This window comes from Rousettus aegyptiacus, unplaced genomic scaffold (assembly GCF_014176215.1).
Source record: "Rousettus aegyptiacus isolate mRouAeg1 unplaced genomic scaffold, mRouAeg1.p scaffold_m13_p_11, whole genome shotgun sequence".
Lineage (NCBI taxonomy): Eukaryota > Metazoa > Chordata > Mammalia > Chiroptera > Pteropodidae > Rousettus > Rousettus aegyptiacus.
In genome coordinates, this window is record NW_023416286.1 from 34180845 (window position 1) to 34469202 (window position 288358).

A 288358-nucleotide genomic window follows, 5' to 3' on the forward strand; every position below is an offset into this window, starting at 1 on the left:
ATGTGACTTAAGCAAATGAATTATTTCTTTGTGGCTAAATTTCCTCATCTATAAAGTGGGAAAAACAGTATCTCCCTTATAAGTTTGTTGTAAGAATTATATGAGTTAACATAAAGCCCTTAGAACAATGCCTGACACTTAGTAAAGTGTACTTAATTTATGTTATCTTTGTTTTATATTTCAGAATCATGATACAATTTCACTGGAAAAATAATAGTTCTCATGTTTAGAATTATAGTATATTGAAACATCCTCAGGAAATAAGTGGTAAATTGTCTGTGGTGATCCAAAAGCTGTGCTTATAAATTAATCTCCAAACATTCATTGTTTATCTTTATTGAACCTCTGTATAAGTGTTAGGTTTTGCTGCAGTCACAGTTTACGTTAGCCTGTTTCCAGAACGGTGATGCATTTTTGAATGGTGTGATGAACACTTTGAACTTTATCGATTACTTCCTTTTCCCTCTCACAAGAATAACTTTCTATTCCCATTTAACTGAAATGCATTTACAACATCCCTCCTAGGAATGCACCGCTTCCATTATGTGAGAAATAGCTGCGTAAATGTTTTTGTGCCATTTTAACAATATGCTCCGCATTTATTCATGTATTACTGCTGAACATATTCTTAATTATTTTTTCATATTATGTCTTCTCATAGTAATTTTCCTCAAGGTTAGTAACCACATCCACTTCAATTCTTCCACTTGCTCATGGCATAGATTTGTATACTTTTTAGGGTGTGCTGTGCATGAAAAAGAAGCTTAAGACACTTTGGGGACTGACTTACTGAAATAACTTCTCCAGTATCAATCCTGAAAGAACTAGGCCAGTAAACCACAGAATTATATAATTATTTTTAGCTTGAAGGGACCTTAGAGATCACTTTTTCTAGATCCTCCATTTTACAAATTAGGAAACTGAGTCCCAGTGTACATGTGGTAGAGCCAGGATCACAGCCCATTCTTCCCACTAATAAGCCTAGTGCTCTTTTAGCAGTATCAATCAATGACCCTTGGATTGAGTCATCTATTTTCCAGGTGACTTCTGCATATTATGGTGTGTGTGTGTGTGTGTGTGTGTGTGTATGTCTGTGTGTGTGTGTGTCTGTGTGTCTTTTAGGACTTTATAGTCTTACCAGGTTACAGAAACACCATTTAATAGAGAAGAAAGAAGCGACATAAATTAAAGGGAGAGTTTTCTCTTCCTGTATCTTCATTAATATCGTTATTGAGGAAAAATAGCATGCTGAAGACTAGAGAAGATTTTGAGCAATGTAAAATCATATCAAACCTATCTCTTCTGGAATAATCTTTCTCTAGTTTCCACGTTAGAGATTATTATCTACCGGGTCATTCTTGCAACGCTGAGATGGGGCGTGTGTGTGTGTGTGTGTGTGTGTGTGTGTGTGTGTGTGTGTGTGTGTGTGTGTAGTGTAGTGTATTTAACGTATTTAAGGCGGAGGCGTTTGCACGTGGCTCGCGGGAAAGTGAAAGGGGCGGGGGTGGGCGGCTAGGGTGGAGAGCCACCGAAAAGGGGAGGGCAACAGACAGTAGCCAGAGAAGGCAGGTGGGAGAGGGAGGGGTCCAGGAATCCCGGGAACAGGCTCTGCTGGGAGGGGCGAGGCTGCCACTTGCCGCGGCGCCCGGAGCCCGAGAGCCACTTGGAAAACTTGGCCCGCGCAGCGCCGGGTCGCTTGCGCTTTGGTGCGGACGCAGGACAGCCGGACCTCCCGCCATGGGTGAGTGCGCGGGCGGGCGAGCCGGCGCGGGGCGCCCCGGGTCTCAGCCTCGGAGTGGGTGTTACGGGAAGAAAGCCTCTGTTTGCAACCCTCCTGCCTCCCTTGTCTGTATCTAAACTTGTCCCGGGAGCGAGGCGGAGGGGACGCAGTGGCATCTGGAGGCGAGGGCCGCGAGAGGTGCGCCCGGGCGCTCGCCGCGGCGTGGGAGGAATAAAGAGAGCGGATTCCCGGGACACGTCGGTCCCCGCGTGTGCCCACGTTGCAGTGTGCCGCGAGGGGAGCAAGTCGAGGTGGGGAATGAGAAACGGGAACTTGGAGCAACTTCCATTCGTACAGGTTTGCGTGCTGGAGGGCGCTAGGGCAAGGGAGGCTGGGCACACTTTCTGGTCCCCGTCTCAGCGAAGCGCCACATTTGCATCCGAAGGCTGATTCTTTCTACACCAGAGCCGGGCAAATGGCTGGGTGACAAGGGCGTCGGAACCGGCTCAGGTCCCCGGCGGCGGAGTGCGCGTAGGTCGGCTCTGCTCGAGTTTGTAGACGGAGTCCACTCCTTTGGAGTTGAGCGGCCGCAGCTCGGAACAGCCCCAGGAATGCGGTGGGCGGGGTGCAGGGGTGCGGGAGCTGGGTTTGAGATGGTTAATCTGAACTGAGCTCTAGGAGGGAGGTGGGGTCCCTGGAGAGTGAGGAGAGGAGCAGAAGCGGGCGGTAGAGGGGGAGTCGCACATCCCCTCGGACGTGGCTGGGTTCGTTCGGACACCAGGAGTGTACGCGGCAGTGCTGCTTTTCCACGGTTACCGATTAGCGACCCCCCAGCACGGGTTTACTATTCAACGCCAGTTTACTCATTTCTTCTTGTCTAAGTCCGTTACGCGCCCCTCCCCCGGCCTTCCTCTTGTCCTTTGTTGTGAGGGATTTCTTCCACAGAAAAGGCCTGTGGGATTGACGTGCTTGGGTTGAAATTCCTAAATTCCCACAGGCTCAAGGGCTAGGGGATGCTTTGACTGCTAATTGGTGGGGTTTATAGACATTGGCCAACTTGGAAGAAAGAGAAAAAGGAAAACCGAGGACATTTTTGCCAATGAATGTCGATTGTGGTCAAGACATTCATAGTCTCTTTTTGCTTGACCCAGGAAGAGTCTTAGACCCATTTTTAGGGTCTTTGAATAAAACAGTGTTGCAGGTAATCTCCAGAATGAAGTCTTTAAAAGTTTTTTGAAACGGAAGGAATATTTTCAAATTAAAAAAAAAAAAAGATAAAACACGTTTCCAAATGTGGCTTTCCTTTCTTTTCCTTGTCCGTGCACCTTCCCTCCCTCCCTCTCTTCCTTCCTTCCTTCCCTCCGTCCCTTCCCCCACCCCTCATATATGGGCATATAACCTGGATGAAATAGCGCATGCAGGAGAAAAGCACTCATAAACGGAAAGCCAAAATGATTGAGTATAGTCTATTTATTTACCCTATTAAATGCATTAAGATATTTGGATCCAAGAAAAAATCTCTAGAAAGAATGACTTATTTTTTTTTATCCTGTAACCTTAAGCTTGAGTGAACTCTGTCAAAAGGTAACATATTCTTTATTTTGAAGTTAATTATTTCTCTAGCTTGCATGTTCAAGCTATAATGAAAACTATTGGTCCTGGATTTTACTTTAACACCCTTGGATAAAGTTTGCATGATCTCAAGTTGTAGGAGAGTGTTATTGTGGAGAGGAGGTGGAATTAACACTTGAGCTCTTATGATAATCTTGAACTTGGTCCCTAACTCTTAAGAATTCTCCTTCCTGTCTGTAATATGACAGATACCTAACCGTTGTCTCTTCCTCCTTCTGCCAGTAACACATTACATTTTTCCTAAAGTAACTGAGTTCACTAAAAACTCAGGTGGGTGTCAGATGTCTAGGAGGAGAGAGTGGATAGAGGAAGTAAGTGAAAACTCTATCAGAGGTCAGGGAATTTGAGAAAAGAACAAGAGTACAGCAAAGGAGAGTGAGAACCTGAAGCTGGGATTCAGGACAGTGACCCAGACATGCAGTCCAGAAGTAGGAAGAGCCGACAGGCAGATGGGGCCGATGACAGAGAGAAGGAAGGAAATATGTTCAGAAACGAGAGAGAACACACTTGGTCACTTAAGGTCATCTTTTTCTTGTTTTAATTCACTTGTGAAAAACACAACTTTGTTACTTAGAACTTCTTTTATTGGGTGGTAATCAGGGGTGAGGGTTCAGCATTGGAGGCCAAATTGCTAGAATAAGGGGGAAAAACAGCATAGGAAAATGCCTGACTATTCCAGCAAGGTGAAACCACCTTCTGATGTCATGACAACTGAAATTTGTCTTTTAAAGAAGGGAAAATGGTGCTGTTTGGATAGATATAACGTCAATTCTTGTTTGACTCAGAAGAATAAATCTGTACTTAAGCATTGTGGGAGAATGAGAGTAGTTGATTCATCAAATATTCTGAATAATTGATAGTTATCATATCTATAATGCACAAGGCTAATTCTCAAAAGAAAAAAAAGTTATTTGCAAAGTAGGCATATTGAGATTTTGGCATCTCATGCTTCCCCCTTTCATTGTCTTTCCTCAGCTTATCTAGGTATGCAACAGGTTTCCCCTCTGCTCCAAAATGTTGCTCTCCAGAAAGGATGTGATGAAATATTTCATACTCAGAAATACAGGACTAACTCTTTGCTGAGAGTATTTACATTTTATCTGCTGTGTTTACGTTAACTTGCAAGGCCTCTAATGGTGGATTTTCAGGATGCAGTGTGAAATAGGTTAGAAATATTTTTAATACATTCTTTCACCACAGCACTAACTGTTCTTTGTTTTATTTAAAAAATGATGTTGAACATTATTTAGTTCCACAGGTATTATTAGGGTAAGTTTCATGAAGGGAGTGGTATTGAATCTGATTCGGAGGTATATGAAAGATTTAAGAAGGGAAGAGGTGTTCTAGGTTGAATAATGGGCCCCTTGGGAGCAGTAAGACATGGAGCCGGATTGTCGGGATGGCACTTGTCTCTTGAGAACCTTCAAAACAACCAAAGGAATTTAGAATCCACGCAATGGAAGTCATGGAAGGTTTTTGAGCAGCTAATGAAATGAGTATTTAAGGAAGATAAATTGAGCAGTGTTGTTTAAGAAAAAGGGCCGATTGGAGAGGAGACTCACGGTTGTCATAGCAATCCTGGATGATATGATGATATATGTTTAGCCCAGTCGTGATGGAATGGTGGTAATAGTGGAAATGGAAAGAAAATGATGGATGAAAGATATTTCTAATTAAAAATTATAAAATTAGGCAATTGAACGATAAAAAGGAGAATGAATATGAGATATTCTCTGGAGATTTGAAACCTTGAATATTAGGGAAATAGTGTGTTCCTTTATTGGCTATTTAAAGGATAAATCAGATTTTTTTTTTCTGGATGCTTTGGGCAGGAAATTAATTTTAGTTTTGAAATGTTAAGAGGTGATGGCTAGACATCTAAACACAATGTTTAGTAGGTTGGAAATACATAATGAGAATATAATCAGAGCACAAGAACAAGAAGGAAAATAAAATTTGAGGGTTTCCAACCTTTAATGAAAGGTAAATCCATGTAATGAATTAACTGTTTGAAGGTATGATTTAAAGTGTGCTGGTTGAGGGATAGGAAGATAAAGGATAAACACAGTTTGCAGGAAGGGGAGAATCAACCACATAACATGTATTCAAATGCCCTCAAATTAGAACAGTAAAATGTAATGACTTTAACATTCGGTGTTAGATCTAGGGGTCCATAAATTTTGAAAAGAAAAGAAAATCAGGTAGAAATATTTGCTTTTAGTCAATTTCAGTAGAAAATGATTTGGTTAAGGATCTGTAAAATTGTTTGCTAATTTAGGCAAAGAATAATGAGATATGATAGTGTCTTGAACTCATACTTTTATCAGGAAAATTATGACTCCTGGAGGCAGTTATGAACAAGGTATAAAGAGCCAAGATTTGAGGCAGGAGTAGCAGATGATAATCCCTTATGTCTTTGGGTGGGTCCTGGAAATCTTGGGTATCCTATTTCCTCTTTTGTTTGATGAGGGGGTTGGGCAAGAGTCTGTAAATTTTTGTAGCTCAAATCTGGATTCAGTAACAATTGGAGGAAAAAAACATATAAAGGAGATACAGTTGAGCTATTTCCATTAAGCAAATTAAGAACATTTTAATGATGTTAGACTACTAGGTAAAATTTAAAAGGGTCATTTGGCCTCTAGTGTGTTATTTTTGCTAGCAAATTATAAAAGCCTGATAGTCTTAACCTGAGCAGAGAAAGTTAAACTAATATTCTGGTTATCTTTGCTACATAACAACTATACCCAAAGCTAGTGAATTAAAACAGCAATCTTTGTTATTTCTCATGGTTCTGTGGGCTGACAGCTGAGCATTTCTTATTTAAGGTGTCAGTCCAATATGTGCTGGGAATTCAGCCATCTGAAGACTTGATTGGGCTGGTTGTCCAAGATAGCTCTCACATCTAGCTGGCAATTGATACAGGCTATTGGCTGAGAGTCTAGTTAGAGCCATCTCCAAGTGACTTTGGGCTTATCACAAAATGGTGGTTGGGTTCCCAGAGATAATGTTCCTAGAATAAGTGTCCCAAGAAACCCAGGCAGAAGCCACAAGGATTCTTATGACCTAGAACATCTTAAGTCTCAGAACATCACTTCCACTACATTCTAATAACGGTCACCGAAATCATTAAGACAGGGCATTAGGCCCCCCCTCTGGATGTGAGGAGTAGTAGCATGCTTGCTCCAGTAATGGAAGAATTGAGGTAGCCAGTGAATTGATCTTATTCCTAAAGGAAATGTATTACAAGTGTGCTTCACAAAAAAGACATCATCGGGTTTACGACTGAAAATTTGATCTAAGTTTTCTGAAACACATATGATAAAAGCTTGAATCTTTAATTAGAAATATGAAGAAATCTAAACAGTCACTAAAATTTCATAGCAAAACATTTCAGTTGGAAATTATGCCCGGGTGGAAATGTGTTAGTAGAATACTGGGGAAACTATTCAAAATAATGTCAAATATGATCATCCAATCTTTCTTAGTTTAATTTAAATCTGAAGTTTCTAAGGCTATTTAAAATTACTATTTATTTTACTTGAAATTGAGTTTGTGTCATAAATTGAAATGTAGATAAATTAGTATAAGTCCTTTATACAATTTCCTTTTGTCACGATAAACTAAATCCTTTATAGGGAACTGTTTAGAAGCTTGCTTTATTTTTCAAGTATGTGTTAATTTTACAAAATACATAATTTCAGTCGGTATAGTGTCAGCTAAAAATAAGTCTAGGCGTAACTGAACTTTTTTTGGAAGATATGTTTCTAAATTAAATATGTAAGATTCAATTTAACAAAACTAAATGTAAATGTCATTTTATTATTTTTAACTGGAAGGGGTCAGAGCTGACATTTATGATAGAAAAATATAGGTCTTTTTCCTACAATTGAAAAACAAAGAAAAATTGAAGAAAATGAGATGGGTTTAAATGCAAGGACAGAAATAATTTCAACCCAGAAAATTAGAGTCCTTAAAAAAGAATTGGATTCTGACTGTTTCGACTTCATTGATTTGAGGTCATTCTATTTCCAACTGTTTGACAAGAGACGAAAAAATTAGGATAATGTGAATCAATACACTCTATGCACACTACTCATGATACAGCAAACAAACCACATCTGCACAAGAAATAAGGGCTGACCTACATAACCAATATAACTGGAATAATGCTGGAATCCAGAAGGTAATATGACGTGTAGTTAAAACAAATTCTTCTTCAGTTTTTAAGATAAGCTGTCAAAATAGTCACTGCTTACTCTACAATGTATAAAACATGCCAAAAGCATATAATAGCAAAATAAACATCTCATAATATTTCTATGAAAATTCTTGTTCTAAAACCTCTAATTTTATTCTCTAACTAGAATAACTTAGATAATATATTAAATACTAATTCCTGGGCCGCACTGATAAGATTCAGGTTCAGAAGGTTTGGGCGTGAGAGGGGGACCTGCAGTTCTAACATGCAGTCCAACCAATGTCAGGCAGGAGGTCTGGGGCATGCTTTGAGAAATAGCTATTCCAGAATGCCTCTCTCCTTCATCAGGCTAACTGAGCTACCCTTACAACTGTAACTCCTTTACTTGTATCTCTATTTTATTGCCTTTAATTTCTAATCCAGTTTTCAACACTAAAAATATTGTTACCAAGAGCTACATTTTGGGAGTGCTGTTACATTTCACTGTTTCATTATTAAGTCTCCATAGTTGCTGCCTCTTCTCCTCGCCAGTCTCCTATGTTGATGTGGTGATGTTTTCCAGAGTTTACTGAAACTCTTCCCCTGAAAATTATTAATGACTTCCAACCTCATGGCTTCGGATATTACTTATGTGTACATAACTCCCAAATCTTTATTGCTATACTTGACTGTCAGCTGTTTTCACTCAGTCATCCCTCTTGTCCTTCAATCTCCATGTGCTAAAAACTGATTTTGTCCTTTTTAGACGAATGGGTTCTCTCTTCCCCCTTTCCTTGCCTTCTTCCCTCTCTTTCTTTTTCTTGAGGACTCTGGAATATATCTGGCCTTGTTGATCTAATGTCATAACATCGCTTAATGTCCACATTGCTTTTTCATACATCAGAGCAGCTGCTTTTGCTCAGTTCCTCACCGCCTCCTGCCTGGACTGTAATGGTCTTTCCTCTGCAAGTTACTTTCCCTCTTCTAGTCTCTTCCCAAATCATCCTAATGTGATAATCAGAGCACCCAATTCAAGCACAACTTTTATCATTTCATTTATCCTCTCTAACCTTATTTCCTGCTATGCGCTCTCATGCATTTTATGCTCTAATCAACAAAAACAAAACAAAACAAAACTAAACTAAAAAACAAAAAAACTCAACCACAAATTAATTTTATCTACTCTACTTTCTCTTTCTTATGTCCAGCTATTTGACCATATTTGTGTTTGCTCCTTGGAATTTCCTTTCTATTTCTCCATGAAAATGCAACACTCTATTGATTCTTTATTAGCTCGGCTTAAATAAATTTCCTGCATGAAAAATTTCCATGAGTTGACCAGCTTAATGTTCTCCAAAGCCTGGTGTACATACTAGTGAAATGCGAAGTATTTTTATTATTTAATATATTTCACAAATAACTTCTACAGTATTTAATATGTGCCAGGCAACAATTTAAGTGCCTTATGAATATTTAGTATTTAATCTTCATAACAGTCTTGTAATATAAGTATTATTTATTGTCATCTTAATTTTATATGAAGAGATTTATATAATTTGCTCAAGGTAACCTAACTAAGTAAGCAGCAGAGAGGAGATTTGAACTCAGGCAATCTGTGCTCCCAAACACTATGTCATACTGCCTTTCCATGTCAGGTGGGGGCGTGATCCCATTTTAGGGCAGTTCAAGGATATGGTGTTAAATAAAATTGACTCATTCTCATCTTAATTTATTTTTCTAATTCTTTTGGTTAAATCTAGGAGAAATCCTAGTTTAGTTATTAGTTCTATATATTTCATAGCCATTACCTTAACAGATCTTCCTTTTGCATAACATGATACATGCATCCTGATTTAAATAAACTGAAAGGCAAAGTGATACTCAAGTTAAGATAAGAACAAATAATATAAAAGAACCAATGGTATTTCACGCATTTGTTTTTATAATAGAGGGCAGGCCCTAGATTTTGAGCCTTTGATAATCATTGTTAAGATAAAGATTTATTTTTAATTTATGGTAGACATTTAAAGTTTGATTTAAAATATATTTTAGTAAAAATGTAAATTGTGTTTTAAAATATGAAGTGAATGTGAGTAATGATGGTATTCAAATATGAGGCAGACAATATACCTGAAGACAATTTGGTGCTATAGTAGTAATTAAAACAAATAGTTCAATAAATTTTTATCCTAATATGTCTACTAATTAGTCTTGGAACTTAGACACTTTTGTCACTTAACCTTCTGGGTCTCAAAGCATAATTGATGGGAATAATATCATCAATATCAATTTTATAAGAATGTTTATAGAAAGAAAATATTTGAAAGAGCTTTGACTATAATAAATGCTCGATAAATTATTATGTTTTTACACATTGCTAGTAGAATATGGTAAAAATCACAAGTGCCTCAATTTAGTAAGCATTGCATCTGAAAGTCTGTCTTTTTTATACACTCTCAATGTTTTAACTCTACATTTTTTGTTTACGAACATTTATTTTCTCCCCTATCATTTGAGGTTGTGTAAAGACTTGTAGCAGCAACTTCCAAATAATTGGCGAAGAAACCGACAAACACTATTATCCTAAGCTGTTTGTCTAATACTGCCTATCTTGGTCACTTAGTAAAAGTTACAGAAATATTTGACTTTTATTTATGTAAAATGTATTTAGAATTAGTTATGACAGGAGACAGAAAAAAAGACAAAACTGTGGAATGAGTCTATTTGTCCAGAACAGGGTTAGGGATGTGGGAGAGATTCTACACCAGGCCAAAGACCCGGATGAGATGAAAAACATTAAGGCACAAAGGACCAAGAAGAATCCACTGAAAAGCAGAAGAGACAAAGTTAGTGCACTTTCAGGAAAGTCAGCGGGGACAGTGTTTGGAGAAATGATTGACCAGCAATATTCAGTGCAACAGAAAGGAGAGAGAAATGACATTTCTTTTCTTTAATGGCTTTGTCATTGATATAAACCTGTTGAAATTCAAGTGTTTTTAATAAAAAGATGAAGATACAAGTTGGCTTGCATGGAGTGGATTTGAAGGACCAAAAACAAAAAGAAGAAGGAGGGAAGGAAAGAAGGAAGAAGGAGGAAAGAGGTAAAGGGACAAAGAGGGAATGGGGCAAGGAAGAGAAAGAATTTGGATGGATCCAAGGTCAAGTGAGGATTCTTATCAGATAGTAAAGAACTGCAAGAATTGCTTTCTGTTTTAAGAAAAGTTGGGCTGATCTAGGGGAGAAGAATAGACTGAAAATGCCATGGAATGACAGAATCCCTGAGCAACATACTACAAAATGATTAATGATATGAACTTACTCTATTATTTAAACTTTTTAAAACAACAACAAAGAAAGATATTTTGTCTATAAAAATGTTTTATGGCATATAAAGATTTTTTTTAAATGAAAGACTACGCTCTTTGATTATTTCGAGTTGTATTATAATATGTCCAGTAAAAATGTTATAACTTGTCTGGTTGGACAAGCATATTTTGTTTACTTTTCTTGTATGTCATTTATAGAGAATATTTATACCCTTAATACTACGAGTAAATGGATAAATACACATGATCTATATTCAAACAGTTAAATGAATCAATGGAGATGAAGCATATTGTGATTAAATATTCACTAGATCAGACATCGGAAGATAATGCTTCCTATCCCAGCTCGGTGTTATTGATCTGTGTTTCCTTTACCTCAGGTGTAAATGAAGGACTTGGATTAAGTGGCCTGTAAGATTCCATTCAACTCCAAATGCCTATAAGCTATTAAACAAAAAAAGCAAATAAATAAGTACAACACACTGAAGCCCATATCCTCATTAGATTACTGAAGAGGGTGGTTTCTCAAAACTGCAAACAGATCTGTCCTTCTCAGTCATTTCTCTGTGGTTTCAACCCAAACTTTCTAACAGTGAAGACTGTTAAGGCTTCAACCAGAGATTATTTTATATACATCATAATTTGCTATTCTTTTTTTCACAGCCTTAGATATATATTTTTTATACATGTCAAGTAAGGATAAAGAAACAACTGAAACGAACCAAAATGTCAGACTATCAATATTTCCAAGAATTATCTGAGGCTTCATTAGGCCACATTGCTCACTTATGATTTATTATATATTATTATTCATATATGTTATTAATATATAATAATTATAATGATATATTATAACATCACTATACTAATATGTTATCAGTAATTGAAGGAACTAGTTGACATATTTTAACATGTAGGTTTATATTTCTTATGCTAGTATCATCCTGAACTTTTGTACTATATTGCTTTGTGTATGTGTATGATGCGGCTGGGAAGGTGGTCCTTGTTTCTGCATTTCATTTTATTTGTTTAATTTTTATGTGTGTTAGTACAAGACAGTGTTTTGTGAGGTGGTTATAATAAAAAAGGAGTCATTTTGCAAGTCTTAGAAATAGTATTTTAACTAATGACCAATGTTTTCTGCTGGTGAAAAATACCACCGTGCTTAAATTCTAGTTTAAATCTCAAACAAACATTTTTAAAAAGGGAAATATTAGAGCATAGAGAAGAAAACAATATCTGAAAATATAAAATAAAACTCACTGCTGGCTTATCCTTGTGGGTATAACATCTCATGTTTACTATTTTTTTTTTTATTGAAAAACATACACATGTAAAAGAGAAGTGCTGAAATGGAATTTTGTTTTAAAAAAGTTCTCAAGACCAAATTCACAGTTTACTTTAATAGATATTTTCTATTATTGAGATAAGTCAACTATGACTTCAGATAAGCCAACTATGTGCAGATAATGAACATTGGATACTAAGGGCATTAGTGTTTTCCACATTCCCATTTCAGCTTTTCTACTAAATAGTACAAGAAGGACAAAAATTCATGATAAGAATGTATTAGATATATGAGATACATGTGACAAGGTTATTCATTATTGTCACTGTTTTCACATTCTTTTCCTTCTAAAGAAAGATTTATAAAGAAGAATACAGTTTTGTTTGTTAACTGCTCTATATCCGAGAAAGTAAATTCACAGTGACAAGTCTCTGGAGAAGAAAAAGCCAGAACAGCTATTAATATAGGTGCACAATTTGTAAGTAATTGGTTTCTTAGTAGACATGAACTAGAGACCACTAGAAAAATAAGTGCTATTAATTAGTTTCATTCATTTCACTGCAATTACCTTAATGGAATTCCCTTTACATAACATGATAAATATATCTTGGTTTAAATAAACTAGAAATAAAGTGGTACTCATCTCGGAAGAGGTAAAAATTTTAAAATACCAATGAAAACTCACATATCTCATTACATCACATTAATATCATCATTGTGGCAGAATCATTGTACCTATGGCTACCAGCACTTTCATGATAAGACAGTACTCTGTGCTATATACTTGATATTTTCTAGGAGAGTAGATCTTAAGCATCCTCACCATTAAGAAAACCCTAACTATGTGTGGTAATAGACTTGTTAATTAACATAATTGTGGTAATCATTTCATAATGCATACATATACAATTTTAACAATTTATTTGTCAATTACACTTCAGTATATTTGAAAAAAAACTTAAGAAACTAAAAACCTCCTCTTCCCAAAAACCCTCTTAAATTTATTTTAATATTTATTTGACTGAACAAATATTTCTTAAGGGTCAACCACATGCCCACCGTTTTTTAAATTTCTGCTACAAAATAACTTAGGTGTTAATTGGAGATATAAAACACACATGGGGAACTATTTGAGAATTTTATAATATTCGATCATTGAGATCTAGGTCAAATACAATGACTGCTAAAACCATAGTTCCAGGATGGAAGAGATCAGTGGAGGCTACAGTCATCAAGGGAAGTTTTCTGCGTGAGGAACCTTGAAGAGAACCTGCATTGTGTGTGACTTTGTCAGGAAGTGGGGTGGCAGTGGTGTGGGCACAACCTGAGAAGAGCAGGAGCAAGACATGGAATAGTGATGAGCATGCTCAGTGATTCATCTGCTTCCCCTCCAGCTCTCTTATATGAAGGCTACTAAGTTTTTCATTTTCCATGGCCTCTGGAATGGAATATGGGTTCCACCCTAGCAGAAGTTGGCTTCTTTGATGTTCGGTCTATTAATCTAGTCAAATTTCAAATTGACCTCTGCAATGGATTTACTTCCTACTTACTCCCTTTTATTTATAGAATACTTTGTCAATTTTTTTGTTCTCTCTTATTGTATTCCCCAAGATCTAACAAACATTTTCAACCCACTTGGGCAACCCTTTCAACATTAGTTATTTCTGCCTTCAGTATTCTACTTCAACCTTGGTTCCTGTAACTCATCCCTGAATTTTGTCATTCAGATTTTATGAATATGTAATTTTTGTTATTTCTTAATCTCTTTTTTTCCTCTGAATATGTAAATTAAAACCTTCCATGCTCACACCACCAGCAACATTGCACAACGGCAGAGGGCATGATTTACATTGTATTATTTGTGTGCTAAAGGGTTCCAATTAGGTAGAACATAATATGAATGGTGCCCTAGTGACAGCAGAGTTGGGATTCTGCTAATCACGGCATCTTATCCTTCTGTTCCCTCAGTCTGTTGCTCCAATTTAAACCTTCTCATTGTCCTCACAGGGCCCTTAGCACCTTGTCCCATTTGCTTTCTTTCTACTTCAACCTGTCATCACTTCTTTTCTATTCAGTCGTGGCCCATAGTTAACAATCACTTTTTGCAAATATTCTTGACTCCCTTGGCCCTTTGTCCCACAGAGTCTGGATTATTGCAGCATAGATGGGAGAAAGGCTTGATATACGGTTTAAGAAAATGATTATATTACCTGATCATGCAGTTGTAGCATTTCAGATAGGGAGCGATAGGGAATTTAGCAGATTGCATTAGAGATGTAATAGAAAGGAAGGAAATACGAGAGATAATGAGAAGAAAATGATCTTTTTATCTGTTAAAATATCAACCAGTCGAAGTTCTTATTCTGATGAAAGAGAGGAAGGAATCATCAAAAACAAGCACAAACGAACTGAAAATATTCACAATTCAGGCTGAGTAGCTGTTTGCTCTCCTCATGCTGAGTCCTGTTTTGTCACTGGCTTTCTTCTTCTGCCCCAATGGCTATAGCTCATTGTTTATTTATTGGCTGTTTAGTATAAAAAAACATCTAGTCTTTGATTGTTGACAGCAAATGGGAGCACTGAGCCTGTACCTCACGGTCCACTGGCTATCATCTTTGGCTGTTAGGCTCTTGGCTGGCTTTGCTGCTCTTCACTGTCCTGAAAGTTTGAGAAATCTGGCTGCTTTATTGGTTGTTGTTTTCCTAGTCTTATTAACACTTGCCAAATCTTTTGTCATGCATCTTTAGAACCATGACAGCTTCTAGGTCAAGTTGCAGTTTTGATCACAGTGTCTTTAGAAGTAAAGCTAAGGACTACATGAGCCATTTCCTTCTCAATGATTGCAGTGGCTGCTGACTAGCTGCGTGCAGGCTGTTGGAGCCATAGCAACATGTCCTGCTTACTATCTTTTAGGCATCTGAATTAAGTTTCTTTACTTTTGAATATGTAATTACAAAAACGTCTGATCTCCTAGGGAAAAGGAATATGTTCTTTTATTGAAGAACAAGTTCATGGACTTAATTAAGCATTCTTTTCTAACGTTCATTTCTGAACTAAGCTAGAGATTATTTGCACTCCTTTCTTTCTTTTTCTTCTAGCTTTCATAATTAGGCTTTCAATGGACTTAATCTTTTAATTTAAAAATGATTATTTACCAAGTTGTTTGGTGCCACTTCTTAGGTTACTAAGGTAAACATGCCCAGCGATAACAAAGAGAAGTGCATTGAAGTTGCTATAAACACAACGTGACAAATACTTAAGTTTTGTTTTCAGCGAAGACCCAGGGCAATTTGTAGTCAATGATATTGTCCTAAGACGATCTATAGTTATTTTATTTTTCTAAAGAAAGGAAGATTTAACAAAGTAATCTATTATTTTCGTATTAAATTCTACTGCTATATAAAATACGAATAGAAAAGGGTTTTTCTTTGATTACAAGTAACAAATAATTGTAATTTCTTCCTACATAAAGAATATTTTGAAGGTATGGAATGATAAAGTTTAGACTTCTCACAGATAGGTTGATAGTGAAAAAATGATTATGTTTCTTTATATATCAACTTGACCAGTATTTTACATTCTCTAATTCATTAATTTCTATGCAAACCTGAACAAATCAGCCTTCTCTGGCAAATTCATGGTACTTTCATGGCATTTTTGATTTAGAAAAGTTCTGTTTTCAATTCCTAGATTCACTACTTTGGAAAAGTAATCTGAGCTTCAGTCATTTTATTTTATTTGTTATTTATAGGCAAGATAATAGTACTATGTATCGCCTGTTTTTGTTGACATGAATAAGAGAATGTAAAATATTTTTTAAAGTGTCAGACCAAGAGATATTACATATGAACACATGTGCACACACACACACAAATTAATTATGAAAGTTTGTCTTAACTAAATCTTTAGTCTTAATTTTGTTTAAGTCTATGATGCAGAAAAGTCTAGATTTGTGATTATAAGACTAGCTTCAATCAAATCAATGTCTTTTCCCCACCCCCAAAACCAATGCACAGTATAGTCATGTGTTCTCTTAGGAAAAAACTGATTAGCTATGGCTATTATGGATAGAAAATATTATTAGAAATAAAATAGGATTAAGAGCAAGGTACTGCTCAAAAGGTGTTTAAAGGTAGTCTTAAAAACCAGAATTTGTAAAGTCTGTCTTTATAATCTATTCATCCAGCAAATTTTAAACTTGTGATTTGCTAGACAATGTACTTAGTGCTAGATATTGTCAGTACAAAGTTTAGTAAAATATGATACTTGATACAGTGACAAAACAGTAGGAGTAATAAGGTATAACAGAAGCTGCAGTGGAAGTTAGAATGGTATATATGGGCAAAACATAGTATTTAAAACTCCTCCTAAAATGTCAGTAAAGGATTCTTATGGTGGTCTAAGACCGAGCCATAAAACTTGAAAATGATTTGCCTGATACATGGATCAGGGAAAAGGCATTCTAGACAGAGGAATAGTTTGAATAAAGCATTGACGTTAAGAAATAATGAGGCATTTAATGAATAGGTATGTATTCATGAAGAAGAGTGATGAGGTAAAATGAGGCATTTAGAGGGTCTTAATTGACATACTAACAGTCGGCCTTTAACATAGTAAACATGGGGAGCCACTTTTGGGTTCTCAGTAGGGAAATAAGATGCTGAGATTTTGATTTTATTAAGATCATTCTAGTGGCATTGAAGATGGAAAATATGATAAGTGGGGGATTAGGAACAAGAAATCGTAATAAAGTACATTTTTAAGAATAGAGGTAGAAACATCAAATATTAGACTAAAAGGACTACTCTAAATGTGTTTTAAAAAAAGTATGTCCAATTAACATTTATTAGAATGAAAGGATGGTTAAAGATCTGAAAGCTTATTTTTAATGTTTAAAGGAGAAAAACCATATAATCATTTTGGAAGATACATATTTAATAAAATTTAATATTATAAAAATTGTAAACACATTAGGAATAGAATATAATATTTATAAAATAATCTAGGATATCCTACAGGAACCTACAAGTAATGTTATATTTAGTGGTGAGACACTAAAAGCATTCTCAATAGAATAACAAGACCAGGATGCTTACTCTCACTGTTAATATTCGGCACAGTCTTAAATGTCTAACCAGTGTAATTAGAAAAGAAAAAAAATTAAAAGTGGAGAGAGTGGAAAGAAAGAGGTGAATTCGTCATTAATCAAAATGATATACTTGTTTTTGTATTAGGTTAAAGAAATTATAAAAACAGAAATAATAAGAGAGACCAGCCAGGATACTTGGCATAAAGTCAACATAGATAATCAAGAGCATTCCTATATGTCAACAATACCAAAACAGGGGAGTTGGAACTTTCATTCACAATTGCAAAAATTCTAAAATAATCCTACAGATAAATGTACCAAAAATATATGATATTTTAATGACAGAGTGTGACTATGAATACATGATAAAATATATCTGGTTAGAAAATGTGAAGTCTCATTATCAGAAATATTCTAATTCTCTTTCATGTAATTTCAATAACATTCCCAAAGACTTTTTCATGGAGTTGACAAATTGATTCTAAAAGTATGTATTGAAAAGTGATGGATGTTTGGCAAACTGTTGACATAATTCTGAAAAAGATAAAGGTGGGTGGTAGTGGATTAGGGCTTTCTAATATCTAGATTTATTTCTTAAACTATAGTAATTATAACTGTGGTTTGAGCCCTAAATAAGACAGAGATTAATGGAATCCCCCCCAAAATAAAAACAATTCAGATTTCTATGTATTCTTGGTGTATGACAGGGGAAGAGTTAATAATCAATGTAATACTATTCAATAAATAGTGTTGGGACAACAGGTTTCCATATAGAAAATGACTAAAGTCTTTTAACACTTCACACATATCCCTACCTCACTTCACACATAAAACTAAATTCTAAATGAGTCTAATAAGAGGGATCTATTAAGAATACAATTGTGAAAAACAATCTTAAAATTGTAAAGAAAAACATAGGAGAGTTTTTTCATGACAATGCCTAGGGAAGGATTTCTAAAACATAGATAAAAAGAGTAGTAATACAAGACAATTTTAACCATATCAAAATTTAAAGTGTCTTTATGATGAAATAAAAACATTGAAAAATGGAGATCAGATTATAAAAGTATAAGTTTTGAAAAAATATAAATAACTTATAAATCATTAAAAAAAGACAAATGATAATAGAAAATGAACAAAATAAAAGAACAAGAACTTCATGGAAGAAGAGACTCTCAGTGTTTCATCTATATGTCAAGAATTGTTTCCAATCTGATAATAGAAAAAAAATTAAGAGTTTGTGTTGGGGGGGAGGAAGGGAAAGGGAGGAAGGGGAGGGAGGAAGAGGGGAGGGGAGAGGAAAGGAGAGGAGAGGATAAGAGAGGAGAGGAGAGGTGAGATTGAAATTGAGTAAAAGCTATGTAATGTGAGTGATCCTTTATATATAAAATAAATTACAATTGGAGGTGTAAAGCTTGCAGTAAAGAAAACTTTAAGCACAAATGGCTTCACTGGTGAATTTGACCAATCATTTAAGGAAAATATAATAGTAATTATATCACAAAAGCTTTCAGAAAAAAGAATAGGAAGAAACACTTCCCAACTCATTTTATGAAGCTAGCATTACCCTGATGCCAAAACCAGACAAAGACCTTATAAGAAAATAATGAACAGATCTTATGAACAGAGATGCAAACATCCTCAAGGAAATAAATTATAGCAATTTAAATCTGTGAATTTTCCAAAACTCATGAACTGTAAATGATGTATTTTACAGTAAAACAAATTATATACCAATAAAACAAGTAAAATCTGAAGCAGATAAGATTAAATATCACCTTTGGCTAATTTTGAGTGGCAGATCATTTCTTTTTAGTTATGTTACTTTTATGCTTTTAAAACAATAAATATAATAAAAGTTACTTTGCTTAGTTTTTAGTGTAGATAACAATTCTCTCCATTCCTGCTCCAAACCCTGTTTATAATCTTATCTCTCTTAAATCATCTAATTTCTTTTCTTTTTTTTTTCATTTCCTTCACTTTCACACAATGTACAAAATCTTCAGTAGTTAAACGCAGTAGAGGAGAGAGAAGTGAGAATTTTTTAAGCGACTGCTAATTAAAATACTTGTTTATTCAGTTATTAAGCATTAAATAATGTTCCATTTTACTTTGTATTAAAAATTTAATGCATTTTAAATGGCAAAATATGCTAAGAAAAATTAAACCCTCTGCCTGAGGAGCTAGTGTACTGTTTGAGAGAGAGCCTAAAGATCACTAACTCTTGGGAAGTGACATGTACATAAACCTTTTCAGAGGTCACATCACTGTTACTATTGCCAACATAAATATTTTATATATTATTTCAAAATATGTTTTGAAAAACATATTTTCAGAAACCTATCCAAACACCTGTTTCGATTTGACCAAGTACAATTTGGCAGCATAATTATTATTCCCTCAAACTAATTCAATGCTAACATTAAGAACTTAAGTTTGTTTAGGAAGAGAATTCACACATTTACTAGATAATCCAGTTAGTAGAAATTGAGTTTATGTATATGGATGATAATAAGGCCTGTCTTAAAAAGGCTAAATAAATTATCATGAGCTAAATAAATTATCATGAGTCTCCCATTCTAGTCATAACAAATTTAGGCAATCTGAATAATCTGACTGAGGCCTCAAAGTTTTTTTTAATGTTTGTAAAGTTATGACAATATTACTTATTTTAAGATTTGTTGCATGGATTAGAGATATGTAAATTACTCATGCAGTACCCAGGCTTAGTAGATGCTCAAAATGAGCTTTTACAAATGTTATTGTTGGGTGAGATAATACTAATTATAGTTAAGACAAAAGGCTGAATCAGATAACATAAGAGTCAATATACCGAATCTCATAGGAGCAGCTTTACAACTCACAAATTAAAAAGCAGATGACTATATTAGCATTACTATTACTACTACTAGTTATCATTATTATTATTTACTTTTGAATCAGTATAATGCAAATAGAATAAAACTCTATATTGATTATTCATTGTTGAAGATTAAGTAACTTATGTTTTTTGGTGTTGTTCAGTAACAATAGATTAGATAAAATTATTTTTCTTCTTCTTATCCCTCCACATGTTCCAGATCATGGAGGCTGACTTTAAAAACTCAGGAGCTCCACAAATTAAGGATAATAGGATTGATACTTGCTTTGATTGTAGTTTAGGATTAGCTGTCGAATGTAAGAACAGATTAATTGACTTGGTTGATGTGATAATATTTGCTTACCCCATAGCACCACAGCATCTGGAAAAGTTGTGTTTAAATAACCTCTTAGGCAGTGTTGTGATTAAATATTCAGCAGTATAGATTGATGACTGCTTGAAAACTAACCATTAGTTCATGGACTTGAAGTAGAATTGAGGTAGCTATAATGTTTTTAAACTTATACTCCAAGAAATTATTTTTCGTTTTTATAATGCGTGTGGCAGTTGTTCCTTGGTCAAACTAAATTTTTCTTGAAATACTTGGTTCTGACCAAACAAATGTTTATTTTAATTAAGGGAAGGCTAACATTTGCCTGAAATTCAAGGACAAATTTATTGGAAGCAATTGTAAAATATTTATTGGAATTCTTTTTTGTTATAAGCATTCCAGATTTTCAATGTGCATCTTTGATTTAAGCTGATAGTTTTAGGCTTTACATAAACCATGATGAAATAGATAAAATACTGGATAATACGTGGTAAATGCCTTAACCGTAAATGAATGTAAATTTAGCTCCATGGTTAGCAGTGGATCTCAAGAGTTAGTATGCATCAGAATCACTTAGAGACCTTTGACAAAGTTGTGATATTTGGCTCACCCATATGCGTACAGTTTCAATTGATTCAGTGTGTAGCCCAGACATTGGCTCAGTACTTGAATCCAGTATGCAGCCAAGATTGAGAGCACCTGAATGGGACATGAGGGTCTTTATTGCTATAATATTCATTTATTCAGAATAGACTAATTGCTGTAAAAAATAATAGCAACATCTCAGTGGCTTGCACAATAAAAGTGTGTTCCTTCTGTAAGTCACAGTCCAGTGTGAGTGTGGAGAGGAAGTGGGGAGGTTAGTGGGGAAGGGACCGATTCCTTTTATCTAGTACTGCCATTGTCTTCTAAAGGCCTCCAGATTTTCCACATGGCAAATGAGGGAAGAGAGAACAAGAGGGATTGATGGGAGGGAGGCTTTTCTGTTCATCCCTGAATTGGCAAAAGTGCTTCTATCTGTATTACATTGGCTAGATTCAGTCTTGAGGTCTCCATTTAAGGTCAAGGAATCTAAATTTGTGCTCTGGAGGAAAGGAAACACAGTGTGTGAGTGCATGGCAACCTCTGCCACAGTCTCTTAGTCTGATATCTAAAACAGATTTTCATTAAGACAAACAGAGAGATATTCTTGAAGATAATGACAAATGATAGCTCATCAAAAATTGCTTCATTCCTTAAAACTTCCGTTTAGTGTCTTGAAAGAATAATATTTAAATATTTTTTCTTGCATGGTCATAAATTTGGATTAAAGACTTTTGAAGCTGACAGCAGTGAAGGGAGAGGCATATAGTTGGTAGAGAGGGTTATGTAGTATGCTCGTGAGTATTGAATTGAAATGTTTAGGAATGCAGAAAGGCTGAAGAGAAGTTCGAAGTCACATTTTTCCACCCTTGATTATCACTCAAAGTCCAGTTTCCTTCAGTTACCATATATTTGATCCCCTTTACCCACTTCACCCTCTCTCTAGTCTTCTATATTTGACCACTTTTTACCCCGTCTACCTCTCTACTCCTCCCTGACCCCCTACCCTCTGGTAACCATTAGTCCATTGTCCATGTTCCTGAATCTCTGTTTGTCCTGTTCATTTGTTGCTTTTAGGTTTATATCACACATATAAGTGATATCATGTGGTTTTCAGCTTTTTCTGTCTGGCTTATTTTGCTTAGCATGATTATCTCGAGGTCCATACATGTCGCAAATGGTAGTATTTCATCTCTTCTTATGGCTAAATAATATTCCATTGTATATATGTGCCACAGTTTCTTTAACCAATCATCTATCATAGGACACTTCAGTGGCTTCCATGTCCTGGCCACTGTGAATAAAGCTGCTATGAACATTGGTGTGCAAACATCTTTTTGGATGTGCGTTTTCAAGTCTTTGGGGTAAAGATCCAGTAGTAGGATTGTTGGATCATATGGTAGATCAATTCTTAATTTTCTGAGGAACCTCCATACTGTTTTCCATAATGGCTGTACCAATTTACTGTCCCACCAGCAATGTATAAGGGTTCCTTTTTCTCTGCCTCAAGAGGCAACATTTATTTTTATTTATTTTTAAAAATTCTTTTTCAATAACAGTTAACATACAATATTATATTAGTTTCAGGTGTACAACATAGTGGTTAGACATTTACATAATTTACCAAGTGATCATTCTGATAAATCTAGTACCCCCCTAACACCATACATAGTTAGTACAATATTATTGACGATATTCCCTATGCTATACTTTACATCCCCATGGCTATTTTGTAACCAACAATTTGTATTTCTTAATCCCTTTTCCTTTTTCACCTATCCACTCAATCCCTCTCTCATCTGGCAACCATCAAAATGTTCTCTTCTCTATGTGTTTGTTTCTATCATTTGTTTGTTTATTTATATATATATTTATTTTAGATTCCATATCTAAGTGAAGTCATATGGCATTTGTCTTTCTCCGTCTGACTTACTTCTCTCAGCACAATACACTATAGGTCTGGTCTGTCCATGTTGTTGCACATGGCAAAATTTAATTCTTTTTATGGATGAGTAGTAGTCCATTGTATATTTGTACCACCTCTTCTTTATCCATTCATCCACTGATGGGCACCGAGGTTGCCTCCATATCTTGGTTATTGTAAATAATGCTGCAATCAATAGATGGATGCTCTCATGTTCCTTTGAAGTAGTATTTTGGGTTTCTTCAAATAAATACCCAGAAGCGGGATTACCGAGTCATACTTTTTCTCTTGTTACATCCTTTGTTTTAAAGTCCAGTTTGGCTGGTATAAGTATTGCTACCACAGCTTTTGTTTGTTTGTTTGTTTGTTTCCATTTTCATGAAATGTCTTTTCTACACCTTTACCTTTAGACTGTGTGTGTCTTTTGATCTGAAGTGAGTCTCTTGTAGGCAGCACATGTAAGGGTCTTGTTTTCTTATCTATTCAGGTACTGTCTTTTGATTGGAGCATTTAATCTATTTACATTTAAAGTAATTGTTGATATGTTGTTATCGCTATTTTATTATTCACATTTATTTCTTTTTCTTTTTTCTTCTTCTTAAAGAAGAAAACATTTCCTGTAATTCCGTCCAACATTTCCTGTAATAACTGTCTTGGTAATGATGAACTACTTTAACTTTTTCTTGTCTGGGAAGCTCTTTATCTGTCTTTTGATTCTAAGTGATAGTTTTGCCAAGTAAAGTAATCTCGGTTGTAGGTCCTAGATTTTCATCACTTTGCATATTTCCTGCCAATCCCTTCTGCCATGAAAAGTTTCCGTTGAGAAATTGACAATCTTATGAAAGCTCGTTATAGATAACTAACTGCTTCTCTCTTCCTGCTTTTAAGATACTCTCTTTGTCTTTAACCTTTGGCGTTTTAATGATGATGTGTTTTGATATGGGCCTTTTTGGTTCATCTTGTTTGAAATTTTCTGTGCTTCTTTGGCTTGTATGTCTGTTTCATTTGCCAGATTAGGGAAGTTTTCAGTCATTATTTCTTCAAATTGGTTTTCAGTTCCTTGCTCTCTCTTCTTCTGTTATTCCCCTCGTGTAAATGTTGTTACATTTGATGTTGTCCCAGAGGCTCCTTAAACAATCTGCATTTTTTTTGGATTCCTTTGTCTTGTTGCTCTCCTGATTGTTTTCTGCTACCTGTCTTCCAAGTTCCTGATTCTCTCATCCGCTTTATCTATTTTACTGTTGATTCCTTCTAATGTATTCTTTATTTCATTTACAGTAGTCTTCATTTCTAAGTGGTTCTTTTTTATGTTTCCTATTTCTTTGTTGAAGTTATCACTGAGATTATTAAGCATTCTTATAACCAGTATTTTGAACTCTGCATCTGGTAGATTGTTCATCTCCATTTTGTTTAGTTCTTTTTCAGGAGCTTTGTTTTGTTCTTTAATTTAGGACACATTTCTTTCTCTCTACATTTTGGCTGCCTCCCTGTGTTTATTTCTATGTATGAGGTAGAGCTTCTATGTCTGCTGATCTTGATGGAGTGGCTTAAATGGCAAATGTCCTGTGGGGCCCAGTGGCACAGTCTCCCTGGTCACCTGAGCCAGGTGTTCTGGGTGTGTCCTTTATATGAGTTATGTGTGCCCTCCTGTTGTAGTAAAGCCTTGATTGCTGTTTGCAGGTCAGTGGGAGGGATGACCCTCAGGCTAATGTGTTGTGAAGTCTGGTAGGGACTACAGTGGAGAAGATGTGATGCATGGGCTGAACCTACGGAACAGGATTTGCTGAACCTATGGAGTAGGATTTGCATTAGCAGGGCTCTGGTGCTTGCTCAGTCTGCCCTTTGGTGGAGGTGGTTGGGTGATACTCTTGTGTGGTCTGAAGCTAGTCACTGGGTGTGTTGGTTCTGGGCCTTTTGCAACAAAAGCCAAGGTCAACTGCTGTCTTTGCCCAACCCAGGGGCAGTTGGTATGAGCTGCAAAATGATCTGCACATGGTTGCCACTTATGCTGGTTTTGAGGGTTTCTGGGAGAGGCTAAGCTACAGAGACTGACTGCTGGTCGTGCTGGGCTTAGGCTACTTAGCAAGAGTTATGGACATGCTCAGGCCAGATGCTATTTGTTTGAGGTTTTTGGATATTTGAGAGATTTTAGAAACATCCACAGTTTGAGCCATGACAGTGTATGAAAAATCCACTTAAATTGGCTTAGGTGAAGTCAGCAGTTGAATGAGACAGGGTTTCAGGGAATCACCAGGGTAGAGTGAACTGTGTGAGTTAGGTTGATGGAGATTCAGATATGGCACCCAACTCTGGTGCAGGCCAGGTTGGAGCAGGGCTCAACAAAGGAACTGTGGCTTCTGCCAGCACTTCTGTCTTGGAGAAAGCTGGATAGGCATCATATTTAAACAACAAACAATGTGTTAAAAACTGTAGTTTTTAAAAAAACTTATGGAAAACATCAGTGTAAAGCATTATAAGATGATTTATTTAAATTGAGTAAAACAAACCTAAATTAGAAGAAAGTGTAAATCATTGAATTTTCTAAAGCAATAGCATCTTTCTAATTCTAACACAAGGGGTTCAAAGCAATTGTTACCGTGGTTTTGGAAACGTCTTCTATTTCTACCTCAATGAATGGATAAGAACAATTTTAAATGACCCCAGCACCTTTTATATAGGAATTAATTAAGTAGTCCTTTTAGTATAGCTTGTTTTTCGGATAAATAACTAATAAAGTACTTTTCGAACCTACGACCCTGATTCTAATTTCATTACTTTATCTCTTATTAATAATCTTCATTGAATAAAAGTAAATATTAACCTATGACAGATTAAATGATCAAATACTAAATTAACAGAATCAGAATTATTAATGTTTTAATATATAAGTATTTCTTTGTAAAGAGCTAGGAACTGGCGAGAACTGAAACTGTACAAGCATTAATGCTATGGTGATAAGGTTGGAATTTTGTTGTTTTTGTTATTTGTCTATTCATTTATGCTCTAAATAAATATTGATTGAATGCCCACTATGTATCTACTATGTGCCAGGTACTTTGCTGGGTATTGGAATATAATGAAGATGAAGATAAATATGGTTAGTGATATCAGATATTCATAAACTAATGGGGGAGAAAAATGAGCGGATAATTGCAACTCGGGAATTGGTATTTACAAGACCCAGTAATTAAATAACCCTTATTTTTCACTTAAATTTGGATTGAAGACAAATGCACTGAAACTCAAAATATGAGCTCTTTTACTACTGAGAGAGCTCTTGAAGAACAAGATTTTAGCTGATCTCTCCAAGGGGCCTTGTTAGTACTTCAGTTCTGAGCTGGACAGATTTACCCAACACAAGCAGCATACACCAGTGGCCATTTCTCAAAGCCTGCCTTCTAATACCATATGGCAGAGAGAAGCAGAGAATGCCAGTGGGGACTGGTGTGTTCCAGGCAGTTATGAAAGCCGAAGGTGGAGATGTGAGAGATGATGGACTTTAGGGAACTCAATGTGGTTCAGATTGGTGTATAAAGGAAGAGCACTAGGAGAGGTGTCCCAAGGAAACATGTCACCGTACTGGGCCTTGGGGTTGAGCAGTTTCAGGGTTATCCTAAGAACAGCATAGGATAACCCTGAAACTGCTCAATCTCAAGGAGATTTTAAACAAAGTCGACATGGTCACATTGCTTTTTTAAATGTCATCTAGAAAGCCTTGTGCGGGTAGATCTGAAAGGGACAAACAAAATAAGACCTACTCAGCAGGCTGACTTCCTAACAGAAGACAGAGTCGATGCCGTGTAAACAGGACTAATAGTCTGAGAGGACAGGTTGAGAGAAGTTTGCTGTTTCGTCTTCTGGGCCTCTTAGCCATTTCTCTGCTCATTAGCACTCTACCGAGAGAGGGTGGATGAAGGAGCTGAATTAGATCTTTCTAAAGTTCTTTCGGAGCCACCGTTCTGAAGAATGCTTAGTAATTTTTTTAATTGCAATTAATAGTCACAGTGTGGTTTGGGATTAACTGAAAATTTCATCTATTCATCCTGTCTTGGGATCTCATTAGCATGTATGATTGAATTGGAAGTAATTTTAATTATTTTGTTGACCCTTTTAATTACCTCATTTTGCCTATGACAGTTTGTAAGTTTTCTGCGAGTTTTTAATTTGATCGCATCAAAGGAATCACAGCTTCAGTACGATGGGCCTTACTGAAAAGCAGCACATACAGCAAAGCCATGTTTGAAAGTTCTGTGAAGTTCATTTTGGGAATAGATGAAAATCTGAATCGTTTCTTGGACCATACTAATTTTTTTGAGAATACCCTTTTTTCATTGTGTAAACTTTATTAGAGTGGATTGCTTTTGGTTTGAAGACCTAGGGTGGACACTTAATGCCTAAGGCCTACGTAGTCATAGTATTGTCTCATCCCTGACCTGATTTAGAAGCTATTGTATCTCTAAAGTTAAATCTCTCGATTTTGCCACGTCATTTCTTTAACCATTGATTCCATGTTTTACCACCTTTTTGAGATGGGTATTAACTGTAACGCACAGATTTTGTTTTCACTGACATTGTAGTAGTGTCATTAAGAGTTGTAGATAATAGTTATATGATCATCCATTCATTCTACTAACAGTTAATGCACACTCATATTGTGCCCAGAACTGTTTATTGCTTTGTGGTCCCAAAGATGATAATACCTAATAATTATAGATACAACTGCTCATGGTAAATATTAACAGAGATATCTGCTATCACAGTATAGAAGAAGGAGTAACTAAAATTTTCCCTATCGGGGAAGGAAATATTGGATAAGGGTTCGAAGAATGGAAGAGTGTGCCAAATCATAAAATGTAAGAATAAGCCAAGTGGAGGTATTAGCATGTGTAAAAATAAGAGAGAGAGAGAAAAAGAGAGAGAGAGAGACCTAGAAACAAAAGATAATGGAAATAGCTTATATTTTTATTTTCTCCTATATAATCAAGGAGCATTCTCTTTAAATTTTAGATCGTAGACTATATACATGGAGATCCTAGAACTGTTAGAGCTGTAAATTATCTTTGGAGGTCCTAGTCCCAAACTGCTTAATTTGTAGTGTAGAGCCCAAGACCCAGAAAAGTGAAAGGGAGTTGTTATGGTGGATCGAAGAGAAAGCAAGGTCAGCTTCTCTGACTACACTGCTGATATCCCCAGTGAACGTACCAGAAGCTTCTTTTCTTTTATCTTTGATATCTTATTTTCTGTTTCTTGTTTGTAGAATCCTTAGGCAAGGTTCTGAAATTTTAGGCTCAACTCTTGTGAGAATAGAGGTGTTATCAGGATTATGGGAGTCATAGTTTTCGTCGATATGCTCAACATCCTCTTTGCTCAGAGCCGTTCACTGAAGAGTACTCTGAGAGAGGTTCATATCCAGAGAATCCAGAGAAGTGTCTGTGGACAACTAAGTGCCGGAGCCAGCCAGTTAAAGTCGATCAGTACCTGAAAGAGGGGGGGGTAAAGCCTAAGAAAAAAGAAGATAGGAAAGTGCTTCGGGAGGGCATACAGTCACTGCTGCGGCCCCGAGTTTATTTAGCACAGCCTTTATATAAGTTTCTGGATACAATAGCAAAGCACAGGGTACAATATAGTAAAGTACAGGGAAAAATAGTAAGGTACAGAGTACAATGGCAAAGCACAAAGTACATTACCATAGGAATGCTGACATTTACATAAGTTCCTATATATCCTTCCCTCAGGGTAGAACATCCTTTTCTGGGCTGTAAAACATTCCACTATCTTAAAAGGGTTTCTTTATGATGCAAGTCTCCCCACCAGGGTCAGTAATGTTTAAGTTAACATCTTGCTTCCTTGAACCATTGTTAAGCAGTCTCAGCAGCTGCTTCATGGCTATCAGCTACTGACTTCTTCAGTGTTTCTTAATGGCTCCTGACAACTAAGGATAGTTTTAGCCCCACAGTTCAAGATGTAAACTCTTTGAATGAGCAGTGATTTGTTCTACTTTTTTTTTTTTAGTGTGGACAAAATATGTTATGAAGAAACAGTGTGAAAGTGGATTTGAGTCTGAGATTGAGGTTCCAGTAGAGTTCTCATAAATAAAGGAAGGCTGTGAAAAAACATTTACATTTGCCTTTCAGATGAGCAAAAGGAATTCCAGAGGAACCTTTTCTACCCAAGAGGTTTACATGTTCACAGCTGTGAGTTCAGCAGTTGCAGGCACTGGGATTATTATGTTGAGTGTCTGCAATGTAGTTGCCATATTTCTTAGAATATATAAACATATCCCAATTCCTCTATCTTAAATAATAGAAGATCCTAGGGACATTGTTTTTTCATTTGCTTTTATCTGCCCAGGCAGTTTATATTGCAATTTTATCTTTGACTAATTCCATCTCATTTTTAAAAACATGTAAACTAACGGTTTTCAGTAACAAAAGGTTTCAAAAAATTTCAAAGGTCATTGGTAAGGTAATACAATTTGCAAGTGAAAATGTTCGTATATAAGATCAATTTTAAAATTCCATGTTTGGGATTTTTCTTGTTACTATCTGTGAGTCTTGTTAGAAGTAATTACTGGCATGAATTTAATAATCACCGAAGATTTTGCATTTGAATGCAAATAAAATCATTTTGAGCAAATTAGCTATACATTTTATTATTTATTAAGATACACTGGAATATTGTATTGTCTTAAAATATATTGCCAGCACAAGAACATTTAAAAGTTCTAGTGCTTTTGGTAGCAGCACCTGATACAAATCTAATATCATTTGATTTTTAAATAAATTTTGGAGGTAAGCTAGAGTTCTTTGAATGAACCGATGAAGAACGAAGTGTGTGCAGAGAATCTTAATGTGAAAGGAAGGGGAGAATGAATAGTAGCACCATGGGAAAATTTAGGTCAATTACACTACACGTGACTCTCTTCTGACTGGAAATATTTCTCAAGTAGAGCACAGCGGACTCAGCCGCAGGTGTGACAGCACTCGTCATGCCAAGGAAATAACTCTGTTTCTACTGGCCAAACTCAATAGAACCCATAACTGATTTTCACAAGATGTAATTTTTATTTCTATTTGTTTCTTTCTAAAAACCAAAAAAGCTAGAAATTAAGTACATTGTAGCCATTCCATATTGCTGATTTCAACACCATCACTATCCTTTCATTTTTCTGAGAAAACACATTAAATACTTTATTTCGAAAACTTTAATATAAAAAAATTAACCAGAGACTTCAAGGTCGTTATTTTTCCTTTGCAATCTCTCTTGTATTATTACCTTGCACACCTTCTTCTCTGTTTTGTTCGGTTCTCTTGTTAGTTCTATTCCGCTCTGTTTTCTCTCCCAAGAGGGGCCTATAGTAGAGAAGTATAAAGAGGAGAGAGGGGACAAGTTGGGGATAGGAGTTATGAGATGTCATTCTTTAGAAAAGTGTTTGGTTCTTATTTTTATATGGAAGAGATGCATTTTTAAAAAAAATGTTCACACACTAATTAGGCACATTAAGCCCCTATTTTATTTCTTTATTCAATTCCAGATTCAAAAATAAATATGGCTCAGAGGATAGGCTTATCTAGGTTTTGATGAGTAGTAACTTAAAAGCAAGTACAGGCTCCCTTAAATGACCCTCGGTTTTTATAGCAGATAAAGACAAAGATCCCAATAGTGCCTCAAAAGACGGGTTTCGCAAGAGCTTAGCTACACAGTCTACAATTCGGATCCAGGTTGCTAAGATATTAGGAGTATAGAAAATCTTAACATGTTCTGTATTATAAAATTGGGCTGATAAAAAAATGCCTGAAGGTGACTGATGCTGCAGACAACCAGGCTTGTTTTAGTAATTGGTCTCTTTCTGAGGTCTGTATCCTTTCTTAACTGAAGCTGTATTGTATTTGCAACTTTTTCTGAATTCCCCAGGAGTGTTCTGTGCTGGTCACAGGCAGGATGTGACTGCCGGCTCTGGCTTACTTCTTTGTGCTGCGGCTTGTGCTCTTCAACTGGGCAAAAATGGGCTGTGAGTATCAGGTGATGCTGACACTTGGCGAGCACAGCAGACCTAACATTCAACGGTTCGGTCTTCGGACAGCTTACAAATTTGAATAGAAGGTGTGACAAAGGACATAAAATCCTGTTTTTTCTTAGAGTTGATGTTCCTGCCTTTTACCGTGAGTCTTTATTTCAGCTCAAGGAGGTTTCTTGTGGTTTTGAAGATAGGCTTTCTGAGACTCCTTTCTCCATTTTTTCCCTTTTTTAAACTTGTGATGGTATGAAGCCTCACAACCATGCATATTGACACTTTAGGACTAATTTAAATAAGGAATAAATTTAGAACGAATTTGTTTTTTTTCTTTCAAAGAGGGAAAGAACCATGTCCAACTCCTTTAGTTTATATATAGCCTTTATATCTCCCTATTTAATAAACATTTGTCAGTGGATACATTTGTGAAAAAATACATACACGTATGTGTACAAACAAAGGAGTATATTAGCTTTTTATTGTTCATTAGTACTTTTTCTTCATTTCTCTTGGTTTCTTTATACGTATATTTTTTCCATTAAGGTTCTTCTTATTTTATCTCTGAAAACAGCACAACTTTAGGCAGGTGAGAGGCCCATGTGCTCACTGCAACGAGAATGTGACCTTCAACCTTCGACTTCCTTCCCTGTTATAAGGCACAAGTCTGCTCTGTCTTTGTAAAAGCCAAAAAAGCAAATTTCCGGTGAAAACAAACTTGTTTATTGAGAGGTGACAAAGTGTATTGGCAAATTGTTTTATTTCCAGAGAATCTGCCAAATATTTTTCAGTAGGAAAAGTTTTCTTTGATGAAAAAGGAAAAAAAAGGAGAAAGGAAGGACACAGTGGAATATGTCAGTGTCATTGTGTTAAAGAACAATAATATCTGAACGGTACTGCTGGGTTGGCCTTGAAAATAAAAATAATTTAATAGCTTTATTTTTCATGCTTAATGATTACTCATCTTCAAAAAAAATCATGGTGTGTGTGCTGTTTGTGGTACTTATTTAAAAAATTGATAGACTTTTTTAAGAGCAGTTTTAGGTTGACAGAAAAATCGAGCAGAAAGTACACGGAGTTCCCACTTACCCCTTCATTCTGCACATAGGCTCAGTATTATTAATATTTCGTATTCGTGTAGTACATTTGTTACAATCGATGAATCACTATGAGTACATTATTATTAACTGAGGCCTATAGTTTACATTAGAGTTCATTCCTTGTGTTGTACATTCTATGGGTTTTGTTAAGGGTACAAGTATCCACCATTACAGAGTACAGAATAGTTTCACAGGATAAAAATGCCCTGCGCTCCACCTATTTATCCCTTTCTTCATTCACCCAAATCCCTGGAAACCAATGATCTTTTCACACTCTCCTCACTTTTGTCTTTTCCAGAATGTCATAAAATTTAAATCATACAGTATGTAGCCTTGGTAATTGGCTTCTCTAACTTAGCCATATTCATTTAAGACATGTTTCTCCTTGTCTTTTCATGACTTGATGACTTGTTAGTTTTTATTGCTGTATAATATTCCATTCCACGAGTCTACCACAATTTATTTATCTATTCTACCTACTGAGAGATAATCTTGGCTGTTTCTAAGTTTTTGCAATTATGAATGAAGCTTCTATAAACATTTGGGTGTAGGTTTTTGTGTACATATGTTCTTGTCTCCTTTGGCTAAATGCGAAAGGGTATTATTGATGGGTTGTGTGGTAAGAGTATGTTTAGTTTGAAAGAAACAGCCAAACTGTCTTCCAAAGTGTCTGTATCATTTTATATTCCCAATATCAATGAATGTTTCACTGAACATTTCTTCTTCAAAAAGGGCTGAGATTTGTGTCTTTTTCAGTTGAACTTTCCTGTTATTATACAGGAGTCCTGTTGGTGTACTGGTAATGTGAGTGAAGAACATTCTGTAGTTCCATGACTAGGTCTTAGGTTTAAGCGAGTCTGTGCCCTTGGCCTATGACCTTTACTGGTGTCTGTCATTTTCCAATACCACCTCCCTCGGTGAGACTGGAAATCTGGAGTAACTGGAACTGGGTATTTATTTCCCTTCTTCCAGGCCAGTTTGGCTTTCATAAAATATATTCATTTAAGAAAGGTCTTGTTAAGAACAGAATGCCCTGGATGTTTTTCAAAAGGGCTGTGCCCCATCCCCACCCTCCCATAGAAGCACTGCAGAGTTTTCTCTGATCTCTCTGAGAACCTAGTAGGGCTCCTGGGGCTAAGACACAGAGAAGTGCTGCGAGCTCTCTAAGACTGTGTCTCCCCGCCCACGCACTGAGTTTTAAATTCTCAATCTTGTCCACACTGAGCCTCCAGCAATCCATCAGTTGCAGTTCAAGTTTTTCCACACAGGCACTGGTTCTAGCAGAGGTTTCTGTTCCTGTAAGCTGTTGTTGTCTGTATCCGCCTAACTCTCCCTCCAGGTTAAGAGCATAAGTTTGTCTTGAGACCTCAATTCTCTGATGGATCTGAGAAGTATTGTTCATTTTCAAGTCCACTTCTTCTCCCCCAGTTCTTTACTTATTAGAATAGAGCAGCAATTTGTAAGCTCCTTACACGCCAGACCAGAAACTAGAGGACTATTTCATGGTATTTTGATTTTTGTTGAATGAACTTTCTTTCTTAAAAGTAATCTAATGGTGATTTTTGCAAGCACTTTGAAAATTTCTATATTTGAAGAAGATAATAGTTTCCAATAAAGGGTTTGTGTGAGTGTCATGAGAAGTAACCAAATGATACTGCCTACAACTGACAGTCCATCAACTGGAGATGTATTTCATGGTGTTCACTGCATTTAAGAATGTTTGGGTTACTAAAGCTTCAGAAGTTAGCATACTGGTTTGCCAAGCTTCGAAAGGCAGAAGCCAGTAATAGTATTCCTTATAAGGTATACATTCATGTATATTAAAGAATATGGATGTGTCAAATTATATTATTTGCTTTTGACCCTAATTCTCAATGGAAAAATAGTCACATCTTGCCATTAACTATCATTTCCCCCACATTAAACAACTTTGTAGTTAAATGTAACATAAATCTTGTATACTGTAATATATTAGTGTTCTGGAATTAATCATGGCCCCACAGAATTTTAGAATTTGAAGGGATCCTTAAAGTCATTTAGTTTTGTTTCACATTGTATAGTTCAAACCTATAAAAGTTAAGTGTCTAGGTTTAAAAAACTAGTACTGTATGTGGCACAACTTATATTAAGTCCTTTGGAAATGTGACTTTTAGTCTTAGTCTTAAAACAGATTTGGTTCACCTTATTCTTATCTTTTACTAGATTGGGGGATTATGGTACAGTAGAATTTATAATGATGACCCTGAAACCTTGAAAGATTTTAAAGCAATATCTGACTCATCACAAAATGGCTAAATTCAATGCCTAAAACTATTCTAGTTTTAAAATATTTGTATATTTTATATTCAGCTTATTTGAAAACTTATCCCAAGTTTAGCAACTCTTAGAAAAAAAATGTTTAGTTAGAACACAGTGGTGCCAACCAATGTGACTTAACAAGAGCTTTTTTGAGAAAAGCAGCCAGGATGTTTTCAAATTCCAAAGTAGAATGATTTTGTGGTATTCAGTGACTATAACCGTGGCCAGGTTACTTAACCTTTTAGTGCCTTAATTTTCTCTCTATAAAATGGAATGTGGTTACTAGTTTCTCTCTCATAGCGTTATTATAAGGATTAAGCAACTTAAATGTATATGTTATTTAGAATGATGTCTGGCAGCAGACTATTAATTAACATTAGCTATTATAATTAAAGAGGACAATTCGATGCTCAGGATTTGCATTTTAGGCCCTTTAAAATTCTAAAACCATCCTGGATGGATGATCGGCCATTTCTATGTTACCTCTAAAATAATTCCTTTTATTTGGCTAATTTTATGTGGAGAGGAAGTGGTGGGGCAGGAATATATCCAATGAGTCTCCAAAACTGACTCTGCTGTCACACAGGGCATCCAAGACTAGTCTTGAAATTCACTGCACACAACCATACATCAGTGATAACTCAGCTAGGACAATTCCCAAATCCCCAGTTTCCCTAATTCTTTGATGGCATCCTCATCTTTTCTGTTACCTAATTTTATGTAAACCTGTGTAATTGCAGCAGTCACTGAATTATGTGCATGTGACGTGTGTGTGTGTGTGCGCGTGCGTGCGCGCGCTTGCATGTTGAGGATCATTTCTAGGTGCACAAGAGGTTATTAAATGAAAAACATGCAGAGGTACTTCAAACCATGAAGTGTGATGTTGGCCGTATTGCAAGTTCTCATCATGAAGATGAGGACATGACTGTTTACGAAGTGTGAACATGGAGTCCCCTTTGACTTCCAGGCCCCATCTACCCGGATCTTTTGAAAGCAGTTAGTTTTATATTTGCTTTTATGATTCATTTCAACACCTCACAAAATATGTCTCTTTTCAGCCAATATTTCTTAAACTGATTTTGTGGAATGATTTGGTCTTTCTTCCACCTACCATTCTCATTCTACTTTGCAACTGTCCAGTCGTTTCGACAGTAGGTTGAGATGAAACCAGTTTTGAAACTGGGATTCAAGGCAATTTCATGTGTATCTAGACACTAATGACACTCTTCATCCATTTATCTCATTTGCAAGTCTGTGAGATTCAGCCTTGCTATGGAGACAAGAAATCCTGGTCATTTGTTGTGGGGAGAAAAACGGATCAAAGTTGTTTTTTGTCCAAAGTGAAGATTATAGTAAGGCAGCAGTCAGAAGGTCAACTGGGACTTGGTAGGGTGAAACCAAAAAGGGTTCCTTTAGCATAAACCATGCCTCCTTTTGGAAACCCTAGTGCTCCAGCAAAGTAGATAACACAGATGTAGGCAGATAACACCAGATATGAGATATGATCTACATTCAGGCTTAATGGACTACTAATATACTCAACTTGACCAGAGGCAAATGTTTTCCAGAGATCCCCAGAGATTTGTGGAAACTTGTCTTTCTGGTCAGGGAAGGGAAAAAACGAAAAAGACCAACATCTCTCTAGGATATAGTTTCAGCCATTTTTACATGTTGCCCTATCACTTAGCAAGTGAATTTAGAAACAGGGCTTGAAAGCTGCTTTATAGTTCTCAATGACAGTGGCTTTGAAAATACATTTCAAATACAATTGCCTTTTCCACACTTGAAACCTAATGCCACATGGTAGAACTACAAACTTGCCTCTGAATTCACAACGGTTTCCTGAACTTTGTGGCGTTTTGTTTCTTTAAATGGCCGCCATTTGAAAAGTACTATGAAGATGGCTGATGCTATTCAAGTATTTTATTTGGCCCAACTAACTTTATACAGGAAATAAAAATTATACGCAATGCTCGAGAATTCACAAACAGTGCTTTGACAAGATCACAAGACACATTAATGTTGTCATGGTAGGCACAGACAAAAATTATGTTTTTTTTATACTTCCTTTAAGTGTGGATCAACACAGGACAAATAAATTGCTTTGGCTCTGCAGAGAATTAATAAGTAAAGGTAATCTACTGCTTTAAATTCTATGAATCCAGAAAATTTATTTAACACCATGTAAAAATTTCATTTTTGAAATTTCTTTCCTACATTTTTCATGGGGATACTATTTGATATTGATTTCAAGTTTTTATGTGACTGTTGGGGAAAAGACACTTTGACACATAAAATTCACTTTGGATTAGTTAAAGTTACTATATGGGATGAGCTGCCTCATGTATTTCTGGTTGTCCCCACACTAACTCAAAAGGTGAATCTGTACTTTTATTCAAGCTCTCTTTAACATTTTATTAAAAATATTATTCTGCTTGAGCCCTGGCAGAGGAAACTCTACGGGGATTTTTCTTCCCTTTGGTGGTTTTTATTCTTTTTTGTGATATCCATGATTTTTTTTTTTCGTACAAATTATTACAGAACAGACCTGCTAAACTGAGCTCTACTTTGATCTGAAAGTTCAAGCAATATTTGCATCCTATTTTACTGTCCTCTTAAAGGCCTTAGAACTTCTAGAATAAGTTCTCTACCTCTATACTGAAGTATTATTAAGTAACTGGCCTGGCTGCCTAATGGATTTTGGTGACAGCCTTTAGTGTTTCGTGTTTCTAAGACTGTAGGTTGTGCATACAGTGTCCCATGGTAAGTCTGGGCCATAAATTCGGGCATATTAGACAAGCTCAGAGAAGTGGTCCATGCTTTATTTCATGTTGTTTTTGTATGTTTACTTCTGAAATATAGTCATATGCATTCAGAAGTTGCTAGGGAACTGTTTTCATCATAATTTTGCATTTACTATATTTGCTGGCCATTTAAAGGCATAACAAAATTGCTTTTGATATCATACCACTATCTATAAGATTCATAAAAAGGAAGAAAATGTGTTCTTTTTGGCCTGGTGGCCTCCAACACCCCCCTGTAACTTCTTTTATCTCTACTCACTTCTTCCTTTCACATAAGCTGTATATTGATTCTCAGGACAGTCTAACCACTGTCCCAAGTGGTTGTATTCATCATCACCTTCATGTGATTTCTTTTACGTGCGATAATACTTAGAAATACATCTATAGAGTGACTTACAGTTTAAAGTTACTTTCATATATATTTATGATAATATTTTGTAGAGGGGACAGTTGAAAATTGGTGAAGTTTATTTGCTTAATGACACAACAACAGATTTGTCTAAATGACACATCAGGCTCACAATGTGGGTCATGGTAACCTGTCTCTGAGTTGAGCTCTGTTTTTAATGCTTCAGAATATATTCATGTTTTTACTGCTTTTTCAAGTCATAACCGCCCTTCCTCCATGTGATTGAGTTCCCGCCTTTCAGATATGGACTGTATCCCCACTATGTCATAGCATTATAACACATACTGTCTTGTTTGTTTCCTTGTTCATCCCCTGAGCTCTCGAGTTGGCCTTCCCTGGGTCAGTGCCAGCTATTATACAGGGAGACTCTGCTCTCCAGGTAGAGGATGTGACCTTCTAAGTGTTGACGGTCTACTGACTTATTCTGTGTGAGTGACATTCATCTCCACTCCTCTTAAGCAGCCTGTCCTCTCGATCATCTGACTGAGAGCGCACAGGGCTTTCCCGCTTCTGAGGTAGTAAACCCCATGGCTTTATTTTCTTACAAGGCATGCAACATTAGAGCTTTTAACTTCCCATCTCTCTTTTTTCTTTTGGCGTAGCCTTAATTCTGCACTTATTTCTTGCCTTGATTATGAAGATATCTTGCTTTAGGCTCCTTTTTTTTCCTCTGCAGGTTTGTCTTCTGTCAATCAACTTCCTACTTGCGGTTCTAACTGTGCTGTCCAGTCCCAGAGCCTTAGATACAAGTGGGTATCGAGCAATTGAAATGTGGTTAGTGTGACTGAGCAAACACATTTTTAATTTCAATTACATTCATCTAAATTTAAATAGCCACATGCAACAAGAGTCACTTTAGACAGTGCAGCTCTAGACTATACCTCCTCTCTAGGAGTTAGTCAAGGTACATACTAAGTCAGGAAGAAGTGCTAAGGAGTTTAATTGTACAAATTTCTATCACCCAGCTCTCATCACTGCCAGTGTTTATTATGACCGTAGAAAAAAGGTGATTTTAAACCAACCGGGTTGGTTTAAATGTATTTGCTCAGTCACACTAGCCACATTTCAATTGCCAGCTCCCTTCAAATAGTCACAGTGGTAGTATTGACACACACCTAAGTCAGCCATGTATCAAGGCCACAGAGTTGTGTGGAGTGTCATAATAAAGAAAGCAACAACACTATAATAACTAGGAATATAGCAATTAAGGGAAGTATCTGTGAAAATCCCATTATATACTGTTTTGTAGGCAGTGGCTGTTCCTATTGTGGCTAGAAACTTCTTTTTTTTCCCCTCAACTCTTCGTATAGCATATCTCAAAATGGATATAATTTAGGTTTCTGAAAGTACTATTTTCTGAGCTATTTTCACACCTAGTGCACAAATCATTATTCTCTTATAATACTTTTCTATGGAAAATTGTCATGATACAACAGAGGCTCCAATACAGCCTATTTATAGGTTTTTCAGCTGCAAAAACTATTGAATTTTGGAAACAGTTTGATATAGAATAAAATTTTCCTCCCCCTTGGTATCCTTCTTTATTTGATAAAATTTAGTACTGTAGATATTCAGAATGCATGCTGTAATCTTTGATCAAAGCACAACCTGCCCATTATTTAACTCTCATGGTGAGGGGGCTTCTGTTTTCTTTGGGCATTGTACTACAGTGAGACTGGACTCATTAGTGGACAACATGAGTCATTAACCTCATTATTGCATGATTGCATGGGCTCAGGGAAGGTACTTGAACAAAACTTTGCATCGAAGAGGCTCTTAATAATATCTGTGGAATAGGTGAATAAGTTAATGATTTCTAAATATTCCTAGTTTGATGTTGGTTCAATAGAAGAGTTTTTAATTTTTCTCTGAAAAATCTGTACCCTAACAAAGCAGAGCGATTGCAGCTTCTTCTCCTTGTCATAATGGGTAACTGGGAAAGTAATTGAATAATACCTTAATTAAGTTTCTTTTGGGGCACCTGTTTGTGATTGCTGCCTTGTGCCAGAATCATGGGAATCCAGTATGTAATTCAGAACTCAGCTACAGTATCCCAGCATCTAGTTTTGTAGTTTCCATAGAAATAAACTTCCCTCTAAAACTCCTTGAAGAATATAAATATACTTTGTCTTTAAAAAGTTTTACCACAACAACTCTATAATATTTCAAACCTAAAAGAAAATTCTCAGAAAGACTAACAGATTTAACTCTTAAAAGGCATGTTTTTGTCATTTGGCTCCGAAGTATTTGGTTAGCTTACCAGGGCCTTTTAGTGTAATTGTATATGTCAGGGTTTTCCAGAGAAACAGAATTAATAGAATATGTATGCATACAGAAGCAGATTCATTATAAGGATTTGGCTCACATGACTTTGGAGGCTGGTGAATCCAGAGTCTGCAGTGTGGGCTGGAAGCCTGGACATCCAGAAAAGACAATGGTGCAGATAAAGTTGAAATAACGCTTGCTGGGGAGTTCCTTCTAGCCCAGGGAGGCCAGCCTTTTTAAATTTTTTTTTAAAATTTTAGTCAGACTTCAACTGATTGGATGAGGCCCACTCGCATTATGGAAGACGATCTGCAAAGTTCATTGATTTAAATGTGAATTTCATCCAAGACACCCTCCAGATTGACACACAAAATTAACCATTACAAGTGTGCTTTATATATATATATATTTATATATATATATATATATATATATATATATATAAAACAAATATCTTTATCCATCCATCCATTCATCCATCCATCCATCTAGTGTACACACACACACACACACACACACACACACTCATAACAAAATAGAGGAAATATTCTTGACAATTCTAGTCCTCATTTCTGTAACCAGTCACATGGTCATAGGTGGTATGTATAACTACCAGCTTCCAGTACCCATTCTGTATTCTCTTTGCTTTCAATAAGCACCTCAATTGGTCATGATTCTTTTTCTGGTGAAGTGACCCATGTTATCAGTCCTGAAGGGTCTGAGCCATTGGTAATCTAGCCGAAACTGGGTAGTTGTAGTTTTCCATTGACTTTAACCACTAACATGGTGCTAAGAGAAGACATCCTAGGAAATCTCCAGCATTGCAGACACACTCCTTCTTACATCCACTGTGGAGCAGCAGTCAAGTTTCCCTTGGTAGGTGACCAGTCACCCTTGCCAGCGTGGGAACTCCCTTTTTTGGTTGTTGATTTGAGGCTCGAGGAGTCCACAATGGTGAGGGGGCAGTTTTAACTTCCAGTTCAATGGAATCGTTGTTGTGTCTCCTGGTACTAACATTCTTGCCTTTGGAATTAAGACCTCAGGGCCAGCAAAGCGTGAAGCCATAGGGAAAGGAAGTAAACATTTTGTTAGTGGGTCACTAGGTGTAATAGTGAGTGGTGCCACCACCGTTTCCACCCCTGGATTCCTGGACCCATGAATTCTGGCTCTGAGAGAGAAGCGCCACGTGTCGGATGCCGATTCAGAGCACATGCAGCCTCCTGGAGAACCTTGCCCCAGCACTGCAAGATTTTCCCACCAGTTGGCACTATAACTGCAACTTCAAAAGGCCGTTCCAACCTTATATCAAACCAGCTACTTCAGAATGGTGGGGAACTAGGTAAGACGAATGCATTCCATGAGCGTGGGCCCCTTGCTGCACTCTGTTGGCTATCACGTGCATTTCCTTATCAGAAATGATGGCATGTGGAATACCATGATGGTGAATGAGCATTTTATAAGTCTATGGATGATAGTTTTGGCAAAAGTATCGCACACAAAGAAAGGAAATCCGTATCCAGAGTACATGTCTATTCCAGTAAGAACAAAATGCTTCCCTTCCATGATGGAAGTGGTTCAATGTAGTCAACCTGTCACTAAGGAGCTAGCTGGCTCACTGATCACCCCAGGGAATGAGGTCGTATTGTGCACTCAGTGTTCGTTTCTGCTGCTGGCAGATTGGGCGCTCAGCGGTTCTGGAACCAGGTCATCTTTGATGAGTGGAAGTCCATGATGCTGAGCTCATGCATCATCTCCATCTCTGCCTCCATGGCCACTTCATTCATTGGTCCATTGGATGATGGCAGGGGTGGCTGGGGAAAAAGGTTGGTGTTTATAGAATGTGTCATCCTACCCACCGGAAACATAGTCATCAGTATCTTTAAATCTAATCAGATTAGAAAGCGAATTCCAGAAAACACAGAACCAATTCAGAAGTCATTTTTAAGATTCCGTTCCTCTAGAAGCACTCTAAGACCACATCTTTATTTGGTCAGGTTTCTCTGGAGAAACAGAACCAATAGGATTGTGTGTGTGTGTGTGTGTGTGTGTGTGTGTGTGTGTGTGTGTGTAGGGGATTTATGATAAAGATTTGGCTCATGTGATTATGGAGGCCTGGCAAGTCCAAATCTGCAGTGTAGGCAGGCTGGAGACCCAAGAGAGCCAATGGTGCAGATGAAGTCCGAAATCTGTCCGCTGGAAAATTCTTTCTTGCTTGGGGAGGCTAGTCTTTTTCTTTATATATTCAGACCTTCATCTGATTGGATGAGGCCCATCCACATAACAGTGGGCATTTGGTTACCCAGAGTTTACTGATTTAAATGTTAACATCACCCAAAAGCATCCTCCAAGATGACAAATGAAATTAGCCTTCGAAGTACCATAAATATGAGGAAGCCTTGACTTATACAAAGCTCTATAATTCTGAGATGGAACAAGGTATATTTTTCATAAAATTGTTACAATTCATTCATATTTGTAATCAGCTATTACTTATTAACTGTATATTATAGGTACTTTAAATTCCTAATCTCTTACTATTTCAATAATCTTCCAGTGCAGATGGTATTATTATTTTTAATCAAGGACACAGAAGCTTCAAAAGACTGCTTGGTCAGTGAGTGGTAGAGTGAGAATGTAGTCCAGATATGTCTGTCTGTTCGTGACTTGATGATTTGAAAATGATCAGTATCGATACCCATACCTATTTCTATTGTGGTGCCTCTGTCTTAAGTACTGTATCCATGAAACAAAGAATTTATGATATATAGATCTTCTCCTCTTTGTTCCTATTGAAAATTCCACTCATTTAAAGAAAATAACTGTTAAAAGGGTTGGTTGGACAGATAATCATCTTGAAAAGGTGACATTTTTCACTCCAGGGTGAGTTTCATTAGCAGAATAAGAGATAAGATTTCCTGTCATTTATCAACATTTTACATTGAAGAGTAAATTCTGGGTTGGTGGAGAGGAAAGCCTCTTGTCTAGGGTTTTTTGTAGTGGGTGATATTCAATATAACAGAAGCCTGAAATAATCAAAAAGGGTTTTTAAATATTCATAGGAAAGAAAAAAAATGTCGCGAATACCTTGTTTTTTAGTTCAGTATTATTCAAGCCCCTAGTAGCTTTTTCCATTTTGAGAGCTCAACTTTCTGACATGGCTAATTATTTTTGATACTTTGCAAATTAACAGTTGAATTTATGGTTGGTAATCTTTGCTGTAATAATAGGATTCTTGCTGTTAATCACTTAAGATGACAGGGAAAATGAAAGCATTTAAGGTGTTGTGTGCCATATAAAAATGCTTTTATTAAAATGATATTTTTTAAAATTAAAGTGAAGACTTTGTCTCCTTGTCTCCCCACCACTTCTGCCCGCTCTACACCTAATCACTTAGGCATAGCAAAAAATAGTTTGGCAGGTACTGCCCAATCTGTTGACTGCAGCAGATTGTCCTGGGTCTTTCTGAGTATAAAGTTATATTTTGTTAAAAGTCAGGAATAATCCTCAATATGAAATATTTTCATATTTCAAAATTACCTCTTAGTAACACGGGAAATATTATGTGCTTAAAAATTTTTGTCTTAGGAATCAATGGCATTTGCAATTATATTTAATTTATAAAGTCATTAAAATCGTGTGAATAAAAATTGAATAAACATAACTATAAATTTATAAAATCTCACTGGGGCTCTCTTAGACCAACAGTCAATATAATTTTATTTATTCTTTACTAATGATATAATTGTCTGCATTTGGATGAATGATAGCTCTCTTAAAATATCACAATACTGTAGAAAAGTGATATGTTAACTTTGCCAGAGTATATTGAATCTTCCCCCCACACCCACCCCAACCTGATATTCAATATAAAATGAATGACTTTTCTTAATGGTAAACTGTGTGTGCTTTCAAGATTTTTCTGAGGGAGTTCTTACTCTTTTTTTTTTTTTTTTAAATGAAATCATTTGTCATTCAGTGGTGCTTGTACACGGTCTGATTGCTGATAACTTTATCTTCTTTCACTCACGGATTTTTAAAATATGATGTGAGAACTCACAAGGCTGCAAATGCTTTTCCTATTTGCTTTCATGGATTTTCATCCCCCAAAACTTAATGCAGATAATCAGATAATTTTTAAATGAGCTCCTTGCAATACCACTTATTCAAAGAATGTACTAAATGTGGGGAATGAATAGATACTATAAAGCTTATCAGTTCAGCTTTATCTTCTTCATGCTCTGAAAATTCAACTGGTGAAGGTTGGGCCAGAGGACGCACTCATGTCTCTTTGCTGGTTCCAAGAAATCTTTATGAAGGTCAGCTCTTGATAAGAAGGAGTGGAGTGCTAGGTACGACTCATCTCATAGCACTTGATTACTTAGCTTCTTAGATTAAAAAAACAAACAAAACTTTTTTTTTTAACACAAAATATATGCCAACATAGCTAAGATAGTTTTAAGATCAGATATGAAATTTATATTATTTAACTTAAAAAATGTTTCCCTTTTATTAATAAATTAATTCATTTTTCATTGTAAAAAAATCAGAAATTATAGAAAAGCAGAGAAAGAACATTAGTATTCCTTGTGATCACATCAACCATTGATAAGCACTTTTAACGCTTCCGTATATTTCTTTTGAAAATATATAAGCTATATTGGGATTCTATGAAACTTTGAGTTACCTGTTCATTTTAGGATCTGTTGACTCCTGAGCTGTATGGAAAGGACTTTAGCTGTGGGAGGAGAGTGGCTGGGTTCCTCTCCCTTTCCCCATGCCTACACTCACACATATCACCAAATGCAGCCTTCTTGGTAGAATGGGAAAAGTGTCTGGTCTTTCTCAGGAAATTATCACTTATTTTCAAGGAAATTTAGTTGATTTCAACAATTACCCTTTACTTACTCTAGTAACAAGTGAGTGGTGGAGATTATTGTTATTATTACTAGTAGTAGCATCAATATTTTTATTTTACTGGAAAGGGCATGTGCCCAGGTTATGGCTTTGTGGCAAATGCTTCAATATTCCTGCAGAAGGAAAAGGTAGAGCCCCTCTTCTCGTAATTTGTATCTGACTGCCTCTGCAGTTGTCTTATTAACCCATGTGATTTATTTTTGTATATGAGTTATAATAATAATACTTTATGTAAGATTTAGTGGAATAATCAGAATTTCCTAATTTAAATATTCTAAAGTCAAACAGTGTAGCAAAGGTGGGACACGATGAGCGTATTAGTCAGGTAGAGCTGCCATAACAAAATGTCACAGACTGGATGGCTGAAAGAACACATATTAATTTCTAACAGTTATGGAGGCTGGAAGTACATAATTATGGTGCCAGCATGGTTGCATTGAAGGTGAGAACCCTTCTCCATGACTGCAACCTCACATGGCAAAGAGGAAACTTTCTTTATCTCTCTTCTTAAAAGAGAACTAATTTCATTTATGAGGGCTTCACCCCCATGACCGACCTGATTTCCCAAAGGCTGACCTCTCAATACCACCACATTACAGGTTAGGATTTCAACATATGAATTTTGGAGGAGTACATTCAGTTCATAACATGAGGATTCCATGATAATGGAGGAAAGGTTACAAAGTCCTGTCCTTCACAGGGCTTATTAATACTCTCTGCAAGAAATATCCTCAGATGTCCAATAGGATGTGGTTGGAAAGTCAACAGGTGCCCTATTACCAGGTGCTACTTTTGCCAAGTAAAAGAGCAAAATTTCATTCACTCATTTTGTATTCATATGTTCATTCATCCATACATTCAGTAATTATCCAATTATCTACTATGTTCCAGGTATCTTGCTAAAAGTCTAGAATATAATGAGAAAACTGAAACTATAGGGTTTCCAGTTTTCTTTAAAAAAATGGAGAGACAATTCAATGTACTTGAAAAAAATACTCAGATCTCAGTTCTAAAATTGATTGTGTAATTAAAATCTTGGGTATCTTTTGTTAAATGATTTGCATTTTAAAATTTTAACTGAGTAGTCATAATGCCTGCTCTACTACTTATCCATTTGAAGAAGCAGATGAGGTAATGAAAGAGCATTTGCAGAATATATGTTACAGCACAAATGTTAATTATTGTCAGGATTCATTTGAAATTCATACAGGATTTATAAGATGCCTTTATAATATTTCATCTTGGAGACATCATTATTTTTGAATTCTTCAGAGTGATGAAATAAATGAAGATAACATTTCTAAATGACTTTCCTCAGTAGAAGTTTTCCCTCTAGTGGTTACTGTGGAAATCACATGGAGAGTTTCTAATGGTAAATGTTCAAATGGAAAAGAAAACAACCAAACTAAAAAGAACTTTAAAAACACGCTCTGAATAGTGGAGAAGATGTTAACTAGTGTTTTTTTTTTTTTTTTTAAAGATTATCCAGTCGGATTTTTAAAAATTAAATTACACTCAGTTTTTGAAAATAAGAAAGAAAAATTTTTGCTCCTTTATGATTTGAGTGGAAATGATGGTTAGGACATCCTAGGTATGGAAGAGGCGACAGAGAAGGTGTGCATTCTTCACTTCATCATCTGCGTGAAGATATTAAATATGGGCTCTGACATCATTTTGCCTGCTTTCATGATCTCTGGTACAGCAGGACTCACCAATTTGGCTTCCTCACAGGAAGCTGAATGGAAGTTCTGGGCAAGTAAGCATACTTGGTCTTTCTTATAGGCACATTTTAGGAAATCATTCCAAAAGAAAAAAAAATTTAATTTGTTGGGTGGATTGATATATTTAAAAAATCTAATTCCTAACACAGCCTGCCAGGTCTCCATCATCTTTCCCTGGCCTGCTCTCCAGCCTCCTTTCTTTCCTTTGCTCAGCTGGGCTGCCGTATTCATGTCCCTCAGACACTGCTGACACGGACTTGCTATCCCCTATTCTTGTCATGCTCTTCATCACATAACTGGCCCCTGTGAGCTCAAGCCTCACCTGCCTTTTCTCTAACCAACTTAGCAAAGTGAGCTTTTGACGGTTAGTCTTTGTCCCCTCACCTGTTTATTTACTCCACGGCTGTTATCACAATCTAAATTACCATGTAATCAATTTATTTATTAATTCACTGTCTATTTCCCTCGCAAGAATGGAAGCTACATGAGGCAGGAGATTTGTTTCATATTTACAGTGGATCCCAGAACCTAGAACAGTGCTTCACACACGGTAGATACTTAATATTGGTTGACACCATGAACAAATGCATGGAAAATGATATTAACACCAACTAATTGGCATCAATTGTTTAAAAGTTTTATTGAAACATTAAATAATCTTTGGTGCCCTGTCTTAGTTGAGACTCATTTTTCCATATGTGAAATAATTTAACTTCTTAATTTATTTCACACCGACAAAGTTTGTAAAAGGTTTGCAATTCTTCATACAGGAGCTCTATTATAGAATTATGAAATGTAAACGTTTGAGGAGAATGCTTAGTGAGTTCTTGTGCTAAATAAGAACATGATGTTTTTATGTCTTTTTAAATTCAATTTGACATTACAGCTTATTTAGTGAGATATTCAATTTCTTATACTGTATGATAACATTTCATAAATTAAAATTGTTTTTCTGAAATTTATCTCATCCCGTCTTGTTTTGTCTTCCATAAAGAGATAATCACTGTTGACACTCACATACTTGGTTGGCTTCCTCAGAGTCTTTTCCAGCTCCAGAAATGATTTTTTTTTTTAAAAAAATCCTCTCCTCAAATGGCTTACTTTTTATATCTTTCATCAGTTTTGATTGATGTTCTCTTTTGAAACTGCTCTAAACAGTCCTCATACTCCTTCATGGTTTCGAGCCACAGAAATGTACCCTGACACCCGAGGGTCCTATGTCTGGGAGGCTGAGGCAACTGTGCTTACGTCACCCAGCAGACTGCAATGAAGCCCACGAAATACAGCAGTAGAAAATTTGTTGCGAGTGGTTGCCTTTCCACTTTCCATCCTGTCTGTTGCCTACTAATGTGAACTCCTTGCCTCTGCATCTAAGAAACAGGTGGTTTTGTTATAAATTTGTGGCCAAAAGTCTAAGACTCCAAAAATCGGATTTCTTCCTTGAATTTTCAGCTCTTTCATTGTCTCCATGTAGCCCCATGAAACAAGGACGATGTGCGTAGATTGTAATACTGTTTCCCTGATTTTTTTAAAAGAATTGTATATTTTGAAAGAATTGTATACTCTCTAATGTGATAATAATGAGTCTTTTCTGACTGACACACTGTGTGTGTGTATTTGTATGTGTATTTAAGGCATAATAGGTTTTAATCTATTGTCAATGAATGATAGGAATTGGAATAAAATTAATATGTATTTTATAGCTAGTTCTGCTTATTACAAGGACTTTAAAAATAAACAGATGAAAAACAGCTTATCATTGGCTTATTTAGGCTCTCTCCTTTTACACTTATGCTTTCCTGCTTTCGTTACCATAGTTACTTGTTTAATCATGATGCACAGAACCATTTCTAATTACAGTATATGCCAGCACAAAAATTAATTCTTTGCATATCTTAGGTCACAAGCAGCTTGTAGCTTGTTTTTAGGCACTTTATTACCACATATTCTAAAAAAGACAATTGTACATAATTTTAAATCTGTTATTTTCTGCTATTATTAAAATGAAAATAAGTCTCTAAAGTGGATTGGTGTCAAAATAAAATTTTTATAAGAGATGAAGGTTTATTACAAGCACTCTCATTAGTATTATCTATAACATATTAATTAGTAGCAGCTTACTGGCATTTGACATTCTTTTCCTATCAGAAAATATTACTAATAGGATGTTCATCATTTAGAGACCAAAATTATTAGACTGCTGTGACTAAGCAGTTGAGCCAGAAACCATTATTTGAGCTTTTATATTTTCTAAAAAATGAACAATTCACATTGGAATTTCCTTCATTGAATTTTTAAAGGCTCTTGGAGATCACTTAGTACAAATCATGATTTCTAATGTGTGTCAAACTCTTATATACCAGGGACACTAGGTAATTTCTGCCAACATCATGCAGTGAGATGGAGGACTAGCCAGAATTAAATCTGGCTTCTTAGCTTCTATTCCAATAATCTTAATTGTATCTATCTAGTTAGAGCAGATACCCCTCCTCCAAAAAAAAATGCTATAGGCATTTCTGTTCACTTTCATTGTTATTTTGCCAGCTCAGTAGATGTTTTAAAATATCAATGAATTATTATCAAAAATGGAGATTTTAGAGTATAATTACTTTTATGTACATTTTATTGTTGATGTGAAAATGCTATTACTATTAATATCATTTCAAATGTATTACCCTTCATTTCTGCCTTAGCAGAATGTCTGATGAATCAAAAGGCATTATTTTTTCCTCACAAAATTACAATATATCTTTTCCCCAAACCTATAGGTAAATGTTTTCTGTTAGATTGCTCAAAGTAAGTTTTATTATAGACTGTTGTGATTATGCTCTCAAACCTATTTGCATCATATTTACATTGGTCGACCTATACATTTTTAAAAAGCAATCAGTGTATGATGCTTTCATAATTACTCTGGTTCTAAAATCTCTTATGTATTTTTAAATACTAGGCTACCAGACATTCTCAGTTTCACTGATAAAACTGGGAACGATCATACAAAGTATATTTCTATTATGAAATAAAAATAAAAAGTGGACTAGTTTGTCCATCTGCCCTTGTTTAGCAGTTGTATGCTGCTGTGTTTCTACCTCAACTGGCATGGGATCTTCATAGCAGTGTGCATTTTCCCAGAAATAATGTATGTAGCCTGGAACCAGGCCCTAGGGTTCTGTTTGTGCTTATGGGAAAACCTGTAACTGCCAAAGGATAAATGTTTTTCTGCTTGTTAAGACTGAAACAGATAAATGTAACATAAAAACATGAAAAATTTCCATCTACAGAGACTAGGTTCTTTTTCTAATTTCTTCTGTTTAAAATCATCATACTCTAGTTCCAGGTCAAGATACATATACACTCATTTGTGGTTTGTTATAAAATAAATTTTAACTCCCAGTTAAACTTTATTCTGACTTTTTTTTTTTTATCTGGTAGATTCATATTATAGTTAATGGTCACATATAATGAGTATATTATGTTGTTAACTGAGATATCTTTAAAATTAGTGAATACAGGTTATTAAATCATTCACAATTCTAAATAATCTAGAAACGAAATTGTAGACATGAAGATTGCTACTAGAACTTGTCCCCCTTCCCCCCAGGATTCTTTGTTATTTTTCTGGCACAACAGCAGCTGGATGCCATTAGCTGTATTTGTTGGAACAATTTTGTGTCTTCTTCAGAATTCATTTGGAATTCTGAGTAATTCATAGGTGTGACAGACATAATTTAGGCTTCTATGCAGTTACTGTCAATTGACAATCATAAACAGAGTTGACATTTTAAGTACAAGCACTTTTGAAAACAATTAATAAGCAAATATAGATTTTCTAAATTTGCAAAAATTATATATATATTTTTAAATAAAATGATTGAGGGTATGTCTTATGCATAGGAAGATGAAATCCAGGCTCTATGTTATCCATTCACTTGAGTTAGAGTTATTTTTTACCAAATGTTTAGCCAATATTTTCTGTTTAATTTATTGCATAGTACTTAACGGTCTACTGATTTTAAAACTTGAAAATTGAAATTGTTTCTCTAATGAATCAGCATGTTTCTAAACTTAATTCTATTAAATCAATAATATACTTGTTCAATTGTTTTTAGCAAGTGTAACATATTCACCCTCCAAGATCAACTTTGGATTTGCTCATTATGTTTTATATAATTTAAAATATAAAAACTTTACTGAGGTTTACTGATTTGCTAGATGAATTAGGGAGAGAACTGAGATTTTTCTATTAATGAGAACTTTAATTCAGAAATATAAATTTATTCATCATATTTTATTCCTTGTATTAAGTATATTTCATGTTTTATATTTTTTCATGAATAACATATACATATATATTGCTTTTTAGGGGTTTTTTTGGTATTTAAATGGGGGTTTTTAAAAATTCTGAATTTTCTATGTATTTCTTTTCCTCTGGCTGTAGTTTCAGAAATCCAAGTCCTTTAATGGGTTTGGAGCGGCAGTAGGGAAAGCAGAGGATGTATACCTGGGCAAGCTTTCTTCAGTATTGCAAGGTAACTTCTTTTCTGTACAGTGAAGATCTGTACCTTTGAGTGAGTAATTATGGAGAACTGTGATAAACAACCAAATTCATTGGCTCGAAGGGATCTGCCACCAAGAGATCAAAGTTGTAGAGTTTGGAAGGTGACCTGCAGTCTCTGAGATAAGGTGGACCAGTGAATCGAGGATAGTGAATTCACGCTGCAGTGCCCAAACACGACTGTGCTCTTGGAACTCAGAATACAAGCACATTACTGAGCTCTGTGGAATCTGTGCTTAGCACAATGGCCACCACAGCCAGTATTGTAGTAATTATATCATCATCATTCAATTAATCAAGAAAAACACGTGAAATTAAATGGGCCTGAGAGATTATCATTCCTTTTTAAATAACAAGTAGTTATTAATATCCGCTTTGGAATTTCATGCTTGGTATGACCTCTGAGCATAAGGTAGAGATTTGAGCAAATAAAACTTAATTTTATTATTATTGCTTTTAAGGATATATACTAAGCATTAACTACTTTAGGTGACAATCTAAAAAATGGAGCCACACTTTATGGCTAACATAGTGTGAAGCAGTTTGTTATAGAGTTTGTAAATATGCCTGGAGACATACATGATTGCTTCAAAATTGTAAATGGAAGGAAAATAAATTAGATGTGACAGCTTTATTGCTTTGCTGTTATGTGATAGTGGCTGAAAGTATTTATAGGAAATTAACTTCCTTTTTTATATTCGTTTATTGAGATAGTTAATTTCAAACAAAAACCCATAAATTTTAGAAGCAAGAACAAAGCATTGCTATATGCCCTCAAACAAGTTAGGCACATTTTGGTGTTTGAACAGTATCTTTTGAAAATTATGATGCCCACATTTTTGGAAGGAACATAGACTATGTAATTTCTCCTACATCGTCAGATTTGGGTGATAATGTAGAGCAGCGGCCCCCAACCTTTTTGGCAACAGTGACTCTGCTCCTATGAGAACCTAATGTCTGGTGATCTGAGGTGGAGCTGAGGTGGAGCTGAGGCGGTGATGCTGGCACTCGCTGGGGAGTGGCTGCAAATACAGATGAAGCTTCCTTCCCTTGCCTGCAACTTAACATCCTGCTGTGCTGTGGCGGGGGTGGGGGTGGGTACAGTTCCTTACATGCCACAGAGGTACCATTCTGCGGCCTGGGGGCTGGGGATCCCTGTTGTAGTGTATTCCAGTCACTACAACCTTAAATTAACAACTTAAGCAAACATCTTAGTTTTTAAGTCATGAATTATTTATTTGTTTGATCTATAACAAAATTCGATGTATCTATGATTTCCTAGATCCATAGATATAACTCTTTTCTCTTAGGTGTTAATGGATGAAAGTTTGGTTTACGAAAGAGAGTAAATGCTGTGAAATCAACATCTAAAAAATCAACTTTATGGAGGAAAAGTATACCTATAACAGAATGCACCCATTTCAAGTGTAGAGTTCAATGACTTTTGGCAAATACGAAACCTGTATTAATACCACCATCCTCAGAAAGGTCACTTATGTCCTGTGCTAGTTATTACTCCCTTCCTGCCCTTAGGCAATCATGATCTGCTTTTGCCACCATAGATTAGTTGTGCCTGCTATGGAGTTTAATATAAATGAATGTAGCTTTTTGTGTCTGGCTTCTTTCACACAACGTAAAGCTTTTGAGATGTATATATACTGTCATATGTATTAATAGTCCATTTCTTTTACATTCTGACTTGGCATCGTATTATATGGATTTATAACTTTTTCTTCCATTCACCTGTTGATAGACATCTGGGTTATTTCCAATTTGGGGCTCTTATGAAATTTTTTTTTTTTTCCTAAGACCATTATGTGCAAAACTTTGTGTGGATATGTTTTAATTTTTTTTCACTAACTACTAGGAGTGTAATTGTTGGGTCATAGGGCAAGTGTATGTTTAACCTTGTAAGAAACTACCACAGTGTCATACAAAGTTGTGCCATTTTACATTCCCACTAGAAGTGCAGGAGACTCCCTGTAACTCCACATCATCACTGTTATTAGAGATTGTCAACTTCATTTTTTATTTTAACCATTTAGAAGGCATATAGTAGTATCCCATTATAATTTTAATTGGCATTTCTCTGAAGATTGGCGATGTTGAGAATTTTTCATAAACTTGTTGATTATTTGTGTATGTTATTTTTTTTTAAGTATCCTATCCTTTGCCTGTTTTTAACAGAATTGTTGGTTTTCTTGTGATTGGTATTGGCATGGTATAATTTTTCTAATCTCTCACTTTTAATTCTATTTCTTTCTTTGTATTTAAAGTGTATATCTTATAATGAGCATATAGTTGAGCATGGCTTTTTTTATAGTCTGTCATTCCACATTTTATTTGTAGTGTTTAGACCATGAATATTATCTTAATTAACAGAATGAGAGTGCTTAGTCCTTGCTGTATATTTTCTATATATTCTATCTATTCTTTGTTAATTATTTTATTTTTTCCTGATTTATTTTGGGTTAATTGAATATTTTTACTATTCCTCTGTTTTATTTATTAACTATTTAATTTTCATTTTTAGTTTTAGTCTATTTGTGTTTATACACTGTGAGACTTGTTAAAATTTTTGGATCTGTGAATTTGAGTTGTTATTAAATTTGGGGAAATTTTAGCCATTATATCTTCAAAATGTTTTTTCTGACTTCTCTTTTCTTTCTCAGACTCTAATCACACTTACATTAAACTGTCCCAGAAGTCACTGATATTCTATTCTTTTTTTTTTAAGTCTCTGTGTTCTTTAGTTTTCATGGTTTCTGTAGCTATTTTTTTCAAAACTTTAGTTCTTCATAATAGAATGGGCTGTAGGTCCATCCAAGGCACATTTTTTTCAGATACTATGCTCTCTATTTCTAGAAGTTTCATTTGTTTCTTTTAAATCCTTTAGCATATTTATAATAGCTGTTTTAAAGTCCTTGTTCGCTAATTCTATTATTCATGGTTCTTCCATTATCTCTGGGTCTGTTGACCAGTTTTCCTTCTGGAATTCACTTTTAGGAATATTTCATTGGATGCCAGAGATTGTAAGTGTCTTCCATTAAGAATGCTGAAGTTTGTTTTAGCAGGAAGCTAAGTTATTTGCAAATCATCTTGGTCCTTCTAGTCTTGCTTCAAAAATTCCTTAAGGCTTATTTACAGTTGTTTTTACTTTAAAGCTAGTTCAGCCCTAGTGCTAAGACATAATTCCCATATGGTCTCTACTGTTTGCCCTCAGCCCTCAGCAAAAATCGTCTGCTGTGGCTGGTTAAAATTCAAAACTTTCTGCACTTTGTTCAGCCTATACCTGCCTCCCTGGCTGTTATTCTATGTAAAACAGTGATTTTAGAGCAAGATCTCTATAGCCCATTGATTGCCCAAGCTCAGACCTAACACTTGTCAGTGCTTTTGGCCAAAGTGTGTAACCTCTCTGTCTTAGTCCGGTTGCGCTGTTATAATAAAACACTATTGACAGAATAGTTTATAAGCACCAGAAATATATTTCTTACAATTCTGGAGCCTGGGAAGTCCAAGATCAAGGTACCAGCCTGGTTGTGTTCTGCTAAAGGTCATCTTCTGATTTGCAGGCTGTTGACTTCTCACTGTGTTCTAATATGGTAGAAGGGTCTAAGGAGCTCTTTGGGGTCTCTTTTATAAGACCACTAATCCCATTCATGAGGACTCCACCAAAAGCAACCCCCAAAAGGCCCCACCTCCTATATAGTCATTAGGGTATCAACATATGACTTTTGGGACACACAACCATTTAGACCAAAGAACTTAACATGCTTTAATTTTCTCATCTGTAAAATGGGATACATTATAGTACTTACATCATAGGGTTGTTGTGGGCTGAAATGCATTAAGACATATAAAACCCATTCATTAAGAATATGTATGGCACATTGTGAGTGCTCAGTAATATTTGGAAACTATTATCACAACTTTTATACTCTTTAAAATAGGATACTCACAATTATCATGGCAGGCGTGTGTGTGTGTTTATATAATGACAACTATAGGTCTATATTATATGCATTGGTTATTAAAACTGAAGGTAAGTCTTTGGGTTGGGAGATGGAAGGGGAACCCTAATTTAGGGTTGCCAAATCTGAGTTTCAGATACATAACAACTAATTGTTTGTAGAAGTATACCTCAACTATTTCATGGAACATAATTATAATGTAGGATCATTTGTTATTTATCTAAAATTAATATTTAACTGAGTATCTTGTATTTTATCTGGAATCCCAAACTGCTTTTCATGAGCAAGGGAAGGATAAAAGCAATCTTAACCCTCACACAAACCTAACCTCAGCCTTCAACCGTGGTTACATTAGCTGGTATTTATTGACTATTCTCTCTGCCTCAATTTCTTCTCCTGTAAAATGATCACAGTAATATCGATGACTCATGGGATGGTGTTTAGATTGAGGTAGGACAAGAGCCGGTGGTGCGTACTCATGATGGTGTTGATGGCTGTGATAATGATTATCATACCAAGGCACTGTGATTGCTACTGTTACTGCTTGTTTCTGTTGTTTTTAAAATTAGATATAATTTCCTGTCTCAAGAATCTGACAATTTAACTAGGAAAAGCTAAATGCCATCACGATAATAGATAATTGATTTATGCAATTCTGTGCCATGTACTATCTAAATTTCATACATGATAGTACATGGTTATTTATCAGAGTATCATTTATTCAATAATATATTGTACCAAAATTATAAAATATTAGCTCAGAAGGAAAAAGCTATGTTTAGGAAATAGTTGTATTGCCTTTGCTGTTTGATATGTGGGAGGAATGGAATGCCCATTTTATCTGCAGGAAAAGTGCCAGGATTCTTGATAGAAGTTTTCACATTATTTGAATAGCTTTTATTCTTAAGAATTCAAAGAGATTAAAATGAGGTTCAGTATTTGAAACTCAAAAAAATCTCACCAAGTGAAAAAGAATTTCTTTAAAATTTAATTCAGAGTTGAATACAATTGTTTAAATTTGGCTTGTGAAGTACATAAAATAAGCTGTATAATACTCAAAATTCTCCATAGAAAGATGAGTTCATGTTGAAACTTTTTTCAAAAATAACAGAAGAAAGGTCTATAAAAATTATTTTAAGTTAAGGCTTCCATTACGCTTTTTGTTGTTAATGCTGTGGCCTAGTCTAAACACCTTCGCTTTTAAAAGAGGAATATTTACAAGGAACTAATTGTCACCCCACACCAAGCAATTCTGACACTGACTGCCTGGAGTTGGCATCAGTCCCACAAGACCTTACCTCTTCTCTTCCAAATGCTAATAGCAGGTTGTATGCATGCCCCAATCTAATTAATATGTGCTGGAATAATTTTACAAATTCACAACAGTATAATTTTATTTTTATTTTAATAACCGAATTCATCTTTGTTTAACCCAGAGCTCAACAAATGGATATGCCTTTCAGTAAAAAACCGTAGGTCTCTTTGAACAGACCCTATACTACCTCCAAAGCACTCCTGACTCTTGAAGCACGAACTAATGAGGTTTTATTATGAGATTTGGCTTTCAAAATATTTTGACTGAGATAGCTGATTCCAGGAATATAAAGATGTTCCTTTTTGTTTAGAAAAATGTCCTAAATCCAGAAAAACATCATTGGTGTTCTAAAATTGAAGCCTGCTGCTGTGTTCCATGTCACAGGCTGTCATCTTTAATTTCCATTGGTATTTCTGGAAAGGTTGCTATTTTTTAATTTTTGTTTGTTTCATTTACATAGTCACAGTTCTGAAACTATTGACAGGTAATGTATGTTTATTTATTCCACGTAAGCCTTCGACTTGCAGCATGAGGTGGCCTCATCCGCGACTTCCTTAGGTTTTGGCCACCTATTAAAGTTAAGTGCTCCCCAAGAAATGTCTGTTACAGGTAGGTGCAACAAAATATATTTTCAGACAACCTTTTTTATGCAAATTAACTAAGGATATAACCAATTAAATAGTAATTATGGTGTTTCCCTTAAAGCTTCATTATTTTAATTTTGAAAGTTTCATATTAATTAGAAATTCCTATTGTAAATCAGAGTTCTTTGGTCAAACTGCCCTGCAAAAATGAGTATATTAAAATGTAATGAATCAGAGTTAAATATGCTTATTTCGTATATGATAGTTCAAACATGAAAAAAAAATCTGACATTTTCATGGCTGCCTCTTTTGGCTCGGTTTCAGTTCCCTGCACTGCCCACCACTTACCAGCCAGACCCACTGCAGCTCCCACTCAGTTAGTTGGTCAGTAAACATCTTCCTTCTGAAATATCTAAATATACTCCTTATTTGTGCCAAGCTCTTCTGGATGATTTTTTCCATTTTCATTTTTATTATGGATGGAGGAAGTTATAGTGGAAGTGGGAGTAATATCCCAGTCTTTTAAACTTTTAATAGATGTTGCAAAATCCCATATCCAAGTACTATATATGAACAAGCAAACCAGAGAGAAAAATACTAAAAAATTTTCCCAGGTTAAGGTTTATGTATCTAGACAAGACTTTTCTAATGTATGTATTTTTTAGAATTATACCTTCAACACTATAGTATTTGATTTCATCCATTGCAACTTTCTTCTCCCAAGTTACCATTGTTAATGAGTTAATGAGAACATTTATATCATTAAAAGGCATATTGTAAACTTCTTTGCAATATGTCAGTCTTCCCAAGCCTTCAAGATTCATTAAGGAAGAATTTGTTTACTTCAGGACACTCATTTTATAAAGCAAAGTGTAGATTTTTCTTTCCTTGCTCTCGTCTATTTTTTTCTGTTCCAGCTTATTCTCAGTAATTGCAATTGACCCAAAGCATTTTAAGCCAACTATTTTGACATTCCATTTATTGACTCCTTTGAAAAAACGTTCAAAATTTATAGGCATACATATAAAACATTCCAAATTTAGAGAATTTGTTTATAAATGCACACAAATATACATATGCACATGCAAACAATAATAACTGTACTCTGATTACTGTGATATTGAAACTACAAACTCGTTTGTATGTAATTATGAATTATAATTAATCTCAACCAATTTTGAGTACATTTATTAGGAATATTGTTTTTATCCACAAAATACATATTCATATTACCACCATAAAAACAAATGATTTTTTGGTAATGATAATCTTTTAAACTAATTTACAATAGTATTTACCACAGTGTTATGTGTTGTCTCATACAATCTTCACGTTAACCCTGGAAGATATGTATCAGTAGCTCTGTTTTATAATTTATATATTTTTACACCACATTAGATGAGCCCATACACATATTAGGGAGGAAAGTGAGATTTGAACTCAGCTCTCTTGGTCTTCAAGGCTTGTGTTCAGTTACTACACAAACTGGGCCCTCCACTGTTCATCTCAGAAGCATATTTCCTCTTTATTCTACTGCTTGTCCCCTGAATTATATCAGGCACTGGAGAAAGATAACCCACCTGAATAGACCTCTTGTACCAACTCTGTTAGTCTGCATAATTTGGGTTGCCATTTTTACTGGCTATTTTGGAAAATATGGCATACTCCAAGAAATAAATGCAAAATCCCACTTCAAAAACAAAACAAGGAGTAAGAAACTTAGTGTAGCGAACAAACTGATAGATCATGGTAAGAATTTGAATACTTTCTGTAATGTAAAATTTATACCATTCTATTCTTCCATAAAAAATTGGGTTTCCAAAAAGTGTTAAACACAATGCTCACACAACTTTGGGGCCACATGTTACCTTTCTTGGGAGTTCCTTCATGCTTTAGTTATTTTATGTTGATTAACAGGTTACAGAATATTTAATTTTCTTTATATTCCTTTATTTTCATTGGGAACAATGGTCCTTAACTTTTTGGCAGGATAGGGCATTTACTTCATTGGAGAATCTGTAAAATATTGAAATTCTTCTATCCATGTATAAATAAAATTTTGTTTTCATCCTTAGGCAATTCTTGGGTTTTTGAGGGCATCCAGGAACCCATGGACCTCAGATTAAAGCCCCTATTACATTACCTAATTAGCCAGAATGAGTTTATAATCTATTTGAGAACTCCTTTTCATTTTTTAAGGGAAAGAAATTAGTCATAGTTGTGTATTATGAGTGATCTTTTTAAAGGATGATTTTAATTTAGTAATGTTTATTGATATAAAGTTAGCATAGTCAGAATGAAGTCTGTGCCTGCATATCTTGGATGGGTTGCAGTTTGTTTTTGATCTTAAGATTTTTGTCTTATATCTAGTTTTGCATATCATTGCATTTGCAGAGTAGTTTCTTTATCCTTAACATTTTGCAGAATCCTCATACATAAATCAATCAGGATAATCAATAATTGTTAATTTACCCCTGTTCTATATTACCATCTTCTCCCAAGATACTTGTGTGGCCCTTAAGAGAAACCTTCCTCAGGATATTTATGGGTAGTGATGATTTTTGATTTAGTATTGTGGGGTTCAGAAGGAGTCACCTCACAATGTGCCTCAACAGCATGTGGATTATTTTGACCTAAAGGCGACTGAGACCCTGTGGGCTCAAGAGAAACTTCTGTCTCCCACACCACCCTACTCCTTTAATTATCTAGATTAATTTGAATGAGAAGGCTTGCCCATAATAAGAGATTAGCAGAGATAACCTTTTTTGACTAATCAATAGGGCAGGGCAAACTACTAAATTACTAAACCTGTGCCCTCTTTGCAATGACCTTCTGAAGCCCCAAGGTACATTACCTCATTCCTAGCTCAGAAATCTCTTCTATGCTCATGTTTTCTTTCTGTCTCTGAACCTCTTGTGTATGCAAGGTCTTTCACTTTTTCATGTATGTGAGATTCCTGTGCGCACAAAATTAAATTTGATTTTCTCTAGTCAGTCTTTATCCTGTTGATTTAATTATTCAGCCAGCCAAAAGAACAAGAGGAAGGAAAGGGGAATTTTCTCCCTTCCCCACAGTATCTGTGAAATATTTTTATACACTTTGTGATATATTATGAAAGTTATTTTGTTATAGAAGTGTGACAGGAATAATATTGTAATGCAGTGCACCTTAATATATTTTAATTAAGCATGAATCGCAGTGGGGAACTACATAAGAGGAGGTTGTTTGACAAGAAAAGCCAATTGTTAAAGCGTAAAAGGTACTTAGGAAATTCATCCTGCATCTGCTTTGTTCAAATAACATGCTTTGAAGCTCATCTTTGCAACAGCTATACCCAAGACCCTCATACCCAAAAGCAGATATCTTCGATGCCACTTTTTTCTCAATTTTCATACCTTGATTCTTTGCTTTTGGAACTAATACCTTTTGTAAAACTTTTCTGCTGTGCATTTTAGCAATAACTGATGACAACAAACTTGTTCTAATGACCCATACTGGCAATCATTATTGTTTCTACTGTGATAGAAATTTAAAGTTATTTATTCTGGCTAAGGAACAGGGTTTAACTACCTTTATCTAATACAAGATTGCCTTTTTGAGTGCTCCAGTGAATTGAAAAGAGAAATGCACACCAAGTTTAAGAGAAGCAAAGCCAAATGTTGACATGTAAACCACAGTAAATTTATGATTGAATGATTAGATATGGGATACAGTTTTTTCATATTAGGTGATTAAAGATTGGACATGATTCTTTTGTAATAGATCACAACTGAATTTGATAAATTAAACCATTGATTCTGAATTCTGTGTTACTGAAAGCTGTTAGTAATAATTAAATCAGTACCATAAAGATTTCACTTTTCGTATCAATTGATACAGAGGTGGTAAAATATCACATTAAAAATATAAATATATTGATTAAGTGACAATCCTAATTTTCTTCATTTTAGAAGTTATTTTCTTATTTAATGAACTAATGTTGCAATTATGTTTCCTCGTATGCCGTGTAAGTATATGCTTTGACAACATTTTGATGCAAGAAAATATTTATAACTAAGCACAAATATCAATATTGCAACTTAATAAAGAGTAATAAATAATATTTCAGAGAATTTTGGAATATATTCAAAGCATAACAGAAGTGTATCTTATTTCTCTGACCACCGTTTACTAAACAAGTTTCATTAGATCGACATCAATGATAATAATAACTACCTTTATTGAGTGCTTGCTGTGTGCATGGGACAGTTCTAAGGTCTTTATTTTTTGTGTCATTTGATAGAACAGCTTTTTTTCAAGTGTGTATTATTGATAGAAGTCATATATATATTTGTAGCCCTTTAATTCTTACTCTTGATGTCTCCCCATGTTTCATAATTCTACTTTTTTTTAGCTTTATTGGGGGGCGTAATTGCCAAAATTATGAAATATTTAAGGTGTACATTGTGATGATTTGATTTATGTATTCGTTGTCAAAGGATTTCCACCACGGAGTTGGTTAACACAACCATCATCTCGCATACTCATATGCACATATCTTGAGTCTAGGCCAGGCTGTCACCTCTAAAGCTCGCTTTACCTTTAATGAGACTCTAACTCATGACTAAAGATGGCCAGATGTGAGAAGACAAAAAGAGGAATCTGTGAAAGACTTTCTTTGCTTCACCGTGTCCTCCATAGAGATCTAGACCCAAGAAAAGATCTGAACCAAAGGGAGTGTGCCCTTTACATAGATGGCACTCCTTAATCTAAACACCTGAGGAAATTCCTAGAGCTAGAGAGCTCTCCATTATAAGAAAGTTCAGAGGTAACTGTAGGGTTTCATACTGAACTGCATCCCTGCTCAGCTACACCTAAAGGCTCACATTTAACGTCAACATAAGCTGGGGAATGTGGTCTTTTAGTAGGTAGTGTGCCGAAATCTAAAAGGGAGTTCTCTTTATTTGAGAGGAAAAAAGAGTGTGTTTAGTAAGTAATTAGCAGTCATGAACTCATCTATAGATTATATCTTTTTATTATATTAAAGATGAAAACTCTGGCCCAAATTTTTGTATTCACTCTTGCATACTGTTAAGTAGAAGCCCGGTGGAAAAGCTTAGGCAAACTTCACTGATGCTTATAATTAAGGGTGAGTTATTTTGATGATCGAAAGAATTTAAAGATTTGTTTTTAACTTAGAAATGTTTGGGTGAAATGTCAATTGTTATTTAACCTTAATGTGAAGCAACAATCCCCCCCGCCTCGCCTGTGGATCCTACTCTGTTACTAAGGTGAGATTGTAGATTTAAGGAAAAGAAGTAAGGCCCATTTAGCTGTCATAAGTAACTTTTATGACATACATAACTTTTAGAAATTCCTCAACAGAAAGTCACATTTAATTAGACTTTCGAAGACCTCATTCTTACAAGGCATGTCCTCATTAACACCAATCTTCTCACTGTGTTCTTACGTGGTGGAAGAGGCAAGCTAGCTCTCTGATGTCTCTCTTATAAGGGCACTAATTCTAATCATGAGAACTCTACCCTCATGATTTAATCCCTCACCAAGACCCCCACCTCCTAATATTATCATATTGGGGGTTAGGATTTCAATATATGAATTTGGCGGGGGACACATTCAGACCATAGCAAGTGGTATGTAAGTGAGAAAAACAAAGGTCAGAGACAGAGGCTCTGTCAGACAGACCAGGAAGAGGAGGCATGACAGCCAGAAAGCTACTACAGTAACCAGAGGAGCCAGATCACTTTGGAGCACCATCTGAGCCTGTCATCTGTAACTGCTGAGAAGCAAGCAAGGTGTGCCTGTGAAGCTTAAGGAGACTTTAAACTAGCTATTTAAACCAAAATGGTCACAGATCATTTGTCCTTGTGAGTGGTGGTTCTGCCATGATGCTAAAGGAATTTTACAGGTTGCCAGAATCTAGAAGACAGTATTTGCTTTTGAGGATGCCATAAATGCCCTTCACTTTGATCTATTTAAGTGATCTCTTCCTAACATCTGTAGCTGAGATTTCCCAGCTTAATTTGGCTCTCATCAGAGTAGATTTCTATCCAAGTCAATTGCAGCATCTGTACCTACCACTCTGAGAAGAAAAAGATGTTTTGATGGGTCTCCGTAAGTCATCAGCATCAACTTGAGTTCATTAGAATTACAAGGAAATAAAAGAAAGAAAGGTAAAAGTAGATTTCAAAGGAGTTTGACTTTGGTTGCTATCACAGAAGTGGTGATATGCAGATATGCAAGCTCAGAAGCTATGCAAAGAACAGAGCTGTGTTTCTGAATTAGCACCATGGTTACAGTCTATAAAAATAATGAGGAGAAAAAATAAGAGCCCTGGAGTTTGATGATTTTTTTTCTAAGATTAGTTTTTATCTCCTTGTCTGATAAAATAAATATATTCTGTGGTTTGCATTATCTTGACTAGATCAAAAACCAAAAACAAATTATAAATTTCTCTTTAAACGCTCACTGCTAAATATTCAAGAACGTGCTCTCTCTCCCTCCTGCAGACATCATGAATCTCATGTTTAACAAATCGTTGTGAAATATCAAGTTTCTTCTAATCTGACTGCTGATCTACAATCAAAATTCAGTGACGACTGTATCTTTCACCCACTATTTCTTAGGCTGTTAGCACTGATGCGGTGACACAGTTGCTTGAATTTCAATGCTTCTTGCATCCAGCTGTGGCCATTGATTCACTCATTGAATTTGATGGTGTTAAGCACAATAAGAAAGATGACTTAATGGGTCTTAAATGTTTACTGTTATTGAAACCATTCTGCAATTTTCATTACCAAAAGAAGCCCCTGTAGAAATGTTACTTTCTACTTCCCAAATGCTTCTTGTAAGCAAAGATACCAGGAAATGCAGTCCACACCAGCTGTTTCAGTCCAATTTAGAGAGAAATTAAGTGCTCATATTCAGTAAGACTCCACTAAAATCCTCTTCTTAATGATGAAAAGACAAAAGGGCATTACTTTTTCACAATGTAATGTAAGCTTAAGTCGACATTTTTCTAACATTAGCATGCTTGTATAATATGAAGACCAGTCTTTTCAGAAAGATTTCTTAGTGTTAGAGGATATTTAGTGAAGGAGATCAGAGTACGCCACCCTATCATATTTTTCCAGTGTAGGCAAGAAGCAAATTTATTAGAGGAACCCAGGATAGTGTTACTGGAGCAAAGGGGTTCATCTGCCTGCACATGTCTAAGTCCAATGAGATACATACAGGTTTTGCAGCAAAGAAAGTAAAGGTTTATATTAGAGAATTGCAGGTACAGAGACACAGGTGAGCTAGCTACCTCTCAAAGACCAGCAATGCCTCCCGCATCCCCACCAGTGTCTTGAGGAGATAGATTATATATGGGAAAAATCCTTAGTCATGGAAACTAAAGAAGTTGGAGTTGTGGGTACTACTGATTTAAAGGGGCTGGGGTACTTGGTCATCATGTCCATTTCTTGAATCAGGCATGGAGTCACCCCATCTGGTTTCGTGGTGGTGAGGCTGTTCCATTTCCAGGTACCTGAGACTAAATGCCCCCTAAAGTCAAGATGCTATCCTTAGTTTAGCTGAAACTTATTGTCCTCCTGATAGACAGACCTGAGGCTTTATTCTTAAAGGATTTAATCGTGGCCAAACCTTATGTCCTTAGGCTTAATGGTTAAAGGGGTAGGCATACAGAGGTGGAAGGATAAGGGCAAGAAAAAAAGCAAGAGAATCGAGGCAAAAACAGCTTGGATCGAAGAAAAGGTTATGAGTGAAATAAACCTGGGTGCAGTTACAATCTTTCTCCGACTTCAGCGTCATGTTCCAGCAAATCCGGCCTCTGCCATTTAAGCCTGGACTCCACGAACACCATATCCTCCCTTCAGTTTAGGAACCATATCACCCTCCAGCTCTTACTAATCCCTGCAATGTCTCACTGTCCTCTGACTTTTCAGCAGTTTCATCAGCTACACAACCTATTTATTCTCTGTATGGATTTCTCTGATTTAAAGTCTTAGAGTGGTTTTTCTTTTCTTTTTTTCCCCCCCCATGTTGGGCCCTGACTGATTCACAAAGCAAGGGAGCTCTTTAAGGGCTTGAATTAATCATCTTAAATTAAACATTTTTTAGTAAATATAATTTTTATCCCTAGTATACTATTTAAATGAAAGATGCCACTTCATAGAAGAGGATTTCTGGGTAATAAAGAAAAAAAAAACCACAAAGGAATCAAAAATCTTATCAAAACTCAACTTCTTTTCACTGACAAATACAGAATTTGGTCTTGAATGGTAAATACAGAGGCAAATTGCTTTACTTAAATGTTAATTTTTGGATTTTTCCTGAAATTCCACTCTGCTCCCCAAACCCGAGAAGATAAACAGGTTCTTTTGTGCTTATTTAACAGGGGGATTTTTGCAAAGCAGGAAACAGAAGTAGAGAGGTCTCTTGAGGTCCATGGTGCTTTTAATTTTGTTTACTCTTTTACAATAGTGCCAGGTCTATGACGAGTGGAATGATGACAGGAGTTGGAGTGAGAAGCCCCTCGCGTAGTTACAGAAAGGCTCGAGGCTCTGAAGGGCACAGAGATCTCTGGATCTCAGAAGGAACTGGGACCCACATCATGCTCCTGGCATCTCTCCAAGCAGGGTACAGGATTTCAGGGGATTATGTTCTGGTGCATTTAGGAGATGTTAAAGAAAAAGTAGTATACCATCTGTCAAAGGAAAAATTGATTGATGACACTTGTAAAAGTATATTAAGACAAACTTTCTTCAGAGGGGAGGCCATGGCAATACATGTGGGAACAATTGCAATGGGGTCTTGCAGTGGGGCAGAGAGATTAGGCTCAACTCTGCATGCAGCCTGGGAAGTGGGAATTTATATCCAAGGAGCAGGGTGGGGCCAGCAGATGGGAAATTAGTAAGAGGAAACATCAGAGGCAAGGGGGTTTCTGGCTAAACCAACCTAACAGAATTCTAGCTGAAAGCAAGCCAGGTAATCAGACATCGCCTGTGGGGTATGGGGCATGAGGAACCCAATCGTATTCCAAGGATGGCTAAACTGACTTGGCAGGATACTTGCTAAAATTGAACAATGCAGAGATGAACACAGGTGCTTGAGAGTCAATTCTAGGTGAAAAAGACTTAGAAGAGCCTGATTAGAATTTGGTCAATCGAGAGAACTTTACCAGTGGCAGAGTGCAGGTGCTTGTGGCTCCAGGGTCCTAAGGCTGCCACAGAAACTCCAGAGAAATCGCATAGATCGGACTTCTTCTGTTCACATCAGATATAGATAGTTTCCTGTTCTTGGATTTATCTAAACACTTTATCTGAGAGCATTTAATTTGGTCTGTAATTTTCCTTTTTCTTGAGTGAAAGTGTCTTCAAAGGACTCACAAAAGTCTTATAAATCAGAGATGGTGATGTGATATTCTGCCATGCCATCTTCTGTTTTCCAACTAGGTTTTTTTTTTCAAATTACAATTGAGATTCAATATTATTTCATATTAGTTTCAAGTGTACAGGATAGTGGTTAGACATTTCTATAATTTATGAAGTGATTCCCCCTAATAAGTCTAGTACCCAAATGGCACTATATGCAGTAATTACAATATTATTGACTGTGTTCTCTATGCTTTACTTTATATCCCTGTATTTAAAGCCCCTTTAACACCCTCCCATCTGGCAACCTTCAGTTTGTCCTCTGTATCTATGAGTCTGTTTCGGTTTTATCTATCTATCTATCTATCTATCTATCTATCTATCTATCTATCTATCTATTTAAATTCTATGTATAAGAGAGATCATATGGTATTTGTCTCTGTGTGACTTATTTCACTTAGATTAAAACTCTCCAGGTCCATCTAAGTTGTCGCAAATGGTAAGATTTTTTTTTTTTTTTGGCCAAGTAATATTCTATTGTATATAAGTACCAATTCTTTATCTGATCATCTATTGATGGACACTTAGATAGCTTCCATATCTTCGTTATTGTAAATAGAGCTGCAGTGAATATAAAGGTGCATATTATCTTTTAGCATTATTGTTTTGGATTTCTTTGGATAAATACCCAGAAGTAGAATTGCTGAGTCATAAGGTAGTTATATTTTTAATATTTTAAAGAACCTCCAAACTTTTTTCCATAGTGGCTGTACTAATTTACAATCCCACCAACAGTGCATGAAGGTTCTCTTTGGTCCATATCCTCTCCAACACTTGTTTTTTGATTTATTGATGATAGCCATTTTGATAGGTGTGAAGTGATATTGCGGTTTTAATTCACATTTCTCTTATGATTAGCGATATTGAATAACTTTTCATGTGTCTATTTACCATCTGTATGTCCTATTTGGAGAAATACCTATTCAGGTCCTCTTCTTATTTTTTAATTAAACTGATTATTTATTTATTTATCTATTTATTTATTTATTTATTTATTTATTTATTTATTTATTTTGTGTAGTAGTATGAGTTCTTTATAAATTTTAGATATTAACCCCTTATCAGATATATCATTGGCAAATATATTATCTCATTCAGCAGGATATCTTTTCGTTTTGCTGATGGTTTCCTTTGCTGTGCAAAAATTTTTTTAATTTGATATATTCCCATTTGTTTATTTTTTCCTTTTGTTTTCCTTTTCTGAGCAGATACATCAGAAAAATATTACTAAAAACAATGTTAGAGAGTTTGCTGTCTATATTTTCTTCTAGAAGTTTTGTGGTTTTGGATCTTACATTTAAATCTTTAATCCATTTTGAGTCTGTTCTCGTATATAGTGTAAGAAGGTGGTCCAGTGTCATTTTTTTGCATGTATCTTATCTGTCCAGTTTTCCAAACACCATTTTTTGAATAGACCGTCTTTACCTCCATCGTATATTCTTACCTCCTTTGTTATAGATTAAATCAGCATATAAGCACGGGTTTATTTCTGGTCTATCTATCTGTTTCCTTGATCTATTTGTCTGATTTTATGCCAGTAATATGTTGTTTTGGTTTCTATGGGCTTGTAGTATAGTTTGATATCTGGTAGCCTGATACTTCCAACTTTGTCCTTCTTTCTCAAATTGCCATGGCTATCTGGGGTCTTTTATGGTTCCATATAAATTTTAGGATTATTTGCTCTAGTTTTGTGAAAAATGCTATTGGTATTTTGATAGGGATTGCATCGAATCTATAGATTACTTTGGGTGCTAAGGACATTTTATTGATGTTAATTCTTCCTATCCATGAACACAGTATATACTTTCGTTTATTTGTATCTTCTTCTGTTTCTTTCTTCAGTGTTGTAATTTTTGAGTACAGGTCTTTTACCTGCTTCATCAAATTTATTCCTAGTTATTTTATTTATTTTTTGATGCAATTGTAAATGGGATTATTTTCTTAATTTTGCTTTCTGATAGTTCTTTATTGGTGTATAAAAATGCAACCAACTTCTGAATATTAATTTTGTATTCTGCTACTTTACTGAATTCATTTATCAGTTCTTAAAGCTTTTTGGTGGAATCTGTAGGATTCTCTCTAAATAGTACCATGCCATTCACAAATAATGACAATTTTATATCTTTCTTTTCAATTCGAATGCCTTTTATTTTTTCTTATCTGATTGCTGTGGCTAGGATTTCCAACACTATGTTGAATAAAAGTTGTTAAAGTAGACATCTTTGTCTTGGTCTTGATCTTAAGGAAAATGCTTTTAGCTTTCCCTCTTGAGTTTGATGTTAGCTGTGGGTTTGTCATATATGACCTTATTATGTTGAGATATGTTCCCTCTATTCCCACTTTGCTAAGAGTTCTTATTATAAATGAATGCTGGATTTTGTCAAATGGTTTTTTAGCATCTATTGATATGACCATATGATTTTTATCTTTCAATTTGTTGATGTGATGTATCACATATATTGATTTGTGGATGTGGAGCCAACTTTGCGTCCTGGGAGTAAATCCAACTTGATCATGGTGTATAATCTTTTTAATGTAATGCTGAATTTGGCTTGCTAATTTTTTGCATCTATATTTATCAAGATATCGGCTTACAGTTGTTTTTTTTTTTTTTTTTTGGATCCTCTTTCTTTTTTTCTTGATGAGTCTGGTGAAAGATTATTAATTTTATTTTATTTATCTTTTTAAAGAGCCAGCTCTTGGTTTTAGTAATCTTTTGTATTTTTTTAGACTTTATTTTGTTTATTTTCATTCTGAGCGTTAATATTTTCTTCCTTCTACTCAATTTGGGCTTTGCTTATTCTTCTTTATCTAGTTTCTTTAAGTGTAAGTTTAGATTGTTTATTTGAGATTTTTCTTGTTTCTTGAGGTAGACTTATATTCCTACAAATTTCCTTCTTAGGACTGGTCTCATTGTGGCTCATAGATTTTGGGTCATGTTTTCATTTTCATTTGTCTCAAGGTATTTTTTTGGTATTGTCCTTGATCTCATTGTTAATCCATTCATTGTTAAACAGCATGTTATTTAGCCTCCATGTGTATATGTGTTTTTCATTTTTTTTTCTTGTAATCGATTTCTAGTTTTATACCATTGTGGTTGGAAAATATGCATGATATGATTTCAGTCTTCTTAAATTTATTGAGACTTGTTTTGTGGCCTTACATACGGTCTGTCTTGAAAAATGTTCCATGTGTACTTGAGAAGAATGTATATTCTGCTGCTTTGGGGTGAAACACTCTGAATATATCTAAAATCTATCTGGTTTAGAGTGTCATTTAAGGTTGCTGTTTCCTTGTTGATTTTCTGTCTAAAAGATCTATCCATTGGTGTCAACGAGGTGCTAGAGTCCCCTATTATGACTGTATTACTATCAACATCTCCCCTTATGTTGGTCAATATTTGCTTTCTATATTTAGGTGCTCTTATGCTGGATGCATAGTTGTTTACTAGGGTTACATACTCTTGTTGGGGTGATCCCTATATCTTTATGTAATGTCCTTCCTGTCTCTTATTGCATTTCTTCTTAGAGAAATCTTTTTAAAAATAATCTTGTAATGCTGGCTTGATGTTAATGAATTCCTTTAGCTTTTTTTTTTTTTTTTGGTCTGAGAAACCCTTCATCTTTTCTTCAATTTTAAATGATAGCCTTGCTGGGTAGAGTAGTCTTGGTTGTAGGTTATCACTTTTCATCACTTGGAATATTTTGTGCCGTTCCCTTCTGGGCCGCAAAGTTTCTGTTGAGACATCAGCTGGCAGTCTTATGGGTGCTCCTTTGTAAGTAACTAGTTGTCTTTCTCTTGCTGCTTTTAGGATTCTCTGTCTTTAACCTTTGTCATTTTAATCATGATGTATCTTGGTTTGGTCCTCTTTGGCTTCATCTTGTTTGGGATTCTGCCTTTCCTGGGCTTGTATATGTGTTTCTGTCACCAAGTTAGGCAAATTTTTAGACATTATTACTTCAAATAAGTTCTTGATTCCCTGATCTCTCTCTTCTCCTTCTGGTAACCCTATATGCGTACGTTGTTATTCTTGATATTGTCCCGGAAGTCCCATAAACTATTTTTACTTTTTTTGACTCTTGTTGTTGTTGTTGTTCCAATTGAGCGTTTTCAGCTACCTTATCTTTCAAGTTGCTAATTTGATCCCCTGCTTCATCTAATCTGCTGTTGATTCCTTCTAATGTATTTTTCATTTTAGTTATTGTTTTCTTTATTTCTGGCTGGTTCTTTTTTTTATGATTTTTATATCTTTTTTTTAGTGCTTACTCTCTTTTTGTTGAAGTTCTCGCTAATTCCTTGAGCATCCTTATAACTAGTGTTTTGAACCCTGTATCTGGTAGGTTGCTTGCCTCCATTTCATTTAGTTCTTTTTCTGGAGTTTTTTCCTGTTCTTTCAGTTGGGACAAATTTCTTCGTTTTCTAATTTTGGCTGCCTCACTGTGTTTGTTTCTTTGTATTAGGTAGATCTGCTATGTCTTTCAGTCTTCATTGGGTGACCTTGTGCAGTAGGTGTCCTGTATGGCCCAGTGGTGCAGTCTCCCTAATTACCTGCACAGTGTGCTCCAGGAGTATCCCTTGTATAGGTTCTGTGTGCCCCTCTGTTGTAGTTGAGCCTTGATTGCTTTTGGCATGCCAGTGGGTGGGATTGACACTCAGACTGCCTGTGAGGATTGACCACACCCACAATATATGAGCTGTAGGGCCTGACTCCATAGAATGAGATTCGCCCCAGCAGGCCTGTGTGCCTATTGAGACAACCCTTTAGGAGTGCTGCTTGTGGGGGTAGTAGGGTAGTGCTCTGCTGTGGTCTGAAGCTGGCCTCCACCGGTGTGTTGTTTCTGGGGCCTCTTGGGCAGAGCTCCTTTATAGGCAAGGTCAGCTGCTGCCTGTGACCAGCCAGAGGTACCTGGTAGGAGCTATGAAGCTATCTGCAGTTGGTCACTGCCTGCACTGTACCTGGAGGCTCGCAGGGGTGGCCACACTGAGAACCGAGGCCAGTTGCCATCAGTTCTGGGCCTAGAACAGCTTAGGAAAAAGCTCAGGGCACCACAAGGCCAGGCGCCACCTGCCAGTTGCCCATAAGGCCCAGCTGAGAAAGAGCCTCAGTGGGTACATGGATTGGGTAAGACAGGGTCCCAGTAATCACCAGGGTAGGGCTAGCGTTCACCAGGTTAATGCAGATTTAGGTTTGGCAACAGTGCTGAACCTGGGGCCCCTCACAAAAGTCCCAAGGCCAGCTCCTGCCCTGCTCGGGCCTGTGACCCCTGAGAGTTGTCTAAGAAAGGCTGCAGCGAAGGTTGGGGCTGGTTGCCCACCACCAAAAGTGCCTCAGGCAGTGCACAAGCCGTGGCCCACAGCTGTTTGCTATTAAAAGAGCCTATTATCTCAGTTTTAAGATCATCAACAAAGAAGGTGAATAAAGGCACTTGTGAAATTATTACCCTCATTGAGAAGGGTATTCTTGGAAGGTAGAAGTTAAATAATATATGAAATCAGATATTATTCATTCATTCATTTATCCTCTATTTTTAGGACTAGATTTTTGACTAATCAGTTCTGATAAGTAAGATCCCAGAAACATAATGTAAACTTTGGAGCCAACTGAGGTCAAATTTTGGTCACTATATTTGGTATCATTTTGTTAATAAATACATTTACACTGTTTTTTTCTTGGCAAGTTTCATCATCTCCAGGTCTGTCCCACAAGGAGATGAGTTAGTTGATAGATATCAGGGTGTCCCAGACTATAAATTCCTAGGGAACTTAAATTCTTCAGTGAACTTTATTCTTTTCTTAGGAGGGTTAGAGAATTTTTAAACTAGATTATGCAAATCTGAACTAAACCAAGATTTGAAGCTATAAAACTGATAAGGTGGTCATTATTTCCACCTGAATTATAAAACATTAGAAAGGAATATCATGTATTCAGGATGATGTGTTTAAGGTGCTGGAGGATCCAGGAGAAATGAGATCTAGTGGGAGGAAGATGTCAACTCATGGGAGGCCAAGAAGGAGGCTAATCGGAGCTGGATGAGGAGAGAGAGAGAGAAATATTTAAGTTTGGATATTACGTACTGTATGTTATTATTACCTTTTCTAAAGAATACTTAAGGGAAGCAATTTTAAGTTTAGAGACCGCATCATAAAAATTTTAAAAAATGCAGCTTATAAAATGTTTGAGGTTTTTTAAACTCATTTTTTTCTAAGGCATCTCACAAAATTATTATTTTATTTGTACCTCAAGTTCCTGTAGCATGTCAATGAAATTCAAAATCGTCTATGGTAAAATTCTACCAGAGTTTAAGAAGCTGAAAAGTAACCCGTGGGTTCGTTGAAATGACTAGGCAATTGTTTGAAAACAAGAGAACCTTGGCTCTATCATCACTGCCCTCCAACCCCATCTTATCCATTTGTCTCACTAAGTAGTGAAACGAAAGATTTATGCCAAGAACAATAAAGATGGAAGCATAAAAGCATAGGCAGTGCTTCCAAGTGAAGGGAGCAGAGCACTGGTCAGGAGTGACTAGCCCAACTGCAGGCACTGTGAGTCCTCTGACATCCACAGGGTGGTTGGCATGCGAAGGGTCCCCGCTGAGCACCAGCATCCCTAGTTCTGAACGAGTCTTGGTGTCTAAGCTGTGGAAGGAAATCAAGCAGAACATCGGTAAAACGTTTATTTTAAAAATGCCAGGCCTGGAAGGCTCAGAAGTAAGATGGAATTTTTAATGAAGTTTAGCTAAAGGGTTTAAGGTGACATCAACCAGAAATAGTCAGTAGAAGATGATTGTAGTGCATTCACTGCCACTCTTTGGGCAGTTCGGATGGTGTCAAGAGGGGGGAAGGAGCAGTCAGGGTGAAGGCCATGTGCAAGAGAGGATGGGCACAGGACACAGCTGTGGGGATCAAGGAAAATGCAAGAGCTAACCTGGCTAATTCGTAGTTCTTTAATGTCTCTTACAAAATGAATAAGTATATTTATTGAATTCATGAATGAAAGAATGAACAAATAAACAAGAAATGTAAAAATAAAGTGCAATGAGATTTCTCAGGAGTGGCCCATTACTTCCAGTAGGGTTGTTCAAGAAAATAGTTCATGAATTACAAACTGAAGGACAGATAGAGCTTAGAACATGTGAGAAGAGGGAAGCCTATTCAGCAGAGAAACGAGAGTATAATTAATGATTGAGACCTGAGAAAAAATAGGGAAGTGATAAAAATTAAGTAGCACATTGTTTTTTCTAGTTCTAATTTTTTAAAGTTAATAAAGTAAATTGAAATGAGATAAGAGAATACCTTGAATTCCTACCTAAGGATTTTAATTATTTTAATGCCGGATGCCTGGTGCCATCACCTCTCACTGGGGAGGATTCTTATTAACATGATGCCATTTTGTTCATTTTGTTCTTCTTGAGTGTAATTTGCTTCAGCTACCAAAAGGTGGCAAAGTTACATGCTTGGTAATTCTAAACCAATAGACTATTTCCTAACCAGAACCTCTGATTTCGTGCGGTCTCAGTGACAGCACACAGACAACATACAATATGACAACGGGCAAAAGCCACACGAAAGATTTCAGTTCTGTGTGTTGCTCTCTGCTCTTGGCAGTCCTGTAGCTTCACAGCTTGGAATATTATGAATCATAGCCTTGCCTTTTTACTTTATTCTTTTTTTAGTACTATAATTATCCAAATGAGATTGAAATTATGAGTTGAAGCTTCAGACTAGTCTCTGACTCTGCTATTCCCAGTCTAAATTTGGTTCAATACTTAATGTTTCTTAAAAAGAGAAAAGAGAAAGTAATTTTTAAGATATAGTTCAAGTTCTCAGCACCTACGCCTCTCCCTTACTTTTTCCCAAGGAATAACCACTATCCTGAAACTAGAGTGATTTTTTTTCTATGTACGTATCTGTATTAATTACTTATATTTGTCAATGTCCTCTGAAGATCGCCAGGCACACTCCTGTATTTGAACAAGTTGGGTGTATTTCATTGATGGAGGGAGGTGGGAGAAATCTCAGAGTGTGTTAGAAAGGATTTATGATAGGTTTGAACTTGTGTTATGCTATTGGAGTAGTATTTAAGGAAGTGGGGCTTTGCTTTGAATGTTCACTATTAGGATTCAGGTGTAATTCTTGTATCTTCATAAGTTTTACCTGAAAAGGAGGGAGAAGTAAAATGAGGCTAAAGCTATAGTTGGCAAGAAAGCAGCAGTCACTCATATTCACCAAGATAAGGGATGGTTTGTCCCTATTCTGGTTTGGCTTTGTTCAACATGAATTCATAGCGGCCTTGTTTCTATCTTAATCCATGATGTTCACAGAGTGACTTTGTTGAATTGATATTCAGTGAAATTACTTATGTTCTATAGAAGAACATAAAGGCCATGTATTGTGAAACAAAAAAGTAAGCTCCAGGCCAGTTCCTAGTTGATAGTACCAGGTCTGCTCACAAATGTGTTTTATTAGATACATTCAGATCTAGCCAAAACTTTTTAATTTAAACTGTTTTTACCAGTTGCTCAGTATTTTCACCAGCACTTAGTTTTCCCTGTTTTTACCATTCTGTTTCAAAGGATTTCAAATTTATAAAGACACTTAAATTCACCAGTAGATATTTTTGAATCTTTTACATATGTCAAAGAAGCACTTCATCTACATATTAAAAAATAAAACAATAAATCTTACTTTCAAGTGTGTTAGATGGATCAGCCTTATTGGGATTTTAAAACACGAGACCGACTTTTGCCTTCTTGATTTGTTCCATTATATGATACATTTTGAAAATATTTGTGCTCAGTTTCCTAAAGCAGATTCTGTGAAAGAACCATGAATATGGTTGTTAAAACTCTTTAGAATACATGTAAATGATATGAATCATCACTGGAGTACGAAAATGTTGAAAGAAGTAGATGACAATGAATTGCCAATGCTTGTTGGTTGAGTCATGGAAGAGTTTTATGAAGATTTGCGATTCTTATAACTCCATTCAAGATTCTTTTTAACAAAAGTAATATTTGCCAAATATTCATTAATCAGAGACGAAAATGGCAATATGACTCACATTTTGTCATCAAAATTGCGCTGCATACAAATAAGCTAAATTTGAATCCCCATGGAAAGAAAAACCTTATTTTTTACTTAACTAGATGAGAATTTATTTGAAATTGCAATTTTTCATAGTTACATCAATAATAATTTTATACAGTTTTCTAATATGAATCAATGTATAAAATATTTTAGTTGTAATTAACAGCATTATGTAAATTGGCTATAAAAGCAAGAAGAAAAATTGAACACTTTGCTGCTATTGACAAATTTAGAGTTGCTTTTCAAGTCATGCAATATCTATGAATTTGTTGTTAATACTGAGTTGACACAAAAGTTAATTTATTTTTCTTGGACAGTTATACTTTTGAAACATCGTTTCGATAACATGCTTTTACTTTATAGCCAAATCTATGGTTCTTTAAAGAAATGTAAACTTTATGCAAATATCATTGCGGAAATCGAGACTGATTTCAGCTCAAAAAAAAAAAAAAGACTGATTTTTGATACCCAATTCAGTTATTAGGAAACTTTTAAGCATTTTTAGAATAACTTGAAGGTGTCTTTTTAATATCTTTTGTCATGTCATTGCAATTTCAAGAGCTTTAAAAATATAAATTATTCCTGCTGCTTAGAATCTCTTTACCTCTTTGACTTCTCGGTGAATTCCTGCAGTTTTTTTAAGACCTCTCTTGTTTTTCTTGTTTGATAAGCTCCTTGGCTTTTCCTAGTAGAAGATTAATCTTCCTCTGTATAACCACTGTGTCTTCCTCACATCTCTGTTACCCTCGTCATAATAGTCTTGATTATGGATCTATTTCTCTACCAGAGTGGAAATTCTTTTTAGCCTGTTCCTTATCTGTCCCTTACAGAGTGTCTGTCATAGCACCTGGCTCATAGTGTGTATATTAATATTTTTTAAATGTATGAAGGAGGAAAACTTAAGTAAAGTAAACATCTAATTTTAAAGAGAGGATGAAATGAATAAATGGAAAATTGAAACTCTGAAAGATTATACAAATGATAGACTGTGTCTCTATGGCAATCTTAGCTTTGTGGAAGAATAATTTTAAATGTTTATCAAAACTCTGAGGGTAAGTCATATGACAAAAGATGAGTTTTTCATTTTTTATTTAACATGAAATGAGGTATTGTATAAATTCAAGATATTAGTATTGAATTCTTGTCATTCTTTACTGATAGTTTTAGTAACCATCCAGTAGCATAAAATAATTTCGATGCTCACATGTGCATTAAATTACTAGCTATTTCAGCTACTTTTAAATATTTTGATAAGTACATAGCAGACCTCATGAAAAATATTAAAGAAAAATTACGTCACTAAAAATAATAATAATAGGTATTAAAGAAGCACACTAATGTCAGGCAAAATGGAAACATATATTCTCTCTTAGCTTATATTATTAACTAGAAATGGATGAAATGAGGTGCAATATTTCTACATTTTAATGGTTAAAATGATAACAAATTATGAAAAATAAATGTATAGCAAACTATTAGTCTAAAAATTAAATGTAAAGTTTTTAACTCGACCTTTCCCGTAAGTATTTTTCAAATGCTTTTGAGTAAAAATTAGATGTTGATTATTGCTTGCCATAGTGAGTGTTTAGAAAAGGTTGCTTCAGTATTGCTAATGATTATTATCATTATAATTACTATTTTATTTCCTCAAACATCCAATAATAAATAACATTTTTTGCTAACCCAAAAGTATTTTTCAAAATCAAATCATCTTTTTAAACATAACATTAAGCAGAGAAAAGAAAGCCATTTCTTCCATTAGTTTGATGTTTCTATACAAAGATGCACAACTGTTGTCATTTTAAGTAGAGTTGATCCTTGAATAACATGAGTTGGAACTGTGTGGGTCCACTTATATGCAGATTTTTTCAATAAATACTGTAAATGCATTTTCTCTTTGTTATGATTTTTATTAATAACATTGTCTTTTCTGTCCTTACTTTATTGTAAGAATATAGTATATAATATATATATTATATATAAGATACATTAATTGACTGTTTATGTTATTGATAAAGCTTTATAGTAGTTAGGTTTTGGGGTGGCCAGAAGTTAAACACAGATTTTTGACTGCGGAAGGGTTGGCACGACTTAACCCTGCATTGTTTAAGGGTCTGTTATATGTAATTCTTGTTATAAGAGTATATAATACTGTAGCTAGTTTGTTGTCCTGCTACATCTGGAGTCATTTATTTTGATTGTCACATTAAAATGGCTCTGATTTACCGTACCCTACCCCTTCTCCTGTAGCTGAAGCAGACATAAAACTTCCCTAGAGATGAGCATAGTGGCCCAGGCAACAGATGAATCTGCTGGCTGCACTCATCTCAGGGCAAATGCCACTTCCTGCTGGATTTGCTATTGGACATCCACTGGTTTTCATTCCCAGATGGCAGGCAATCATCAAGGTGTATTTTCTCTAACAGTTCTCCTAGAGCCTCCAGAATTGGATGCTGAGGCACCCTCTGCTTGCGCAGAAACCTGTCAGGACAGAGCCACCAGTTGCTGTTACCTTTCTTGTTCTTTAGTTGGCATCTGATCGTTTCTGGCCCCTGTCTTTTGGAAACATGGGCTTTTACCCCCATGAAGAGAACCAGGTGAGGAGTGAACCCCAGACTGACTTAATGCAGAAGCTGGGCAGAAAAAAAGGAACAAAGATAAAAGAGAAGTGGATTGTTCAGAGCACTGGCACAAATTGTGTTGGTCGAATCCCATTTCTCATCCCCATTCTTGTGGTTCATTGCAGCTAACACTAAGCAGCGTTTCTACTTTCACAGTAAGCATACCCTTTCCGGTCTCCATAGTGTGATCTCAGGTGGCATTTGCAAATGTCTTAAATTGCGCATCCGACAGGACAGTCTTCACTGCAAGATGTGGTTACCATGGAGCTCAAAAGACAGCTTTCAGAGAGAAATGTATCTCCTCCACAAACAGAAGTAAAAACTGAAAATAGAGTGGCATATTTGTTCTCCAGAAATTGAGGACATAAAGTACAGTATATGTTAGGAAAATGCAAAGTGTAATTTTAGTTTTTAAAACATCCTTATTGCTTTAAATTTAATCTATTTAATGAATTTTAATTATGACTTTGGCCATTGCATGAGTCATATTATTACTCAATAGCTCATTCTGGTAAAAAAAAAAAAAGAAGTCAATATTCTGGCAATCTATTGGAAGCTCCTTCATGAAACTGCTTATCTGAGACTCATGGGACTGTCACCACACTCCTCCTAGGTGTCTTCCCACGTTAATACTATTTTTAGATCTGTGTACCATATGGGAATCAAATTACATAGAGAAATCACAGCATAGGTTCTGGAAGGTTTGAGCTGGATGAAAATTCTAGACAAAAATCTCAATTTACAGATAGAAATAATAAAAGACAAAATAGGTATCTGACTTATCTATTCAAAACAGCACTTGCTGTTAGATCATGTATCTCTGTTTCACTTGCTTGTAGGTTTATTACTCCTCCATTATAGTTACAAGGCATCAAGGGCCAGTCTACCGCATAGGCAATTCTCTATATAGTCTGCCCTTGAGAGCCAAAGTGATATTTCTGCTTCTGAGGAATTCATTCTTAAAAGGGCTTAAGGGACCTTATAGTGAATTATAGCGAATAACCATTTACTGCTTTTTTTACAGGTTTCTGATCCTGGAAAATTTGCTATCTTATAAATCATTTTACTATGTCTAGATAATTCTGCATTTTTATTTGGCAAATGCATTTTCATTTGGCAAATGTCTTTTTTTTTAATTTTAATTTTATTTTTAAATTGTAATTAGTTTCAAGTGTACAGTACATTGGTTAGACATCTATATAGTTAGTAAAATGATCTCCACAATTGCTCCCTCCCTCCCCTGACCCTCCACCTAGCCAATGTATCAATGCTAATTGCATTCCCTGTGCCGTGCTCCCCATCCCCGTGACCATCCATCAGCTACTAATTTGTACTTCTTTAGCCCTTCACCCCATGCTCCCAGCGCCCCCAAACCCCCTCCCCTCTGTCCGTCACCAAATTGTCCACTATATTTCTAAGTCTGTTTTTGATTAGTTTGTTCTTTTTATTCCTTAAATTCTGCATAGAAGTGAAACATATAGTGTTTATCTTTCTCTGTCTGACTTAAATATCTTCTAGGTTCATCAAAGCAATATCTTTTTCCATTCTCTTCTTTCTCATATGTAGGGGTCTTGTTTTCTTATCCTTTCAGCCACTCTATCTTTTGGTTGGAGCACTTAATTCCTTTCCATTTAAGATACTTATTGATAGGAATGTAGTTGTTACCATTCTTTATTTCTGTTTTTCTTCTTAAAGAAGTCTCTCCAACATTTCCTGCTTAGTGGTAATAAATTCCTGTAGTTTATTTTTGTCTGGGAAGTTCTTTATCAGTCCTTAAACTCTAAATGATAGCTTTGCTGGATGAATTATTCTTGGTTATATATCCTGGGCCTTCATCCTGTCGAATATTTTTTGCCAAGCCCTTCTGTCCTGCATAGTTTCTTTGGAGAAATAGCTGCCAGTCATATGGGTGTTGCCTTATATATAATTATTTGTTTTTCTCTTGCTGCTTTTAATATTCTCTCTTCATATTTAACCTTTGGCATTTTACTTATGATGTGTCTTGGTGTGGGCCTCTTTGGATCCCTGATTTTTGGAATTCTCTGAGCTTCCTGGGATTTTATGTCTATTTCCTTCACCAGGTTAGGGAAGTTGCCATCATTATTTCTTCAAACAGCTGTTCAATATCTTGATTTTCTTCAGTTACACCGTTAAGATGAATATTTGGAGCCTTAATAGTGTCCCATATCCTCCTTAAATTATTTTTATAGTCTTGTTATCTTTTTTCTTGCCATTTTGATTGAGTGTCCTGTTTGGCTTTCCTGCCCTCTAAGTAGGGCATTTGATCCTCTTCTTTGTTCACTTTTTTATTCTTTTATTTATTCTATTTAATATACTTCTTATCTCAGATAATGTGTTCTTCATTTCAGACTGGTTCCCTTTTATAATTTCCATTTCATTTTTATCTCTTTGTTGGAGTTCTCTACACTTCCCAAAAGTTCATTGAGCATCTTTATAACCAGTGTTTTGAACTCTGCATCTGTTAGATTACTTGACTCCATTATATCTGGATCTCTGTTCTGTTCTGTCATATGGTTTCTGCTTCTATGTCTTCCCATTTTGGCTGCCTTTCTGTGTCTGTTTCTATTACTAAGCAAAGCTCCTAAGTCTCCTGGTCTTATTATGTGGCTTTGTGAAGTAGGTGTCCAGTAGCACAGTTCGGCTGAGAGGAGTTCGGCTGTGGGCCAAATTTAGCCCAAGCCTCTGCTCCTCTGGGGCCACCTGTTAAGAGTCAGCAAGCAATCCACAGATGCTGTGCTTATAGTTGCCTCAAAAGGCCTCACCAGAAACTGAGGCCAGCTGCCACCAATGTGAGTCTAGGCACTGCTTAGCAAGGGGCACCTGACTAAGCGAGGATATACCTGGATGCGGGGGGTTAGGGTTGGTTTCAGGGACTTCTCTGGGCAGAGTGACCTCTGTTTTCCAGTTTGATGATATCTAGGCTATGGAGGCACTGTGTATGCACATTGGGAGTGGGGAGGGCTCAACAAGGAGCTATGGATACCGCCAGCATTTCTGTACAGGGCGAATCTCGCCTTGGCTCTCACTCCAAAAATCCCTGTAAGTCGCTGGTGCCCCCTGCGTGCAGTTGAATGGGCACTGGTGTTCAGAATGAGCAGGTCTGTCATCGCAAAAATCCTCTCACTAACGTGACTCTTTTAAGAGGCGTCTGCTGCTGCCGCAGCCTCCATCTCAGCCGCTGGGGACTGGGCAGCCCCACATCCTTGCCCCGTCCTACCTTCTGCCGTTGCAGGGTGATTTTTTGGATTTTTCTCTACTTGTATGGCTTGTTCATCTAGATCCCAGGCGATTTTTCCTTGCTGCTGCTCCTTGTTTCCGTCACAACTTTGATTTGGTTGCCAGAGGGATGAACAGAGCCTCTATCATCTATGCCATTTTCTTCTCACCCCGCAAGTGTGTCTTTTTTAGGGACACAATGTGCAGTGCCTTTACTAATAATCAGCATCTTGACTGTCTCACTTTCAGAATATATCACATGATTTGTTGTTAAAAATATAAGGTGTGAAAAATAGTTATCATGTAAGTCATTGCACTTGGTCATTATAAAACTAAGTTTATGTCTTTTAATTTTAACCAGATTTTCAGTGCTACCGGTGATTCTCTTTCACCTTTCTGTTAATTATCCCATGATCACAACTACAAATGCTTTCTCTCCTCCTTCAATCTTCAAAGTCCTGTGCCAGTTATATTTGTATATGTTGTGGTGGTGGTTGTGGCGGAGGAAGTGTTGTTGCAAGAATCACAACTACTTAAGGTCTTATGGATAAGTTAAGCCAAATAAAATTTACTATCTTGATATCAAAAGTTCCTAGAATTGCTCGGAAGGCTGGAGAAACAGCTTTGAAACAGACAAGACAAAGGCAGGTCGGGGAACCAGGAAGTAGGAACTATGCAACTGGTTATTGAGCAAGAACTGGTCAGGGGAGAGCTCCTGGGGAGTGTGTATCCTTACCCTTTCTCTAGTCTTGCACTTATGTTCAAAGCTCAGTTTAGGACACATGTCTGCTGCTTGGCTGTTCGGGATGGTGTAAAGGAAGATCTGGCTCCTTTAGCTTTTGTATTGGAGGCAGGCACCTGGATTTCATGTTGCAACGCGCCCACAAACATGGGGGTATAGGTAATGCCACAAAAGGAAATCAAAGTGCTGTAAAGAAGTAGGAAAGGATACAGAGGGTGAAATACCAATTGTTCAGTAATCTTGCATACTTTCCTTCTAATTCTTTGCAGATGGCCACGTTTCTGGATTAACTGAAAAGATTAATGGCAGTTGAAGTGAACTGTATAAGTTTTCCTCTTCTCCCATTTCTCATTTCAAAACTAGGATCCCTTATTTTTAATCCCACTTATTTTACTGAAAATTTCTGTTATCCCATCGTATACTTTCTTTCTTATGTTAATCTCATTATCACTGTCTTTTTTTCTCTTGACTTTTAATTATTACCTCATTTACAAATTTTTTTTAAATTTTGCCATTGATATTTTTTCTTTCCTTAAGGTACTATCGAATATCTCCAATTTCTCAGTGAAAGTTTAAAAAACTCAACTCATATCCATGAGCTTTGCTCCTTCTGTAACTAACTGTTCCTTTCTCTCCCTCCACACCACAGTCCTGAAACTGTTTTCTCAAGTCACTTGAGGTCTGTCCCAACACCAAAGGTCTTTATCTATTGTCACTCTCATTGAGATCTCTGAACACTATTGACTATTTGTCTCTTCTTGAAAAATCTTCCTTTCTTTGGCTTCACAGCCTTATGTTCTATTTTTAAGGAGTCTTTGACCTCCCGTTTTCTGTCTTCCTCCTGGAACATTTTGTTTCTCTAACAAATTAGATGTGGGTGTTCATCAGTGGTACCTTGTAGACTTGTCACTTCGGTCTCTTTATTCCACAGTTTTTACAGGCCGGTGGTGACATGGAGACACTGCTCAGATTCCCACTTCTATAAGGAATGTGGTGTTCCATTTTTATCTTGTAATTTATTAGGACTCTTTTATGGAAAATGTCATTTTTTTTTTTTTACTTTTTTAGACCAGCAATTCATGTATTTTGCTCTAGTTTTCTATAAATTATAATTCTCTGGAGTGTGTGGGACTCTTTCATTACTCTTTTGCTATATGACAGGTGCTCAGTAAATAATTGTTAACTAAATACGATGGAAATTGGACATCTTAATAAAAGTCCGTAGGAAAATGAAGTACAGTATAAACAAATGTTAGATAAACATAATTGGGATACACTAAAGCCTTATGAATATAAGCACAATTGTTCACTGAGCTTTTTGAATTACAAATATTTGACTCTGTTTCCATATTAAGAATGTGTCAGAGAAAGCAGACTAAGAGATGTCACATTTTATTATTTTATTTAAAAATTAAGGATTCACTTTAGAACTGTAGAGGAAATATTGGGAGAACATAAAAAATTAACAAAAAAATGAATGCCTTTTTTGGAGGAAAATTAAATTTATTGATAATTATTAGTCATCTATGAGAAAAAAACAGGGTTGTTCTTTCAAATTTATGATTTATTGCAATTAATTGCTTTATAATTCAGTCATGTTTTTATTAGAATATATTTTCTTCTTATTGTGGACATTATAATAACATAACTGAATAGCAAAAAACATATTTAAAGTGCAAACAGCAGAAAATATGATTAAGTTCTTAATTGTAATCTAAACAAAACTTCATATGAAATATTTATGGTGATTATATTTTTTTCTTTACTAGGCAGTTTTCTTTGCAGACTTGTTGTGGATGAACTTTTAGTAGACTAAATTACAAATAATGAAGAAATTTAATAAATATTTACATTTAAGTGTGAATACTAGATGAATGTTTTTAAGAAAAAGCTTGTTGATGTTAACTCATTAACTCAGGAAGGCATACATATTTCCCTTCATTACCCATATGAAAATTAATATATATACACATATTTAATTGAAATAGTTAAAATGTACACAAATGCATAGACCCAGAAAAACAAGTTTAAAGATATACTTTAATATTTTATTCTTCTTTTGCCCTAAGATACTTTAAATAAAATTAGTAGATATCTGTTTATCCAGGAAACAATGTCATGTCTTTTTATCCCTCTAGGAGGGTTAATTAGCATCATTTTTAAATCCAAAGGGCCAAAATTTAATCTATCCTAATAAAACTTGTTAGAGAGAACTCTGAGGATCACATTTTGGTTTCACAGAAATGTAAATTTTAGAATCTTATTTTCACAGGAAGGTTATACCATCTGTCTACATGTTAATTTATTTCTTCAAATGCATTAACTTTTGTGCCTTGCATCACATAAATTTTGGCATTGTTTAGTTATTAATCCTTGTATTTCTAAAAGGGAATTGAAGAATTTTTACTCTACCTACACCAAACAGTAAAATAGCTGTAAGGACAATAATATTAATTAACCTTATATTCACTATGATAGAAGAAATTTATAATGCTGCTTCTATTTTTTCGAAGAAAGTCAAGTAGAGAGAGTTCTATTATATGAATTTTAGAAATATTTTTGTCTTTCTCTTTGCTTCTGTTTTATATACTTTAATTGTATGTCAATTCATTATATCTACTATATAGGAATATTTTATGCTTCTTGGTCAAAACTGAAGATGGCTATTGAGTCAGAGAGAGAAAAGTAAATCGAAGAAGTTCTTGAAGCCATTTCAGGTGGTCCCTGGAAGCAGAGAAGGGTGTAAGTCTGAAGTGGAGTAGTGAGGGAGAGAGTGGGAACGAGAGTGGATGGGAGACGCCGCAGTGCAGAGTAGGAGCCAGAGACATGTATCGAACTGAAGCCCCCAAGTCCCGCACATGAAAAATGTGCACATCTGTACACTGTAAAAATGAGAGGAGAGGAAATTTTTTAAAAAGGAATTTTTAATGTTGATTTAACACATCAGTTTGCCTAATTAAAACAATTCCAAGAGAAGAACGAAAAACAGTAGAGAGAAATGAGTGAATATATGAAATTTCTGAGGGTAAGAGAACAAAAATATTAAAGGATGTCTCATTGTTAATTTTATTGTAAGGTATTCAGGAAAAAAATCATTGAGATTATGTTTTATAAGTCATAACTATAAATCTCGGTGGAATGCATCAGACGTTTTCTCTGACTGCATATGCCAGGGCCAAAAACACTTGTTGGTTGAGCTTTAGTAATGAGATTATCTATGATCTCTTTGGGAATATTTGGATTAAAAAAAAATTAAATCTTTGGTCTGTTTCTGTAGCAAAATTGTGAGTAGACCATAGATATTCACATATAAAATGGTCACAAGACATTGCATTGGTCTAAGGTTAAAGAGACATCATAATGCTATACAAGACCCTAAACATACAATGATCCTATACAGAAGAAGTATAAGGACAGATAATCCTGAGCTAGAAGAGCAGAAAAAGCCAAAATGGTGTGGACAGGTGTAGGGAATGGCGTGGTTACTTGCTGATAGAGATAATGAGGAAAAGAGAGAAAAATAATGACCAAGGTAAAAAAGGAGCTTGAGAAACACTCAGAGAAGGATGAAAAGACAACTACATTTGTTAGTAACATTGAGTTTTTTTTTAAAGGTGAAAATTCTAATACTTTGGTTAAAACTTTGTCAAAGGCAAAGGTAAAGTGACTAAGATAAATTGCAAGGAGAGAGTAGGGAAACAACAGAAGGCTCTTTCGTATAAAAATAAATAAAGCAGTAGGTATGGAGAAAAGAAGGTAAATGGTTTTAAATAAGCTCTAAAACATGACATTAATAAACATCAAGTCAATAATAATAATAGCAGCTCACATTTATTGAACACTTCTTATTTGTCAACTGTTTTGCGTCTTGCATGCATATTTATTTCATCCTTACAACTCTTTAGAATAAGCATCCTTTCAGTCTTCGTTTTATAGATGAGGAAACCGAGGCTGTGAAAAACCATGGTACTTGTCCAAGATCCAAACTGGTAGAAACTGAGTTTTCTCTGAGTTGTCTGACCATAGGAATTAGAGCTTAATTGCTATAGACAGAAGATACAAGAGATAATCTGCCGAAAGAGCAAGTTTTTAGCATGAGAAAAGGTATGGGAGCAAGAAGTTAGAAGAGAAGAGAACTCATGTAGTGAACACAGGACTCATATATTTAGAAAAGGGTGTTTCAAGATTCTAGATAGAATCATGTTATGGCAGTTCATAGGGAGACTTGTGAGATTTAGAATGTAAAGTTAAAATGTAGAATTTTAGTTGCATAAATAAAAATCTCATGCACATTGTTTTTTCTTTATATACTCAGTATTGACCATACTGCCTGTCACATAGTAGGTGCCTAATAAAATTTTATTGAAAGAATGAAGCAAGAGACAAAAAGAAAACCTGATAGTTGAAAGTTCAGTGTCAACAAAGTAGCCTGAGAACTTGAATTAAAAGGATTAGGATAACTTTTTTTCCACAGGAACTCTTTTGTAATGCATTGCTGTTTGATATTTGAGAAGTAAATAAGTTCACAGAAAATTTGAGAAAATGTTAAGACTTGTTTCAAGAAAAAATAGACCTGATATTTTAAAGTGAAGTTTAAATGCTGTACTCTCGTTAAAGAAATGCTAATAAACATTTGAGGACAAAGATGACATACACAAAAGTGTCGTATACTCTTTGAAATAGTAGCACTAATCATGCTAAATGCACTGGTATCGTAATTCAGTTTGTTAATCAATTTGTAAGTAAAAGAAAATAAGTGGCAACAAGCTTTTAATGTAGATGAATTAATTATTCAGAGTACAGTCTCTGGAACCAGGTAGCGTGGGTTCAAATCCCAGTCACAAAGCATTAGCTGTGTGACCAGAGGTAAACTTCTTAATGTCGCTTTATTAAATTTCCTAAGATTCTCATTTCCTAAATTCCTAAATTTCTCCTAAAATGGGAATAATAATTGCAACTTCCATCATAGATTTAGTTAGGAGGATTAAAAGAACCAGAATATGTGAAATGTTTAAAACAATGCTTGGTGCACAGTAAGTGCTACATTAGTGTTTGTTTAAAAATAAATACATATGTATTTGTAAGCGATTGGAATCTCCCTAGGTCTATGTGGCACCTTTCTCTTTTTTGTTTGTTCTTTACACAGAATCATACATTTTTATAAAGAAAAGACCATTTTCTACCAGCTTGGATCCTGGACAAGTACCTTGGTCTTTCAAAGTCTCAGTTTCTGGTTTTATTTTGTTTGCTTTATTTAATTTTTATTCATTTATCAATGTATTGATTGATTGATTGATTTTTCGTATTCTTGAGTCGTGTTCTAGGTTGTAGTTAATGTTTTGGAAACAGCTGGATCCTTTCAGGCTTCTTTTTACAGTTCGTTACTTGGGGTCAGAGCAGTGTTTTGCCTAAATTATTTTCATTAATGAGACAAGATTCTCCTCAGCAGTCTTACCTGTGCCATGAGAATTGTGAGATGGTCTACTCTGGCTGGTGGGGGCAGTCACCACTTCTAGCTCTGTGTGGGGAACTGGAGCTGTTCCTACTAGTCCTTTCAGGTGATCTTTTCCTGACCTTTGGTATTTTCCTCCCATGTATTTGTTGGTCAGGACCCTGTTAAATACTCTAGGCAGACCCTTTGTGAATCCCAGGAGCTCTGTCTTTGTTTGTTCAGCTCTCTTTTCTCTGGTACTCTGCCATCTATGTCTCTGTACTCATGAGTTCAATCTCTTCTACCCAGCAGACCCTGTCTGGTTTCCCCTCCCTGCACCAACGCCTGGACATTCTCTCAGGACAGCAGCTGGGCAGTACCAGGGCTCACCTCATTTGTAGCTCATATCCCAGGGTTCTTTATTTTTTGATGACCGATGTCCTTTGTCTTGAAAGCCATTCTTTCTTATATATGTTTTTTTTTTCTTCAATCTTTGATTGTTTCAAGCATGAGATTAAATCCAGTCTGAGGTACTCAGTCTTGACCTGAAGAAATAGTCCACCCACTAGTCACTCATTAGAAATTTGCTCTCACTTAAGTCCTAGGATTTTTACCCGTCTGAACTCTCATTAGTATTATAAGATAGAAACAGTTCTTTACGCTACTTGGGGTCTGACTTTACTCATCTTTAAGTTCAAGAGGCTTCATATAATTTCTGGATGACACACTTGTCTAGATGACACAAACTGTTTTCATATCCTTACTCTCTTTCCTTTTTCTGTTTCCCTTATTGGTTTGTCTTTGATTTTTTTTTCCCTAAGAAACTGATTATCCCAGTGTCTTTTTCCTGTAGATATTTATTTTCTGCTAACTTGTGCTGACACAAACATATTTCCAAAATATGTGCCTATTTTATAATCAAAATTAGGTCCTCGGAACTTTGTTCAGCAACATTTTGAGTTAACTCGGCCAACTCGGAAATATGCATTCTTTGTGCTTTATCTTATTTCTCCTTTTTATGGGAGTCCCTTTATTTTCTAACCTACTACCTTGTTAAATCCATTGGCTGCTTACATTTGGTTTCAAGGTAAAGTGGGTATCTACAATTCTCATTAATGGACCAGTTAATAAAATATATTGTATAAATACCCTTTGATATTGAAATAGGTAAGAGTGTTCAAGCTCACAATGATTGTTTGAACATGCTAAGAAGGCTTCAAGTTTTTATTTTTGGTAACTGAGTGATATTAATATCATAATATCTTCACACAGAAGAACAACTGAGAAATAATATCTCAGAGTCATGTGAGTTCTCAAGTTCCACACTCATACTTGTTGGGTATTGTCTTTTTTTTTTTTCTCAAATTCTTTAGAACATAACCCCTTACTTAAAAGCATAGAATGACTCTGCTATTTTACAAAGAATTAGTAAGATTAATTCTTTGTAAAGAGCAGCGAAGATTTTCTGATTTTGTTCTTGATCTCATTGTTTCTGTGGTTTTGCAAAGCTAAGAAAAACAAATAAAAAAGAACTCGTTTGATTTTCAATTATTGTTTGATTTGTGCTGGACTATTATTTAATAATTCCTTAATATTGTGATAAGCTACAACTCATGTTTTTAGTTAAGACCAGGTTAAAAAGGGGAAAAAAAGAAAAGAAAAGCTGCTTTTGTTACTACTTTCTGATAAACTTACCTCCAGGGTACTTTTATTAAATAATCCCTTTTGATATTGTGCCCCCAAAAGCCTCGTTTTAATGTTTGAGAGTTGAGTTGAAATAATCACTGTAAATATGGATCAGTTATCTAAGATAGAGGTGGTAAATTAGTCTTAAAGTGCTTTAATCTCTTTGAGCCAAAATGGTTTGAAAATTTTCCCTTAAATTATAAATAATGGAGAAATGTAAGGCAAGTTAACTTTAGCACTCAATTATCGCCACACTTTTCTATAATCAGTCTTTTGTAGGATGTATGTATTCTGAAGAAGAGGATGTTAGATCTGAGAAGAAATGTGATGCCAGCAATAACTGGATGGCCCATTTGGATACCATGTTTATTGAGCATTGATCCAGACGCTTCGATAGCTCTTTAGAATCTATCTGGTGTTTTAAATAAGGCTATATATCTTTTCTGATTTCTACCTTGCTGTACGAATGTGAAATATTTTATTTTATTAGTATGTCCACATTTTCATGAAAGCTTCAAGATTTTTCTTCATGTTTTTCTGAGAGAAAAAAAGACATTCTTTATATTTTAAAGGCAGCAGATTATTAAATAGAGAAACTTAAATGTTAGATAATTAGTGCTCTGAAATTATTTTCCACACTCCATTCCTTAAGCTTAAAAAAAAAATAAATCTAAGCGCATTTTCAAATTTGAGCATAAAAACACTTATTATTAATATGAACTTTCAGACAAAAGGGTTTGGAATAAAGATGTAGCATGACACAGTAAGGGATGTTTTGCTTTGTCTTTGTTGTCTCTAAAAAAGTGCAAATTAGAGCAAGAATAAACGTTACTCTGAAAGAACACAAATTTTTAAAAACCGTCTTTATTCGCTGTCATCGCCTTTGGCTTCTGTGCCATCACACTTCCTGTTCCGCCCATCTCTGAAACTATTCCTGGCTTCTCATGGATCCCTTTTTCTTTATTTCATTATATTAACTCTTGATATTTTTGTCCTCTAGGCTCTAACGCATTCCCGCTTATTTATGCATTCATTCCAAACTGATTGACTAGCTGTTCTTTCCCAGGAATAATACCAAATGCCAAAAATATAGATTTTACCTTCTGGTCTCATCCTTTTAACATCAATGAGAAGAATGGAACTCCCATTCCAAGTACTATGGGGAGTTCAACACCCTCTTCTGAGAGCTTGCTTTCTTGTAATTGTTTCTTATTCTAAATTTCTGCTCTAACTGGTCTTTTGATATCCAGTCACTTCCCAAGGCTGCCTTTATTTATATAGCTGTACCCTGTGTGTGGCCATTGCCCTCATTTTTGTTTGTTAAGGCACTGCTGACACGTGTCTGTTACATAAAACAGATTTTACAGGAAGCTAAAAGATAATGGAGGAAATTATTTCTCAATACAGAATAGAAAATTTTTAAATTCATTTTAAAACTGAAAAACAAATGAAACCTTGAATGCGAATGAAATTTCCAAATACGTGAACTGGACATGCAAATCACAATTTGTTTGCATCTTTTGCCACCTGTAGGTGCAACCAACTGCGACGGTCTGAAAGTAGGTCTCATGTTTCCCGCTCCTTACCCAAAGCCGCTGCAGCCACGATCCCTGTCTTACACCAAATAGAGGATTAGGTGCCCATTCCTCTTCAATGTAACTCGAATATTATGCCCTCAAATTGCATATCAGAGTTCATATGTTCAGTTGGAGACTGCAGTCTCCAGGAAATTGGGGGAGAGGAAATGGGCCGCAGTAATACATTGCATTTCAGGAGAAGTATTTCCAGTAAGAAAAATTGTTGGAAGTATGACGTGGAAAGAAAGAGCACCTACGTGACAGGGATATTAGTTTTACATAAATATACAAAATATTCATTTTACAAATATTAGTTTTAAATATATATATTTTTCACGTGATGTATTATAAAGATAGATATTGGGGAGTCCAAGAAAATTTCACCTCAAGTTATTTGAGGTGGAACAATTCAGATTGTTGTTGCTGTTCAGCACGCATCCCCCAGACTGTACCTCCTTCCTGAGTTCTAGAGCCACCTGCATCTCCTCCTGAATGCTGTTGCTGTATCACAGCTAGCATCTCCAAAAGTAAATCACCTCATCCCTAACTTTTTTCTGTTCTGGTTTTGTACTTAATCATTCACATCTGTACCTCCTCCCTTCCCATGTCTCTCATTCATATTTTTGTTTTCCTGGATTTTTTGAATCTGCATTTCTTAGAAATGTCTCAGTTCATCATCTCTCCTCAATTCTAGTTGTTAGCCTCTTGCCATTGTAATTTAGTTTTCTGTTATGTTCCATGCAGGGTATTGTAATAAACTTGTTACTGATTGTCCTATCTCCATTTGTTCTTTTTATAGCATAAGATTTCTAAAGTAGGGTGTAGAAGTGTGCTCCTCTCCTGATTAAATTCATCAAGGTTGTTTTGTTTTACACTGAATAAAATTTCCATCTCTCTCTTCAGATCTTTACTCAATAACTTTCTTAGATTTGTCTTTTATTTTTAATAGAAGTACATGAGGGTGGATGGTAACTTTTTATTGATTTATTTGCATCCTTCACTCTTTCCAGATTCACAAGTCACTCCTCTATTCTTCATTTTGTTCATGCTTTTCCCTCATTCTGGATCACTACTCATTGCCCTGTTCCCATAATCTGCTCATCCGCACATGCCCAAATGCACCCAATCTTCCAGATATAAGCCATGTAGCATCTCTTCCCAGAAATCTAGTAGGACTCATACTTTTTTTCTCAGAATTCATTTAACACATTATCTGTGCTTATGTATCACTGTGGTTCTGTTTTATTATAGATCTTTCTGTCTTCTCTTTTTTAACAAACAATGACTTACTTTGGGAAAGAAAAATGCTTATAGATAAATTTCAATATCTATTTGTTAAATGAAAAAAAGTTATGAGTTTGGAATATATCAAAGATAAAGAGAATTATCAAGGGATGGTGCTAAATGCGATGCCATTACTGTTTTCATCTCTTAGTCAATAAAACCATTTCTGCATGAATCAGAATAGGTTAGATTATGTTACAGTCACAAATTAACTCACAAATCTTACTGGCCTTACATATCCATGGATTATTTTTGTGTGGATGCTGTAGGTCTGATGTGGACCGCAAGGGAACTCTGTCCCATGTAGTTAGTTACTCAGGGCACTGGGCCAATAAAGACACAACATCTATAAATTTGCATTAACCAAAAAAGGAAGTGCATTTATTTTCCTTATGTATGTTATTAAGGCTTTTGCTTAGAAGTGACACACATGTGCTCTGTTCACAGTCAGCCAAAATTGGTCACAAGTCCCATCCAACTGAAAAAGGGCTGGGAGAATTAGGCAGCACATGACTATTTGGTGTGCTGTCTTTACCACACTTCTTACCAGGTCAGTTGGTGCTTAGTACCCTGTACTTCTAAATAGGAAAGTTCTTTACACCATTAAACTATAAACATATAAAATTAATAACTAATTTTGAAATTAATAAATTTTATACATAGAAATAATTATCAAGGAATAATATTTCATACAGTTTTACAACATGTCCTTGTTAATGAATCTGTTGAAAAACAAAAAAAATCCAAAATTAAAATTAAGAGGCTTATCACTTTTCCTCACATGATTCTGAATTGTATATATTTATTTTCTTCTCAGTTTCTTACTTGGATTTTTCAAAATTTATACACAGGTAAAAAAGCTCCAAAATTATTTTAAAATCTCCTTAGCTTAATAATAATAACAACAATAATATTTATTAAGTTTTATGTTTATAAATTAATAAATAACAGTATTTATTGTGTGTACTAGAAGCATGTACCAAGAGCATAGTATATATTATCTCCTGAAATTTTTGGAACATATTCTCATTTTATATGGAATAGGATTGAAGTTAAGAAGGATGATAACTTTCAAAAAATACCAAGGATAGCGTAAGGTAAACCTGTTATATTCGACTCTAGTCTCTAAGTAATAATGTATTCTCAGATAGACTACTAGAGGTTCTAGTTGCAACTTAATTTGCTTCTTAACCTAAGTTAAAACAGAAGGAAGATTTAAATCCTTCCAATTAAGAACTCATTCATTCAGTGGGTCCCAAAGGCATCAAATAGTTTTAATTCACTAGCTTTCAGAGACAAAAATGGAAGTATATTCATGTGGGAAAAGGTTTTTCTTTAGGGGCCGCTACCTTTGAAACTAGGAAGGCCAGACAACTACGAAACAGGCTGTCATAAAAAATTATACGTTACTGCAGATGTTCCAGAAAACATTCTTTAAGCATGAGGCTGCTTAGAGTCAGTAGATTATAGCCTTGGTGTTTTGACAACTATTAAAGATGAGCTTTCTTACCAGTAACACTGAAAAAGAACTAGGGGTAGGGGAGGGGAGGTGGGTAGGCAAAAGAGAAATGAAGATATATGATCTTGAGAGAGAAATAAAGATTTTAATATTTCATTTGCAGAATACGATTCTTGGTTAGAAAACTACAGAGCTTCTTAAGGAAAAGGGTTTGCCTTAATGGGCATGTGTGCATGTAGAAACCTTGTTTCTAGATTGAAGGAAAGGAGGGCCGTCCAGTGTGTGGTTTCTAATGAAACAATATTGCAGTGAAGTATTCTTGAGTTCATTTATTAGAATGTGTATTAGACAGAGTGTTCTATTTCTTTTTCTCTATTAGGCCAAAATGCCTCCTACTTCTACACTGACTTACTATTTTGGTTTAGTAACTATCTGCATTGTGTCTTTTTCTGTCTGTGCTAGGAGGCTTTCACACTAAAAAGGGAAGTTCATTGATTGCTGGCTTTTACTTATACAGCTTTTATTGGCAACAAAAATATTTGAAAAATATTGTTTGTTTTTGAGCTCACAATGAAGCTATGTAAATCAAAATGCATTGAACTCACCCTATTCTTTTGTATTTTAGTTGACATATCGAGGCACTCATCTTATAGTTATGAGATTGCATAAGCATGTAGAAACTTTATATATTAGTATTAAAGTAATATAGTTGCTACCTGTGTGAGATCACTTGAATTTAATATTCTGTACCTTGATTTCTTGATACTTTGTGTAATATCCTATTATACAGGTTTCTGAATTATCCTACATTATAGAGAATCAGTCAAATGGAATAGGAGACCTAATACTTCAACACATTCATTTCTTTAATCACTAAGAAAAATCCTATTTTCTGAACATTAAAAAGTTGTGAATATAGTAACCAATTATTTGCTATGTGATCCTTTTAGAAAAAAAAAATGATTTAGTTGGTATTTAAATAATCCAGAATGCCTCTCAGGTTAAAGGCCTTACAAAAAAGTACACAATACTTGGAAGTTTTTCACCTATTTATTTATAGGACAATGAAGTAGAAGGTCTAAAGCTTTTATCAGATTATCAAAAAGGTCCAGGATGCACGAAAATTTGGGAATTATTGAAATAATAGTTTCTTTTCTGTTAACTATAGGGTAAGCTGGAATAAGTGACTTAAAATAAAATTTGAGAGCAGAGATAGTTATGGAATGATTTAAATTTGAAAAGGGTACTGTCTTAATTTGTTCAGGCCGCTTTAACAAATAACCATAGACTGTGTCTTAAATAGGAAACTTTCGTTTCCCACAGTCCTGGAGGCTGGAAGTCCAAGATCATGACCCCAGTAGATTCAGTGCCTGGTGAGAGACTGCTTCCTGAAAAGTAGAACACTCTCTTTCATAAGGGCACTGATACTACTCTTGAGGCTCCCTCCTCATGACTGATAATGTCCCAAAGGCCCTACCTCCTAACACCATCACCAGGAGGGTTAGGTTTGAACATACGGATTTGAGGGGCACACACACAGACATTCAGTCTGTTGCAGTACTTACTTCAGTAAATATTTCATGTAGGAAGGGAGCTTTGAATTTGAGGTTGGTGAATATTTAGAAAAGTAAAGTGGAAGGAAGGGCATCTACACCAAGAGAAGAGCTTGAACACATATGACGTGTATTTTAGGGACAGCAAATTATTTGATTTGTCCCTACTATTAAGAGTAAGAAAGGGTGCAGTGCAATACCCAGTACACAGGTAGCTCAGAGCTAGGTTTATGAATTCAATCATTTAAATTATAGAGAGAAGGTCGAGGTGTTTTATAATAGTAATAATGTGATAAAATCTCTTCTATGATTGCCCTGACAATATGAGAAAGGGGAGTTTTTGAACCATATAAATGATTTGGGATGTTACTGCAATGATCCAGGTAAATATTTCTAAAAGTGAAAATTGTGAGAATAGAAAAGTCTAAATTATTATAGAAATTTCAAGAAAAGGAATTATCACCAGACTGGCTGAGAGAAAGGGAGAGAGTAATGAGAACTACATATTTAGATCCATGTTCCTGGTTTTGAGGAGATTTAATTGTAGTTTAACTCAGTGGTGAATATGAGTTTATAAGTAGGAGGGTAACTCTGTGCACAGATAAATGATTACTTACATTGTTAGGTGAATGTTTAGCGTAAATGAGAAGTTACTACTCATTTATTCAGGAATTTTAAATGATTTATTATTGGAACCTATGCCTGTTGGTAAAACATTGAGGTAAACTGGTAAAATCATTACCTACCCTGTAAGTAAAATGTTCACATTAGAAATTAGTAATGCAGAGCACGTGCTCCTCTGCAATAAGAATTCACGTGTTTATTGTAATTACTCGCTTTTTGCTGAGGAGCCCTGAAAACAAAATCCTGTATCTCATCTGCACAGACCCGTCACTAGGAAAGAGCATTTTAAGGATATACCCGTATTTTTGGCAATTAACTAAGAAAATGTTCTTAATTGACTTCTGTTTCAAAAAATTACCTGTTTCTTTTTTAGTGTCTTAATTGACTATAAAGAAATAATTTAAGGTACTAGTACTATTAAAGATGTTAATTAACTATAGAAAAGGAAGAGGACTGAATTAAGCTGTGTAGAGTAAGAGCAAACACAAGTAGTATATAATACGTAATAAGACCCCTTTCTCTAGAAAAGATGAAAGAGCTTAAGATAATTTTTACCTATATCTTCATAAGAAAGAGCAATGAATAGAGAAAAATCAAAAATAAAAATTCAATAAAAGGTAAATTAAAATAATAAAAAATAAACTGAGCCCAAGAGATACTTACAGAAGCTCAACAGTGATAAAAAAAAAAAATCAAACATAAATATTTAAAAGAAAATCAAGAGGAATTTAATGAGTCATTAGTTAACTTGACATAACTCGACTCTTGTGCAAGCTACAAGACTTCTCTAACCACCATTTCATGATCTGAATGATCACAGACAATCATGAACAATGATCACTGAGATCTTGAGTTCTAATAAGATTGGATTTTAAAGAGTATAAATAGGTTTATGAATGAGAATGAACGTCAGCAATGTGTGTAGGTACAAGACATTTATTTTCATCGAGACCTAAAATGGGCAAATCAAGACAAGACCAAAATAAGATATAGAAATTGAAGGACAGATTAGATTTTTGGTTTTATGCAGTGAAGGGGGAAACTGTTGCCTTTTAAATAAAAGTAATGTTGACAGAGGGTACGCGGGTTTGAGATGACTCAGCTTTGTTATTGGAAGATTTTAAGAGACTGGTTTTACTCTCTGCTAACCTTTGGAGGCCCATGACCTTTGTGTTTGAGGTGAGCAAGATTTAGACTCATATAATTATATATTTGTCATGTTAAAGAAAAATTAATCTGACACTTGTTCAAGGCTATCACAATAGTGGTCAAGACGGTTGCAGTAGAGGAGAGTGATTGAGTTTAAGTGCAAATATCATAAAAAACAGCTGGGCATCTATAGGTAAGGAATAGAATGAATGGATCAGTGGATGAGAAATTACTTAAGAGAAGACATAAGGGTAGGAGTTTCTTGCTAAATTGGTCTAAGAATTCTTACTGAAGTAGGCCAGGGATTTATACATCACAGGCAAGGGATGAGGAACTTGATCAGATATCAGGTGTGATCAGATACTATGAGTGAGAATTCTCTTTAAACAGACTTAGCAGGACTTTGCCTAAAACTGGGGTAAGCAGGTCAAGGACAGGGCCCAAGTATGAAGCCTAGTTGAAAAGAGGGCTCAGAGGAGCCTGTCTAAAGTTTGATCAAGCTACAGGTCTTTGGCACCTTCACAGATGAAATTGCCTCTAAGCCATCATCCTACAAAGCACGGGCTATATAATTGGCACACCTCAGTGCAAAATGAAAAGGTTGCAGTGTGGTCAGAGCTCTTAGGAATGAATGGCTTGGGCGTGGACTGGTATCCAGGGACTGTGCCTTGCAGGGTCCCCCGTGGAGCCAAAGCAAAGGCTGGAGGGACGGGCGCATGTGGCAGAAAATTTTACTGAGTACAGCCTCACAGACGACGTCTAGAGGATAGTCGAAAATTAGAAGATAAATGCAGAAAAGTCATCAAAACAGAAGATCTTCAGCCTTTACCAACTCCTGCCTACCTGGATCAGACAGCTGTACCTTTCCCATCACAAGGTCTTGCAAGGAAAGACCACCAAATCCCATTGAATTTCTAGTGTCAAATGTTTAAGAAGAAAAAAGCACAGTTTGAAGACTGAAACTGACTTACTGGAAAGAACAGGAAAATTGGGTGGTTACTATAGATTTACATGATTAAGAGACAGTTTTTATTGACAAGATGTTCACCCTTGAGGACAAACAACTTATTTTTGGAGTAGCAAGAGAGAACATAGTTCCCTTATTTTGATTAAATCACCATATTTATTGAATGAGTGTATTCCATGCAATTTTTTTTCTCAGATTGTCTTTAACTTTGTTTTTTAAAATGACCTTCATAAGAAACTGTTAAGCTTAAAAATAAAAATTAGCTTCGGCTTATTCCATTTTCTCCAGAATATATCATGCCTACCTGGAATCGATATGATCGTTTTATAAGATGTTCCTATTGGGAAAAACTGGGTAAAGGATACACAAGAACTTTCTGTAGTATTCCTTACAACTATATGTGAATCTACAATTATCTCAAAATAAAAAGGTTCAATTAGAAACAGAAAATAATTTCTAGAATACCTACGGCAGAATGTTAAACCAAATGCTGGGCTCTTCTGAGCCCTGGGTTGCATGTGGCTCCACTGTTGTCTGTCCATGAGGCTGACCTGGGTCCCAACTTTTTGAAAGTAGGATCTGTGTCTCACTTATCTGCCGTAGCCTTGAATTAAAAAAAAAAAAAATATGTGTTGAGACAAGTTGAGGAAATTTGTGATGGTCACTTAGCATTCCAGTGATAGAATTAGGATTACAAATGTGATAGTTCCATCCATTGGGCTTTGTAACTCATCCTCCTAGTTTCTGGAGAGGGGACCTCTTCAGTTGGGGTCCAGATGCAGCTTTAGCACTTTCTATGGCAGAAAAAAATACAAATGAGGAAAGGAGAGACATTTATATTGGAGAAACCAAAGTTGTTGTTTGTTAATTCTTCTCTGCTTTTAGGTGAAATCACTTTTATGCTCTATATTTTATTACATGGTTTTTCATCTAGGAAATTCTGCATATCACTTTTGGCATGCAAATATTTTTCCTAGCATTCATGTGTATAGAAAGATCGACTTGCTTATTTTATAGAATTAGAGATGAGAGATTTCCTACTTGAAGTTTGAGATGTATATCTGTAGGTGATATGAAGAATAGGCGCATAGGTAATAATTTCAAATCAAAGACAAATTTTGCATCGTGTTAAAAATTAGCATTTTTATATTATAGTCAAGTAAGCAAAAATTGGGAATTGAGAAAATCTTTTTTCCTTTTTTTGCATATACTAATAATTCACATTCTTATTAAAGTATAATTAAATTATAATGACAATTCTTAATATTTTAAATTAAGCATAGGATGTAGTATCATAATATAAAAAAATGGCATAGAAATATAAAGAACTATTTTTATTCTTTTTTCCTCCAATTTTATTGAAGTATAATTGACATACATCACCGTATATGTTTAAGTCATACAGCATGATGACCTAATCTATATATATTGTGAAATGATTGCCACAGTAGGTTCAGCTAATTTCCATCTTCTCATATAGATATGTTTATTCTTTTTATAGCCCCTTAGTATATAATGTTGGTGAACATAAAATACTTCATCGATGGAAAAAAAGTTGGTAAGAGTATCTGCTCTTTCCAGTTCATACTGGGTTACTGTGAAGACCAAGCTCGATCACATACTGCCTTTAAAATCTATAATGTAATAGATCTTTATCTCTATCATCTATCTATCTATCATCTATCCATCTGCTTTTAAACAGTGTTTAGAATTTTAATTATCTTACACAATCTAATGCTAAATTTGCCTTTGGAGAATCTTTTAGATTTAGGAAACCTTGGGAACATTATCCCCCAAAAGAAATCTTTACAAAATATTGCTATTACCTTACAGTAACAAAGCTGTTTTTTTCCAGAATTTTATCTAATGTTTTATGCGTGCAAAACCGAAAATAACTCAATTCTAATTTCTAGAAGAAATAAGATTAGCTGGGTATTTTTTAAAATGATAGCTTGAATGGTAAATATGGAAACTACAAAACTCATATTTTGTATGCAATGTGAGTTTACATCATGCATTTTCTGCATTTTTTAGAATCTGTAGAAAACTTGTTAATCTGTGTATGGCTATTAAAGACATCAGTTTTTAATCTCTGTTTTTAAAAAAGGCTAGCATGTTTTCATATGTTCATATATAATAATAATTGAGCATGTACATGAAAGATTATTCCTTCTCTTGGAAGTATTTTAGATGATTCAGTGTGTCGGCAATGACGCATTGCAGAGGTTTGCTGGCCCTTTAATGCTCTGTTTCTGTTGTCATGGAAATAAGATTTTCAAGTAGGTTTATCTGCTCTGCTTTGCTTTTTATAGATTCCCTATCATTTTAAGTTGGTTTTGGACAAGCATCCTTATCCTTTAAATAAAACACAAATCTACCATTTTTCAATGTTTTCACTAATACAATTTTTTTTTAAAAGCCTATGGGGTGGAGGGTTAGATTTTCCAGGAGTGTACGTTATATGTAGATGTTCATCTCTTGGCCCTAAAATGTAGAATTAAAATAATAATAATAATTATGACAATGAAAAACAAAAACAAGATTCAATTCCAATTTCAAGCTTTTAAAAAATAAATAAAAAATAAAACAAAACGTATATCACACATCATTAGTTGTATAAGTGCAATTTAGATAGGGAAAAAATTTGAAACATGAACAGAATTATCTAAATACTCATGTTTATTTGAATTTCTAACCTTAGTCTTTATGTTCCTTCACTACTCAGTAGCTACTTCTAGAATTCATTAGGACAGAGAGATTTGTTGGATTTGAATCTGGGTTCTGCCACTAACTAGCTGTGTGGCATTGGCAAATTATTTCAACTATCCCTGTTTCTTTATGCATAAAATGGAATTAATAACAGTTATTGTGACAATTAAATGTTTTAATATATGTAGGGTACTTAGAACAGTAATTTGAGCCAAATAAGTGCTCCATTAATGTTGCTTCTGCTATTATTATCTTTCATTGTTCTCTGCCAGTCTCCCTTTCTTTCTTCAAATTCAGCAAACCTTTGCTGTCTTATGACTTTGGCCTCTGGATTGCCATTGAATTATCAATGACACACTGTTTTCTGTCTCATAATACCTAATATTCTACTTCCTCGTTAACACTTATAAAACTTGGAAATTATATCTACTGATTTTATTAGTAGTTTATTCTCTACCTTCCACATGTGAAAAGATTCACTACATTTTTATTGAAGTAAAAAATAATGGAGGAAATTAATTTAAAATGGCAAGATACTTCCTCATTTTCTAATTCACTAAGCAGATGTTTTAAAGATAGAAATGATTCTAAATTTTTTTTAATTTCTAAATTTTCAAACAAAGCATTTTCCTATGTTCTAGAGATTTATTATGGGTTAGATTTATTGTTCCGATTGAGAGACAATTTCTTTATTTTCTTGAGTGAGTTATACCTGTAGTTGTTTTCTAATATCTGTCACCAAATCTAACAAAATGTCCTCCCTGTTGTACTGTAGGTGATCATTTATTTCTTTTCGATGAATCAGCCTGAAGAATATCATTACTTTACATATATAAGAATTTCATTAAGATAGTTTAATTTAAACATGATTTATAATGCTTTCTCTATTTAAGAATTATAATTTTAAGTTCCATTCTTAAAGGAGATTATGGTTGAGTATTATTAGTTAGGGTCTTCTCTAACTTATTCAGACAAAGGTGTATATCCTTTGATGATAGTAAAGACATGAAGAAGCTCCTTGGAGTTAGACTAAACGAACAAGTTAAATGGGAATCAACAATGATTAATAATTTCAAACTATTATGGATGTTATTGGAACACTGATGTTCAAGCCTGCTCCATTCCTACAGTGAAAATGTTTAGATGTACCTACTATTTTGGTGGAGTGCCTATTTCTGTTCAAACCATTTGCTCATTTATTAATTTAGTTTTTAATCATGTTTTTCTTAATTTTAAATTGAGTTTCTTATACATTCTGGACACAATTTCATTTTTAAATAATACAGGCATTGTTCTCTGACTTGCCTTTACTTTTTATTAACAGTGTCTTTCAAAAGGAAATGTCTTTAATCTTAATAAAGTTAAAATGATTTTCTCCCAGTTTGTCATTTGTGTTTTGTTTTGCTTATTTTTCATGCAAAGTTTCTTTTTCATTTTAACATAGTAGAATATTTTTCTTTTTATTGCATCTGGAATGTTAGTCATAGTTAGAACTCTATTCTCTTACCCTTATTACAAAGGAATTCAGCTAACATGTTTTCTTCTAACACTTGTTTGATTTTATTTGTTTTGTTCTGATTCGTTTGGAATTTATTCTCGTGTATGCCACGAGGTATGGATTGAACTTCTCTTTCAAAATGGCTACCTCGCACTAATACCATATTTAAAAGTCTAGCCTTTTAAGGATCCTGTTAACTTTTACTTTATCTTGAATAATCTTAAGTAAAATATACTAGCAACATTAAGATAAAATAGTAGAAAATGGTGCCTCAAACAGCTGTTTATTTTGACTCATTCCTGAAGATAGACCTAGTATCATATATAGATTCACGATTTACTCTTAGAAACACCATATTCTTTACTCACATAAAGTTTACCTAATGGACAGGAAAGAGAAACAGACTAAATGTGAATGGGGATGTAGTAACTGAATTTATATCTATTTATAATCAGTCCTGCTTCCTTGAAATAGATTTCTGTGTCTGTTGCAGGTAACTGGCATTTAGTGCCATAGACAGAAAATAAAGTTGCAACTTCCTTATTTAGGGCGGTAGCATTTCATGTGAGCAAGTGTGATTTGTATTTATTTTTATTTTTATTGAGCAAATGGAAATGTGAGTTTTCATCGAGGATAAAGAACATTATGAGGACCAGATTTTTTTAGGGCGCGGGGGGCACACTTTTGGCGAAGGGAGAACAGACACAGATCAGTTTTGGAAAGATGCCTGTGGAATGCCACGTGGATCTCTGTGGGAGACAGTTGCATCCATGAGTCGACTTCCAGAGGGTTACTTCCTTAAACGCTTAAGGGAGACACATTTCACAAATCACAGCAGTCTTTGAGCTAGGTGTATATGAATGTATCTGCAATTCATGGTACATTTCATGTTCAAACAACCTTACTCTCTAATGCTTGAATGATAATATGATGTTTATTTCTATTTTTCTGTGGGAGGAATGGAATAATTTCTAATCGAATGGTAAATTGTCATAAGTAAAGAATTGCCTTACTTTTTCTCTCAACCCCTTATCTTGAAAAACACAAATGCAACTAATCGTTTATTCATGATAAATCACTATTAGACGAGTGTGTGTATGGTTTAACCAACACCCCTTGAATTGCTAGCTATTCTTTGCATGGTGCTATGCTAGGTGCTTTGTGGAATCAAAGAATATAAGAATCTGGTTTTTGGTCTCAAAGTGCACATAATCCTCTAAAAGTAGGATTTATTTGCAGAAGTTGTTTCATCATTGTGTGTTGGTCATAGGTTGAATAGCCATCTTTTACTTTTGCATAATTTTCTATCTAACCAAGTTGAAAATGCATAGTAGAGACTCCAGTGCTTATCACCTAGCTTCTAAGACAGACATGGACACAAATGACTATATAATAAATGCTAGAGAAAATAACCAAGTACTGTATGTAACAGAAGAGGAATCCTTGGTTCTGACTTTCCCAAACACTCTCCTCCTGCCCCATTTCATTGAATAGCAACTCCCTTTCATTTCAGGCTGAAAACTCCAGTGTCTATAACTTCTCTTTCTCACACACTTCACAACAAGCTCTTAGAAAATTCTGTTAGTATTAACTTCTGAATGTTTCCAGAATTTGACCATTTCTCAGTAACCCACAGGTACGCTATTGGTTCGATTTGTCATCCTCTGTGTCTTCTGGTTACCTCAGTTGTCCTTTCATGGGTCAACTTGCTTCTGCTCTTGCTCCTTGTAATCTATTCTCAACAGGCAGTCTGATGTGTATTAGATTCCTATTGCTGCTGTAACAGATTACCACGAGCTTGGTAGCTTAAAACAATACAAATTTATTATCTCACAGTGAGGGTAGTTAGAAGTCTGAAGTTGTTTTCACTGGGCTAACATCCAGATATCAGCTGGGAGGTTCCTTCTGCAGTCTTTAGGAGAGAATCTATTCCTTTGCCTGTTCCAGTTTCAAGAGGTTACCTGCTTTCCTTGGCTCATGGCACCTTTCTTCATCTTCAAAGCCAGCAGTGTAACATCCCTCATGCATGTGCATGTATGTGCATGTGTTTGTCTCTTTCCATCCTCTCACCTCTGCTTGTGTCGTCACATCTTCTTTGACTCTGACGCTCCTGCCTTCCTTTCCTAGAGCCCTTGTGATTACATTGGACCCACCCATCCAGGTATTCCAGGATAATCTCTCTACCTCAGGATCCTTTTGTTATGTGAATTAACATATTCTTTTTACCACACCTGCTGATCCTGTTTAAAGTAAATAAGATCATTTTATTCTGCAGTTTAAAGTTCTCTAATAGCTCTAAACTCATTCTTAATAAAAGCCAAAATACTTAAATGATCTACAAAGCCCCGGATGGTATGCCCTGCCCCACTGTCTTTGTGACATCACAACCTTCCCTTTCCTTTATCCTCTGTGCTTAAACTACACTGTCATCCATGCTCTCATTGAAGCATGTTCAACCACACTCTTGATTTAAGACCTTTGTACTTTTTTCTCCACCTAGAATCCTCCCAAATGAGACTAGCTCTTGCCCTTTTTTCAAAGTCTTCACTTAAACTCATGTTCTAAAAATTCAGCACATTATTCTGGAAATTTCGTATTTCTCTCCTATTTTTTAATGTCCATCTCCTCAGAATTTACTGCTGTATATCCTACAATATGATTTATTTACTAAATTTTTTCCTGTTCATCTATTGACTTCTGTACCAAGAGTTTCAAGGTTTTGTCTTTTTTGTTTAGTCTTCACTCCTTATTGCCAAAAAGACTTTCTGCCTTACAGTGGACCTCAAAAAATACTAGGTGAATGAAATAATAAACTAAAGGAATGAATACTGTGGAGCAGAAGAAAATGGAACTTAGCTAGAAGAACAAGTAAGCTTTTTGTACCTAGAGAAGTGTAGTCCAGGTTGAGAGAAGACTGTGAGGCACAGAAGGCATGGAGTGTCAAGGAATATCTATAAAATTGGTGTGATTGGAGCATGATGTGGCAGAGAAAAAGATCTTTTTGCCAAAGATGTATGTTCCGCCTTTAAAACATGGAGCTCTTGCTAGGAAGTGGCTGCCTAGCAGGATGTACTTCCTAGTCCCCCTTACAGGTAGGTCGAGCTTGTGACAGTGTTCTTTCTAGACAATGAAATGTCAGTGGACTCGAGAGCATCTCTTCCATAAAAGCTTCCCATGCTTGGGACCTTTATGCTATTTTGTCTTTCTGACTTTTGGATAGGAGACAACTCCCAAGGAAACAATAAAAACCACATTTAAAAAATTTCAGGGCTAATGTCAACCTCATTCTCTGAATTAGTACTTGTAGGAAGATGATTCTGCCAGACATTCCACTTAGCTAGCTCTGTAACACAAGCAAGAAATATGCTTCTGTGACAACTGAGTCATTTTACATTTTTACATTTAGGGATCTATTTGTTACAACAATGAGCTTACCCTAAATAATATTCATATTATGTAGAAATGCCATTCTAGGGGTAGAAAAAAATTTGGAAGTTTAGTTATAACTAAATAATTTTGGAAAGTTAATAAAATTAAAAATAATTTCTTATAACAGAAGCAATAATTGTAGAAAAATTAGAAAACATACATAGAAGGAAGAGAAATAAATTCATAATCTTATTATATACATCTATTTCTGTTTATATTTATTTTCTGTTAATACCTTCCACATCAATGTATTTTTCTCTCTTTGTTATAAGGATGGGATAAAACAGCAACTGAATTTCTTAATATTTTTACATATCAACACTTTTCTACTTAGCAAATGTTCTGCAGACCCTATTTTTTAAATACATCCAAATATAACTCCTTTGTATATTCTTAGGTGTCTGTGTGTATTTCAGTGGGCATGTTGCAAGGAGCTGAAGTATACATACACACTAGGTGTTAACATCAGTCCTCCTGGAAGAATAGGGGAGATTGAGAATGGAGAAGGACATAGAAGGTTATTAATTTTAAATATATTTTTGTACATTGGATTGTGTCCAGAAGCAACACTGAGATTTGTCCCCAGATTTTCTGATGCGGTAGGTATAGAGTAAGTTCTGGGATCCCTTTTTTCCTAAAGGCTTCTCAGGTGATTCAGATACAAAGCCAGGTTTAGAAGATGATCTCTGGTTCCCCAAGACACTGTCTTCTTGCAGGGAGTCAACTATTTCCAAGGATGTTCCACAAGTTAACAAAAGTAAATACATGTTCATCGTGTGATAAAATTTATGTTTCCTAATCACTTAAATGGGTTCCAGTCAATGATATTTTCATGTGCTATTTACTTATTCATATGTTCCTAAGGGGAAATACTATAGCAGCGGTATTCCAGGATAAAGGGACATGGGCATCCCGGAGCTCCCAGGAATTGGCAATTTGTAACAAACACTCAAGAAAACAAGATACAGTTCTACAGCACTGTCTTCTCAATGCCAGCGTGAACATGTGATTGGATTCTGCAGACCCAAGAGACAGGAAAGAGAAAGGGAGAACAGAATAGTATAGTGAGTGCCACACCAGTGGAGAGAGCAGGTGCCATGTGGCCCAGTCCTGGGGCCTCTGATCCAGTTTGGAGTTTTTAGGGATGAGAAAAAAGAGTGAAATTGACAAGCAATCAACCAAATGACCTTTATGCTTCCTTATTCTTCCCTTTCTTTGTGAGAGTTATGTGATACAAAAGATTCATTACGGTTTCAATAAAATGAAGAAGGGATGTGCTTTTGCTTTATAATAGTAATGATGGTAGTAATGATTATAATATTTATTATAATGATTATTTTTATGATTAAGGATCTGTCAGTTCTGACTTGTCATTGTAAACTTCTAGTTTTTATTGTTTTCTTTAAAAAAAATTTAAGGGAAAAGTGCACAGGTGAAGGGTGCTGAGAGTTTAATCTCCTCTATTCAGGGTTAGACATGTAATGGAGACATCGTGTACGTATGCAGCCATGTGAGTTTACAGTACGCATTCAATACAAAAGGAGTCAGGAAGGGAAAAACAGTGTGCGAAGGTGAGCGATGTAAACCTCAGTTGTGACTGTGCTGGCAGACAGCATCCTTGAGTAGGAGGATTTAGAATTCTGCACCATTTTTCACTTTTTAAAGATTTTCGTAACCACTCGAGCAAACAAACAAGCCAAGAATAAAACGAACCAAAAAATACTGTAGAACAATTCTAAGGGACGGTGGAGTACTTGTCCTTTTGCTAAAGCCTATACTTCTCCCTCCCCTCCTGGGCTGGGAGCCAGAATGGAGGCGTGGGGACATTCTATAGCAGATTTCGCTTTGCTTTGTGAAAGCCAGGCCATCATTTTCAGATTAAAAGCCTGACAAATAAACAGTGGAATAAATCTTAACACATCTCTCTCAGTTGGGTAGTCAACAACCACTTTGGCAGCATGAAGTATCCACTTCCCTTTGAAGTTGCTGTGGGCGTCAGTCTCATTTACCTAGCACCATAGCTACACAGTGCCCAGTAGAACTGGCTTTTTCTAAAACACACCAGCTCAGAGACTTAGCATTACAGCATTTCTTTGGAAGGACCTGGGAGACTTCTAGCCCAATTTCTTCATTTATAATTCAAGAAATGGTAGCCTAAATCTTTCTGGCTCAAGTAAGGGCTTGGTTAGGGTGATTTTCTCTCTGCTCTCTTCTCACTCAGACTTGGCCACTATTGGTTGGTTTTATATGCTGGGTATTGTTGATCTGAGGTGCCCACTAGGGACCAAAAATGAGTTGAGGGTGGTGGTTGGGGAGAAAAGTTCGTATGGTCACAGTGAATCACAGTGTCTACTGTGACTCATTTTGCTCACGGGGCATACTGCTTAAGTTCTCTGTTCTTTAATGTCCTTATTCTTAAATGGGAAAATAAAATATCTGAGTTTCTCTCCTGGGAATAATGTAAAGCCGAATTGGACTTAACGAAAAATATTTATCTGCATGTTCATATCTTGCCTTGCTACCCCCCACCCCCCCAAAAAAAAATGTGTTGGCTAGGGAGAAATAAGCATGAAAAATTCAAGATTGCTTTGTGAGCTGGATTAAAGATGTGATAAAGAGACTTAAAACAAAACAAGTACACCAGCATCATATCCAGTCTGCATTTGGCTTTCACACTACACATCTTCAGGAAGCAAATGGAGCCCAAACACCAGGAGGGCAAAGCTAAGTAGAAGAAACAAGAGCAATATGCTGTCCAGGACTGCAATCAAGCATGTGTCTAATTTGGTTTAGAGCTCAATGCTGGAACAGTATGCTAGGCCTGTGCGTGCTCTGGCCTTGTTTACTTCTGTGCCACATTGACTGTTTACTTAGTTTTTTGTATGATGCCGAGAATGCCAGTGTGATCTCACACTCTAGTAGAAATTTTGAGGTCCACTGAAAATGTTCCCTCCTCTTTGCTCTTCTCCCAGGTGAGCTGATGTACTCGTTTCTCTCTCTCTGTCTCTGATGGTTTCTTTTTGATACCAGTCTAGTGGTGCTTAAAGACAGGAAGTAATGTACCATAAAGGTTATGTATCCTACTGAATTAGGTTTTTGAGGTTGGAATCTGTTAGCAACTTTTTTTTTTTTTTTTTAATTCTTTGCAGTCCTTAGCAGAGTGCCTTGCACTGGATATTTTCTTAATACTAATTAAAAAATTTAAATTATCAATATCAATGAGATTCTACAATGGTCTACAAGTATTCTGCTCGTGCAGAGTTCTGTGGTGGTTAGTGGGAAGTAGAGGCTGTGAAGGGCTCAGTAGATCTGCTTGACACATTGTCTTGTTTTCAAAAATTACTTTCTGTAGTTTTTGCTACCAACTCTCTGCCTTTTTCAATGGCTCACATTCTTACTCATTTTGTCTTCTTTCTTTAATTTCCTCCCTAGGAGTCTTTATCCATTCTTGCGGATGGTATTTTCCCTTTTCGTTAAAAGCCTATCCAAAGAAAACATTTATCATTGCTTGCCCACCTCCTCTTGTCTTCTGGGAACAGAACCTTTGCATGTTTATGGGGAAATGATTCTCCCAATAAATTCCCCCAGCAATGGGAAGAATCCTTCCTTTTGCTCTAAGGCACGAACATTGAGGCTATGCACTGTCGTCAGCCGTGTTTCTTTCCGCAGGGGACGAGTCTAGAATAGAGACGATGGTGTCACATAGCAGAAATAGCAGAGGCTAGAAATTCTCCCTCGCATCTTTTTGGATGCAGGCAGGCATTCTGTGACCGAGACGCTCCCCTGTCAAGATCTGTCCACTCTGTGGATGGATTTTTGAAACTCTGCTTTGGTTTAAGCTTGTTGAAGTTGACTTTCTGTCTGTTGCACCAAAAATGTCTTGAATAATACACCAGGTAAACATAACATTTATATGTTGATAAATAAAAGAATATCAGTTTTGGAGATTGGCAAATGGAGATCAATATATAAAATCATCTAGTTTCTTTCACATATGTTAAAATTTGGGAGGAAAATAAAATAATACCCAAGTTAATGTTTCCTTCCTGTTGTTCCAGCTGTCATTGGTTCCTTCTGCCAGATCCTAAGCTGACTAAGTTCTTGGAAGGCAGATATGCTTTATTAATTTCTGTGTGTTAGTAACTAGCACAATTTCTGATATATAAAAACTATACTAATAATTTTTAAATGAAGTGACATTAATATTAATATTATTAATTATAATTATTGTAGTAATATGTTGTCCTCATACAAAATCCTTGGAAAAGCCATAGTATTTGTTACATTATTTACGACACCATTTTGTTTTATGCTTCTCGTATTTATAAAGAAAAAAATAATATTTAGCTTCCCTTTTACTGGAAGATAATTTAAAAAAACAAAAACATTATCTTCTTATTTAGTTGGGATTAAGGTTTAAATCTCAAAAATTTGTGAGAGGTCAAGATTAAAAATATTTCTAGAGTCAGTCAAAGAATAATGTTTTTTTGTTTGTTTGTTTGTTTTGTTTTGTTTTTTGCTTGTTTGGTTGTTACTAAATGAGTTGCTAAATTAGAGAGCCGGAATTATAAGAAAGAAATGGAAAAAACAAAAATGGAGACAGAATTGACAATAGAAGAAAGACGGAGGGAGTGCTGATCTAGACAAATCTACATCTAGTATCAGTGAAGTAATTTCAGTGTTGAATGTCATCTGGAATTAAGATGGTAAGTCGGCTCTTAAATTTGGAAATCGAAAGTTCCATTCATGACTTTTGAGAGCAATATTGAAAAATTGAAGTGAATGAAATCAAATTGCAGGGAACCTTCTAGGGAATGGTGAGAGGTGAGGGAAGCCTGTCAATTAATCTAATTAATACATGGATTGCTTTGCAAAACAGAGAAAGAGGTTATGTTCCTGACATAGAGCCCATCAGTGGAATTTTTTCAATTTCATGTTCAGGAATTTGTATTTGATTCACTGGGGCATTGGTCTGTTCAAAATAAATTACTCTCTACAATCAGTCATAAAGTAATTTAGACTCTGGGAATGTAAGCCTGGTGCTTTGAGCTTTTGTTTAAAAAAGAAAAAATGTGCCAGAGGAGGTAATGTTACAATAAATAGAGCAGCCATTCAAAGGCACCTTCAGTTTTGACTAATAATTTATTCTTGTTCTTTTTTGGTGTCTTCAGGCTTAAGTATGCAATCTATTAGATTCAAATATCATTTTGTTTCTATCCAGTGGGTATAATTTATCCAGACTGTAGCTCTATAGGGATTCACAGTAATTAAATAAAGGGCATTTCTTTCAACCACTCTATGTGTCTGATGAAGCTCCAGCCTTAATTACTGGTTGACAAGAAAAGGGCAAGTAGAAATAGATGCTATGTTATTTCCAATATGAAGGAATCCTTGTACAAATTTTTAAAAAATAGATAAATAAGCGAAATAGGAAATCAAATGGTCTTGGCTATTTGGATTCCTTTTCCAGTTCAGAAGATGAGTAAAAATCACCAAACTAAATGTAAAGGTGTTAAGCCCGCTTTTTTTCTTAGCCCAGTTAGCCTAGGACGCATATGGGATTACAGACAGAAAGAAGTCAGGAAATATAAGTCAACAAATCAATGGAGGAATAAATCAGAAATAATGGACACTGCATGTGAAGCTGAAAAAATACAATAAGGAAAATAAGTAAGCGCAGAATGGTGATGTTCATGGATTACAAATATAAGGGCCCTCTTATACAAATATAAGAGCCCTCCATAGTCCAGGGTATGGACTATGCAGACAGACCACCTGCTTTGATCCTCAACTCTCACACTCCCTAGTTGTGTGATCTTAGTAAAATCACTTAAATCCTTTGTGCCTCAGTTTCAATATCTGTGCAATGGGGATGATAATAATACTCACCTCATAAAGTTGTTGTGAAGATTAAATGGGATAATATATGTGATGTTTTTAGAACAGTGCCTGGCACATCAAAAGGGTTTATGAGAATCATCATCATCATCATCATCATTATTACTGTTATTACCATTGCATTATTATATACACTCTGGGCTACATAACTACAATGTGTCATAAAAGTTATGCATAGCATCTGCATATATATTTATATAAACATATACATAGATATGTAGATATATAACACACGTGTGTATAATGAATGTGATATAGCTAACATGCCCACCTTAAATCTAAAGTTCAGCTAAGATCAGACTGTGGTATTTAACACAATTTCACTGAATGTTTGAGGATCAATAAAAATAAAAGGCAGCTTAACCTTCACTGACTAATTATAGATCTTTTTGACCCTCATAGCGCCACCTCTCTCTTCTCATTTTCATTTCTATTCCCCCTCCCTTCCTCCGTTCCTCTCTTTCTCCCTTCCTGCCTTAAACGGATGGCAGTCTGTCTGTTTTTGTCTCCAGAAAATGGATGTCCACTTCATGCAGGGCCAAATGCCTTCCCCAAACACTGGACTTAGTCTGACCTGCCGTTGCTCAGGTCGTGGTAATTACGAAAAGTTGATCATTTAGTGTTCAGTGTTTAAATCAATATATTTTAAGTAAAACAATTTAAGGTACCATCTCAGTCAAGTTCAATCTAAATCTACCTGTTCATGGTTTCTGCACTTGGTTTTACAGTAACTTTATATATGCCCCAAGAATAATGGCTAGGTTCTTATTTTATGTTTCCTGCAAAAGGGCGCATCCTGGCAATTTTTCTGAAATAAGGTTTTGAAGTCTCTACATACTGAAAACCTTCAACTAGTAGCTTTATAGATGAAATAGTAATTTAAAACACTTTTTTCACTTGACATCCAACTCTGCCATTCATTTTGCTCTTTCACCAATTTTAGTATTTGCTTTAGTATTTTCTGTTATATTTTCCCCAACACAACCTCTTTAGCTCTATTTTCCACCATATATTCTCCCCTAAAATGACCGTCATATATTCTGATATTCAATGATCTTTCAACTCGAAACTTCCCCTTTCTTGTTATGGTTCTGCTTTATTACCGAAATACATCAAATTTGTTTTTGATTTAGTTTAGATCTATAAAAAGTTTAACATTCTTCACATTTAAAAAATTTTTAATAATATTTTTAATGCCAGCACTAAATAAGAAATATCATTTTGCACTGTTTCTACATATACAAACTGTATATTGCATTATTAAAACATAAAGTTTAATACCATTGAAATTTACCTTGTAAATACTGACTACACAAGAACAATTTAAAGTACTTTCTTAAAATTCCTAATTATATGATAATCCATAAGCTCTATGAGTCTTGCAATTTCTTTTAAAATCACTGTATTTGTAATTGTTTTTAGCTTAGCATATTTTAAAGACCCAGAATGATATATATATATCTAAGGATAGGTAGATAGATATATCTCTAACACCATCCACAGATTGGGGTTCAGAAATATAATGACACCACAAAACTATATATTTTGGTAGCACTTAAGCTAATTTAATTAAAAATGTGGCATGAAAGGTTCAAAGAGTCTTTTTAATATGGAAAATCCCCTCACAAAAATAGATATTATGTTTGTAAACAACAGAACTACTTTGCAAAGAATAACCACTGTCCTGAAACAACATAGCCACAAAGCAAAGTGACAATCTCGCCTAGTTTTTTCTACTCAGGAATTCTTAAAATTTTTAAATGAGATCATGGAAGCTTCCAAAGTTTAAGCACATGGCATGTCAAAATTATGCCCTCTACTAAGCCTTGGACACAGTTTATAATCTGAAAAGCTTCCATGCTCTCAGATATTTCAGTGTAGCTTATTAGCAAGCTGTAGCTACCATGCTTTCTACCCTGCCCAATAACAGTTACAAGACAGGTCCATTTTGTGATCAGATTTGTTTGGTCAGACCTGGGGCATGAGCAAGTACAAAATTGACCCAGAAACTGCTAAAACAAATCAGTCTACCAATCTATCAAATGGAATATACTGACCCCTGAGAAAATAAATACACATTCTTTTGGAGAGAAAAAAAAATCCTATTTCTAGATAGTCAAGATAACATTATTTTTCACAAAGCAGGTTACCTTACAACTCAAGGTAATATATCGTTAACTTAAAAGCTAACATTTCATGACCTGAGGTTTTTGTCTTACTTTTTCCTACATAGTTTATGGGAGAGTAAACTATTTAAACTGATGTCACATTTGAGGTCAGAGAAAGAAGTTTAATACTTATTGAGTGCCAACTGTGCCTATGCCAAGATTTGTGCTGAATGTTCTTGATCCTGCAAAATCCCTGATGAATAGGCTTTCTTTTTCTTAGTTTACAAATGAGAAACAGAACCATAAAGAGGTCATGAGGATGTACAGAGTTGGCAGAGCTGCCATTTGAAACCGATTGCTAAACCCAAGATCCTACCTACCATACATCATGCTGACCTCACTGAGCCCAGAGAATGGCCGAAAGGCTACGTGAGGAAAAATAATCCAGCTATTTGTTTCCTGAGCCTTTTGAATACATAGCTAATTGGTTTGCACCCTTACAGTCTACTTCACAGAAAGAGTTTAGTGTTATAATTAAGAGCACAGGTTGAAGAACCAGACTGCCTGGTCTCTAATCCCAGCTCTGTCATTTACTAGCTGTTCCCTGGTGCAGCTGACTAGTTCTTTCTTTCCCTCTGTTTCTACATCTGTAAAATGGAGATTATAGTGGTGTGTGATTCATAGGATTATTTTTGAACATTACTGAGTAAAAGTATGGACGAAAATCCTAAGAACTGTGACTGGCACATAATAAGCCCTGGCTGAGTGCTTCGCATTATCGTTTTGAATTTGGTCAGGTTGACTAAGGTGCTACCATCAAATTGCATTTTCTAGGAGAGGTCTGGTGGACAATATTTTTCATACAGCATGATCTACACTTTCCCATTTAATTATAACATTACATCATTTTTGTATAGCATTTTATAGTTTTCAAAGAACTACTTTAATCTGGAGCCTTATTTCTCTCATCTGCCAAATGGCTTTCATTAATGAAGCCTATCTCATGAAGTTGTTGGAGGGATAAAATGAGATGGTGTCTCTAAAATCCTTAGCACAGAATCTGACACTTTGTGCAATCACCTTGGGATGTCAGGGAAAATATTAATAAACTCATTTTGTATTTGTATTATATGACTTCTCAAAGTCATATAATGGGTTGGTACATTTTAGCACATAGCAGAGTACCTGACAGAATGCTCATTAATAAAGAAGTAAATCACCTTTAGAACTCATTTTTTCCTAAAGACTAGTGTACTCCCCCTTTTATTATACTGCCTGATTTGACATACATGGACATGGTAGTTATAACATAGTTCACCAATAAGAAACTCAGTAAGCTCTGTTTTTTTGAGACTTTGGAAATTTGTTTTTGTTGACCTAAAGTAGATGTTTTAGATTTTACTGAACATTTTTGCATTCCCTCCTCTCTAGACTATCCAAAGAAGGCTGGTTGTTACCACCTGCTTCTACCATCCAGCTTTATATACTGTTTTGGTTTTATATATGCCAATAAGTTACCTCCTTTAGTGAATGTAATCAAATGTCAACATAATGTTGAAACTACTATATTAACTACTCAGAAATGCAGAATGGCCACCTGACAAGTATATTTAAAAAACAATATTCTATAATGGAAAGTGTGATAGCTTTGGAATCGCACAGACTTGTGTGTCAATCCTGATTCTATTCCAGAACAGAGAGAGAGAGAGAGAGAGAAAGAGAGAGAATGAGAATGGATTTATGCACTAGGTAATATTTTTGGGTGTTCTAGACCTCAGAATGGAGATTGATGACAAATGGTTTTTGAGATTGAATACAGCAAGACACTTTTTAAAAACTACAACCTTGATTTCATCTTGACTTGAAAATATTTCACTTAAAAATGTTATGTTTTACCACATCAAAACAATAACAAAAGATCTTATTTGGACAGAGAACCATATTTATCACCACTCCTGATTGCTCAAGCCTCTCTTTCATTGATTTCCTTCCTATCTAATAAAAAATAAATTTCTATTGATGACCATTTCATACTAGAGGTTTTTAGATATGCATTTATTACTGTAGGTATGTTTATTGACAAAACAAAGTAAAGAAGTCCCTTGCATACTCTTTAGTGTATTGCTCTGATTTATCTTCATCACTGCACATATCAGAACCTATTATTGCTTTTTTAATATATTTGTTTATTTAGAAATGCCATGAGAACAGTGTATGTTTCCATTGAACTTGCCTCGGAAGTTAGATTTCTATGTGGAAGATGGTAGCACTCAATATATAGTTGATGAACTAATGAATGAAAAACTATCCCTGGGTAAGATTCCCTTGGACATCTTGTATTTTAAGATGTTTTTTTAAATTTAAATTTATTTTAAATTTATAATGCGATTTATTTTAACAATTCTGTATGGTCAGGATTTGCACGGGATACACAATAAGAGATACTTAGAAAAAATATAGAGATTTAAAAAATACACTCATTTAGCTACAGGTGTTGACTGTTAAAAGGCAACTTTTAAATATATTTTTATGCACTTATGATGGGAATTGATTAGTAAACACTTGTTTACCTGTTCTTTATTGAATCATTGAATGGAATGGGAGCAGTGAAGTTTCGAGAGATCTCATGTTCAAATTTTGCTTTATTATAGCTGTGGACCTTGTGCCAATTATTTGCTAATTGAAGTCTCAGTCTTATCACCTATAAAATGGAGATACTAAGCTTGTAAATAATCAGTAAGATGAAAAAAATGTGCCTAGCATACAGGGGGTGCCATGCAAAAAATTGTTAAGTATTATTGAAAAAAAGAGTTAAACTTGTCCCTAGAAAGCTGGGCATTTCAAAACAGGTCTGTCCTTGGTGTCACCTCATGAACAGTGAGTGAGTGAGGGAGAAACAAGTGCATTGCAACTTATGATTTCTACTCTCGAGCGCAGGCAAAGGAAATATGTATTGAAATTTCATCCTCATTGAAATAGTAAAAATAAAAAATGTATGGTACTTTGCGAATAGGAGATGTAGACAAATGATTTTGAAATTCAGGCAGTGGGATGGAGGGAGAATATAAATCAGTTCTCCCTTAACATTTGCAATATCAAATCCTAAAAACAGCTTTGTGTTTCATCCAGGATAACTGCAGTGGGGTGTTTATTGGTGACTTGTGCATACTGCCGAAAATAATAAAGAACAGTTGCAAATTGATGGATTTTGTGACTGCTGTACAAGCACATTGGAGCCAAGTGCTGTTCTCCAGGGTTCATTTGAACTTAACAGTGTGCAAATGGACCACAGCATCTATTAGGATGCAGGTTATGTGTGTCATTTAATGACTTCAGTGTGTCAACAGTTCTGTAGCCTCGGTCTGTCATCCAAATAGACCAAATGTCATTGCCAATAAGACTTTCTCAGAAGCAAGTTTTCTGGCTTTTTCTGGTACATGCAGGACTTGGGCATAAGTACGGTCCCTATTTAATGGAAAGTAGATCACAGTCAGAAGTCTCCTGATTAAGATGGACAAACTCCCAAAATATTTTCAGATATCCAGCTCACACACACACACACACAAAAAGGAACAATGCATAAAATTACACAACCTTCTTACAAGTAGAAAAGGAAATGCCTTTTATCTGATCGCCCCTGGGGAGAGGCCTTTTACTCCCCCACTGTGGAGTAATTAATTCGGAAATATTGGTAGAGGGCATTTTGAAGAATGAGCAATGTTATCAGTTTGTGAGTAGTTCCCCTCTTATGAGATAAGAATTCCTAGGTTACCTAAAATGATCTCTGGAAATGTAAGAGTAGAGTTTTATATATTTTCTCATCCACAAGGACACTTACAATCGAATGTACAAGCAAAAAAGACCAACATGCTTATTATAAAGCTGAAAAGACTTGAATTTATTTTTCTTCATCATTTCTCTGTTTACCATGTTGTGCAATCAGCCTTTTTAGAGGATTTTTTCCATCATCTGTGTCTGCGGAACATTCAAAGCAAGACTTAAAATCAATATTTTAAAACTCAGAACTTCTGACAGGACACAGCTTTGCCTGACATTGTTTCCTTCCTCCCTTCCCCAGCACCTTGCACCTTTACCCTCTCTCTCTCTCTCTTTCTCTCTCCCTCTCTCCCCTCTGTTTCCATCTCTTACTCTCTCTGTTCTTATTTATTTATTTTTACAAGCTTGTCATTTACAATGTCCAGTGTGATGTAATGTTAGCTTAACTGAGATGTCTGAATTGTTAAACTTTGATCAAATAAATGAAACAACAACAACAACAAAACTCATCCTTCAGCTGAGGTATAAGTTGTGGCTATTGTCATTAATGGAACACTAAGACTTCAGTCCAAATGAGGAACCGCTACCATGAACATCTTATAACTGTGTTAATTAAGTACTGAGCAACTTTCTTTTTTATGGAGGGTGAGTTTAGAAAGACCAAAATTCAGATCCCAATCCCTTCATTTACCAGCCATGTCACCTTGAAAAATTTGCTTAGCCTTCTAAAGCCATATCAACTTATACCTTCTAGAAAAGCAAGAAAACTTCAACTATTAAAACTGAAAAATTGGTTAGGTATCCTTGCTTTAGGCTCATGTAACACCCTGTACTTTTTTATCCTTATTAGTTATCACTTGTCACATAGCATTGGGATTTTTAACCTGCCTTGTGCTATTAGGCTGTAAACGTTATTAGGGAAGAGATTACCTCTCTTGCCTACAGCAAGTTCCTATGTCTTTAAGAATGCTAAGTAAACATTTGTACAATAAAAAAATGAAAGGTGGTAATGATACTTCAGTTTAGCAAAGACTTTTAAGAAACATGGTCATTCTGTGAATCGATTGCATTATACAATTATATAATTCTGAAGAATGTTAAGCTACTTTTATAATGTATTTAAAACATTCAAATGTTTGTGGTATCTCTTTTAGAAAATTTTATAGAAGTCAATTTCTTACATAGAGTTCAAATCAGCAGAAAAGAATATTCTTTCTCTTTGTCAAAATGTGGGAAGAAATCAACTAAGACATTTTATTCTCAATATAGTGTTGAATGTGTCTGAAACATTTGAGGGCAAAAAAATTTCAAACAGAGGCCATATCTGTTTGTCCTATGTACTATAATTGGTTCATGTAATCTTCTTTCCACGTGTCTTTTATTTTACATCTAACCTAAGAACCTTGATCACTTTTTTCCATTTCTTACAGCTGGTGTTGTATATGAGATCATCAACTTGCTGTTTAATCTGCAACTCTGTTTACTTGACTTTATTTTGAATATTGAATCACAAAGATGACTAATTATATATTACAGGAATATGTACATATTTTCTTGATTAATATAATAAAATGTTTGTAAAGATAAGATGTTTATAAAGAGCCAGCTCCAAATTAAGGTGAATTAGGAGAAATGAGAAGGACTTACAGTAGGTTTAGATTTGGTGAGTAATGTATCTTCTAGCTAACAGAGGAAAAAAGAAATATATATTATAAATATACCTTAGACAATATTTAAAAGGTAAAATGTAATTAACATTTATTATATTTTAAAACTACCAATTGAACTCATATCATAAATTTAAATAGATGATTAAAAATAGAATGGGGCAAATATAATGTGATATAATGAAAAGAATACGAAGTGAGACATCTCATCATCTCAACTTATAGGTTTTAAAGATCTAGAAAAAAGTATTGCCAGTTCCTAAGGGTCATATGGTATATTTTAGAATTCATAAAGTTAATCTGCAATGCTGTCAACTATTTTTCTTTTCTAATTAGTTTTCAGATACTTGGTTGTTCAAAAATATATTTTAGCTCAAATGAAATCAAGACCTTAAAAAACAATTCCAAAACAACAATCAGCCAGAGCAACTTGACCGTCCTCAAACAGAAACAAGGAAAAGGGGAATTTACGTTTTATGGGGACAGGGATGAAAAGTTCTGGAGATGAATGCTGGTGACGATTGCAGTATAATATGAATGTACTTAGTGCCACAGGACTGTACACATACATAGGACTAAAATGGTACATTTTATGTTGTGTGTATTTTACCACAATAAAAAAAAAATGAACCTGCTCACTGATAAGGAAGCTATGCATACCTGTTTCTTCATGAGTTTATTTAGGTTGGATCTGAAGTGGTTCTTTTTATGGTCAAAAAATCGGTATAAGTTACTATTGTCTTCTTTTGGTAAAACAATTTTTGGATGAAAGAGTCTATTTTAGACAAAAAGTTGGTACGCTGCGGTTTTTCAGAAGGACAAGAAGTCATAATCCTTTCTATTTATCTTGCTCAATGAATATACTTTTTGTTTCCTTTTCATTTTCCTTTTACTCCTTCCCTTTATGTGCATAGTGAAAAAGAAAGCCATGGGCTGAAGCTGACTTTTAAAGATACTCATAATGGAATAGAGCAATCGGGGAAGCAGCGCCATGCTCAGAGCTTTAGAGAAGGCCTGGATTCTAAGACTTATTTGGTCATTTGCTGGTCCCATTGCTGGGTCTCCCAAAGGCTCAGGGTTTTTTTGTTGTTGTTGTTGTTGTTTTTTTTTTTTTTTGACTAGTCTTCCTAGGTGGTCTCCCATCCAAGTACTAACCAGGCCCAACCCTTCTTAGCTTCCAAGATCAGACATCAGGCTTGTTCAGGGTGGCATGGCCATAGACCATGGACCATGGCTCCACTAGGGCACGAATCCAGGACCTTCTGCATGTAAGGCAGACGTGCTAACCGCTACACTATGGAACCACGTTCCCAAAGTCTGTTTTTCCAACATAAAATGGAGGAAAAATAGGACGTTCTTTATTTTGTTATACAAATGGGTTAATGCATATAAATATATTTCATAGACTGTAAACTGCTCTAGAATTTAAAGGCATTATTTCTACTGCTTTTACTATTAATGGTTTGTTTCCCTGAAGATTTCTGTGGTAGAAAATGAATGAAACTATGGAAGTGATGAGCCCTTCTGTTTGGACGATATGTCAGGTTATGTCAGCTTGGGTGAATGGAAGCAGAGATGCTGTACAACTTGGCTCTTTGATTTCTCTGTGGCTTCCTTCTCTCAATTTCTGCCCTGAGCAAGCTGCCCTCTCACTAGCCCCTGAATACAGATTAGAATATAATCAGAAGATATAGTTTTTTTTTCCTATTACTTGAATTATATTTACTTATGGGTTAAATTCGTTTGAATAAAAAAAATAACTGCAAATGATTATAGAATTAAGAAAGCTGAACATTTTTTTTTTTTTTGAGAAATCATGAGAAACTGGAATGTTGTATAAGAATTCTTTCTTCTAAATAGTTGCTTTCATAATGATTCCAAGGATGGTGTGTAACATGTTACTGACCCACTTTTAAAAATGTATGTGAAACATGCTATAATACAAGAACATGTACTGTGGATAATTACGATGTGATTTTATTTTTAAAGGTAAAGAATACAGTTGTGCATGTGTGTGTGCTTGCTTAGAGATGGAGACAGGGACAGGGTTTCTTCTTCCTTTAGAATCTGGTAAAGGTTTATTTCCCCTTGAAAGAGATACTGTTTATTTTCTTACTATACCTTTTGTGAAGTATTGAGACACTTGGGTTGTGCCCTGTCACTCTGGCGGCTGAAGTACAAATGCTAATTTCTTGCCAGACTGCAGCATTGGGATTTGCATTCCAAATCAGACTGCAGACTCCCATTATAAATTGCTTAGCCAGTTGTTACTTACCTAGAATTTCTTCCTTCTCATTCCCCAGTAATGACCCTTGAAACAATTCTCTTTCAAGAGATTCCCATTTAAAATCAGCAGTTTTGGTGGGCTAAAAGAACAATAAATTACAAAGACATCAATAGATTCTATTATTCAATTTCAGTGTTTTCCCCCTTTTCTTTAAGAGTCTCATGGCACTGAAGAAAAATAATTACTTGAAACATGTTTTTTCGGGCTTAAAGGTGTATATTCATTATTTTGGAAATCACATACTTCTATATCTTTTTAAATCTGAAAGGTCTGGGCTCACAAATCCTCCCTTAATAATAACCTTTTACAGATAAACTCTGAGGTAGTATAATTGCATTCAATTTTGGCACTTTTAAATCAAATTAACTAGATACTTAGGAGAAAAAAGGAAAACGCATTTTTGCAAGGTATCTGACTGGGTGAGAAGCCACTGCTGCAGCATAAAGAAGCGACAGGAATCTGGGCTTTCCCACTCTGGTGGCGAAGGGGGGAATTATGGGGTGGTGGTCTGCTTCATCTTAGGAGGACACCCCTCCATCTGTTCACAGCCCAGCCTGTTCCCAATTTAAAATCCAGATTTCCATACAAACCTCAATTTCTTTTCCCCATTTTAAATGCAGAGCAAGGCTTGTGAATCATAGGAGTCTCAGCTACTAGGGCTCAGACTAGATTTCCCCCCAAAATTCCCAGGCTGTTGGCTTGAATACCTGCTTACAGTGGTACACAATGGGCAGCTTTGAGAAGAAAAATTGATAATCTTCACGGAAGAGTAATTTGAATGAAATTACACTTGACAGCCTGTCTCCAAGCAAACAAGAGGCGCGAGGGAGCCTTAGCTAAGCTCTGAGGACTTGCCCAAGCCACTGCTGTTGGAGACTCCCAGGGAAAAAAAAATCACCAGTTTTTCCAGCTTCTAATTGAGCTTTTGATTAATTCCGTGTACCAGATTCTACTGAAAAAAGGTAGCCATGGAAGAGAATATGGAAGAGGGACAGACACAAAAAGGTACTGTGCTAAAAAGGGTTTATTTGTGGCTGAGTAATTATTTTGCAGTTTCCTTGTTTGCTTTAGACACTTGCCAGTAAGGCTAATGAATGTTTCTCTCTTGGAAGGCATTTTTTGTTTCTCCTTTCGCTTGTTCCTCACTTGCAGTAATGTCTGGCATGAATGTTGTCATTATTTGCAAAACCTTCAGATATAAGTCGGGTCTTAGTGATGAAAGCATCGTAGTATTGCTGCAAACTATTCCTTAGACCAGTCTTCGTTAACCTTAATTTATTTCATGTTTTTACACTTGTCGAGCTGGGTCAAAGGATTCCTGGTGTGAGCCACAAAGACAATGTTTGGAGCTAGCCGTAGTTAAAAATCTGATGATGTAACCATTATCGATATCTTTGAATGGACATCTGATAGAACAAAGACTGAGAATATATTTATTACATTTTGGTTGGGGCACCTTTTTAAAAACCTTTTTTTTCGGGAGGAGAGGGAGCCATGGACGCAGTTTAGATTTGATACAGATAGAGCAAAGGTTCGTCAGTTTTCAGAGTGTGTACTGACGTTAAGGTTTTTCTTTCTGTAGAGTTGACCGTATGTAATCAACTTCAGAGTAATACACATCAAGGATATTTTCCGACAAATTTTAAGTCTGTGTAGGTATATCTGGTTGTATAAGTTAAAGTGAAATTGTCATTTTTGTAGGTGAAAAATGGCAAAATATTAGCAATTTCAAATGATTCAAACACTATCATTTGTGTGTTTGTGTCAAGTGGTGGCTTCGAAGGGGACCGTAGCTTTCACCCCAGAATCGGCAGCGTTGTCTCTCATGTCTGCTGTCAGGCTTATGTAATGTTACAGAAAATGCTCTTGTGTTCTTAGGACGAAACAGTAACATAGGTAATTCTACATTAAGGTAATATTTAAGAGTAGTATTAAGAAGATTCAACTATCAAATTTGATTTTGAATGTATATAAATGCATTATTTTAGAAAATTATATTTTACGTGATAAAATAGGTAGTTTGGAAGCATGGTATATAGTTTTTTCATTATTTTGAGCCATTTGGCTTTGCTTAGTCTCCTAATATACACACTCACACACATACACTCACACACACACACACACGTATAATCAAAGAGCATTAAATATGTAAAGGCTTTATATGAGCAATACAGTGAGGTAATAAATAAGCCAATGTCTAAATAGTGGTTGTTAGCCCACTTGTTAATGATAATCTGTAACAGAAACTCAATAATCTACAGAAATATCATATGATCTATTTTTAAAATAAAAAACCAGACTCAGCTACCTTTATTATGTGAACAAATAGCTTAAGCGTTCATCTATGATTTGAAATGACAAATTTTCATGGTAATTTCCATCATTAAAAGGTACCTCAGCTGAATGTTTTGCTTCAGCAATAAAACACCTTATTTTAATTTTTTTTTTTTGTAACACATAATGAGACTGCTTTTTGGCTAGTCAACCTGTTTAAGAAAAGAAAACTGATCATTTTAAATAGAGAAATGATATTTATTACACTAAATGAAACCTTTGAGATAAATCATGGATTGTGGTAACAGGTTGAATATGTCCGCTCAAGCCTTGGTAGATGCAGGAACGAAGGAAAATGATGTAATTAGTGGTGATGTTTTTTTTCTCTGCTAACATTGAAAATCATGAGGGTAGGGGCAGCAGTTGTGTGATGGAGAAGATTCTGTTGCAGTGGGTTCTTTTTATCATCGAGATGTACATCCTTAAATCAGGAACAGGAGTAGAAAATAAGTTTTTGAAAATTAAAAGTTGTTTAATGGTTCATAAGTATATAAAGATATATAACTAAAGTATCTATGATTAAGCTCTTTTTTTTTGTAATTGAGAAAAAGACATCATAATTTTCTTCATTCCTGGCCTTCTATTCCTCTGAACTATGTCTGTGACATATTTTTCTATATAAGTTTGTTGTTAGAAAGTTGTATTTGAATACAAATGCTCTTTCTACATGTTCAGGGTTTGAGGAACGATGTGCAATTTATAGGCTTGAAGTTGGAGGAGCTACTTGACAAGCAGGTAAAATCAGAGGTTTTTCAAGAGTTTAGGTGGACAAATTCAATGATCCATCTACTTTAAAGGAAAGCAGCACTTTGTTTTAGCTCTTATCCTGTTTTTCTTATATTGCATAGGATTTTCTTAAATGATAATTCAGATATCACAGAATTTTCTTCCATTTTAAAGATGCTTTCCTGGTCTCTTATTCAATTTAAACCTATTCTCCCCTGTTACGAATTAGAGGGACTTAAATTCATGTTGATATTTACCCATGTCATCATTCAGATTCAACTGGAACGTAAAATGGAAGCTGGTGATTTTATAAACATATTTCAAAAAAGGACTTCAAAAGATCTTTCATAAGAAATATTTCTTAACGAGATCTCCCTTCCCTAAAAGCCAGTTGAAAGCAATCCTAACGTTTACCTTAATTCAACTATACGTGTTCATCCTGGGAGAGAGAATAATTTAAAAGTGTGAGTGACTTCCTCACCAATCTGCTCAATGAGTCCACGTCTCAGTCTGACACTGAAATGGGGTCATTAACCTGTTTCTGCGTTCATTTTTGCCACATTCCCCACAGGTGAGGATCTCGTTGTGCTGAGTGGCAGTCTGGTGCTTTAAGAAACATGTATTTCTGGTAACGCGTGTTCTTTAAATGAAAGCCAATTACTTTATCTTGTTTTTGACCAAAGCAACAGTGTTCTGGTATTAGAGGGGGGGGGGAAAAAGAAAAGAGGCTGTCTTGAGCTGGGCCCTTTCATCCAGCTATCATAAACCTAGCATCACTGTCTTCAACAATTGAGATGTATGTTCACCAAATCATGACAAGGGCTTCAATTACTATAGAGGGGTTCAGCTAAGTGCATGAAGAGATTTTTACAAAGATGAGTGACCATTACTTTATAGAAACTTCAGTGAATGCATTACTGAATTAGGAGGCAGTCACAGAGGACGGCTGATGAATCAATGATTAGATGTGATAAAATCATATAAAAGGAAAACAACAATGCACAGGAAGAGTTAGCAAGTCGGAATCTTCATAAATCGCCTAAAATGTTCCTAACAGTCAGAAACCTGATTGACTTAATTTCTGAACATGAACATCATATGAAATAAGCCTCAAAATTACATGTTATGTACAGAAATGTTTGATCAGCTCAAAAGATAACAGCCATGGTGTTATTTATCATGTTTTTCTGGTATAATTAGCAGCATATGAATCTATGCTGTTAACCTCTTACGTTGAACAGAGTCAACCACTGACTTCCTTTCCCACACCGAAGCCTAGTCTCTCATTCCCCAAGAGAAGCAATCGTTGGTGACTCTCCAGGGACTGGGTCACTAGAGGAAGTGGAAGATTAAACTTGGTGTGAACAGAGCCCAGCTTCGTCATTTCAACATCCATCATATGGCCACTGTTTCATAGTCATCATTCATATTTAGCCCAACACCACTAACATAGGCATCATGTCAGCATATCCTTAACTTATCAAAACCAGAAAGAATATCTAGAGGAAAGGACATTTACTCTTAATGTTTATCTATCTCATAACTGGTAATATGGTATACTTATATTTGAATGTCTGCTTATAATTACATACTTTACATTTTACATTACCATTGACATAATGTCCTTTCCTCTTATACACACATATCACTATAAAGGAGTCTATTTACGAAAGTACATATTTCATATTTATGGGTTGACAAAAGTCTTTTCGATCTTTTTTTTTTTTTTTGACTAGGGTTATTCTTGCCTTGAAAGATGACTTTGGAGCCTAGCTCTTCCTTGAGCAGACATCATCCCTGAAGAAGACATGCTACTGTAATAAATTAAAAGGGAGGTGGGATTGGCTCTATGACACTAGATGATATTGGTCAACCTAAATTGCCTAGTGATTTCAGTGCCAGACAGTGCCCTAAGGACTTTACATAAATTAACTCATTGACTTTTCACAATGACCTTAAGTGGTACTAATACTGAGGAAACTAAAAATCAAATAGGTTAATTAACTTGACCAAAGTCACATGGTAGCAAGCAGTAGGGCTAGGATTCCATTCAGTCAGACTGAGGTCAGGATCTGACTTTTAAGCACGCTCTGCACCGCACTATTTGTCAACAATAGGTTGCCTGCCACACCCCCTTCTAAGTAGCTCTGCTTCAACCACACACTTCTACTGCACTAATCAGCCATGCTCTGTAAGTTATGGCTGTACTCTTTATCACTAACTCTGGCTTTTTTGATGTGGACAACTTTACCAAGGATAGCCAATTCCTAGGTGGCTCAATGGGACTTCTCTCTTGAGAATTAGAAAAGATGATTCTTAATGTGCCTTCAGGGTCTCCTTATCCCTCCATATATTTTTATAGTGACTGTGCTGTCCATCCCCCAGCTAATCTGATGATGAATCTCTTTTCTTTGCAATCAAAAGACCTCTAAATGTCCAAATTCTTTTAGGAATCTTATGTAAAGAGGCTTAATGTTAAGAACTTTGCCCCAAGTTTAACAGGCTAAGTGGCAGCTGTACCAAACTTATATTCATTTTGCCCTTAAATCTTGCTTTGACATTACTCTTTAACACATTCTAGGCAATTCCAAATTTGAATAATTGGTTCACATTAAAACCATGATCTACAAGTAAGTAAGTATTGGTAATGAAATATTTTGAGAACCATTGCAAAGAAATTAAAGAACCAAAATGAGTTAAAGTGTCTGCTTCATGAACAGAATTAGAATTTTTAATAGTATGCCATTGAAATTCATAGACCAGTGGCTAGCAAAATGATAACATTAAAAACCTTTGAACAATCATTGAAATGGAAGAATCAATTAACCTCCCTATGTTTCTTTGAGGTTAGCTTCTTGCAGATTCATGAAAAAGGGAACTTGTCTTGTTTGTCCAGCTCCAAGCAGACACATTTTATCTCAACAGTTATTGTTAGGTACCATCAGCATTTGCATAACAAAACTAGAAGAAACATAGAGATTAGATTTATAAAGCATTTAGGAGAAATCAGTCTCATAATTTGACAGCTGTGTTTTTACTAGCATTTAATGCTGGAGTCTAAGTAATTAACTTTATGTTGTTATCCAATGTAGTTCTAAAACACCTGTCAGTGAGAAAAATTAGGTGTATTTTTCATAGAATTTAATAGAAATTTACAGAACTTCTACATTGCTCAGGTTATTATGACTTCTGGCTTAGATATAATGTTTTAGAATTTTGTCTTTTTATATTTTCATTGGATCAGTTGCTAATTATGCTTTTTATAACTTTGGTGTTATTTGTCTCAGAGATCCAAAATGCCCAATAACATGTTCCACCATCTTGTTAGGATAAAGGATATATGTAGATTTTTTTCTACAATATCATTAAAATGAATGTATTTACTTTTTAGATTGACAGTGCCTGATATAGTTGCTTCATTAATTGCTTGCATTGAAACTTAAACATTTAAGGAGACTAAGAAGTTCAGTGTAGTAGATTGAGATATTGATACAGAATGTACTTCAAAATGGTTTTTAGAAGATAATTATTCTTTAATTAATCTAAAAGGCAAGGTGCATATAAGATTCATAGAATGCACGAAACAACTTATAGCTTATATATGTTGGCTTCCATTATCCTCTACATGTACAAACACCCTCCCCCCACACAAAATTTTTGACAATTTTCTTTTTTATACATTGAAGGCAGACTGCCTGGCTTAGTTTCAAAATCCTTTTGGATAGCATCCATACTAACAGGTGGCACAGCTGTGGATTAGCTGACATTATAAAAATAATTCATGTTTTCCCATGTGTTCTCTATTCAAGTTGTAACCATTGTCTTGCATATTCTTAATCTGAAGGAAACTTCCTTCTTTGTCTGTGAAAATAAAAGGAAAGAAAAACAGAAGATAACTGATTTGTTTCTCTGAAATTGTGAGTGAGAAATTTAACTTTGGTCACAGATGAAAGTCAGTAGCTTATTGGAATCTGTTTATAGAGTTCACTGGGGAATTAAGTTACAACGTGAGAAAATCTGAGATCAGAGGAAAAGGGAAGGATGGCTGTTGGCTATTAAATGATGTGTGTTCCTAAAGTATTAAGATATAGCAACATGATGGAACATTACTGCCGTGTATAATCAGAATGATTTTCAAAGGAAGGAAAGACATTTGGCACATTGTTTAAATGGCTTAATGTTTTTGGACTTAAATTTCTATATGTGAGAAATGGTCATCTTCTAGTATATCTACCTCTACAAGAGAACAATTTGGTGGAATCTGTCCCTGAGGATGATGATAGGAACATAAAATGTACTGTTCACATTTCTTCCTATTATGGAGCATGCATGCTTTTTCTTTATTCTCAAGTAAAAGTGAAGCAATTAATTTTTTTTGCTAATTATCATCGTTCACTAATTAATTATAAATTTCTATAATTAATTATAAAAATTTCAATGTTTTGGTGAATACTTTCTCTCGTTTTAATAAAATTTATTTTCCCCATTAGAAGGGTTCTTTGAATGACGAATTAGCATTTCTTTCTTAATAAAACAAAATGTGAAAGAAAGAAGTTATAATTGGTTATATTCTTTTATTGTTATTTGATGAGAAAAAGTTCTAGTAAATAATTCAAATGGGAAATAGTAGTTGGTTAAATCTCTTTCTCCTAAAACTTCTTTTAAGTTTTTGAGATATCTTTCCATACTACTTTTCTTGTATTAGTGAATGTCTCTTTTCCATTTTTAATGGTCTATACTGTATCAATATTGCACTTCAATTTCATGATTGCATATCTGAAACATAGCTAACTGCCTTTACTAATATGATTTATTTTTATGAAAAAATAGTAAATATAGCTAATATTTAGTAATCTTGGCACTGTCCTAAGCATTTCACATTGAGTAGTGTGACTATATATTAATATTATGAATAAATATTAATCATAGTTTTCTTATCAATTTTGAATGTTCTTCATCTTTATGGACACACTATTTAGTTCAATGGCTATTTAGTTTAAATTCAACTCTACAGGGAGCTAGAAGAAAACCACACATTATCTGGAGAATAAAGAGGATTTTAACTTAATGAAGTGAGATAGTCTTCATTTCAGTTCTGAGAAAAAAATTGTGTCTAGCTAATTAGAAATCATTTTTTTTTCCCATAATAATAACATTCAAATTCAAATTTTGGAGTTCTTTACCTCAAAATCTATTTTTCAGTAGTGGTAAAGAATTATATTGATTTTTGACAAAATATCTTTAAATATTTTGCAATTAGAAATAATTTTAAAAATATAGGTTTGAACATGGTGTGCGTAATGGAACTCTTAGATATGACATGAATATAGGTTGTCCATTAAAACCAGCCTTAAACTTTAAAGAGTTTTGACTATCTGCAGTAGTGCCCATATATTACGACACCCAGTTTTGTTGGTTTGTTATACTTCAGAGATTTTATGATAGTTTAAAATCAAAAGTTTTAAAATCTCATTCTTTTACAGTAAAAGATCACCTTGAATGCTATTCATACAATAATTGTACTTAAAATACTTAAATCTCTTTGCTCAACCACCCACAAAAGAAAGTTGTAATTAAGTCTTAACATCTATAATTCAGAAACCATATACTCAGATATTCTACATAAACCTTAAACACGTAGGGAAGCCAACGATTTTTGTAGTCAGCTGTCATACTGAGTGGCCAGTTAACTTGTGGGTTCTTAGATCGGATAACTTGATGCGCGCTGGCTCTTTCCCTACACCTTCACTCACTTTCTGTATACCTTCATCTGCATTATTCAATTTTAGTTTTTCTCAAAATCCATTTTAGAAAATTAGTTTTCTGTATCATTATCTTTGAGTTTGGTGGATTTAATGTATTAGCAGAAATAGTGAGTAGGTGAAAGGGCTTATTATAATATCTGCAACATAGTAGGAGTTTAGAAAATTCTGATTCCTTCCCATGTCGCCTTTCCATTTACCATAACACATTGTGACATTTTAAAAAATAAGCAAATTTCTTTGAGGCAGAGAGTCAGAATTAAAAATTAAAGAATGCTAAGGGCTTAATCACTCTTTTGAATTGTTGTAAGAGTTATTTTTTAAATGTTTCTTTAGCACTTATAAATAGCACTTCTTATTGTTTAGTTTTTAATGTTTATGTTATGCCCCATCTCCCTTTTCAAAGTATAAATCTCTTACAGCTATAGATTTTATCTTTAGTTCCTGAACCAACCTGCAAAGTGCTGTGAGTACAGTCCTATTCATCTATGATGATGATGATAACGATGATGGAGGGAAAGAAAGAGAAGGATAAAGAGGAAGAGGAAAAAGATGAGGTCCACCATACAGGCTAAAGGACTGATGGAAAACCTTTATATAAATAAAGGTGGATCTTATGCACCAGCTAAGCCTAGCTTGGAAAAAGGATGCCCTTACTCCATTTTACGCCATTAGATTTGAATTCAAAATATTTTTATTTTTTGACCTGAAATACATTCAGTTGTTTGATAGCAACATTCATGAAAATGTTACTGTTGGGGCACTCTGAATTCTGGCGTTGCCCCAGAGACATGGATGGGGGGTAACAATGCAGAAGTGCAATTAGAATTTTTTCTTGGTTGTTCCCCACCAAAACAGCAAAGAATTACAGGTCAGTGAGATTTAGAAGTAAAATTTATTGAAAGTACAGTTTAGAAAGGAGATAGACAACACTAAGGAAGCCTGTAGCCCTGTGGAATTTAGGAAGGGAAAAGATAATAGATAGAGTACACTCCAAGAGAGGAGTAGATTCTCAGCAAAGAGGACTGTAACTACACAGGTTACCATGCAGGGAAGGTCTGTATTATATTAGGGCCTCATGGGTGGTTACAAAGGCGTTCCTAAGTGATTGACAAGCGAGGTAATTTTGATTGACACTTGGCTGCTATATAATACCTGGCCTAGTGCGCACGTGCTTACCCATAATTCTACTACCAATGCAATATTCTTTGGGTGGTCTCTGGTCTGTCTCTGGGCGGTGCTTCCATTCCTTTGTTCCCTTGTCACTTATGTCTAACTACCTACCTAACAATAATGAATAGATTTTTGTTTTTGTTATTAAAGTGCCCACATATTTTTCATAACAATTTTAGCAATTGAGTGAAATACATTGAACTGTCAGGTTTAGTAGATGGTTACTGAAACTTGGGAAGTTATGTCTTGTAACATTTTATAAGATGCTAATAAAGAAAATGTAGCATAGTGGTTTATAAATTTGCTGATAGTAAGTGTTCAAAGAAAACAATTGCAGAAGAAATAATAGTTTAAAATTATTGAGGATAATTTAATGAGACAAGGCTATTCAGAGGCTACGTCTAGTTGTGTTACCTGTGTCTAGTCATGGCTGTGTTGTGTGAGTCCCGAAAGGTTTGCGTGGAGGTCTCACATTTTAATTAGAGTAACAAAGAGCAACAAATAGAAGCGATTTTATTAAGTAAAGCAAACAAAGTAAAGCACACTTGGGAGAAAGTCCAAACAGACAGATTGAGAGAAAATCGAGAGTGCTGAAAAGTTGAGGGTCTGATTTCTATGGGCTATAGGGTTGCTTTGTTCTTCTGTCCCTCCTACCTCGAATAGCGCGAATTCCTAGCTCCTCCCTCTGAACCTCTCACTCCTGGCTTGGGTATGCACAGTGTGTGTTAAACCCCCTTCACCTTGGGGATTTTGAGGGTAGGTGCATGCTCAGTTAACTAATTTTGCCCATACCACTTGAACACTCAGGAGTAAGGTCATATAATGCTTATCTGCAGTTAATGGACCACAGGGGAGTCGGGGTAAGGGGCGTGAGGAAAGTGCCAGGCACCGCCAGGCACCCCCAGGCACCCAGGTACCTTGTCTGTCTATTTAGTTTGGATATATGTTTAATTACAATATCCTGTACATTCTTTTGCTGAGCGGGACTTGAGGCCTCATTAACCCTTTATTGTCCATCTCCCTCCGGCTTATATCTACCTGTCTACCTACCCTGTCTTTCAGTTTTTAAGATCATAAATTCAAAGAATAGCATGTCAATGAGTAACAAATTTCTTTTTACCTTCTTTTACGCTTTCAGTTTTCATAGTTTTATCAGTATATAGTCTTTAACAATTGCCTGATACTGTGGTTGTAAACAAGGCGCAGTCTGAAAACAGGCCTTTAAGCTCTAGTCAGTGATATTTGTGGAGTATGTGGTCTACACATCACCTTGCAGTTTGGTGTACTAAGTTTTTGGTATACTAAACATTAATTTATGCTTTGGGATAAACATGTGATACCATTATTTGGTAAGATTGAGAGTGAGTTTTTCCAAAACATCTAAAATAATGTTTTTTTAATGCCAGTTATATGGCCCAGTCAGAAAGTATACTCTCGAGAAAAGTATTTATTTATTTGTTATTTTTATACAGTGATTTATTGTAACACTAGATAAAATTTAATCATCGTAGAGATGGCGAACACTTGTTACTGACATTGATCTCTACACCACAAGAGAGAAAGGAACTATTAATATATGACATGTATGGTTCTTTCATAGTGATGTTTGGTACCAACATCAGCATATTCAGTGTGGCTACCATTTGTATATGAATATTAAAAATATTTTTACTTGTTTCTGGTAAATTCAGAAGGAAAGTTTGCATCACATTCACAGTTACATCATCATTACAATCTCTGGCCTCAACTCTAGTACTTTATTTTCTTTCAAATTGTGCAATAATGCAATGATGCAAAAGCAACACCATTATAACCTAAGGGTGCTGAAGTCTCTTCAAGCAAGTGGAGTCTCCATGTCTCTGTCCCACCGAACAATACATAATTTTGAAAATATTAAAAATAAAGTGTGTATATTTTTTCATCTAATATGCTCTTTTAAAAAATATCAGATACACTGAGCACTTTATTCCATCTGTATCAAATTCTAGGCACATCTCTTCTTATTTATTGATATATGTACATTTCTCTTCAGTCTTTAGGTATTAAATGATTTTTTTAAAAATGTCTATTGGGTGATTTGTGACTTATTTTACTATATTATAGATAGACCAGGTTAAACTATCAAATTGCTAATATTAGACAATTTTAATCTACAAAAAATAGCACTTTAACATATACTATAAATGTGCTATATTTTTGATAATTTTAATGTGTTCATTATTCTTATGTAGAAAATAGATAATATACGGCATGATTAAGATTTTCATATTACATTTACATGAAGTATACTAAGTTTAAACATTCTTCAACATCTTTGTGAGCTCATTGATTTTCTGTGTTATTTTCCCTTTTAGCAAAAATTAGCAACATGTTTGGAGACTTTGTTGTTTGATACCTTCATGTATAATGACAAAGCTAACATCGTTCTCATTTGTGAGGTTGTATGTCTTTGGTACTTTGTGTACTTGTTAAACATTACACTGGATTAGTGTTTGTGACTAAGGGTCGACAGCATGCCTTTTCACCTAGAGGGTGGAATATTTGCTCTATTTTCTCATGGATAAAATAATACTCTAAAAATCATTTTCCATACATGTGGCATGACTCAGTGGAATCTCATCTCCCACAAGCTGACAATGTCATTCTGTCACGAGGGTTCTTTTTTTTACATCATCTAAGATTAGTTTATGAATCTGCTTGTGATCCTTGAGGGACAAATGATTACATACCATTTTAATATTGAATGGAACTCAGACATTAACTTGAATTGTTATCACCTCTGGTTACTTTGAAGGTTTATTGTACAAGAAAGAAAAGCATTCATTGAAAGGGTCTTATGATCTATGTTTTAGAAATATGATGGAGCAATAATTTAGGCTCTAGAATGGACAGTCATGCGGGACAACACTGGAGGACAATGAAGTGTCCCTTATTTTACATGGATGCGAAGTTTTACTGGTGAATTTTTAAATGTGGGTGTGAGAAAAAAGTAGGAATGAATGAGAAAGAATTGGATGTACCTGATTCTGCTACAAGATGGACTAAATTGTTTCAGACCAGTTTTGGCCCAGAGGGTAGAGTCCCATTATAATTTAGATGATTTCCATTCAATGCAATTGATATGACACATTATGAAAAAAAAAAAAAAGACTTAACATATATGTGGCTACAATACATTGATTAAACAAAGCAATTTATTTCTCTAACCCAGATTTTGGTACATCTGTAATTTTATTTTTTATATTTTGTATATATTTTCAGCTATTTATGTTTCCATTTTGTAAAATCCAAATGAGATTCCTCTTCAATCTCTGTGACAATGTTTAACCATCTACCACAAATTACACAGTTAATGAATTATTTAATGATTTCCTGACTACTTAGAAATCTATATAGTTTTTAAAAATTGTACTTTCGGGATCATATTATTTGAAACAAAAAAATTTCAATTTCTTTAAAGTTTATTATCTAAAATCTATCTGACCTAAGAGACCATAACAAAGTTGAATGAAAAAAGAACTAAACCTGAAAATATATCTGAATTATGTCTTTCTCAAAAGAGTTTTTCATTATGCTTTTTGAATAAGAGATTTTTTGTTTGTTTTTGAAAATAAGTGGTATTTTCGGAGTAACTTTAAACGGAAGTCTTGGGACATGTCTGTTGTATTTCAGCCCTCTCCCTCACTACAGTATTTAAATTTGTAATTTGTATTTTAAAATGTTGTATCTCTGTGCCCTTTATGCTTTTACCTTGTTGCATTCACATCAGTCTTTATTATAAGTTGAGATTCCAAAACTCTTCAGTTGATTCTTGGGGTGGGAGGAGAACAAGGACTATCAGCTTGGTGTCTGTTGTTTTGGAAGAGGCCATTGAATGCTACCACACAGCAAAGACAGTGGTTCAGAGTCAGAAATTAAAGAAATGGATATATGTTTTGGCCGAAACAAAAATGATTTATATTTCAGAAGAGGGTTGATGCCTGTCTGAGTCCAGAGGAGAGAGCTGTCTGGAGCTCCATGGGTGCTGAGGAGAGAGACGTGTGGGCTCCACCTGAGACATCCTGGGGTAGGAACGAGACTGGTAGGGCTACTTAGAGGGTATGGTTGGGAAAGAATAATGTTGTTTCCCATTTTGCAAAATGAAAAAGAAAAAAGAAAAAAAAGTAATATTGCTATGTATCAGGCTATTGAAATCTTTGAACCCTCTGCTCATAACTTGCCTCAGGCAAGAGTTTCCAATTTCCTTCATTTGCTTTTATGTGCAGTACGGCTTAGGATTTGCCATTTTTGGAGTAGTGTAAAAAAATGCATTTTTTATTTCCCTTGGTAAAATTGCTTTCCCGAGGAAATCCACTGCTTTCTAAGGAGAAAATGTAGGCCACAAAGAAAGGAAAACTCTTTACATTTCAGCTGTGTGCTACATTTGCTCTGACAAAGACGACTCAGGTTGAAGAGGTTAAAGGAAATGACACATTGGAGAGGAGGCAAAAACCAAATTTATCTACCTGTGATTGTCGATAAAAGAGTTAGTAAGTTCCTCACACACACACACACCAAAAAAAAAAAAAAAAAAAAAAATTAAAGAGTTTTCATGTTGCTTGTCTATTTTTGTTAAGATGATGTTTGGTGAAGTTGCAAGGAAGATGGCAGACTCACCATGAGGCTCCTTGTTAAACCCAAGCTGTGCTCCTCAAGTTCTCTTGGTTCCATAACCAAGAACTTCTGTTTTGCTACTTAGACGTGGTGGCACTGCAAAGGAGATGTTTATCACTCTGCACAAGTGGATGGCAAATGTCATAAATAGTGTTGCATTTGCCTTAAAATAGGTAAATTGAGTATCACCTATTTTGGGGTGTGTTAAAATGTAAATTGCTGCCCCTCTTCCCCCTACCTCAAGTTTCTGATTCACTAATTCTGGGGTAGGGAGGTCCAAGAACTTCCATTTCAAACACTTTCCCAAGAGGTATAGTCGTTGATCCTAGAATCACATATAGAGAATCACTGGTCTGGTAGATTATTGCCACCAGGTAAAGTAAAACTCATGGCGAATTTCCCAACTGAGATTTATAATTCGTATATCAAAATAAAGATGCTATGGGTATGAAATCTCAAATCCTGAGAGGGAAACACGGTCAGAGATGGTAGTCATTTAAAGCGAGAACTTTCTATATAATAACTCAAAACCTTTGTTTTTGAAAATCAAAAGGAGTTTTGAAATCTATGATCATGTGCATAGACTCTTGATTACTTCAAAAAGTGTTGTGAGTATGCAAAGATATGTAGTCATCCCTCAGTTGCCACAGGGGATTGGTTCCAGGACCCCCTTGGATACCAAAATCTGTGGGTGCTCAAGTCCTATATATGAAATGGTGTAATATTTGCACATAGCCTGAACACATCCTCCTTTGCACATTAAATCATCTCTAGACTGCTTATGAAACCTAATATAATGTAAATGCTATGTAAATAGTTGTTATAGTGCATTGTTTAGGATATATGACAAAAAAAGTCTGTACATGTTCAGTACGGACACAACCATAACAGGCCTAACTATGTCACATCGGCAACAACTCACTGTTTTGTTTTGCTTTTTTCTGATCAGCTGATAGTCGAGTCCATAGACGCAGACCAATGGATGTGGAGGGCTAACTGTACAAGCTTCCTTCTGGATTATTCCATAGATATAGGAAGTATAATCATGGGATGATGGTGGGGGAGGGAATTGATTGAGAAAAACTTATAGTTACTGAAAATATTAAGCATGTAACAATAAGACAGTTATATATTTAGTTTACATGGGAGCTCAGTTGTTTGTGGGGAGGTTTTAAACATCGATTGAATGTTGCACTTGATTGTCATGAACTTTTACTGGTATTAATACCATTGTTAACCTTATTCGCTAATTAGCTAATTAGCAAGCACCATAAATAAATTGTAAGTCAGAGATCATGAAAGGTCAAATGAGGACCAGCTCTACGTAATTAAAATAGTTGGTTGTCAATATTGTTGAGATCCCAATTATTAGCATGTTATAAATATTTGTTTTTTTGCATTTCCCCATTTAAATGTATGTATATTATTAAGATACAAAATAACTGACAGTTTTTCACACACTGGAGTGGAATATCATGTCAAATTATTTAATCTTTCCAGAGAAGAAACTCTGAGGCAATTATTTTACTATGAAAAATGAAGATGTTGGCTTAACACATACAAAACAGTTCAGGGCTTTACGGACATTCTTGAAAATATTGTTTGGGATCAAACAACTTTCAAAATGAGTTAAGTATATACTCCGGGGAAAGAAATACCTGTGGGAACTTGTTACATGTTCATTAGCTCAAAAACAAACAAGCAACCAGCTTGTGTAGGTGCAAGAGCTTGAAGACTGTGTTTTCCACTCAGTACTGTCCTAGGAATCTTAACTCACTGCTTTTTCCAGAATTCCCAGTGGTAAATATTACTGCTGAATTTTGGTCTTTAATCGGTAAACACAACATGCAAAGTTTATTAATGGGGCAAATGGCTCATATTCTAGCTTTTATGTATTTGTAATGAAAAACCCTAAACTGCCAGAGAGAAAGTGGTAGAAATAACCAGAACCATTGAGACTTGCAGTTGGATGCTAACCCTGCCATATCTCAGCCATAGTATAGGTATGGTAACCTTACTTCTGATCAAGAGACTTAATTTTACTATTCATACAATAAGAAAAAGAATATATGTATGTCAGAATTGATGTATTATTAAACGAGACAATGTTTATAAATCATCTAAATGATTGGTGCTGCCTGGTAGCTGCAGATGATCAAATGAATTTTTATTAATTTTTTAGAATATATTATTATTTTCATTCATTATGTTATATTGCCTCGCTTTTCATGCTAGAAGCCATCTCATATCTGCAAATTTTTTATGATTATACATAGATAATTATTTCAGAATGACTATGTGCCAGCCACTTTTTGTAGTGTCACTGAACAAGACAGACCTGATTTTGGAGCTTTTGATGTGGAAATGGAGACAGACTACAACTAAGATACAAAAAGAAATAGACAAATATAAAAATATCAGTGATGTGCTTATGAGAAAAATAGAGGGATATGTTAGAAAGCGACAGGACTGCAGTCAAGCTGTTGGCCATGGCTACAGTCTCTTGTGAATGCTCGGCTCGTGGGAGTGAATCTGTGTGGCAGTTTGCTCACATGCTCCCTGGTGCCAGGTCTCAGTTACCACAGGGATCTCTCTATGGGTTTGCCTCATGACTTGACGGCTGGCTTCTCCTGGGCAAAGGACCTAAGAGAGATTAGGAGAGAGCATGCAAGACAGAAGCCATATGGCTTTTGTAATGTTATCTTGCAAACAACATTCCATCGCTTCGGCCATATTCTGTTTATTTGAAGCAAGTCAATAAATGTAGCCCTCTCTCAAGTGGAAGAGATTTCAGAAAGGCATGAGGGCTGTGGGTAAGGATCACTGAGTACCATCTGAGAGGCTGCCTACCACAGATGTCCATAGGTACTTCAAATGCAACTTGTCCAAAATAGAATTAATCCATTTATTGCTGAATCTACTCTATATCCTTTGTTCTTGATTTCCATCACTTCTTTCACCATTTATACATGTTGTGTCCAAACCTGAAAGCCTAGGTATCATTATTAATGTTTTTCACATTTTTATCTATTTCTAATTGGTCCTCATATGCTTTTACCTTAGAAATGTTTCCTAATTCTGGCTTCTTATCTTCATCTTACCCTTAAATCAGTTCTTGCCTTAAGCCACTGTGATCGTCTTCACTGTTTCTTTTTATCCAATATCTACTTACTTTAATTTGAGTTATTTTCCTCAAAGTAAATATATTTATGAATTCTGCAGCTTAAAGGCTTTTATTGTTTTTACTTCCTGTAAGACTAAATCCATTATTCTCATTTTGGCCTATCAGACTCTTTACAAATGGGCAAAGCAAACTCTCTTGTCTTGCCAACTTCTCACTCACACAATATAGAAAGCCTTCCTCTGTCAGCATGGCATGCCCTCTTATGATGTGTATTGGCTCATACAAATTTCCTTCTTTATCCTCTTTCTTACCTGCTCATCACATTCATCATCTGGGCCACAGATCGACCAATGTCTCATCAGGGAAGTTTTCCCAGCCTCCCACATTCATCATCAGCTGTGAACTTCAGGGTTCATTGAGTTATCAATTACTTATACTTGTTTTTTTTTTCTTCCTAGACTTTCCTTTTAGAATAAAATCCAAGAATTATTAATTTTGAATCCAAAATTCTGAGTACAGTGGTGTAACAATCAATACTCAATAAATATTGACTACACAAGCCCTCCTTTAAGTTATTGTGTGTAATTGCACAATATTTTAAAAAGGAAAATGTTTGAACTATAAATTCAAAAAAAGGAGAGAAGCTACAATCAAGATAAATGTTTGATTTTAATTCTTCTTAGGGACTTGCACATGTGAATCTAAAGGAAATTATAATATTTAATATTTGTTAAGATTATACTATTTGGTAGGCACGGTTTCAGGTGCTTTACATTTATTAATTTATCTAATCCTGACAACTCTATTAATGAGATACTCTTATGATTCTGACTTTACAGATAAGGAAACTAAAGCATAGAGATTTTTAATAATTTTCCCAGGGTCACTCTACTCCAAATACTAGCTTCAAATATTCTTACTCCAGAAAGAAAGTGATTTCTAAAGATGTACCCAAATCCAAATAACACAAATTGAATAAGTTTAAACAAATAAAGTAAAAACTAAAAGATGAGAAAGACTATGATAAATGGATGAAAATTGTGAACAATAGGATTAGAATTTTTATTATCATAAAAAAGTATTTTCAAAAATTTTCCCTCTGAATCCTATGATATTAGAACATTGGGAAAACTTTAACATCTTAAGAGACTTCAAGGAAGAAAAGAATTATCACTGCCTTTCTGAAAGTCATCAAGGCATTAGGTGCTATAAGGAAAAAAATATAAATATTTCCTACTGTGTAGATGAATTCATGTATACTTTACAGAATATTACAGCACATTCTTAATTTTTGCAAGATGGGAAGGGTGGACATTAGAAACATTTATATGTTTTTACCAACAGAGTCTTAGATATCAGAAAAGAATATTTATGTTGTATGGAGCCATAGAACATGTTTCAGAATGGCAATTACTATTAATATTTTCCGGAGAAGGCTACCAGAAATCCATAGTATAGTTCATTAGAGTAGACTCACCTTTACTAGTTAAAGAATATATCAACATAGATAACACTCTAAAATGTAATGTTGAATGAAAAAGATTTAAAAGCCTACATAGTACTGTTTGTATGTACAGACATTATATTACATTGTTTATGTTATAATTGCTCATATATTGTTTTATATTTTAAATATTATATTTAAAAATTAAAAAGTAGAGACATTAATGTAATAAAATGGAAATACTGAATATGCTTTTGTTTTGATTTTAGTTTTTTTCTTGAAATTGGCAGACATTTTTGATTAGATATTAAGCAATTAGAAGTTAAATACCAAGATAAAAAAATTAATAATTCTTAGGCATTTAGCAAAAACTAAATATCTTATATTTTTTAAGTAAAATGGAATTTAATACCCCCAGATTTACTCACATTTATCAATTATAATTGCCAACTGCTATACTCAAAGTAAACTTAGTTGTTATTTTAAAAGTTAATGCCATTTTTCATTTTCTAGATTATTTTAAATGAAAAAGTATATTTCCTAAGTGCATTAAAGAATGTGTAAAATTATCTTTCTTTTTTTGTTGTTTCTTTCTTCCTTTTATTATTTGTTATTCTGACTTTTTATTTTTAAGCAAATTTTTAAGGGTGTTTTAGACCAGGGCTCCCATTTTAGTATAATCATTTTATGAGCAGTCTCCATTAGGTAAGAGATAATTGATGTTCTTCTGTCTTGCACAGATTAAGATGATGACAATCAATTCCTGTGTCAAACTTTAAACATGTAAAGTTAGTCTTTTAAAAATTAGTCTACCTTTATAAGAACATTTATAACAATATACCCAAGAACATTACAAATTTATGTGGAATAATCAAGAGTTCCAAATGCTGTGGCTACCACTAGTTGGCTGGGTGACATATGGCACATCATTTAAACATCGTGACCTTAGTTTTCCTATTTGCAGTGTTAAGGAAATGCATGAGAGATTCATATCTATTCTGCTATTAATTTTAGACATGCCCTTTAAAGCCAATATTTGCAATAGTCATATGAGAATGTTATTACATTCTTATCTTACTAGAGCTAGAATATCGTTTCTATTTATACATTTTATTTATTTATCTCTACCTTTTTTTTTTATATAAAATAAGCTCATCTTATAAAATAAACTCATCTATCTGAGCATCAAAATTCTGTTAGCTAGCAGATAGAACCTACACATAGAATGATATTACAATGGAATCTCTAGTCAAAACACATAAAAGAAAATAAGACTATTTATATTTTACTCATTTATTCTCTCTCTTCCAGACTTATGTGTGCGTGTGCATTTGTGTGCACACACACTTAACATAACAAAAGCAAATTATCATAAATATAATAAAGAAATTGTCGAGATGAAGTTAAAACATTTTATATGTTATATATCTAAAAGATTAGTCTAAGCATTTCTTCCAACCCAGTGCTGGCATCTCTGCTAGCCTTTTTTTCCTCTACAAGAAAGAGCAATATATATATATATATTTTGTAATTAATAGCTGACTTCACCATGTTGCAAATTCCTCAAATCCATACATTTGTTGTTTTTCCTTTGAACTAAAGATTTCCTTAAGCAATAATTAACAGGATTATACAACCTAACTCATGCCTTCATAAATTTTCATTGTATAACACAGAATTGAGATAATTTTTCTATTTAGTGATTTCCAATTTGGAGAATGTGGTATTTTTATGCATGTCCCAGTAGAATTTGCTTTTGTAATAAAAGAGAAGCTAAATATATATTGATTATAGGCAGTTTTGATTTAAAAAAAAACCCATAAAGTCAATAACCAAGGCAAAGCATTAAAAGTATCATATTTGTGAAAATTACAACAGTCTGATTATTTTAAAACTTGATAACAATTTTATTGCAAACATCCATATAGTTCAGTCTGAGGAAATAAATCTTATTAATGCGTTAGTCCCTTTATTTTGCTGGTGAATTTGTTGACAGATTGTAATTGGGTCACTGTATTGAAATGCCCCATGTAAGCTCAGAATTCTGTGTTGGTTGGCATGACAACCATAGTGGTCGATTAAACATGTTCAGAAATGGTGAAACTGCTTCTCAGAAGATGTTAACTAGATGGAGAATAGAAAACTGTCTAGACAATGGCAAAATGGACAGAAATCTCGAAGAATTGCCTTGAATTTACTCTTTTGTATTTGTTTATGTATTATTAATAAGATAAACATAACCTAACAAAAACTAAATGTTTAAAAATTTACTTAGATGATTGCCAAACATGTTTTTTTTATTTCGTTTGGATTTTAATAAGAAAAGATTTAAATTGTCCTAAAATTTTAAATACTCTTTTAGAGAAAACGCTGATATTACTTGAACAAATATAGTTCTATAAATGGCAATTTCCATTTAGTTCTTTCCCCTTTAAACCACTCTGTGAAGCTTATGGCAGATGACATATGCAGATGGCATAGATTGGCATATTGGCATAGAGGCACTGCCTTTGTTGGCCAGTATCTCCATAGCCAAATTTAGGGACCAGGAAGATGGTGAAAAGATAAATTACTAACGAGACAGAGCGTTGGAGAAAGACTGATGGTATGACTCACTAATATATTTTTTCTTCTATATTTCAACTTCATTCCTTTGTCTTGTATATAACTGGTAACGCAAGACAAAATTTGCATGTAGTAAATGAAAGGAAGTTATTATAATTGTAAGACATTTTATGGTTTTTGCCATTTGTTTTTTGTTTTGTTTTGTTTTTATTTCTGATTCTTCAAACAATATTTTGGATAAGAAGAGAAGGAGTTATCTATCTAGCAAGTTTCTTTTTTTAATTAGCTGCTTTTCCAGGATAATAAAATAATAAAGACAAAATAAAATAGACATAGCAGATTTACTGTTATTGAGGTTCAGTTTAGATGCCAAGACCATCAATATGTGAGGTAAATGAAGATGGCGTATTTTAATTTGATTTTTTTATATGTATGCCTGAATGAAAATTCAAATACAGAGACTTTGATTAATCAATAAACAAAATATAAATAGTATCTATAAAAATAATCTTAAATAGGTCAAGATACTTTCAAAAACCTATTGTTGAAATAAATTTAAAATATGTATCCATCATGACATTTTTGAAAGGAAGAGATGTTATATATCATCTTCATTCTATAAAAGGATATTAACTGGGTAGGATTAAGGAACTAATAATTAGTGATAGAACTAGGCCTCAAATCTTGCTGACCTCATTCAAATGCAGGCTCTTTATAACACATTGGTGCCTTCTAACAGCATGACTTCTTAGATCCATGAAATGTGCATTTAGTGCAACACTGTTGGTACCATGAGATTTATTTTGATATTCCTCATTTTTTTCTTTGTTATAGTTCCTGGTCTGACTCTAATTTATTACTTTATGTATTAATATTCTGTTCTTAATTTTGAGATAGCCATATTAATATTTCACTATATTTAAATATTTGATTTTTTCACTATAATTGTTGAACAATGGACAGGGTTAAATATTTACCCATCATTGGCTGATATTTAAAAATCAACTCTAAAAAACAAAATTGACTTTTGAAATTATGCTGTAACATTTTAAATGCTTATGTAAAATTTCTTTTCTGCTACGAAAATGATTAACAATAATAAAATCTAGCTTCAGTTTGTTTTACAACTGGCTCTTTCATTAAATTTTCTAACTTTGAGGACAAAGGTTTTGTCTTTCTTATATTACCCTCATGATGCTTTGCAAGAATTGGGACTCGAAAATGTTACATTTAAAAAATTAGTTGTTTGTATGTTTCTCTTTTATATTTCTGTTATTTCTGTTAATGAACATGAACTGAATATATCTTACTAATTTAAAAATATATCTTTGAGAAGAAGTTGCCTGTTTTCCTTGATTTCAGGATTTAAAATACATGTGTCTCTTGCTCTTTCTTTTATTTTTCTGACATACCAGTTGAAAATCTTTGTTTTCATTCCCCTTTGTTCCCTCTTTGCAGTCTGTCCTCAGACCTTTCTCATCTTCCTTTGTTTTTAAGTCTCTTCTCTGTCTTTTTTTTTCTTCCCTATTCAGATATGTCCTCCCTCTCCCCCTCCTCCTTGCTTTGACTAGGTTGATACTGTTAATGAATATTTACAAAGGAACTAAAACAGTGGGTAGAGAAAGAGGGGCAGATGGAGAAGACGGCACAAGGAAAATAAAAGCTGAAATGAAAGATGAGATGAGTGTGCATAGGAAAAAATGGAGGAAAATGATAAAACAATGGACAGGAATGATATTTTGTAAGTTAAAACTTCATAATGAATATTTATGATATTTTAAAATTCTTTATTGGATTGATTAATTCATTTATCATTTAACAAATATAAATGAGCACCTACTTTGTGCTAACTCTAAATAAGTTGCTTGGGATATAGCAGTTAAAAACACACAAAGACAACATAGCATGTCCTTGTCTTCCTGGAGCATATATTGTAGTGGATAAAAAGTTTAAAAATGATACTTTATATTATTTATTAATGTCCTTCCTTCAGCAGTAAGAGCAAAAAGAAAAGTTTTTTTTTTTACAGGAAATTATATCTTGTATAGATTAAATTTGACCGAAGAGTGATATCCATTCAATGCATGGATTCATAATTTGGGAGAGAAACCTGCACTGGAATTCTGTGCTTTTAAGTTATCAACAAGTATGTTATTATTGATATCAATTTTGATTAAATAAACCTAAAAGTGTTTGAAGACATGAATAAGGACTCTGAATAGAGATTTAAAGAAAACAGTATAGAAAGAAGGTGAGAATAGCAGAGAATGTTAAGTTGCCAGAAAAACCGTGTTGTGTTCTTGAAGGAAGAAAGATCCCATAGGAAGTGGTCAACACTATCACACTCTCAAAAAAGACAAGTAAGACAGTAAGGTAAAGGGTAACCTTGGTGAAAGCAGTATCAGTTAAATCTTTGAGTAAATATTTTCTGCTGTTTTTCTCTATAGCCCATACCGCATTAAATATATTATTAAAGCTTCAAGATATAGTATTTTAATACTAAATGTCACCATCTTATGAGTGGCATGTTATGTTGTGTATTGCTTGGTTTTGATACGGCAAGGATATGAATATGCATTTATTTCAAGGGCAAAAAATCAGAATAAGAAATAGAAAACCAAAGGGAAAAAACCTTCAAATTATAAGCTGATGAGAAACTGATACAGGGAGGCCAGTTGTGGGACATGCTAAAATCCAGAGTGGCCGGTAAGGTTAGTAAACACTTTTAAAGATGACCACAGATTTTTTTTTTTTTCTGTTTCCATTTAATAATAAAGTGATACGCTTCTTGGACATAAAAAAGGAAGTTTATTTAAGTCTCATTTATTTTGCATTTAGTCTTATATTTTCTATGGGAGAAAGCACAATTGTGGTGGAATAAATGTGGAGGTTTTGTGCAGTTGAAGCTGAAGGTTAAGAGACTAAATGGTTGGTGGTGATACAGGTTAGACCAAGATAAAGGCTACGTTTTGAAAGCATTCATTTGATTCAAGGAAACAGGGTGAGGAAAAATTGATGACACATGTTGTCTCTAGGCCAAAAGAAATACTTAGCACTTTTTTATCTATTAAATAGATATCTTAATAATAGCAGTCCGACAGTGTCTGGCAGATATCACACTGTGTTTTTTGTTGTAAATGAAAAATAACCATCAGTATGTTGTGAGTTTGGTGCAGCACTGTGAGATGTGTGGGGTCACAGGTTGGAAACCACAGGTTAATGCTGTACTTTCTCATATCTTGTTCTTTTTGTAAAAGAACATAAATTGTACTCTAATTACTTGTGTAATTTTCTGTCCTTCTCGCTTGACTGAGTCTGCAGACTACACAAAGAGAGGACTACATCCATCTTGTTCTTCACTGTGTCCCCTGCACCCAGCACAGTGACGGACTTGTGGCAGGTGTTCAGGAACTAGTTGTCGAATCAATCTGAATTATGAGTGGGTTAATCTTATTGGTCTTTATTTACAATGCTAAGTTATCTGTGTGCATTTTTCAAACTCTGAATTAATTTCTGGTATATTTCTTTTAGTGGTGTCACTTGAATGGTCTCTGTGTGAAATTTATTAACAGTGTATGAGTTGAATGAATGCAAGTGCTAAAAAACAATTGCTTTTTTAGTTCTGCATAAGAGAGGGTGAATTAGATGAATAATCAGTTTGGGTACACTTTTAAGGGAATTGTAGACATGAGAATAATAATGATAACAATAGTTAAAATTCATATAGTGTACTTAACTTATTTTATTCTCCAAACAGCTGTAGAAAGTATGATGCATAACAAACTACCCATAGAGCTAGTGGTTTAAGACAAGTATTTTCTCTCTCTCACAGTTATGTGGATTGTCTGATTCATTCTTCTGCTCCATTTGGTATTGGCTTCAAGAAATGGAGACATCTGCAGTCATCTGAGGTCTTGATTGGGCTGGAATCTCCAAGAGGGCTCAGTCCATGCTGGCTATCGGCTCTCAGCTCAGTTGGGACTGAGCTAGTAAATGTATTTGTGGCCTCTGCGTGTGATTGTGGATGTGTCAGCATGGCAGCTGGACTCTGAGAGGGAGCATGTCAAGAGCAAGTGCTCTTAGAAACTTAGGCAATAGTCACAGGAATTTTTATGATGTAGCCTCAGAAATCTGAGAAATTCTTGCCACATTGTATATGTGAAGACAAGTCACTAAAGCTAGCACAGATTCAAGGGGAGGGAAGTTAGTCCCACTTTTCAGTGTGAGAGGCAGCATGCATAACGAGAAAGGAATGAGCTAAGCATGGCCATCTTTGACCACTCATGTAGGTATTATTATTTTTCTTATTTTAGAAATGAGGAGATGGCTTCATGGAGAGGCCGGCAAGTGAGTTTTAGAGTGTTAAATGCAGCATCCAGAACTCAAACTTGGGAATTTGCTCCCAGAGTCTACACTCTTAGTCACAACCTATTACTGCCTTACCTCTAGCAATTCTGTTCATGAAGGTAATGACAATAAGGTTATAATGATATACTTTGTTTTTGCCTAGATTACTAGAGTTCACATTGATTCTTTTGTTAATTTATGGAATTAATTTTTTCTTCACTAGTTTAATTTTAAAGTCATTTTAAGTTTACTAAAAGTACTTCTAATGTAACTTCACCCAGCTTCCCTTAATGCTTACATAACCATAGTACGTTTATCAAAACTTAGAAGTTGACATTGATACCATACTATCTAATTAACTACAGACGTTATTTTGATTTTTAAATGTTATTCACAAATGTCATGTAATGTTCTAGGATCCAATCCAAGAAACTTAACTTTCCTATAGTCATCGTTCCTTAGTTTGTCCAGTGTCTGATAGTTTCTCCATCTTTCCTTATTTTGAATGACCTTGACACTTTTAAACAGTACTGGTAAGGACTTTTGAAGAATTTCTCTCATTTTGTGTTTTTCTGATGTTCTCTCATGATTGGCCTTGGTTATGGATTTTGAAGGACAAATCACAGCAGTTATGTTACCATTGGTCAGGTAGTCCAATGGTAACATCTGCCAGGTACTCCACTGTAATGCCACTGTTTTTCCTTTTTCATACTTTATTTGTTAAAAGTAAGTCATTAAGTCCATCCCATGCTTTAGGGGCTCCCCTTAAGTTTCACCTCCTATGGGAAGTGAAAGAAAGCCATCACCTCCATTAATAAATCTTTTAGAGATACCCTCTGAGGCTATGCAAATATGATCCTGATTTTTCTCCTCAGATTTGAAAATTTAGTCACACAATTTATTTTTATAATCATTTAATATTTTTGTCTGTAAATGCTATGATATAATGTGATAAAACAAAGGACCTTAGCAACTTACCTAATTCCCAATATAATCTATTTACCAGTTAAAGTATAAAATATATTTAAAATATATAGCTTACAAAATTTTCTCCATAACCATATCTTCTTCTTCAGCAAGTATCAAATTTCTGTAGGAATTTAATTTATGGAATATTGAAGTCAGAAAGTTTTTTTTAAAATTTCTGATGAAAATAGAGATATATCCAACACCTACCATGAATAATTCACAATTATTCAATTCTTTTCTCAATTCTTAAAGAAATTTTCACTGATGAAATTGATATGACTTAATTTAAAACAAATTCTACTTCTGAGTTAGGTTTCTTGTGCAGATGAAAATGGGGCTGCCAGGGCAGTGCCTGATTATTTAATATTTTATTTTTATATTTAGAACTATTACTATGATAGCAAAAGAAGAAAACAAAAACATTACTTAGTAAAGAAACAAAGCAATCCTCATTTTAATAAGTAAAACAAAGACACAAGCAAATCAAATAAACTTTAAATTAGGAAAGTTTTGAAAATAATTTAGAATTAGTATTGCTTTTTCTGAGTTTTGTTTCGTTGTTGCTGATAATTTAGGATAATACAGTTTTTCAAATGTATATTGAGAACACTGGTATTACCAATTATGCATTGGTTTTATTCAGTGTATTAAATGTATATTTTAGAATGATGGTCATTGAACCATCTATTCTATGTAAGTAGTATTTTAGTAGTCCCAATGATAATGCCATATATTAAAAGAAGAAATGAGAATAACAATTATTTTTAGTACTTAACTTTGAAAGTTATTTATTAATCAATTCGATATCTTAAAGTATATGCAAATAATATAATTTATACTATTTATGAAGTATAAATTATTAAAATGTATAATGTAATTTATACAATTTGTCTATGATTTTCATCATTGCAAATATTCTGGGATAATAAAGTGCTTTTTATCATTTTGCTTGTTTTACTCGTTAATCAAGTATAGTGAATTTATAGACTGAAGAATATAACTGCACTGATTTTTATTAATTTGCTATATTATTTAGCAAAGGATTGTCAAGAATACAATTAAAAACAAAGCAATTTTTCTGTCTTCAAGGAACACATGACTTAGGGGAGGGATACATAAATGTGAACTTTTACCTTACAAGACTGGCTATGGTTTTCTTAGCGTTCTTTCAGTTGGGATTTCAGGAAGTTTCCAGGTACAGGTGTGTGTGTGTGTGTGTGTGTGTGTGTGTGTGAACCTTTAAGGATGGTTCAGATTTTGAAAGACGAAAATGGATGAGATAATATTCCATAAACAGAAACAGTCTTAGCAAAAGCCCAGATTGACTAAGGAAAAAGAATTTGAAAATCTCAACAGTGTTTTCTATGTTATCCCAGGGTATATGAAAGAATGGTCTTTGAAATAAAATTAGGGCCAGATGATGGAAGATTTTAGCCCATACATTTTAGACTCTAAACAGCAGAAGTGTATACTGGAAAGGTCAGTTAGAAAATGATTGTAGCTATCTCCATACTCATTTTAGAATAAAAATGTTAATGTAATGATAAGGATGTGATGAGATTGGCTAACAGCGCTGGCAGAACTTGATAGATAACCCATTTGATGTAGAGGGAATAGCAAATGGAAGGATCAGAATGATGGGCCTGTCATTATAAGTTAAAAGGTGAGTTTGATTTTAGGCAAGAATTTTGCACTGGAGATACATCCAGAGGACTGTGTTCTACCACGTTTGGAAAGTCCAAAGTATTTAGAAATGTGAAAGTGACTTTCGAGTGAAAGATCAAGACTGCGAATGAAGAAATTTGAAAAATCTCCCTAGAGACAATAATTTAAGTTTTAGGTAGGGGATATTGGAAATGAAAAGAAAGGGATTTTGAAGTAGGAACAGAGTTCAGTCAATACTCATTTATAGAGAAAATTATTGTGATGAGGTAGAGGTTCAAAAAGGAGGGAGTTTTAGGAAGCTTGACAGGGATAAAGTGACAACTGAAGTAGTTTCAGATTTAGAAATTAAAAGTCACTAATGATATTTGAAATGTGCTTCCTGTTTCGGCTACGTAACTCCTTTTGTCAACACAACAAAGGGGCTGTGACCCTTACTTCCCATCCTCTTCATTTCTCCATGGCATCCAAACAGACTGCTTGGGTTTCTTGTTGCCACTTGGATCTCTGGTAGAAAAATTTATGTGCTTATGTAATTGTATGTAATAGTACTTTCCTACTGTGGGTGTTGTTTGAGTGGTGTTATTAAAATAAATAAATTAATGTAATGGTTGTCGTTTTTGTTTTATTATTATTATTTTTTAATTTATTACTGCGATCATGGCTCTTTGCTTCATTTATAGGCTGATTTTATACAGCTCTGAGCTATTTGGTGTTTCTGGGGATGAACTATGTATTTCATTTCCTGTATCTCTGAACATATTGCCCTTCCAACTGATTGAGCATTTACTTTCTAAGGTTCATAAATTCTTTCACAGTGGACTGGTCTTTTGTGCATGTGTTATCATTTAACTTGACTAGTTCGAGTATTAGAACCAAAGCTTTGGTTTAGTCGTAGCATAGAAAGGTACCTATCGCAGTCCAATAAAATACAACACGATGTTAGATAGGTGATTACAAATTCACTTATTTTAGTGATAGGGAACATATCAGGACTAGTCTTGAAATTGATTTTCTTGCTTCTCTAAAGCTTTGTAGTATCGGATATTCTAAAAGTATTATTCAGAAAACATTAGCTAATTTGTGTTGAAGATATTGAAATTGTCATAAACTTTAAGATAATTTTTAGGTAAGTTTTATTTTTATTGAGAAATACCAAATTATCAAGTAAAAACGGTAAAAACAAACACAAACTTGAATATGCATGTTTTGAATGTTATATTTGTATATATACTATATTATTTAATTCTCACCATACCTGCATGCTAGCTTCTCATTTGTTCAAGAGATATTTGTTGTGTCTACTCTCTGCCAAACACTTGGGATGTAAAAGAGTGATAGAAAGCTGTGCTCTTACACATATGTACTCACTTTGGCAGGCTAAGAATCTGAAGCTCATGCAGGTAATCCATCAGAAGTCAGAGCATGGATTAAGATACTGTTTTTTCTAACTTCAAACTGTTCTTTCCATTGAGCATACTGCCACCTCTAAATTATTATTATTACAGTTTTTCTTCAAAATAAATACAAATTGTATTATCTTCTTTGAGAGGAGTCATTCTTTTAATAAGTATATTAATTTTGAATTCATATTTTTTCTTTATTTCCTTTTAACAAATTTACCCTTACTAAGATAAGACTACATGTAGTACCAGCCTGTTAAGTAGCATGATCACATTACTGCCAGACTGGTATGTTTGTTGCCAAATGGAGGAAAAAAACACAGTTGTTAATTTTAATTCTGTTTAATGGAAATGTCTCCACATAAAATGCACCATCTAAGCTGGGAACCATCAATTTGTTTCCAATATCCTCAGCTCTACTGTGAAATATACTGTGCTTTTGAAAGTATGAAACAGATCTACAGAGTGACTTGGGAGGGTATCCAATATACATTATAAAACAAAAACAAAATAGAAATCATTCTCTATATGCATGATAGTTTCGAAAGATTTTATAGGTAAGGGAATTCCAGAATTACATGGCAAATGATCGGCATGATTACATTGACTTTGGTGGAAACAGCAGTGTTTACAGAGATAGAGTGGACAAGGCCAATACAGATAACAACTCATCCTTCTCACAGATATTTATGAGAACCTGATAGCTTACTAGTAACTATTATTTTCTTTCTGGAATATATTTTTATAAGACATACTTTACCACAGTTACCTACTGTTAAAAAACAAATTTTTAAACAATTAGTCAATTCTATTCCAATTGTATAATTAATATAACAATGTGTATGTTATAATTATAGGCATAATTGTATAGTATTTTATATTTTATTAATATATATTTATATTATTGATATATAATGTGATGTAATAAATGATGTTTTGTTACATATAATTATGTTATATATAAAATATATGTATTATTAATGAAAAATCTTTGGTAATTATAGTCATCTATGTCATATTAAATGGAAAAAAATTGAGGATTTTCTTTAATAAGGAAATCTCTATGGTGTTTTATTTTCTCCTACTCTGTCATCATCTTAAATATTTACTTGGAGAAACACAGTAGAACTGGACTTTTGAATAAATGTCAGTGACAGATATCACACTTGAATTTTAAATATTAACCCAAGTCTCTTATGATCAGTGGAATATTGATAGCCTAGATTAAATGCTTCACACTACTTTGGGGTAAGTTTCTCCCAGGGTACTTTAATCCCAAAGGAGAACAGGATTCCAGGGCATCTGCTGTGCTAGTTCTCTAGTTATGCTCTGATATTTGTGAATCAGGGTTAGAGCTGGGGTTGGGAAGCATTGTAAGGTAAGCAAGTTAGATGCAAATCTTTGTTGCATTATGCTGCGAAATACATGAGAGATAAACAAGCAAATGCTTAAGGAAGTAGTTGGCATGATCGCTGCCCTATAAATACCAAAGACATTAATTAAAGACATTCTTTTAAATGTCAAACTGTCTTTTTTGGGGTAGTGCCAGTTGATATGTAAACTGTATAAAGGAAGGATAAGTGCTATGGTATAAGGTGAAGAACTTGAAAGAAAAAGAAAGTTTCATTACTTATTCTTTAGTGTCTCTATGTCAGAATATCTGTTTTTCTCTTAAGAAAATTGAATAACTCCTGTGGTCTTCATCATCTATAGGTAATATAGGTAATATATTGAACATAGTATTGAATTCTAATAACATCGAATAGAGGGCTTAAGATTTATTAAAAAACAAAGTTCACTCGAGTAAAATTTAAGATTTTATTGGTTTTATTCAATGGTTTATGAATCGGACAGAATATCATCTCAGAGCTATAAAGGGACTCTGAAGAGCTGTACATAATAAAAAGTTTTTATAGGCGGAAGGGGGTGGGAAAAGGAAGTTTCTAGCAAATAGTGCACTATTCCAGGCAAAGTCATCTTTCTGTGGCGGGTGGGAGGTGGAAAGGGTCTAGTGGTGGATTACCTCGCTAGTGCTAACCAGATTATTCCTGATTGATGGGTAAAGGTTAGATTCCTAGGAGAGGATGGAACTGCAGTTGGGTTAGGTATTAAGTTTTGATTTCCTGATGTGGGGCTTAGCACAAGTGACTCTTATTTATCTCTTTTTTAACAGATTATAGTTTAACATAATTATTTTTGCTAATTTAATATACCATTAAAAAATTAATTATACTTAAGATTCGCAATGTCTTGATATTCTCTAATTAAAAATTGCCTGTATAACTAATAGTAAACTATGGAACTAACCCTATAACTTACAAGAAAGTAGATATAACACTCATTCGTGGAATCTTGTTGAGAAAATTTATAAAGTTTTGTACTGAGTTAATAAAGAAGAGAATGTTCCTTCTCTCACAATTGCATGTGACATAGAGAAATAACTTCGCGTGTACAATAAATCAATAAAGATATATTCTTTATATAATTTATCGAGTGTCTATATGATAAGAACTAAGATACATAATTTTATTTATTATATATTCAGTATTAAGTTATATTGAACCCACTTGCAAAGGCGCTAAAAGGCTGAGTGCTATTATTTATAAAGACAATAAAACAAATAAAACCTATGATCTTTATGATCTTTAGCTAATAATTTGGTCAATTATTGAATCTTGTCTTACTAGATTAAGCTGATAATTGCCAGAACTGGAATTCAAACCCAAGCCTATTTACCTACAAAATCTGTTTTTTTGTTTTTTGTTTTTTGTTTTTGTAACAACTGCTTGCCTCTCTATCTTGCATTTACTTCTCCCTGCTACTGTCTTCCCCCACCCATACATCTGTTACCGAGAGAGGGGATCCTCTCCCAGCACGTTGTCCATGCTCTTGATGTCTCGAACAAAGCACTGAGCAAGACAGCAGAAAGGAAATACAGCAGAAAGGAAAAGTTTTATTAGAAGGGAAAGTACACTTCCAGATGTGGAAGCAGGCCTGAGCAAAAGAAACTTGGCTTCAAAGACCCAGTGACAAAGGACAAAGGCTTTGGGGTTTTTATCCCTATTCGCTGTGGGTGGTCACTTTTCTTAGAGGAGTGGGCTTCCTTGATTGACAATTAAGATTGACAGGACTCTGGTGATTCATCATTTGCTTTCTGCGCATGTTCGTTCCCAGAATTCAGTCTGTTATAATGATATGAATGAACTTCTGGGAATATGCATCATATTCTAATGATGGTATATTGAAGCTTAGATGAATTGAAGGTCATTGGCATCTTCATTGCACCTGTTTGAGTGACTGGCTAAAACTGGTACCCAATTTTCTGCCTACTTGTTTCTTGGTATGAGTTACTTTTAAAGCCCCAAAATGCCTTCTGGCTTGCTTAATTGTAGGCAGGTTAGGGCAGACCCCTTCTAGGATAGGATGACCTCAGTGTCTTCGCAGGCAGACCCAAAACCCCCTGACTTTCCTATCTCTCTTTTCTAAGTGCCATGAACCCCCTTATTATTAGTATGAATGTTGAGAGATAGGAGGTCTCTTCTTCTGTATCTGCTTCCTGCTGAGAAGAATCATAGTCCCTGCTTATTGGGGTTTCATGGAGCTCTTTTCCCTTCATGCTTCAGTCAGGATGGGGTCTTGGGTTTCCTGCTGAAGTGCCACCTCAGTCCCTATCCAAGGAAAAGAAGATACAAAATTGTTATTTAAATCACATATCTGTTAATTTCTATTATTGATATGCCTATTAAGCAAGTAAAGGAAAACAAGCTTGGTTAACATATATCTTAAGGGATAAAAAAACCTTTGGCCTAAAGTCCCCTCACCTCTCAAACTCTAAGGACCCTGCCTGGCCTAGGGTCATTCCCATATGATAGTCCAAAGGTTTTTATCAAAAGCCAGAGGACCTGAGTTACCAGTTTCAAGGTCATTATCTGGATTTGGGGGAGAGGGCCTTTTCCTCCCCCCAAAAAGGGGGAATAAAACTTAACTAGGTTTACTAAAAAAAAGTTAAGAACTCTGCAAGAGATGTCTCGTATCATTTCCCGCTAAAAGATTTAAGAATTTTACAAGTGATGTCCCGTATCACATCCATAACTATTTAGAAAGTTCAAAATTAAATTAGGAATTTATAAATGTTATTAAAATATGTATATAGCCTTTGTTTCTTCATTTTTAGAATTTTTTTTAAAGGGAGCTTACTGTTAGAATTTGAGCTAAATGAAGAGGCCTTGGAAACATGTGGTTTGCAGACTTTTATCACTACCGGATTCATCATTTCAATATATATACTCTTATTTTATCTCGTTCCCAGGACCTCCACTTACATTAAGTACTTATTCCTTTGTATATATTAAAATATACTTGAGGTTTTAAAAATAAGATTGAGAGATGGATACATAATATGAAAATGTGAAACTGAAGGGTTACTTTCAATGAGGAAAAGAATACTTTGTTAGGAAATTAAATAAACAATAAAACTAAATATTATTTCTATGGGGATTCTTGTTTCCACTATTCATAAATTGATTTCCCAGGGCAGCTTCTTAGTTGTTGCAAACCCTGTTGTGCTTCCAAGATCTATGTTTGAATATATTAGAGACCGAATAAGTTAAAAGATGCTCAGAGTTCCCTTACACACCTGACTTTTTTGGCAGCAGATCAAGTTTTGACATCATGAATCAGCACAGTTTGCTCTTTCAGAGTCTGAGTTTCTCTTACTTCTTCCAGATTGCCTTCCTCACATCAAGGTTGGCTAGGTCTTTGTTCGGAAGCCAAGAGGCAAGATGCATTTGCTCTTACTGTCAGTTACATGAAAAAGGCACATTAACCTAATTCTCTGTAGAATTTACATATAAATTGACTTAACACAGGGGGTAAGTCAGTTCAAAATAGGATACTTTTAAAATAGACACTTAGCATAATGCTTAGTATAATATTGAATTGAAAATTTTATCTAAGAAAGTTTTATTAAGGTTCTTGCTGTAGATCTCTTTTTGAAAAAGCCTTTTCTCATCAGTGTTATATCATTTATTTTCCCTGTAAAAAAAACTCTTGTTTTTACTTCTTGCAATTTTTTATGGTAACTCTCTCACAAAGTCATAGAGATGTCCGGTATATTGTGTCCTTGCATTTTTATAATCTTAAGATTTTCTTGAACTTAGTGTCAATTGATTAGTGTCTTGAAATTTTTACTTTTTTCTCAAGCTTTTCTCTTAGTGCATTGGTCTAATGTCAGTCTATACAGAATAAAAAATATATAACTTCTCTTTTTATACTTTCATCCTGGTGGCTGATTTATAACTTACTTTTTCACAACATGTTGATCCGAAGTAGTAAAAAAAAAAGTGGCTTTCTTTTTCTAAACTTTTAATTGATTTTTCTGAAGAGAATAGATTATGTTTTGGTGTGTATTTTACATATGACTTGCTTTATAATAATTTGTATACTTTCTATATCATCAGAAAATTTCCTGATTTTTCTCTTTTAATTGTTTAGAAACTCCCTAGACAGTCCCTTATATGTCCTTTAAAAGACTATAAAAACAAAGTATTTGGGAAGGAAACTCATTTTTTTCCTATGCAGTTTCGAATATTTTCCACTTATTTTGAAATGCAAAATATTTGGTAATGGGTAGGAAAAAATTAAAAATTACTAGCAAGCTGAAACAACATTGGGGTTAATGGACTTTTCTAAACATTTTAGTAAAATCCTGAAAATATATGCTGGACACGAGAGTCCTCACTTTCTTTCCCTTTTTTGGGCATGACTTTGGAGAAACAGCATTATAGAAGTGTTTGTTGTTTTATATTGATTTTTAAGTAGAAATCTTAAAAACAGAGAAAAGACTTTGTAATTTCCCATTTGTATCCTTCAGTGGCTACAAAATATCTGGGGTCCCCCCCCTCCAGATGTGTGTTTTATACATGATTGTGTCGAGATGCCTCAACTTTTTAAAACTTTTTGAAGTTAATATTGTTTGGCATAGAGATATTTCTCTTGACTGCAGATGTTTTGGCGTTACCACTTTTATATGGCTTTGCAGAGTTCTATACCAACTATAAATACTTCCAAAGGTTGCAGCTAAACATTAAAAAGGATGTGGGTGTGAGCCTCCTCAGCCTTCTTGAATTTTACACCCTCACGTACAAGACAGACAATAAAAATGTTAGCACTGCATAAATCTGCTCACTTTATATCCTGGGTTTATTTTCTATCCATGCTGAAATGTAATTTGGTCACAATATTGGGATCCTTCAATTAACTGAAAAAACAAACTATTTTGTGGAGTTTTTAAAACAAACGAATAAATAAACAAAGTTTAACCTATTATTTGGAGAATGTATGTTTCATATATTATCTGTTTATAAATTCAGAAATAGAAACAGAAATAGAAATAGAAAATAACTTTTTTATATATCTTTTTCTAGTGATTCGTCAGTCTTTTCTTCTTAAAAATACCCTTTATCACAATCACGATTTTTTTTTACAGACCGATTGTATTTTAATGATTCGATGTTGATATCGACAAGTATTTTTTGCTCTATTCAGTTGTTACAAGGATCTTATTCTTATTTATGATATTCTTGATTGTATAAAATATCTGTGAAATTAACTTATGACTTAAATAGTTTTATCTAAAAAGTTTAGTGCCTAATTGTTTTCAGTTGCTCTTTGGGACTCATGATTGTTGCATTGCATGCCAATATAATATATCAAAAGTTTTTTTTAGTTAATTAATTGGCTTTATTTATTTTTTTGACTATGCCGATGTCCCTATTTTGTGAACACATATTTTAAATACTCAGTTTTTAGTATTTTAGAGTGAGTAGGTAGGGGAGTCTAATGACATACTATTTGAAGCATTTAGATTTTACATAAAAAAATGAATAAGCTTGTTAATACTTTAAAATAATTACTAGAGCGAGTTATATCAGATACTGTGTTATTAGCCAACTGATTAATTGTGGACCTTTTAGGGCCTTTTGGTACAGTAGAAGAAACAAAAGGTAAACTCAAATGCAAATTTACTCCCCATTGACTTCATGTACATTAATGGGATCATACTTTCACTAAGCAGGTATCTAAACTAATAGAACTCTGGTCTACAAAACTTAATTGTCATTTTTAGACATTAGACAACTGGAATTTTCAAATTTTCTGATAAAATTCAAACTATATCGAGCAACAAACTTGATAGAGGGTTTCATTACTTTGATATGTGGATTAAAGAAATTATTAAGGACATTTTACTTGCTCCATTCCAACGGACTCATGTTGAAGGATTTATTTTTAAATATTTTTATGAAATTGTATATCATTTTGCTTTTAACATTTAGTATATTGAATATTTTCTTTTCTATTTTTAAAGATAAAGGCTTTGTTTGATTTTGATGGACTGAAATGAAAGCTCAGGCAGGCCTTTGTCTGCAGATGACTGTTGTTTGAACACTAGCTATTGCTGTGTTACTATGGAAACTGCAGGACTTTGAGGTATAGAGGTTTAGTCCAACAATGCACAGTGATAACCAATCAGAGTTTCTTTTCCTCTTCAATTCATTAACATATATTTGTGGTTTCAGTTATTCTCTAAGGAATCCAAAATACAATGTCATTAATTTTTCTCATAGGTGCCATAGTATGTATAGGGCATTTTGTATCAAATTAATATGATTTAATATTAGTTTTACTATTATTTTAAAAGATAATTTGATAAATACAAAGTCAGTATTTACTTTGAGAGATATTCATTTTTACATTAGATAAGAACATTTTTTTACATTTGAATATTGAGATTTTGTTTCTTTTTTAATTTGCAACCAGTCTATGCTGAACAGGCTCTCCTGTTTTTGGTATTTACAGTAAAGATGCAGTATTTTGAGTCTGATAATAGTTTCAGTGCAAGGAATTTGTTCTGTTTAAGGAATATATGAGAAAGATTTCTTCTACTGAATTTGAAAGGCATATGCTGATATTATTTTTTGACATGGTGTAACGATGGTAGTGGTTAAATAAGCCTTGAGTATAGAAAATTGATCTCCTGAAAACCAATTCAACTGTTTTTCAATATGCAAGACAGCTCATAAAACTTTGGTTATGTGAGCTGATAGAGAATGTTCAAAGGATATATGTAATCTCCAGCAAAAGGTCATTGGACGATGACTTTTCGAATGAAGATATACAAATGTAAGGGTATTGGTTAATTAAATAATCATAAAGGGATTTTAGTATGTTTATTTATTCCAGTTCCCAAGCCAAGACCTAGGATAAATTATTGACCAAAGGAGTTCAGGGAAATTCAAGATACCTCCATGTGTAAGCATATTACTTTATATTTGAACTTTACCTGCTTCCATGTGATTTCTAAATACTAGATACTTATGTTTTCTCTTATGTGATGAACATCTCTTTCTCTTTATCTCTCTTTCCTTCTTTTTCAGTATCTAACAAGTAAGTAGAAAGATTAGTGTAGAAATCTACAGATGACTGTAATAAATAAAAGAAAATAGATGCTAAACCCAAGAGAATGAAAGAAGTGAGACAAGAGTTTGTTCTGCGTGATTTCTCTTCCTTTTATCTTACTTTGATTTTTCTTTTTCCTCTTTCCCCCACAGGAAGTGGATAGAAGTCAGTTAGGGGGGCCTGAGTCTCAAAACTCAGCACAATGACAGGAAGGCAGGCTAGCCAGTCTAAACAGGATGATTCGAATCGGGACAGAGTCAAGTTTGTTGCTCTGCAATCTACTTGTGACATTTCTGGGTGAAACACTGGTGAAATAGACTACGACAGGACTCTTTGCCACTGATATGCTATTGTAAGCACAAGACATTATTTTCTCATATTGCTTTTCAGGCTGTTAGCCTTTCCTGATGCTTCTCTTCCAACCAAAGCCTCTTTCAAACTGGCTTTTCCTCAGCATTCCTTCCTCTCTTCCCAATTAAAAACTGGCATTTACTGTGGATAAGTACAAAAGCAGTGTCCTACTTGAAGTAACTGGTAATAAGTTGCCATTGACATACATGCTGGCCCCATATGAAGGGTTCTTTGTATAGACCCAAGAAAGTGTGTGGAAAACTTTCATGAGAAAGATATCTTTTTCCTTGTATTTGGGAGAGCTAACTTCTAGATAATATATCTAGATAAAAATTTCAATATTTTTAGGAAACATTTTTACATCTTTTTGACTTTCCTTGCCAACCATTTCACTCTTCAGAAGGTACAAGAAGCAGTTCTTGGTACTGGCGAATAAGGGACATCCATCATTCCATAGATGAAGTCATAATGGACAAATCAGGTTATTATGGATGGTAACTTTTAGAAAAGCTATATGTAGAGATTAAAAACAATCTCAATAGGTAATCTCTCAGCATGTATGGCTATTATGGCTTAAGGAACTAGTAGAAAGAGAGGTAATAAAAGTGCAGCAGGGTAGAAATGTGGAGTGAGGTCACAAATGAGGTGAGAAGGATTAGGGCTTGGCGGAGATGCCAAAGCTCAGTCTTCAGAGACAGGACCCACATAGGAAAACTCTGTAGGGGAAGGTTTTCTTAGCACAAATACAGTACATGTAAAATCCTGAAAAAAGGAAACTTAAAGTAGTTCAATATTACAAGAGCACAGAGTACAAAGAAGGAAGTCTGAGTGACAAGATTGCAGAGCTAAGGAAGTACCAATTGGACTGGACTTTATAAGCCATTCTAAGAAGCTTGAAATTCTTTTTGAGGCATGGAAAACCTGTTAGAAAATGTTTTAATAGCATAAGTGATCTGTTAAAGTTGGCATTTTGAAAATGTCACTTTGGCTGCAGAGAGATAAGATTCAGAGCCATGAAATTAAAGGTAGGCAAGACTTGAGGCAATGGGGCTGTCGAGATAATCTGGGTATCTCTTCCACAATACCGAAAAGTCAAGGTAATAGGCTAAAGGTGCTAAAATAATTATAACATTTACCATGCCATTCTTCTTGAATTTTCCAGCAGAATGTCAGAAATAAAATTCAGCCATTTGATGAGACTGCAATCTAATGAGACTATATGATTTTCCTTAACTTTTAAAATATAAGTTTAGTATTCTCTGGACATTAAATTTTACACTGGAAGAAACACTAAAAGTATGAAATACAACAGAATGAAAACAGTTAGCAGGTAGGTTTTAGCATTAACTGTAAGTGTGGTGGTCCATGACCAAACTTTCTTTATGTCTAATGACAAATTAAGAAATAGGATGCGGGAATATATAATTTATTTGGTAATGGTGGACCTTTAAGTCTCAGCCCCTATTACAATTTAATGGTCTAAAAGTTGCCGAACATGCAGCCATGGGCTCCCCATACCTAGCTAAGACCTCACTCTGCATTGTTTGGGTCACTGACCATGGATGAACCAAGAAAGTACAGAAAGGAAATAGGGATAAGTTTTCATTCACTTTCAACCATGAACTCATTTTTACCTCTTTCAGAACTTAGTTGCTAGTCTGTTTGATCATTCTCTCCAAACTTCGAACCCAGGCCGGCCTTTATGTTTAATTCAGTCAAACACTCCAAGAAAGGTTTTTTGTGTCTTATCTCATTTGACCCTACAAGGTAAGGAAAATTATCACTATTTTCTAGTTGAGCTTTAGAAAGATTGTGTGGTTTATCCAAATTCACCTCACCGCTCATCTGAACACTTTCATTGGGAAGTCAAGATTGTTTAAAATAAGATACTACACACTCCCAGTTAGTAAACTACCTTCCAATTAGCATGCTATTGTTAAAGAATATAATGGATATTTTGAAAAACCAGCTTTCATACAATACCTTAGGTTCTTCTTTACATTACACAAAAATGTCTATATTTAACTCTGATATTTCTGTTCAGAATGATAAATGGTGCCCAGACATTTAGATTTAACTTTTGTAATGAATGTATAATATATTGAGGAATAAAAAAATTATACAATTCACGAACTACTTTTATTGGGTCACAAATTAAGTTTGTCTGCAATGAATATATATATATATATATTTTTTTTTACCCTCACTATATCTCTTTCATCTTTGAGTTTAGTCACTGTATAGAACTACATTTTTTAGTTTCTTTTTTGTTTCCTATTTGTTCTGGCAACTCCTAAGCCCCCAAGAAGTATAATAGCCACTTGCATCTCTTCAACAGGCTACTTTTTTTCCCTTTATTTGAAATATATAGCATCTAAGACATCTTTTACAATGTTTATATATTCTTTCACTGGAAGAAACCTAGAAGGTATAATCTGTCTAATCAGTGACACAAAACTGATATGATAGTTCCTTTCTAGAATGCTTTTTTACTTTTTTCTACAACACTCACCATCTTTAAAAAGTCTTTTTTTAAACCACTTTTGAGCATTGCATTAACGCTTCTTAGCTTAATCAGGTGAAAGCTTTTTCTTAGAATTATACTTATCATACTGAGCACCATCATGTTGTAATTAAGAAGTAATTCAAAATCAGATGATAATTAAAATAGAAATTCTTCTACTTTCTAGATAAGTAAGTATGAAGCATATTGTTTTTAATAGGAGTTCTGATTTAGTTGTGGTTTTACCTTGGTTATAGGGTTTAATATAAATATACTGTCCATTAACTAAATGTTTTAACCTTTAAATTCCTGAAAAAAAAAAAAAAGTACTATCCTCCTGAATCTGCTTTTCTATAAAATATGGCACCTTAGACATCTTTTTCATGAGGATTATATTTTTTCCCAGTGGTAGAAACCTACTAGAGTCCTTTGATTTCTAGAGTGAACCATTTACTCCATATCAGTATTACAACTCTGAATTCATGAGTGCCAGGCCCGTGTCTGATGAATACACTTCAGCAAACCCAAACTTTCTGGCCATCCATGAATGAAGAAAATAGAAAGAAAATTGTGAGACTCCTCAAATGTATTACGGTTCAGTGGCTGAAGCTATTACTATAGCCACATACTTCATTTGATGAGGCTCAATAAAAATATAGTTGATTTAATGAAAAATCTATAAACAATAAAATAGGAAAAATATTTCTTCTGAGAAAATATATTTTCTACAGTATGATTGTTTTCTAGTTTGTATACAGTGCTTTTGTAAAAGATCTTTTGACGTTTTAATGGTGAAGCAGCCAAGTCAGGGTTTTTGGATTTGGTAGAGGTTTACTGTACATAGTGCGAACACATTTTCTTTGGCCAGGTTACAAGCAGTTTTCATGTATAGAGAAGTCATCTTCCTGTCCCCCACAGAAGCATCACCTCACTGCAACATATGTAGCTCTGTTCTGCCAAAAAGGGGGCAGATTTTGAATCTTGGCGTTTGAAAGCTGTTCCATCTGTAGCTCTTGATCTTTTCTGTGAATTCTCTAACTTTTAAAAGAATGGTATGTGTCTTCAGGAGAACCAGTGTGCCTGATGCATATTTAAACAGTTCTGATAGAATTTATTTCAAGAAACTGTGTTAAACTCATTTATTATAAGAAGAAAGAGAGAAGAGCAACCTTTACCACCTACAGCATATTTGCTTCGTGCCCTGAAAGAGAATGATGGAAAGCCAACGAGGTTGCTTCATTAACTGCTGAAAAAGGTTTTGTATGATTTTAGGGGCAAACCCAGAGGTAAACTCTGAGTAGACACACTGGCATGCTTACATACCATTGGGAGACATGATTGTGTGTTTTGAACTGCATAGATGCTAGGTAAATTAGATGCGTTTAAATCTATTTAACATAAATCGGCATATTAAAGACAATTAAGTACAAATGAATGGATAAAAAGAAAAAAACAAAAAGGAGCTAGTGACCAAAACTCAATCGGTTAGTATAAATTGAAATTGTTTTTAATTGCTATCACCCATGTAAGTTGACATTCATGTAATCTGACATTCTTTCCTATTATTTTCCCCAGATAGAGGCTTATTTTACAGAACACTATTTTTCTAACAAACTCTGGCTTGTTGCTTTTCAGAGTCCATTACCTTAGTATACCTTTTATTTTCTTTTATAAAATTCAAGCAGTAAAATCAAGTTAATGAAAACATTATCCCCAACTCCTAACATTTTTGAAGCATTTTAATTAAATAAATGATTTTAGGGACCAAAGAATAATATATACTCATGTGATACATGATTATTTTACTTAAAAGAGGGATATTTTCTTCTTAGTAATAAAATGCCCCAGTGAGCTTACAGTCCACTATGGGAATGGAAGATTATACGAACAGTCAAATAAGTATATAATAATAAAATACATTAAATGTTAAGGAAAAAATTAAGTTCATTTCAAAGGAAGAGCATTGTACATTTTAATTTTGACTGGGAGAGTTAGAATGTGGTTTGGAGAACATGACATAGCTGTAGAGATGTAAAGAGTTAAGAGTTATTAGGTGACAGTGGAGAAACTAAAACACAATTGGGGAATGTTCTAGAACAGTGTGGTGCAGGGAGGATGCTGACAAAAGCCAGTGCTGATGGGGAAATAAAGGAAGGATGAGAGTGTCATCCGATGAATCTGTGGAACAAATCAGAGCCCAGGTAACAGAGACAGATTGGTTGCGTTGAATATTGGGGTTTTATTTTAGGGGTAACAAAAAGCCTCCAAAGAGTGTAAGGCAAGGGTGTAACATTATTTAAATTCTTAAGAGAGTTTCTTCAATGTTTTTGGTGGAGAATAAATTTGAGGTGGTCAAGACAAAGGGGAACAGTCCAGAAAAAGGTGTTTTGAAGGTGGAATTTACATTGGTAATGAGAAAGAAGAATGTGCTAATAATGCCTGCCAGCCTTTGGGGATGAGTCACTAGATGAATGGAGATTCCATATTATAGAAATGGAGAAGGCTAAAAATTTTATAAGGAGATGAAGATAAATAATTCAGACATATTAAGTTTGAGATCTATGCAAGGTATCCTACTTATTATATCAAGTAGATTCTTGGCTGTCAATCCTGATATTTGATTATATCCTTGAAATTCAGTGAGTTTCGTGCTTCATGTAAGGCATGCATTTTATCTATGGTATATGAAGTATGGCATCTTTAATGGGAAGAAAAATCCTTTGTGTCTAGAGAGAAAAAAAATTTTCTCCAAATATTCTTGTTTTCTTAATTTGTATTTGAAAAAGAAACATAGCATACAGTAACTGTATTTTCTATAATAGCAAGCAAAATGAACCGACAAAATAATACCCAAAAGGTGGATAAATTCATGAATGCACAAACAAAATGTGGTATATCTTTACAGTGAAATAATATACAGCCATATAAAGAAAGTACTAACACATGCTACATCATGGATGAATCTTGAAAAAATTATGCTAAGTGAAAAAAGCCAAACACAAAAGGACATATATATTCTATTTATACTCAATATCCAGAATTGGCAAATTCACAGAGACAGAAAGCAGATGAGTATTGGTAGGTGCTGGGAGAGGGGGAGAGGGAGTGACTACTTGATAGGTCCACACAGTTTCCTTTAGGTGTGACGAGAATGTCCTGGAATTAGGTAGTGACGATGGCACAGCCTTGTGAATGTACTAAATACATAGATTGTGTACTTTAAAATATTTAAAATAGTGATCGCATATTTATGTATTTTACCACAGTAAGAAAGAGATTAAATAAAATATTTATTGACTAAAACAGCATTTCCCAAATCATGTTCCACAAGGCTACGTGGAAAGTATTTGTTGGAGAATAAGCCTGATCTCACTAACTGCAGAACTTCACAAGGATATTGATTATATTCCATTACAATCAACAGTAGCTTAGGATTTTTAAAATTTAAAACCTATTGGAGAAGAAAAACAAATTCAAAGAATTTATATTATTTTAATATATAAAAGACTGATTGTTTTTTAAAAATCTGCCCTTTTTTTGATAATAGAATATCTATTTCCATAAGAAATCAACATTATTGCTTAAAGGATATCACTGAGATATGTAAAATGCTCTGTTTCACCCTGTTGAGTTTATAATTAGTCTAAGGTTATTCTACATCACTGCCTTTTATTCCCTAGAAAAACTACACTTAATGAGGCCGCATTGCAAATGTTAAGAATTTGATACATCATTAAATGAGAAGTGAAATTAATATTCATTGGCCATTAAGTCATGCTTTATTTAAACCTCAAAATTTTAGTAATATTAGTTAAAATAATATAATTATTAAAAATAGCATATCTTTAAAAGATACTCGGTGGCAATCACAGGAAGAAACTGATGTCATATTAGTCAGTTGATCATCCAGAGGGAAAGATGACTTTTAAAAAATACGTTTTTGAAAGTAGAGACAGCTCTGACATAAATTTCAATAATATTGCAAAATGTATTGAATGGCAGTGGATTATGAAAAATTTCTGGCAGTATCTTTTGTTAATAGATTTATTGAGATATAATCAACATATCATAACATTCACCTACTTAAGGTTTACAGTTTAATGGTTTTTAGTATATATATATGCAGAGTTTTGAAACCATCACCACAGTAATTTTGGAATGTTTTTATTACCCCAGAAAGAAAGATCCTACCATTAGCAGTCGCTACCTATGGCCCCTTCCACTCTCCCAGTCCTGTGTGATCACCAATCAATCTATTTTCTGTCTCTGTAGATTACACCCTTATTTTATTTTATTCTATTTTATTTTATTTTATTAATTAATTTATTTTTTATGGTGACATTGGTTAACGAAATTCATTAAGTTTCAGCTGTACACTTTAACAGTAAGGCATGTATATACATACATAATACACACACACACACACACACACACACTATGTGTTCACCTCCCATAGAGATTTTTTTCTGTCACCACGTATTTGACCCCCTTTTCCATGTCTACCTCCCCTTTTCCCTGACTCCCTACCCTCCGGTAACCAATAGTCTATAGTCCATGTCCACGATTCTCTGTTTGTTTGCTCTGTTCATTTGTTACTTTTAGGTTTATATCTCACATATAAGTGTTTTTTAGCCAATCATCTATTGTAGGACACTTTGGTTGTTTCCATGTCCTGGCCACTATGAATAATGCTGCTATGAACATTGGTGTGCAAATTTTTTTTTCGGATGTGGGTTTTCATGTCTTTGGGGTAAATACCAAGTAGTAGGATTGCTGGATCATATGGTAGATCAATTCGTAGTTTTTTGAGGAAACTCCATACTATTTTCTATAGTGGCTGTACCAATTTGCAGTCCCTCCAACAGTGTATGAGGGTTCCTTTTTCTCCACATGCTCTCCAACATTCGTTATTACTTGCCCTGTTGATAAGCACTATTCTAACAAGTGTGAGGCAGTATCTCATTGTGGTTTTGATTTCCATTTCTCTAATAACTAGCAACGTTGAGCATCTTTTCAAATATTTCTTGGCCATTTGTATGTCCTCTAGGGAGAAGTGTCTGTTCAGGTCCTCTGCCCATTTTTTGTTTGGGTCATTTGTTTTTTTGTTGTTATTGACTTGCATGAGTTATTTGTGTATTTAGATGGCACCCTTATTTTAAAATAGTAGTTTATTTTGGTTTTTTATTTCTGGTGTTCTTGATTTTGGAATTAAGGTCTCATCCTAGAGATTGTGGGGCAACAAAAAAGAATCATGTTTATTTCTGGCCAATTTCAGAGATGTTTATATGTTTTCTTCTTGTTTTTCTGGCTGAATTCCTTCCCTGAAAGCCTTTGTTTTTTAATCTAACAATTTTTTATCATATGCGTAAATAACATTTTATCTACCCAGAAAGGTATACTTAGGTTTGGACATTTAAATCCTTTATTACATTGTAGTCTGACTAATGTCCTGTATTGGTTTCAATCAGAGTTTAAGTATATTCCATGATAAATATAGCAATAATCAATAAAAGAGTAACAAATTAGCACTAAATAGTGAATATATTCCCATGGCTTCAATACTTGACATATAGTAAATATTTTTAAGCAAGTGAATGAAAGATAAATGAATAAGTAAAATTATGGCAGACTGATGGTATGCAGACAATATAACATTATTTATATCAACTATAGGTAGTCATTTTTTCTTGTAGTTGTTAATAATATTAAGCGGCATCTTCTTACCCATTTAAGAACTCAGCAAACTGTAATAATAAAATGCATCCCTAGTATGAGGGGAACATAGGGTACATGAGGAAATTTGAAGCACATTGAGAACACACTTATACTCGAGGAACCTGTGATCCCTGTAAGAATTTAAAAGCCTATTATTGAACAGGAAATAAATTGATTTTAGACTATGAATGTTAACTTAGATCTCATAAATTTTGTCTCTAATTTTTTGCATGTAAGGAAAGACGTGTGATTCAGATGAGTTGTGTTCCTTTCTTTAAAAATCGTCACTATGTTATTAATGGTTAAATTATAAATTCCCAAGATATTTATTCCAAAATTTAAAATCTGTCACCTACTACTTAATTATAGCAAACTAAATATAAAAAGTGAATAGAAGGATGTAGCTTTTGTGGATCAATGTCTACCTGAAATATTGGTGGAAGGATCTTGTCCTATTTCAATTGAAATGCAGTGTTCAGTTATAGTAACATTAACCATCGTTTTATTCTTTCAACACATATTTATTGAGGTTGTGTAGCAGCATAGTAGTTTAAATCATGGGCTCTAGAGTAAGGCTATGTGAGTTTCTAGTTCAGTGTAGAACTTAATTATTGACCTTGAGAATATGTCTTTACTTATCCACATAAGATTCTGTATTAGTAAATTCAGGATAACAGTAACACTTTCCTCAGAAGTTTTTGTAGGGGTTAAGATTCTTAATAGTCTCAGCTATGATTGTAATAATGAAGTAAAATAAAAGCCATGGTTTTAAAAACAGTTTAGGAAATTCAAATAGAGCCTGTTGACTGTAGGGATAGGGAACAAAAAGGGACAAAAAAGAAACAGACCATGTTCCAAACTTGTGGTTTTCTGTTTCTAAATTAAGTAGTTTTGAGCCCTGTCAGCTTTTATGGGATAATGCAAAAATAATTATTTTTGATTATGTTGATTTTAATGTGTTTGTGGATATATTGGAGAAGCAATTAGTTCTGATTCTTAGGAGACAACTTACACTACAGAGAGTAATTTGAGAGGTATAAGCAAATAATTTACAAGATTGTGATAACAGATGACAACATGTAGGAAAAGGAGAAACAGGAGAAGGTAACAAAACCAGCAACATTTTAATATGGGACAAGGAAGGAAAGCTGGGAGAGGGAGATAAAGAAATTCGAAAGAATGGAGGAAAACTGGAAAGGAATGGTGTTAATGAAAAAGATAAAGAGAGATTTTCAAGAAAGCAAAGTTTGTGATGCCACGTGATGCTGTGGAAAAAATGAAATAAGAGAACAGAAAAGCTTTATTTAGAGCTGGAATATAAGTGACTATTAGAATGTAAGTGACCTCATGAGAGTCATTTTGATAGAATGATCAGGTGATCTCAAATTGTAGAGTCAAATTTAAGGATTGGGAGAAGTAAGGTATTAGAAACAATGAATAATATTTCAATAATATTTATTAAACAACTTTGTCTCCTGAACACTAGAACTAGGGTAAACTTACAATCAGGGTCTTTATGCATTTTTCTACTCATATTTTCATATTTTTCATACTTTCATGTTCGCTAGTGACATTTAGAGGCCTGCTTCTAAAATGCCTTTCATCATTTCTTTAATGCTACTTAAAATGCTACCCTTTCAGCACATTTTGGAAGCTCTTTACATTTGACAATTTTCGAAAGAAACGTGAACATGAAATAAACTCTTCTAAAAACTAACACAGTAAAATCAATTATAGCAAAATGAAAATGAAACAAAGAAAAGTCTTTCTAATCTAATAGCTGTGTATCTCTCCATATAAATATATACATGGAGCAAAATTCATCCACCTCCAAAATGTTTCCAGGATTCAAAATATTAATATTATTGAGATATATGACTGAGGTATTATATTTTTTTTCCCATTTTGAAGGATCGATGAGAAAGAATGTATGAAAACAGAAAATGAAAATTTTTTTTCTGCCAAAGAGATTCACGATGACACTTTTCAGTTTGTAACATAATTTTCTACAAAGGAATTCCTTTTAATATTTATAACTAACTATGTTAAGTAATTTAAATTCTATCCATAATTTGCATGTTATGCTGGTTCTTCACAAATTTAAATAGATGTAAGGTATCCAAAAATATGTAGGGCAGAGTGCCTTAAAACTCATCTCCTCATATATATTAATTTTATTATACAATTAGTGATTTTAGTAGGATTTCTGCCTTAAATTAAATATATTACCCAACAGAATGTGGTTTTAGTAGCCATTTTATAATTTTTGAGTATTTGATTAGATCAAGGCATCAAAATATGTTCAGTATGGTAACCCATATTTAGTAGCCGATTTCTTCCTAGCTCTCTAAAATTTAACCCAACCAAAGAAAACTGTTTTAGAGACAATATTTTTTATATATTTATCTTAGCAAGCTATTGATTGAATACCATTTACTATTTTTAAGCTGTTTTTGAAGTTTTTTACTTTATATTTTGAATTTTCTGGCATATTTTTAGATGATTCTCAGATTTGTTTGAGGGATAAAATGATCAGTAACAGAGCCATATGTTTCTGAAAGGAAAATAGGAATAATTTGATAATTTCTAAAAGTTCACTTCTTCATGTATAGATCTGTGTTAACACATTAAAAGGAAAGTCTTAGGATATCATGGTAGCTTAACACACTGGAAGAAGCCAAAATGACTCAGCTTTCTAATGTTTCATCTAAGAATTTTTAAAATGTACTTTTTTACTAAAGAATTAGATGTTTACTATTATATAGTTATTTACTTATAAAAAATGTGGCTCATGGATGACATTAAGACAGAGATTTCCTTATGTTTTCAAAACAGTTTAGATATTCTACCAATTTTTGCATTTCGTATACAATAAATTTCTCTAATACACGTAGTTAGTACCTTCAATAACTCTCAATTCTTGATCATTATTAGTTTTCAATTGGAAATTGCCAGAATTAAACCACAGACATTGGTGACATGGAAGCTTAGAGAGAACTTTTGTTTCTGGGAATGGGCCATGTGTGTGTGTGTGTGTGTGTGTGTGTGTGTGTGTGTGTGTGTGTGTGTGTGTAGAAAATATAGTCTATTTTTGTGCCTCAGATGTATTGAAGGAAATCTCTGCCCATAGATATTTGACATATCCATCTAATTTGCTATTATTTATAACTGAATATGTATTGCCTAAATGTGCATATGACAAAATGACATGGCATGAAATTTTGGGAGAAGAAGGTAAACAGAAAAACAGATATATCAATTTTTAAATTCAGGCAAAGAACTTAGAATAATTAGGAACTTACACTGTCAAATGAAAACTAAAATAAAACAGCTTCTATTCAGCACCTCATCAGCCACAGCTGCAGTTTTCTGCAATGCCTGCTTTAGACCTACACCAAATGCTCTTCAGTTTCTTAGAACAAGACATGACCACCTCCACAAATTATGTCCATTTTTGTATTTAAACTTTTTTTTTTTCATGAAAGCAAAGGCTACTAGGCTTCAAAAGTGAGCCATGAGGTTTTTGTTTGTTTGTTTGTTTGTTTGTCTGTTTTTAAGTTAAATTTATCAGGGCAACATTGGTTAATAAAATTACATAGGTTTCAAGTGTACAATTCGGTAATACATTGTCTATATATTGCATGTATGTTCGCCACCCAACGTCAAATCTCCTTCCATTACCATATATTTGACCCCCTTTTCTCTTGTCTACCTTTCCCCTCTCCAGTTTCCCTCTGGTAACCAGTAATTTGCTGTTCATGTCCATGAGTCTCTGTTTGTTGGTCTTGTTTATTTATTGCTTTCAGTTTTATATCCACATATGAGTTAAAACATATGGTTCTCAGCTTTTTCTGTCTGGCTTTTTTCATTTAGCATGATAATCTCAAGATCTATCCATGTTGTTGTAAATGGCAGTATTTCATCTTTTCTTAAGACTGAGTAATATTCCATATTCAATTATCTATCAATTGTTTCCAACACTTTAGTTGTTTCCATGTTTTGGCCACAGTGAATAATGCTGCAATGAACATTGTGGTGCATATGGGTTTATGGATAAACATTTTCAAATTTTAGAGGTACATACCCAGAAGAGAAATTGCTAGGTCATATGGTAATTGTATTCGCGATTTTTTTTAGGAAACTTTATACTGTTTTCCATAGTGACTATACTTAATTTACATTCACAATCTACCAGCAGTGTTTGAGGGATCTTTTCCCCTACAACCTCTCCAGCACTTGTTGCTACTCATCCTGTTGATGACAGCCATTCTAATAGGTGTGAGGTGGTACCTCGTGGTTTTGATTTGTATTTCCCTCATAGCTAGTGAAGTTGAGCTTCTTTTCATATGTCTATTGGCTATTTACATGTCTTCTTAGAAGAAGTGTCTGTTCGGGTCCTTAGCCTATTTTTTAATTGGATTGGACTTTTGTCGTTGAGTTGTACGAGTTCTCTATATATTTTGGATATCAGCCCCTTATCAGAGATAAGAGGTGTTGTTTGCAAATATCTTCTCCCATTTGGTTGCTTACTTCTTTTTTCCATTTGTCTGTTTGTTTGTTTGTTTTTACTGTGCTAAAGTTTTTAATTTGATACAGCCCTATTCACTTATTTTTGCTTTTACTTCCCTTGCCTTTGTGGTCGAATTCATAAAATTTTCTCTAAACCCGAGGTCCGTGAGTTTAGTATCTATGTTATCATCTATGAAATTTATTGTTTCAGGTCTTGAATTTAAGTGTTTGATCCATTTTGAGCTAATTTTGGTGTATGGTGATAGATAGCAGTCTAATTTCATTCTTTTGCTTTGGCTTTCCAATTTTCCTGGCACCATTTTTTGAAGAGACTTTTTTTCTTTCCATTGTATGGTTTTTGCTACTTTGTCAAAAATGATTTGCCCATGCATAGGTTTATATCTGGGCTCTCAATTCTGTTCCATTGATCTATGTATCTGATTTTCTATCAACACCATGCTGTTTTGATTATTGTCACTTTGTAGTATAAATTGAAGTTACGCAGTGCGATACCAATGGCCTTGTTCTTTTTTTCTCAAGATTGCTTTGGCTCTTTGGGGTCTTTTATGATTCTGTACAAATTCAATATAATATTGAAAGTCCTAGCTAGAACAGTCAAGTAAGAGAAAGAAATAAAAGGCATCCAAATTGGGAATGAAGAAATCAAATTGTTACTTTTTGCAGATGACATAATTCTCTATATAGAAAATTCTAAAGACTACAGACACACAAAATAACTTAAGAACAACAAACAAATACAATAAAGTTGCAGGATACAAAATTTATGTACAAAAATCCATTGCATTCCTATATACTAATAATAAAATTTCAGAAAAAGAAGTGAAAAAAATTCCCTTTGCAATTCCAACAAAGAGAGTAAAATATCTAGGAGTAAACTTAACAAACATGTGAAGTACCTATATACACTGAAAACTATAAGACATTATTAAAAGAAATTGAAGAAGTCTACTGCCATGCCACAGTGAACGTGCCCGATCTTGTCTGATCTCAGAAGCAAAGCAGGGTTGGGCCTGGTTAGTTCGTGGATGGGAGACCACCTAGTGAGACCAGGTGCTGTAGATGTAAAAAAATATATAATAATAAATAAATAATAAATAAATAAAAGAATTTGAAGAAGACACAAAGAAATGGAAAGATATTCCATGTTCATAATTTGGAAGAATCAACATAATTAAAATGGCCATATTACCCAAAGCAATATACAAATTTAATGTAATCCCCATCTAAATCCCAATGGCATTTTTAAAAGAAATATAATAAAAAACACAGATTTATATGGAATCGCAAAAGAGCCATGATTTTTTAAAACTAAGATTTTAAAAATCAATCTAATATCCACTCCACCTATAACTTTTATGTCTAAAACAAATAGCAGATGGTGTGTGGGGAGGATAGGAGTGTATAATACATCTGAAATGAAAATTCATGGGATTTCTTTGACTTACTCAAATTATCTGCATATAAATTTTTTACAATAAGAGCACATTGCTGAGTTTTAAGTGGAGAATTACAAAGTTTAAAAAATTATGTTTGATTGTATTTAATTATCAAATGTTACTTGTCTAGTATAAAAAAAAGTTAAAATTTGTTCTAGATTGCTGAATATTTCATCTCTGAGTACTTTATTTTCCCATTTCTTTGGTCTCATTTTACCTTTCACCATTTCTTTTCCAAACATCTTCAGAGAAACTGTGCAGAATACAGGAAAGCTGAGGCCTTTGCTTGCTAATTAAATGTCTACATTTAGTTTGTTTGGCATGATTTCAAGAAAAGATATGGAGGAGTTATCTCAAGTTAGTGCCATCAGTGAAAGCAAAATGGTAGTATTGACAACAAGACACATTGACACTTTCACAAGAGTTGTCAGTGAATGCCAACGATGAGCAGTGAACAAACTAGCGGGGTGGCCAACAGGCACTTCGGGATTTGAGTGCACCATAGCAGTAAGCACCTCCTACCTCATGCCATGTTCCTAAAACAATGGATGTCCAAGTGAACTCTATCATTGACATAATTGGCCTGGAGTCCTTTAAAAATCAGAGGATATTTTCAGACTTTTTGATTAGTGGACTATCTCCTTTTACAGAGGAATGGCAATGCTGATCTTCTGTTGCATCAACTATTTCTGGGAGGTCAGCATCGTCCAATCATATATTTGCATTATTATTAAAATTCTTTTATTATATTTTAATTGGCTTTGGATTTCTTTAATACATAACATAAAAATGCCTTGCTTTTAAATGCCTCTTCATTATGACTTCCCTATGGATTGGCTTCTTAAACATATTTGAAAAAAACAAATTCTATTACATAGAAGACCTTGCAAAGCAAGAAACTTGGCGCTAAGGGAAAAAAAAAAAACGTGTTGGTTGTTAAGATTTTTAAATAAAAGGATTGAAAGTTTGTGGTTAAAATAAGTGGAGTAGTGTCTGAACTGGGAGTACAGAATACTGTCCCCTTAGACAAAATGTTTAGCCATCACTTTATAGAACTAGTTATTAAGAAACATAGAGCTCCAGCCGAGTCCTGTGTCAGTCAAAGATGGCTGAGCCCGGGCAATTTGAGCAAAGGTTGCAGTGAGCCTTAGCTGTAGAGAAAGACCAGAGGAAGCACCAACTGCTGGGAGGAGAGCATAAGGCTCAAGATGGAAAATCATAAACTAGTTGGTACTGTTAAGGAAAAACAAATTTTTGACATAATAACCAGAAAAATTAACCGACATCCAGAATCAGAAAGAGATCTGCTCGAACATAGATAACATATATTGGACTTAATACTGCTCCCTGTGGCAGTCTTTTTTGGTGTGTCTTAAATGTGACATAGGCTCCTAGAACTGTAGGCCTACCAATGGCAGTGATGCCATTTTTGAACGCATCTCACAAAGTTTTTGTAAGTTTTGTAAGTTTGCCATTGAATACAGGTGATTTGAATTGTGAAACCTGTACCATAACACGGAGTGGATTCGTTGGTCTTGTTTTTGGTGGTCTGTACCGTTTTCTTGGCTATACCTATGAATGGTGGCCTAGCAGCTGGGTATGCGTCAGCCCAGCTATCAGAGAAAGGAAACATCTTAACCTACTGGATCAGAACTTTTAAGCTTGTCTTTAGAAAGATACTATTTCCCATTTTGCTCCAGACTGGCTTGGCAGTATACATTGGTTCTAGAAAATATAACCTACTTATAAAGGCTCTTCAGTTGCCTGAACCCAACCGAGAAATTCAGTGATTGATAAGCAAATATGTAAACAAAAATAAAACTATATAAAAAAGGAAAAAAGAAACAAATTGATGACATCTACTTTTAACATTTTTCTGGAAGCTACATCACTTCATTCTTAAGTGCTAAAGGTGAACTTGTTTATTAGTATTTTCTATTCTTCCACCCCAGAGAAAAACCAATCGAAGTAGTGTTGAGACTTATTTATTTCCTAAATAATGACATATCTTGAATTTGGATTTCAGTGCTCATTCTTCCAGAGATAAATTCCGTTTGCCTCCATATATTTTATTTACATAATGCTTGAATAAGACACATTCTATTTTTTTTTACTTGATTATGGAACGTCACGAAACTGTACTTCCTCTTAAAATAGCAATGCTTTGTTTTTCGAAGAGGTGCAATACTGATTTATTAAAAATTTTTAGGAAAGACTGATGTTTGCTCTGAAGTAGTTTAGGTTCTGTGACTGTGAAACACCAGCATGGGGACGGGTTTGAATTCCTGCTCTTCCTTTTCCTTGAGAGCTCTGAGACCATGGGAAAAAAAGTTTCTAATGGTCATTTTTAATTTATTTCCCTAAAAAAAATGAGAGTAATGTAGATGGAGTTGGAATTGAATTTAGTAATCTGTACCGGGTTTTCTTTCTAACATTTGTTGTTCAGTTTTTCATAAGCAGTATTGTAGAGGAGCCCTCCTAACTAACTTTAAAAATGGATAATGGGTACATTTAAATGGTACGCGATATGCCTGTGTTACTCTGACTCTGTGCACACAAGCCACTTTATTTACCAAATAGCTATTAGAAACCATAACTGAATTATTTTGAAGACAGAGTTGAAAATAGATAGCTTTGTCATGTTTTCCATAGAATGCTTCTTATATCTTGTATCTTGGAACCAAAGTAGGTGATTTAAGCAACCACTTTACAGTTGCAAGGGAATATATAGAGGGATTAATAACCATTTCTTGTTTGCATGGGGCTTTACCCAAATTTCAAGGTAATGTGTGTGAATAATATAGGTGTACAAGTTGAGGAAATTACTATTAATGTCAAAAGAGGAGAACATATTAGTTATTTTTTTTCACTGAATGACAGATGTCAATTCTTTCTGGCTAGTATACTTTGTGAAAGACTAGTTGCCTATTTTGTTGAATTGTTATCCTTTATTTTTATGTAGTTTTTTTAAAAAATAAGATTGCAAGTGCTAGTATAATATATTTATCATAGGCTGATAACCCTTTCATAAATACATAATTTATTATGTGCATTAAGATACAGGAATGTCGATAAAAATAAGACAACACAAAGTTGATAATTAAAAGTAGTATAATGTATTAAATCGACTGCTGAATATATAGGAGTTAAAGAGTCAATTACTTTTGATATAATAGAAATTCAGTATAATTTTAAATGATATGGTAAACAGATTCAAATGTACAAAAAATTAAAATTTGACTTACCTATTAGAAATAAACATTTTAGCTCACAATTTTATTTTGTTTCCTCTAATTGTTACATTTTTTAGAATCTAATTATTCTCCGTAGCTGATCCCTCTTTGTGTTCATTTCTTTTGGCTAAAATGATGCCAAATAAGAAATAGGACTTGAAAAGTTCTTGTAAAAAAGCTTTATTTCAATTTTACATATACGTTTAAGCTGTCAGTGGTCCTGGAGTTCGTTCGTCACAGCCTTCCCATTGCCACGGACTTCTGTAAGTCTACTCTGAACTCTGTAAAATGCAAATAATGATTATATTTATCAAATGTTTCCTATATGCCTGGGTCAGTGATAAGGACTTTCATTTATCAAGTTATTCCCTCGTGCGGCAATTTTTAAATTAAGTAAGCTTTCATCACACCCCCAGTATTGGAAAGGCCTAGTAGCTGGATGGTGGTGCAAAGGTTGGGTCAGGAGCTAGTAGGCTGTGTGCTTCTATTCTTCCCCCTCCTCCAAGGGGGCAGAAAGAATCTTTACATTTGAATATACCCAGGCTAAAATATCATCATTGATTTTGTAGTGACAAATTTCTAAATTATTTTTTGGAGCTTATCAAAATAGTTTGTTTCTCCAAAGGAAAAAATTATTTATATTTCATAAGGAAAGGTTGCTATCATCCTAATCAGCAATGATTACTTATTTCTAACAAGTCTCATTAATTATTGCAGTTGAACACCATTACTAATGGCAGAGGCTTATGCCCTGGTTGGTTCTGAAAGACTGGCATACTTAGGAATGTGATGGTAAAACACTGCTTTCCTGCCATATTGTGAGATTCCTGAAGGTGGAAGAAAGTCTAACTTTTTTATCTCCAGCACCATGTATCCTACTACATTTTTCAAATTCTCTCCCACAGACTCTTGACTCATTCATGTAATGGCCTGCCTGATATCTCCGCAAGATATATTATAGATAACACAAACTTAAACATGTCCTAAACAGAATTCACTATTTCCTGAAACCTCCCCATCCAACAGTTTTCCATCTCAGTTGACGGCAAATGCACCCTTTGGTTTGCTCAAGTTAAAAATCGTTAGCCAGACAATCCTTTAAAAACATTAAATTATGTCTCTTTCTGCTCAATACCTTTCATTCTCTCCCCATTTCATGCCAAGTAAATGCCAATGTTCCTATGATGGCTTCAAGGCCACTTACAACCTGCTATCATAACTCCTGTAGCTTCATCTCATACCACTCTCCTCATGCTCTTGGTCCAGCAACAGGGAGTGTCTTGCTCTTTGGATTAACTACTTAGGTCATTGCTGGAGCTATTTCCTCTACTTTAAACATTCTTCCCCCAAAGATGCATGCCCAGTTAACTCTCTTTTCCATACTCCAGGTTGTAAGCCCCGTGGGGGCGGGGATCTTTATGTTACTCAAATGATTAGGACAATGCTACTCAACAAATATTTGTTAAATTAGTGAAAGAATATTACAATGATTTTTTTTTTTTTGGCATTTGCAGCAGAATCCCACACATTTCAGAAAGCAATGTCAATGATAACTTGAGAAAATTTCGTTGATGTGGTTAAAAGTAGTCAATAGAGGGTGTTCTACGTTGCTTTTGGCGATCTCAGGGGAAGGAAAGGAGGTTAAAATCCTACATTGTTCCCCCCCTAGAAATGTCACCCCAGGCTACCTGCCAGGATGAATTTCCTCGGAAACTCATGGAAAATATCACGTTCTCTAAAAAGCCCTCCTTTGCTGCCCAACGTTTGTTAGACGAAACTGTTCCTGAGTGTCCTAGGTGCTGCTACAGGATAGCAGTAAACAAGAGACAAAAATCTCTGTTCCCTTAACTGACATTGTGCTGGTAAGAGACAGACAGAAGTAGACAATTAAAAAGAAATCACTGCAAAGTTAAAAAACAGTTAAACAGCATGGAAGGAGGAATTGGTAGTTCCCAGGGGTTAGAGAGTTTACAGTTTAACTAACTGGAGGGAGGTGACAGGGATACTTTCCCTGAGAAGGTCACATTTGAATAAGGACTTGAAGAATGTCAGGGGCTGAGCCAGGTAGAAATCCGGGTATTGCATTCAAGGCAGAGGAACACCAAGTGAAAAGGTAAGAAATGGGATGAAATCTGATGCATTGGAGCTCTCAGGTCAGGGTACCAGTAGCAGAACTCATTAGTGTTGTTTCTTGCTGGCTTATGAGCACCTTGAAAATGGATAAAGTCTTACTTATGCAAAGCTGAGTACTCAGTATATACCAGGTATTCAGTAAATGCTGTTAAATATTGATTAAAACTTATTGCCCATGCTTTACTTTTTTGGTCCTAAACTTTAAAAATAAAGATACAATTTGCAATAAATAAGCTTGTAACAGGCGCTTATTTTCTCATTCTGCATTCATACAAAAAATGTAAAAGGAACTAATATTCCATCATGTAAATATCAATAGTAGTAAAATTTGTCCTGAAGTCAGTGTGAGGATAAGGTAATTTTTTTAATAATTAATATTTGCAACTATTTTATCATAAATCAGGCATTTGATAATAAATTTACTTTAGAGAAAAAGCATTTTTTGTGACAGTTTTACCTATAACATTTTTTATTCTAAATCCCATGAATACCAGAACTCTCTCCTAACAAAAGCAATATGCAAATTTATCTTGTAATTAATGTAATTTGCACATCTGTGCTTGTTTTTTGTTATATATATTACTATTAGTCCATAACTAGCTTTTAAAAAGTGATTTTATACAAGGATGCTAGTAAGCATACTAGTTAAATCTGAAGGTTACGTTTCGCTGTAAGTTTTCACCTGGTAAATTTAGTTTGGGGATATTATTTAAGCTTTATTTTTATTTCAACAACATAAATAAAACTAATTTTATAGAGAAAAAATGTTCTTTTCTTTACTGCAGCATTTTAATTATTTTCAAAGATTTAAAATAATAAGAATAATAAATTTTTTACTATTTGGTGTACCAGAAGACAGTCGATTGCTAGCAGGATGGTCTATCTAAGGAAATAAGCAAGATAAAAGCCCAATATGTCAAGACTCTAAGTTAGTTTATTCATATTCATAGATACCTTCTTCTAAGAATTTTTTCTATAATACAACGTTCTTTTAGGCTCAGGGAACTTGTGAATGCAATCCACCAGATTGAGTTTAGAAAGAGGTGTGACTGTCTTTATATTTTTATGCAGTTCTATTTTTAAATGACTTTATGCACACTATGTTTATTTTCCAGACCCATTTATGTTCTCAGACTTATAAATAGTTCTGATGGTTATTTGTTATATAGGCTCGTAACTTGTGTTCTACTTTTGGTTAATAATTTTTATCCGTGAAAAAACTTACAGTGGTATCATATGTGCATTCATTACATTCACAGCTTGATTAGTGTATTTGTCCTTGGGGACTAAGAATGGACCACTTAATAACAATAATTAGGAATAACGACTCCTTCTTCTTGGTTCCCAAATTAGACAGAATGTAGGACTGAATCTGAATGTAGCTATAGTCAATTTTCTTTTTATATGATCTCTAAGATTTTTAAATTCTGAAAATCTAAGTCAATTTGTTTTTAGTTTTCCTGTTTAACCCCTCTTCACACTGCAAGTGCCTGGAATATATATAGATAGATAGATTATAGACTATAGATATAGATATAGATAGATAGATAGATAGATAGATAGATAGATAGATTTTTTTTTTGCCAGAAAAATAAGCATTGCTATTAATTCTAGATTTTAGAAATACAAAATATACTGAATGATGGAAAACTCCAGAAGGGCATACTTTGAAAACAATTTATTATAAGTTGTGGTAAGTGACTCATATAAAAAATGAAATAGATTACATTGTTCTGAACAAAAATAAGTATTGTTTCATGACATTTATAAAGGAAGCATTCAATAATTGCTTATTGGCTTATTGAAAAGCGTGTGTAGTGTGAAGAAGTTCTTATAAAAAAAAATTATTCTCAAAGGTTTCACCTGGATCAAGAAAGAAACGGCTGCCAAAAAGTTAAAATTTCAAATTACATAAACAGAATAAGGCATGGTTTAACTATTGAAAGTATTACAATAACTTTTTTTAGGTAAGGAACTGACTACATTCAAAATAATTTAACATAAGTTGAAGAACCTTGAAAAGTAACAAAGAAGATTGGCACCCACATGTGTCCCTTCTGCCTAGGGAAATGACCAATAGAAGGTGCTGAAGTCAGTTAGTGGATGAGTATTTGGATGTGTACAAGGAAAGAACAACGGAGGCAAGAGAACGGAATGTAATTCTGAGCATAAATTTTAATAAAAATTGAAGAGTCACAAGCTAAAATGGCACGAAATGTTGAATTAAAGGAAAAAGCCTTTGTCAAAAAATAATAAAACAACCTAGCTTCAGATTGACTGCAGGCAACAAAAGAGAGGAATTTAGTCAAAACACATTTTAATTTTTTAAGCTCGGAATAATGACAGTCAATTTGAAGAAGATGATAAAAGTTCAGTTTGGGAAATTTTGAGTATAACAAAACATTAAACATGACATACATACTCTATAGGAATTTAGATGTTGTACATGAAAGTTTAAATAAGAGTGTCATTAATATTATATAATGGGTGACAACGTTCTAATCTAAATTAAACTAATTCTCAAATTGGAATTAAAATGCCATTTTAGAGATAGTTTAAGTTTCCTTTAAAGCAAAATTAAGTGCTTATGCTATGTACCCACCCACTACTCTGAAACATGCAATCAAGCTAAAAAGCTATGCAGGTACAAGACTAGTTTTTAATCTGGATCTTTGTATCCACCCTATTCTTTTCATGGTCTCCTTGACATAGAATGAATGAATTAGGTATCAGGCGAGTGAAATAAAGAGCACAGGCTGACTTGTGAGAAACATTTGCTTTGTGGAGGAAAGTTATAGATCGTCAAATCTCTAATAAAGGAATATCTCTCCCCAACCAGGTAAGACAACAGCAACAACAAAGGATAATTGAGTTTACTTTTTAAAATAATCAATTTTTTCATCTCTTTCACAAGCAGCCTCTTTTTTCATAAAGAGGTGATGTTATTCAGTGAAAAACCATTTTTGCCTCTGGGCTGTAAGCTTCAAGAGGGAAGTAGCGTATCAGTTTAACTCATCATTTTATTGCCTGTCCCTAACATGGGTCTGACAGTTGATAGATCTGGCTTATATCTTAGCTCTGCCACTGCAGTCTTTGTGGCCTTAGGCAAATCAGTTCATATCTCCATGGCTGAGTTTCCTCAGGTTAAAAAATGCAGATGATAACATAGAAATCCTTGTGAAGCAATTGGCTTAAGAGATGGGAAATCTCTTCAAAATGCAAATCCCTATACAAATGTAAATCCTAGTACTTCATAATATTTCTCTGAAATAAATGACGAGTTAATGATAACCTTCAATTATATAAAGGAATATTATACAGAGATTACAATAAATTCCCCTAATATCTGCTAGTGCAAGGCAACCTTAAATGGCAACATTAAGTGTTTGAGTTACTTACATAAAGGTACTACTAATGCCATGTCAAATGATTTTGTTTGTATAAGCTTTGAAAATACAGTATAGACTATTTCTCATCAGCTGTAATATAAATGTGCCATTTACTAAAACTAGTATAAATCCTCCAAAATCCCTTGCTACTTCAGATTATATAGATAAATTTAATGAAAAAAAAAGTGCATCACACACACACACACACACACACAAGAATCTATACCCCTCTTTTAAAAGGTATGGACATATGAAAATTAAGTGACTAACTCAAAATTAGGCGAGTAATGTATATCGATTGTAGCCTGTAATTTGAGTCTCTCTTCAAACAAATATTTGTTGAACACATGATCGATGCCAGATTTTTTCAGATTCATAGTCTCATTTAATTGAGGTGACCATATATCAGTTTCTCGGGGCAGTCTGCTCAGAGCAATCTCAATGATTACTTATCGTCCAATCTTACTAATTAAAAACATCTTTTCTTTTATTCTCACAAGTGCTCTGAATTAGAAAGTAAATTTTATTATCACTTACAATTTATACTATAAAAAAAAAAAAAACTTAACTCTGAGGTGGGTGTTTTATGTAAGAAAAATAACTGAGTTCCAGAAAGGGCAAGTAGCTGTTTTAAATCCACACTCCTGTAAGTGGCTGGCCTAGCATTTTAAGCTAGATCTATCAGTTTTCTACTCCCACTCTGTTTAACATTTCTGATGCCTAGTCCAGTTCCATCCGATATCCAGCATGATCTTTTATTATACATGAAAATGAGACTAAGGCAATTTGCAGTGCTCTATGATTTGCGAAGATTACGGAAGAGACCCAGATTAAAGATGGAAGGCTAGCAGTCCAGCCTGCAGGATGTGCCTTCTATTCCAGCTCCCCATGCATTTTGATTGTCCTGCGAATGTGCCTGTTATCACATCTGTATTATCTTATGTTCATATGCAAATCTGTGACTTCTGTAAATAAAGTCTTGGTTTCTTTTATCTGGGTTCTTATTTTTGTTTCTTATTGTTACAAAGGGCAGGTAAACGTTTGATTTTATTGGCTATAGTATAATGACAGGCTTGCGCTGACAACTAGCAAGAGAAATTCATGTTATTTTTCTAAAAATATATATTTAATTTACATAACATTTATTAGTTAAGACTCTTATTCTCACCTCAGTAGCTAGAAAAGAAGACTAATCTGATGGTAATGGTTTTTTATTTGATCTACAAATATGTATTTAGCATGTACTATATGGCAGGCACTGTCCTAGGTTCTGCAGATAAGCAGTGAACAAAAAAGAAGTCCCTATGGATCTTACATTCTAGAAACATACAAATATGGAATTTAGTATACTAGAGGTATACTTGAAGGTAATAATAACTTTAGAAAAAAGACAAGAATGGGGACTGTCAGAGTTCTAGAAAAGATAAACAAGATAGGCCCTACAGTAAAAAATAGCACTTGAAGAGGCGAAAGAACAAGCCATGTAGATATCTGAGGGAAGAGCATTATAGGAATAAGGAGCAGCTAGTACAAAATCTCAAGACAAGAGTTTCCTTGTCATGTTTGAGGAGCAACAAGGCAGTGGAGTCAGAGCTTAGTGAGTGAGAATTACGTCAGTTAAAGACAAGGTTGGGAAGGTAACAGATACTGAAATTATGAGGCCTCTGACCTTCATATAGGACTTTGGCTGTTAACTCTGAGTCTACCGAAGAGCCATGAGGGTTTTAAGAAGAGGGATGTATGATCTAATTTTATAACAATCATTTAGTCTGCGCTCTTGAGAACAGAAACAAGTTTTAATAACTAATATTGACCCTCGGGATAGTGCCTTCCAGATTCTTTAACTGTTCATTTAACAAATATTTATCGGGCATCTGGTTGGTGCTAAGCTTTATGCTGGGCACTAAACATACAACATTGAGCAAATACCTGCTGTACCCTACCTTGTGCAGAGTGATGTTAAAGAGTCAAATACATCCTTAAGCCCTCACTTCTAGAGTGAAATGACCTTGTCAGGAGGATCAGAGAAAGTTATTTTATGAAGTATCCATTCATTAAGTGTAGAGATCATAAGAGGCATAGAAGTTAAATAAGTGAAAATGAAAGTGCAGTGTGTGTGGGGGGGGGGACAAGAAATCGGACAACTGTTGGACCTTGAAGCCCAAATAAAACCATTAACAGGAGGGAGGGGGAGCAATCAGTGGTCAGCTTAGATGGGTATTGAATTCCGTACATTAATGAGCATAGGAAATCATGGGAAACAGTTTCACTGTAGTGATGCAGTGGGAAGCTAACTGGAGAAGTTGTTTGTAGAGCGAAGTGGAGATGACAAAAAGACAAATACATAAGTAGCAATCAGAAGCAATTTGTCTGAAAGGGAGAAGTGGACTAGGACAGCAGCCATACTGTAGCTGCTAGGAGATGTCAAAATAGGGGAGAGCTTTTTACATTTTTATTTTTTAAATATAAAAGATGTAAGAACATTCAGAAGCCAATGGAAAAATCCAGGGGAGAAGAAGTTGAATGTGCATGAAAAAAAAAAAAACAAAAAATCGGGGGAGGTAGATAGGGTGAAAGGGGTCAGATATGTGGTGACAGAAAGAAATCTAACTATGAGCAGTGAACACACAATGCAATATATATATGCCTTACTATTAAGTTGTACACCTGAAACTTACTGGATTTCGTTAACTAATGTCAACCTAATAAAAATTTTTAAAAAGAGAGCCCATAGATATCAGGAGGAGAGGAATTAACTTTAAGTAAGTAGGGTGATCTCGCTTGTCAATAGTGAAGGGATGTTCACTTCTGAAGTAGAAGAAAATCAGAATGGTCAAGAGTGAAGGCACTGGCAGATCTGAATGATTGCCACCCGAAAGGAGAGAGCGCTGGAATCTGATGGTTTCTATATTTTCTAGAATAAGTTGACCATGTAATTTGTCATCCAAACTAGAACACTGAAGAATGAAGGTAGGTACTATTAATAATTAAGCTAGAATTGTTTTGGCAAATGGGAACTTATGGTCACTGTTATAAATTGAGTTTCCCCAGAAACTGCCTCTGGTACAGAGATTTAAGTTTGATTTGATATTTGAGATGCAAAGGAAATATGACCAGGGGAATGGGAAACTGAGGAAAGTAATAAAGTTTGGGAAAATAAGGAAAATTATAAAGCATCCATTATTAAGCCACGGATCGTTTCAAACAGTTGGGACCTTATTTAGTCAGGGGAACACTTGGAACCGATGTCAATCACACACCTGTAATCTTATCCCAGCAGAGAAACTGGGATGTTTGTACTCAGCTCCTCTCAATCATTGGATGAGGGCGTTCTCAGGTAGACATTAATTTCCTTGAACTCACCCCATTGGCAGGCAGAGCATCTGCAGCACTGCAGACACCTTGAGAGAAAGAGATGCAAGCACTACAGATCACAAGCTGAACTATCCTGCAGCTAAGTGACGAGCTGGGTGAAATGCAATCTGTTGAGTGCACTGGCAGCTTTCATTATGCCAACCTAAATTAAGGGCAATTCGTGATGAGCTCCTCATAGTTAGAAGACACTTGGGACGTTGAGAGGAACTAAAACATGCAGAAATTATAAAAATTATATGAGGAAATGTAACTTTTTGTGTGTGTGGAAGCTCTCTACACCACAACGAGGTGGTTGAGATGGCAGTGGTGGTGGCGATTTTCATCTTTGTCTACATTTGACAGGTTAGGAACTGACTGACACCATGGCAAAGTAAATGTACAAAGTCACAAGAACATTAAATAAAAAGCCTGGAAAATGAAACCATGGACTGTATGTTCTTTTCAAATTAGCACCTGCCAAAAATCTTTTCAACGAAGTTTTTTTTAATACTTTTGGCTTGGTTTGGTTGGTAATGGATCACTTTTAATTTGTATTTTTAATGGAAAAGTCTTCACTGTTCTCTTAGATACTTATAGGAAAATCACTATAATTCATTTTCATGGATTCACATGTTTTAACTCTACCCAATAATTCTAAGTATATACTTATAACTTAATAGTATACCCTTATTTATGATGATTAATAATTAATTTAATTAGTGTATATAGTTGCTTCATTTTTATGTGAAGTATGTAAAAAGTGAGATTAACTGAAATTATTTAAAATATTTTCTAGATACTGTTAAAAGTTTTTATAATGGTATACTGACATTAATGGAAGAAATGAGTAGATAATTGGTGACATGCTATATAGTATACCTCTGGGTCATGGGTTTTCTAATCAATTAACTGTTATACACAAAGCCATAGTAAACCAGGCCACATTCATTTAGCATTTTCCCTATGGGCCTACTCACAATACTCTGACAAATTAGTTATTTAATTAAAAAGACCAGAAATTGTCCTATTTCTTATCTCTCTCAAAGATTTGTAACCAAAAGTTTATGATATTGAATGAGTACAGGCAAGATAACTTTGCTATTGCCTGTATTTCTCCATTAAATTTAATGATGTTTTTTCATGTGCAACTTTAGGAGATTATTGGTTATTCTCATCTCTAACATTGTAGATTTCCCACCATGAGGGAACTAACTGCTTTGGTAGTATTTTGTTTTTAGGTCTGCTAGATTGCTTTTTTGAAGCCAGGTACTGCTTCCAGTTTTGTAAATAAGCATCCTTTGAAAGAATCACAAATTTCAAGCAAGTTTATCTGTCAATGATTCTGATGGCATAATGTCATTTAGTACTACTTCATTTTCTTTGGTAAAATCTAGTATAGAATTTCTGCAATTTGTCCATTTTTGATTTGAGCATTTTTATTTCTTTCGTGGTCCCAAAATTAAGGTAATGTTTCTTTTTTTTCATTTAATTTTTGTGTTTTCTTACTTTTCTGCATTGGAAATTATAACAGTGCTTTGGAATTTCATTCATAGGTACAAAATTCTAAAGTCAACTCATAAAAGTGACAATTAAAAAATGTAAAGCTTTAGGATAATTACCTTAGTAAATTAACTATTTAGACACATAAACAGTATAAGTTTAAAGTGCAAAGCATGATGGTTTGATTTACATACATCTTGTATTGACCACAATAGGTTTAATTAATATCCATCATCTCATACAGAAACAAGAAAAAGAAAAAAAAGTTCTCCTAGTTATGACTATTAAGACATACTCTCTTAACAACTTTCCTATATACTATGTAGCATTTTCAACTACATGTTGTACATTATATCCTTAGCACATATTTATATTATAATTGGAAGGATGTACCTTTTGACTCCCTTCCAATTCCTCTGCCCTCTGCCACGCCCCCTCCCCCCAATGCTTCTGATAACCACAAATCTCATCCCTTTTTTTATGAGTTTGGTTTTGTTTGCTTTTGAATTTGACATATAAGTGAGACTATACAGTATTTGGCTTTCTCTGCCTGACTTATTTTACTTTGCTTAACATGCTTTTTAAAATCTGCCTGAAGCCATAAACACAACAATATTTATTAAGATACATTTAGATTGTATTTTCTATAATATGGGAACAGCACTTCTGGAAAAAGGAAAGACAAATTTTTAAAATTTTAGTAAGAGACTTTCAGTGGTGTTTTTCTATAGGCACAGAGATAGAAATTCATTCAACTAAGCACACTATTGCTTTGAAAACTTAGCTGTGCTCTAGTTACATTAGGAAAAAGCACATGATATTTGAAATCATGATACGAAGGTGGAAAATAGTATATCAATTTAATTTGTGAACTATCCTATATGATAGACAGCAGACAAATTTACTTTTTATTATATTTGAGTCTTCTTACTATCCTTATTATATTTTTGAATTATGGGCTACATAACTTAAATTTGAATAAAAGTCAATGTAATAGGGAACAAAAATATACTGATAAAACTCTAAATTTGGATAGTAAAAAATGACAGTGGCACATTAAAAATCAATATAGCAACAGTGTTTTCAAGTTAATAATAAGAAAAATAGCTTTTCTTCCATTAGAAGATCCTCTTCTAAATTCCATACATGTATTATATCACTAAAGGCTAAATTCAAAACAAAATAAAAAATTTTAAAGCTCCTCCACTAAAACAAACCTTTTAAGGTACAATCGAATGCATTGTAAAATAATATTTAAAATTTAGACAGGTTATGCACTTTATTTAATGTCACCATCAGTTTTGTTCTTCTATAATTTTAGATAATAATTCCATTCTACATCGCAGCGAAGTTCAGTGAACAAAGCGATGCTCGAAGGGTATGCTGAGCAAGATGTCATAGTATTGTGACTTTTAATTATTTTAGTTTTATCTATACTTTTTCCATAAGATCTTTATATTTTCTAGAAACTTCCATGGGTCAAAACTCCTTAGACTAGAGTAGCAGATAACACAAGCCTCTGGAACAGCTGGACGTAAAGGGATAAACAGTGGAGAAGTCTGGGAAAAGTGAAGGGTTTCACATTCTGCTGAAAACAATAGGCTAATGCTGGCCAAACACAACACTTTTAGGGACCAAGTGCGATCCAAATTTAATGTGAAGAGTACAGATTGAAAATTCTGCATCTGAAAACTACATTATTCAATTAGGGAGAAGGAAGTAATAATGCAAAAATAGCAATGATCAAAGCTCAGTATCTTTTCCTATAATTCATATCTTCTTTCTTTTCATATGTTTTCTATTCCTGTCTGTGTTACCACCATTTCCCCACAATTGAAAGCTGGGAGTCAATGTCGATGCCTTTGTTTTTAAGCCTATCATTGTGTCCTGCCATTTTTTCTCTCATTTATTTATTCTCTTTCATTTATTCTATTATTGCTATCACTTGGTAGTATATATTTTACAATTTCTATACTTAGTAATAATATTCTAATCCCCTTATCTTTATTTCAATTCTTTTTTCTCCAATATGTTTTACACCAACTAACTAAATGACTAGCCTCATTTATTATGTCAACTCAATAACCTGCAAGGACACCCAAGTGCCCGTTAGATAACTAGGAAATTTCTCGATACACAAAATGTATGCTCCATTTCCAGCCAAATTCCTCTTCCCTTATCAATGTAAACAAGTACATGCTTCTTGATATAATTACTTTTTCTACCTCACACTCTGTCCAGTATCTCCTGTTTGCATTTGCTCATCATGTAACTCTTGCCCAGAATGTCCCTATCATCATTTTCTTCATTGACTCACCATCTCTCAAACCCATATTCAGTCCTAACTCCTATAATTATATTCATCCATATTTACATATTAGAAAAAGATAGCATATCTGACAATTAGTCTATAGGTTCTTGAATGAAAAGTATATTATCATTTTAGTTTTTTTTTTTTTTTTTGTGGGTATGTGTTTACCTTATGTGGTTTAGGTATTCTGTACACTTATCTATTTTTTTCCTTAATCTACCAAGGAAAGGGAGAGGATTAAAGACTTTCATTAATGTATTTCTTCTCTATATTATTTAATATTTTCTGTAACTTTAACTTTATGAATGCTGCTATTCTTTTGAAGCGTAAAGTGTTTGTAACTGTTATATCTTTATTATGGACAGCCACATTTAGCATTACGAAGTTACATTTTATAAAAAGTATGGCGTTACACTTTTCCAGTCACATTTAATGTTTTACTTTGCTTTTTTCCCTTGAATTCAACTGTGATGTTCAGGACCCTTGCTTCCACTTTGGCTGCAAGGGGGAAATGTGAGAATTTACATAGAACACATCATTGGAGAATTTTCATAAGCCATTATGTAAGAAAGCATTCATTTCAGTATGATTAGATTTAAAATATACATTTCAGACAATTTCTGTTGTGTGTACAGTGATTATTTTGGGGTGGAATTATTAGGAGAATGTTGTTCTTTTAAAATTATTTAAAATTTTTTTGTCAGATTCAAAAATTAAGGGAAAAGCCATGCCTCCACAGGCAGGGAAGAAAGCAAATGATAATAAACTAGCCCACTAGGCAGGCAGCACTTTGGAATTTCAAGCTGGATGAGTGACTCATGATTTTCAACCTCATTTTTACTTTAAAGTAATGTCCAAATTTTAAAGTAATTACTAAAAATCTAGTGAAACCAAGATTTAACTATTGGAATAAAATTATTTAATAACAAGAAGAAACAATTAATTTAAGTTTTGTGAATGCATCAGTGTTTCTTTGTCAATAAGGCAAAGAAATAGTACAGATAAGTGTACTATTTATTGCATTTATATAAAAATAAATATGATATTACCAATATTCATTATCCCAGTCTGAGTGGACCTCACAAAGTGACAGAATAGGTACAAGTACAAAGTTTAAATATCATCTTTATAAAATCAGTATCAGAGTTTACTCTTCAATTATGAAATAGTTACATTTCATAATACTTTAATATACTAAATTATTTCTTGCATTTTTAAGTGTAATATCAGCTATTTGAAAACTAAGTAAATTTACTACTATGACACAACTTCAAACCCTACATTTTAAAGACCTCAAATTCAAAACATTTTCTATATAGAACGTGATAGGTGAACAAGTAGCAAAAATGGACTGTGGTGGCCTCATCAGCATCCGTCCCCCTCCTCATCCTCTCAGAAGCTTTCTAGAGAAGGGGAGACTCAAGGAACCATGTGTGGTTTTTGAAGAGAAGTAATGACTAGACCTGCAGGGCAGGTCAGTATTCCCTGCTACAGAAGCATGTCCCCCTGAATGTGGCTCTGGGGCCTCCTAAAACCCTTCTTGTCACTTGATCCTGGGTCATAACTGGGTTAAAGCTTTCTGGAGTAATAAAAATACTGCCCTCTCTCCCTGTGTGTAGAATACATTGTTAATGATCTACTGAGCATTGGAGGACAATCTAACCCACTGAAATTTTTAAAAGATTTAAAAAAAAAAATTTTTTTTTATAAGTGGTAAAGGACCTTGGAGACCATTCAGTCCATTGGATCCTTTAACAATGAAAGGCTAAGAGACCTGCCCTCCATCGCCCTTCCCCTCTGGTAACCACCAAGGAACTTATACAGTGTAATAAACCAATGTAACCTCAATTTAAAAACAATCTTTAGAAAAGAACCCACAACAGCTGTCTAATTGTTGAAAAAGAAACAGAGAGAGAGAGACAGAGAGAGACTTACCCTGTGACATAAAAGCTCTTTGCATTGAGACGTGTTTACCAGACAGGTGGCTGGCTTTCTGCTCAAAGCTCTTTGCCATCGAATCATAAATAGTGGCTCTTGTCTTGCCTACCATATAATAATTTAGAACATGCACCTAAAAGTCATTGTTCTAAGTAGTTAATATATCTGTACCTTTTTCTCCTGTAAACAGTACAGTATTTATGGCTAAAATACAAGTAGACTTTTTATTTTGATTTGTTCCTTTGCTTTTTAAACTATTAGGAGAATTGTTCCACAAAGTGAGGCTGAATGATATCTAAACCTTATGCTTATTTCTTTTTATTGAAATACCTGTCTTATCGATTAGATTCGGAACTGAAATAATTGGGAAATGAAATCTTTATGTATGAATTCTATTGGTAAATTTGTTAGTTTCGAAAAAAATATATATATATAGTTTTACTTTCCAGGAGTTTTGTAAGAATTCTTATACTGCGGAAAATCAGGATACAGTCAATGCTGTGCATTATCTTCTTCATGGTTATGTAGCATATGATATAGTGTTTAATTTGAGGTTCTCATTTATCTTCATGATTAATGATTTGATTTTGATATTTTGAAGTTAAATATATAGTAAATGTAGTTTTTTATTGCTAGTGTATAACTTTTATTGAAGTGTATAACTTCCAAATACACATGAATGTAAGATATTAGATATAAATTCTACGTCTGTTAAGCAACTTCCTTTTGTTATTTTCCCTGTGAAATTCTAGGTTTTTACTTGGCGATCATAAGCACAGGCTTTTATGTGTATGAAGGATAATATTCTTGCGACAAATGTTAATTGAGCACCAATTATGTGTGAGTTTACGCTCCACTGGAGGAGAAAGATAAGCAATAGATAAGACAGATGAGTAAATTTTGTACTATGTTAAGAGGTCATATGTGATATGGAAACAAAAAGCAGAACAGCGTAATGGGAATCTGGAGTCTCCATTTACGCACATGGGGAAAGCAGGGTACAATTTGTAAATTAGATAGTCAGCAAAAACTTGCAAGGACGTGACGTTAGTTCAGCAAATATCTGAGGGAAGAATATTTGCAGAAGAATATGTGGCAGTGAGGGAGGAAGAGCAAAGTAGAAAGTGAAGTCAGAGGAGTGATGAAGGAGAATATAAGGCAGGTTCTTGAAAGCCATTGTAAGGATTTGGGCTTTACGACAGGGAAAGTGAAGAACTGTGACAGGTACTGAGCGAAGTACCCGCCCCGGAGGCCTGTCTGTCCGCGTTCTCATCTGACCTTCAAGCTGTCTCTATTCTGTTGTCACACATATGTATTCGTCATTAACAAATGGCATATATACATTTCAACTTGATTTCTATTCAATATTAAAATGCCAACTATATTGGTATTTATATCTGGACTCATAGATATGCTGTTAGTTTATCTGTTCATTATTTGTCTAGTAATAGATTCAACAATCAGTGACATAACATATCTTTATAAATGACGAAGCCAGCTCCTTCTTACTAGTCTTCATTTTCAAAAGCAACTAGGCTGTTAGATGAACATTCCATATTTTCTTCTAATTTAGGTAACAAATGATTAAAATACACTAAATTTACCAGTTCAAATTCTGACACTCTTTGGTAAAAATACAGTATTCTGGCCGAACTCCTCCAAATATATCCTTTTTGTTTACCCTTTAGCACTTCAGAACTGTTAAATATTAAAACTGCTAGGCCTCTTGATTAGTCAGCTACCACTACGTAATTTAAAAATCTAATACATGGTTGAAATGGGAATCATGATAATGCTGAGAAAAGAGAGAGAAAATCCCAGCAGACAATGGCTTTACTTTCATTAAACATTCTCTGGGATTAAACATCAATAGAACCCAAGTCCCTCAGAGAGATTTGCTTCTTTGTCTTGAGAGGGTCAAAGTCACTTTTGCAGCATAAATTTCCCCTTGCTTTTCCCATTTGGTTCTAGTCTTGAAATACTTCAGGTCTCATGGTTTCTTAAGTGAAAGGAAAGGAATCTTGGATACATGTATCATCTTTGTGCAACCAAATAATAGTGGGGATGATTCTCATTTAAAATCTTATTATGAGAGTAAACCTCTCCTCCCGGAATATTATCTACAAACAATGATAGGAGTTTTAAAAAATTGCTCTTTTAACAGTAGAGAAAAACTTACATATTATACATTATACGTAATATAATTTTATAAATCACTACATAGAATTTGGTCACATTGGAGAACTCGAAAAAAAGGGGGGGGGGGGATTACCATACCATTGGAATACATTTTTTCATTACCATTAATTAAAACTATCTGAATATCTTTCACTTTAGTTACTTTCTCTCACTTCCAAGTTTCATCTTAACGTGAACATTGTCAGATGTGTTGGGGGAAAAAAAAAATCCTTTCCCTGATCTAAATTTGATCATAAAAACCTGTTGAAGCTGCATGAAATGGCAACAGTTTTAATTGTGGATACAAAACACTGTCTTCTGTTCTTTAATTTCAAACAATGTATTTATTTCGAAAGCAGTGTTTTTAAGAATTATCCAACCTGGGACTTTCTAATGATTTGAGGAAAACATTAAGCTAATGAGTTTATACAGCAATTTAAGGATAATAAAGTCAATCGTATACTTCACACAACCCCCTAATAGACCTTTCTCAAATAGGATTTTGCTTTTTTAAACATAAAAAAAATCCACTAGAAAAGTTTTAAGTATTTTTTAAAAAGCAGACATATAACACGATTATGCTACTACTTCCTGTGGGGTCTTTTTATCATACCTAAACAGTGACTAGACATGACCAAAGAGAAATTATTATTTTTCTTTACATTGTGAAATACACTTCTAAGTAGATTTCTCATAATTAAACTTCATCTTTTGGTTCTATTGCTGCAACTCCAGTTTAGTTTTTCAATATAACTGAGTTGACAACATGTTGAAATTGAAGGATAGACAATTTGGTGTATGAAGCTGACTTATCCTTCCTATGCATAGGTAACTAAAACAATGAAAAGAATAGCGCATTGGGATAAGTCCTTATAGTTAATCCATGCTTGCTGTGTTCATGCGCCAAACTCTATATGAAATGCTGGACGTGTACAGACATATAAATCCTAGTCCCTGATCTCAAAAGCATATATCAAATCACTTGAAACCATAGTACAGGAGAATGATCAAGTGTAGAGGCTATACTATAAAATCTAATGTTTTATTCGCTATATCAGTCTTTTCAGTTTGCCATGGACATCTTCTGTTACCTCTGCAGCAATTCTTGCTTTTACGTCAAAGCCACTAGAGGTGACTGGCAGTAACTGAAAATGAGCTTTGTGTGTATTCATAAATTTCTGGGGATTAGTAACATGGAATAAAAAGATTATGTGAAGTACAGGTTTTCATACATAGGCTGAGCTCTCTTAAAGATGCTCCCTATGGTGAGCAGAATACAAAAATAGCTAAAAGGCATATTCTGTTATAACATGTTCACAGACTGCTTTGTAGTCTTCTTATCTCTCTTTAAACCTTTCTTTTTCAGCCACCACTATCTAGGATCATATGAGATATGATCAAAAGAAGCAAAGGATGTTAAGTATTTGGAGTATGGGACATACTTAGTCAGGCGTGAAAATCTATGTATCTATGTTTTTTAATCATGGTGCTCATTGAGATTATAACAGAAACAACAAAATGACAGGCTCATACTCGGCTCACATAGAATCATCATTCCTCCCACAATATTTAAAAAAGACTTATTAGAGACTTTGAACTAATAGTTACCTGGCCTTTAGGGAGCAGAGCATGTGACAGCAGCTCTTCTGATGAGATGAGAGGGAGAAAGGAAAAAAGAAAAATATTATACTGTTGATTTAAAAATATATTTTAGCTTTTAAAGTTCCTGATGCTTGAGGAAAGGTAGTGCTTGTAGAAATAACATTTCTACTTAAAATGTTGCCATGTTGCCTATTTCCAGATCGGATATGTGTTGACGATTCACAGGCTCTTACCAGGACTTCAGGACCACAGGAGAGAAATTTCCTCCCAACAAATTGTGACAAAATAACTTTTAGATGCCTATTTTGAAAATTCTGCTAGTGTTCATGGTAAAACGGCATAATTTGATTATCAGGAGACAATTTGTTCTTTATTCGATGCCTATTTTGAAATAATGTTTAGATGTAGAACATGTATATTAAAAAATTGTTACCATTTTGACGTTTCAGAAAATAACTTTAAATTTTGCCTCATACCAAACTTTTATGTATTGTAGTTATTATGAAATAGAAAATTTAAATATCTGTGTTTGTAGAAAAGTGATTTTTAAATTAAGAATAAATGTATAAATTCCAAAACATCAGATTGCATTAAAAACCTATCATTATGTTTAGAGAAATATTGTTGTATTTGCAAATGTCACAGTGAATTTCCATGAACTAAATTAAAGAAACAATCCTTCTATAAATAATTCATGCTATATTTTAAGAAAATTTTTATTTTTTAATTTCTAATTTTTCTTCCACAACTTTAATTCATAATTAGAAATCATTGTGTAGTTATGTTACTTGCTAGCTTTTTAAATTATTTTTATCTTCAAGAATGTCTAAATTCCTCAATTACACTTTAAATATACTCCAGTTCCATTAGAATTAAAATTATTTGATCATGTATTTGGAGTGTGCTAGTAGATGGTTTCGTCTTTGCCTTTTTTCACCAGAGCTTTGAAGAAAACTGTGACTGACACATTTTTTTTATTGTCATGTGTTTTAAATATTAAATTTTTTTTAAAAAGTTTTTGGCCAATTTATTTTTAATAAAGTGTTTATTCAAGATTCATTTTAAAAAATTTACTTATTCTTTTATTACTTGAAAGTAACAATATAACGAATTACAGATCCAGATATTGTTGTGTTCAATTATGTATACGCTATTCATAAATAATTTAAATGTGCCCTTTAAAAACCTGATAAATCCATCTAATTATAAAAATAAACTTACATTGGATGCAAACACTAATTTTATTTTTTGAAAATACACAGATTATTTGGGATAATGACATACGTAAACAGCAAAGCTTACTTATCCCAGTCAGCGCATTATCTTGGAGCTATACTTAATAAATAATTTTCAAAATCGCGTAAAATTTTATTGAACACCAGTAAATAACTAGTAATGAAAAAATTAAAGAAAAATAGCATCCTCTCTTTTTAAATTCCTTTGCTTAAGAGGCCAGTGATTTTTACTTTTAATATCAACGTTGTCAGCCTTTTCTGCTTGGAATTTAATAGTTCTGAGTGCTCATGAACTCCTGTGGACTCTTTTTCTGTTTTCTGTCTTTGTGTAGAACTATGTGTTTTTATTTTGTTTGGTGAAAAGTCGTATTGATACTCCTCAATATAGTGCAAAGCAGAATTTTTAGAGACAAAGATAGCCAGTACAAGTCCAGGCACTGCCAGAGACTTAGCTGTATCGTATTTAGTGTGCTGGGTATTCCAATCCCAATTTTTTCTTCGACAAAATTAAGATAAGACATTACAGGAAGGCTTTTGAATGATCTCCCCAGCAAACTCAGTTACTCAGAAAGAAAAATAAGCTGATGTTTTGGAAAAGATACTTGACTAAAAAAAAAAAAAGAAAGAAAGGGAAAACTAGTGTAACTAATATGCCATGATTGACATTCATCTGTAAGGTAGACATTGTGAAACCCTCATGATCTCTACTTGATTCTTCTAGTTGGTTGTTAGGACAAATTTTTCAATTAATTAATTTATTTACCCAATATTAATTGAGCATCTATTCTGTGTCGGGTATTGTTCTAGGAATTGGGCTTACAAAAATGAACAAAAGCCAGAAATGTTTAACTTCATAGTTTTTACATTTTGGTGAGGGAAGTCAGTAAATAAAGTCAACCAGTAACATAAATAATATATCAGATGCTGATGTCATGAAGAAAAACAGAGCGGTCCTCGGGGATAGAGAGTTCAAATTTAAATTAGATAATTTTGTGGAAGATTAAAGATGACTGCAAACTCTTTACCACCTCTGCCATCCAGGATTGGAGAATCTGCCTGTGGTTACTTCTACAGTAAAATGTGGCAAAAATAATGCTCTACCATTTCTGGGCTCAGTCTTTAAGATGATTGGAAACTGCTTCTCTGTCTCGGACATACTGCTTTGATAGAAGACATCCATTATTCCTCACAATGCTGTGAGACAGCTTAAACAGCCATTAAAAAGAACCACCTGAAATTAGATAGTGCTAGGAAGTCCTCAGCTGTTCCATACAAGCTAACTGGGACACCATACCTGCGTGTGAAGAAACCATCTTACACATACCACTCAGTCAAGCATTTATTGACTCCAGTCCCATTCACCTTTCAGCTTCAACTGCTTGAATAATCCCGTGAAAACTGTCCAATAAAGCCATGAAAGTGAGAAATTATAATGTTGTTTTAAGCTAATACATATTTTGGAATGGTTTGTATGCAGCAATGGATAACCCAACAAACAAACCAACAAACACATATTTGGAACAAATTTGAAAATTGTGAGGAAATAAGCCATGCTGATCTTTATGTTAATTGGTCCATTCACTACAGGGAAGATGAGAGTTTTAACTGGATCTCTAAACATCTGAACAAGCAAAGTGTCTGCTCCGAAAACCTCACAGGTGTGTGGACTCAGACCAGTTTCAGTGCTCCACTTTTTTTCCTTCCAGGGATGGCTCTGATTGCACGTCAGAATCATGCCTCCACCTGGTTGTTCCCTTACCCTAGGGGCTTATTTATCACAGTCAGCAGACTATGGTTCTAATCATTAATGAAGCAATTAACTTTTCTGCCTCAGGGAAATAAGTTTAATTAATCAAAACATTCTTGCTAAGTTATGTCGACCAGTATAGAATGTTCTGTAATTAGTGATATATATTTTAAAACTATCTGAATTATAAATATTATCATTACAAAAATGTTCATAACAAACATATTTTAAAAAGGAAACTCATTATTCTTCTGGAAAATTTTCAACACATGGGCTTTCTCATCCTTTTCAGTATCAATGCTCAATTATCATTTGAGAAATCGCCTGGATGACCGGAGATCACACCAGTCAGTACGTTAAAACTCTTGGTACTGTTTTGGATGCATTGGAACTGTTCAGAAATTCTTATTGATAGCAATTTATTTATAAGCTGCACACTTTGTTTAATAACTCGTTCGAAATTCTGAGAGTAAATCCTTCTTGATCCCTGTATTACATGTGTATCTAGTTTATCCATTCATTTTAAAGCATGTAGAGACATTTAACAAGGTTTTTTATAATATTATGTGGTTTCCATATGTTGCTACATCTGTACATCAGAGCCAACTGAAGAGTTCAATAAAAATAGATGGTTTCAAAAGAGGAGATCCTGGGAAATTCTATTTTTGACAAAATTCCTGGTGATTTTGGTACCCAGCCACAAAATTAGGAGGGTAAAAGAAAATCTCCAAACTCTGCATATTCTTTTTCTTTTCAAAGATGTTCTTTTTAATATTAGGAACTGATTTGTTTAAGCACAGTATTAAAATAACATTAAAACCTATCAGTTTCTTGATAATTCCACTTAGTCCCAAATTATTAAAATGTTTACCTTAGCTCTGAACTTTGTTTGGGCCAGGATATATTTAATTAAAATGTTAAAATAGTATTTGAGCATTATTTAAATTATATTCTAGAATGTTTTAAAAAGTCTGAAGCACAGTTTTGAACTATTATATTATTGTCGTCTTTCTAGTACACTATACTTCACACCAAGGGCATTTTTATTATTAGTTGAATAATGTTGAACTCCAAGCCCATGGCCACTCTATTTGTTGATGAATGCTGTGATCCTGGTGATAGAGATTAGAAACAGCCTGAATTCTTGATGGAGAGTCAACACAGTAATTAGTGGAAGGCTGAACCAAAAATACACAACGAAACAAAACAAAAAATAAGCAGAACAACAATAATGACAAAAATTCTGTGTAGGACAGAAAAGAAAATTAATCTGTCTTTTACCTTGGGTGTTGTTGCAGAGAAAAAAAGTCTCCTCAGAATCTGATATCACAGCCAGCTTTCCTGTGCATTTCTGACCTCCACTTCTATTACCTTTAGAGACTGAAAAACTCAAGTCTAAGGTTTAATTTAAAAGAAATCATTATAAATTTCAAACAATTGTTATATAGACCATGTTCTCTAGCAAAAATGCAGTTAAGATACAAACAAACCAAAAAATAGAAAATCTTATATATTTGGAAATTAAAACAAAAAAAACAAAGAAAAAACTATAAATTATATATCAAAAAAGTCACAATAGGCTTTAGAAAATTCTTAGAACTAAACAATAATGAAAAGATTATGTATTAGAACTTGTAGAATTAACGCAACTAAAATCAGAAAGGAACTTTATACCTTTAAATGTTTTGATAGATAAGAAGAAAGACTGAAAACTAATAAGCTCAGCATCCATCTCAAGACATTACGAAATATATAGCAAAATATACCCATAGAAAATAAATAATTTAAAAATAGAAATTCACGAAACATAAAATAAGCATACCAAATGGGTTATTTATAAAGAAAAATAATATTGAAAACCCATTGACATTACTTATTATGATACCCATAATATATTTGCTAATTACCTGTATTTATGGGCCTCTTTTATGGAAGCTTGATAGAACTGCACTTTTTGTTCTATGTGGTTGAGGGGGAGAGGCTTGTGATGTTTCTCAGCCATTGGACTGTGAGTAGAAATAGCACATATCACTTGTAGCCCCGAGTATTTAATTGTCCACATGGATTTTCCTTATGTTTTTAATTCTAGTGTTATGACTGGCAGCATTCAAGATGATGTTTCCTTTATGAGCCCTTGTTTCTGAATGGTCTATAATGGGCAGAGAGCACCACTACTAACCTAGGGTGTAAATAATATAACCTGTGTGGTGCCTTATGTCATTGAAAAAATGTTTTCTTTTCTTTACTTTTTGTAGCAGCACTGACCATAAAACATGCTATCCTGACTGATATACTTAAAAAATAGAGAAATAGAGAAAGAGAGAGATAGAGTTAAGTAGTGGGGATGGAGGGAGGGAAAGAAGAAAAGAGGAAGAAAGGCAGGAAATTGAAATCATTGGGGAAAACGAAAGGAAATATATGTAGGTGATGTACAAATTAAAAATACTATAAAACATTATATACAGCTTTAGAATAAATTTTAAATCTTATATAAAATTTGTAAATTTCTCTAAATATTGAAGTTAACAAACAGACAAGAAGAAATAGAAAACTCGATCAATTAATTTTATAACCATGAGCAAATTAGGCCAGTAGTGAAATTCTTTCTACATTATACGAGTCCAGTATACAAGTGGCCTGGATGACTTACTGTGCAGCTAAAACCTTATGCAGACAACCCCAGGGTAAAGAAAAAAAATTACAAGGCTAGTATAAACTTGATTCCAAAACAAGAAAGCAAAATTTAGGTGTCAATCATATTTACTAACATAGATATCCCTATTGGCACCCATTATATTTTTAACCTCATTCTATGTTCCTATGTTCCTTTGTTTCAACTTCAATCTATTTACCACCACTGGCTTCTTAGATTTTCCTCAGCTACTCTAGGCACACACTTGCCTCAGGATAGTAGCATTAACTTTTCTTGTGTTTGAAACCATCCTCTCCCAGACGGTCTCTGAGATGGCTCCTTTACCTCCTTCATGTCTTTTAAAATATGTCATCTCAGTTATTCCTTCCCTGAAAATTGAAGCCATTCCAATATTCCCTACTCCTCTTTCCTCTTTGGATTCTCCTCTTTGTACTTTCCACAACCTCATATATATTACCTCTCCATCTTCTTTATTATCATTCCTCACCCCTGGAATAAGAGTAAAGATTTTACTTGTTTTATTTACTTCCAAAGCTTCAACAGTTACTTTAGTGCCGGGCACCTGGTGAGGACTCAGTAACTATTTGTTGAATGAATTGATAAATGCAAAATATCGAACAAAATGTTAGCATGACAAATTCAGCCATGTATTTAAAAAATACAGTATGACTCAGTTGGATTTTTCTCAAGAATTCAAGTTTAAATTAGAAAAAAATCATTAAAATGGCAGATAGGAAAAAACATGAAATTATTTCAACAGATGGGGTAAAAAAGCATGTTATGGAATTTGAAGTTAAAGCTAACTTCTTTAACCAATAAATCAGCAACAAACATTACACTTAATGGCAAAACATGGCAAGTGTCTAATATTAGGAAAAAGAAAAGATAGCTTTTATCATTCTGCTCTTCTCACTACGTTTACCCAACTGAGTAAGGCAATAGAAAGATAAATAAAACAGTACAAATAATGAAAAAAAAATAAAGCTCAAAATTTTTACAGATGATATAATTACCAGCATAACAAACTCAAAATAATTCACAGAATGAAAATAATTCCGGGGATCCAAAAAGAATTTTATAAACTTCTAAGTTATAAAATCAATATAAAAATATCAATTGGAATCTAAGTAAGTTAAATTGTGGAATCAGACAAACTGTTTCTAAAATTTATATGGTAATATAAAAAAATAGTGTGATACACATTAGGAAGATGAATTATCTGCACAACAAACCAAAACATACTATAAGGCAGTGTGGTATGGCCTGGGGATAAATTAACAGACTGATAGAACAGAATAGACAACCCACCAACAGACCCAGACCATGCTGGATACTTGGCAATGACAAGGTGGTGGTGTAGGTTAGTAGAAAAAGAATCAACTCATTGGCAAATGGTGCTAGAAAAATTTGTCAGTGAATAAATTGCCAGTCTCTCATCCATCTCCCTTGTCAATCTCTTTTCTAAGATCTGTCATTGTGTTGGTCTCTCCTCAGCGGTGTCTCCCATGCTCTTTTTCTTGTTGGTTTAGATTCTTTTCCCATTGTTTATTTTGGTGCGCTTTGTGGGCTGAGCCAAGGCAAAGGCTTGTGTCTACTTTACAATGTTTAAATGAAAGTAAATTGATTGTATATCTCATCTTTTTAAAAAATGTAGACTATCTCAAGAGCTTCTATTTTCTTTGAAAGTTTTATATTAGGATAAGTCGATCTATAATCCCACAAAACATTGGACAAATACTAATGTTTCATAGTGTTGAAAATCTCAATTTCTTTATTTTTTTTCATGTGCAAGTAAAGTCATAGTGTTAGTTTGCTTGAGAAAATGCAACCAGGAACTGAATATGAAAATACTTCTTTGTGTATAAAGGTAATGTCTATAGCACGTACATTTTGTGTTCAAAATTTATACACAAAGAACCATCAGGTCTATTTGAGAATCAATGGTCTTATTTTCATAATATCTACTATTGAAATGTTTCTATTTTTAGAGAGATTTTTCTCAAGAAAGGGAGTTTCTCCAGTGCCAGCATTCTATGTCCTATGCTTTCACTGATATTCATTTAATAGAGTGGTTTCTCATTTGAGGTGCAGTAAAAACATGATGATGGGTGGCAGCAGAATCCTCAGCCTTGAAGGATGATGGTTGGGAGCATATCCTGGGCCTAAGAGCATGGTTGCTATGGTGATGCTGCTGCTCTGCCAAGGCTGTTTCTCACTGTGGGTGGAAAGAAGCTCCCCTGCCAGCAACTACGTGGGATTCTGGCAGCTGGAGAGAATGCTGAAATGATGCGCTGCTTCCCCAGATGGGAGCTCTGAGAGTCTTCATTTAAATCCAATAGGCAACTCAGGCCCAGCGGAAGAGCGGGGTAATTAGGCTGTAGCCCATTACAAGTGCAAAATGTGCGGGATGAGCTGCTTGAAGTTTCTTACTTTGAGTAAAAGTTTTGCAGAGGATCAGTAGTTAAATGGAAAGATTCTAGCTTGATTTAGAAGTAATGAAGGTTTGGAGAAAATTTTGTCTGTCAATAAGGATAATATAATTCTGAGCTATTTAAATAGCAGCATTTAAATAGGGAGCAAAAGAAATATTTCCATTTTCATTTGGAGATCTTAAACTCATTTGGAAATACCCATTAACTCAGGTTGTCAGTTTGGGTTTTTACCCATATTGAAATCTCTCTCTCCCTCTCTCCCTCTCTCCCTCTCTTTCTGTCTCTTGCTTTTTTTTTTTTTAGATTTACAAGTCACTATTCAATTAAAGCTGTAATAAATGGTATAGAGCCTGACGCTAATAGCACCCCCTCCCACATGGGTTTAGGTAACTAGGGTTAACTTGCTTATATGGCAGGTAGTGTTGGTCCATCTAAATCACAATCGAGAAAATGTGAAGTGAGTAGAAAACGACTGTGAGTTAGTAATAGAATTAATTAGAAATCATCTGTGGCAGCTTTGGTGATTACCTATGAGCTTACCACTTCGCCTGCTCCCAAGCCATTCTCATTCTGATTTTTTCTTTGTTGTAAGCATTAGGTCTAAGACACAGCAGAGGTAATTCCTATCTATAAATTTGATGTTTTGACTCTTATTTTTTATAGTTGAACTTCTATTTCGAGAGTTTCATTGAACACGTTAATCTGGTTTTGTTACCTCAATGTCTGCTGTTGAAATCTCATACACCTATTTCAAATTCTTTGAGAATAGTAGGGGAGATAAATCACAAAGAAATCAGATTTGAGATCGTGGGGCTGTTGAGGGCACTTGCCAAAATTAGGAGTAATTCTTCTTTGAGTTGGTACTAATTTTATTTCTTTTTCTTCTTTATTTTTAAGTAATCAGTAATATCAAAATTTTAAAGCACAGAGAAACAAAGAATAGTCCAAAGATTTTTCTGCTACCCTGTTAATCTTCACCCAAAGCTGTGTTCAATGACATTCAGATACTACACACACTGGCCTCATCCATCTGCCAGTGAAATTTCCTCCTATCATATGAAGTGTCAAGCTGTTCTAACCTTTCCTGCTTCCCCACATTGTGTGTGTGTGTGCGGGGGGGAGGGAGGGAGGGGGAGGAATGTTCAGAAAATGATTTTGTCTGTACATGCAAGAGTTATGGAAGGGGGATGGTGTTCATACTTCTTTTTTGATCTTCTCTGGGGCAAATGAGATAATCCATAATTCTCTTAACAACGTCTGTTTAATGATCAATATTAAAATGACAAACTAATCCATCCTATGAATATTTAAAGTTACTTCACAGAGAAATTTTGCAATCATTGCATATATCATGTGTTGCTGTAAAAATATATGCATTCTAGATAAAGTGCACGCAGATCTTCCTATGTCATTAAATAACAATCTCGTTTATTTCTGAAGAAAAAGTCAATTATATGGAGAGTTTTTGAGAGGTTTCAGCATTACATAAGGGGATCTGGTCAAGAAATTCCAAAAGAAGAAAAGTAGGAGGAAATCTTTGTATCAGAATATGTTTGGGGAAGAAGTGAGGGACAGAGGTGGACCAAGGGGAAAGTGGCATCCTCGTTGTAGTCCCTCAACCTGTCAGCCCTCTTACCTAAATTGTCCTTTCTCACTGGTGGCTCACACATAGTATCTCGTCAATATTTCTTTTTGCAAAAACATATCTACTTAAGCGTTTTCTAGTTAACCTCTTAGAAGAAGATACCTAGCAGTCACCTAGGAAATTCTGGTTTTATTTTGAATATGAACAGCCGTGGTTTTCTGATGTCTCAGACTAAATGTTAAAAGCCATCTTTTGAAAATTGAGGCTAAAGTGACAAAGATCCACAGAGCTAAAATGATTATGGTGATCAAAGAATTTTGAAAACCACATTATAAACAATAACAGTTAATATTAATAATTGCTATTTTCTAATAATGGTAAATATTTATTGAAAACTCTTTGTCATTCACTATTTTATGTATCAACTCATTTTACGCTCATGAGAATCATTTGCAAGAAGTTCTTACTGTCACCTTTTTACAAATGATGAAATCAAAAGTTGCCCCTCAAACGTACAGTGATGGATCAGGGTTCTAACCTGCCCTGTCTCTCTTTGCTACTGTGACAGTATCTTTCTCATTTTTTAATCATGCACCACAGCAAGAAATAGATTTGCATTATGAGTCACTACAAAAACAGCAGACATAAATATCTGAACTGAAAAGATTCTAAAATAATTTGCCTTACCACATGCAATACGCTCATTATTATATATTGTCTGGTCTGTTCTCTTTCACTTTTAAGAATTTCAGGTCAAAATTTAGTAAACTGGGTTCATAAGTAGCAGATTTTGACTCACTATTTAAAAGATAGAGCTACAGGGAGTTCAAAAGAAAACGTCATTGAAATAAAAACTTACGTATGTGAAATTTGAGAGCTATAAAGTCAAGATGGAATGATATGCATGCGTGTGAAGATTAATTATTATAAGAAGTCTAGGTTGGAAGGAAGGTTCTGTTGGTTTTGGGGTAGAGGGGGAGGCCATCAGCAGAAGCAAGCATTTTCTTGTCTGGAGGATGGGTTTATAATCAAGAAACTTGACATTTATACCCTCTAGGGCCAGCCTAGGACTTGATTTACAAGGTTGACCTGATGCAATTATACTTTCCCATAATGCTGAAGTTTTTTAAAAAAAATTTAGATTAACAGAAATATTAATTTCTACCTTTTTTCCTATTGATCTTGTGCAGGCTGTTTTGAGTGCTGTATTAAATGCCTGGGAGGCATTCCCTATGCCTCTCTTATTGCCACCATCCTGCTCTATGCTGGCGTTGCCCTGTTCTGTGGCTGTGGTCATGAAGCACTTTCCGGAACTGTCAACATTCTGCAGACCTACTTCGAGATGGCAAGGACCGCTGGAGATACACTGGACGTGTTTACCATGTAAGTCATTCTAGTTGCCTGTTATTTTGAAAGCGTATATTCACATTGTGTGTTGAATAAATAGCGGTCTAGAGTTAAGTTAGGCAATGTCATATAGATGAAAAAAATACTCTTAGGGTATATACATGAGTCCAAAGGACATTGACCTTCACTGTGAATATAAGACACATAGAAGATCAGAGTTTTAATTTGTATTTTAATTTGACTGTAAAGTTTGATCCAAAGTTCAGTTACTATTAAGTGGAATACTTGCATTCCTTTCGCTCTTCTAATCTGAGCAGAGGCTGCTTTAATGGAACAGAAGATAGAGAACAGAGCCAGGTATAAATGTAGACTTTGTTGCTAATTCTAGAAAGATCACTCCAACTCTATAGGTACTCCCACCTTTTTAAAAATTTTAACTCATCTGTCTTTTCACGCCTCGCAGAAATGACATGACTATCTACATAAATATTATGAAAGGTTCTTATTGACTTTTGCAAGAGGATAAGTCATAAATAATGAGCACCTTTTTGCAGGCACCAGTTACTCTTAACATATAACCTCCTGGGATCACTAAATTATGATGGTGTTAATTTTTTTTTAGCAAAGTAACTCAAACATAGTCTAGAAGTAAATAAGAATTTCCAGTTCAAGTCGAAGTTCCTTATTGTCTATACTACAGAGAACAAAAGTTTAGGATTGAATTATAGCAAAATTTATTTTCAGATAAGTTCCCAATTCAGATAATTTATTTAGTGATTTCTTGCTCATAAAAAGAAAATGACTTATTCACTGTAGTTTATTTTATAATCCTAGCAGATAGTAACTTTTCATCGCATTAACCACTGTAGCGTTTATTGCCCCTAAACTTCTTGCATCTATTTCATGCTGTGTGATACTGCGTGATTATAATGTTTCCATGTTGCTTTATTTTGTCTATCTCAATAAATTCAAACTGTCTCAATTCGTATATATGCTTTCTGAAATCAGATGCTTTTAGAGTTACAAGTCTTAGTGGTTGTAGGCCTGGTTAGGATGACAGCTTTTTACTTTTACAACTCCACCGAAAAGAGATTAATTACATTTCTTATTTACCGGGGCAGTTCTACTGAAAGTCTAAGTATTAACCTAAGACTAATCTAAGAGAGCACTTGGTCAACCTGAACAACTTTCTAAGTAGAGGACACCTTTTCTCCAACCCCAATATCAGAAAACATACCATGTTCCTAATTTTTAAAATAATCCGCCAGCTACGGACAGATAAATTGTCTTGAACAAAAGTATTGTTTATAAATTTTATTTATTATTCTATGTTAAAGTTGCTGACTTCGATGAAAATAAAAAAAGAAAAAGTGGTACACATTCATATCAAGTAACAGAGTAAGAATTCCCTCTACCTTGTGGGGTGAAGGGCATGTACCTTATGCCAGAGAGATAGCAAAGTTTTTAGGAAAAAAGAAAGTTGAAATATTTATATTTATCTGAAATATATCGCTACTTAAAATTTAGGAAAGATTGGTGACAAAATGAAACATATAATAAAGCAAGTGCATGAGACTGGGAATTCCACCACCCTGCCAAAGACCCTCTTGCTACACACACACACACACCCACACACACACTGATTAAAAGGAGAAGGAAGTTGATTAGCCACCCATGTAAGAAATGAGATTATTTAAAAACATAGTCCTTAACTATGAAATATCAATTTAGAGCTTCATCAATGTCACTGACAAATGGAAATGGAGAATTAATAGCAAATTTTTAAAATTATGACCTAAAAAAGACAATGGAATCTTATCATTTTCCTTATATTTCCCAGTGTAACTTTACCTTACAAATTAGTTCTGAAAACTTAGCATTAACCATTAAATTGAATTCTTTAAGTCCAAAGTAGATAGTTTATCATTTCCATTAAATTGACTTTATAGCATGACTTAATCCTTGAGAGTTTACAAATGATATCATCATTTAAAATATAATTAAACTATTGAAAATGTTTTGGATTATTGCAGATTAGTTTTCAGAGAATCTTAAGAAAATGATTTCATGGATGTATTTTAATGTGATAAAACTGACATTTTCTTGTTAATTTTATCTCAGCCTACACTGGACAAAATATGTTTTCACTATGCATTATTTTAAGCTACCACAGATGTCCTTAAAATCTACAGATTCTCTATATATAGGCTACATCCAAATTGCTAACTTTAGTTTTAGAATAGATGTTTTTAAGAAAGCATAAGCCTATTGGTGTCATGAGATGATATATACATCTATCAGAAACCAATTGTCAAGATATTTATCTGACATTTAGACAGCAAATTTAAATATATCACAGAGCTCTACTAAATCTCTGAAGGAGTAGTATATGTGGGAGTTCAGAGAAAAGAAATCAGAGATCATATGCTTAAATTAGTACTTTTGCCATTAGCTTCTTATATTGGAAGTTAAATGTGAAACCAATAATATATGTTTGGAATGGGAAGATTACCGTTTTGATTGTAATAAAAGCAAAAGCTCAAATGATCTCTTTTCATATTTTAAATAGACAAAATTCTTGAAACAAGATGGTGAAGCTACCAAATGAATTAAGACTCTCTCAGTAAATAGTTCATCAAAACACAAGAGGGAAGATTTGTATCATAAACTACTGAATATATAGTTAGTGCCAACTGGTACATTCAAAGATTAAATAAAGGTTTAGATGAGGTAGAGATTACCCTACAGGGCTGCCTTACAAGGATATCAGAGGAGTAGAGAAGACAAGGGGACAACAGAGAAAGTAAAATAAGGAATGTGAAGCAGAAATGAGTGAAAGATTTGTTTGCAAGCAAAACACTTGCTTAGAAATAAGCCCAGGCAAGTTTGGAAAAAATATGTAAGAGAATGGTCATGAAGACATGATACATTATGTTAGCCAACCTTAATTTACAGAGAGTCAATTTCTTTTTTCCGTAGTTCCCATGCTTGATTTAACCATATTAAACACTCCTACATCATATACTTATAAAGGAAAAGATGCCTCTTTACTGGATGTGTTAACTAAAAGATAAAACCAATTGTCTAAGCTCCCAGTTTTCCACCTGTGGTCATCAGAATTTGAGGTGTTACTCCTTTCATTATCTGTTTCTTCATTATCTCTCTCCTCTTCAATACATACATGTATCTCCACATGGTCAATGTCTCCAAGTCTATAGAGAGCTATATGAAGGGCTGACACATTGAAATAAGGCTGTTCCATTTCACTAATCATCTGTCTAGCATGCAAAATCTACTTCTCATAAATAAATTTGCAAATAATCTTCATTCTCATGCAATCTCTACTGTAGACATATAATTCTAAATACCATTATGTTTTACCAAAGGGAGGTGATCTGAAATGTAACTCCTACATATTCAGCTGATGTCAGCCATTAAACCACTTTGTCAAATTCCATTTGAGATGTGGAAACCTCCATAGAGAGGGGATAGAGTGAATTTCTCAAAGATTTTGTGACCCATGGATATATTTTTAAGTATTACTCTGTTTCTTTTCATATCCTTGGTTTCCCAGAAGCTTTTCTTTTTTTTTAAATCTGTTCATTTAGTCTTTCAAGTTTGTGGTTATTTGTTGGCTCCAAACTGTTGTCACAATGTGTGTGTGAGTTTGCCACTGTCCCCATTAAGGAATATTCCCACATTCCCACACATAAGAACAACTTCTGTTTTTTGGTGTAGCCAGTTAGGCTCCTCAACACTGGAAACAGCTCAGTGCCTTGCCACTTTCTGCTATGTGATCAGACCTGTTTTCTGATTTATGACTCAGACTTTCTCATCTGAGAGTCTCTTGGCAAGGTATTATTATTGTGCTCCACAGGTTTCACTTGACTGAATGAGCAGAAGTATTGTTAGGTATTTTACTTCTGTGAAGCAGATTCATATAAGACAATGAAATATGGAAGCTAATTAGAAAATTTGATATCAAATGATTCAAATCACTAACTTTGCTAAATGATTAGGCTCCTTCAATAATTCTGAAGACTGAGCAAGGAACAACAGCCTTATTCACAAATATACCCCCTATAATTTATTAGACAGGGATTGCATTTGAGTTTTGACAAATTATAGCTTGAATCCAGGATCTGGTACCATAGATTTCCAGAGCAAATTTATTTCATTTCCAAATTTTTATAACTGTGACTTGGGGTCAATGGATCAAAAACTGAATTTACTAGATAATGAATTATTTGATATTTAATCCACACACGAAAAAAAATTAGCTCCTGTTTGTGTGAAGCAAAACGTAAACTCAATAAAATATATAGTGGTTTTGCCCTCAACAAACTTCATGTGTGTATACTTCATGTGTGTATAAATCTCAGTCTGCTTGTAGTTTATGTTTATTTCTTGGAAGTTAATGAAATAGAAAACTGTTATCAGTAGCTTAATGGATGGGAGTGAGAAAGGAAAAGGAACCAAGAATTTATAGCAAGATAAAACCAGGTTTCATAGGCTGATAGAAATCATAGCACTGTGCAAACCATCTGTTCTGAAATAGGGGCTGACGGTCAAACCAGATTGCTTAGGTTTTCTACTTGTAAGAAGTTTGAAAGTCAGACAAATTAGTATTGATGCGAGATTATTGATTAGTCTTAGGAAGTCAAAAATAATTTCAGTCCTAGCTAGAACTTCTGTGAAAAAATCATACTGAATTCCTAACTTCTGATAAATTAAACAGTGAACATATTCTTAGGGAATATTTAAACTGGATTAGTAGTTCTCAAATAAGTGTTAAAAAAAAAAAAACACTAATATAAAACAACAACAACCAAACCAGTACCTAAACCATGAAGAATTTAGATAGAGACACAACATAGTTTGTGAATAAGAATAATGCTTCTGGGACCAAACTCTCGGGGTTTGTTTCATGTGGTCTCTGCCCACTTCTATTTGTCTTACCTTGCACAAGTTACTTAACCTGTCTGCCTCATAACCTGTTATGAGGATAAAACGAGTTGATATTTTAAAACAATTCTAACACAGCTGGCACATCATAAGCACTAACTGTTGATGAATATGATGGTGATAATGATGGTGATGATGGTTGTGATAATGATGATGATGTATTCCCTGAGGCTGTATCACAACTTAAATGCCCACTACCATGCTTCCTAAAGTCTGTTTGACCAGTTAAGTCACCCTACTTATCATAATGCTCCTATTGATATACTATTTGACTAGAGTAGATGTTTCAGCTAAACACCTGAGTAGATTTCAAGCCAAATTAGAATTCAAAGACCTAATTTCTGTTTTCTCTTCTAATACTCAGAAATACAACAACTTTAGAAAAAAAAGTTTACAAAGAACATGATGATTTCATTCAAATAATATCTGTAAGATTGTCAAGTAGAAGGAAACTTGCTTTGTTCTTTGTGTTTCGAAGAGAGGGATTTGGGCCAATGAATTCCAGTTTATAGGGAAATCATTTTTTGTCTCAGTATAAAGAACTTTACGAAAGTCACAGTTTTCTAAAGAGTACATGTGCAGCCTTAAAATGAAGTGATTTACTTGTCAGTGAAGGTGTTCAGACAAAGCTGGTAATGGAGTAACAAAGAATTCCAGTTCTAAAATGCTTACATTCTATAATTCACCTACATTCTATAATAAACCTTAGTCTTCTTTATTCAAGAACAGCTTTTAGTATTAGTTCCTATTTGGCTCTTTGAGTTATTGTGAATATCAAGTGTGGAAATATGTTTAAAACTGAATTTACTATTCTGCTGTACTGTTCTTGCTTTCAAATATGCAGATATGCTTTTTCAGGCTAATCTTTTATCTGGTTTGTCTTTTAACAAATTCATTTATTTAGCAAAAAGATACTGATTATGCTATGTGCCATTCTCTGTGCTAATAGTTAGGGGTACAAGGCAGAACAAGACCTTTTCCTCAAGTACTGACATAAGAAAGATATGTAAGCAAAAGTGCCGTGCACATCAGACTAAACAGGTATGAATCGGAGAATGGTAGTTGTACTTGAGCTGATTTCTAGGATGCTTCAGGTTAATGAAACAGAGGGAGTAGAAAAGCTACAATAATTAATACTATGTGGTTATTGCCACAAATATACACATAAATACTTATAGATGCATATAAAATTATGCCCTTAAATTTTACCCAAAAATTTCAGATGGATTAGAAGTTAACATTTAAGAGTAAACTAATTTGTAAAAGTTAAGAAAAAATATAGATTAAGATTTCACTTAGTATGTGGCAAGAAGTATATAAGCGATATAAGAAACCACAAAGGAAAAGATTTATAGATTTGACATAATATAAATTAAACTTTACACATTAAACTATTATTAAAAAAAACATTAAAGTGTGTGCAAAAACTGAGAAAAATATTTACCACTTACATGACAAGTTCTTAATTTTAATAAATGCAGAATTAAATCAAAGACAAAAGATACATATTCTTCAAGAAAAATTAGCAAGATATAAAAACACATTTTATTAAAGAATATAAAATGATGAATATCTCATAAAGATATATTTATCCACACTACTAAACTAAGAAAATGTATTAAAATTATGCCATTGTTTTTTAACTATTAATTTATCAGAAAAATTAAATGATAATACCTGCTATTAGGAAACAAAGAGAATAGGCTCTCTTACTAATTATGCATCTTTATTTAGGTTCAAACTTTCTGGACACAATTATTACAATATATACCTTAAATTTTTCTAGGAATTTATCCCATGAAGACAACATACACTGTGCCAAAAGAATTACCATGCTATTTATAATAGTAATACATTAGCTTCCTATTTATGCTGAAACAAATTATAACAAATTTAGTGGATAGAAAAACACAAATTTCTTTTTTTTTTTTCCAGTTCTGGAGGTCAAAAGTCTGAAATGAGTCTTACTGGGCTTATTGAAATGGGCTGAAATCAAGGTATTGGCAGGATTGTGCTCCATCTGGAGGGCCTAGGAAGAATCATATTTTTACTCATTCCAGCTTCCAGAGGCCAGCTGCATTCCCTGGCTCCTGGCCCCTTCCATCTTCAAAGTCAGCAGTAGAACATCAGATCTCTCTCTGAATCTGACCCTGACTTTCCTGCCTCTCTCTTTCACTTATCAGGATTCTTGTGATTAAACTGGGCCTACCCAGATAACACAGGACCATTTCCAAATCTAAAATTCATTAATTTAGTAATGTTTTCTAAATCTCATTTACCAATGTAATGTAGTCACTGATTTTGGAGATTAGAGGTGAACATCTTTGGGAATTTCATTATTCTTCTTAGCACTGAACAAAAGTAGAGAATTAATAATATATTATGATACCTTCAAATGATAGGATGTACCATAGACTTTTAAAAAATATCTTGAAAAAATTATATAATAGTTTAAAATATTCATAACATTAAGACTAAAAATAAAGTTTGCAAAGCAGTATATAATCATAACTTTTGGAATTTATTATTCATGCAAAAAACTGGGAGGATAAACAGTGAGCAGTCTTTTTTTTTTCTGTTTTTTCTTTTATTTCTTCTACAACAAACATATTGCTTTTTAATCAGTAAAACAGTTGTTTACAGAAACATTGTTAAATTTGGAAGTTTGCATTTAGAAGAATTTCATTAATTCATTAAGATGTGTGGTAATACGGATTGTTACTTTGGAAAAAATATAGAGAAGTAAAAGTAAGACTCCTTATGAGTCTCTGCTATTTGATCCTACTATGGACACATAATCAATGACTTCATGATCAGAGTATTATTAATGCATTTCATTGACATATCAATAAAAAACTTTTTTATAGATAACAAGAATTTAATTTGCCTACTATCATATTTAAAGTTATTTGTTCTGTTAAGTTTATATATTGCATGTTGATAAAAGAGTACTTTGGTGATAGAGGGATTCAAGCCAGTAAGATAGTGTCAGGTATATTTTAATTTAAATATTTTGATGATTTTAAATTTTGAAATGCATTCTGGAATGTAATGTCAGCAAATGTCCACCCTCAGATGGTTTGAAGAAAAATGTTATGTTAGGAATATTTGAATGCCAAGAAATTAACATTAATCTTTAATAAAGTATATAGTTTGTGGCAGGCAAATAATGACCCCACAGATAATGACAGAATTGACATCTTTGGGTCACTGAGAACAAAGAAGAGTTGGGAGCAGCTTGCTGCAGTGGCATGGCTCAGTGCAATCAGGAGAAAGTGCACAGCTTGAGGCTCTTTCTTGGAAGGGATAGAGAGATTTAGAGTTGCGTCTAGTCTTACAGTGTACCAGTTACCAGAAGGACTCGTATCTGTCTTGTCCAACTCACTGTGTGATGGGAGCTGGCAAACTCTGGATGCTAAATGGCCAGTGAGAACAAAAGGGATTGAGGCATCTTGTTTTTGTAAAATCAGAATTTGTAGTGTTGCAGTCACCACAGAGAACAAGATTATGAGCTTCTGAAATAGAAACCAGCAAGCCTCTCTGAGAAATTGCACACACAGCCTCTTCAAAGTCAAATCCACATGAAATTGGGAGAGATAGCTATTTTTTCAAATACATGGACCCCCAACACTAAGAAGAAACAAGGAAATACAACCCCCAAAAGGCAACAAAATAAATCTTTAGAAATTAATCTTAAAGAAATTGAACTATATGAATTACATGACAGAATTCAAATTAACCATCATGAAAATGCCTTTTGAACTCGAGAAAACAATGGACAAAATGAGAATATCAACAAAGAGATAGAAAATGTAAGTAAGAATCAAACTGAAATTTGAGAGTTGAATAAATGAACTGAAAAATTCACTAGGGGTTCAAAAGCAAGTTGACAAAGCAAAATAAAGAATTAACAATCTCAGAGACAGGTCATTTGAAATTATCCAGCCAGAAGAACAAAAAAAGAAGGAAGAAAGGAAGGAAGGAAGGAAGGAAGGAAGGAAGGAAGGAAGGAAGGACGGAAGGAAGGTGAAGAAAACCAAAGGGACTTATGCGGCACCATCAAGTGGACCAATATATACATTGTGGGATTCCAGAAGAAGAGAGAAAGGGACAGAAAGCTTACTTAAAGAAATAATGACAGAAGACGACACAAATCTACATAAGGAAACGGATATTAAGATTCAAGAACTTCAGTGGACTCTAATTAGGGTAAATTTAAAGAAATCCACATTGACACATATTATAATCAAATTGTCAAATGTGAAACACAGAAATTTGAAAGCAGCAAGAGAAAAGCAAGTTTTCACTTAGAAGGGAAACTGTGAAACTACCAAAGGATTTCTTGCAGAAACCTCACAGGCCAAAAGGGAGTGAAATCAACTCAAAATGGATTAAAGAACTAAACTTAAGACCCGAAACTACAAAAGAAAAGGGGGGGGGGGACTTTATAATATTGGTATTGGTGATGATTTGGATATGGCAACAAACGTACAAGTAGTGAGCAGAAAAATAAACAAGTGAAACTACATCAAACTTAAAAGCTTCTGTGTAGCAAAGAAAACAATTAACAGAATGAAAAGGCAACCTACAGAATGGAAGAGTTTTTGCAAGCCACATATCTTAGAAGGGGTTAATATCCAAATATATAAGGAACTCCTATAATTTAATAGCAAAAATGCCCCAAGGAACAAAAAACAAAACCTGGTTTAAAAAAAATGGGCAAAGGACTAAATAGACATTGATTCAAAGAAGACATACAAAACCAGCAAATATATAAAAAGCTGCTCAACATCGCTAATCATCAAGGAAATGTAAATCAAAGCCACTATGAGATCACTTCACAACAGTTAGGATGATCATTATATGAAAAATAGACCTCCCTCCCCCCACCCCCCCAAAAAAGACAACTGTTGGCTAAGATGTGGAGAAATTGGAACCCTTGTATTCTGTTGCTGAGAATGTAATATGTTGCAACTGGTATGAAAGACAGTATGAAACTTGCATGAAATATTAAGCATAGGATTGTCAAATGATCCTGCAATCTTATCTCTAGAGAAAAATCAAATTTTTCTCTACTACTGTGTCTTCTAATTGACTTTATTTGTCTATGCAAATGCTATTCATTTTTGCAGGCAATTTTGTATCATACTACATTGCTTAATTCCCTTATTTATTTAAATTAGTTTTATCGCTCATTCTCTAAGATTTTCCAAGTACACCATCATATCATCTGCAGATAGAGGTAATTTTAGTTCTTCTTTTCCAGTTCTTATAATCTGATTATTATCCCTAAGCTAATTAAATTGACAAATACACCCAGAATAATGTTACATAGAATCAGAAATTATCATTGATTTCTTTATTCCTGACTTTAGTGGAAATGCCTCATGGAATGTATTCTGAGTTTAAGGTTCTGCTAGATTTAAAAAAATATGAAAACATCCATTCATTTCTATTCCTCAATAATTTATTAGGAAATATAGCAGTTTCACTAGTACGATTTATAAACTGAAATAAAAACAATCAGTAAAAGATTGTGTAGGTGTGTGTATATGTTGGAATTTATTTTAGGTTTTGTAGAAATGGGCTTTGGTCCCTTCTTTGAATCTAGAAAGGTGCTTTTCTTTTCAGTTCCTCTATATTCCAATGTTTCAAGTGGTTGCTTATGTTCCCCTGGATTCTTCTCACAATAAAAATGAGGCGGGGGGGGGGGGGTAAGAGTGGAAGTGCCTCCAGAAAGAACTATATAGGCATTTTTACATTGCTCGTGTATCTCTAAAAATTTCTGATATTTTTGTGGTTAGGTAAAGTTTTTACAAGCAGCAATTGTTGCAAGAGCAGAAAACAACCTTAGTTATTGTGATAGGTTAAAAAAAAATGCTTTCCTCTAAATATACTCACCTCCTAATCTCTGAAACCTGGGAATATTGTCTTATATGGAAAAGAGTGAATTTTAAGTTATATGGTATAATTAAGTTAGAGATCTTGAGAGGAGAAGCTTATCTTGGAATAGTCAGGTAGGCCTTAAATGTAATCACATGTCTCTTATGAGAAATAGGCTCAGGGGGATTTGAAAGAGAGAAACTCAGAAGCCAGTACAGAAATCTGATATATTGACTAGATGCCCAAAATTAGCAGCACTACTGAGGGGCAGATGGATAGAATATCACTGTATAGTATTCTGGCCAAGAATGAGTAATCCGAACCTAATTAGGAGGAAACATCAGAAAACCCAAAATGAAGAACATTCTATTTGGTAACGAGGTTGTGGGATTTTCTTTCTGAGCAACATTAATGTCATACAGATAAAGAAAGGAAGTGTTCCAGACCAAGATACTGAAAAGGCATGGCAAATAAATGCAATACTTACACCTAGAATGGATCCCGTAGTAAAAGGGGAGAAATGCTATAAAGTTCATCATTGGGTTAGTACAACTGATAAAACTGAAATATGAATAATAGATTTGACACAAGTATCATATAAATGTTATACTTCTTGAAATAGATAACTGTACTGTGGAGAATTTCTACATGTTCAATATAATTATTGAGAGAGAGAGAGAGAGAGAGAGAAAGAGAGAGAGGGAAGGAGAGAGGGAGGGAGGGAGGGAGAGAGAGAGAGAGAAACAAAAAAAAACAAAGCAAATGATGTAAAATGTTACAAAATAAAGGATGCACAGTTTTTCTTTGTACTATTCATTTTCTGCAATTTTTTATACATTTGAAATTATTTCCAAATAAACATTTTTAAAATACATTTTTAAATTTTATTCTAATGTAGAAATTTTATGAAAAAGCCTATTAAACCAAACTCTTCAAGTATTTATGATGTCAAATTAGATCTGTAAGTTGAAATCCTAAGATTCTTTGACATGCATAATGGGCTTATGCAGCTCACATTCTCTGTCTCATTGCCCTTAACAAATAGAATTGTGCAATATTTAGATTTTTTGGACAGTGGGAATCAGTTACTCAACAATTGTGCTGGTATATTGGCCATTAAGTGAGCAAGCTCTTCTTGCTCTTTTTATAAGCAATGAATTCATTTATGCTCTTACATGTATCCCTCACAAAATATTGTCATAGTGTCTAGTTTCTAAATCTCCAACAGCATGAGCAGCTTTCTACTCCCTCATTATCCCACTTGTATAAAGTCAACAGGATCTCTCCGTCATTTGCTGCCACTCTACCTAGTCAACTCATTCTAAATAAGAAGAGGAGAGTAAAAATCAAGCTTGATGATGTGAAATTAAGAGCAATTTTTCAACACTAATCGAAAAACTAAAATTTTATAAACAAACCAATAGCAATTTTCTTCCAAGTGGATATCAAGCCTGCAAAAACAGAACAATAGCTAGTATGTATAGATACCTCTCCATATAGCATGGCTAAATGACTAGTTCTGTTTCCAGAGGCAGCAAAAACAATTAAGATTTTTTTCCTTTTAAAGGGCTTTGGGGGTCCTATGCAATATTTAGGATAACAGAAAAATCCATCTGCAATTTATAGATATCTCTCTCTCTCTCTCTCTCATACATGGGCACTCAATTTTGAGAAAAGAAAGAACCTACCTATTTCTGTATGGAATTATGCTATAATTTCGTTCAGGGCCAATACACATAATATTCATGAGTGATTCTGCCTAAAAAATCTTACTTGTCAAAATTATAATTTATTTTTAAAATTATAATTTCTATTATTGATATTATCATCAGCAGAAAATATTAGTGGTTTATAGTAAATGTGAAATAAAATACAATTGACTTCTTATAATAACAAAAATGAGGTGGTAATTTTATTGAAAATAAATACATCATTAACCATAAAGTTTTCTTACTCTTTTAATGTTTTTAAAACTCAGTGATATATACATAAATCTTTATATTTTATCATAATTAGAGAAATCATATGATGATTATTCTACTTATCAAGTGAATTTAAGCAAACTCCTTTTGAAATGCAATTCATTGCTTATCCAAGACTACCTTGGTATAAATCAGGGGTAAGGAGAAAGGAGGAAAAAGAAACTTACACACATAAAAAGCCCTTGTCAACAGATACTGGAAGTGACAGAACGAAATATATAAACATTACGCATATAGAGGAAAAATGTTTTAAAATTCGACCTCCATTATGAACATAAATATTATATAGCTTGCATTCCAAAGGAAACAGGAACTCTGGAGAATTTATTGCTGCAGATCAGCCATGAAGTTATTGAAATAAATCACTTTGCCTTCTCTTCCCCAGGATCGACATCTTTAAGTATGTGATCTACGGCATTGCAGCTGCCTTCTTTGTGTACGGCATTTTGCTGATGGTGGAAGGTTTCTTCACCACTGGTGCCATCAAAGATCTCTATGGAGATTTCAAAATCACCACCTGTGGCAGATGCGTGAGCGCCTGGGTATGTTATTTGTCTATGTACAGTGTTTATGTGGGTTTATTTCAATAGCACACAGGTGTTTGTATTCATCTGCCAAGAATTAATGTATTTTTTTTTAACACAGTAACATTCATTGCTATGATTGCTATCTTAAATCATGTTATTTTCTAAATTAAGATTATTCCATGTGAAAATTTAGTTTCAAATTCTCAAATCACAGGTAACACAATTAGTTTTATTTTAGAGGCAGTAAAATTATTGATTGATTGATGAGTTTTTCCAAAGGGCTTTGGGGTTCCAATACAATATTTAGAATATCAGAAAACTCCATTTGCAATTTAAAGACAATACATACATGTGTCTCTTCTCTTTAAATATGTGTCTCTGCATTTTACCTTAAATTTGGGGGAACTATGTCATCAAATTTCTGTTTAATAGTGACATAAGATGAGAATTATACTATTATACTATTTTAGGTTTTTAATCCTTATCGATATGATATTTAATGGTAAATCAAACTTGCCATACTCTAGAGCAGTGGTCCCCAACCTTTTTGGCATCAGGGACCTGAGCTCCTATGAGAATCTAAGCCTGCTGATCTGAAGTGGAGCTGAGGCAGTGATGCTAGCACTGAGGAGTGGCTGCAAATACAGATGAAGCTCATCTGCCGCTCACCTCCTGCTGAGCGGCCCGGTTCCTAACAGGCCACAGACTGGTATCCCTGTGTCTAGGGCTAATGCAGTGAAGACAATGCATGTATATCTATTAGGGCACAAAAGTCATGAAAGTTAAGAGTGATACAGTTGAATGTACTCTTGCATTTTTATACAGAATAATTTTTCTATAATGAAACATTAGAGCGTTCATCTTGACTAACCTTTCTGTTATTTTTCCAGTGTTAAATAAGAACATGTATTTAATTGCAACATATTTCATATTAAGTAAGATGTTTCTAATAAGAAATAATTTTTTCAATCTTACAGAAAAGTTAAAAATTACCTGCTAACTATCAAACATTTTATTTTTTTTACCAGCTTGTAACAAGTTATAGTATGCTGCTCAGTGTCAGTAATGATAATAATCTGATAAAACAAATTGCCTGTGTTGTGGGTATTTGTAGTTGTCTCTAGAATAATTTCTTGTAATACTCATTTCTTTTTTGGGACAATGCTTATTGTAATACCTGTTTTTAGGATGGGTAATATCAAATTACAGGTCTGGAAGGAGTTAAGCTAAATGTTTTAGATTTATTAAAAAACAAAATATGACTATTCAGTGGACTAATTATCAGTGATAAATAATCAATTTCTCTAAGAAGGTGAGTTCAGACTATAGATTCACTTATATTCTGCCAAGAGTATAGTGAATTCAATTAATGATAGGCTTTTTCTTTTCATTGGGACAATATCATTACAATACCTCTTGCATCTCTAAATCTCAGTCCAGCTCAGAGACCATGATTCTAAAGCGCTAGTGAAATGATAGAGAAGAGGAGTCTCTAAGCACATTTTTACCATTGGGGAATAACCTTTGTTGGAAAGTGTTGATTGCTGTTTCGTTGAGAATTGTAAAATTTTTTCACAGGATTGTATGCAGAAGTAAAACATCACAGAAGAGAGACCATATCGCTGCACAATTAATAATTACCTGTTTTCCATTCAAACATCTCAAAGATATCTCAAATAAGAATTTTTAAAGCAAAAACACAGGCCACATATTTTTCTATAATAGTAACAATCATGTCACCAGTCCCACCCAACAGACCAGAAGGGTGGCAGCAGCTGTGTGGGCTCCTGCAGAGGTGCTCCCACCCACTCCTTTAGCCACCCCCACCCCCACCCAGAAATGAGCAGAACCAAGGCAGAAGCAGTAGCTGCATTCTTGTGCATTCTGCAGAGGAGCAATGCAGTGGTAACGCTTCCAAGTCATGCCTTGGCTGTCCCAACACTGCCTGCAAGAAGGAGACCAGCTCCACTGCCCAAGAAGTAAACACTGCAGAACCTTGCACCCTGTTGCTTGTCATGCAGCACTTGTGGCTCCATGAAATCACACAGGAGAAAAAAGGAAGTCGTATCAATCACCCTCTCCTTCTACTTACTTTCTTTCCTATTTCCATTCTGCTTTTTCTTTTCCTTCCAAATCTGTGGGTAGAGTGTATCTTTCAGTATACTTCATGTTTTATGAGCTCACCAGTTAGCCTGTTTTATCAGTCTGTCTTAGCTTGAGAAATGTCCTTTTGAGGCTGTGCTCCTTCAGTTTATTGTCTCCTAACGAGACGTTTTCATCACAGGAGCTGTAAGCTCTAAGCTTTTTCTGCCTTCAATGAAATCTAAAGCTGTTTCTTTTTGTTGTTCAAGTGGAAATATGATTGATTTATAACTCTTTAGATCCATTCCAAATGAAGAAATATTATTTAAAAACATATTATTGTCAAATGATGGGCTTCTGAGTTAAAATTTAATGAACTATTTTTATATCCTCCACCCTGAAACAGTTAATGAGAAAGGGGCCTCATAGACAGTGACCTGAATAGAACCTGATAGTATATGTTTGCTTACAAAGAGACTTTGCATATTTCGGCAGATACACTTTGTTCATTTCACTAAAGCTTGGGTCTGCATCCTACCTGAACATGTTTATTATATCATAACATTCCATTCAATATGTAGCATATTCTTTTAGTAGTTCATAGACTCAGAGACTTTTGGAGTCAGAACCGACTGGCTCCTTTTCATCAGTGCTGCTGCTGACTTCTAAGGTGTTATTTTTATCTCAACTAGTGCACATCTGCTAAAGTTGCCACAGAAAGTTTATAGCTCAACAAACTGTGATTTTCTTAGACATCAAGTCTAAATTGATAGGAATTCAGATGAAAAACCAATTACCTTTTACAAGACATTCTCAAGTTAAATACACTGTAATCAAGGAGCAATCATCTATTTTAGCCTTCTTCCAAAGATTATGGAAACGTTTCCTCTTGCAGTTCTGTATTTCAGCCTCCCTGCTAAATTTCTAAAATGATTAGAATATCGAGGTTGAGATCAAAACAGTTATTACATGTTTTTTATTATTATTTTAAGCCACTAAGAAATAATTCATAGCACCTTTGTTTAATTTAATGCTAACATAGTAGCATGTGTAACATATGTGTAGCACAGCTAAGACAAGAAATATAACAAGAAGATGCTTGCTTCGATAGTCATTTGCATATTCTGATGAAATGATACTAAAATAATGATGTGATAATGAGATGTGCTGGATATTAATTATGAATCTGGCACCTGATCCCTTTCATTATGGCAGTTTTTTTTCTATCTAGTAACAGCAAGTTAGTTAATAGAAATCAAACCAGAGAAATTTTACTGAATTTTTTTTTTCGAATTAGAATAAAATGGTCAACATTTTAATACATGGCTGCAATAGGAAAAGTCAGTGAGGCAACTTTATGTGTCTAACATCCACAGGACCCATTCTTTCTTCTTTCCTACAAACAGGTCCAGAGCTACTACTATTTAAAATTCAGTGTTATTCGAGGCAGTAGACAACAAAGGCACCATCAATCTGTTACTTCCGTCCATACCTAACCTTTAGGTATACAAAATAATTAATGTTTTGCTAAATCAAACAAAATCTTCTCTTTGAGTTTATTTTTAAAGTAAGATTTACTGTGGACCATGTTTACTATTAAGTAATTTCATATATGAATTTCTCTTTTGTTTACATTGTAGCCCTAAGACAGGTAAGCTCATTTCTGGCTCACGATTGAGGCAATGACTCTGAAGGTTAAGAGATATGTGCAATTTACATAATGAGTGACCCAGTCCTCATACTTCAAGTCTAATAATACTTTTATTTCTTCCAGTTTTTATTTGTTTGTTTTCACTGCACTCCCCAAAGAGATATAATGGAGTTGAATTTCAGAAAGTGTTTCATTTAAAAATAGATGTTAATAAAGGCAAAAAAAAAAAATCAGAAGAATTTTTCAAATTCTCAGAGATTGTTCTAATAAGAGTAGATTATTTAAGATACAGAGGACAGACTGATGGTTGCCGGGGGGTAGGGGGAGGACAAGGTGGGTGCCATGGGCAAAGGAAATCAAAATGCACAAATTTCTAGTAATAAAGTAAATAAATCCTGAGGATTTAATGTATGACATGGTGATTGTAATAATACTGTAATACTGTCAATATTGTATTACATATATGAAAATTACTATGATCATAGACCTCTAAAGTTCTCATAACAAAACAAATTTATAACTATATTTGGTAACATGTTAATTAAACTTACTGTGGTAATAATTCATAATATATAGAAATAACAGATAAATTTGTTATATACCTGCAACTAATATAATGTTATATGTTAATTATACCTCAATTGAAAATAAGAGTAGGTTATTTATTTATTTAATGCTCATATGACAAAATTTTTACCTGTCATATTACCAGAAATGGTAAGCTAGAAATAAACTTATGATAATTATGAGATGTTTTATTACATATGGAAATTATATTTATCTAGGATTGCACTTGATTAATTTGAATAATTCTTCAATATTAGTAATTGTCATGTTCTAAGACAAAATATAAAATAAGAAGATAGAATTATAATTTAGCTTGTTTAATTTGGATACTTGAGGAATGTGAACTGCTACTTTGAAATGTAACTGATTTGTACTAAAATTTCAAAAATAAAGTCTTTGGTGTGTTTCTTAGAACAAAATTTATATGTTAATAGTAATGAAAATATTTTCTCACAAAAAAGACTTACTCTGTAACATGCAGCTTTATGAATTTTCTGTAAGATTATAGCTCACATTGGAAGCAAATCTGAGCCAGTTCTGTGTTTCTGAAGCCATCCATACCTTTCATTGCCTTGTAAGAAGCAGCAGCAACACAGTTCAAAGTGTCCCAATCCACTTTGAATCTAAATCTATTGAATTATAAGTCCCATTTTACAGCACCTTCAAAAGAAGCTTTTGAAAAGTCCCCTGGGACAGAAAGAAAAAACAAGATAGAGGGGATGTAGCCAAAAGCATGCTGATTACTCTCCCATGGATTTTCGAGCTGCTTTCAACTCTCCAGAGTAATGTGCTTCAAGCTGCCCCGTATCCTGTTATTGTTCTTGAGACTATAAATTAGCCTTGAGATCTACAATTGCAAATAATGAAAAATGTTAGTAAAGAGGGCTTTTTTCCACCAAGAGTTCCATTAACAAGATTTCTTCAGTTTTAGGGTGGTTTCCAAACTTTCTAGAGCTTTTCTCCTTGAGTGGGAGACCCCTCTGAATAACTTTCCCAGACTCAAGAACTTCTCATTCTTTTTATTTTCCCAAAAACATGAAATGAAATCTAATTCTCTTATTCTGTAGAGTTCTATCATCCAGACAAAACATCTATCTTGGTGGTAATAGTAGTAATCACAGTAACAATAAATAGAATAAAAATAGCTCATATTTTGTCTATACTTCTTACATACCAAGTTCTATAAGTGCATTTCAGCCTCACCGCTATCATGAGAGATCAATTTAGCAGGTATCCTCATTTCACAAAGGCAAACACAGCAGCATAGCAAAGCAACCTAGACTCAATCTAGCTCAAAAGCCTGTGCCTGTAATTAATATGCTATAAGACCCCTTTTTTTGCTAAACAAATGTGACATTTAGGTAAAGGATGTAGTGAGTGGCATGTCAGTGCTTGATAAATCAATCATTCTCTACCCTCTTACAGATTAGAATCAAATAGCAAAGAATGGAAAAGGATTTCATAGTGTCATACAGACGAATGATGTCAGAAGTCAATGGATACGAATACTTGCAATGTTTATCAATACTTTGAGGCTTGAAGGACACTTCTCACCTAAACCGCATTCACAGGACGGCTTTGAGAGGGTAGGCAAGGCCATGAGAAAGGAGTTCTGAGAAGGCAAACACTGCCTAGTTAGCTTCGTCCATTGATTTACTTCATTCCACATCCAGAAAGAAGAAACAATAAAGACTACCCAAGAAATATTTTCCTTTCTCTCTGGTGGAGTCAACCAAAATGTTTACCATAGAATATCAAGTGTGTTTCAAACCAGATGTTGGCTAGATTTCCACATGGAATATATTTATTCCTTTGATGAAGAAAATAAGAAGGAAGTGTTTATTGTTCTCTATGGCTGAAACCCTACTGTATAGCTTTGCACCTACTACGGCCTCATTAAGAATTTGTTGAGCAAGATGAAATAAATCTAAAAGTGAGATTAACTTTAATAATTCCATTAAAAAGATGTCACTATTGAAAAATATTTACTCCAGTTCCTTCACTGTTTTAAATAACCTAATGTTCAACAAGTTTTATTTACTGATAATTTTAGACTCAGCTTTGTTTCATCTGGGATGTAAGAGTTGTAAATATGTCTACTAAGTCATGGTTTAAGGACATTGTTAGGATGGATGTCAGCTCATCAGACTCTCTAACCACTAGTGTTTCATAGTAGATACTAACAGGAAGTCAGCTTTGAGAGGAGATTAAACAATGTTATTAAAAAGTGTGTATTCGTTATGTTCTGAGTTTCCGAAGTGCGATGACATTTGGCTGTTTATAGGAAATAAGGTTGATCTCAGGACTCGTTAGTTTGATCCTGACTCTTTTCTTATTAGTTATGTGAATTCCCTACTATCCTTAATCCCAGTAATCTCTGTCTATCCTAATCATAATACAACCTTAATATAGGTGCTTAAGCTCTGCTGCGACAATAACACCAAGTTTTCCATTTTTTGACAGTGTTATTTTTAGTATATGTCCGAAGAGTTATTAAATAACTTTCACTTGTTTGAAATTTCACTGAAATCATGGAGTAAAGTCAAGCTATAACTTGTTACCAAAAGAATTAGTAGAGTTGAATAAGAGATTTAGTTTCATGGAGTCTATTTATTTTATGCCATTTTGTACTGTCATTTTGAAACTGTGACTACCTGAGGTATTAAAGTTAAGCCAGAATACACTGCAGCTTCTCTTCAAACTTCTTCTGGAAGCATGCCTCTGAAATTCAAAAGAGGTCCAAATATCTGTAGAAACTTAGCTTTTGGAGTGCAAGGCCTACGTTTCAGACATTTCCAAGTGTAATCTTACTGCTGTATTATTTAATGGGGTATGGAATATGCTTTAAGGTTTAAAAACACAATTTCATATTTACAGTTATGTTCGTATGTGCTGGTTATCACGTGTTCTGAGTCTTATTACATAAATATAACACAATAATCAAGAATCTTTCAGAAGATTTAAATTTTAAAACAATTCATACTTTAAAGTACTTAAACTCATGATATACAACATACACAAAGTGAAATTACACAGGTTCTCAGAATGAAAATTCAGATCTGTTAGTACATGCAGATATGCATATACACACAAAACACATCTTATTCCAGCTTCCAATTTTGTTTTAAAGATATAGTTAAAGGTAGTTGAGTAGAGAAAGGGACAGGCAGTTATTTTTCTTTTAGGGACGTGTACAAAACACAAATCACAACAAAAACTATAGATTGAGAGTATATTATGTGAATTACCTGGGAAGATGTCTCACATGGGCTCATGAGTATAAAGTCTACACAACTGGATGTTCTTTACAGCATGAAATTGAGTTCTCCACCTCTATATCACCAGGGTATAGAACACTAACCGATTCATACATTTACTCATTCCTTCAGTCCACAAATACTGTGTTAGTAATAATTGTGTATCAATCATTGAAATATGGCCAAGATCATAGTTCTAAAAATTCCCTCCTGGCCTTTTGCCTCTTTCATTTTTTTCTGCGTTTTGCTGGCATAAGTTGCCAATCATAAGGTCAGGCCCGTGTGTGATAGCACAACAGGCCGTGCTGCTACTTACCGATACAGGGTTCAGGTGAGGAAAGACAGATGTACATACTGTGGCAGAACAATTACTGTGGTAGTGATTTTCTTATTTAGCTACTTTGCAGAGATGATCTAGATTTTAATCTTTGATATCTGAGTCTGATTAATTAATACCATATGACAATAATACGGCAACTCTTACAAGTTTGTGATCATTCTCTATTTCGATTGGTGTTTACCTATATGAACACTTTGTATGATGAATTACTCATGATCCTGGGAGATATGCTAATAAATCCAGTGATACATAACTTGCATTAAGGAATATAATTGATTTATATCAGTGTGTGGATTCAAGTCTGCATTTAAACCTCAGAGCATTGTGACTTACACTTGTTCTTTTTCAGTTATATCTGAATACAGTTGTTAATACAAGTGTTAGCTGAGACATCAAGGGTATATATTTATATAGGCTATTTTATATGCAGATAATATGAATTTAATAATTGATAAGTAATTTGAAGCAACATTAGTACATTTATCTTTTATTAGCTATTCATCCTTCTACCACTACATGCATCCATTTTCCATTTATCTTTTTATTCAGCATCTAAGCCATAGTTGAACTAAAAAATCTATTTAACGTACCCTGAAGCTGTGTCTTTTATTCAGCTGTGGCTAGGATGCATAAACAGCCTTTTACTATGTTTCATAAATATTAAAAATATTCTGAAATAAAGAAAATTATTTTCAAACTTAAAATCGTATTTTACTATGTTTCTATAGCAAAATTAAAATTAATATGCATGAAAGAATTAGATTTTAAATTTACAAAAATCATCAGATGAGTAGAAATACACATTAACGTCATTATATATTAAAGTGACTTGAGGATGACCGTGTTTATGGTAAATGTAAGCACGATTAAGTGGCTTAAATATTTATGATGTGAAATGGTGCACATTTAGTTGTAATATAAACTTATTGACATAGTTTTAACTCATTCTGTACAATCCATTCTAAATATACCAGTTAATATCTTGTAATATATAAAAAATGTGTGGTGAGATTTTTAAGATAAATACATGTATGAAACAGGCATAAGATATAAGATGCAGAAAGCTTGTTCCTTGTACATCCAAACCTCTGCCATGATGCAACTTTCCAGCAGGTTTATTCACATAACCCCTTATATTCACCATCTGTTTCCCACACCGCAGTTCCTATCAGTGTTGTAATAATGATCTGTATACGACAGCAGCGAAATCTTTCAATAGTGAGCTTTGCAGAGTAGACACAAACTTCTTCATTTCCAGTAGATGACATGTGTTCTCTGTCGACTTTTTCTCCATTACAGTTTATTATGCTGACATACCTGTTCATGCTGGCCTGGCTTGGAGTGACAGCTTTCACCTCCCTGCCAGTGTACATGTACTTCAATCTGTGGACCATCTGCCGAAATACCACCTTAGTGGAGGGGGCGAATCTCTGCTTGGATCTCCGTCAGTTTGGTAGGTGGATCTCTAACTGTAAAACAATACTGCCTCAAAAATATTGTGAATCACTTTGGAACCACCATTACTTCTTCTACCAAAAAGATAAGTATATCAGAGTGTTTTCTTTTAAGACATTCTTTTTAAAATTAAGTAGGAATGTAAGACTGATTGGAAGTTGATCTCACAACATGAACATACAAACATGGATATCTGAACAGGCTTTCAAGTTGTATTTTCTTCTTTTGGCAAGTTCTGTGATTTCTCTGTCCTGATTTCTCTACATTTTTCCAGACTCTGTATGCTGTTGGCATCCTACTTTCATTCTCCTTGATAAGCTACACAAATTGTGAAGTCTAGTATGAAGATACCTTAAGAAATATATACCTCATTGTTTCCTGAAACAGGGCAAAAAAAATTAGTATGTAATAATAACAAAATCAAGGAATGTTAAATAAATCGTCAGTCCTATTTGGTTATTTTTATTTAGGGCTAAAACCTTGTGTAATAATAGTAGTTTCTTATATGTATATGGGCTTGCAAGGTATAGACCTCATTCTAAAGGCTTTATGTATGTTGACTTGTTTAATTCTCACAACAGTTCTGTATGATGAACACTGTTATTAAGTTCTTTATAAATGATGTACCTGAGGCACAGGAGGGTAAGTAGCTTGCCCAAGGTTATATGTCTATTAGGTGCCAAAGCAGGATTCGAACCCAGGCAGGCTAGCTGCTGCGTCTGTATTCTTAATTATGTCTGCTGCCTCTCCTATTCAAACGAGTACTGAACTATGAATGTGGAAACAGAGTTCAATCTCACCTAACCTATTTGGAATTCTATACCATCATTTGTAAAAGCATGGAAGCTCCAGATTTTATAAAAGATGTGGCAATCCACATGCTCGAATGGATTTTTTTTTTCCTATAGAATGGCTATTAAAATCTAACCTATTAACAATGGGAAATGCTGTGAATGGTTTTCTCTAATCAAGTTTCCTTATGCTTCAGGAAAGTGGTAAACACTTCACTAGTTGGCACCTGCAGGCATTGTGCTCCATGATATATTGTAGATAAATTGGAGGGTGCAATGCAACTATTCCATAGCCAACTAGCTGTGTGTTCCAAAACTGTGGCCCACCCCATTATCCTGTCAGACAAAGCTCTCTGGTCCCTTTGTCTGATCCAAATGAAAAGCAGAATGATCTGCTCTGTGGTTGACATTCTCAGCGAGCAGATAATGTTGGCGATATTGACAGTTCTTCCACAGGGGAGGTTTTAACCTTGGAATCATGTCCCATGTAAACACAGGAAAAGGAAATCGCAGCAACTGCTGCTGGAGGTCACGGGAGTACAGCTGCTTGGGTAACCATGGCTCTGACTTCAGTCCCTCCCCTTCAGTGTCTTCCTTTTATTCTGCTGATCCGAAAAATTTACTTTGGAAAGATGTGACTAGTCTCTCTCAGAGACAGTTGCCAGGTAAAATATAGGACACCCAGTTACATGTGAATTTCAGATAAACAAGCAATATTTTTTTAGTACCATGTATCCCAGATATTGTATGGGACATACTTATAGTGAGTGTAAAGCATGACTTTGATTAAAGCTTCTTTTGAACCTTAGCACTGTTTACAGCATAGTTATCAAGACTTATTCCAATTAAACTTTTCTCCTGACAATCTTTTACATCAGCTATAAAGGCTTTCTGTTTGCCCTTAACACAGAATCTACTGCCTGGACGGCATTTATACACTTTCTAGATAACACGCCCTTAATAAGAATCCTGAATGTACATATACAATTAAGTTATTATCAAGGGGTGTCAGAACAGAAGATGTAAATGTATTAGTACATACATTTACTAATATCATCAAAAAAATAATTGAGTAGGTAAGAACATACTATAAAGCCATTTTCCTTATGCAAATTTGTCTCATTAGCATCTAGATTCTATCTTTTCTCTTAGGAGACCAAGGTCTTTGTGTAATGGGGACTCTCGCCATATAATGGCTTTTATGCTTGCTTGGAATCTACTGTGAATCTCAGTCTTCATCCCATGCATGTGATAAGCATACACACTTTAAACAGATTTAATGGGAAACAGAGACATTACTTCATATAGTTGAGGGATTTAAGGTTTATCATATTAAGGTTAGCTGCATTTTAAAATAAGTCATGAAATTATTTCTACTCACAATTTTAATTTTTAATGCTCTTATAATTATTTCCATAATTATATTTATAGTGATTTAATGACATTGAATGTGTTAGGTATTTATCCCAGTAAATTTGTTTCATAAAATGTTAAAACTGATCCCCATTATGTTATCTAGACCCAGAATTTAAAACTGTAGCATCAGGAGTACTGGGCTCTGGGTGGGAGGGTGGGGTTACAATATTTAAAAGGGTGATGGGGGAAGGATTCACCACAAAGTTGTCATTGGAAGGAAATGAGGAACTTGAGAATATTCTTAGCAGTGAGAAGATCCAGTGCAAAGTCTCCAAGGTAGTACTATGCCTGGTATCTTCAACAAGCCACAGAGAGGCCAGTATGGCTGAAGGGGGAGTGTAAGAAAGTAAGACGATCAGATTGAGACGAAGTCTGAGAGTTCCTGGAATGCACACTTATGAGTGAATTACAGGACATTTAGGGGTTTTCATTCTGAAGAAAGTAGAGGATATTTTCAGATTTTGGCAGAAGGGCAGCCAGAAATCACTTTTGTTATAGAAGGATCACTGGCTGCGGTGTGGAAAACAGACTGTAGCAAGAGGAGCAGGAGTGCCAGCGCGCACTTGTAAGCAAAGCCTGAGTGCAGTGTCGTGGCTCGAGCCAGGAGAGTAGCAGGAGAGTAGAGAGAAGTCGTCTGTCCTGGATGTATTTTGAAGATAGAGGCAGCAGAATTTCCTGATAGATTGTCTGTGGGGGTTGAGAGAAAAGGAAGATTCAGGAGGAATTTATTTTTTGACGGAGCAAGCGGGAAGATTGCTTTGCTTTTAAATGAGACGAGAAAGCCCAAGAATCACTTGCTTAGGAGTGAGGCAGGCAAGGGAGGCCAGCAGTGCAGTTTTGAAGATGTTAATTTTTTAGATGTTTAATAGAAATCTAGAGTCATTGAGTAAGAAATGGGACATGTGAATCTTGATTTAGGAGAGCGGTATGGAGCTGGCTATATAGTTTTAGGAGTTACTGATAATATTTTAGATTTAAAGTTCTTGAGACTCGATGAGATCAACAAGGGAGAAAGATGATTGAGGAAAAAAACACTGGGAGCTCCAGTGAAAGAGGTCCTAGAGAAGAGGAGGAACTAGGCAAAGATACTGAGAAGACAGTGAGACTAGAAATACCAAAACAAAAGACTGTAGATTTTGCAAACCAAATGAAGAGATCATGGAGGAAGAGGGGGTCATCACCTGCCTCCAGTTCTGCTGACTAGCAAGTTAGATGAGAACTAAGAATTCACCTTTGTTTTTAACAATGTGGAAGTTATTGGTGATCTTTATAGGAAAACTGTCCGTGGCAGGTTGGGGCAAAATCTGACCAGAAAGTGTTCAAGTGGAAATGAAAATAAAGGAATTGCAGACAGTGAACACAGGCAATACTTTTTAGGACTTTTGCTGTAACTGTGAATGAAGGAACATGTAAGGAAATGCATGGCCAGGTTGGCATTCCACGTGAATGAAGTCTGTCATAGGTCAGGTGGAGAGATGGCCTACTGAGGAAGCTTCTTCAGTAACGATGGTTTGTTAGACAGATCTTATAGGGGTTCCTTCCCCACCCTACCCCTTCTTACAGCCACCTTGGCAGAAAGGAGAGGTCACAGAGAAGGCTCTCTGCCTTTGTTGCACTGCAAGTAGGTTATTTTTTAAATGAAATAATTGCACAAACTATTGGCAAAGCAGAATGGCAGCAGCTCCACATAGAGGGAGAGCTGATGGTGCACCTCCAACCTGAGAATGTGTGAATATATACACATATTAAAACTAAATAAATAGCAGCAGATGCCAAAAGCTTAGGTATTAATTTGCCCAGAAGATGTGATTTTTTTTTCCTCTCTCTTCCGTGTGTGTGTGTGTGTGTGTGTGTGTGTGTGTGTGTGTGTGTGTGTAACACTTCAGTAGTTCTCAAAACAAAATTAAAGACCCATTTTGGGATGAACTTGGTCACTTCTCTAAAATGAGATCTGTGGTAGTGCATCACCTTTGTGCTGTTAAAAATGCAATAGTCCTGGCAAACATTCATAGGTCTTGATTTAACAGTTCTTTGTTGGAGTCTAAAATACATTATTTTTGATAATAGCCCAGGTGATCGTGATGCAGTTGGTCTTTAAACTAATTGGACTAAGGGCAAATATGAGTTAAATTATAGCTTTTTATTTCCCCTTATGAATAACACTGCTTTTAATATTAGCAGAGAAAAGTTTCTCCTTTGGAAAATATGATTTTCTAGACTAACAGAAGCTTTGTGCCAGCAGAATAAGTTTAGATCCAGATTTCAGAACAGTCTGGGACAGAGCTGTGAAAATAATTGTGATGCCTACACCATTACATTAATGGACCAAACCAATGAAATGGCTATAGTTGAATCTAAACATTCTGGTGGCTAGATTCAATGGAATTCAGATTGAAAATGTTTTACATTGCTTGTTTTTATCTTCCACTTATGATTCTACTCATAATTATTATCTAGCAATGAAAGCTGTGGAAGAAGTGTTTTATTATAATATAACATAAAATGGAATTTGCTTAGATTTTTATCAGGAAAAGTTTCTCTTTTCTCTCTCTGGGCTCTTGAAAACATTTACAGTGCTAAACTAATTTTATACATGTCGTAGGGATTGTGACAATTGGAGAAGAAAAGAAAATCTGTACTGTCTCTGAGAATTTCCTGAGGATGTGTGAATCCACTGAGGTGAGTGTTTTTACAGCCTTAAATTTTGTCAGAATTTTAGCTTCACTTTGTTATTTGGAGAATATATAATTAAATCTATATTGAATTTTCCCCTTTTTTCTTTCAGAGGTAATTTTACTTGCAGTGATGTTATTCAGGGGGACTAAACTAGAAAATAAACATGAATGAGATGCTTGGCATGTTTCAATAAAAATATTTTATTTTTTCTAGAAACTATTGTTTCAATGAAAGTTGAAAAACAATTATATTTAAAGAAATAATATAGTCTTATATTGTTATAATATTACTGAAAAACATCATTATTAATCACAATCTCATCTTTCTAATGAAATCATGTTAAAATGATGCTGTTGCAAAGATTCAAATGATTTGCAAGAGAAAAGATATAGTAGTAAGGTTTTTGGAGTACGTGACTTATTACAGGGTCACTTCTGTTAAAGATGTGCAGTTTTTATTCATAAGAATCAGATGGCTTGATCTCTCTTCTCTTTGCAACCTTGACACACGTTTGGTTTTCTGATTTCTTTTACAGCTGAACATGACCTTCCACTTGTTTATTGTGGCACTTGCTGGAGCTGGGGCGGCAGTTATTGCTATGGTAAGACCTCAAAGCCCTGAGGCTTGGTTTTTCAACTTGAGTTACAAAGCTATTTGCTTGTAGAGGTGATCATTTATCTCTAATGTCTGAAGTCCCTATGAATCATATTTAATTTAATATCAGTAAAAAAAAAAAAGAGAGAGAGAGAACAATGGGCAAATAAATAAGTGAAAAATAGGCTTACCCTAAAGAAATATTATCAGTACAATGGAGATAATATTTGGTAATTAGTTTAAGGATTACAACACTCAATAAAATGGTAACTAACAAAAATAAGGAAATTCATTGGCATTTAGATATTACATTAGTATTAACATAAAAAATCAACTCTGGAGCACATGCGTGTGCATCAGTGTGATAGTTTCAGTAATATAATCAGTTTCCTAACTTACATTATCCTTTTTTTCTCCTGAAATAAGAACATCAAAAAAGTCATAATGAGTCACTTATGAAAAAAGGATTAATTTTCTTAAAATAAATCTCAGTAGTTTCACATTATGTCTTCTACGTCTAATATCTAACTTTCTTCAGAAATATTAAGAACAAGTTGTTAAATTCAGGCTTTTTAGCAAGTTTGGGAGACCTACGATGTGTCAAATCCTGTCTCCTGCTTTGTAACTCACCATAAATTCCAGTTTCTCACTGGAATGCTGAATATCAACAATAAATAAATACTCTGCACATCAGTAATAGATTTTGCAGCCAAGGTCTTCAGTCCTTATTTTCATATCCTAGAATCTAAGTAGCACAGGACTCTAAAAGGGTCCTGGTAACTTTACCAATGTTATAGCCAATTCAATATGTAAAAATGATTAATTAATTTAGATTTGATTCTTTTCCTGTGGTGCCAGTACATTGTTTAATATGTAGGTACAAGGAATTTCTGTTTAAAAATATTTTATCTTTTGTCATAGACTAAAAATAAGAACAAAGAGACAATGCTAATATGCTAATGAGCCATTTCAGACCAGTTATTTTTAGGGACTTCATCACACTTTTATGTTAAGATATGCTTCAATTTTTAAAAAAATTATTTTTTTAAATATCTATCAACACTGATTGTATCAGTGCTAAAGTGAGTTTTTAGATATTTTGTTAATTTTATATCATGTTAATTGTTTCACATTTTAGATTTAGTGTAGAAACCTCTGATAGGAATTTCTTTTCAGAATATGAGATGCTTAATAAGATTGTGTCAGCTGATTAATTGGAGGGAACACAATAAAATAATAAGCAAAGATCTTATGTTCTCAACCTAAACTCAAAGCTAAAATATACCCTGGATAAGCATTCACATGTTCTGAGCAGTGATGTTCCAAACACGTATGGTTCTAGCAGCCCCCAGCCTGGCTGTCAGAAAAGAGGAAACAACTGTTTATTTGTGTTCACGGACATATTCCTGTGTGATGGATAATTTTTAGGGACTTGTGTATGTTCAAGCACATACACCCACAAATAAGAGATCTGTCAAAGTACTTTCTGCAAAGTGGTGTGTAATAAAGCTTTCATTTGCATTTATAACATATATATGTATGTAAAATGCCTTACATTAGTGGAAAGTACCTATCTAAATAAATAATGTCATTTAAATGTCCTTAAAAATGCCTACTCTGAATAATTCTGTTATCAAAAAATTTGAAGATAAAAGAAATTTAGATGCTCTGTATTTCTTAAAGAATCTATGCTTTACCTAGCTTTGCATATCAAGTTATAAATAAATTTTATTTCAAACAGAGAAAGTTTAGAAGATTATTTTTTTTAAGTACTAAGCATCCTTTTGGATATCTAAATATATGCAAAGCATAGATTCTTTAAGAAATACATAACATCTCATTAATTATTTTTGGTAATAATTTAGGTCTTAGAAGATAAGGATAATACTGTTGCAGAAATGTTGCAAAATCAGAACTACGAGAAACCAAGCACCACTAGGAGAGTTGGAGAACTCAGGCTTATTACACCGGCAGTCCCAGAAGAGCTAGTGCTCTGAAGATCTGGGCCCCAAGTTCAGATGCAGCATTGTTTTTATAGGGCTTATCTGTGCAGTTACGTTTGGCCAGTTGGCATGGGCCGATTGGTTAATTTGTCCTCAGGCAATTACAAAGAGTTACAAAGCAGGAGATTTTCAGACAGGAACTCAGGCCAATCCCTCTGTTATCTAGACAGTACAAGCAAAAGGGAGGATGAGTCTTTTAGTTAATTTTGAGGTCACCCTGCCCTTCAGTCTATGCAGCAAGCATATTTACAGAAGCAGAACAAAGAGCTGATTATAAAGTTAGCCTTTTGACTGGAAAATTCCTCTTCAATATAACTATTGTTACTGTTCCTGGTACTAATGTTACTACCAATATTACTGCTATTAGTTATTATCTCTTTAAAACTTACTCTGTTGAAAGCACTATCAAATGCTTCATGTAGGTGAATACATTCAATAATCATAATACAGTTACTGTCATTAACCTCATCATGAACTCATTCGACACTATATGGCTACCATTGTTATTTCCATATGACAGATGAGAAAAATGAGTTGAATTCTACTCTACCAAAGTATTTACAACATTGTCTGTAATTTAAGGGAAGCCTTATAAGAACTTCAAACTAACATGCACTCCACTGCATTATTTTTTAGAAATGTTAGGAAGTTCTATACGCTAACAAAATTAGTCAACTTAGCATTGCACCAGTTTCCAGAGATCGCTATTAACCCGCCGAGGGACAGTAACAAGTCTGGCAGCTTGTGTTCTCTAAGGCCAGAAGAAACATTTGAAGACCACTAAAAAGCACCAGTGTCTGAACTAGAGTGACACTGAAGTTGAAATACGAAGACATACATATTTAACAATAATTTAAGGGTGATATCTCCTTAGACTTTAAGGGAAAGTTTTTGAACATCTGAAAAAATATATTTATTCATGTGGCAAATATTCTGAGTACCTACTACTTGTTAAGTACTATCCTTGGCACTTGATATTTTCACAACAGCAACAACAAAAATATATCACATAAATTTGGTTATGTATGTAAGAATTATTCATGCCACATATATACAGTGATTAAACTTTCATTATAAAAATGCCATGAAAAACAAGAATATAACTCACAGCTCCTGCTTACATGTAGCTTATAATTTTCATTAAACAAAATGCAAAATTTCAGAGGAAATGGAACGTTCTGAAAATAGCTCGTTGTATGCTATTAATTGGTATGCATCTTTTTTCTACATTGTTTTGTCAAAATTGTTTTGTTAATTTTTTCTACTGTTTGTTGACTATCTTAATGTACTATGATAGTCACCATTTAGGATTGGCTTTGCATTCTTTATGTACTTTTCTAGAACCAGCCTGCTTCCTGTCTTTCAATGTACTCGACTAATCAAAATTTTAGTGTTCTGTTTTACTAAATTATGGATAAATTATTGCCCACCTTTTAAAACCCAGAGAAAGTAAATAACTGACAGTAAATAACAGTTTCCCCTCCCTGTTCATCCATTGAAATCCATCATTTGGAAAACTGCTTTATCTCTCTTATGGACCAAGGAGGGAAAGAAAAAAAACAAATAAGTGATCTTACTACTGAGTCATTTCAGATCAAATCAGGATCTTCATTACTTGAGCAACTTCATTACTCTAGACAAATCAAGAGCTTCCTTTTTGAACATGGCACTGTTCTATCTATTGTAAGTGTCTATAAATACACAAAATTCATATGATACAAGACTTGCTTGTTTGCAGTTTGAATATAAAGGAAACTGCAAATTTCACTGTGTAGAAAATTAACTGGGTAATTAAATCCACAAGTTTATTTTGGAGTTTCTATGACTCCTTCTTGTTACTTCACAGTGAATAATATATCTTCCCATTAATTCAAGTTGACTAGACTTAAACTGTATATAAGACTATTTTCTGATTATGGATTAGAAAACAGGTACATGGACATGAAATGTATAGTTTTATGGTTCGGGTAAATGAGGGCAGAATGAACAGGAAACATCACATAAAGATTAAGAATCAGTCTTGGATACTTCAAAGTTGAAAAAGAAAAAAAGGAGATACTGAAAAGACTGGGAGCCAAGAAGATAATGTCCTGTAGTTGGAGGACTGAGCGAAGAATATATTTTATTTATATCATTTCTATTACCATGGAAATTCTGGTTTTATTATGTTAATGAACAGATCTTATCTAAGTATACAATTTGAATATTTCTTTCCTGATAGTAAAAGGGTAATGAGATGCTGTACAGACTTCCCATATAAATTATTTTTGTCTTTGACTAGGTTCACTACCTTATGGTTCTGTCTGCCAACTGGGCATATGTGAAAGATGCCTGCCGGATGCAGAAGTATGAGGACATCAAGTCAAAGGAGGAGCAAGAGCTTCATGATATCCACTCTACTCGCTCCAAAGAGCGGCTCAACGCATACACATAAATAAAACCTTCCCCTCCTTCTACCATCCAGATGCATTGGTGTTTAACTAAGGGCCATCCAACCATCCAACCTTTTGAAAAGTAAAATAAAAGTGCTTCTCATCAATGATATGGAGGGTGACTTATGAATCACCTGACTACAATTCCTTGTTGTTTAGCACTTAATTTCCTAATTTGTAAAATCGATGTAATCAGATATCTTCTACAAGCTCCTATCTAGTCTTTTTCTTTTTTAAATTTCTCAAACTCATTTAATAATTCTGTCAGATCATTGATACTAATATTGTCAAATGCAGAGATTAATTTGATTTTTAACCACTTCTCATGTGTGTTATACATAACACCTTTTGCATTATTTCTTATGTTTTGAAAAGAAAAACAGTTTTTTATACTTTTTAGTTTTGATTTCGGTAACTAGTTTAACTACAGGTAGCCTTCAAAGGGACCATTGTACATTATGAACAATAGACAGAGATGATATCATGATGACTCTTCTTGAAATATGGAAATCTTGTGTGAAGATCATCGGCCCCATTACTATAGGCCGTAGTTCATGTTTTCATCCATCTAAGGTGCAATTTCTAAATTTGTAAGAGTAGGTTAAAAAAAAAGTGCTTCTTATCTTTGTTAACATTGTATTTTTTCTTGATGTACCGAAGAGGTATTTCCCTCTGATTCCTCATGTTTATGTTGTGAGCATGTAGAAACAGTAATGCTAATGCATGGCTAGTTGCCTTTTTACGATTGTGACACCGGGCTTACCTTTTAAAGATTAGTATAGAGAGAATTTTAATGGAAATAACTACTGTAGACTATCAGAAAATGATCTCTTTGTGATTTAAGCAGTGGCTGGACTGGAACTTTTAATATGCTAATGTGGAACATTAATTACCTTTATGAAGGTGGAATATGAAAAATAAGCACACTAACCCCTCAGAAGTTGTTTTACCTACTTTAAAAAGTTTTAATGGATTGCACCTCTGTAAACTATCCCTCAAATGTGTATTATATATTTGAAAAGGCTTCCATTAATATAATAGCTTTGCTTGCAGCCTTCCAATCTATGTTGGTTTACCTGTAGTGTTTTTTAAAGTGTGGTCAGAGGCCACTATACAATGTATCCTTTCGAAGTGTAGTGGTATATCTGTGTTTTTATTTCTAGTAAGTCATTTTAACCAAATGTTCATTCATATTCATTTATAAGAAGTACCTATATCAAAGGAATAAAAAAAGCAATCAGTATTATTGGACCAAATTTGGTGTTTGTTTTAACCTGGCTCTTCTTTTGATTATTTCTAATGCTACAAGAATGCTGTAAAGTGTCTTTTAAAATGATGTCACCTGACAAGACATTTTTGTCAGTGTATAAAAACTAGGTAGTATTGTGCACTGATTTGACCATTGTGAAATCTTTTCTCAGTGTAAGTGCATTTCTAATAAAATTTATTGAGTGAAACAATCTTTGTACAACGACTAGTCATGCATCATCCATAATTTTACAAGTTCTTGTAGTATGTAGGGATATTACTAGGGTTCTCTGTGGCATGATAATGCATCTGTAGTATTATTTAATTAATTTGGGGTTTTGCTTTTTTTAGATTATCTTACTGGGTCAACATTTTTCTGATATATGCAGTATTACATATATTCAGCAAAAGTATTAATGGGCTTCTTTAAATTCTATATGATAGTGTTTCAGTTCTGTGTCTTAACAGTTTGTGATGATTTTTAAAACTGTCTTTTAAACTTATGTAATGATGTTGACGCTTTTGCCTTTTTTTTTTCCTGGTATTAGAGTTTGTATTTTCACAAAGAGTGCTTTGTAGCAGGCATTACAAATAATCTGTTTTGTACATAAATGTGCCAACAGCTTGATGGTGGCGTTTTTGAAATGTAGAACAAAGTGCTTGCAAACTGTAATAAATATACTTGTGTACTTTGTGTACTTATTATTAGTTTCTGCAGTGTTTTTTTTTTTTCTTGTTTTGTTTATTCCTCTTTCTTATGTGTGTGCATTCTTTTCAAATGTAATAGGCGCTGTCTCCTTTGGATGGTTATTACCTCAGTTGAGCTGACCTAACACTTCAAAATTTAGTGAAAATTCTCTGCATGAACATACAGTATGGGGATGAATGCTGAGGAGGTGGGAGAAGGCAAAGGGTAAAAGACTTTAGAGGTCATTTCATTTAATAAATGATCACAATTCACAAGTTATGCTATTTCTTTGCCCAATTTTTATTGTTTTGTGTTTCCTTTAGTGCTGCATAAACAAACAGAGAAACAAAAAAGACTAATGCAATTCAGAAGAAAAACTGATTTCTTGGTTCGCTTCAAAATGTCAAGGTGAGAGCAATGAAATGAAAAAAAGTATTTTCTAGACTTTTTGTTTATTTCATATGTAATTTCTTCTGGCCAAACTAGAAGTGATGTTGATTTAAAAATAACAAAATAGTTATCAATAACAAATTTTATTTTTCATAAGGCCTAAGGATTTGTATTAGTCTTTAATTATTTATGTATTATTGTAAGTGATAACTTGGAAATTTCATAGACTTAGGTTACAGATATCTACAATAATTATAAGTAGATCTGGACAAAATGTCTTATGTTTTAAAAACTTAGTTTTATATAGGGGATATCCTATATAAATCTTATCAAATGATAATTTTATTCTTTCTAGTGTTTATGAAATTCTTAGCATAGCAACAAGATAACAAAGAATTCTATGTTAAACAATATCTATATGAACAAAATTTCATGGTGTATGCTTTTCAAAAAAAACCTGATCATTATAATTATAATACTAAACAAAATTTTTGAAAACTAAAGAAGCCATTTCTATTTGTAACATATATATTTATCTTGAAAGCAAGTAGTTTCCTTTTTCTCCCTAGCTTTATTGAGGTATCATTGCCATGTAATAGTTTGGGGAACAAAAGCTAATGTGAAGATTCAGGAACTTATGTACTTTGAGAATAAAATGTGCTCTGACTTGGGTGTAATCAGTTTACTTCTTCATGTTAAAACTTAGAAATAACAGATTCTGATTTTTTTTTTCACTCAAAGATCAAGTAAACTTGACTTTCTACTTTGTTTTGTTTTTGCCTTTTACACAAAAATGGAAACATATCATTTTAAAATATATTTCACGTAAGTAACCTGATAGCTGAAATATGTCAAATATGATGAAATATGGATTAAATTATCGTACCTTGAAGAAACACTCTATTAAGTTTTCTACATGGTTTTCAGATAGCAGACCATTTGAAGTCAATGGAGGCAAATCTATAAGATGCTGCTAAGTCAAATATCAACATCTCTCCATTGGCTTAAGTAAGCCCAGGACCTTGAGTTTCTTCTCATGTGACTTTTACCAGTTTGTTCCTTTTAAGTTCTTTTATTCTTTTCCATTAAAATTCATTATGCTTAAAAATTGAAAAGAACTAGAAAAATAAAATAAATTATTCATCAATTAAATGAATTAATGAAATAAAATATCAAATGAAATAATATTGAAATGAAATAAAATTTATCTTGACCATTCTATTTCTAACCTGTTGAAACTTCTATAAATGGAAATTACCGAACAAAGTAAACAAACAAACAATGAGGAAATAAAACATAAGAAAGAGATCCATGTAATTCTGCTTTCATGCTTTCAGTAAGAGGGATGAAGCAAAGAGTAGTGTTATTGGAAGTTTTATGTGGTATGAAGGATTTAAAAATAAAGTCAAAAATATAAAAACCGAGGATTAGACCAAGAAATAACAGCCTTCAAAACACGACCAAAAAGTGCAAAAATAACGGACAGTTATTATTCTCTTCAGCAGCTTTTGCCCTCTACTGAAGGTACTTGAGCAGCCACTCAACCTCCAGGTCTCACAGAGCAGAACACTCTTTTGTCCCCTAGAAGCTGAGGACAGGGCAATGGAGGAGGTGATCTGCTTAGTTGCCTAACATTGCTGCTCTTATGAGAAAATGAGAACATTTTTTGACTTATACAAATGTGTTTCAATCTGTCTTTTATTCATTTCAACAATTCTTGTTTTCTCTTGGGGGCCACCATGACGATGATGTGGTATCCCGCAACAAACCCAACTTGATGGCTCGAGCCCCCTGAACTGTCATGTAGACTGAAAGGTGTAATAGTGAAAGGAATGTGCTGACAATGGAGCAGAGACACTGCTTACTTTGTCATTTAGGACACTGATTATGTGCCTGTATGCATCGGATTTGTTTTATTGTTATTTTTGTTATATCTTTTTTTTCTCAGAAAGATTTACACAAGTTGCCGTAAATAAACTAACATTCCCATTTTTAATGGACATTTCAGGGAGCGTTCACCCATGTAATCTGATAAAAATACACGTGATGTACTTTTGTGCTTTCTAATAAATGAGCATTTAGAATTGTCATATTTCTAATTAGGGGGAATTTTCTTATTGACATCAATTAATCTTTATATAAAATTTGTTAATCTGCACTTGAAATTTTATATAGCATACATACAGTGTAATCCAATCAACTATACTGAGAAACGTATGATGTCCACCTACCCTTTAATAAGTAAAGGGAGAGGAATGACCCAGAAATACAACACAAAGTTTTCCAGACTTCGAACAAACTATATTTGCTTTTCTCTATATAGATAATGTTCACAGTTATTACTGTGTTTATTGTCTTACTTAGTACTTTATTTCTGAGCAGGACAGGATCAGGTCTTTGAGAGAAAATGCAACCTCCTGAATGAGAACTGAGTGTCCTTGCTATGTGGATGAAGCTTAATGAGACAATTTTCCTGAATGATATCTTTATGGTTTTAAAATAATTATTCTTTCCAAGCAACTGGATTATACCCAGTAAATAGTACATCAAGTAGATTAGATATTATAATGTAACAAAGGCAAATAATATAAAAAAACACATTTTAAACATATGGTATTTATACGAGTCCACACAATTTTAAGATTTTCCTCCTAATTTTTTAATTTCCACTACCTGATATCCAAGAATCATCATGTATGTTCCATATTTCCACAAATAGAGTACCTATTGAATTTTATAGCAAGTATAAACTTAATGGTTTAAGTAACAGGAATGGAGATTTCTGCTAAGCGGAGTGGAGACTTTGGCTACTAATGTAAACGTCCTGACAAGTCAGTGACAGAGGTCCTTACTTGTTTTCTCTCCTCCAATATGGTTGCCTCTTCATGCCCCACTCCAGCCACTCAATCTCTCAACCTCATAATTTCCAGTAACTGCAACAATGCATAATGTAAATGTTATGCATTCCATTTCCAACTTCCATTTGCCACCTTTCTAGCTTACATACTCCATTGGGACTGTATAGCTATTGATTTCCCAATTTTTTCAGAACCTTCATTCTCCTTATGTCCTTAGGTCTCTCAGTAACTAACTTATATTGCATGGTCAACCGTGTAATCATTCCTTTGCAAAGCCTCAGTACCTTTGACCCTCTATCTTCCTTAAACTCACATGGTAAAATGTCAGCCCTGGTTTAAGTCATCTATCTGTTCACATCTGAACCTACGTAACTAAGCATGCTTGGAGAAAAACACATGCCCAGGCTGACCAACCTCATCTAAGTTTAAGTGAGCCCTCAGAGCTACCAATAAATCTACTCCAATTTTCTAAAACAGGGAGGGGTTGGCAAGTTTTTCTGTGAAAGACCGCATAGTGAATATTTTAGGTTGTATGGGCCATGAGGTCTCTGTGGCAACTTCCTAACTCTGGCCTTGTAGTGCAGGAGCAATAGTTGAAATATGTACATAAATAGGCTTAGCTGTGTTCCAGTGAAACTTAATTTGCAAAAACCAGTGGTGACCCAGATTTAGCCTGAAGGCCACAGTTTCCTGACTCCTTCCCTAGAGCATTCATATTCTGCCTTTCCTGATGGCTACTACATCACAGCTTTCTCTTATCCAATTTCCAGTACTTTCTTTTCATTCAGAGAGTTAGAAATTGCTCTCTAATTCTGAGAGAAATGAGAATCAGAAGAACATTTCTGTAATTTCCCGTCACTTGTCTATTAATCTGTGTTAATCTCTGATTTTTCTCTTTTTAATATAGATAAATGTTTCTCAGGCCAAATACACTCGATATATTCTGGATCTCATCTCCTCTTACCTACTCAAGGGTAGGCATCACTCTAGAAAATTTTTCCTCTCTCCAATCTCTCCTGAATCATCAATTTTTCACTCTCTACTGGTTTATTTCAATCTTAAAACAAGCAAACAATAAGAACCAAATACCCTGTCTTGATTCCTCATCTCTATACATCCACCCTCTTTCTCTGTTCTCCTTTATAGCATATCTCTTTGAAAGAGACATATAATCACCTCCAGTTACTCACCTACCATGTTATCTCATACTCCTTACAATCAGTTCCTCATACTTAGCACTTTACAGAAATGTCTTGTTGGGAGTAACAAATGTCCTCCAGATTGCTAAATCCAATGCTTAGTTTTTGAGCATGCCTCCACAACAGCCAATTATCCTGCTAGGCATTGGGATATAGCAGTAAATAAAATGTAAAAAATGTTTGCCCTTTTATGGCTTATATTCTGATGCAGGGAGACATACTAATAAAATAAATAGGATGTAAGGTATTTTTGAGAAGAAACGCTATGGAGAATTATAAATCATGTAGGATACTCAGGAAATATTGCAGAGTTGGGCTGAGGTGGAGAATCTTCAGAACTGTCATAAGAAGGTAACTCAGTGTTATTGAGAAGGTAACATTTGAGTTAAGATCAGACCATGAGAGAAGATGAAATACTGCCGCTTGTGACAACATGGATGAATCTTGAGACTACGATGCTGAATGAAATAAGTCAGATGGAAAAGTCGAGAACCATATAATTTCACTCATATGTGAGATATAAAACTGAAAGCAACAAATGAACAAACAAAAATTCATAGACACAGACAACAGTATGGTGGTTACCAGAGAAAAAGGAGAGTGGGGGAGGTATAAAGGGCAAAGGGGATCCAATATACAGTGACAGATTTTGACTTTGGATGGTGAACACACAATGCAATATACAGAATTATATACTTGAAACACCATAATTTTACTAACCAGTATCACCCCAATAAATTTAATAAAATTAAAAATTGCAAATATGTATATATATGTACATGTATATGTGTTCATATATATATACGTAGATATGTATACATATATGACCAGACGGAGTTGAGAGAGTAAGTCACATAAAATCCAGTTTTATCCATGGACTTCTTCTCCCATTCTTCTCTTAACTCATCTCCTCCTACAGCTCTAAATTTGCCCCCAGCACCAGGTCTTTGTTTCTCATACACATTTAGAACTCTCCTCTTTCTGGGCCTTTGCACTGCCCTTTGCTCTTCTTGAGATGCTTTTCCTCAAGATATCTAAGTTCCCTTCCTTTTCTTCTTTGTTCAAAATGTCCCCGCGGTTAAACTTTGCTTCACAACCCTACAAAAAAAAAAATGACTTGTACCCATCTATCTGCCTTTTTCACTTTATTTTCAAATACCACTTTATACTTTCTGGCCTAATATATATTTATAGATTTATTTGTTATTGACTCTTTTTTTTCACTAAACTGTATACTCATGAGGATTCAGATTTTTTCCTTAATTCCTGGCACATAACAGACAATAGAGTGTTGTTAAATTCATTGTTAATTAAAGGGATTACATGACCATACCACTGAAAGGTGTTTTTATCTTTAAAATGCAGTGACAATTTATTAAAGACCAGTAATAAAAAATGTTCTCACTTTTTCTATTTTATAACACTTTTATAGACATTAGCTCACTACTTTTGCTATGCATGTTGTAGAGAAAACAGGTACTATTTTTTTTCTAACTTTGAACCACTAAAATTTGGGGAATGTGTGTAATATATGTAATAAGATATATACATTATATTTCCAATTTCCTTTTTTCTCATCCACTTATTTTCATTCATTTTTTCTTCTTATGGTCCTAGGAGTTGCACAAAGAATTTATCTGATACCTGCCGATCTAACAATAAAATATTAAGAACTCCGAATGTTTCTTTCTAAACACTTGTATAAATTTTCAAAAACAATAGTTTGCTGGATGCTATGTATAAAGTGAGAGATGATAATCCTCTGGAAACAAACTATTTCACAGTTTGAGCTGCAGTTTGATGAAATAGAACTTCTTAACTTTTTGCAACACTATTGGCATCTGCAGATGACAGAAGCAGAAGATCACGGAAAACGAAGATGTGTCAGTTTTCTGCATTGACAATTAAAAAAATTAGTAAATACTGGCCTTTTGGCACTGAATAACTAGTTAAAATTTCATCACAATCAATCAGAATTGCTTCCATGAGTATATGAGATAGCCATCGAGAAAGTGAGAGTCCACCTATTCAATTTAAGTTAAAATCTCTTCAAGCTAAAAAACCATGAAGTGACTGTATTGGGAAGAAAAACCTAGAGCAAATCATTTAAATTCTCTAAACTTCAGATTGCTTTGTATGTGAGAAATTTGTCTCATAAGATTGTTTCAAGGGTTAAATGAAATAATGTATGTAATTACTGGTGCTTTAAATAGTACCGCTGCTAAAAAAATAATCCTTTCATTGCAAGAAAATAAAAACTTGTAACTGTGTGGTGATGGACATTAACTAGACTGTGGTGATTATTTCACAAAATATACAAACATGGAATCTTTATGTTCTATATCTAAACTAATAATGTTATATGTCAATTATATCTCAATTTTGAAAACTGAATAAAGCAATCCTAAAGATTCAATACCTTTACATGACATATTTTTATTTCTCTCCCTCAGAAGCCTCCATTTATCTTCTTCACTCAGCCACCAGAAATAGAGACTGAATTGTGCGGTAGTAATTGTAACTTCATGGGAATTTCATTTCTTTAGCATGGATTTTGCTTAAATCCAAGGTAGCTTTGTTTAGCCTAATAGAACTATGACTCGCATTCTCTCCCTTAGATCCTCCTACCTGTACATACACTGTATGTCCACTCTTTTTAATTATTAAGGCCTTAGGACATTAGGTTCTGGTCAGTGTCAGACTCATTAAGAATAAAGCTTTAGGTCTATCAACCATGACCAAGATACAATGACTGAACCTCAAACCAAATTAGGTGTTAGTCAAACAAAGATAATAACTTGGCCTCAGTTGTATTTCAGATTTAGACTCTTGAAAGCAGAACAGCCCCAGGTACAGCACCTCCTAGATACCAGATAGAACAACGCCATGAGTGCTATCAGGACCTGACGCCATGATCAACTGCCCCCTGCATGAGCCGTGACCAATCAGGAGAGCCCACAATCTCAACTCTCATAGTAACCACGGTTAACGAATTTTCTCTTTTATCTAGCCACTAGAGACCATAGGGAAGCCAGGTTTTAGAGAGCACTAGTTCACCTGTGGCTCTGGGTTTGGTGCCAATTCCTTAGATAAACCTTTTCTTTCCTACAATCTCCTGTTCCTATCTTATCTGGCTTAGATGCGTGCAGGCACACAGACCCTTTGAGTCTGTGGTAACGTGATTGACTAGAATGTGGCCCAAATTTCAAAACTCAACCATGTACCTGCACGTAACTCAGAAAACTCTGGAAAATGGAGTTAGATATGTGCCCAGAGTAAAAAGGGAAGTGATTCGACAATTAACTAATAAGTTTGGGCTTCAGGCTCACTACTCACTATTTTCCCTTACAAACTTAACAGTTAACATATTCTCTCTTAATAAACAATATGAGCATATATCCACTTATACCAACCAGAAAATTTTCACTCTTAACAATTTATCTTTGACACAATCAAACCTACTCAATCATTAAGTTCTGTCAATTTTACCTTCGAACTGCCTCTCAAAATTATCTACTATCCTCCATCTCTACCTTATTAATCAATTTCAGGATACCAGTTTCCTCTTCCCTGAGTATCTGGGAAATAGCTTCCTGTCTGGTCTCTGTACAATTGCTGTGGCTTCCCCACCAATCTCTTTATCCGAGTTGCAGACAGATAGGTTAAATAACAACAACAAAGTGTCAGTCCTCTGCTTCAAACTGTTTAGCAGCTTTTTTTGTTCTTAGAAGAAAGCTGAACATGAACAGTGTGCCTTAGAAAGCTCTACATGCTCTTGCCTCTCCCTCGGCTTCAGCATTATTAACTACAGACTATTGGTGCTCCACCCACACTGGACTCCTTCTCTTCTTCGAATTCTTCATCCTTTGATAGAGGTCCACTTGAATCTAAAGATATACTTTGTCTCCACCTAGAATGTTCCTCTCCTCTTTGCTTAATTCATTTCTATTTACCCTTCAGATAGCAGTTCAAACCATTCAGTCTCAAAGATTTTCAGATCTGTTAAATCTGTGCTCAGAATCCTGTAATCCGCCCTTATATCAATTATCATAATTATAATTAAATGATTTACTGGGAAATTAATTGAGTTATATTTGTTTCCTTCTAATAGAATGCAAGTTTCAAGAGGTAGGCATTTTATTCTGTCTTGTATTTCCAGCATCTTGTACCATGTGTGACAGATAGCAGATTTTTAGTAAATATTTCGTGAATTAATTTGAAAAGGGCTTGAGCAGAGAAACTTTACAAATAGACACCTGAAAAGATGCTCAATCTCATTCATCATCAGGGAAATTCAAATTATATCCAAAATGAGATACTACTTTACACTCATTAGAATAGATAAAATTTAAAAACTGACAATACTATGTGTTGAGAATGTGGAGCTTCTGGAATTTTTATACATTACTGGAGAGAAAGCATTTATGAAGTTTTATATGCACCTACACTATGAACATTCTACTCCTAGATATTATTCAAGAGAAAGGAACTCACGAGTCCACAAAAAGATTTGCACAAGAATGTCCATAGTAGATTTATGCATCAAAAAAAGAAAAAAAACACCCCCTGACTGCTGTCGACTGGAGGTAGGTGGTCTGGCTATTAGAGATTTTCTCCAGTTGAACATAGACAATTTCAAAGAACCCAAACCAAAAATGTTTAGTCTGTGACCACAATGGAGCAAGACAAAACCTAGGCCACTCCAGAATTACGTTTAGGCACAGACAAAAGCAAGAATTGCCCAAGCTCAACTCACAAATAGTCTCCTTCTCCCCCTCATTGCTAATTTAAGTGGCTGCTATTTGTCGCTATTTGACCTTTAATGCCACCCTGTTCCTCCCGCCTTTTAGATAAAAATTATTAAGATACCTAATCATAAAATTGTCCTCAGTTTCTGGCAGCACCCAATTCAGAGTGCGCATCTTTGAACGATGCCTTAAACATCCCAAACCAAATGCAAATCCTACAACCAGCCTGTTGTTGCTATATAGTTATCTATTGCTACCTAACAAATCACCCCAACATTTAACATCTGTTTCCCTGGGTCAGTAATCCAGGCACAGATCATCTAGACCATCTAGGTATTAGAAGACTCCAGTCATCTCAAGGTTTACCTGGGAAGGATCTTTCCATCTTACTTTGTTGTTGGCAAGATTCATCTTTTTGTGAGCTGTGCACTGACACCTCACTTCTTCACAAGCTGTTGAGGGAACTTGAGGCGATGGAAGTTCTCTGTATCTTTATCGGGATGCTGGTTATATGAGTGCACACACTTGTAAAAATTAATGAACCTGTACACTTAAATCTATGAACTTCATTTTTGTACATTATATCTAACGTTTAAATATCTTAATTAATAATCAAATTAAACAAAATTAAAAATAAAAGAGAGAAAATGCAGAATTTTGAGAATATTTTTTTTCTTTGTATATTGTTTCTGCCATTGTGATCTTTGAGAAGGTGTGAATCTCTTTTTGTCTGTTTCCTTATCTGTAAAACTGAAACTGGAATAAAAGAGTATCTACTTTGTAAAGTTTTACAAGCTATTTTGTGTGAAGTAACTGACAGATGGTGAGGTCATTATATTATTATATGTCTTAAATAATTATTTACATAAACATAATCACTGGAATTAGTGGCTGAAAAGCATTTAGTGACTTTTTAAATTTGTCATTGATAAATGAATTAAAAAATTCAGAGATTAAGTGAATTGCCTAAGAATATTTAATAATTTATTTACCAGCCTCGTACTGTATCTCAGGATTTCTGTCATTATGATTCAGCTGATTAAGGGATGGCTGAAGTGGGTAACATACTATCTATCTTTTCTTTGCTTCTGTGCTTTCCATATAGGACCTTGGACTAAATGTTTCCCAATGACTATAAAGTCTTCTGTAAAATGGATAAATAAAAGCACAATATAACTAAATATATTAAACTGATGACAGCTTGTTTCATATTATAACTATTTTCACAGACATCTGCCCAAATGATAATTTTAGCAATTTACCATTTTTGCTGCTTTTCACAATCAAAAAAAGGGAATCTATGTGTTTATAATTTATAATATTATGCTAAAAAGCAAAACAGTTGGCCTTCTACCACAGTCTTTTTAATAAAATCAGTGTTTAAAAACTAGTCATATTTAAAATGGCAATTTTTTTAACATAAAAAACAATATCAGTTTTTGAAAGGAAGATTTTCTTCATTATGTGATACTTTCAACAATAACATTCTGTGAAAGTTTGCAGTGATTACAACCAATTGTAGTTGATTACATGTGATTGTATACACAAGGTATATCTTTATTTTTCTTTTTTATGAATAATATCGTGTCTTTTAGCCCTTATGTCCAAAAACATCAAAAGACATTAGAAAAAGTCCCATGTCTTACATTAAAAATCCTTGTGTACTTTGTGGTCTCATAATTTCAGATTTCTTTTATAATAAAAAAAATAGCTTAAACTCAAAACAAAGATGTTCAGTGATGAATAAATTAAAATATAAATATGAATTACTTGATATGAGTAATCTTATATGAACATAAGGTAATTTTAAATGGAAGCTTAATATTTTAACATGTTTTAAGATACCACTTTAAGATACCACTAAATTACCATTAAATTATCACTGTCAGAACTCAATAACAAAGTAGGTCAGTGACAATCCTGTACTTTGAAATAAGCTTGTACTTTCTTCTGGTCATTGTATTATAGGTCAACCTATGTCATCAAAAATATGTCAGTTTTTGTATTGTGATCATATTTAGTATTTTTATAACTCCTTTCAATTTAAAGTTCCTTAGACATTCTTCATCACTTTTCTATAATTATTTAGTAAAATTCGTATCTTAGGAAGCTGATATTATGGCTTTAAATGACCGGTTTCATAATAGCTTTGTAACTGCTTAAGGAATGCAAATCTGAAGTACAAGTTAATACACTATTTCATTATATTTCTATTCTTGTCTCATTATTTTCAATTAAATATTCTTGAGAGAATGTTTATTATGGCTTATTTATTTTCTTAAGTGTACTTTATAACAACTACTTCAAGAATGAAAACCAACTCGATGTCATGCTTTCAAGGCAAACTCACTATCTGATATGAATTATTTATCCTGGGGGACAGTAAATAAATTGTATAAGAAAGTGATTTGGTCTGTGGATTATAACAATAGAGTTATTTAGATGTATCTGCTATATGATAGAACTTTTAGCTAAAGATGATATGCCATGAGGCAATATTTGATCATTGCAATAATAGAGATAATGTGAAGTAGCCAGAGTTGCCAGAGTAAAGCCAGAAGATTTTTTAAAAAATTGAGAAGGATCTGAGAGAGAAAGAGGAAAGACAAAGTTGATTTTATATCTAAGTTTTATTTCTAATTGCCCAAACTTGGAAACAACCAAGATAAGTGAAAGACCAACATTCAGCAGGTGAATGATACATCCAGAAAAGGGAATAGTATTCAGTATTAAAAAGAAATGAGCTACTAAGCTATGGAAATTCATGGAGGAACCTTAAATGCATACTGCTAAGTGACAAAAGCCAATCGGAGAAGGCTACATACTGTAAGATTCCAACTGTATGACATTCTAGAAAAGGCAAAACTATAGAAACAGAGTAAGGATCAGTGGTTGCCAGATTGGAGGTGAAAGGAATGAATAGATGGAGCACAGAAGATGTTTAGGGCAGTAAAACTACTCTATATGATAAGTAATGGCAGGTACATGTCATTATAAATACATCCAAACTCATGGAATGTACAACGCTGAATGTGAACCCTAAAAACTATGGCCTCTGGTTATTTATGATGCGTCAACATGGGTTCATCAGTCGTAACAAATATACCAGTCTACTCTGGCAACTCTGGCTACTTCACATTATCTCTATTATTGCAATGATCAGAGCTATCATAATCTCTCATCTAAATTAATCTATTAATCTGTATGCACCGCTAGAATTTAATCTGCAAAAGGTTAGAATCTTAGTGTCTTTTCTACAGTGATATAGACAAGCCTTAAAACAGTACTTGGTACACAGAAAATGTTCAATAGATATTTTGTGAATGAATGAATGATAGCTAATATGTAATTTTAATAGCTAAAATGTACTGTGCCTACAATAAGCTAAGTTCTAAGTTAGATGGATGGGCGGGTCAATGAATGAATCAATGGATCAACATATATAATTCATTCCTCACTAAAACCCTGTGAGGTTGTTGTTGTTATCATTCCCATCTTACAGACAGCAACATGAACAATAATCTCAATTTATTTTACTCTGTTTACACCAACTCATATTTCTCATATAGTCAGACAAGACTGTTTAGCTGCTCATTTACAGTCAATGATCTCATATCTTTTGATACAAAACCTAACATCTTGATGGCCTATTCTAGGTCTCTCAGAGACTTGCAATTTAAGAGGTTAAGTTAATTGCTATCAAGGAACAGCTGTTTTCATCATCACAGAATAAATGCAACTGTTGAGAGAAAATTTACAGAATTTTTACAGTGTTATTAGACGGGCAATATAAAGACATATATGTTATATATCGACCCACAATAGGGGACCCACTTCTCTTCACAAATATTTTTATTAATAATGAAAGCTAAAATTTATCATCAAATTCTTCTAATTAGAGATATTTCTCTAAAATTATAAAACAAAAATCAAGATGTATACTAATTGACCCAGTTTTTATGGATCACACTACTTATTAAACAAAACAAAACAAAACAAAACCCTGTTAACCTATTTTAAAGCAAACTAGGTAAATCGATATACTTTAGAAAGCTAGTAGACAAATATTGCCTCATGGCATATCATCTTTAGCTAAAAGTTCTATCGAATAGCAGATACATCTAAATAACTCTATTGTTATAATCCACAGGCCAAATCACTTTCTTAGTTAATTACTTTCAAATTAATAGCTGGTAATTTTTCTAAATATTTTCTCTTGATTACTTTTAGCAGTCTTTCATCTTTATTTTAGTAAATAATGGATGCACACTCACTTCTAATATTAACATTAATAAGTCTTATCCAACATTTTGTCAATATCATGTTAAAATTTGCACAAATAAAATGCAAGCTACAAAAGTCTATTTTTGGCTTTCATTATACAAGCCTGAGACTTAATTTTTTTCTTATGGTATATGAAGAGTTATTGTTTGGGATCAAAGTGTGTGAAGTAATTTGATTCAGCGTTCAGTTAAGGAAACTAGACATTTTCCACAAAATCTTAAATACAACGTGAAGGCAGATTGAGAACTAAATGACTCTTGAGTATGTTCTCTGCACAGCTCCTCAGGGCTGTCTGTACGTAAAAATTTCCCCACTCCATCTGTTCTCTCTAACTGAGTGACAGATCTGTTCCTGCCAGTACTTCACTCACCAGCAAGAGGGAGAAAACATTTCCAGGTGCACATGGACACACCTGATCTCTTTCTTTAATATAGCTACTGAAAAGTAAATAGATGAAGAGAGGAAATAGCTAAAAGTGGAAAACTACTTCAGTTTAATAGATTTGAAGTGAAAGGAGAAATAAGTCCTATGTATCCTTCTGAAATAAGCTGAAATAAATTTTCTTCCACCAAATATGTGGTGCCCAGGAGCCATCCTACAGCGTTATTATAGTAACAGTGATAATGAATGTAGACATACTCAAGAATTCGCATTTTCTGTTGTCCATATTGCTTAACAAATTGTTTTTAATCAAGATTTTATAGGAGTTAGAACAGACTACCAGCAGGATGCCAGTGAAAATGGTTATATAATTTCAGCTCACTCCATAGCCTAGAGCAAACCATTTCTTCTAAAAATTTCAATTACTTTATCTAAAAACATCAGCCGGTAAGATTTGATTTCTCTATATATTAAATGCATTAATGAGAATTTTTTTTTGCAAAATGATTTAAGGTCATCTGCCTAATTGTGCTATATGAGTTTCAAATATTGATATTATGGGAATTAAGACCATAATATGTTGTAATTTAGTTAGATGATTTATTTTAAGCTTTTTGGAACAGAGGCTATTTTGAATAGATCTTTGTATCCCCCCCGAGAACCTAGCACAGTGCCTCACAGAGAGTCAGGCTGAATAGATGTTTGCTACATGAATAGATTTTATAGTCTCGGTCTGTAGCTACAGTTTCTCAGAGAAAAGGGGAGACCTTGTTTTAGAACTGAGATTAAAAGAATGAGCTCATTCAATGAACTAAAAGATAAATACCCCAAACTGTAGCCAGTTCGCAGCAGGACACCTTTGCATCACTAATCTTTAAGATCTCTGTGAGTATTAAAATTCTCCAGTTCCATCTGTGCCCTTCTTTTCCCAAACTGCCCCCTACACACATATAGACTTTGTATAATATCCCATTTTTAATCTCAGGCAGAGTGCTGCCGCAGGTCTTACTGGGTTGTATCTTTCATAGAGTGGAGATAGAAAGCCCCTCTCTCTGGCTCTCCTCTGTCTAAAGGTAGATGTTGGGAGTAAGTGATATAACAAAAAAGGCAAACTGTCATGCCTAAGTTGCTATTTGAAGATTCATAAGTTCTGTAGCCCAAAAAAATTTAATAAATGTTATCCAGCATGCCTTCTTCAAAGCTCTCAATCTGGCTTAAGAAATATGACTTGTTCTTAAAATTATTTCCCTAGGATGAATTAATTAATCTACATATTAATTCACTCACAAAAGCACTGATTTTATCCTGTACATGTGATGGACAAGAGACTCATCTATCTCTCAAGAAAATACTAGTTCTGCCGAAGTGTTGAAATATCCAAAAATATCCACACAAAATATGGAAAGCGTTAAATTTACAACAGAATAACAACAGGAAAGAAGTCATCAGATGTCATCATTTTTTTCCCATGATGCAGCAGATGAAATACTCTTGAAAAGCGGAAGGAAGCACTTATTGAGAGTTTAAGGAGGCAAGAATGCTTTAAGCATTTCCTTCTAATACCAGACAATGTGTACACACACAAACACACATACACATACTACTGATATTTTTATTAATATCTCTGCTTATCATATCATAAAACATATGATTGGAAAAATAGTTACATCAAATGAATTGCTGATCTTCTTATATGTGATCTGATTATTTTAAATTGCATACAATTTCTCATTCATTCTTTCTACAGGTGGAGAAAATGGCTGAACAGAAAGTCTGTCGCAGAGAGAAATCAAAAAGGCAGCATGAGCCTTTTTTGGAGAATTATCAAATGCTGACATCTAGTGGCTCTCAAAACCTGTAGCTATGAAGCACCTAACAACAGTACTTACTTTCCCTTCGTGTGCTGTGCGCATCCAAGTACTTTATGTATTTGGCATTTCCATATGTTACATAGCTTGTATTTTTAAGGATATATGTTATGTATGTAGTATGCTGTCAAATGCATTTTAACTTCATTTCCTTTTGTTCTCCATTTATTTCTTTTTTATTTCCCTCCCTACCCACTCCTTTCCTTCTCTGCACCTTATAATTTTAGTTCAGTACTTACTGCTAGTACCATGATCCAAGACTTATTTAATTTTTCCCCCCCACTGATCAATATACGTAGTAAAAACCAAACAGATTACATTGAATGCTTTTTTGCTTTCTTTTTTCCAATCATGCTTTTTTTCTTAATCCCTCTCCAAAAACCACTCATTCATAATGAGTTTTCAAAGAGCTTTCTAAGCATGGGCTTCCTTCTTTGTGGAATTTACATTAATTTCTCCAAAAGACTGCACAGACAACAGTTCTGTGACTGAAAACGAAAAGTAATCAGCCTGGTACTTTTATTCATGAGATCTGTCAAGTTAAGCTGTCAGAACCCCAGAGCTGTGAGGGGAGAAAAAAAGAAAAAAGAAAAAGAGTGTGAAGACAGATTGTAGCTCCCATGGACAGTGAAGACTTTGCCTCCTAACGTCTGTAAAGATTGGCTTGGAGGCTCATTCAGATACTTGAAAAAGGCTTGAGGTTATATCGGAGGGCGTCTAAGAGAGAAGGCCAGAAATGCTCCAAGTACTATGTTCCTCTTCTGCCTACTTCTCTACATTATATAATAATACTAGAAGCTGAATTTTCTTGGATTTAACCATGTATATACCAAATGCTTTGTATACATAATCAAATTTAATCCTTAAAACAAGCCTAGAAAACAAGCTTTTCACAGTTACAAAATCAACCATAGTATATGGTAATATGCTTACTGGTCCACTTATGTGCATATTATATTTGGTATAACAAAATTAGATAATAAAAACATTTACTTTATATCTGTCTATAAAGGAACTGTACAGCAAGATTATATTTCTAAATGTATTGTTTCATAGCAATAGTCTTAATAAGTGTTGGATTGAAATTTTGAAAATACTTGGCACTTTTAAATGATTTTTCCTTCATCTACAGAAATGTCTTCTAATCAATTCTACATTGTAAGATACTACACTATGTAAGAAAGGTCACTTATTTTAGATACGAACCAAAATTGGTAGCAGTTATTCGCCTTTTTCTAAAGTATTACTGAGTGCAGTAGACATGTAGGACAGTCACACTGCCTAATTTTGTGTAATTGGTTTGACAGCAGGAGGGAAGAGAGAAAAGTAGGACAAAAACAGTATTAAAAAGATAAGTGGGATGAATTTTCCCCAAATGATGAGATATAACACATATATTGAAGAATGTTAGCACACTCTTGGGAAGATTAAAAAAGAGAAAACACATCTAGGCATATCACAGCCAAAGTGCTGAAAACCAAAGATAAGGAGAAACCTTTAAAACCAACCAGGTTTGAGGTGCGGGAGCATAATAATTCAAGGGAACAATGATAAGACTTCCAGCTGCCTTTACACAAAAATGATAAAATCTAAGAAATGATAGGTTACTACTCTTGGAGAACTGGTCAACCTACAAGTCTTTACTCAGCAAAATATCTTTTAAAAAATAAGGGCAAAATGAAGATGATTTTTCCAGATAAGTATCTGCTGAGGGAATTTATTTTCATTAGAAGTGCGTTGTGTGAAATACTAAAGTAAATGATTTAGTTAGAAGATAAATGATTCTAAACAGGAGTGCAAAACTGCAGGCAGAAATGAAGAGCACTGGAAAGGGAAATATGTGAGAAAAAAAAGTAACTGTTTAAAGAAACAATAATTACTATGCTAAAAACTTTACTTATGGTTTTACAAGGTGTAGAGTTAAGTATATAACAAAAATAAAAGGCAGGGGAATAAATATAAATTATGGTAAGACTTTGTATTTTATGGAAAGTGATAACACTCTAATTTAAAGTCATGGATGCATAATCACTAAAATACAATTCTAAAGTTATATTGAAAGGACTAATAGAGCATATTTAATAGAACAACAAAGAAAAAACTCTACAATATAAAAGAAGGCAAGAAAAGCAACTAAAAGGACAAAGAATAGAAGAGACAAATAGAGAACAAATAAGATGATGACATAGACTATATACTAAATCAAACAATAGTTTTTCAGGCTAGATTTTTAAAAAATAGATAACAAGACCCACCTATGTACTATTTTTAAGACACTTAAAATATAAGGACACAGATAAATTGACAGCTGGTGTTACAAGACGCTTTACAAGTGCAGGTATTCTAGGAGGAGAGTATAGCAGGGTCAAAAGTCAAGTGAAAACAATATGGGGAAGTTTATAGTGCAATTATGCAAAAAATAGGATGAAGTTTTATGAATATTGTTAGTAACTTATTACATGTATATTGCCTAGTATCTTGACAGGTAGAGATTGATAGAGAGTTAGTAGGAAAGCTATGACTGAGACTGATTCAGACAAAAAGGGTACCAAGTAGAGCTCTTAGTGGTAGATGGTTAAAGCTATGCATGAACCAGAGCTAACAGGAAAGCAGAATACAACTCCAGCTGGTTCATGGGCTAGTGTGCTCCCTAGAAAAATGCATTCTGGGGACACTTTTGGAATACAGCTACAGTTTTAAACTACCATTAATTTGGCAATTACCCTTTAGCTGTGAGGATACTGTATCTGTATCACCAGGCAGAGTTTCATATCAGATTAATTAGGGAGAAGCAGGGTATTGGGACACCCGCCGAAAGAACTAGATGGTTTGATTCAAACTGGTGATCACTGCACAGTTATGGCTAAGCCAGAATAACCCTCATATATATATGATAAATTTGGAGTGCTCTCATAATACTATTAATATGAAAACAGCCATCATCACTATTGGATTAATAAGCCACAAAACAATATATTGATCATCATGAAATACATCTTTTATAAACCATGATGAGTCTTGTTTCGAAAATAGAAAAACCACTGAATTGTAGAAATTAGTAAAGATTTTTTCTTTGAAGTAAATTAAGAAAATCTGTCTTACTTTTTTACATCTTCTCTTACCATTTAAAATAATAGGCTTTACATCAGAAAGTAACCACTTTACCAAATGATACATGCAGATTACATCCTTACAAAAATTAATTTCACAATTACTATCAGATTTTCTCTAGTTTTAGTCAAGATAAAAATGCTGAAAGTAGTTACTCTGCTGTCAGTGATAGATATGGCTTAGTTAAATGGGATATCCGTAAATATTTCTTCGAAAATTTGCCTTATGTTAATCCACAGAAGCCCGAGTGTTATTCAGTCTTTTTTACCTTGCTCTTTTAAATGCATGGCTGATTTAGAGAGCTGGAACTATGAGCTAATTTTCTCTCCTGGTGACATCTCTACAAGTGACAGCATTTCCTATTTAGAAGCTTAATTTCTGTCAGAACTAATAAGTCATAACTGATGTTAAGATATAAATATATGCTTATGTAATAAAAGGCTTTCTCCTCAAACACATCAGACAAGCAAATGTATTCTTTGGTAAATAATTTATTTCCTTATCAAAAGTCTGTCAGATATGAATATTACAGATCTAAAAAGTTCATAAGATTGCATGCTTCATCACTAAGTAATTATTTGTATCCAATAAACTTAGATTTGAGTTTGTCAGCCCAATTATATATACTTCTATTTAGAAACACAAAGTTACCCCAAAATGGTAAAACTTCTTTGTTATGCTTTTAATTTTTGTTACCTATAGTTTAAATAAAGACAGCTCAAATGATTTGATAGACCCCAGGCATGGAAATAAAAAGAAACATCTTTTCCAGAACAGTTTCATTAGTATGGAAGCACATTTAGCCCAATTCTCATCTGGACTACTGAACAGTGCCTTAAAAATATCTCTGTAGATGTTCTTGGAGTCAATAACAATCCATCACTTTCTTGCACTTACTTGCACAAAGTGTCTTGAAACTTCTTATTACATCTTGAAATTTGTCTTCAGATCCTGACTGAGCTCTTCATTGCTAAAGGTTATCAATAGTCTCCTAGTTTTCAAACGTAGTGACAGGCTCATCCTTCTTGACTCTAGAATTTTGCTCATTTTGTCCCACCCATGTTCACCATTCTTTCCCTCATCCATTGTGATACATCAAGTTATTGCTTATGGTACAGCTTCTCTGACATTTTCCCTCTTCTTCTCAATGCCTGAATATAAACATTTCACAATATTCTCTCTTTGGTATTGTTATGTACTGAATATTTGTGTCCTCCCAAATTCTTATGTTGAAATCAAATTCCCAATGCTATGGCCTTAGGAGGTGGGGCCTTTGGAAGGTGATAAGGTCATGAGGGTGGAGCTCTCATGAATGGGATTAATGCCCTTACAAAAAGAGACATGAAAGCTAGCTAGCTCCTTTTCTACATGTGCGGACACAGTAAGAAAAAGATGACCATCTACAAATCAGGAAGTGGGCTCTTAATAGATGTGGAATCTGCCTGCATCTTGATCTTGGATTACCTAGCCTCCAGAACTGTGAGAAATAAATGTTTACTGTTTTAAGTCATCCAGTCTTTCTTTTTCTGTAAACAAGCCATGTCCTTTTATTGCTACAGTTAACACTGGGAGGGCCAGGATGCAGGGTTAAGGGATAAGGTGTGGGTTCAGGCCAGAAGATCCTGGGAACCTTAGGCACTGAAGGTACAGGGCTGGGAGTAGCCAGAGGGAACTCTGGCTGCACAAGCAGCTCCAGGCTATGGGTTCCCTGTTGGGAGCTTGGGGTCTGTCAGTGATTCCTGGGTCTTCAGGAGCAGCCCTGCTGGTGGGCCCCAGGACACCCCTCCTAGGCCTCAGAGGGATGTGCTTCCAACTTGGATGCTCTAGCCAGCTCGGCCTTAGTGGTGCCCGTCCATGTGAGGGGAAATGCTGCTGCCACAGCCAGGGGCCAGGGGTCCTGTTCAGCCCAGCCAGCCTGGCACAAGATCAGCCCAAATTCAGGTCCCAAGCTCTCCCACACTGCTGCTGAGGTCCCAGCTGGCCGGTCATCACACGAAAGCTTGGGGTCACGCCAAAAGCCTCAGGCTGGAGTTCAGTACTGCCCATAGCAAAGAGAAGTGGAGGAAACTGTAAGACAGTTTACAAATTGCATTTGATGGTGCGCTAGGAGGTGTAAGATAGGAGGAAAATCAGTAGATCTGGGTTTTAGACCTGGTTCTTGTCTGGAGTGTGTGAGGCATTCTCATTTATATGTTATATGGTGTTCTCTTTGTGAAGAACCTTGGCAAGAATTCATGTCTAGTATTAATACTAATAATATCTGTGCTTCTCCTGAGCAATTGATTCAACTGATTCTTTGAATACACAAGTGGCACCATTTTACTTTGTTATTGGGCTTATAGTAAGCATATAGTCAATGATGTGGGCTACGTCAAGCAAGAGAATTATGTTATTGCAGTTTTAACCCTTACTTCTTTACATTTTATGATTCTCCTCTGGCTGTGCAATCCGTATTGCTTCTATGTTTATTGTGTGCTTCATCATCCACCCTAAATCTTTAACCTTATCATTCATAAATCCTTAGGCAATATGTTTATCTTCTTAAGATCTTGGTTTCTTTAGTCGTAAAAGGAAATTTAGACGGTTCTATGTTTTCAAGAGGCATATCATATATAATAATATCAGAACTGCCAACTTTTGTGTTAGTATTCTTCAAAAGGAAGAGATAATAAAGATTTTAATTATACTGTGTAACACTATTTTTTAATAAGCAATATAGTGAAAAATTATGCTGTGTCGAATGAAAATTTTGTCTACTTTTATTTAGAATCTCCCCTAAAACTCTAAAAAAGCAATGGCACTGGTATCATTCAGAATTCAATGAACAGAAACGGTAATTATTCATGGTTGGGAACATGCATTTTTAAAGAACAATTCCATTACAAATAACAAGGCTTCTTGAAAATTTTATATTAAAAATTATATAATATTTGAAAAAACACAATCCTGGAATAAACTTCAAGTATATTAATGGAATGTGTAACTTTAATATCAATTTATAATTATACTCTTAATTCTTATCTAGAATTAACATCCTAACCTTCTCATTATATCCTGCTGAATGAGGAACAAATTCTTCCAACCAATAGCTACTATACTGTGAGAATAGAAGCTTATCGATTTGTAATAACTAGGCATGTACCACAACCTTCTAACTTACAGAAATAGATGTTCTATTCTTACCCATTTACTTGGAATATAAGAACCCATTGAAAGAAACTATGTAATTCCTTTGGAAAATATTAGACTATTAAATGTACTGTATGCATGATTCTTGATTTTCATAAATGTTAACAGGCAGATGAAATTACTATGGGAGAAGGCATGCTAATCTGTTCAAATTTCATGGCATTATTGCACAATCTACTGATCAGCTAAGCAAAGCAGAATCAACAGCTGTTGTGGCAATGAGATTATTTAAAATGAGCAGAGGGAGCATATTTATGCCCAGGGAGAGAGCCTGAATGTTGCTCTCTAAGTAGTGCTTGTGTAGTCACCATGGTATTTTGGCAGAGGAGCAATGAAAATTGGGTGAAATCCAAAGAGGACAGTGTATGTGAGGCTCCAAATTTTGAAAAAATCTACTGACCTGTATTTGTAATGCATGACAATAATCCCATGACTAGCAATGGGAACTAGGCAACCCTATTATCATAGAGAAAGACAGGCAGTGTGTGGTAAATTAGACCCAAAATATAGGGGAGAATGATTAAAAGGTGAGTTTCAGCGTGGTTGGCAAGGAAGCATTCTATCGAGCAGAGATAATTCCTAGAATTTCCCGCATATGTGGATTCAAAATAGGGTTGCTAGCTTTACGAAAATATAGGAGACTCAATTAAATTTGAATTTTAGACATACGAATAATTTTAGTATAACTATGTGCCAAATATTCTACATTCTTATACTAAAAATATTCATTGTTTATCTAAAATGTATATTTAACTGGCATTCTGTTAGAAATGAATAGTCACTGAAAAACTCAGATAAGTTGAAGAGAATCTTTCTGTCACTAGGGTTTATTTATTTCTCTTGTTTATTGAAATAATTTTCAGTCAAAGCAACATTAAGTGAAGAGTTCGAAGTCATATATGACTGTGAGCAAAAGAACAGTAGTTTTAACTTAAATATGACTGACTCAAGAAACTGTGCTTTTAAACAACATGTTGTGAGACTGTATAATGTGCTGGACATACAAGTACAGATAAAGATGGCTTTCGCACTCAAGAAATTTATGGCCTTGTGGACAACTGCTATCCACTTAAATAATAGGAACATGAATCCTAAAGAATTATTAGAGAATAACCCTCCTTCCTCTTGATTGACTATAAACTTTAAGGTTAAGGGAAAAAAAAAGCCCTAAATTTTGATTGTTAGGCCTCATTCAAAAGGTTCTTTCCATCTTTGTGGAACTCATGTCATGTAAGATTCCTGATATCTTTCTTACCTTTTAATATTCTTAACTGTAAAGTAGAAAGGATCCAGAATTATTATTCTTTTAGAAATTATTCCAGCCACAAAATGGAATTTGGAAAGAACTGCCAGCTCCTCAACTCTCTATCTTATCCTACCTAATTGCAAAGAGTTCTTTTCTACTCTTCCAAGGCCAAGGTGAAGTGAAGGGACCATCAGCCTCAGACCAGTGTTGGCATGACTGGGTGGGGAATGTGCATCATTCTCAGGTGTGGTTATTAGCCAGACCATGTGATTAACAGACCTTAACCCACATCTCCTAAGTTGGTCACTCATAGTAATGAAATGCTATTTGTTCACAATCATATAAGGAAGAAGGCTGATATTTTACTTCAGGTAATCAAACACCATCTAATGCTATTTCATACACTTGTTATTTTACATATTTAAAATTATCTTTATCTTTTTTTTAAGAAAGTAATCTTTTGTGTAAATATCTTTAGGGTATGAGATTCCTCTATTATTTGTTTAGTCTTATAGTTCTTAAGAGGCTGGCATGTACATCAAGAAGAAGTTTTTCAGGGGTAAGTACATGTAGAATTAGGACATTTATTTCCAACCAAGGAAGGTAAAACAAGTTGAGTTAAACAAGAGTCTGCAAAATTTGTCCATGTGTTCTGGAGTTCGAAGGGCTTACAGGCTTCCATCTAAGGAGATTTTGATTTGGGAACCGGCGTTGCATAGGGAAACAATATCCACCACTTTCTACAACATTTTTTTTCATCGTTACATACACCAATGGTATCATCTGTGGAGGTGCATCCGTCCTTTTTGCACACTCCTTTCAAAAGAACACATTGTTTTTGCCCAGGGATAATGCCAGTTGTTGCTGCACAAAAAGAGATTTGACAACATCATTAAGTCACTATCAAATTATTGGTAATGTACATGGAGTAATAAATGGCTTTGGGATAAATATTACCTATATGTGAAAAGATCAGACACTTAGGCAAAAGAAGTGCCTTTTGAGGGAAGGGGCTGAGGGTGGAACTATACACATCTTGGAGAGGGCAGGTTGAGTTCTAGAAGCTTCTAGAGAGATGTCTTCCTCTGGAGAGTGCCTTTTGAAATGTGTGAGGCTTTTTGTTATTGTCACCATGACTAGGTAGGTGTCCTTTGTATTTAATGGGTAAAGCATAGGGTTGTTAAATTGTTGACCTAGTGAATTGTCCTGGCATAGGCTCTCATCTTCTTTTATAGAAAGTCTATGAAACCCTTCAGATTCCACCTTACCTAATTCCTCCATTTCAGGACTATGCAAGAGACACATTTTCTATACCGTTCAATGCCCTTAATATGTAGATACATGGAGATAATTACTCTCAGCGCTAAGATATATTTCTTAAATATATCCATATGTCTTAATTCATTGGGCTGCTGAGAAGCATATAACTAAATCTGTGCTCCAACATGGCAGTTTTCTTTAGTCTCAGTATCCTTGCTGTAGCCTTTCCCGTAGAAACAGGGCTCATTCTTTCCCCTATGGATCACAGCAGACATTACATAGCAGAGTCACTCTATTCATGTTCATTAATAGAAGTTAGTTTCTAAACAATTCTATTAACCCACCTGTATCTCACTCATTTTATCTTTACTATCCTGTAATATACTAACCTTGTACTATCCTCTTGGCATAACTGATTTGGGCGAGACAAATGAGGGCTGATCTTGACTGTCCTGGAGGAAGGGGACGTCATGACCTGAAAGACATGCCTCTCAAGGATTCTTGACATATCTACGCAGAGGCTAACTCTGCTATTAACCCCGTATAACAGTTTTTATTATGGTAAGGACACCAAACATGAGATCTATCCTCTTACATTTTTAAGACTGCAATATAATATAGTTAATTATAGATACAATATTGTATGGCAGATCTCTAGAACTTATTCATCTTATATAATGGAAAGTTCTTACCCTTTGAACAACAACTCCTATTTCTCTCCCCACCCCCCACCACCTGGCAACCACTCTTCTACTCTACATTTCTATGAGTTCGAATATTTTAGATACCTCATGTAAGTGGAATCCTGCAGTATTTATCTTCTTTGACTAGCTTAGTTCACTTACATAATGTCCCCCAGATTCATAAGGTTTGTTTTTCACCCTGCCTACCAGTCCCATATCTATTATTGTTGGTCCTGATTGTTTCAACCTGTGAATTCTGAGTCCTTTACACCTTCAATGATACACTCTCCTCACCATCTTTGATCATTTTGTCTTCTATGATGGGATCCTACTTTAATAGAGTCTGGATCTTGGTGCCTAACGTAAAAAATTACTTTGGGAGAATATAGAAGGGCCCTCATCAAGTTAAAGATGAAGGCACAAAAGATAGCAGAGTGCTGGGAGAGTACACATTTTCAGTTCCAAACATGATTATGACTTAGAGAATCCATACAGAGTTAGAACAGGTTTATTTACCTTTAGATCACAGAAATTATCAGATTGAAAAGTTAGAAATTTTGATTTTCTAATTCTTCATGATCGTTATTTATACCCATTATCTACTTTCACACAGTTGCCGGTGTTTTCTCAAGATGAATCCCCTTTGTTTACTTAAAGAAGTGGTTATCTCAAGATTAGAAAAGAAGGAAACTATTGTAAACTTGCAACTCCTTCTATGGCGGAGCCAGGAAGAGAGACTCTGAAGAAAAAATAATGGAAGTAGTGAAGCAACGTGGGATATCTGTCAAGGAAACCTGTCAAACTTGTAGGCTTCCTAGAACCCATAGATAATCCTAGTTTGTGTGCATAAATCAAAAACCCCTGAGTGATCTAGATACTAGTAATTACTATTACCCACAAACAAAATCTGATTACCTTGCCCTCCTCATTTTTCAAATGCCCCCTCCACCTTGACTTAGCATCTGTGCCATACTTTGGTATAAAGTCATAGAATATTCAGCACGTTTTCTAATCTAAACTAGCACTCTCATATAGCGGCCTTCTTGCGGTTCCTTGGGCACACTGCTTACTCCTTCATCGGGGACATGTCACTTGCTTCTTCCTTTGCCTAGAAGTGTTCCTTGCAAGGGATTCATTAACTAACATTTATCATTCAGTTTTCAGCTCAAAAGGCATGCCACTAGGAAGGCTTCTCTGACGTTCCAAACAGACAGTGACCGCTTGTAATACTCTGTTCCTCTTCATTGTACTTATTAAAACTTATAATTATGTATTAATTTTTGTAATCATTTGACTAACATCTGTCTTTTATATTATGGGAAATCACTTTCTTTTATTTCCTCTTGTATTCTAAGTATCTAACATAGTCATTAAATAACAGATGCTCAATAAATATTTGTTACCATTGAGTGCAGTTAAGTACTCTTTGACCCCACATATGCTTTTTATCTCATCCCTTCTAAAACCTCTTGACTTTAGCCTATTTTTGACTATCTGCTCCCTTCTCTTGGATGTACTATTCTATTTGTGAGTATACAGTCTTGTCATTATTGTATTAGTTTCTCTAAATCTTAGGCCTAGATTTCCTATAATCTTATTTTCCCAATAGTTGTTTCTGGCCTTTACTCTAGAACAACGTATTTTCTCAGTTTTCTTCCCACCCTAAGACTGAGCCATTGCCATATCCCTTCTCCCTCTATAATGGTAGATTTGGTTAGACTTTTACTTCCAAGGAATCTATTCTCCCTTAACTTTAAAAAAAGACCAGACTCATAACATGGGATATGATTTTGGATGAAGACAATCATTTTATGCCGAGCTGCTTTAAGCTATCTAAAAATCAATAGTCATTTAACTGTTTTTAAATGACACAGATGAAGAAAATCTAAAGGCCAGAATAATAGTCCAATAATAATGTCAGAACATTAAGCTAATTCAACATGTCTACCTTAAACAATGAAGGAAAGTAATTTGGAAAAAAAGTGAAGTGAGATGTTTAAAAGATATTGTGTCTTCTAAAAAAGGAAACTTGAAAATATCCTTAGATTCTTCAATATCTAATTAGGAGATTTTGAGGTAAAAAGCCTGACGGAATTCAAGGCTACCATTTTATGGGCGTACCCACACCTGTAGACTGAAACAACAATGACCCATATTAAAGATACTTGGATCTAACTGCTACAGTGTTGCTGCTACCTATGTGACCTTAATAAAATCATATTCCTTATGTGGAAGAGAATTCCCTTATCTATAAAATTAAAGAATTAACAATTAAGCCATCTTCTAATTTTAAGTCATTAACATCATATAGTTCTACATTACATTCTATTATAAGTATGTCTCCTCACGATTGTGTTTTCTTCTGACAGAACTGAGAAACACATGAGAATCATATAAACTCCTTCAGGAGAAGACAACTATATGTCCAGTAGGTCCAAAGATATCCATGGATTAGGCAAAGATTAAACAAATGAGTATCTTTGATTTTATTTAAAAGGATCTTAGAGATGAACCAAGAAAGAGATAGTTATCCACAATATGTTCTATGTTCGATGACCACAGACACTATTTTGAGGGATCTGAATATCTGTCTGTTAATAATGGAGAAAAGAATTTCATCAGTTTTTACAAAAATCTGGATGAACCAGCCTGAAGGAGACCACATTCCCTTTTATCTTTGATTCTACATGTTAATATTCAAACTTTTGAATTATAGATCCAAAGGATATAACTCAAATTCTTAAAATGCCTCCTTCATATTTTTGTCTTTTGCTTAAAATTTTGCCATTGAAGCTTCTTTCTTCTGTTTATGTTTTTTTTTTCCAATTCCCCTACTCCCTATTGGTTTTTCATAACTCGATGTGATCCTTTTTTACTGAGCTCTGTCTTATGCATCCAACTTCTACCCTCCACAAATATTCCTTACCAATAAACTCTACGTCTTTCATCTCCTAACCAGGTTTAAAGCAATAACTGCCATTTTCACTCTCCTTTTAGGTAATCAGGTACTTGTAAAAGCTACTTGATCTGTATGATAATCCTTAAATTGCATATCAAAGTTTCTTCACCTGTCTCTCTGCTTGGGCCCCTTCATCTAATCACAGAGCTCTTGGATCTTGTTTTCTGTTGTGGAACTGTTTGTCCTGCTTTGCAAGTTTGTCCTCTTAAGTTCTGAGGGAGATGATCATGTTGGAATTTTGAATTGCTAAAGGCTGTGCTTTAAGGTCTGAGTTGAGATGGCCACCATGTAACTGAGCATCCTAGTAGGCCTCCTAAGAAACCTACCTGTATAATTTTCACCATCTTACCTTTTGGTATTATAGTCACAAAGAAGAGGAGAACAGAAAGAAGGGAATGGAGTTTCATGGTTGAATGCCCAGTAGAGAGGTGAGTGATGAAGGATAGTAGAACACAGGGCCTTTTATTTACTTCTGGGGGACTGAGGTTCCTTTTGGTCAGTGAAGCCTAACAAGTAAGAAAATAAAATAGCTTCCGTTGGAATATTTCCAAACCCTAAAGTCTCTAAATTTGGTGACAAATTAACCTAATTATAGAAAACCAGATGACCAATCTTTCATTTTTTCTATGGACTCTCAAATTCCCAAGATGTCAGTACCTTTGGTCAACTCTCTTTTGAAGGGGGCCAAGAAATAGAGTCCTTTGAGTGTGAAGTTTTTATTACCATAAGGTCTGACTTGTAAGAGAACTCTTCCACAATACACTCTTTTTGCAATAAGGATGAGAGAATTGTCCAAGGACCATTTTTAAAAATAAAGCTGTATTTTTAAATTATTCCATAAAAGAGAGTCTAGTGTCCCATATGTACAATGTTTTTAATAACATCTGAAAGGTAAATACACTTAGTTCACATGAAAAATAACATTTTCTTATCTGATATCAATCTTTTGTGTAACTGTCCCAAATGATAAGGATGGTGAGATCAAGAGAGTTAAAATATCAGAGATAAAGAGCTCACTATTTCCTCAATAGCCATCTGTTTTCAAAAGACTATGACTACAGCTTAAGGAGAATTCTTATCTTCTCGATCTACCCCAACATATGGAAACAAAATATTGTTCTATAGTGTAATTACTACAGGTTTTTCCCTGTGGTTACCATGAGGCTTACATGAAATATATTAAAAGTATAGCACTTAAAAAAAAAGAAACCTGATACATTTTAATTTCAATAGCATTCCTAAACATTTTATGCTAACAAATATAACTTATTTAAACTAGATATTTTTTGAAATAAAAAGAAAACCACCAAAGCTTACTCAAAAAGTTATAGATAATATGAATAGTCCTATATTTATGAAAGAAATTTAATATGTGATTTTAAAATTTAAACAAAATTCAAAACTAAATTATGTCACTGATAAATGAATTCTCTCAAGTATTTAAAGAATAAATAATTCCAATTTTTCAAAACTTTCAAAAATTGAAGAAGAGAAAATTACCAATAAATTTTGTTTTCGTTGTTGTTTTTGACTCTAATTGTACACCAATTGGCAATGACTTTTGCAAGAAATCAAACTAAAAATAGAATACTATCACTCATGAACACAAGTAAAAAAGAATAAACATATCATAAAAAGAATAATAAACCATAGCTAAATGGGGTATTTTCTAGAAATGCAAGATTGTTACAACATTCAAAAATTAATCGATATAATTTAGACTAAAAGCAAATAAAACATTCGATTATCTCCATATATATAGGTAAAACAACTGATAACATCAATAGTCATTTATGATTAAAAACTCAGCAAACTACAAATAAATAGGAATTTCTTAACCTGTTAATAGTACCTATAAAAAATCTTAAAGAACAACATAATTTATGTTGAAAAACTGAATGATCTTTTCCTTAGATAAGGAAAAGACTAGGATGTATATGTTCTCTCCTGTATTGGAGGTCTTACACAATACAGTAAAGCAAGAAAATTAACATTCTTACAGATTGGAAATAAATAAATAAACTATGCACAGGAATGATGTGATTTTCTGTGTAGAAAATCTCAAAGCACACCAATGAACTATTAGAATGATAAGTAAGTTTAGTAAGTTTGCAGAAACAACATGTAAGTCAATTGTATTTATTTACGCAAGCAATGGACAATTAAACATTTTTAAAAACATAATTTACAATGATTTCAGATAACAGAAAACAATTAGAGATAAATCTAACAATATATTTGCAAGATTTCTATACTGAGAACTAAGAAACATTAAAGGGAGGAATTAAAGACTTAAATGAATGGTGAGACACACAGTGTTCACAAAACAGAAGACTGATTACCACCAAGATCTCAAATCTCCCCAAATCAATTTAAATATCCACTATAATGCCATCTAAAACCCCACCATGATTTCATTTTTATAGAAATTGAGAAGCTGGTTATAAAATGTTTATTGAAATTCAAAGGCATACAATGGCAAAGATTTTTTAAAAGAATATTGGAAGACATTCTATTTAAAAACTTACTATAAATCTATAATAATCAAGACAGTTGGTTTTGATGTACGGATAGAGATATAGATCAATGGTACAGAACAGAGTTCAGAAATAGACCCATGGAAATACAGTTAATTAAAATTTGACAATTATACTGCTGTGGTTTAAATGTTTGTGTTCCCCTTAAATTCATATGTTGAAATCCTAATCCCCAAAATGATGGTATTAGGAGGCAGAGCCTTTGGAAGGTGATTAAAATGTGAGGGAGGAGCCCTTATGAAAGGGCTTAGTACCTTCATAAAAGAGATCCCAGAGATCCCAGAGAGCTTGCTTATCCCTTTTATCATGAGCAAGAAGATGACAGTCTGCAACCTAGAGCGGGATCTTACCAAACCTTGATTGTGTTGACACTCTGAATTTGGATTGAGCCTCTAAAACTCTGAGAAATAAATTTCTGTTATTTTTAAGCCACCCAGTCCATGGTATTTTGTCATAGCTGCCTGGACTAAGACAGAAAATTGACCAAGAAATGGGGGCATTGCTGAAACAGATACCTAAGAAATGTGGAAATGACTTGAGAACTAGTAATAGGCTAGATGAGTTTTGAAGTGCGTGCTAGAAAAAGCCTACTTTGCCATGAGTACGACCATTTAAGGTGATGCTGATAAGGTCTCACAAAGAAAAGAGCAGAACTGTAGGGAAAGAAAGCCTCTATTTTCTCAGAGAATACCTATGCAATCTTGAGCAGAATGTTGGTAGAACTATGGATGGTAAAGACCATGTGGTTGACTTCTCAGATGGAAATGAGGAACATGTTATTGGAAGATATAAGAAAGGCTGTCCTTATTATAAAGTGGCAAAAAGCTTGGTTGAATTGTGTTCATGTCCTAGTGTCTTATGAAATGTAACTTTATGAACTATGAAATTGAATATTTGGCTAAGGAGATACTTAAGAAAAGTGTTGAAGGAGTGGCCTAGTTTTCTTGACTGATTATATAAAATGCAAAAAGGAAGAAATGACTTAAAGACGTAATTGTTCGTCAAAAAGGAAGCAGAACTTAAAAAAATTTGGAAACAACCATTTTGAAAGGAATGAGAAAGCTTGTTTGGGACAGAACTCAAAGATAGTCACCAAATTTGATGAGGTTAGTGTGGATTGGTCATATCGACAAAAGCTATGAGCTATTCATCAAGACAGTGGGGAGATTAATCAGTCATCTAAACAGAAAGCAGGACCTACTGTCCAATGAAAAAATGACTCTTGAAAGTATTTCAGAGGTCATAGAGGCTCCCCTCCCAACACAGGCCCAAAGTGTATGAGCCTCGGGCCAGAATGATAGAATGATTTCAAAGGAGGGACCTCCAGCTACCTGGCATCACTCCACATTGGAGGCTCCGCTCCCTGCACTTGTGCTCCTAAGTAGCCCCAGATGCAGCTCCTGTGGCCTCTAGCATGGTGTGCTGTACCTAGCAAAACTATGGGGCATGGCTGCCTCCACCTAGATTCAAAAGATGCCCTGGAGAGCTGAAGGTCCCAGGCAGAGAACTGCTGTGAGGGTGAGACCACTACAGAAAGCCCTTATTAGGGCAATGCTTGGTGGAGCCTTGGGACAAAGTTGCCCCAAGATCCCAACCAGTCAAGCAACTGATGTGCAATTGTAATTCAGTAGAAGGCAGGTGTGGGACTCCAATCCATGGCAGGGGCAGTGCTCAGCAAAGGCATGAGGGTGGGGCTACCCCAACCTGTGAGGGCAGGGCTGCCTGGAGCCTTGGAGACACAAACCCTGCTTTAGTGTGTCGAGAAGGTTTGACCTGTGTCCCAGTGGATCTGGAAGGCAATGTGAGGCCAAAGATTATTCTCAAGTCTAGCCCACTGAGTTGTGCTGAGTGTTGAGAATCACCCACTCCTTTCTCCCAGGACAGTGGACTACTATGCTAGAAAGATAGGTACAATCTCCACAAACTCCCTCCCTCCTGAGGTAGTAGCATCAGTGATGCACTTTTTAGCAGTCCCACAGAGTCAAGCCCGCTGCTGATATCTGTGAAAAGTTGACAGAAGTGAAGCCCTTTTAAAACAGAGCTAAGGCAACCATTCCAGAGCAGGTGTTGCTCTGCCTTTTAGATGTTTGCTTTTTGAACCTTTAGAGTATTTGGACTGGGCAAAATTACCTCTGGACTGGGCCAAAGCAACATTGTATTTCAAACAACTGTTTGCAAAGCTAACAGGAAAGCAGAATCTTGACTCCAAGACCTAAAATGAAAGATGTTCCTCAAAATTAGCATCATCAGGTATAGCTAAAGAATAACTTAGCTTATTTGCACCTATAGCAATTATTTCCTTGGCTTATTTGCACCAATAGAAACTACTTTTTTCTATTCATGCATTTATGTCCCTTACCTTTCTCATAAAACGCTCTTGCTTTCACCTCATAATCTGAACACTATTTGGGTTTCTGCCTGAATCAGTGCTTCTCAAATACCTGTTCTTTCTGATCTTGAATAAAGGCTTGTTTCTCACTTTGGCATTTATCTTTAGGTTAACAGCTCCATGTGCTGTCTGTGCAGGGCTCAGGGGACCACCTTTGGGAGTGTGCTCAGGCAGGCTGCTAGAGTCTGTGGACAGCTAGCTGGCTGCTGGGGTTCACGAAAAGTCTGAACAGTGAGGTCTGCAGGCAGGCCAGCAAGATTGGTCGTTGAGACCTGTGTGTTGATGGCTTTGAGTCTCTGCAACTTTTCTTTGTTTTTATTTGCCCCTATATGATCTAGATGTGTTGGTTCCCTCAGCATTCTGGGCGAGTTGAGACAAAAATGGGCCTCTTAGGCAATGCCCCTAAAGCATGGGGAAGCCAGATGCTCACTTTGCTGTATCTTTCCTCTGTGGGAGAAATCACAGGCCCAGGAAGTCTCTTTTGGTGCTGAGGGCTGTCGTCTTAGAGGAGGGGCCACAAACAAAACGGAATTATTCTTCTTACCTGTTTCCATGTGGCTGTTCTCAGGTTTTGTGCTACACTGCCATGCTAAAATTTCTCTGCTGGACTCCAGAACTCTCATGATGGTATTTTCATCCTTGATTGGCTATTAAACCAGTGCTTCTGTGGGAAGACAAGGTCTAGAATTTGATTTCTGGAATATTTACAATGATCATCTTTAGTTCAGATATTCCAATGTTTATATTTACTGCATGAACAAAAGAGCTGAAAACATGCAACACACACACACACACACACACACACACACACACTTCCTCTCATGGAAGTTAGTCAACATATTGAATTATTAAGCCCAGTGTGGCATGCACAACAACCCTAAAGATTTAGAAAAGATTTAAGGTCCAGTGTAAAGTAAGTATTAAAAGGATATTTTGATTAAAAAGGATAAAAATGCCAAGGGACAGACTTTTTACTGTACATGTCTAACTAAAAGATATTTGTAGGGAAGCAGGGAGACAGACACAAGTAAGGAGATTATTCTATAATCAGCAAGAGAAAACTAACAAAAACCATGAAGAATATATCAATGTGTCTAGCAGCTTTTTGGAACACATCAGAAAGTTACTTTTCCTAGAGATTCCAGAGAGTTTGCTCATCTTGTTTTCATAGCAGTTGAGGTGTCTCCAAAGCTTGTTGTTCTTTCAAAGTTTTGACATCTTTCCCATGTATCTGTAAAGATTTTGTCCTTCTCTTGTAATCCTCTTCTCCCCACTCCCCCAACCATCAAAGCTACGATTTCATCTCTTTAGGATATCAGTCTTTCAAGTTTCTTTTTCCTTAGTGATATAAGACATCATGGTTCCAAGCTAAATCAGGAAAACATGCACTTTGGGATTATGCCAAATCCAAATTATAGGTAATGGGTACCACATTATTTTAATTTAATAAAGCTAGATTAAGGGACTCTTATGAACTCTTAGAAACACTCACAGGAAGTCAGTTTACTTGCAAAAAAAATATTGTGTTTCCAATTTTGTAGAGTCCAGGGCTGGATAACTAATATAGGGCTAGATTGACCAGGTAGAGAGGCTCAGTTTATCATCTCTACCCAAAAGACATGGTCTTTGTAAACTAAATGCAATTCAGGTGTGGTGCTTGTAGCTGGTATCCCCAGACAGTGGAGAGGAGGGAAGAGGAGAAAGTGAAAACAAACCATCTAGCTCTCTCACCATATATGTACTTAGTTCCTGGTCTACAGTATAACTTCACTGTTTTAAAGTCAGTTTGTTCCTAAATCTAGTCAAGACTGTACCAAATTATTGCAGAAAATATCCACACTCTGCGAACTCAAAAAATAAAGATGTCACAAATATTGCATGATAGGAAGAAAAAAATGGGAGTCCTCACTACAAAACTGCATTTTATAATCAGAAAAATTTTATAAATGAATGTAAACTAAGACTCCTTCTGAGAACTGCTTTGAGGGATCTAACATCAGGAAAGGACAGTGAGAACTTCTGACATGATGTGGGAAGATGAACTTGTAGTCAGAAGTTATGAAGCATCAAAACATCTATTTAAAAGGAATATTGACAGCATATGCTTGAAAGGGGTCTATATATTTTTACAGTAAAATGTTTAGGTTCTACGAAGTATTGTATGTCTAGTGGAGTAAAACACTGAGTATCTAAATGATCACAATGTTTCTTCATAGGAGTCAAATATCAAGATCTCTTTTTTAATTGAGGTTTTAACTTTTAGAGTGCTTAATAAACATTTCGGTTGATCTTCAACCTCTCATTTTCTCCCCCTTCTTGTTTTCATCTCTTTCCAGTTACCTGCCACACAGTTACAATCTTTATGTTCTATCTTATATTATTTCCTCTTGCCCTATTCCAGTTTTCTCCCCTTTATCGACATCTCTCCCTTTCCATGATATGTTCTGATTTCCTCTGTATTTTGCCTTTGCATTTTCTTTGTGCTTTCTGTGTGTTTATTTAATTATGTTTCATATAATTACATTTTCACCTTTGTAACTTTTTTCGTTAATCTTTCAGTTTTTCTGTGACAAATTTTTTAAAAAATTTTTAATCAATGGGCTTTCACACTTAAAGACATTGGAGCTGAAAATGAGTCACAAAGAAGTACCATCTGAGTAGATTAGAAATTGATATTTATTTATTTTTATTGACAAGGGATAATAAAAGTTTGAAATAAAGCTGAAATAAATCAATATATATATTCCAAAGTTTTTAGATGCAAAGAATTTTCTTTTTGACACTTTTCTTCATTTTATTTCAATCTGTGCTTCCTGGGTTCCTGATAATCTGAATAGATATATGGTGTGGGAACTGGTATGAGGACCCACCATGCTCTGCAGCATTTCCACCTTCTTCGGCAGCCACCAATTTCATCCTCTATTACTTTGCAGATGTCTCTCCTGCAAATTCCAGACAGATTGATACAGTGGCTTTCGGAGGGACCCAAACCACTTCTTACTGCAGAAAAAGAATCAGCGAGATATAATCAGTTCATGAATGTAAAACCATAAATACTCTTAGTGTGAGAACAGAAGAGTTCGGGATTGAGCATTTCTATATGGAGAAAAGAAATTGGACAAGGGCTAGTCAGTCAGTGGCTGCATCATGTTCACTGTCTTTCCTTTTTGCTTAAGTGTTAATAAATCCTTCCATCCTTAGCTTACAAGTTTATTGTCATTGCTAATTTATGCTTCGAAAAGAATTTTGGTAAAGGTGAAACAGTAAGAGGGTGGACAAAACATGTGTTTTAACTACTCCGGTTTCTTTACTGTTTTATTTCTTTATATGGACCTTCAACAAAAATTTACAAAATTTCTATTCAGGCATTTTTCTTTGTACTAATAATAGAACAGTGAAAATGGCAGAAATGTTTTTTATTCTCATAAAACTTATATTCGATAAAGAAAATCTGACCATACAAAAACAAATTGATAAAATAATTTCAGAAAGTGGCAAGTTTTAGAACAAAATAATATAATAATGGATCAGGAAAAAACTGGAGAATGGAGTTTATAAAATGGACAGGAGAGGCTTCCTGAGGAAGATGTAGCATTTGAACTGAGATCTGATTGATGAGAATGAAAAAGACAAGCAGATATCCATGTGAGGATATTATATGCATATAAAACAGCAGGAGCAGGGTCCCTGGCTTAGCTTATTTAAAGAAAGGCCTGTGTAGATTGAGCCCATTGGAAAAAAATTCTAAAATTCTTATGGTTCCATGAAAACCCAAAAAGCAAGGAAATCTTGAGAAAGAAGAACAAATCTGGAGGCATCACACTTGCAATGCCAAACTATATTCCAAAGCTATGGCACTTAAAACAGTATGGTATTATTATAAAAACAGACACAATAGACCAATGAAATTGAATTGAGAGCCTGGAAATAAACCTATGTGTATATGGTCAACTAATTTTTGACAAAGAAACTAAGAACTCTCAATGGGGAAAAGATAGGTTCTTCAATAAATGGTGTTGGGAAAACTGTATATCCACATGCAAAATGATAAAACTGGACTCCTACTTTACACAACTCACAAAAAATGACTTGAATCAGATTAAAGGTTTCAATGTAAGAACCAAAGCCATAAAAGTCCTAGAAGAGAACATAGGAAAAAATTTTCTTGGCATGGGTCTTGGCAATGATTTTTTTTTTGGTTATGACACTAAAAGCACAGCAATAAAAGGGAAAATAAATAAGTGGGACTGCATCAGACTAAAAAGTCTCTCCACATAAAAAGAAACAATCAATAAAGTGAAAAGGCAACCTATAGAATGGGAAAAAATATTTGCAAACTATATATCTGTTAAAGGGTTAATATTCCAAATATATAAGAAACCCATACAATTCAAGCCAAAAAAAAAAAAAACCTACAAATTAAAATATGGGCAGAGGACTTGAATAGACATTTTTGCAACAAAGACTAACAAATGGCCAACAAGTATATGAAAAAGTTTAAACATCACTAATCATTAAGGAAACGCATCAAACCACACTGATACATCATCTCATGCCTGTTAGAAAGGCTATTACCAAAAAGACAAGAGATAATGAGTACTGGTGAGAATGTGAAGAAAAGTGAACCCTGGTGCACTGCTGGTGGAAATGTAAATTTGTGCAGCCACTGTGGAAAACAGTATGATGATTCCTCAAAAAATTAAAAATAGAGCTACCATATGATCCTGCAATCTCACTTCTGGGTGTCTATTTGAAGGAGATGAAATCACTATCTAAAAGAGCTAACTGCATTCTCATGTTCATTGCAGCAATATTCACAATGGTCAAGACATAAAAACAACCTAAGAATCTGTCAACAGAATAGATGTTGAATCCATCGACATTGAATCTGTCAGTGGATGATGAAGATGTGGCATATATAACAATGGAATATTATCTAGCCACAAAGGAGAGAAATTTTGCGAACATTCTGGCCTTTCACTGAGTATGGGGCAACTGCTTTCTGAGGCTGGTCATGATACAGGAGCCCCGAGAGACACTTCCTAGAATGCAGACATGGAGGCTTACTGGGGAGGTGAGTGTAGAAGAGCCATGAGAGGCTCCATGCCACTTTGTGATGGGGGGAAGCTGTATATAGAAGGGGTACGTGGACAAAAATTCAAGAACTCAGTTTTGGATATATTAATTTGGAAATTAAACATCCAAATAGAGATATAAGTTACTGTAATTGGTCATTCATTACGAGTCTGGAGTTTAGAAGAGAGGTCCAGGAGGAGAACTTAAAAGGATGGGACTGGCCCCAAGGATTGAATTGAGAGAGAAAAGAGAAAAGGTCCAGGAACTGAGCCGTGGGTCTCTCCAATATGAAGAATTATGGGAGAAGAGGAGGAAGCAGCAAAGAAAACTGAGGAGGCACCTCCAGTGATGCAGGCGAGAATCAAGGGATGTACTATCCTGGAAGCCAATTGAAGAAAGTACAATAAGAAGAAAGACCATCTGTGTCAAATGCTGATTATGTGCCAAATAAGGTCACCTTGAGAAATGACCATTGGGTCTAGCATTGTGGAGATTTTTTGGTAACTCTGACAAAAGCAGGTTCAGTAGAAGGGGAAGGGATTGGGGAAATGCCTGATCAGGATATATTTAAGAAAGAATGAGAAGCAAGAAATTGAAAACAGAATGTATGAACAACTCTTTTAAGATGTTTTATTGCAAAATGGAATATAGATAGATAGTGATAGCTGGCGTTAGAATAGGAGCAAAAAAGTTTTTTCTTCAGATCATAAAAACTATACTATACTTGTATGCTAATGCGAATAATCCAGTAGAAAGAAAATTGATATAATGAAGAGGGAATGACTGTTGCAGAGAAAATTCTAAGTACACAAGAGAGGATTGAATATAGTGCACAAATTTATGACATCCTTTACTTTTCTTTGAATCTCTGAAACAGAGTTTGTGATATCAACTGAGATGGTTATTTTAATTATGTTCTCATTTTTTCTTGATCAATGCCATCAGATTACTATAAAGTGTATTAATCTATAAAAAGCCAACTTTTTGATTTTTTGATTTTTATATTTTTTCTTTCATCTGTTTCTCTAAATTCTAACTTACTTTTATTCCACAAGTTTTGACATATAGTTTATTGTAGTATAACTTATTTTCTAATTTTCATTTTGTCACATGCCTAATGTAGAAGTATATTTCTTAATTTCCAAATGTTTATATTTGTGTAAATAATTTCTAGCTTCAATGAATTAGGTTCAAAGAAAATTGTTTTTCTAATTTTCCAAGATTTTATTAATTTATTTTTCTAGTGATATTGAGATAAAATTGACACATAATATTGTGTAAGTTTAAAGTGTACAACATGGTGATTTTATAAACTGATTAATTTTAATCTTTTGAAATTTTGATATTTGCTTTATGATTGAGTAAATGGCCATTTTTATAAATTCTTTGGCTGCACTTAAAAATGTGTATTTTGTAATTGGGTGCAGTGTTTTATGTTTGTTACACATTTTGTAGTTATTCGATGCGGTGTTCTAAGTTTGCTATTCATGTTGTTTAAATATTTTATGTATTTACTGATATTTGCTGGTTACCCTATTAATTAGTGAGAGGAAGATGAGTTTTGTCATTTCATTTCTAATATAGTATGAGAATCTATTATCTGGTGCATGTAAACTTGTTTATTTTAATTTCTTGATTAATTGAATCTTTTAACAATATGAAATGGCTTTATTTATAGAAATTTTCAATTTCCTTGCTGGGTAATACACCATGGAATATATTTTTGAAACTGTATTTTAGAGCTGCCATAAAAAAAAAAAAGTACCACATACTGGTGGCTTAAATAGCAGAAATTTATTTTCTCACATTTCTGGAAGGTAGAAGTCTGAGACTAAGGTGTCAAGATCATTGAGTCTGGCTTCCGATCAAGATGGCATAGTGCTTGCCTCCCTCGTGACCACATCAAAATTACAATTAAACTGTAGAGTAACCATCATGGAAAATTGCCTGAAGTCTAGATAAATAGAAGTCCTATAACTAAGGATATACAGAAGAAATGAGCAGGAGACAGGAGGAGTAGAGAAATGGAACAGGCTGGTCCCACATCCATAAGTGGCAGTTAAAAATCGAGAGAAATATCTCGGCTGCAAAGGTCTCCCCTGAGGAGAAAGGGGGCCCAACCCAACACCAGGCTCTCTAGCCCAGGGTTCCAGTGCCAGAAAGAGAAGTCTCCCTAACTTTTAGCCATGAAAACCAGTGGAGATTGTGGCTAGGTGAGACAGAGAGCTGCTAGAATCCCAGGCATGTTTCTTAAAGAGCCCACACACAGACTTATGCGCTGACAGATTCACTTGCTCTGAGTTCAAGCACTGGAGCAGCAGCTTGAAAGGCACCAGGGACGTAGAGGGAGAAGCTGAGTTGTCTGGCTTTGGGACAAGAGCTGGAGGGGCAGCCTCCCCTAGACAGAAGTGCTGGCAGACGTCATTGTTCCTTTGTTGAGCCTTTTCCTGACCCAGCATGTAGACTCAGGCAGGTGCCATATCTGAGTCTCCATCAACCTGGCTAACACCATTTGCCTTGACTTGGTGATTTCCTGAGACTTTGCTCCTACCCATTTTGTGGGCCCACCCAAGTCACTTCCAGTTGCTTTTCCATATACACGATCTGTCTTGGCTCATGCTAGGGACTTTCCTAAAATCTCTCAAAGGTTCACTGATCCCAAACAAAAAGCATCTGTCCTTACTATGTCCCGTCCTTTTTGCTAAGTAGCCCCAAGTCTGGCACTAGCGGCTGCTGACCTTGGTTCACAGCTTAGTTTCTCCCAAGCACCTCCAAACCTAGCACAAATGGCAACCATTTGCAGATCACTTTGTAACTCATACCAAGTGGCCCTGGGCAGGGCACAGGCAGTGGCTGGCATTAGCCTATAACAGAGTCCCTCCCAAGAGGGCCCAGAACCGACACACTCAATGGCCAGTGTGGGTCCCAGGCCTGGCTGGTTCCAGGTCTGGCTGTGATCCAGGCTCGCTAGGAATAGGACCCCATATTAAGAATATCACATTAGTGTAGTAGAGCACCTGTGCCTAAAATATGTAAACATAATTCAGCTTATTGCATCATGCATGTTGGCCTTTTGTGCATTCTTCCAAATAGGCATCTCATCACCGAAATTGTACCTTCTTGATCAGCTTGACACTGACAGCCAGCTTCAGATCACTGCAGAGTATCATGTAACAACCTCTATAAATGATGTACCCAAAGGGCAGACTGGGCAGGCATCAGAACCCTGTGAATGCAAATTCTGCTCCATAGAGTATATCCCTGCACAATAGCTCTTCCACTGTACTCCTCACAACCAATTTGTCTCAGGGTTAATCCCTCCCATTAACATGCAAACAGACACCAAAGCTCAGCTACAATCCACATGGAGCACCTGGCTCAGATGACAAGAGAGATTATGACACTGGTCCTCACAGCACACCTGCTATATAAGGACACTCAATTAAGACTGGGAGACATAGTAGCCCTACCTCATACATAGAAACAAAATCTGGGGTAGCCAAAATGGGGAGAGAAAAAAACATATCCCACATGAAAGAACAGAACAAAGCTCCAGGAAAAAAAAAAAACTGAATTAAATGGAGATAAGCAATCTACCAGATGCTTATCATCTCAGTGATCTCAGTGAGAACTTCAAGAAAGAGCTAGGAAACATAGAAATGGAGACAGAAAACACAAAAAAGAATCAATCAGAAACAAAGAATGCAATGACAGAAGGAAAGAATACATTAGAGGTAATTAACAGTAGATTAGATAAAGCAGAGAATTGAATTAGCAATTTAGAAGATAAGGTGAAAGAAAAAAAATAATCGAAACATCGATAAGAGAAAAGAATCTTAAAAAAATGAGAATAATTTAAGAGGTCTCTGAGACAACATCATGTATACCAACAGTCACATCATAGGGATATCAAAGGAGAAGAGAAAGAGCAAGGAATTGAAAACCTGTTTCAAGAAATAATAACAGAAAACTTCCCTAAACTGGTGAAGGAAATAGACGTACAAACCCAGGAAATGCAGAGAATCACAAACAGGGTGAATTCAAAGAGGCCCACACCAAGACACATCATAATCAAAATGCCAAAGGTTAAAGACAAAGAAAGAATCTTAAAAGCAGCAATAGAAAAACACTCTGTTACCTACAAGGAAGCTCCCATAAGACTATAGGCTGATTTCTCAACAAAAATTTTGCAGGCCAGAAGGAATTGGCATGAAATATTTAAAGGAATGAAAAGCAAAGATCTACAATCAAAATTACTTGACCACGGAAACTATACTTTATAATCGAAGGACACTTAAAAAGCTTCCCAGACAAAAAAATCTAAAGGAGTTCATCACCACTAAACAAGTATTATAAGAAATGCTAGAAGGACTTCTTTAAGAAGAGGGGGGGGGGGATAAAAAATATGAATAATAAAATGGCAATACCTACATATCTATCTACAATTACTTCAAATATAAAAGGACTCGATGCTCCAATCAAAAGACATAGGGAGACTGAAAGGATAAGAAAATAAGGCCCTTATGTGTGTTGCCTGTCAGAGACTCACTTCAGATTAAAATACACACAGACTGAAAATGAAGGCATGTAAAAAGGTGTTTCACGAAAGTGGAAACAAACAAAAAAATTGTGATAGCAAAACTAGACAAAATAGACTTTAAAACAAAGGCTATAACAAGAGACAAAGAATGACCCAGAAATCTCACTTCTGAGTACTTATTCTAAGAAACCCAAAACGTTACTTCAAAGGGACATATGCATTCATATATTCATTGCAGTGGTATTCACAATAACCAAGATATGGAGGCAATCTGGGTGTTCATCAATGGATGAATGGATAAAGAAGAGGTGGTACATACATACAATGGAATATTACTCAGAGATAAAAAAGAACAAATCTTGCCATCTACAATAACATGAATGAACCTATAATGCATTGTGTGGAGTGGAGTGAAGTTAGAGAAAAACAAATACCATACAATTTTACTTATATATGGAATCTAAAAAACAAAATAAATAAAACAGAAACAAACTCATAGATACAAAGAACAAATTGTTGATTTTCAGATGGGGGTGCATTTAGAGGGATGGGTGAAACAAGGAAAAGGATTAAAAAGCATAAGCTGGCATGGAGATGTAAAGTATAGCACAAGAATTATATGTTACAATAATATTGCAACAACTATGTATGGTGCCGGATGGGTACCAAATTTATTGAGATGATCACTTTGTAAGTTATATAAATGTCTAATCACTATGCTGCACACCAGAAACTAATATAATATTGTATGTCAACTGTAATTTTAAAATAAAAAATATTTTAAAAATGTAATTCAAATTAAAATTAATTAAAGACCATTGATTCTTTCTGAGAGAACTGATCGAAGGATGAGTTTCAAGTCTGTCTCTTTGGTTTGTAGATGGCCATCTTCTCTTTTTGTCTTTATATTGTGTTCTCTATACATGTGTCTAGGTTTAAATTTTCTCCTCTTTTAAGGATACCAGTCATATTGAACTGAGTTTTACCCTAATGACTTCATTTTAACTTAATTACCTTTGTAAAGAACGAGTCTCTAAATATGGCCACATGCTGAGGAACTGAGGCTTAGAGTCAAACATTTGAATTTTAGGAGGGACATAATTCAACGCATAATAACATTCATTTACTTCTAACCTTTCTGAATGCTTACAGTTTAGATGTGTTTTTTGTCTCACATAGTTAGGTTTACTTGTTTTATTTTTACGGTAAGCACTATCTTTGATTTGAATTAGAAAATTAACCTATTCACACTTTAATATAGTCACTAGTATATTTGAGTTTAATTCTGCCATTCTAATTTGTTTTTTCTTTGCCTCGTCTCTTTTACTTTTATCTCTCTCATTTTTTTCTTTTTATTGGATTATTTTTCTTTATTTCTTGGGGAAATTAAACCATTGTTCCTGTTCTTTTAGTAGTTCTCATAGAATTAAAACATATATTTTTAATATATTAAAGCCTAAAACTAAATGAAATATTTACCCTTACGTGATGACTTTAGAGCTTCGTAGTCATGATTTAACTCCTCCCAATTACTTATCTTTGTTGTCAAGTATTTTAATTCTACATATTGTTTAATCCCTACCACTTTCAAATACTGTTAGTGGATTTCTAAATTGGTTCATCCAACTTTGAAACAGCTTGCTTTCACCTCATAAAGCTAAGGATTCATATTGTATGATCCAATTCCATCTCTAAGATGGCACTCCAGGGAAACCAAGACATATATTCAAGAACATATATTCATTTAGCATGATTATAATAGCCAGCAACCAGAGAATAAATGTAATTTCCATCAACATTGCAATAGTTAAATGTGTAATTACTATTATATCAACTGAAAATTAGAATAGTCAGATGCTTTTCATTTCTAGTTCTTACACTTAATTCATTTTCTTGTCATTGTATTGTCATTCTGTTTTATAATAATTCAGTATTTCATTATACATAGATGGTCCATTATATATTACACTGTATTTTATTTGAGATCAGTTAGATAATCTCTAATCTTTTACTCTTATGAATAATGCTGTGATGATTAATATTACACTCATATCACAGCATATATATAAGGTATATCTGCAGAATATATTCTACTCAAATGGGTTGTTGAACCTAATTACTTAAAATTTTGTTGTCTGCTTATCTTTCGTAATTTAAACAGAAGTTTATTTAGATCCAGTACTGTTAACTTTCTCATTACTCCTGTTTCTAAAGGAGATGAGTTTTTCGTGGACCAAAAGCTCGGTGTAGGATATATGCCAGGAATTATTTTTAATAACCAATGTCTTGTGTTAATTATTTAAACTCTTACTTTTATTCACACCAAAATGTAATCAGATACATGGCTATTCACAATATAATGTCTCTCTTCCTCTTTCAGATTTACCTCTAGATTATGTATTGTATACATCACTTGTTTACGCTATTCTTGGTTTAGTCTGAATTCTCTGCTTCTTAGGTCCACTAGTGGCTCTGGCTTTCATTAATAATAGTTCATGAATTCTGTTCTTATGCAGCGAAGGAGTGGTTTCAAATTGGCACTTAGGTTGTGCCCCTGACCTTCTAGAAGTATTCTTTTCTGGAAGCTCCTAAAATGTGGAATCGTGAATCTTTTTTTTTTTTTTTTTTCACATTCCTGGTATGTTCTAGCTTACTCGAAGATCCTATTCTCAATTATTTTCCTCATTCCTATTCCTTTTAGGTGATTTCTGAACAAAGAACCTGAAAATGCTGAAAGTCCTCTAATAGTCTCCTTTCATTGGAATGTTTGTCTTACAGTCTGTTAGGCGTCTCCAAAAGATCTTATTTATTTCTAGAAGAATATGCTATCTTCAGTATTTCCAAGTACAAACACAAAAAATATTTTGCCTAATATGTGTCTTCTTAATATTTTTGGTCCCACTGATATCAGGTAGACTTGCCTGACCTACAATCTAAACTCTTTCTACACAGTTGACTCTTGGCCTCTGGCAACACTGAGGTATTGGTTCCAGATGTATGCGTGAATACTTAAATCATAGGATTGTGAAGTGTTTCTGTGGGCCTCAGTCATCTCATCTGAAAATGATGAGTTTGAACCCGATAACTGTTAGCAATCATTTTAACACTAAGGCTTTAGGACTTCAGTTTCACCTCTTGTGTTATTGTTTTCCTTTCTCAGCCCAATTGTTTTCTTCCTACACAATTCATGCATTAGTATCCAAAGTATGTGTTCCTCCTAATTGCCTCATTTTATAGGACTAAGCTTATGCTTTTTGAACCTATTCTTTGTGACTTTACTTAACATAAGAAGTCTTTCATAGACTGTGGTCCAGCACTTGATCTTCTCAGTAACACCTCTCTAGGGACTGTAATCCTCTTTCTAAAACCCTATTCTGGGTCTGTGACATTTATAGAGGTGATCCTTTGTCCAGTTTTGCTGAGACAGCTCTGATTTTTGCTTGTTGTTCTGATATAGTTGTAATGGTGCTCCCTATACTTTCAAAATTGTCTAGTTTGGATAAAAAAAGGTATATGTTCACTCTGCTTTTACAACCGTGGACATACTCTTTCGTAATGAGAGCTCACCTAGCAATCCCTTCAGGAGCCAATTATCTTATGACGGAGTTCCCAAAGACATGCCCTTAGCACCAGCTCCTGTTGATAGAATTCTGTCCATCTCTTCTTCTGACTACTGAGTAGATATAATGATAAGTGCAGCTGCCATATAAGCCTTTCAGATCAACCTGCCTACAAATCAATTGTCATGTCTCACCAAGGCATCCTCAGATACAAAGTATGGAGAAAGCAGAACGTTATTTCATCAGACAGTTTGGTCAATGTTAAAGGAGTAATCTCTTTCCTGTTTTACCCAGTTATACTTCTAGTGAAGCTATTAATATTTGATTTAAAAATCCTTAAGACTGATACCAGCATATCCCAATGATCAGCCACCGCCTTACCTGGGGGTAAGAGAGTCAGAAAGAGGAGAGTGGAGATAAGCACATGGTGCCTCATGGCTGACCTGGCAGTGAAGAGCAGAGGCATGAGAATGGTCAGAGCCTGGAGTTTCTGAGCATGGCAGACCCCTGGCTTTTTATAATGCTCTCCAGGCCTATGGTTTGTTCTTGTTTAGTAGAGCCTGACAAAAAGAGAATAACTCAGTCTCCCACAGGAAATCTCCACACACAAAAGTACATACTGTGGCAGTAAC

The 288358-nt window shown here is 34.5% G+C and overlaps 2 protein-coding genes and 2 pseudogenes across 3 annotated transcripts; 3 read left to right on the forward strand and 1 right to left on the reverse strand.

Annotated features, from left to right (window-relative positions):
• Positions 1-1489: 1489 nt before the first annotated feature.
• GPM6A (glycoprotein M6A) lies at positions 1490-241465 on the forward strand. Of its 2 annotated transcripts, none has more exons than XM_016166029.2 (7): positions 1490-1741; positions 206735-206927; positions 220107-220263; positions 229445-229598; positions 234410-234486; positions 235019-235084; positions 239362-241465. In XM_016166029.2, exons 1-7 carry the CDS (start codon positions 1738-1740, stop codon positions 239512-239514), a joined length of 804 nt encoding a protein of 267 aa, XP_016021515.1. In that variant the 5' UTR covers positions 1490-1737; the 3' UTR covers positions 239515-241465. The 2 variants fall into 2 exon arrangements, with proteins under 2 accessions (XP_016021515.1, XP_016021514.1); XM_016166028.2 differs by lacking the exon at positions 1490-1741 and adding an exon at positions 120978-122105.
• Positions 81332-98976, forward strand: LOC107521391 (annotated as a pseudogene).
• LOC107521390 lies at positions 173991-185632 on the forward strand (annotated as a pseudogene).
• Positions 241466-265404: 23939 nt separating the features above from the next.
• LOC118609325 (beta-defensin 130B-like) lies at positions 265405-270031 on the reverse strand. The gene is made up of 2 exons (XM_036228338.1): positions 269974-270031; positions 265405-265586 (listed from the first exon to the last, which is right to left on the reverse strand). The coding sequence occupies exons 1-2, from the start codon at positions 270029-270031 to the stop codon at positions 265405-265407; spliced, it is 240 nt and encodes a 79-aa protein (XP_036084231.1).
• Positions 270032-288358: the final 18327 nt, after the last annotated feature.

Bases quoted from the DNA above. Each gene is read 5' to 3' on its own strand.
- GPM6A (XM_016166028.2), top strand. From the start codon at position 122,069: ATGGAAGAGAATATGGAAGAGGGACAGACACAAAAAG. The intron at 234,487-235,018 runs GTGAGTGTTTTT...TTTCTTTTACAG, and splicing joins GGATGTGTGAATCCACTGAG to CTGAACATGACCTTCCACTT. The intron at 235,085-239,361 runs GTAAGACCTCAA...GTCTTTGACTAG, and splicing joins GGGCGGCAGTTATTGCTATG to GTTCACTACCTTATGGTTCT.
- LOC118609325 (XM_036228338.1), bottom strand. From the start codon at position 270,031: ATGAAACTCCATTCCCTTCTTTCTGTTCTCCTCTTCTTTGTGACTATA. The intron at 265,587-269,973 runs GTAAGATGGTGA...CTTTTTGTGCAG, and splicing joins TGTGACTATAATACCAAAAG to CAACAACTGGCATTATCCCT.